The 283,032-nt window shown below is 44.6% G+C and overlaps 2 protein-coding genes across 4 annotated transcripts; both read left to right on the top strand.

The window, feature by feature from the left end:
* The first annotated feature begins 5,430 nt into the window (after window positions 1-5,430).
* Window positions 5,431-155,688, top strand: LOC119974954 (protogenin-like). 3 transcript variants are annotated; one of them, XM_038814337.1, is made up of 20 exons: window positions 5,431-5,558; window positions 9,378-9,680; window positions 66,371-66,515; window positions 73,024-73,157; window positions 76,550-76,687; window positions 77,004-77,162; window positions 81,898-82,060; window positions 88,652-88,899; window positions 90,040-90,204; window positions 91,093-91,398; window positions 96,706-96,894; window positions 132,861-132,956; window positions 137,137-137,323; window positions 141,271-141,398; window positions 145,002-145,172; window positions 145,990-146,181; window positions 147,020-147,143; window positions 147,487-147,649; window positions 152,084-152,194; window positions 154,035-155,688. In XM_038814337.1, exons 1-20 carry the CDS (start codon window positions 5,492-5,494, stop codon window positions 154,461-154,463), a joined length of 3,618 nt encoding a protein of 1,205 aa, XP_038670265.1. In that variant the 5' UTR covers window positions 5,431-5,491; the 3' UTR covers window positions 154,464-155,688. The 3 variants fall into 3 exon arrangements, with proteins under 3 accessions (XP_038670265.1, XP_038670266.1, XP_038670267.1); XM_038814338.1 differs by having other exon boundaries at window positions 154,038-155,688; XM_038814339.1 differs by having other exon boundaries at window positions 132,861-132,950.
* Window positions 155,689-246,649: 90,961 nt separating this feature from the next.
* Window positions 246,650-273,463, top strand: dnaaf4 (dynein axonemal assembly factor 4). The gene is made up of 9 exons (XM_038814755.1): window positions 246,650-246,823; window positions 252,058-252,205; window positions 252,372-252,505; window positions 253,979-254,234; window positions 266,901-267,043; window positions 268,244-268,353; window positions 270,758-270,911; window positions 271,473-271,578; window positions 273,098-273,463. The coding sequence occupies exons 1-9, from the start codon at window positions 246,701-246,703 to the stop codon at window positions 273,205-273,207; spliced, it is 1,284 nt and encodes a 427-aa protein (XP_038670683.1). The 5' UTR covers window positions 246,650-246,700; the 3' UTR covers window positions 273,208-273,463.
* Window positions 273,464-283,032: the final 9,569 nt, after the last annotated feature.

Below are 283,032 nucleotides of genomic sequence, written 5' to 3' on the forward strand. Positions count from 1 at the left end.
CAGCGCCAGGGTGATGGGTCTGATTCCCACTTGGGTCACTGTCTGCACGTTCTCCCCGTGTCTGCACAGGTTTCTTCTGGGTGCTCCGCTCCCACAAGTGCCGAAAGACGTGCTTGTTAGGTGAATTGGACATTCTGAATTCGCCCTCTGTGTACCCGAACAGGCGCCGGAGTGCGGATTTTCACAGTAACTTGCAATGTTAATGTAGGCCTACTTGTGACAATAATAAAGATTATAATTATTTTAAAAAAGCATTGAAGCATTGACCACGTTTGATCAGCTCCTCTGTGCAGGCCACATCATCCACATGCCTGGCACCAGACTCCCAAAACAAGCAGTCTACTCAGAGATTTGTTGCAGCAAGCGGTCCCCAGGAGGGCAGAGGAAACGCGTCAAGGACAGCCTCAAAGCTCCTTGAAAAAATGTAACATCCCCACTGACACCTGGGATTCTCTACCCCAAGACCGCCTAAAGTGGAGGAAAAACATCCGGCAAAGAGCTGAACACCGTTGAGTTTCAAGGCCGAGAGCAAGCTGAAGACAAGCGTCGACAACAAAAGAAGCCGTGTGGCAACTTGGGCACCCCACCCACCTGCTCCCTCAACCACTGTCTGCCCCACCTGTGACTATAGGTCCCACACTGGTTTCCTCAGTCACCTGAAAACTCATTTTTTAGTGCAGAAGCAAGTCATCTTCAACTCTGAGAGGCTGCCTAAGGAGAGGAAGTACCTTCCAACCCCTCTTATTCAGTCATTCCCATGCATTACAGTCCCCCCTTAAGACAGAGGAGCAGAAATAGGGCACTCGGCCCATCGAGTCTGCTCCGCCATTCAATCATGGCTGATGTTTTTCTCATCCCCATTCTCCTGCCTTCTCCCCATAAACCCTGATCCTCTTATTTTTTTAAAAAAAATAATTTTTATTGAGAAATTTTGATTTTATACAACATTGACGCACCTTAGTAAAGTACCGAAAATAACAATAATATTAACAATCATATACATTCGCCCCACCCCCATGAACAACCCAGCATTTTAACAACAACGCAAATTAACACACTATAAAGTTACAGAATAAACACTACAATAATGCACCCCGCCCCCTCCCCGGGTTGCTGCTGCTATTGACCCAGTTACCTATCTCTGAGCCAGGAAGTCCAGAAAAGGCTGCCATCGTTTATAGAACCCTCGTATTGATCCTCTCAGGGCAAATTTGACCTTTTCCAATTTTATAAATCCCGCCATGTCACTGATTCAGGTCTCCACGCTTGGGGGCCTTGCATCCTTCCAATGTAACAGAATCCTTCGACGGGCTACTAGGGACGCAAAGGCCAGGACACCGGCCTCTTTCGCCTCCTGCACTCCCGGCTCTACCGCAACTCCAAAAATCGCGAGCCCCGCCCTGGTTTGACCCTGGATCCAACCACCCTCGACACCGTCCCCGCCACCCCCTTCCAGAATTCTTCCAGTGCTGGGCATGCCCAGAACATATGGGCGTGGTTCGCAGGACTCCCCGAACATCTGGTGCACCTGTCCTCACCCCCGAAGAACCTACTCATCCTAGTCCCGGACATGTGGGCCCGGTGCAGCACCTTAAATTGGATGAGACTAAGCCTCGCACATGAGGAGGAAGAGTTGACTCTCTCCAAGGCCTCCGCCCAAGTCCCGTCCTCTATCTGCTCCCCGAGTTCCTCCTCCCATTTAGCCTTCAGCTCCTCCACTGACGACTCCTCCACCTCCTGCATTACCTTATAGATGTAAGACACCTTCCCCTCTCCTACCCACACCCCCGAAAGCACTCTGTCCATCGTCCCTGCGAGGGCAGCAAAGGGAATCCCTCTACCTGTCGCCTAGCAAACGCCTTTACCTGCAGGTATCTGAACATGTTCCCCTGGGGAAGGCCAAATTTATCTTCCAGTTCCCCCAGGCCCGCAAACCTCCCGCCAATAAACAGGTCCCTCAATTTGCTGATGCCCTCCCTTTGCCACCCCCTGAATCCCCCATCCGTGTTCCCCGGGATGAACCGATGGTTGCCACCCAGTGGAGCCTCCATCGAGCCCCCTGTTTCCCCCCGATGCCGTCTCCACTGTCCCCAGGTTCTTAGGGTTGCCGCCACCACCGGGCTCGTGGTAAACCTCTTAGGGGAGAGCGGCAACGGTGCCGTTACCATGGCACCCAGGCTCGTACCTCTACATGACGCCATCTCCATTCTTTTCCACGCCGCCCCTCCCCCCTCCATCACCCATTTACGCACCATTGACACATTGGCTGCCCAATAATACCCCAGAAGGTTGGGCAGCACCAGCCCGCCTCTATCCCTTCCTCGCTCCAGGAACACCCTCCTCACTCTCGGAGTCCCATGTGCCCACACAAAGCTCAGAATACTGCCAGTCACTCTCCTAAAGAAGGCCCTGGGGATAAATATGGGCAGGCACTGAAAAAGGAACAAGAACCTCGGAAGCACTGTCATTTTGACGGACTGCACCCTCCCCGCCAACGACAATGGCAGCATGTCCCACCTCCTGAACTCCTCCTCCATCTGATCTACCAGTCTGGTAAAGTTATGCTTGTGGAGAGTCCCCCAGTCCCTGGCCACTTGCACCCCCAGGTACCTAAAGCTCTCCCCTGCCCGCCTACGCGGGAGCCTACCAATTCCTTCCTCCTGGTCTCCAGGGTGCACCACAAACACCTCGCTCTTGCCTAAGTTTAATTTATAACCTGAGAAGGTCCCAAACTCGGCTAGTAACTCCATCACTCCCGGCATCCCTCCCACCGGGTCCGCCACATACAGTAACAGGTCGTCGGCATACAACGACACTCTATGTTCCTCTCCACCTCGCACCAAGCCTCTCCACCTCTCTGAATCTCTCAATGCCATCGCCAGCGGCTCGATTGCCAGTGCAAACAAGGGGGACAGGGGGCAACCCTGCCTGGTCCCTCGGTAAAGCCAGAAGTACTCCGACCTCCTCCTATTCGTGGCCACGCACGCCATCGGGGCCTCATATAGCAGCCTTACCCATCTAATGAACCCTTCACCAAATCCAAACCTCCCCAACACCTCCCATAGGTACCCCCACTCCACTCTATCGAAGGCCTTCTCCGCATCCAGCGCCACCACTATCTCTGCCTCCCCCTCAATCGCCGGCATCATAATGACATTCAGCAATCTCCGCACATTCGTGTTCAGCTGCCTTCCCTTCACAAAACCTGTCTGGTCCTCATGCACAACCCCTGGCACACAGTCCTCTATCCTGGTGGCCAGGATTTTTGCCAGCACCTTAGCATCCACGTTGAGGAGAGATATGGGCCTGTATGAACCACACTGCTGGGGGTCCTTGTCCTTCTCTAAAATTAACGAGATCAGTGCCCGTGACATCGTCGGGGGCAAAGTCCCCCCTTCCCACGCTTCGTTGAGTGTCCACACCAGCAAGGGGCCCACTAGGTCCACAAACGTTTTATAAAATTCCACCGGGAACCCATCCGGCCCCGGTGCCTTCCCTGACTGCATCTGCCCGATCCCCTTAACTAGCTCCCTGATCCTCTTATTAATCAAGATCCTATCTATCTCTGTCTTAAAGACACTCAGTGATCTGGCCTCCACATCCTTCTGCGTAAATAGTTCCACAGATTCACCACCCTCTTGCTGAAGAAATTCCTCCTCCACTCTGTTTTAAATGATCGTCCCTTTAGTCTGAGATTGTGTCCTCAGCTTCTAGTTTTTTGTACAAGTGGAAACATCCTGTCCATGTCCACTCTATCCAGGCCTCGTAGTATCCTGTAAGTTTCAATAAGATCGCCCCTCATCCTTCTAAACTCCAACGAGTACAGACCCAGGGTCCTCAACCGTTCCTCATACGACAAGCTCTTCATTCCAGGGATCATTCTTGTGAGCTTCCTTTGGACCCTTTCCGAGGTTAGTACATCCTTCCTTAGATACAGGGCCCAAAACTGCTCACTATACTCCAAATGGGGTCTGCCAAAGCCTTATACAGCCTCAGAAGTACATCCCTGGTCTTGTAGTCTTGACCAGGGATTCTAGACACTGCCCCCATTATTGCTGTTATCTTCAATCGTCTTTACTCACTCCCTTCCATACACGTTTGCCCCATTGCTGTAGCCCTTCCATCCTTGTTACTCAGATTTACCCTTATTGCTGCAGCCCTTCCATCCTTGTTACTCAGTTTTATCCTTATTGCTGAAACCCTTCCATCCTTGTTACTCAGTTTTACCCTTATTGCTGTAGCCCTTCCATCCTTGTTACTCACTTTTACCCTTATTGCTGTAGCCCTTCCATCCTTGTTACTCAGTTTTATCCTTATTGCTGAAACCCTTCCATCCTTGTTACTCACTTTTACCCTTATTGCTGTAGCCCTTCCATCCTTGTTACTCAGTTTTATCCTTATTGCTGTAGCCCTTCCATCCTTGTTACTCAGTTTTACCCTTATTGCTGTAGCCCTTCCATCCTTGTTACTCAGTTTTATCCTTATTGCTGTAGCCCTTCCATCCTTGTTACTCAGTTTTATCCTTATTGCTGTAGCCCTTCCATCCTTGTTACTCAGATTTACCCTTATTGCTGCAGCCCTTCCATCCTTGTTACTCAGTTTTATCCTTATTGCTGAAACCCTTCCATCCTTGTTACTCAGTTTTACCCTTATTGCTGTAGCCCTTCCATCCTTGTTACTCACTTTTACCCTTATTGCTGCAGCCCTTCCATCCTTGTTTCTCAGTTTTATCCTTATTGCTGAAACCCTTCCATCCTTGTTACTCAGTTTTACCCTTATTGCTGTAGCCCTTCCATCCTTGTTACTCACTTTTACCCTTATTGCTGTAGCCCTTCCATCCTTGTTACTCAGTTTTATCCTTATTGCTGAAACCCTTCCATCCTTGTTACTCACTTTTACCCTTATTGCTGTAGCCCTTCCATCCTTGTTACTCAGTTTTATCCTTATTGCTGTAGCCCTTCCATCCTTGTTACTCAGTTTTACCCTTATTGCTGTAGCCCTTCCATCCTTGTTACTCAGTTTTATCCTTATTGCTGTAGCCCTTCCATCCTTGTTACTCAGTTTTATCCTTATTGCTGTAGCCCTTCCATCCTTGTTACTCAGTTTTACCCTTATTGCTGTAGCCCTTCCATCCTTGTTACTCAGTTTTACCCTTATTGCTGGAACCCTTCCATCCTTGTTACTCACTTTTTGCCCCTACGATTATCCAGCTGCTTCCCTTCGGACGGAGGGCAAAAGAAAGTAGAGCGCGTGCGCCGCCCCTGTTGCGGATGAAGCCGCCGGCTCCGGGTGCTGCGGCTGGCCGGAGCGTCGCCGCGCGTGTTTTGTGTGTGCGTGTGCGCGCGCGGCCGGCAAAGAGTCCGCACAGTGAGTGAAGGCGGAGGCGCTGGAGCTGCGGCAGACCAGAGAGGCGCGGGGGAGGGGGGGAAAGAGGAAAGGAAGAGTTTCAGGGTCGAGGGCTTCTAGCATGAGAAAAGAAACTGTGGATTAAATGGCGACTTTCCAAGGGAGAACTTGTGGTGGGACTGCACTGGTGGCTCTGCTGCTTCCAATTTCAGGTGAGTTGGTTTTGCTGTGTTTTTTTTTGTTGCCGCCGCTGTTTTGGATGAAGAGGAGCTTTTGATGTCCGGAGTGACCAGTGTCCGCCCCCCCATCTCCGGCCTCTTGGTTCTCCGGCCCATTGTAGCCGGGGGCCACTTGCCCGCTAAACAGCAGAGAGTGGAGGTTTGGGGATGAGGAAAGTGGTTTGTTGTTGGTATGAAATGGTTTTACTGAGTGAAAGGGGAGAGAGAGGAGGGGGATAGCGAGAGAGGGTTACTCATCTCTGCAGCCACTTCATGGCCGGCAGTGTCCACACACACACACACCGGCTTTTGTGTTGTCCACTTCCAGGGCGCCTCGTCCCTTGTGTTCGCAATGTTGCCAAAAATAAGTTGCCCAGTTCTCCTCTGGCTACAAAATGTTTCTGGCTGCAACATTGTATCGCCTCCTGCCCCCACGTGTATTTATTTATTTCTCTTTTGCTTCTCCCATTCACTTTGAGATGAGTGAATCTCTCTCTCTCCTCCCCCCCCCACCCTCCCCTATAACCCAGCGTGGGGTCTCCGGCCACGCTGACTCCTCTTCCTTAAGACTTTCCCCCCCATTTTTATTCAGTTAAAACTGTTTGAACTTAAACAAAAAAACGAATCTATACATAATTCTCACACACCAATTTATCTCCGCTGTGAGGTGACTTTGATGCACATCACTGAATATTTGTCAACATTGCCTTTTAAATTGATGCGCAGTATCAAATCTGTTGCTGATCTAAAGTGTTCTTTTTTTTAAATGCGCTCCAGCTTCTTAAAGCTTTTTTTTGTTTTTAGTTTGAGGAATTGCAAACAAAAAGACGAAGTTTCTCTCGCCCCCCCCCCTTTCAAGTGTGTTGGTGGGGTCTCCTGTCGCGTTACATTGTCCCTAACGGAAGGATTCATTTGCATCCCAGAACCTGAACTGATTAATTCAAGTCGGGGGTTTTGAAGGGGGGGAGGGATGGAGAGAATGTGTACAGATTTGTATTGATGGAGAGAATTGATCAATTGATGAGACTGCTTCTCGATCACGTCGTGCAAATTCACTCGGGACCTCTAACCGATCCCCCTCCGCTGTCACCATAATACTGACAAATATACGACAAATTAAAAATACGTTACATCTCTGGGGTACCCCCCTCTCCCCGGGACCCCTAGACACGCACATCGATTTCCCCATATAAAGTTAGTGACTTTTGACTGCAGCTTTTGAAGCCTTGCGTTGTCAACTTCTCCCTAAACCGGTGCTTGGATTTTGAGTGGCAATATTGAAGCAGACTGTTTAAAACAGCCTGAAACTGCCCAAGATTGAATGAAAATTAATTGTTTTGAATGAAAATTAATTGTTTTGCCCGTTCACAGGGGCATTACCCAATCCGCCAGCGCGATTTGAGTCGATTGTCAGGCTCAAGAAATTTTTGAAAGCTCTATTTTTTCAAAAAATATATATACACATCTTGCCGAATGTTTGTTTGATCCAAAACTGGAAGTAATCAGTTCTTGACACGTGGTTCGATGAGTTTTTTTTAGACGAGGAGAGTTGAAAACTCTGAAAGGTACAGCGGCGAGAGCTTATTGATACACAAGGACAGCCTGTTGCTAATGATTTCTCGTAAAATCAGACTTTTACGACGTCGCCTGTTCAGACTCCTTTTTTGACAAGCTTGTAAAATTAGCGAGCATCTTGTGCGAAGTCCGCCCTGTGTATAGCAACCGGTTGCAACTTCAGGTTGGAGCAAGTCTTTTCATCGACATGGTGTTTAGAATCAAAATAATAACAGGCGTTTACAAGAGTGTGCCCCTTTTAATTCGGATCTTAATTGAGTTTTCTGCCCCATATAAATGCTCAATAAAAGGTTACCACCATTGTAATGCGCCCCTGCAGTGATTTTAACACCGAATGCTTCGGTGTACTGGCTCTTCGATTTGTTTGAATTAATTAGTACTCTTGGATTAGTTTCTCTTCTCTCCCCTGCCGCCCCCAGGTTTGGAGATTCAGCGCATAGTGCTACCCAGCTTCTCCCGCACAGAGGGGCTGGAGTAGTTTTAATTGCTTTCTCAATACGGTCGCTCACACATTTTTTGATGAGAGAATCTTTCGTTCCCTCGTCCCAATTAAATATATAGATGCAGAATTTTGATTTTCCCCAGTTTGAAGTTTTGATTTTAAATTTGTGTTTTACCCTTGGCTCCTAGTAGCTCCTTCCTGCAAGTCTTTTAAGAGCTGAGGCCAATAAGCTATCGTTGATGCCAATAAGCTATGTCGCAGCATTATAATTATAAACAAGTGTCTTAAGTCTAAAAGATATATTCAGAAACTCCGCCAGTTTGTTCATGTGGCTAAAACATTTGGTACAGTAAGGATGCCAATTCACTATTTTTAAATTAATCATCTTTTTTTAATTTTAGAGTACCTAATTCATTTTTTCCAATTAAGGGGCAATTTAGAGTGGCCAATCCACCTAACCTACACATCTTTGGGTTGTGGGGGCGAAACCCACGCAAACACGGGGAGAATGTGCAAACTCCACATGGACCGTGACCCAGAGCCGGGATCGAACCTGGGACCTCGGCGCCGTGAGGCATCAGGGCTAACCCACTGCGCCACCGGGCTGCCACTTAAATTAATCACCTAATTGACTTTTATTTGTTGAGATGGGGTGAGTGGAAGAGAAACACAGAAGATAAGAAATGAGTGGAAGAGAAAATCTCCCACAGGAATAACGTTTGCAATCTAGATAGACAGTCTTCGAAACTTTTGGGTCGAGACATAGTTGAACCTTTGAAATTTTGGCCAGAATTGTCCATAAGGAACATCATTTGTGAACTTTGGTTGTGCGGACTTTCGGGTTTCCAGATGGTTATATAAGATTTTCCTGGAGATTATAGACTCCAGATTGCGATGAGCTGGTTGCGGCTAAAGGCCTTTATAGTGGACAAGATTAAGATCCTGTTTTAGAATTTGAGGCTGAGGATAGTCCACAAATTCAAGGGTTGGGAGTGAGGATCTATTGTATAGAAGTTTTCACTCTGGCATTTTTATAAGAATCAGGAGCAACAGGTTGATGTGGAGCATTCCTGAATGTATATTAAGATTGGAGAGGCTGGGATTGTTTCCATTAGAGTTTAGAAGAGTGAGGGGTGACTTGGTTGAAGTATAGAAGATCCTGAATTGTATTGACAAGGTAGGTACAGATATGATGATTCCTCTTGAGGGTGAGTGCAGAACTGGAGGGTACTATTGCTGGTGGTCCCCTTTATAGGACAGAGATGAGGATGATTTTTTTTCTGCCTTGAGGGTTGTGACTTTTTGCCTCAAAATGGTGGAGGAGGAGGGTTACTGAATATTTTTATGGCAGAAGTAGATAGATTCTTGTTGGGTAAGGGGATCAAAGGTGAGTGGGGTGGATGGGAATGTGGAACTCCACACTAACAGATCAGCCATGGCGTTCTTATTGAATGGAGGAGCAGGCTCGAGGGGCCGAATGGCCTAGTTTTGCTCCTATTTCATATGTCCATATGTATTTTAGAATGTTTAATCAAACATTTGTATGCCCAATGGAAATATCGATTTCATCTTCTGACCATTCAAATTGAGGCAAAAACAAATATTCCGAATTAGTAGGCTTATATCATTCAGCATAGCACTCTTGACAAAATGCACTGCATCTTGTAGCCTTGATGCTCTTGTTTGATCCCTTTGTTACCTGGTTCAGATTTTATGTATAAAAAAACTTTACTTAATCAAAATATGAACATTCAAAGTCTTGTTAAATTTGAAATGATTTGTATCATGTTTTCCAGGTATTTGGTGCTTTACTGAGCTTTTTTTCACGAGAGAGCCCCAGGATGTCATTGCCCTGCGGAAAGACCCTGTGGTTCTTGATTGCCAGGTTCGTGGAGAACTTCCAATTACCATTGTCTGGCTGAAAAATGGACTGAAATTAGTGGATAGTGAGCGAATATACGTCTTATCAAATGGATCTCTTTACATCACTGAGGTTGAACATCGTAAAGGAGAGCGATCAGACGAAGGCTACTATGAATGTTTGGCTCAAAACAAGTATGGCGCTATTCTGAGTCAAAAATCCCATCTCTCTGTGGCCAGTAAGTATTTATTTATTTTAGTACATTTAAACTGACCACTTTTCCAAATGCAAATGTCATCTTTAACAAACAGTAATTCAGAATAGTAGGATTCTAGACACATTGGTCAGGTAAGAGCAAAGGATGTTTATGGAGTTTGGTATTTAAGAACAACCTGATTGAGCTTTTGGGAAACCTAGGGCAGGATTTTTCTGATGGTGGAGCTTCCCTCCCAGCCACCTGAAGAATCGGAGGAGAATGTACCTCACCGATCATAGCAGCCTCACAACCATTTAACATTCCTGAACATTAATTGACTGGAGGCTTCTGGTAGCTTCTGCACCTAACTTTCCAGGCAACCTGATTGACCAATTAGTTCTAGTCCCAGCAGTGCCAGTTTCTAGATTCTAAAACCAGTAATCCAGGATTGGGTGCTTTTTTTCGATTCGTTCATGGAACATGGGCGTCGCTGACTGGCTGGGCCAGCATTTATTGCCCCATCCCTAATTGCCCTTATTGTGTACATTACATGACATATCTGCATTTCTATAATCTGTAAGTCTAATGGAGTGACTTGTAGAGTTGTTAACGAACATGCCAACCTTAAATGGGGTTGTGGCTTGTGCATCAGCAGTTACATGCAGTACCCATCTTTTGTTGAAGCAAATAGTTCTAACATGACTTATAACAGCAAGGGAGAATGGTTGCTTTTCAAATGTTAGTTATATTTTCATTTCTATTGGAAAATGAATCCAAGTCATATTTGTTCATATATTCTGAAACATGAAAATCAAACCGTTGGGGTAAATTCCCAACCTGATGTTTTGCATCACGTGGGCAGCAGGCATCGTAGGTGTTGGGTTTCAGCTGTTGTGATTTCTGTGTTCGCTATTTCTAGTGAAGTTGTAATGTGTGTGTTAAGGAAGCATTTATAATTTTGCTGTTAATAGTAAATGGTAAAGTATTGTTGCTTCCTTGGGTGACCAAGGAGTTAAAAGTTATTGATTCTTAATCCTGACCAAAAACCTGCTCTTCCTTTCATGTGGATGGCATCCAGATTTTCCTGCCACTTTTCAAAGTAGTTTCTCATTCTATCAATATAGCTGCTTCATCACAAATTTAAACATTGAGTGTGCTTTATTAGATGCTTTGGTCTTTCTCTTATACTGAAAAATGTATTTAATTCCAGGAAATAGATCCAAAATGGTAATTTGTGAGCATGGCACACAGTCATTGTTTAGGATTGTGATAAAGCACTTTGATCTATTGTAAGCAGATTACATTCATTGTTTCCAGTCATGTGGTGTTGTCACCAGCACCAGTATTCAGCGATACTTGTGTGGCGCTTCTGAGAAAATCAAAAGTCTAAAGGCAGACATAGCTTAGATGCAAAGTAAGTAAAGGGAACATGGTTATAGAAAGACGTCTGAAGCTATGTAACAGCCTTATTCAGTACAAGTCATGTGATCTTATTTCTGGTGCATATTTATCAGGCTTGCGTAAAATCATCGTTAAAATTTCATTCCTTTTAAAACTTCAAACGCTTGAAATTTATTTTAGCTTATGCACGTGTGTCAGTTCTTTAGAACTTGAGAGTAATTCTGTTGTTGCTGATATAATTAGGTAATTTAATTTAATAAAACTGTTACAGGCCATGGTCACCTGAGTTGAAAGGTAATATCTATTTTTGGCATTTTTATGATCGTACACCTAAAAGTCTATTAAACATCTTTGTTTAAGTTACACAGAATTAGAAAACCTCAGGTTTGATCCCTGGTCTAGCTCATTTAGCTTCTCTCAAAATAGCTGAGGTTACCGGCTAGTTGTTTACTGGTGGAAAGTGAGGACATGATTGGGTTGGTTGTGATCCCTGTCATAGGTGTTAAGTTCTCACTTGCAGAGAGATCACTTCAGGGTGATGTTTCAGGGTTGCTGGCACCTGTGGACCCTTTCCCCAGCATCATCAACTTCAGGTGCCTATTAGGAGGAAAAAAAATAAACGTACAATACTCATTGATAATAATGTAGAATGTAAATTAACATAAGTTAAAGTTTAAAAAGGCTTTACCATATGTTTGCAATTTATATATCCTGATTAATCACGTTTTTATATTATTGCATTTTACAAACGGGTTGTTGTATGTTGAAAAATCAGTACCGTTACAATACAGTGATTTATCACTATGTAATATCTTGGACTGAAGTTTCCAGGCATGTTCTTGTATTGTTTAATGAAAGTACTTTCTTCATATTTGCAGTTATACACACAACATTCAAACAAGCAGTGAAATGGTATTTTTAGTTTGAAAAGAAAATGCATTCCGAATCCGGGTCAACAGTGGGATGGTGGAATTTTCTTTACAGCATACTGGTTTTTTTTTTAATGCATTTGTCAGTAAGGTTACCTTTATTACAGATGTGTAAGGTCTGGTATAACATTTAAAGCTCTGATTTAATCCATACAAGAACTGTTGGACATGAGCACACTGGGAGGTGTCACTGATTCCAAAGTTAGAAACTAAAAGCTGATACTTGCACCATGGTCGAGAAATTGATTATTCATGTGCAAATTAAGAATTCTTTGGGTTAAAAGGTTAGAGGCAATGCAGGATGAGGTTTAGCCCTGTGATAAAGAGCAGATGACCCTTATTCATTGTCCATAGCTTTCATGTTGTTCCTCCACAAAGTTCGTGATTGCCAGGAATTGTTCTTAAGGAATGCAGGGAATCGTATGCCTTGCCTTTAGTGTTACTGTGGAGCCTTATCACATAAGGACATCACAGCAGGTCTTTAGGGACAGTTTCGAGCTCTGAAACCCTTAAGGCTCTGTTTTCTGGTGTTCGTCCATGCAGAAAGGAATTTAGCTAATTCTGCTTTCTTGAGTTCCCTTAAAGTAACTTTGAGTACCAGCGTTAAGGAAATTATTAAGATATAAAAAAGGACTGTACATTTAATAGATTTTTCTTGTAACTAGGAGACAATAGGAAGTTCTTTTCACTGCTGTTGTGTTCTTTGTGGGGCACCCTGCTGGGGAAAATGCTATCTAAACAATTGAAGGCCCATATGGGGTTTTCAGGTCTGAGTAAGATCACAAGTGAAAAGTATTTTGCTACTGATAAGGAGTATGTTCATAGTGAAGAAGTGATTTCATTTTTCCTTTTAAATAATTCTGATTGTATTTTAAGAGGATACCAGCGTTTTTCTCAAACTTCCAGAAAATTACTTTAGAATGTGTTAGTCAGTTCTCAGACACTCGGACCATGTGTATATATACAGTACGTACTTCTGGTGGAGGGAAAGGGCTTTTACGTTTCTGGAGAATTATGAAGTTAAAGTTGCCTCAGTGTTCCATTCTTCAGTATTGTAATTTTCAAAGGAAGAATATATTTGGATATAATAAGCAAAGTTTTTTGGTTTGAAAAGAAAATGCATTCCGAGTCCGCAGAAGCGTATCTTTTTTTGACAATCCTCTTAAGGGATCTTCACTCTCTTGTAAACCAATCTCGGTGCAATTCAGTTTTCTCTTGTGATGTGGATCACTTTGATATTTTTTTGTTGAGATTAATTAATTGCTCTACTTTGGAGATAACCTGTTCGAGTGCTCTCCAACACTTCGCTGATGGGTTCTACACCTTTTACCATTCACAAAGCAGCACGAGTGCATTAGTTTTATCTACAGCTTTGTGCATTTCTGCTTCACCTATACCTGTTTCGATAATGCTTGGCTGCTTAAGCACCGTTGCCACCTGTGCGTATGGATATTGCCATTAATATATCCATAAATTGACTTACTTTGCAGTTAAGTGCATGATAAAACTGCTCTGATGAGAATGGGCTTAACTGCAAAACTCTTTTCTCTGTTTCCTTTACCTATGAGTCCTGTGTTAGTGCCAAACTCATGAAGACATTTCCTTACTTTTCCTTCCATTGCAGTGATTACTGAATACTTTAACATCTACTGTTATGCTTTGTTATTACCAGCAGTTATATTATAGTTATTAATCTATTGTGTTGAAACTGTAGGTGATAAGTGCTCCCTGTGGGTTTTTTTAAAAACCGGTTAGCTTTACCTCTGTACTGGAAGTTCCATCCAGAAGCCCATGAAATTTGCACATACCTGAGAATTGGAGAGTGGGTGAAGTAAGTGATGGGGATGGGGCTGTATCTCCCGACCACATTGCCACCTTTTCTTGTTGATTAGCATCCTGCCAAAAGTTTCCAATGTGACTAAGTGTCTAAATTGTAGTGTTTTATTGCAAGGCAACTCGCTGAAGCGCAGGATAGTTCTAGTCCTGCAATTGTTTTACTGTCTAATACTCCGAGGAGCCAGTGAAAAGAATTCATTCTGGTCCCTTTGTCTGTTCTGATTATCCTAAATAAAAGGGATCTTTTTTCTTTGCTTCTGTTTGTGCAGGGATTCTAAAGTCTCCATAATTTAACAGCTGGACCTATTGATTATGTGCAGGACAATCAAGGTGATGAAGAGGAACTAGGAAAAAAAACCTCGTAATATGAATTGGGACACATTACCTTTAAAAGATTTAGGAGAGACAAATGTTTGAAGTAACACTCAGTTACTTTACAAGAATAAAATTGATGTGAAATGTGAAAAGTTGGACATTTGAATGGCAGCTTAAATCTGCTTTCCAAATTGCTCTGCCCCTTGAGTGTCAGAAGGGAATTTTTGACACATCCATGCTATTGTAACATAGGATAAAGAAAACAGTTCCCTAGTCCCCTGTGTGCAGAAGGGATTTTTAACACAGAAGCATTCAACTCTGGGTAATCCAGGATTCTCCCTGAAGGAGCAGCTCATGCAGCACATCCTAATGGTTTTTTGTTTTATCCACATTCTTGTTGCAGCCTATAACTTCATGCATTCATTGGTGTAATCAAATGACCTTTTACCATGTTGTGTAAGATGGTTTTTCTAAACTTAATTTGAAAGGGTTAGAAGCACACATCACAAATTAACACTGTTTTCATCTCATTGTTTATCACCATGTTTGAATCCAGTAAGAAGTCTTACAACACCAGGTTAAAGTCCAACATGTTTGTTTCAAACACTAGCTTTCGGAGCACTGCTCCTTCTTCATTCACCTGGTTTCGGGGCTGGTTTAGCACACTGGGCTAAATCGCTGGCTTTTAAAGCAGACCAGGGCAGGCCAGCAGCACGGTTCAATTCCCGTACCAGCCTCCCCGAACAGGCGCCGGAATGGGGCGACTAGGGGCTTTTCACAGTAACTTCATTGAAGCCTACTCGTGACAATAAGCAATTTTCATTTTTCTTTTTCATTTCATTTCATTTCACCAGAGGAAGGAGCAGTGCTCCGAAAGCTAGTGTTTGAAACAAACATGTTGGACTTTAACCTGGTGTTGTAAGACTTCTTACTGTGCTCACCCCAGTCCAACGCCGGCATCTCCACATGATGTTTGAATTGTTCACTTTAATATTTTTTATACATAGTGAAGGAAGGACTTGCATTTAAGCAGCACCTTTACCTCAGCATCCCTCGGCACTTTTCAGCCAATGGATTACTCTTGAAGTATGACCACTGTTGTAAATGTAGGAAATCCGGCAGCCAATTTACACACAGTAAGCTCCACACAGCTGTGTGATAATGACCAGCTCATCTGTCTTTGAGATGCGGATTGAGGGATAAATATTGACCAGACTCTGGGGTTTATGTCCCTGCTCCTCTTTGAAATGATGCCATGGGATATTTCACATCCAACTGAGAGAATAGATGGAGCTTTGGTTAAATGCTTTATCTGAAGAAGGCACACCTGGTCGTACAGTGCAGTACTGTGGAGTGCTATGCTGTCAGCCTCTGTTTTTGTTCTCCAGTCCTAGAGTGGGTCTTGAACCCACAACCTTGTGACTTGGGTGAGAGTGTTGCCAAGTTTTTTAATATGTTCATGGGATGTGGGTGTTGCTGGCTGTGCCAGCATTTATTACCCATCACTAATTGCTTGTGAGGGGTCAGTTAAGAGTCAACCACATTGCTGTGGGTCTGGAGTCACATGTAGGCCTGACCGCGTAAGGATGGCAGACTTCCTTCCCTGAAGGACATTAGTGAACCAGATGGATTTTTACAACAATCGACAATGTTGTTTCATGGTCATCATCAGACTTTAATTCCAGATTTTTGTTGAATTCAAATTCGACCATCTGCTCAGGTGGGATTTGAACCTGGGTCCCCAGAGCATTACCCTGGGTCTCTGGTTTACTAGTCCAGTGACAATACCTCTACGCCACCTCCTCCCGAAGTGAGCAGCAGTATTGTTGACTCTTAAATGTTCACTGAAATGGCTTAGCAAACCACCCAAGGCAGCTAGGGATAGAGAGCAAAAACTGGCCCAGCCAGCAATGCCCACATTACATGCGTGAATATAAAAAAAACTCAGGATGCTTAAGGTGATTGTGTTCCCACTGGTAACCTGTCTGAAAACCGCTAACTCGGCATAGACCAGACCAGGAATGGGATATTTCTTGTTGAGCCATGGTGGGAGCGTATGCTTGGGATATGACCTATTCCTGGTAGATATCTTGAAATTGACATGAAGCACATGTTGAGATTGGAAATTTCCATTTGGAGTACGAGGGCATTCAAGTCCATCAGAGACTGGAATTTCTCCTCACTTCAGTCCTTAAAGTTTACCCCCTATCTCAAACTAAGGCCCCCTAGTTCTGGACTCCCCCACCATCGTGAATATTCTTTCTGACTCTACCCTGTCAGCTGGTTGAGAGTGTCCCACATGTGCTGAGCAGATCTCCCATTTAATGCTCCTTCTGCACTGACAATGCAGCTTAATCAGGAGGCAGTAGGGACTGTTAAAACTGACTTGCCTAGGTTAGGAAAGGGAACAAAGTCATCAGGGTTTCCTTCTGGATCAATACCTCACGGTCTTTGCTGGAATTGTATGTGCAGGGGGAGCATTGTTTTCATGTCTCCTTGAATCCGATATCCCGGTGTCACTCAATGTCCAGTATCACATGTGAAAAATGGCCACAAGAGTGAGACATCAGTGGGTGTCCAACAGTTATGATGCTGTACCCTAGAAAAGAGTGGCTTCAGAAGGAAATTGAAGGAGAGAAAATACATTCCAGGGGATGGTTGTTGAGTGGGGGGATGGTTGTTGGCTGTGGGGGGGGGGTGAGGGGTTATGGTTGTTTAGGGATGGGAGGGGGCTTTCGAGCCTGCTCCGCCATTCATGGCTGATCATCAAATTCAGTACCCTGAACATGTCTCTTCCCCCCCCCCCCCCCCCCCCGGATACCCCTTGACCCCTTTAGCTCCAAAAGCTATATCTAATTATTTCTTGAAATCGCACAACGTTTTGGCTTCAACTACTTTCTGTAGTAGTGAATTCCACAGATTCACCACTCCAGAAGGAATTTCTCCTCCCTTCAGTCCTTAACGGTTTACCCCCCTATCAAACTATGACCCCTAGTTCTGGACTCCCCCACCATCGGGAATATTCTTTCTGAATCTACCCTGTCTAATCCTGTTAGAATTTTATAAGTTTCTTTGTGTTCCCCTATCACTCTTCGAAACTCCCATGAATATAATCCTAACCATGATGTGGAGATGCCGGCGTTGGACTGGGGTGAGCACAGTAAGAAGTCTTACAACACCAGGTTAAAGTCCAACAGGTTTGTTTCAAACATGAGCTTTCGGAGCGCAGCTCCTGAGCTTCACCTGAGGAAGGAGCAGTGCTCCGAAAGCTCGTGTTTGAAATAAACCTGTTGGACTTTAACCTGGTGTTGTAAGACTTCTTACTATAATCCTAACCGGCTTGGTGTCTCCACATCTGACAGTCCCATGATTCTAGCAATCATACTGGTAACCTTTGCTGCACTCCCTCAATAGCATGAACATCCTTCCTCTGATAAGGATACCAAAACTACACACAATCCTCCTGGTGTGGCCTAACCAAAGCCCTATACAATTGCAGTGCAATGTTCATTTTCGTACACTTAAATTCTTTTGCTATGAAGGCCAACATACCATTTGCCTTTTTTACTGCCTGCTGTACCTGCATGCTTACTTTCAGTGGCTGTTGCACAAGGGCACCCAAGATCCTGCTGAGATCCACCTCTCTCAATTTACACCCATTCAAATAAGTTTTGTTATTTGACATAAGGTAGGGATTTACTTTTAAATCCACAACTAAAGTGGGTGGCATAGTGTGCTCTGAGATCCCATCCATTGTCCAAGGGGCTGGAAGTTGTTTTTTAATTTCCTAATAAAAAAATGCTATCTTTTTTTCTAACAAATTTAGAGTACCCAATTATTTTTTCCAATTAAGGGGCAATTTAGCGTGGCCAATCCACCTATACGGCACATCTTTGGGTTGTGGGGGCAGCACAGTGACGCAGTGGGTTAGCTCTGTGTCCTCACGACGCCGAGGTCCCAGGTTCAATCCTGGCTCTGGGTCACTGTCCGTGTGGAGTTTGCACATTCTCCCCGTGTTTGCGTGGGTTTCGCCCCCCACAACCCAAAAACGTGCAAGCTAGGTGGATTGGCCACACTAAATTGCCGCTTAATTGGGAAAAAATGAATTGGGTACTCTAAAATTTAAAAAAAATAAAATTTTGGGTTGTGGGGGTGAAACCCACGCAGACACGGGGAGAATTTGCATACTCCACACGGACAGTGACCCAGTGCCGGAATTCAAACCCAGGTCCTCAGCGCCGTAGGCAGCAGCAATGCTAACCACTGTGCCACCGTGCTGCCCCTCTAAATTTATGGAAATGATCAGGAAAGGAAATTGAATGGACACTTGCAGGGCTTCGAGCCAGGATATGGGACTGAGTAGATTGCTCCACAGAGAGTTAGAATGGACTCTTGGACAGACCGGCCTCCTGAGCTCTTCCGAATTGTTTTGTTTTTAAAAATAAATTTAGAGGACCCAGTTCTTTTTTTTTCCAATTAAGGGCAATTTAGTGTGGCCAATCCATCGACCCGGCACATCATTTTTGTGTTGTGGGGCTGAGACCCATGTAGACACGGGGAGAATGTGCAAACTCCACACGGATAGTGACCCGGAGCCGGGATCAAACCCGGGTCCTCGGCATCGTGAAGCAGCAGTGCTGCCGTTTGTGTTTTCAAGCGAGGGACTTGTCTTATCACAACACAAATTGACTTTTCCTATCGGGTAGTTGCTCGCAACTTCCTAGCAAAACTTCCAACTACTTCCAGTCTTGCCTACAATCCAACTTTTTGAGTGGAGTATTGTCCGTTTCAGTTAAGTTGTAAACATTTTTGAAGTACCCAATGCTTTTTATTCCCAATTAACGGTCATTTGAGCTTGGCCAATCCACCGACCCGGCACATCCTTTGGTTGTGGGGATGGGACCCACGCAGACATTGGGAGAATGTGCCAATTCCACACGGATGGTGACCCGGGGCCGGAATCAAACCCGGGACCTCGGCACCGTGAGGCTGCAGTGCTAACTAAGCTGTGCAATCGTGCCCCCCCCCCCCCATTTCAGTTAAGTTGAGTGGGAAGCAAACCAGATGAGTTCTGATGAGACGTTACTGGGCCTGAAATATCAACTACTTCTCTATCTGCAGATGCTGCCAGACCTGATGAATATTTCCAATGGTAGCACAGTGGTTATCATTGTCGCTTCACAGCTCCAGGGTCCCAGGTTCGATTCCTGGCTTGGGTCACTGTCTGTGTGGAGTCTGCACGTTCTCCCTATGTCTGCATGGGTTTGCTCCGGTTTCCTCCCATGGTCCAAAGATGTGCAGGTTAGGTGAATTGGCCATTCTAAATTGCCCTTCGTGTCCAAAAGGGTTGGTTGGGGTTACTGGGTTGCAGGAATGGGGTGGAGGTGTGGGCTTAGGTGGGGTGCACTTTTCAAGGGCCAGTGCAGACTTGATGGGCCGAATGGCCTCCTTCTACACTGTAAATTCTATGATTCTATATTTAAAAAAATTCAGATTGATGTATAGTTTCGGGAGGGCAAAGAAGAAATGACACATTGAAAGCACTTCCTAGTTATGTTTAAATAAGTACTTTGTTTCATTAAATGAATGCATATCTGTTGCGTGGATTTGAGTTTAAAAATCTGTTACTTTGTATTGTATGACTTGTTCAGGTTTGACGCTGATGAAGGTGCCTTGCTGTGTAAGAGGGCTGTGAAGCGATGGTTGTTTTGAATCAAATTGTTGAATACTTTTATCTTTGAACTGGTTTGGAACTGGCAGCACAAAGGTACCAATTGATTTTTAGACTGTTTTACAAAGCAGAGTAAACAAATTGCTGCTGTGTGTGTATGTGATGTGTTTTAATTCAAAGCAGCTGTGTGAGGATATGCTGCACACTGAATTGGCAGCTGCTATGTAAATGGGGCATTAGATTATACGTGAAGATGAGCCAGAAGCACCTGCTTGTTGTAATAGCAAATCTGATTATTTCCTTTCGGACAGTAGGACTCATTGGTGGAAACAACTTTTCCCCCTCCTAGTGGTGGGGGAGAGCAAAACATGAAAACCAACCTGGTTACTCTTTTGGTAATTTATTGTTTTATATTGCCTTGGATGATGCTAGTATTGCGAATAAACGCGTAATGTACATGAAAAATGTTCGGGGAGATGATTAATGCTGTGCCTTTTTGTACAATCGACAAAGTGCAATTTGTCTGCTAGGTTAGATTTGTTAACATGTTGCTGTTGGCAATTTGTTTCACTTTTAATGTTTTAAGTAACTGTGGAGTTCTCCGTAACGGTGTGTAACCCGCTTTTCTCTGGGTTTCAAAATTGCAACTGCATCTTCTGGGACTTGCAGATGTTCTGGGTCTTGAAAGGTTGAGCAACTGGATAGATGCACTGAGTCTTGGGGGCACATCTCGGTTTCAACACTGGCCTTCTATTCAGCCTCAATTTTAAAAGAGCAGCTTCTGCTTAGGCAGTTTTGCATTTTTCCCTTTTGTCGACTTAAGTAGCTCAAGTTTGGTCCTGTGGCTCTGAGTCAGAGTGGACCGTCACTAGTTTGAATTTGAGTCCAAGTCCCTGAAGTGAATAGCAGGCGAAACTTTCAGTGCAACCTCTGCCCGCCCACCCCTCAATGTAAATAAGTGAATGGCTCACCCAGCGCCTACCAAGGGTTCTCAAATTATACTGATATTTCTTGGCTTACTCGCCCTATTACACCATTGAGACTCGGAATGGTGTTATTCATGCAGAGCACTGCATTGGCTGCTCCTGTCTAAGGGGGGGGGGGGTGGCATGCCCGTGAGTGTGTCATGGGGATGGGCACATGCGTCATGGGCAGGACGCGCATGTGCGTGGGTGGCATGTGTATATGGGGGCGGTGGGTGAGTGTTGTGGGGTAGGTGTGCATGTGTGTGCCGTGGGGGGGGGGGGGGTGTTGGTGGGTGGGTGTCAACGTAATTTGGTGGAACCCTTTTATATTAAAGATATATCCCTCCTCACTTTCAGAAACTGTTGTTACTTTTCAGCATCAGTGAGTGCTTAATGTGGAGACCGTATATCATTCCATTTTTAAAATTGGATTTCTTAGGTGGTATGAAACTTTTAAAGACGATTTCTCACATTAGTTTTGACTCTGAACATTTTGGTACCTCTCCCGAATAGCCCTCGATTGTTCATTGAGAGTGTAAAACACAGTGCCGGGGGGGGGGGGGGGGGAAGAGAGACGACAAGGCATAGTGGTTAGCACTGCAGCCAACGGCACAGGGGTTCGAATCCCAGCCCCAGGTCACTGTCCGTATGGAGTTTGCACATTCTCCCAGTGTCTGCTTGGGTTTCACCCCCACAACCCAAAGATGTGTAGGTTAGGTGGATTGGCCATGCTAAAGTGCCCCTTGATTGGGAAAAAAAAATAACTGGGTCCTCAATGTATTAAAAAAACACTGTGCCTGAAGGGACAGTAATATTGACAACGCAAAGCCGTGTCATTCACAAATGACTTTATCCAAGTTTATTCTTAGTGAATTTTAAAAACAAGCAGTGTCACCAGAAAGAAAATTAATTCTGTAGAGCATTAAATATCCTTTTTATAGAAACTATTTTTAACCTGGCTGTGTATTTATGTCTTTACCTTTTGGGGGAGAGGCATTGTTGGAAGACAATGTGGTTAGAACGGTACATTTATTCCAGCTTAATTGAGTTTTATATTGAATAGAATATCTCAATCAATTAAAGAACAGAGGACTTGTGCATCATGAAGCTGCGTGGTGGCCAGCTGTTAAAAGTTCATCCCCAAAAGTCATATTCGGTGTGAATAATGCATATGGGAAACCTTGCGTGATTGGCTGAATGCTGTGCCTGATCACTACAGTCCAGACTAATTAGCTGATCTTCGCTCAGCTGACAGATATGGTAGTGCAGTTGCACTCCCCAAATGTCGAGGACAGTGGAGGGGAAAGTTAGGTTGTGTATCCTCACCACCCCGCCTCGCCAAGAGTGAAATTTGGATGGGTGACTGGATTGAGGGTGTCTCTCAAAATCCTCCTCTTGACACTGGTGTTTAGGCAGTAACATAAATATAAAGGATGACTACGTGGCTGAGGTTCCAAATGGCTGCTGGTACCTGTACAAACGTGCTGCTTTCCACACTTCAATCCTGAAGAGACACGAGAAGGGAGGACTGAAAACTCATTTGAAGTAGTGGGTTGGTTTTATTTTGGAATCCAGCCTGCACTAAATAGTGAGACAACATATGGGACCTTTCACCTCCTGGGACTTTGATTTGCATCTCGCCTAGACTAATGGGATGAGAGTCTCCTGACTTGATGACCAAAAATGGTCAGTCAAATGAGTTTGAGCAGTGTGAACTTAGCTTCTATAGGTGCAAGTCTGTAGTGTGTAACTGTCCAGTTGATGCTTTAGTGCGACTGAAAATTTACTGCTGAATTTACCCCAGGGGCTAAGAAGATGGGTAGAATAGGAAATGAAAATTTTCAACGGATGCTGTAAATATAGTCTAGTTAGGATGCGTTAGGAATTTTAGCCTGCATTGAAGCCTGCTGTATCTGACTTGGGAGTCCTTGGAATTAAACCCGCATTTAAAAAGAGTGAAAAAATATCCATTTTGACCAGCAATGAACACATTCGCAAAGAGTTCAGTTGGACCAGTGGACATACCAGTAATCTTTGCTGATAGTAAAAATGATAATCAAATCACATTTGGTATCGCCTCCTTACTCTTTTTTCATCAGTTTGCAGGTTTTTGTTAAACTGTACAGAAATGTATGTTCACTTTGGCAGCTTTAAAATTAATCTATTTCCAGTCTGGCTAATTAATATTATAAACATCAGCTCAACAAATGGCTTCTTGCGCCCTGCAATGAATTGTATGGATAAATTGTTCAGACTTTCTTCCCTTGTTGATTTTCTTAAAAAGGTAAAGAATGAATTCTGATGCATTTTTAGTGTGGGGTTTTTGTCCGGCAAATGACATTGTATTTCCCATAGCAGTTTTAAAATGAGTAGAAAGGGTAGCCAGTAGGATACCCAAGAATTAAAATTTAGTAGCCTGGATATCAGGTTACTGTGAATTTCAAACACTGATAGGGTTATTGACATTTAATCAGTGTAACCTTTTGCCCTCAGTAGGAAAAATGGCTTCCGTTTAGAATGTTGACATTTTGACAAAAACGTGAGACATCTCAAGACGGGAATTCATTATGACAACTATGTTTCCGAAAGTAGCATTTATGATTACATCACCAGCACTTTTTTTTATTTTGAGAGCTGCATAACATTGACTTAACAGACAAATAATTTGATGAGTTACTGTACCTGTTTTTAAATTGTGGTTTACACTCAAAGCCCTCTCCATTGTTGGCCTAATAAGTGTAACATAGCCCCGAGGCTATAACTTGTGTTATCACTGCCTCACTTCAATAGCAGTCATTGAGTTTATCTACACAATGACAGGCATTCATCATTTTATGTATAAAGCTTGTGTATGTCATTCAGCCATGGGCAAAAACTGGAAACGTCAAGCTTTGTTAAATCATTCATCGACCTTTTGAGCTGCTTTTTAGTCATCTCTTTCCTACATATTGGAATCTGGCTACAAATGAATTCATAGAAAAATATTAATTAAGTGGTAACTTCTTTGTTTGCTTCCAAACATAAAAAAGCTTCAAATTACCTCAAAGCACTGACTATGTACTGTGGTCAGAATATTTGAAGGAGAGCAGAAGGATCTTGCTCTATTCTCTTTCATAGTGTGTAAAAATGAAACAGAGTTCTGCCATTATTTAAAATTAAGTGACCATCTGATCCTGATATGCTGGCTACAGTGCTTGTGTTCCTTCTATAACAAGGTGCGAGTGGTACAAAATGTAACGGATCATTGTATTAAACGCACTTAAAAACCATGTCCTGGAAATACTCAGCAGGTCGGGTAGCATCTGTGGAGTGGGAAAGAGTTAATTTATCCGCTGACAATTAACCACAACTAATGTCAATTAGGGTAGAATAGTAGATCTCATGATGTGAATTATTTTAACAAAATACTACAATTGGCCTCTGCTTTGGAAGCATAAAATCCAGTCTCCGGTTTTCTACTTGTCTCTCTTAATGGCTTGGAACCAGTCCCAAGGGCTCTGACTGTCCCCTGGTGTCTCTCCCAATGGGCATTCCCTATGTATGAGCTGGTAGGCTGTTCAATTGTGACGTCTCGAGTGATCCTGATCCCTTTCTTGCGCAAAATCCACATTGTTTTTTTTTATCACTGGCCAGAGAGAGTGCTTCTGTTTCTATGCCCCCTCTTCCCTCGCCCAGGATTATCAATAAAAAGGCTGAATTTCTGCTTCATTTGAGCTCAGTTCCACATCTGGGGAAGTTTTTTTGGATCGGATCCTTTCAAAAGTAACAACTGCATGTTTCACATTGCATTTTCCTCCACGGTGTCATATGTATGAAGTGAAAAGCAATGTAATTGATTTAATTTATACATTAAAAAGAAGTTGTGGAATCTTCATTTAGTTTTGATATAGTTTGTATATTTAGAGAGGAGGTGGCTGAGGCTGTTGACATATAAGCTGGAAAATATTGCTGAGTGTTTTGGGAAAAATGCACTAGACAGCCGAATGCAGGCTTTTTATTTTGCTAAAGACAATAGTTACTGTAATTGATCTGGCTATTAAAAGCTAATTGATGCCCAAACCTTGTAAATCAATCCTTATTGCGCCTCTGCAATACTGTAGGACTAACTATTCTTTTGGTCTGTAAAGAACTGCTTGTACACCATAACGGATTTCGGGGATTAGCCTGTAATTAGGCAAAATGTAAAAGTACACATTGTTAAATGTCTCAAAGATTAAAATGAGTTCATTTTAAGATTTTTTGATCAAATAAAATTCCCTTTGCTTGAATGGGTATCGGGTTTTAAAGAATTTTTTTTTTCATGAACAAAAGAGCTGTAGGGAAGTCAGTTCCTTCCCCCTGTGGCAAGACATTGACATCTTAAAATGATGGTATGGCCAGCACAATAACCTGAAAACTTAGGAACAGTCACAAAGCCTTTGCATGGGCTACTCAATGACCCCTGGGTTCTGGGGCCAGACTATTCATAGGAGAATTTGCTTTGTTATCTTTTGGCAGTGGTCAGTGAACTCTAGCAGGCTTTGCTAACCACCCTAGCAACAAACGATCGTCTCCATCTACTTCTTGATTAATTTAGTTTATTCCATTGGCATATTCATTCCTCCTAGCACCTTTTTTCTTTCTGAAAGAATCCATTTTTGAGAGTCATTTGAAGTAAGAAAAGGGGTTCTGCTTGATTGAGCGGCTTGTTGTTTTGCAAATGATTCAAAAGTTTTAAAATTGTCAGCGACTTGTTCCCGATCAAAAAGACATGTTTGGTGCTTTTGCAGAATCTGTGTTGATGGTTGAGGGCTGGCATGGTTTGGGCACAGACGGTTTGCCAGCAAAAGAAAAAGTTCACATTTTGCCTGACCTACGTGAGGACTATGTGTGTTCACTTCTGCCGGGTTGCCACTCCATTTCCCTTGATCACAGCATGCAGTAGGTTTATGGCTATTTGCATATGAAGTGACAAAATGACCCTTTTGAGTCTGTTCCGATTTGTGGAAGTTCAGGCTGCATTCCACTGCAAAATTAGCTCAGTTGGAGTCAGAAAAAAACAGTGTCTTGAGCTGTTGCAGTGGATGTGCTGGACTTTAGATGTGGTGTTCATAAAGCAGATTGCTACAAATCAGCATTTTGGTCTCTGTCCACTGAAGTTTTTCAAATCTGTTTGTAATCGCAGACTCCCTACAGTACAGAAGGAGGCCATTTGGCCCATCGAGTTGCACCGACCCTCTGAAAGAACACCCTACCTAAGCCCACTCCCCCGCCCAATCCCTGTGACCTCACCTAACCTACAGATCTTTGGAAGCAATTTAGCATGGATGCGAAAAATGGATATCAGTGATCAGTCAAAATGCCGTACTGCTTCTCTGACAGAACTATTGGGTTTATTAAATCAACTGATTAGGAGAATTACCATTTATGCAAACTAAAATATAAACGCAAGTATTTTGGAATATCTTCTGAATGGAGGCATCACGGTGGTGCAGTGGTTAGCACTGCTGCCTCACAGTAGCAGGGATCTGGGTTCAGTCCAACCTTGAGTGACTGTGTGGGGTTTGCACGTTCTCCCAGTGTCTGCGTGGGTTTCCTCCGGGTGCTCCGTTTTCCTCCCACAGTCCAGAGATGAGTAGATTAGGTTGATTGGCCATGCTAAATTGCCCTTGGTGTCCAAAGGCTAGGCGGGGTTACAGAGATAGGACAGTGGATTGGGCCTAGGTGCGGTGCTCTTTCATAGGGTCTGTGCAGATTCGACGGGCCGGATGGCCTCCTTCTGCACTGTAGAGATTCTGTGATTCTATGACCTATGAATATTAAAAAGACTGATCTGTAATATTTTTCTTTTTGGTAGGAGTTGAGCCCTCTAGTTAACATCAACAGATCATTTTTGATATCCATCTTTTGTTTAAAGCAATTTGTATGTTTATTTTCTAAAAAATGTAATTTTATATTAAATTGTTGTACCATTACTTTAACTGTTTTGTAATTCGGTTTCTCAGCTGTGAAGATGCCCCCCTTGTGTTTACAGAAACCTGTGGTGTTTTTTTACTACTCTATGAGATCATTATTAAAATGCTTCATTTTCCACGTTGCTCAGCTGTCCAAAGAAGGTGCTCAATTAAATTATTGGTCTATGCTGATTTTGTTGATCTCAGCTCCTTTATTTGTGAGTCATTGTAGCTGGCTTCAATCAGTAACTTAACCTGTTAGAAAGTATAAATTATCCAGCGTTTCGTTTCTTCCATATTTGTTAAAGATTCATCATTATAGCCTGGAGCTAATTCTAATCTTTTATTTGGATGTTATAATCTTTTATGTGGGTGAGGCCAGTATCGGGTCCAGTTGTCGGGGCTCCCCATCATCAAATTGTGCACTGACACTCTCTGTCTAGGATCACATGAAGAATGACAACATGGACAAAGTACTGAACGGCTATGCACCTCAAACCAAATCTAGCTGGAGTTGGCATCTTTAGGGGAGGAGGAATGTTATCAAAGCCACTGCTTGTGTTTTTTTTTTCAGGACTAATTGATTAAATTTGAGAATGTAATGGATCAAAATACCAGTAAAAGTCCAGAATGGAAGCCGACTTTGACTCACTCAATCAATGTAAACCTAAAGACGCTAATTATTAAGGCACATAATCAGAGGTTAAAAGTATTTGCAACATTGTTAAAGATCTGATCTAATAAAAATAAAATTTGGGTTTATTTAGTCAATATAAGCTAACCGCATTGAATATATGATTTATAAATTCTATTAGAAAATGTAGGTAAACAATCCAGTCATTCTTTTAGTTTCAAAAAAATCTTTGATTCATGATTGTGAGTAGATAATGAAAATTCTTTTAATGTTCAATGTGGATGTTGGCCAAGTATATACATATAATACACGATCATTACATTGCATTTTACAGTTTTTCTTTAGAGGCCCATGTTGAATGATCACAGATGTGGTTTCGTGTAGCATTGATGAAGTTGATGTTTTGCTTAGTGTCCAAACTAATGCTGATGTATTTTATTGATCTTCACAGATGGCAGATAAGCAAGTTGCCTTTTCCCCCTTTGTTAAGCCTGAATAAACCACAATGGCAATGTGTGCTACTTGTTCACTGGCTTAGAAATGGTCGGTTGTCAATGATTAATTTCTCATTTTGTGACTTTTTTGGAGGGGGGGGTGAAAGAATTGAATTGAGTAATGCTTGCTGGATGTTTGAGCATGACCAAGAAAAGTTGCAGTTGGGCACGATTGCATGAATCTTTTATTTTTAAAAGCAAGAATTTGCTGTTGAAGTGAATTGCTTATTTTAAGGATCTCATTTCCTGCTACTTGCTTATCCAATTGGTTTCCATTTTCCGGGGCGGGGGAAGGGGGGTTGGTTGGGGGGGGGAGGGGGGTGGTTGAGGAGGGAGGCTGACATGTTACTGCTGAAAGCACTGGTTTTGGATTTAAGGAACAATCTATCAGCAGTGTCATTTGTCAGCTCTGAAGTACTGTGGCAGCAGATAGTTTCTTTCTCTCTGATGTAGGTTTCACTCGAGCAAAACTTATGAGCTGCTGAGGAAAGAGACGCTAGCCTTTCCTTCCAGTGGACCTAATGAGCATTAAAAGGCAGATCCAACCATTTAACCTCCTGCCTTTTGTTTGAGTGAGCATGACAAGCAGCTCTAGATGAAATATGATCTACAATAAGTTCTTTTCCTGCAACATTTTTCAACAGTGTATTGCTTTATTTGGCTTGTATACGGTGTTCACCAATAATGACTAAAGCTGATTTAAGTTCTGGTTATGGTACAGCAGTGTGGGGTCTTATTACAATATTTTGGGGTTTAATTTTGTTAAATTCCTCTGCTTATCCATTTTTCTGGAATATAGTTCTGCAGTGGCCCTCGTTGCTCCTTATTGGCAGCTTTTAATGTTGGGCGACTTAGCTTGTGTTGTGCCCAAGATAAAAATGCTAACTGCTGGATAGCGATGTGGAACGGAACACAGAGCCGTTTTTCTATCTCTAACCTTTGTAGCCGTCACCCTCATACTGGATTAGCCAATAGGGCAGACTGGGGATTAGATGTTACATTTTTTTAAAAAAACTGCTTTCTAGCAAATTGGTTGATGAATAACTATAAATAATGGAAGTTTTGTTTATACCTGAGTTGGAGGGAAAAGCACAAACAAAAGACAGGCAGAACGTTCATCATTGTCACCTAACAGTGTGCAATAATGAGACAGTGATGCATTTCCTATTTTTTGACTCCGAGATGAAAGCTACTAGATGAAAGTGGTAATTACTAACCACTAAATGGTCTTAAATAGAAAATGCTTTTTAAATTAGCTAAATCCATTGTCCTGTTCTCAATCAGAGCAAAGCTCCAGTTAATGTTTTTCAATATGCACACACTCAGGACTCAGCAGGCTTACCTGCTGAATGTGCCATGTTCTTAGTAGATTTGATTGAGGACGGTGACTCGAGCAGTTGACTTACAAATGATGCAAATCTCCACTTTGCCTACTTAAGTTGCTTTACCATTGATGAGGACAATGTTGCGTAATTTAACCCTGCAGTTGATGCATAAAAATCTGATCTAATTTAACCAATCTCGACGAAACGTTATTTTCTGCCAGCGGAGAAGTGACACGAGAAGATTTTCATTACGGAATTTTAAGAGCACAGAATAAAGTCATTCAGCCCATCATGTCTAAACAGGTTAGGTCAATGTAATTTGCAAACAAATGATATTGACCAGGATCTATCTAAATTGCCTGGATTTGAGGAATAAATTGTGGATCACATTTGGCACGCAATTGACGTTTGTCTTAATTTTGGAAGAGCCTGTCCAAATAACTTTCAAAATAAATACTCATCTGGGAGAAATTTGTAGAGCGATGGGAAAAGGGAAGGGGAGTGGGACTGATTGGATAGCTCTTATCAAACAGGTGCGAAGGGCCAAATGGCCTCCTGTGTTGTACTACTCTGATTCAATGAAACTTACTGATCTCCCGTTCTAAAATGCATTATTTGTAAACTACACATTTTTGGTCCATTATGTATTTCTGACAACCTATATAATTCTTCCCATGGCAGCACGGTGGCGCAGTGGGTTAGCCCTGCTGCCTCACGGCGTCGAGGTCCCAGGTTCGACCCTGGCATTGGGTCATTGTCCGTGTGGAGTTTGTGTGGGTGTGCTTGTGTGGGTTTCGCCCCCACAACCCAAAGATATGCAGGTTAGGTGGTTTGGCCATGCTAAATTACCCCTTAATTGGAAAAAATAAATTAGATACTCTAAATTTATTTTTAAAATTCTTCCCAAAAAATGCTGTTGTGAAAACATTAATTATAAATAAAATGTTGCTTTTGCCATTCTTTTGGCTCTCTCCTTTGCTTCTATGGTAGCAGCTACATGCTAGTGTGCCATTTAATGGGTGCCACATTCCTGCTCCAATCTGTCTAGTGTCAACAGACTACCTGAGTCCAGGTGGAAATTGTTACCTCACTCAAGAGTCCAAAACTGCATGTCTAACTGGGGTTACTGGACAGCAGTCCGAGTTGGATACCTTGTTTGGTTTCCCCATCCAACCTGGCGGCAATATTTCTGCTAAAGGTGCGATTGTTCAGAAGAGCCGATGAATAGATATTGGGTGTGATCTACTGGTCGTGCCCTGCTAGAATCGGAGTGGGATGTGGCCGGTAGATACAGCCTATGCATCTCGCAAGACCTAACCATTGTGGGCGGGATCTAGTCTGAGTGAAGTCGGCTTAGAAGCTGACCCACTTCTGTGTTCGCTGGATCGAACAGCTACTCAGCCAGGAGCCTTCAGTACTGGTCCCACAAAGGGGGACTAGGAAGAATGGTACCTGGGTGGGTCTCCCAAGCGATCGGTTGGTTGATCCCCCAAGTAGTTGGCCTCTGGCCAGCCATGGCACCATGGCAATGCAACCTGCACCGCCTTGGTGCCAGGATGACAGTGCCAAGGTGCCAGGCTGGCATTGTGCCTACACTGGGGATCGGGCCCGGGGATTCCCTGCCAGTATGTGGTCGGGTGTGAGATGTCCATGGACACCCCAACAGGTGAGTTGGAGCATTGTGGCAATTTAGGGGTGGGTAGAGAGATCAGGGCACCATTTAAAAGCTGCGTCTGGATTGCGTGGGTATTGCGGCTATGTGCGGTCTTGGCGGGGTGTTCCCTGCCAGGGCATTTAACAAGATAGAGTGCTAATATAGAACAGAGTCGTTCCCTGTGCTTGTAGGGCTGGGAACAACCCAGCTAATCCTGCCTAGAACGACACTCTGTTTGATTTTTGTCAGATTGCACCCACTGTGATAGAAAGTAGTGATGACAACTCCTCTTTTCAGCGTATGAAATTTTTCTTTATATTTAAGTTTTCTCCTAAATCACCTTTACTTCTGTTTTTTTCATAACCAAATCTAATGCCCAAGTGTAAATAGTGGAAATATTGTAACCTTCCAGCACCGTACCTAGTTGGGTGATTGTTAGTGAGCTGAGAGTGCATCAATGAACAGTCTCAACCCTGTTTCAGCCACCTTGGCTGAATTTGACCCAATATCCAGACACATTTGCTCTCCAGCAGAGGTCACTGAGTCGTGACCAGGTGCAGGACATTTTGATTTACCACTTTAGCCTTCACGCCCCCTCCCCAAAGCTCGGGGATGCTGGTCAGTTGTTGTGCTCCTCCTGCTGGTCTGCCTGAGATCAGTTCACTCAGTGAAGCCTCTCCTGATTTGAGTAGCCCTGTATTTATTTGTGCCATTGAGCCAACTGAACTTCAGTGCGAATCGCGTGATTTCCTTTCTCCTATTATACATTTTCAGCAATGCGAGTCGCAGCTTGCCTTGTAGTATTTTTAATTTAGCGTGGCCAATGTAGGGCGGCACAGTGGTTAGCACAATTGCTTCACAGCGCCAGGGACCCAGGTTCAATTCCTGGCTTGAGTCACTGTCTGTGTGGAGTCTGCACATTCTCTCCGTGTCTGTGTGGGATTCCTCCGGGTGCTCCGGTTTACTCCCACAAATCCCGCAAGACATGCTTGTTAAGTGAATTGGATGTTTGGGATTCTCCCTCAGTGTACCCGAACAGGCACCGGAGTGTGGCGACTGGGGGATTTTTGTTGTAACTTCATGGCAGTGTTAATGTAAACCTACTTGTGACACTAAAAGATTATTATTATCCACCTACCCTGCACATCTTTGGGTTGTGGGGGCGAGACCCACGCAGACACGTGCAAACTTCTCATGGACAGTGACCCAGGGCTGGGATCGAACCGGGGTCCTTGGCACCATGACAGCTTGTATTATATGGTGTTCCTTCAGCGTAGGCTGCTTAAACCTCACGTAAAAGTCATTCATGAAAAGGAGATTATTTACACTTTTAAAGTACCTTGCATATTTTTCCTAAGGATTTCAAGTAGGTACTTCTGGATGATTTACCGCGATAAATGTACTGTACAAATACAAATTGTTCTAAACTTTTAACATGTTATTGCTTGGAATGAGATATCCTTTTCCATTTAGTCAGAATCTCCAGCATCCAAACAAAGAATTTCACCAATTGTACTTTCTGCATGGTGAAGTTATTCTTGGGCAATGGAATTTGAGCAATGTGTAGAATGCTAAGAATATTTCCTGATTTATAAATGCAGCTTAAATTCTAACTTGTCAGTTTAAAAAATAAACATTTGTTTGTCAAATGTTAGAAGAAACATTGTTAAAACTGGGGTTTGGCTTCCTGTTGGTTTTGCAGAGTTTTTTGTGAATTGTAGGTGTGAACACCTGGGGGGGGAAAAAATCAAAGGCAATGTTCATCTACAGTATGAACTGTTCCAACAGTCGCTGAAGGGCCCCGGTAAATAGAGCAGGCAGAGTAAAAGCATGTGTTTTACTGAACCAACAGCAGCCACACAAGTTGAAATGCTTTGATGCAGCCTAATGTGGCTTATTGGGTGTCACCTCGGCCATTTCCTGCTTTTCACAGCCTAGGAAAGAGCCAAAAGATTTTTGACTAGTGCATCAGTTTTATTGCACCCCTCTGGCAAGATATTAATGCTTATTTAATAGATGGGGTGCAGAAGAAAATAAATGAAAGCATGGGTCTAAACCTTCATTGTAGAAATTTGTGCGTCAAACTGTAGAAATACTGTTTTCTCGTACTGCTATGGGAAGAATGTTAATTTGCATGCAAAACTGTCTTTGTGTGGCATGGATGCTGTAAGATCTGTCTTCCTTATCCAATTGAAATTCTACTTGACTTGAGAGTTTATCTAGTAGTGGTGGTCATTCCTAAATTAACTACCTTTTTAAAAAAAAACACCACACATTTTGTGACCAGAATAGCTAAGTGTTTCTTGTGAGTGTAGTTCATTGACTTTTTTTTGGGTTCAGGACACAGTATTTTTCTTCAGGCTATTCCTTTGAGAGTTGCTGAAGCAAGAACCTCCAAGAAATGGGCAGGATGGCATACCACTATTGCAAGAAGAATAATGAGATTGCCTTTGACATCTCTGAGGAAACCTTTGTTCTGTGCTGACCTGGCCACTGACCTCTTGTTTACTCTTGTTGCTTTGCTCAGTGTTTCAGCTTCTCTGGTTACAGAACAATTGAGCAAATTAGCAGTAGAGTTTCAATGGAGGAAAAAAAAACTACTGTTTTCTGTGTGAAAGTCTGAAGAGATCCCTCTTGCTGTTTTCCAAGAGTGCAAGCATGAAAACAGTCAAAGAATTTTGTTCAGTAAAGCTTTGTTGGGTTTACATAAGTGATTGGATAATGTAGGCAGTAAAGGGCTTCAGATGATTTTGCTGAAGCAAAGGAAGGAAAAGCTGTGATATGCACAATGTGTCTTAAGAATCCCAAAGGAGTTGGGCCCCTGCTTGTGATTGATTGGCAGTTAGTTGAGAACGAGGAAGCCTCATGTAATAAGGCCTGTGAAGCAACTCTGCCTTTGGTTTACTAAGCATTGCTTCAGCAAGGATTTGTGGAGGGCAGAGGTGACGGGGCAGGGGCAGATGGTTAAATCCTCTTTCAGTACAGACTGAATTCTCTAAGCGATTACCTCCTGAAAGCTTTCTGAAAAACACTTCTGAAGAACCATACACGTTTTAGACTGCTAACTAGCTCTGAAATTAGTAAAGTAAAATATTAGAATGAGGCACTAAGCAATCAAGTATGTGGTTTAATTAAGGTTATTGTAGTGAGGCCACACAAACTTAATATTAACCCAGATTGTTTCTACAACCCTGCCCAGAGCCCATTTCCATGTTAATACTTCTACAGGAAGTACTAGATGAAATTAGGTAAGTAACGGTTAACCACAGCCCAAGGATGGTTATTGAGGATGGAAAATATATCTTTAACATTTTAAATCTCCTTGGTGCTTTCAAAATGTCTATGTCTGATATTAAAGCAAACAAATGTTCAATTTTATTAGGCTGAAATTGTCATATCAAAGGAACTAGAATCGGCTCAAAATAAATTTATATCATTGCAGTTATTAGTTGTAAATGACTAACCTCTGGACAGGAAATTGCCCAAAATAAAATGATTAATAAATTGTCCCAGCTTCTAAACAATACAGTCATTACCACAAATGTTGGGTTCTGTGCCTTGCATGATTATTTGGTGATTATTAAGAGTCCCACTATCATTAGCATGAATCTTCATCCTGTCTTGTATCTGTAAAGTTCTTCTGTAATAACATCCCTGTCTTACCCTCGGGGCCTGTGCTGATTTGATACCTGCCTGGTGAGAATCTCTTGTTGTGCAGCAGCAAGGAATTTCCTTTGAAGTTGATTAAAGGTCTCTACCCTGTTCTTTACATAGTGGGGTGGGGGTGGTGAACGGGGAGGGTACTGGACAGGCCTCTGTGTTCTCCCCATGGTTACGATTTCAGGGTGCTGAGAGAAATGTAGGCTTCAAAGATCATGGGGACAATTAGATGTCGGAAGACATTCAGAAAATCCAAAATGGCAGATAAGTGACTTAATGCTTGACTGGTAGAAAACAGGCAGAGTGTCATCAATACTGCAGATACAGTAGCTCTCTAATTAAAGAATATCCACGAACTGGAACCATAGCTTTCACCGAGAAATTATATCATTATATTTACCTATGTAACAGAAGGACTACATTCTCGCACTTTTAAAAAAAAAAAGTAAATGTGGATTAAATCCTCTCACTTGAACCCCTGAGCAGATGAGGTTTACATGACAACACATTTTGGAGTTCACTGTGACTAACTCAAACTGGTGAATCACACATTAAATGTTTTAGATTCACTATAACCCATGGTGGAATAACAAGCTAAACCTGCCATTGGTCAGTAGTCTTGCGTCTAAGAATGAGAAACGTTACTTGGTTGGGTTTGTTGTTTTGAGACAGTACTTTTAGAAGTTGTATTTCTCTGACTTGGAGAACATGGGTGTATTTAACTAACAATTGTAGCATTAGTGAGAAGAGGTTTTATTTTTTGCTTTGCAGTTTTCTTAAGTATTTAGATGTGCAACTGAGACACCAAGGTATACTAGGCTGGGACCAAGTGCTGGAAAATTGGATTGGAATACTTGGGCGGTTCCGAGGACCTGGGTTTGATCCTGGACCCGGGTCACTGTCCGTGTGGAGTTTGCACATTCTCCCCGTGTCTGCGTGGGTCTTACCCCCACAACCCAAAGATGTGCAGGGTAGGTGGATTGGCCATGTTAAATTGCCTCATAATGGAAAAATATGAATTGGGTTCTTTAAATTTATTTTTTTTAAAACCTTATAGTGTTTGCAATGTAGGTGGGAGAGGCAAAGTGAAGAAAATTGCTAGTTTTTGTTTTCAACTCCTCCAACAAAATCAGCTGTGAAAGCCTGACAACGGGTTTTGCTTCAGTTCCAGAAATAGAAATTTCTTGTGGGTGTTGGGATGGTGAAGTCTGACTGCTGGTCACAGTTTTGTGTGTGATTGGACATATATGTTATACATCATGGCAATTGTCATTGTGCTGTGACTACATTACCCAGACTGCAGTTCAGCTCGTAGCCAATGACAGCTTGTCAGAAAAGTTTCAAATATATGGTGATGCTGATGTTGCATTTTTTCCCCTCCAAGTATTTTTTTTGTTGCCGTTTAAACTATGTTTAAGCTGAAAGTACTGTTTGGAATAATATTATTGTATCATTGGGTGCTAATGCTTGTGGATTATCATGAGTCCAGCATATGACCCTTCTGTAAACCAAGGAAATAATCTGGCTTTAACTAAACCAGTAATTAATATTTAATTCTTGCTTGAATAGCTAATGCTGAATACTTCAAAATTACATGCATTTCATTTGGAAGCTTATTTTTGACAACTTGGATTTAAATGGCCTGGCCCCCCATTGTAACAACAAAATATACTTGTATAGCACCTTTAATGTAATAAAATGTCCCAAAGTGCTTCACATGACCATTACAAAACAAGGTTTGACAGTGAGTCACAAAAGAGACTAAGAGGCCAACTGACTGAAAGGTTGGTCAAAGGGGGTAGCTTTTGAGAAGCATCTTAAAAAGGAAAGCAAGGTAAAGAGGCGAAGAGGTGTAGGGAGTGAATTCCAGAGCTTAGGGCTGAGACAACTGAAGGGATGATCACCAATGGGGCACAAGAGGCCAGAGTCTGAGATGACAATGACAACCGTTTATTGTCGCAAGTAGGCTTCAAATGAAGTTACTGTGAAAAGTCCCTAGTTGCCACATTCCGGCGCCTGTTCGGGGAGGCTGGTATGGGAATTGAACCCTGCTGCTGGCCTGTCTTGGTCTGCTTTCAAAGCCAGCGATTTAGCCCTGTGCTAAAAACCATCTGCTAGAAGAGCAGATACCTTGCATAATACTTTGTTAGCTTTTAGGGGAAGAATAGGTCTCTTGCTGCACAAGAGTGCTTCTGGGAAGGCTACCTGAGTAGAGGTGCAGGCAGCATTAAAGTGTTCTTGTCTACTCTTTCCTAAGGCGATGAGTGGAGTGCGGGACCAGGGAGGCTAAGAGTGGGATGAAAAAGAAAGGGTAAATTCAGCAAACTGTGCAGGAGTGAAGTTGGTCATCACCAGGAGTGTGAAATGGGTAATCAGCAGGCTCTTTTTACATCAAACCCAACTTTCTTCTCTATTTAAAATCAAACAGATTGCCAGTTCCATGTTGACTTGTTTAGTGCTACTGGCATTGACTAATTTTGCCCTCTACATTTCCTACTGCGGCTGTAAGATACGGAAATTTAGGATTTCCCATTAGTAAGAGATTCTTAATTACATTTTTCTTATTGTAGGAAATTAAACTCTTCAGGAGCTAATGTATGATTTCTGTTCTTTTTTTTAAAGAAAAAGTCATTGTCCCAGATGACCATAGGCTGCTTTCCCCTTTGAAGGGGAGAGCTAACTGGTGGTGATTTAAACTGAGGTCACCACACCTCGGGCAAGGTTGGAAAGGAATAGCCTCAGCCGGTACGGGAATTGAACCCGTGCTGTTGTCCTCTCTCTGCATCAGACTGTACACCACTGTGCGCCCCTACTGTACATCTATACACCACTATTCACTACAAACATGAAGGCAAGGTTATTATTCTCCAACTTCATTAATGTTGGCAGCTTCAAGTTAAGCACAACTTCTCTGATTGAGTGATTTTTGAAGATTGCGGAATACAATATTTTGGTCTTCCTGTTGCCCCTGTGCCCCCCTTCCCCATCCCACAAGTGCTGAACAAGAGGAAAGGAAATTAAAAAAGATAAGGGTTAAAATATTAAAAACAATTAAACGTAGTGTAAAGTTATAAAAGACAATAGGTGCAAGTCCAAAGATGTGCGGGTTAGGATTGGCCGTGCTAAATTGCCCCTTGGTGTCCAAAAGGTTAGGTGGGGTTATTGAGTTACGGGGTTAGGGTGGAGGTGTGAGCTTCAGTAGGGTGCTGTTTCCAAGGGCCGGTGCAGACTTGATGGGAAGTGAGGGCATTTGTTAAGGCAACAAAACTGAATGGGTAGAAAAATATAGCAATATCAGATGTCAGTAACTCCACGTGCTAATACATTTTTGTCAAAGTTTCAAACTTTGGGGATGAGGGGCTGGGGGTTTGAGTTGAATTTAATTTAAGGGTTTGATTTCTCTCCAAACCCCACCCCCGCTCCTCTATTTAGAAATCCTCGTGTAATTATCCTGTTGACAGGAAGTAAGCTCCTGCATTCCTGAGTGCTCTTTACCCAGGACAGTTACAAAATGTTTTCAGATGCAGAGGGCTTTTTTTTTGGTCATTTGACTTGAATTGCCACAGCTGAACAATCAGACTAGATAAAATAGTTACTGCAACTTTCATGCATGTGAAATTCAGAAGATCCTTTAATCCCCTTTCTTGCCAGGTTTCTCTTTCTCGCCCTCCCTTCTCTCATTTCACAATATACATCCCATTAGCAGATAAACTTTGGTGGATAGCTTTAAAAAGCAAACACTGCTGAATACTTTACATTTTTCACTTAACCTGAGTTAGCACAGATACCGATTGACTCAGCTGTTAGAACACAGGGCGGAGGATATTTTTGATCTGTTGTGTCGATCGTTTCAGTGGACCTCCTTGACACTGGTGTTGGCTTTTGCAATCACCATTTTAAGGCCATTTAGCCCAGTGCTTACAAATCCGGACGGTGGCCATTGGATTTTAGGGCACCACAGAAGAAAATTCAAAGCTGTTGCTCCTGTTTGAGGATAAAGCTTCTTAACAAAAAAAAAGTGCCGATCAGATGGACCGATGAGATGAACAATGCAAGAGGCGCACACTGATCTGTGGGTGGTTCTTTGTGTCTTTGTTGTTCACGATGAAGGGTGTACATAAAGACCATTAATCTGCCATCTTGTTTTTCAAAAGTGGTTGGATTGCCTGTAGCAAAATGCCTGTATTTGCAATTGCGTATGAAGGGTAAATTTTGCTGCTTGCAGTAGAACAGATGCAGGCTACTCCCTGCCCTCTTAATAAACTCCATGGTGTAACCTTAGATGCGATGTGGTGATTGAGCATCTTTCTAGTTATTCAAACAGTGTGAGGCAATACAACTGACTGCCTCCAGCAAAGACATGTGACCTTTTTTAATACACTATTTGAGCAAGTGATCAGATAGTGAAACAACGGCTTGAGAATGTATAATGCATTCTGTCTTACGTTTGTCTCTGTTAGATTATTATGCAAAACTGAAAAATACAGACCCAACTACCAGTGAGGGAGCCCATCTCTCTTTTTTAATTAGAGTGCCCAATTTATTTTATCCCCCCAATTAATGGGCAATTTAGCATGGCCAATCCACCTGGCCTGCACATTGCAAACACGGGGGAGAATGTGCAAACTCCACACGGACAGTGACCCAGAGCCAGGATCGAACATGGGACCTCGACGCCGTGAGGCAGCAGAGCTAACCACTGCACCACCGTGCTGCCCAGGAAGCCCATCTCTAATAAAAAATAAATGTATATTCAAAAAGGTATGCATTTGGAATAGCAAAATGGTTAATGCATTCTTCGTGAACATATTTGCCATAATAATCTTTGTTGTCACAAGTAGGCTTACATTACCACTGCTATGTAGGGCAGCACGATGGTGCGGTAGTTAGCACTGCTGCCTCACAGCGCCAAGGTCCCAGGTTCGATCCCGCCTCTGGGTCACTGTCTGTGTGGAGTTTGTACATTCTCCCCATGTTTGCGTGGGTTTCGCTCCCACAACCCAAAGATGTGCAGGGTTGGTGGATTGGCCACGCTAAATTGCCCCTTAATTGGAAAAAAATGAATTGGGTATTCTAAATTAATTTTTTTTGAAGTCTTGGCATTATGATGGCACTTTTCACAATACAAAGTAGTGACATACACATGCAAAGACGTTTTTGAGATATTTGGAGCGTAACGTTTGGGTATCACTGCGCACTGACATGATCAACTTCTTTACTTGCTTGGAGGTACAGATAGTCAGCAGTACAATACCTCTTATGGATTTAACCAAGATGTCAATTCAGTAGCCAACACTACTGCGTCCATTTGTCGAATGTACATATCTCAGCGAATCGATAAATATCAATGCGCTCTCAACTGCATCATTTAATTTCCAACTGCAGCGAAACATTGCTTTGACTCAATAATAATTCAGGCCCTAGGGTAGGATACTATTTTTAAGTAAGCAGGAGCACAAATGCCAATGAATCAAAGTTCAGCCTATTGGCAAAGCCAAAATCGTTCAAGTGACAGTTTGGAACGCTGCCAAAAAATTCAATGACCCAAACCCCTGGTAATAACCTCCATAATGGATTTCATTTCCAAGACATAACCCTTCAATCAACACAGTAATCCACTTTGTGGTTTACAAATCAAAACAGTTAAAACACAGTCGTTACTTCCTACAGCTGTCAAAATCTATTACGATACTATTTAGTTCTTTTCAGGATTCTCTCCCAGTTACGGTCTTGCCGAGGCACAGAAGAGAACTCAAACCTATAGAAAGGAGATTCAGTTTCACTCACTTAATTTTACACAAATTGACGTCAGTTTCCAGAAAACCATTAGTAAATCCCAAAAGGTGCAGTCTACAAAATAATTCACCGGCTTCCGATATTTGTGATGATATAATTTAAAATTGGAAATTCATTAAATTAAACCTCCTTGCCCTCAGAAGCATCAACTGGAACATACATCAGATGCATATGTTACTTTTAACCTTTTGCTTTGGTAAATTCTCATCTTTTTAACAAAACGTTTCTGATAAATTGTGACTCTGGTTCCCAGGTGTTTGTTAAAACCGAACAATTGCATTTTTCCCCCACTCGTAAAAACGTTCACGTCCACTGGTAATTAACAAAAATAATAATTTAATGTGCTCAATTAATTTTTTTCTAATTAAGGGGCAATCTAGCATGGCCAATTCGCCAACCCTGCGCATCTTTGGGTTGTGGGAGACCCACACCGACACTGGGAGAATGTGCAAACTCTTCACAGACACTGTCCTGGGGCTGGGATCGAGCCCGGGTCCTCAGCGCCATGAAGCAGCATGGCACCACTGCGCCACCATGCCGCTCTCGCCCACTGGTAAATGTGTCATTTCAGACAATTTTAAATTGTATATGTGACTCTCAGCCAGCTTTATACAATGGAAAACAAGAATACCAGGTTACAGCAACTACCTATGGACTTCGAACGTAGGTTTACGGTTATTGGAATGACAATGAGATCTCCTTGTATATTGCTCCTTGTTGTTTAAGTACCTTTAGTGATTTCAAATTGCTTTAATATGTTCCGCACTGCAGTTGCACTAACTACAGTTAGACATATTATTGCAAATGTTCAAAAACAAAACCTTTACAACATTTGATCATCTTTCCAAACAGAACGCTCTCAAGTACCCAGTTCATTTTTTTCCAATTAAGGGGCAATTTAGCGTGGCCAATCCACCTACCCTGCACATCTTTGGGTTGTGGGGATGAGACCCACACAGACATGGGGAGAATATGCAAATGCCACATGGACAGTGACCCTGGGTCAGGATCGAACCCGGATCCTCAGCACTGAGGCAACAGTGCTAACGACAGCGCCACCATGCCGCCCAACTACGCTCCCTTATTAACAACGGCACGCACCAAATTTTCCAAAGCAGGAACCTTGAAGCATCATGTGCATTTTCATGCTTTGCTTTCTGCACTCCGCTGATCCTGTTAGATTGGTTTGTTCAAGGCCAGTGTATAATTGCTGTCAATTTAATGGGAAAATTCTTCCAAGTTCTTTGCAAAGCAATATCATAAATTGGCACGGTAGCATAGTGGTTAGCACTGTTGATTCACAGCGCCAGGGTCCCAGGTTCGATTCCTGGCTTGGGTCACTGTCTGTGTGGAGTCTGCACGTTCTCCCCGTGTCTGCATGGGTTTCCTCCAGGTGCTCCAGTTTCCTCCCACAAGTCCCGAAAGACATGCTGTCAGGTAATCTGGATGTTACTCGAACAGGCGCCGGAATCCGGCGACTAGGGGCTTTTCACAGTAACTTCACTGCCGTGTTTTTTTAATATACATTTTGAATACCCAATTCATTTTTTCCAATTATGCTGCCCATAATGTCACAACTATGCAGAATTGATAAGTGTACGTAAAATACTCAGAAAATATGAAAGAACTTTAGGAATATGCCCCTCCAGCTTGCTCTGTCGGAACTTCCGGTGGCAGCACATGCTGTGGCTCCAGCCAGGAAACTTTGTTATATGGCCCTTTCGCCCAGTTTATGGGTGATGTTTGGTGGGGGAGGAATGTGAGTAATTTTATGGAATACTGTCTCCACATAAAAGTAATGCCGAACAGTATAACACAAGGCAGCAGACGGGCAAAGAATCAACATCCCTCCAGCCTTGTTGGTGAAGAAAACGGCGAGACTCCTGCTGTGACTTTGAGACTTTGACCTCTCCGTGGATGGCCGAGATGCTGGCAAGCTTCTTGGCGGATGAATTCAAGAAGCAACGGCAGGCAGTCTCTGAGGACCTTGATAAGGCGATGGAAGGGGTTCCAGCTCCCATCCGTGCAGCTTTGGAGAAGATGGGTCGGAAGGTAAAGGAGCAAGGCATGGTGATGCAAGGGGTGGAGACACTCAGACTAGAGTGACCAGATTGTTTCCCTAAAGACGGAGTTGGCGTTGCTGGCATAGTGTTGAAGGCCATGGTGGATGATTTGGAAAACCGCTCCAGATGGCAAAATTTAAGAATAGTTGCACAGCCAGAGGGTCTGGAAGGTGCAAATCCTACGGGCTATGTGTCCAAGATGTTTGCAAAGGTGGTGGGGGGTTGCGATTGGCATCCGCACCCGAATTGGAGCAAGCCCATCAGTCACTAAGGCAGAAGCATTGATCTGGGGAACCGCCACAGGCGATTATACTCCGGTTCTGCAGGTACCAAGACAGGGAATGGGTCCTTAGGTGGATGAAAGACCATCAAGACTGTAGATAGGAGGGCCATGTAGTCTGGATATATCAGTATGTGGGAGCTGAAGTGGCTAGTGCGGCGTTCAGCAAGACTAAGGCCGCATTGTAAAAAAGTAATGTGCAATTTGGTGTGATGTACTCTCCTCGTCTTTGAGTGACTTTTAAGGAGAGACTATTTCTTTACACTGGAGGATGCAGATGAGTTTGTAAAGAATTATGGACTGGGGTAGAACTAATTGTTAGGCGCATTTGTATCTATATTTATTGTGGTATTTTTGTAGTATGGCTGGGCATGTGGTTGTGGGGATTTGCTGGGGGGGGGGGGGGTTCTGGGCAGGTTTGGACTTTGTATTTTTGGGGTTGTCTGTTAGATGGATTTTCTTTTTCTCTATCTTTTTGTATTAAGGTCAGATGTTGGTGGGGGGCAGACTGTTGGTATTATTTTTCTGGTTTTACTTCTTGCGGAGTCACTCTGCTAGCTGTAAAGTTAGTTAACAGGGGAGGAAGAGTGGGGTATCTGCAGCTCATTACTTTAGGATTTTCCTTTTATGTAATGAGCTTGTTTTGTTTGGGGTGGGGGGAATTGGGATATTTGTTCTCCTTGTGGTTGTTTATGTCCGGGGGGGAGGGGGTGGTTGGAGGAGGAAGTCTGCTTGCCCCCTATCTGGTCGGTAACTAGAATGTAAGAGGGTAAACGGCCCAGTAAAGAGGCACGGGTGTTTGCACACATGTGAGAAGTTTGGAGGCTGATGTGGAGTTTTTACAGGAGACTCAGTTGTGGATCAAGGAGTAAAGAAGCTTCCGGAAGAGCTGTGTGGGGCAGGTATACCTTTGGATTTCTAAGATAGGGCCCAGGGGCCTGCAGTGTTGATTAACATGAGGGTTATTCTTTTCAGCTGCTAAAATATCCATGGAAATTTATGTATCTGAGAGATAAGGAGTGAAACCCATCCCCCCCCCCGGAGAATTTCTGATATCTATGGTTGGATCCTGCCCATGGAGCAGGCTACTTTGGAAGAAGTAAAGAGGAAGTGGGAGGATGAACTAGGTCTGGTTTATGATGGGATGGGGGGGGGATGAGGAGGAGGAATGTGGAGTGAGGCTCTTCAGAGGGTCAACTCCACCTCCTCTCGCGCTAAGCTCAACATTGATCCAGTTCAAGGTGGTGGACAGGGTGCACTTGACCATGGCACAGATGCGATTTCTTCTCAGCAAATGAGGGTAGGTGTGAACGTTGTGCGAGGGGACTGACTGGTGAATTATATGCACGTGTTATGATCTTGCCATAGACTTGTAAGCTTCTGGGTCTCCTTTCTCAGCACCATATTGGGGATTCTGGGGATTCAGCTGGAGCCGTGCTCGTTGTTGGCTATTGTTTTTTTTAGAATTTACAATGCTGAAGGAGGCCATTCGGCCCATCGAGTCTGCACCGGCCCTTGGAAAGAGCACCCTACCCCAGCCCACATCTCCACCCTATTCCCGTAACCCCACTTAACCTTTTTTTTGGACGCTAGGGTCAATTTAGCATGGCCAACCACCTAACCCGCACATCTTTGGACTGTGGGAGGAAATCGGAGCACCCGGAGGAAACCCACGCACACACGGGGAGAACGTGCAGACTCCGCACAGACAGTGATCCAAGCCGGGAATCGAACCTGGGATTCGAGCTGTGAAGCAACAGTGGTAACCACTATGCTACCATGCTGCCCCTCATATTTTTGGTGTATCGGACTTACTGGGGGGGGGGTGAAGGGGAATGTCCTCATCTTTGCCTGGTTAATAGCCTGGAGGCGAGTTCTGCAGACGATTTTCGGAAGGCGTGAGGGGGAAAGGTGCAGCAGCTATAATTGCTGCCACCTCTGCCTGACCTTAGAATGCTGAACAAGCCTCTTATGTGGAGAATTCCTAGACAGGAATTGCCTCTTGATCAATCTGCTGAAAGGTTCCTGTTACGGAAGATCGGCACAGTATCTGTTTGGAGAGTACTGTCCTGAAATGAAAGAGACAGAATAAATGGAAATTGAAATTATTTTTTGCTAACGCTACCTCGTGAGTTATTTGTAAAGTCTTACTAGCCCTCGTTACTCATTTTATTTCTTTTCTTTAATTTTTTTTCTGTTTTTATAAATTTAGAGTACCCAGTTCATTTTTTCCAATTAAGGGGCAATTTAGCATGGCCAATCCACCTAGCTTGCACATCTTTGGGTTGTGGGGGCGAAACCCACGCAGTGACCCAGAGCCGGTATCGAACCTGGGACCTCGGCGCCGTGAGGCAGCAGGGCTAACCCACTGCGTCACCGTGCTGCCCCCCTCATTTTATAAGCTTAGTTGACATACTTATAAAATATTCCTGAAACAGCTCTCCCTCCTTACTGTGGATGATTCTTATTTGCCTTGTCAGTAATGAAGGAGGTAATGTTGTGTGACCTCCTTTATTGATGGTTTTAAAATTCAGCTCATGTCGACCAACTGGGAAGTGTTCTCACCAGCAACAACTTTCATCGGGAATTTTTTTTTTACCGTTGACAAATGAAACTCCAAAGTGCTCTGTGTCATGTGACCTAAATTTTGACTGTGGTGCTTGGATAGCTTGGAGACACTTATTATTTTTTTATCGACGTCCTGCTTAGAACTACTTGGCTCTCTAAACATTTAACTATGGACAGCATCAATCATACAGTGCGCACTAAAACTGTCCTGACGGTAGGTTAATAACTCAGCTGCAATGCTGCACGCGATCGATATTTAAACATTTTGAAATGTGGTATTTTGCACATTTGCAAGCCAATGGATTTTTGAAGTGCAGAGGCTTTGCTTTTGTAATTGAGATTGAACTCTCCAGTTTTGCCGTTTAATTTGTACCACGTGTGGTGATCTCTCGCCAGTTGTAGAATCAGGAATTGAGGCACAGGAGTGGAGGTCACGCTGTCAATAAACAGCATCTGTATAATAGATCACTGTAATTGTCACAGTTTTAAAACTATCTTTGTATTGCAGGACAGTTATGAGGGAGAGCGAGCAACAGAACCGTTGAGAATGCCCAGCTTAAATCATTGATTCTTACTCATTTGAATGTTGTTTGGGCTGTTCCAATTTGTTACGTTGCGGTGTGCATTGGAGCTGTTAAGGGGATGGGGGTAGAACATTCCTAATTAGCTCAACTCTGAAGGTGCTGCTTTTCATTATAATGGCACATGGGCAGCACAGTAGCATGGTGGTTAGCATAAATGCTTCACAGCTCCAGGGTCCCAGGTTCGATTCCCGGCTGGGTCACTGTCTGTGCGGAGTCTGCACGTCCTCCCCGTGTGTGCGTGGGTTTCCTCCAGGTGCTCCGGTTTCCTCCCATAGTCCAAAGATGTGTGGGTTAGGTGGATTGGCCATGCTAAATTGCCCGTAGTGTCCTAAAAAGTAAGGTATGGGGGGGTTGTTGGGTTACGGGTATAGGGTGGATACGTGGGTTTGAGTAGGGTGATCATTGCTCGGCACAACATCGAGGGCCGAAGGGCCTGTTCTGTGCTGTACTGTTCTATGTTCTATGGACACGTGCAGTTTTTACAAAATGTTACTGCGATGATGCCAGCAGTATATTTATTCTGTAACCTCATCAATCATTATTTAACTCCAGTAATACATTTTCAAGATCAAATATGGTTGAAAATTCCTGAAATACCTTTAGGCACAATAAGGATAGCCATGTCGATCACCATGACTATGTCCATGGCCCTGATTTAAAGTGACAACCACAACAGCATATGTGTATATATATATATAGGAGGTGACTAGTGGTGTACCACAGGGATCTGTGTTGGGGCCTCCGTTATTCACACTATTCATTAATGATCTGGATGATAGAAAATCATATATCAAAATTTGTGGATAACACAAAGTTAGGTGGCATTGTAGGCAGCCTAGATAATAGGGAACATTGCACAGAGATATTGACAGACTAGGTGAATGGTCACAATTATGGCAGATGGAATTTAATGTAAGCAAGAATGACCGTATCCATTTTGGACCAAAAAAGGGTAGAGCAGAGTCCTTTCTAAATGGAAAGCGGTTGGGTACAGTGGATGTCAAAAAGGACCCAGTGGTTCAGGTGCACAGGTCTTTAAAATACCAGGAACAAGTGCAAAAAATAATTTTAAAGGCTACTTTTATATCTGGGAGGACTGGAATATAGACCCTGGGGTTATGCTGCAGCTATATAAAACCCTGGTTAGACCCCACTTGGGAGTATTGTGAGCAGTTTTGGGCACCACACCTCGAAGAATACTTTGGCCTCGGAAGGGGTGCAACAAAATGATACCTGGATTACAGGGGTAGAGTTACGAGGGGAGATTACTCAAATTGGACCTGTTTTTGCTGGAATTTAGAACTTTAAGGGGTGATCTGATCGAAGAATTCAAGATATTAACAGGGAAAGACAGGGTAGACAAAGATAAACTATTTCCACTGGTTGGCGATTCTAAAACTAGGGGGCATAGTCTAAAAATTCACTAACGATACTGGACACCTTTGGTTCAGAATAACTCCAGGCTGCAATCGTTGGTTCCTGTTGAAATTCCGGACATGGACGCAACCATCCGGATTATGCTGGTAGGCTGACAATGCGTCCCTGAATTTACAATGGTTGGCATATTGTGAGCCTCCATGCCTGAAACATTGCACCACTTTCGCCTTTTTGTTTGCTGGCTCTTTTCTTACTTGATGGATTGCACTCGCCTGTGGCCCAGTGTGTGCCTTTTGAATGTCCTTTGCATTGTTGGGAATCATCTCCGTGCCCTGAGAAATGTCTAGAGCCTCCTTGAAAGTTGGGGCGGCATGATGGCCCAGTGGTTAGCACTGCCGCCTCACAGTCTCGGGAACCCAGGTTCAATTCTGGCCTCGGGTGACTGTCTCTGTGTGGAATTAGCACTCTCCCCCGTGTCTGCATGGGTTTCCTCTGGGTGCTCCGGCTTTCTCCCACAGTCCAAAGAAGTGCAGGTTAAGTAGATTGACCATTCTAAATTGCCCCTTAGTGTCTAAACGATTATGTGGGGTTACGAGGGCACAGGGGATAGGGTGGAGGCGTGGGCTTAAATAGGGTGCTCTTTTCAAGGGCTGGTGCAGACTTGGTTGGCCTAATGGCTTCCCCCAACAAACATGCTGTATGCTGCTTTTATTAGTGCCATAGGCCAATCTATCCCAGAGCACATCCACTAACACTGCCCCAAATACAGTGTTCGGAGAGTTGACACAGTTCAGCAACAAAAGCAGCTAGAGACTGTCCTGCCTTTCAAAAATGCCTATGGAACTTAAAACATTGGACACTCACAGGGCCTAGGGTGGTGATGATTCTGAACAAATGCAACTAACTTCACAAATGAAATGTCCCCTGATTTCCACGATGTTGCCAAATTCCTCGAGGAAAGTGTCCCAAACTTCCAACACTTAGTCCTCGTGCCCCATCACAAACTCAGATAGCCCTGAACATAGCCATTGCAGCTGACCAAGTTGCAAACTAGCTACTCGCTGTACAAAACTTTGTCGCCACGCTACACCGCAAATTATTTTCATGGTTATTTTTATCCTTGTCGCCAGAAAGATGTGGAAACTTGACCACAAGAAAGATAGTCAAACCTGTTGTAAAATTTAAAACTTCTTTACTTCAGAAAACATTGAGGTAATAACGCAGTTTGGCTTCAGACACCAGCAGCAGCTAAACACAACTATACATAAGCTCCTTGTGGCTAAACTGAAAACCTGCACAAGCTGCCGCTCCCAATAGCGTCTCGCGTGCATGCGCACTTTTTTTTAAAATTTAGGGTACCCAATTATTTTTTCCAATTAAGGGGCAATTTAGACTGGCCAATCCACCTATCCTGCACATCTTTTTGGGTTGTGTGGGCGAAACCCACGCAGACACGGGGAGAATGTGCAAACTCCACACGGACAGTGACCCAGGGCCGGGATTCGAACCCGGGTCCTCAGCGCTGTAGGCAACACTGCTAACCACTGTGCCACCATGCTGCCCTGCATGCGCACTTTTGTTAAATCCATCCATATGCACAATCAAACAGCAAGATGTTTATTAAAACACTATTGAAGCACTCTATAACGAGGACCAATACAGCTGATGCCACCAATAGTGGGGATGAGGCCATTGTAGGAGAAACAACAGAGTTTGGGAGTGATGGGGGTTTTGGAAGGGAGGGGGACAGTACCTAAGGTGATAACAATGCCAGCTGGAATGAGGGTCAGACAGGATGTTGCGTGGCAATTTTAGTGAGAAGGGTGTCAAGGGAGCAGCTGGTAGATCTCATCGACCAGAAGAGTTGGGAGAGATCATAAAAGGAAACAGGAGAAATGAAAGAAAGAAGTGCTTTCAGGACAAGAGCATTATGTAGTCCAGTAGGGCTCGCAGTGGCCCAGACAAAATATGTTGTGAGTGGTTGTGCGCCTGTTATGCTGAAGTTTGCACTGCCTGGACTTAATGGGAGCTGTATCGGAGGGAACAACCAGAAATGTATACTCAAGGAGATGAGGTTAGTTACCGAAAGCAATAAATATATCAGCTCCACATAATAGTATGAGAAATGAAAACCAAACAATATTTTATTTATGATCCATAACCTTGTAGCAACCCAGACAAGTGCGATGGATTATTTTGATGCTTTTGTATAAAATTATAAATAAATTACAATAACTTTATGGTCAAGGGTTCCATTTAGACTTCAAACTTTATGGTGACATCATATTAGCTCACAGCTTTACCCTGAGTGCATCTCTTGGTCTTCACTGATGGGACTGCCATGGCATCTCACATTCGCCTCAACTACCCCCATCCACCTCTCTGGACAATCTTTCTGCCCAGTGCATCAACGGATGTTATTAGCGCAAACCTCCTTCCGATCTTCTTCACTGCAGATATTACCAGTGCTAAAGCATAGAATTCCTACACAGTGCAGAAGGAGGCCATTTGGCCCTTCCAAGTCTGCACCGACCGTCTGAAAGTGCACCCAACCCAGGCCCACTCCTCACCCTATCCCTGTTACCCCATAACCCCACCTAGCCTGCGCATGTTTGGATGATGGGAGGAAACCGGAGCACCCGGAGAAAACCCACGTAGACATGGGGAGAAAGGACAAACTTCTCACAGACAGTGACCCAAGGCTGGAATTGAACCCGGGCCCCTGGCGCTGTGAGGCAGCAGTGCTAACCACTGTGCCGCAGTGCTGCCCAGCTTTTAAAAAAAATTAGATTACCCAATTATTTTTTCCAATTAAGGGGGCAATTTAGTGTGGCCAAGCCACCTACTCTGCACATTTTTGGGTTGTGGGGGCGAAACCCACGCCGACGTGGAGAGAATGTGCAAACTCCACACGGACAGTGACCCAGAGCCGGGATCGAACCTGGGACCTCAGCGCCGTGAGGCAGCTGTGCTAACCACTCGGCCACTGGGCCACTGTGCTGCCCAGCTTTAGCCAGTGATTTCCACATTTCCTCAAGAATTTCCATTCACTAATGAGCCAAGTCCTGGCCATTCACATTTCCACTGTGGATGATTGGATTAATATCCCTGCTTTGATTAAAAAAATCTGGACAACATCTTGCCCTTTGATGAAGCCTCCATACTGGACTAGGCTTTCAAACATCATTATTTTTTGTTTTTTTATAAATTTAGCGTACCCAATTGATTTTTTCCCAATTAAGGGGCAATTTAGCGTGTTCAATCCACCTACCTTGCACATCTTTTTAGGTTGTGGGGGCGAAACCCACGCAAACACGGAGAGAATGTGCAAACTCCACCCGGAGCCGGGATCGAACCTGGGACCTCAGTGCCGTGAGGCAACAGGGCTAACCCACTGCGCCACCAAGCTGCCCGAGTATATCATTTTTAAACACTGTTTAAAAATGTGTTAAAATGGACAGAGAAAGGAATTGAAATTGTATCCAAATCCACAGGTTTAGCAATTAGCCACACATGACAGCATTCTATAAAAGTGAGGAGAGCTGAAGGTGAATCTGAATAACTCCTGCATCCCACAAGTGGAATTTTGTTTTTTATTGTTTTTCACTGAGTTGACGAATTCTCCATTTTTATCACAGCAGTGCTTGCTATTCTTGGTCAAGATTTTTTTATTTATTTTTTAGAGTACCCAATTATTTTTTCCAATTAAGGGGCAATTTAGCGTGGCCAATCCACCTAACCTGCACATCTTTGGGTTGTGGGGGTGAAACCCACACAGACACGGGGAGAACGTGCAAACTCCACACGGACAGTGACCCAGGGCCGGGATTCGAACCCGGGTACTCAGCGCCGTTTCTTGGTCAAGTACCATGCGAGGTGTTACGGGATTCGGCAGGGGAGTGGGCCTAGGTAGAGTGCTCTTTCAGAGGGTCAGTGCAGAACTGATGGGCCGAATGGCCTCTTACACTGTTGGGATTCTAATATGAGCCCTTCTTCAGAGCTTCGTTTCTCACTTGTGTGCACTAGCATTTCTATGGAATGGTTTAATGTACTCGAGTTGAAGTGGTCATATCGAGGAAGCAGGAGGGCTGCAGAAGGACTGGACAGGCTAGGAGAGTGGCCAAAGAAGTGGCAGATGGAATATGATGTGGAAAAGTGTGAGGTTATGCACTTTGGAAGGAGGAATGGAGGCCAATAGACTATTTTCTAAATGGGGAAATGCTTAGGAATTCAGAAGCGCAAAAAATGGGAGTCCTTGTTCAAGATTCTCTTAAGGTTTACATTCAGGTTCAGTCAGCAGTTGGAAGGCAAATGCAATGTTTGCATTCATGTTGAGAGGGGCTAGAATACAAGAGCAGGGATGTACTTCTGAGGCTGTATGAGGCTCTGATCAGGCCCCATTTGGAGTCTTCTGAGCAGTTTTGGGCTACGTATCTAAGGAACGACATGCTGGCCTTGGAAAAGGTCCAGAGGATGTTCACCAAAATGATCCCTGGAATTAAGAGCTTGTCCTGTGAGGAGCGGTTGAGGACTCTGGGTCGGTACTCGTTGGAGTTTAGAACGATTGGGGGATCTTATTGAAACTTTTAAAAATACATTTAGTGTACCTAATTCATTTTATCCAATTAAGGGTCAATTTACCGTGGCCAATCCACCTACCTTGCACATTTTGGGTTGCGAGGGTGAAACCCACACAGACATGAGGAGAATGTGCAAACTCCACACTGATAGTGACCCAGATTTGGGATCGAACATGGGACCTTGGCGCTGTGAGGCAACAATGCTAATCACTGCGTCACCGTGGTGCCCTTCTTAATGAAACTTACAGGATACTGCAAGGCCTGATACAGTGGACATAGAGAGGATGTTTCCACTAGTAGGAAAAACTAGAATCCTTTAAAACAGATATGAGCAATTTCTTCAGCCAGAGGTTAATGAATCTGTGGAACTCTTTGCCACAGAAGGCTATGGAGACCAAATCACTGAGTGACTTTAAGACAGGGATAGATAGGTCCTTGATTAATAAGGGAATCGGGTTGACTTCCGGTGGCGGTGATGTTCGAGTGAGCCGCACATTTGGTGGTCTCTCACTCCGGCGGGGCTCTAAGGGCTGATTCCCCACGATAGCAGGACTACGGAGCGGCAAAAAGGTGGCCGCGAAAGTGCTGGAGAGCAGGCTGCAATCGATGGGACCGCGGGAGTCCAGGAAGCAGAGAAAGAGAGAGAGAAAGGGACAGAGGCAAGAAGCAGAGGAAGCTGACCTGGAACCTAAGATGGCGGACACACGGACCTCGGATTCAGCAATCCAGCAGGCGCTGGATAACATGCTCCAGGAGATGAAAAACAGTTTTGAGTCGCTGATGTGGGACAGCTTGGACCCAGTCCAGAAAGCAGTAGATCGGTGCTGTTCAAGAAGCACGTGAAGTTTGGTCTGCTGTTCCCGGCCCGTCTTTGGGTCACGCATCAGGGTCGACATCAGTACGACTCCGAGCCTGAAGAAGCGATGGACTTTGCGAGGGATCAGGGGCTGGTCCCGAAAAGAGGTCACACGGGCGCGAATTAGGACCCGAGAACTATCGTATGAAGGGACGCCGAATGTGCCTGGACCGCTGTTCAACGGTTTGCTGGGTTAAAGGGGTCAAGCGGGACATTTGGGACTCTTCCCTTTGTTTTTGGTTACTGGTTTTTTCTTTTGTTTTTGTTTTCTTCCTCTTTTTTTCTGTTTTTCCTTTTCGTGCGGATTTTAACTTTTTGTGGGGCTCGCTGAGGGCACTGGAGCCGGTATGGTGCTAAGGGTGGCCGGTCAGCAAGGGGGGGTTAAGGACGTGGGTTGGGGGGTTTTTGATTTACTGATGTGCATGCCTTCCTGTGCCAGTGAGTTTGCTCCAGTGGGTTGGAGAGGGGGATGGGGCGCCGAGGAGTGGGGATGAGGACGGGGAAACAATGGGAATGAGACAGGGGGACGCCGGAGTGATGAGTCACCGGGCTAGCAGATTGGCTAGTCAAGGGAGTCAGGTGGGGGGGGAGAGAATACAGCCAGTGGATGGCAGGGCTGGGGTTATCGGGGAATATTGCTGGGGGGGGGAAGGTAGGTTGTGCCCTCCAACCAGGCTGATCACCTGGAATGTCAGGGGACTGAATGGGCCGGTCAAGAGGGCGCGGGTGTTCGCGCACTTGCGGGCTCTGAGGGCGGACGTAATTATGTTGCAGGAGACACATCTGAAATTGTCTGACCAGACTAGGCTAAGGAAGGGCTGGATTAGCCAGGTCTTCCACTCGGACTTGGACTCGAAGTCCAGGAGGGTGGCAATCATGATCAACAAGCGGGTGCAATTTGAGGCGGAGGGCATAGCCGCAGACAGGGGGGGGCAGATACCTGATGGTAAGGGGCAGACTGGAGGGGAGAAGAGTGGTGCTGGTGAATATATATGCCCCGAACTGGGATGATGTGGACTTTATTAAAAGAGTGCTGGGGAAGATCCAGGACCTGGACTCTCGTAGGCTGATAATGGGGGGGGGGACTTTAACATGGTCCTTGATCCAGCACTTGATCGGTCGTGTCCCAGAACGGGTAGACTCCCAGCAATGGCAAGGGAGCTGAAAGGGTTTATGGAGCAAATGGGGGCAGTGGATCCCTGGAGAGCCAGACAGCCGACGGGAAGGGGCTACGTGTTTTACTCGCACGTCCATAAAGTATATTCTAGGATAGACTTCTTTATTCTAAGCAGGGACTGTATAGGGGAGGTAAAGAACACGGAATACTCGGCAATCACTATCTCGGACCATGTCCCGCACTGGTTAGACCTGCAGGTCGGAGGGGCGAATCACCAACGCCCACAATGGAGGCTAGACGTGGGACTGCTGTCGGAGGAGGGGATCTGTGAGAGGCTTCGGAGGTGTATGCAAAATTACTTGCAGGTGAATGATACGGGGGAGGTCTCAGTGGCGACCCTGTGGGAGGCGCTAAAGGCAGTAGTGCGGGGAAAGTTGATCTCAATTGGGGCCCACAGAGCCACGGTGGACAGGGCAGAGATGGACAGATTGGTTCGGGAAATGGGTCGGATAGATGAGGAACACGTGGAGTCCCCGGGGGAGGTTTTACTCGGGGAGAGGCAGAGACTACAGGCGGAACTGGGGGCGCTATCCACGAGTAGGGCCGTGGAACAGCTTAGGAAGGCGAGGGGCGTGGTGTACGAGCATGGGGAAAAGGCTAGCAGATTGTTAGCGCAGCAACTCGGGAATAGGGAGGCGGCCAGGGAAATAAGTAGAGTGATGGATGGGGAGGGGTGCCGAGTGGAGGACCCGGCAAGATTGAATAAGGTATTTCGGGACTTTTATAGCAAGCTGTACACTTCGGAGCCTCCGGAAGAACCGGAGGAGATGAAAAGGTTTCTGGACGGGTTAACCTTCCCAACAGTAGGTGGGGAGCGAGTGGATGAGCTGGGTAGTGCCGATGGGAGAGGAGCGGGCTTGTGCAGTATGTTACGATTGAAGTATTGAATGTACGTGGATGTTTGCACATTTTTGCCTGTATTTGCTTTCTTTCTGTTGATGTCTGTAACTGTTTACAATGCCGAAAAACTACCTCACTAAAATTGTTTGTTTTAAAAAAAAAGGGAATCGGATAATGGAGAGAACGCAGGAGAACGGGGATGAGAAAGATATCACCATGATTGAGTGGTGGAGCAGACGCGATGGGCTGAGTGGCCTAATTCTGTTCTTTTTCTTTTATGGCCTCTTATGGAGTATTTGCATTATTACTAAAGCAAAGCGGGAAGGTTCTAGTGTGAAGGTGTTCATATTGAGTTAAATATACTTGTAAAATCATCAAATGAAAGGTAAAGCCAAAGGGTTGAAAAGTTAAATCCGTTTTGTTCACAAAGCCCGTTGAAGTAAGTCACTTATGGCCTCTCTTATTTTAAGACACTGCCCTTCTTCAGTACAATGATCAAGGCTCTGTCTCTTTAAATGTTCCTTGGTGTATGTAGATAAGGTGCGAAAATAATTGTTAGAGTTGTTGATTACATGATTAGTATTTTTAAAAACTTGATAAAATTATGACATTTCAGTATTAGTCCAATGATTTGAGAATTTAAGAAAATGTAATTTTTTTTTTTGGCACCAGGTGTTGTGGATCAGTAAGCAGAGTTCATCCATATCAATCAAGGTTAAAAATAATTGATTCCAGTATTGGAAAATCCAAATTTACAAGGCTTTTCCTGTGAATGGTTAATTTAGTGAGCCTGTATTGAAAGGATGCATCAGAAGCAAACACAGTTCAGAGCAAAAATGCACGTGTAATGAATGATGGTTGAAATGAATTAATATTTTATTCATTACTTTATAAGTTCCTTCATTTCTTGTGATGCAAATTACATAGTAATTTTCCTCTGTCAACTGGTTGTACTTTTCAGAGTTAGTCTAATACATATTGCTCTTAATGTTCTTTAAAACTGTTTTCGTGTACAAGGGGTTGTTGCTAGGGGGAGGGGGGAAGATGATCTGCTGACGAGGAGGAGGGGGGGGGGGGGGCGGCGGCCCTCCAACCAGGATGATCACCTGGAATGTCAGAGGATTAAACGGGCCGGTTAAGAGGACACGTGTGTTCGCGTACCTACGGGCTCTGAAGGCGGACATAATGTGCTGCAGGTGACGCATTTAAAAGTGGCGTACCAGATTAGATTACGGAAGGGCTGGGTTAGCCGGGTCTTCCATTCGGGGCTGGACGCTAAGACCAGAGGGGTTGCGATCATGATTAACAAACGGGTTAAGTTTGAGGCGGACAGCACAGTTGTGGATGGGGGTGGTAGATTTCTCATGGTCCGGGGCAAGCTTGAGGGGGTGAGGGTGGTCCTAGTGAATGTCTACGCTCCAAACTGGGATGATATAGATTTCATCAAAAGGCTGCTGGGGAAGATCCCCGACTTGGATTCACACAAGTTGATTATAGGTGAAGACTTTAATACAGTCCTTGACCCCGACCTGGACCGGTTGTGCTCCAGAACGGGCAGTCTCCCTATTTTCATTCCACGGTCCTTCTTTAATAGAGTCAATAAAATTATCCTGGGATTTGTTTGGGTGGGGAAGTCCCCGCGGGTAAAGAGGGGGATGCTGGAACGGAACCGTAGCGAGGGGGGGGCTGGCATTGCTGAACCTCAGTAACTACTACTGGGCGGCTAACATAGCCATGATAAGGAAATGGATGGTGGGTACGGGGTCGGTTTGGGAGCGGGTGGAGGCTGCTTCGTGCAGAGGCACCAGCTTGGCAGCCCTGGTCACGGCTCCCCTGCCGTTTCCCCGGCCAGGTATTCCACCAGCCCTGTAGTGGTGGCGGCTTTGCGGATTTGGGGCCAATGGAGGAAGCATGCGGGGGAAGTGGGAGCGTCTGTCTGGTCCCCAATATGTGACGACCACCGATTTGTCCCGGGGAAGATGGATGGCAGATTTCGAGCGTGGCGGAGGGCGGGGGTGGGAAGGATGGGCGACTTGTTCCTGGAAGGGAGCTTCGCGAACATGAGGGCACTGGAGGAGACGTTCGGGCTGGTGAGGGGGAATGATTTTCGGTTCTTGCAGGTGCGGGCCTTTTCACGTAGACAGGTCCCGTCCTTTCCATGCCTTCCACCAAGGGGGATCCAGGACAGGGTGAGGTAGGAGAGGGGAAAGTCTCGGATATTTATAGGGAGCTTATGGGAGCGGAAGACACGGGGACCGAGGAACTGAAACTTGAGTGGGAGGAGGAGCTTGGTGGGGAGCTGGAGGGAGGCGTATGGGCAGACGCTCTGAGGAGGGTAAATGCAACCGCAACATGTGCCAGGCTCGGTCTGATTCAGTTCAAGGTGGTACACAGGGCCCACATGACGGTGGCCTGGATGAGAAAATTCTTTGGGCTGGAGGACAAATGTGCTAGATGTGGGGGAGGACCAGCGAACCGTGTCTACATGTTCTGGGCGTGTCCGAAACTCAGGGGATATTGGCAGGGATTTGCAGATGTCATATCCCGGGTACTGAAAACAAGGGTGGCGATGAGTCCAGAGGTGGCGATTTTTGGGGTATCGGAAGACCCGGGAGTACAGTGGGGGATAGAGGCCGACGTTGTGGCCTTTGCTTCCCTGATAGCCCGGCGACGGATACTGTTGGCCTGGAGGGACTCGAAGCCCCCAAAGACCGAAGTGTGGCTGTTGGACATGGCAAGCTTTCTCAGCTTGGAAAAAATCAAGTTCGCCTTACTGGGATCGTTGTCAGGGTTCGCCCGGAGGTGGCAACCATTCATCGACGACTTTGCGGGGAACTAATCGTCAGGGGGGGGGGGGGGGGGGGGGGGGGGTGGCTAGGGGGGGTAGAATAGTGTCGTGTAGGGGGGTCTATCAGCGTGAGTGGTACGGTTATTTGCACTATGTTTGTTTTTTGTAATTGCACACTAATGCATATTGTTACTGTTTACAATGCCAAAAATACCTCAAAGATTGTTTGTTTAAAAAAAAAACACTTTTTGTAAACGGCAGCACAGTGGTAAGCCCAACTGCCTTATGGCGCCGAGGACCCGGGTTTGATCCCGCCCCCAGGTCACCGTCCATGTGGAGTTTGCCATTCTCCCCGTGTCTGCATGGGTCTCACCCCGACAACCCCAGGGTGTGCAGGGTAGGTGGATTGGCCTTGCTAAAATTGCCCCTTAATTGGGAAAAAGAAATTGGGTACTCTAAAATTATTTTTAAAAACTGTTTAATTGTATTGGATTTTGTTCTGCCTATCTTCTTAGAATTGTATTAAAATAATTTTAGAGTACCCAATTCTTTTATTCCAATTAAGGGGCAATTTAGCGTGGCCAATCCACCTAACCTGCACATCTTTGGGTTGTGGGGGTGAGACCCGTGCAGACATGGGACTATTTGGAATTGCATGCTTACTTTATATGGTGCATTACTGTCTCATATATGCTTGTTAAGACAAAATTAAATATTTACCTACATAATCTAATTATCCAGTGACCGAAACTTAAACCAGTTATAAGTTTAGACAGTGAGGGAAAGTTAACGGCTCATAATCTAGAGTGAAAAACTTCAACTCTCTCCCTTCAGATTGTCTGACATTGCAAATCAGGCATCACTCAATACCTAGTGTAATATTCCTGGTGCTGTAAGCTGGGAACTGAAAGAGCACTCACCTGTTGGGCAAATAAATGCATTCAGTAAGTTGTGCCAACACTCCTTACAAGTTAGGATGTCTTAAATTAAACTTCATCTTCCTGAGGGCGACAAGGTGGTGCAGTGGTTAGCACTGCTGCCTCACTGCTCCGAAGGGAGGGGGCTTCACTACCCAGTAGGACACTGCATTGACACTGGGCTTCAAGGACATGAGGATTGCTGGGATGCTGCACACTAGATTGTACATTCTTGCCGTAAGAAAAGTAACTTCTGTTTGCCGAATGTTGAACAACCTTGCTTAGTCCACCCCTTGCCTCTTTTCATAGATCAGATAGTTTTGTTAACTTACTGATTGTGTTAATATATAAAATATAACCATGATTATTCGTATCTAGGAAAGATTAAGGATCTGATTTTTATATATATATATATATATATATATATATATATATACACACACACATACAGAGAAGCTTCAGTTTGACCCGTGCAAAAGTGCCCACCTTATTTCTCATGTTAATATGCAAATTCAGTGTGTTTGTTGTGAAAGTGTAGAGGGAAGTATCTAATTTCTCATTGAAATCTTTGTATTGGTTTCCATGCTGTACATCTCATCCAACATCTGCTATTCTGGAGCATGTGAGTAAACCCTGTAATGTGTAGAGTGATCTGAGAAAGTGCCTTTCACATGGGTGGTGTAAAATGCTGTTACATATGGGCAACCTTAACTGATTGTAAATTGGATTAGTATTGGCTAGTTTTTGGCTTTCATCTCACAGGAACTAATTGTGTTGCGGTAAGAGAATCTGACAAGGCACTTTTGTTAGTTTAGTAAGAGCGCATCAGTGGCATTGTGCTCAGACAAAAGCAGATTGCATTTTACATTCGCAGTAAAATCAGTTGCATCAGAAGCTCACAAAGTGTGAAAAGCCATTAGGCTCTCAACATAAATTCTTGGCTAAAAGCCAAGATCATTGTGATCTAACCTCAAAAATAGACTGTAAGGAGATTTGATTTAGATTCTGATTTTCTTAATAACATAACGTTTTAGACCACGAGCTTGTTTGCATACACAACCCAGCAATGTAAGGGACCGTGTCTAGTGTTAGAAAATCTGTTTCTGACATGAGATTTATTTTACACTTCAGACATTGGGAATGGCTCACTAAACCCTTTTTTTTGGGTTTAATTTGTCACTTAAAAAAAATTTAATTTTGAGCTTTTAGTTCTTTTTAAATTTAGAGCACTCAATTTTTTTTTTCCAATTAAGGGACAATTTAGTGAGGCCAATTCACCTACCCTGCACATCTTTGGGTTGTGGGGGTGAGACCCACACAGACACTGGGAGAATGTGCAAACTCCACACGGACAGTGACCTGGGGCCAGGATAGCACCCGGATCGTCAGCGCATGAGTGCTAACCACTGTGCCGCAGTGCTGCCCTTAATTTGTCATTTTAATTGTTGTTTAATTGGAGTCATCAAGGAACAACTCCTAAGTGATACATTGAATCAGCTAGTGCTTCTGGGAGTTTTCAAGTCACAAAGATATTCTTTTTTTTTTTTGCGAGTTTCGTTTCCGTGTGTTCTTGTTTGGGGTAAAGTTTCACAGATGCCAGTCACTCTGGAGCACTTTGCCCAGGTGGCCATTGTTAATGCGTGAATTTTTACGGGGAATGTCAGTAGGCTGCTGAACCACCGAGACATCACAAACGTTCTACCGTTTTAATGTTTAGATGGACATTTCCAACAGGGTCACTGCATGGAAATTTTTGATTTTCTTTCTCTATCTTAGCCCAGGAGAGCTGGTGCCAATTGCAGTACTCCTAATTACTCCTCTCAGCAACTCGACACAAACCTTTTGGTCTGTAGGATGTGGCTACTCTCTGAATGGATTTGTTGAGCTATTGGGGAAGCTGCCTCTCAAACTGCTGTAACTTTATTTTTGTTGATGTGGAGATGCCGGCGTTGGACTGGGGTGAGCACAGTAAGAAGTCTTACAACACCAGGTTAAAGTCCAACAGGTTTGTTTCAAACACGAGCTTTCGGAGCACGGCTCCTTCTTCAGGTGAATGGAAAGGCTTGTTCCAGAAATGTCTATATAAACATTTCTGGAACAAGCCTTTCCATTCACCTGAAGAAGGAGCCGTGCTCCGAAAGCTCGTGTTTGAAACAAACCTGTTGGACTTTAACCTGGTGTTGTAAGACTTCTTACTTTATTTTTGTTCACATTGAAGTTTAGGCAGTGCAGATGACCTGGCCACTCTTGAGTTTGAGGTGGCATCGGGTTTTTCATTTCCAGTGGTAAATTGTTTGCATCTTTTACAAAGATGTAAGAATGATCTCTTGGCATTTATTGGACCCTCAATGGGCTGGTTGATTATTAATTGATTGCAACCTCTATTTTTGCCCATTGATTAGGTTTTAGGTTTCTTTAATGTTTAAAGATTTCTATTGATCGACAAACATGTCTCTGTTTATGACACACAAACTTGGATTTAATCCCTTTCTTGCATATTGGCGAGTGACAAATTTCCAGAGGTGTGAAATATTCATGAGTAATGTTTTTTTCTGATTGTTAGCAACATTTTGTGTGGGTTGCATGGTGAGGCTCAAGATGATCACTTATCCTGAGGGAAGTTTTGACATCTGCAAGTATGCAACCCTGAAAGAGTTCGGAGTTCCTTTCAGATCCTGGAGTGTGAGAAATGACTCTCCTCACCAGGTTTCTTTCAATTACTGCTGGCAAAAACATCTGTGGGACGGGAACCATTTGTATTGAAAAAATGCGTTTCGCATTGATAAAGTCCATTTTGTTAACAGAATGAGCGAGTCGCGACAGAATTTATTAGAAATGCACAGGAAGCATTAGGATTTTTAGTTGCATAATTTCATGCTTGCATTTAATTATATTAGAAGATTAATGGGATTAATGTTTCACAAAATAATCTTGCTCCTACAAAACCATCTTCCACCATTTTTGGTTACCTTGCATTGCTCGGAAATCGATTCAGGGTCTTCTTTTGCTTGTTAAGGGAAATACATAGGGTGGAAATTTAGCCCAATTCTTATGTGCTTGCCTATGTATAAATATGTCTCTATATAAATGTGTATGTAATCTGAGCAAAAATTAATGAACAGAAATCTGAGCTACCATTTTGATTTCGTGAACTAATTTAATTCATAGATCATAGAATTTACAGTGCAGGAGGAGGCCATTCAGCCCATCGAGTCTGCACCAGCTCCTGGAAAGAGCACCCTACCCAAGGTTAACACCTCCACCCTATCCTCATAACCCAGTAACCCCACCCAACACTAAGGTACACTAAGGGCAATTTATCATGGCCAATCCACCTAACCTGCACTTCTTTGGACTGTGGGAGGAAACCGGAGCACCCGGAGGAAACCCACGCACACACTGGGAGGATGTGCAGACTCCGCACAGACAGTGACCCAAGCCGGAATTGAACCTGGGACCCTGGAGCTGTGAAGCGATTGTGCTATCCACATTGTTTTAGAATTTCAACTTTGAGCATTAAGTGGGAATTTCGGAATACTTCTACTTAATGTTTAATATTGTGTGTCGTATTTTAGTGGGACACCAAGCCCTTGGTTTTGCTAAAGATTTTTAGAAATAATCCCTCAACCATCTAAAGTGTGTACTATATAACTGCCTGGCTCCCTAGTGTTGAATTTGGGGGGGTACCCCAAAGATGCGCTGAGGAATCCCTCTTAGAAGTTCCCATGTAAGGGTTTATATGGCTATTGTGCAGAAAGGTTAACTTCCACTGTACAGCTGGCCTGTGAACCATCTTGACAAAGCGACTCCCCACATCCCATTTACTTGCCTGCGAAATTTACAGTAGAAACTTGCCGTTGACCTTTCAATGATACTTTAAACTCATCTACTTTACGGCAGCTAGTGTTGTAAAGGTGGGGGGGGGTTGCCCTCCTTCACACCGTTCCTTTTGCATTTTGCCGCTGGAGACGGGGAATCACTTCACTTCTTCACACATGCCTGGCCTGAGTCAAGAAGGTAGGCAAAATGGGTGCTTTATGATTGTGAGTGGGGTATTGGAAGGGGCGCCTTTAGTGTTGGTAAATGTGTATGCCCCAAATTGGGATGATGTGGGTTTTAGGAGGGGGCAATCCCGGATTTGGCCACGTACCAGTTGATCATGGGATGAGATTTTAACTGTGTCCTGAAGCCGAGGGTGGATAGATCGAGCCCCAAGTTGACGGGTATGGTACCAATGGCTGGGGGGGGGGGGGGGGTATGGAGAAGATGAGTATGGTGGATCCATGGCTCTTTCAGAACCCAGGGGGAAGGGAGTATTCCTTCTTTTCACACGTCTATAAGGTATATTCGAGGATTGATTACTTTGTAGTGAGTCGGGAGATTTTGGTTGGGATGGAGGGGGCAGAGTCTGCGGGGATTGTTATCTAGGACCATGCACCCCACTGGCTGTGTATTCGGTTCAGTACAGGACGAGAACAGAGGCCGGGGTGGAGGTTTGACTCGGGGTTGTTGGCGGATGGAGATTTTTGTGATAAGGTACGGTTGGCGATTAGGGATTATGTGGAGTTCAGTCAGAATGGGGAGGTGTCGGCGGGCATTTTTTGGGAAGCACTAAAGGCAGAGGTCCGGGGAGAAATTATCTCATTTACGGTTCGTGTGAATAAGGAAAGGAGGGCAGAACATGACCGTCTAGTGAGCGAGATAATGGAAATGGTTAGAGAATATTCGAGGGTGCCCGCCATGGAGGGATTGGCGTGGAGGAAAAAGTTGCAGGAGCAATTTGATAGGCTGACGATGGAGAGGGCGGTAGGGCAACTGCGTCGGGCAAGAGGGGTGCAACACGAGTATGGGGAGAAGGCGAGCTGCATGCTGGCGCACCAGCTGCGGAGGCAGGCTGCGTCCAGGGAAATTTTGAAGATCCGGACTGGAGCTGGAAATGTGGTGTCCGAGCCAGGGAAGATAAATGAGGCATTTAGAGAGTATTACCAGGGACTTTGAGGCAGACCCAGGAGGAGAGGAGGGGGACATGGGGGGGTTTCTAGACGAGCTGGAATTTCCCCAGGTGGAGGAAGCAAAGAGGCAGGCGTTGGAGGAGTCCCTGGGGCTGAGGGACGTGCTGGATATTATCAGAGGTATGAAGTCGGGGAACGCCCCTGGGCCGGATGGGTACCCGGCAGAATTTTATAAGGAATTTGCGGCGGACCTGGCACCACATCTGTTGGGGGCGTTTAATGAAGCACTGGAGAAGGGGGAGTTGCCAGAGACGATGCAGCAGGCAGTAATCACACTAATCCCCAAAAAAGGGAACGATCTGGTGGAATCAGGGTCATATAGACCCATATCACTATTGAACACGGATGTGAAAGTATTGGCTAAGTTGGCGGGGCGGATGGAGGATTGTGTCCCGGGGGTGGTTGCAGAAGATCAAACAGGCTTCGTGAAGGGCAGGTAGCTCACGAGTAATATAAGACAGCTGTTGAATGTGGTGATGAATCCATCGAGAGCTCTGGTACCCGAGGTGGTGGCGACCATGGATGCGGAGAAAGCATTTGATCGGGTGCAGTGGCGGTACTTGTTCGAACTTTTGGGAAGGTTTGGGCCGAGATTTGTGCCATGGGTGCGGTTGCTCTATGTGGCGCCAAGAGCGAGGGTGAGGACGAATGGTATGAGCTCATGAAGCTTTGACTTACACAGGGGTACGAGGCAGGGGTGCCTGCTGTCGCCGCTGCTGTTTGCGCTGACCATAGAGCCATTGGCAATGGCTCTCAGAGGGTCGGCAGAGTGGCAGGGGATAATGAGGAGACAGAGGGAGCATCGGGTGTCGCTCTATGCCGATGACCTCTTGCTGTATGTTTTGGATGCGTTGAAGAGTATGGGAAGGATTATGGGCCTGTTGGAGAGGTTTGGAGGGTTCTCGGGATACAAGCTGAATGTAGGGAAAAGCGAGGTATTCCCGGTGAATGAGCTGGCACAGCAGGCTAATTTAAGGTAGCCATTTAGGGTAGCGAGGGATAGGTTTAGGTACTTGGGGATTCAGGTAGCGAGGGAATGGACGGGGCTCCATCAGTGGAACTTGACGAAGCTGGTGGAGGAGGCCAGGGCGGATCTTAAGAGGTGGGATACACTGCACTTAACATTGGCGGGGAGGGTCCAAGTGGTGAAAATGAATATTTTGACGAGGTTCTTGTTTATCTTTCAGACTCTCCCGATCTTTATACCAAAGGCCTTTTTTCAGAAAGTGGACATAATCATCTCTGACTTTGTATGGGCGGGGAAGGTGCTGAGGGTGGGGAGGACCCTGCTATAGAGGCAGCAGGGGGGGTTGGCGTTGCCAAACCTGCTTCATTAATATTTGGCAGTGAATGTGGGCAAGGTGTGGCGGTGGTGGGAAGGAGAAGGGGTAGAGTGGGTTAGGATGGATGAGGAATTTTGATAGGGGTCTAGTTTGAGGGCTACGGTGACAGCAGCATTGCCAATGGCTCCGAGTAGGTATTCAGGGAGCCCAGTGGTGCAGTCCACGGTGAAGATATGGAATCAACTGAGGAGGCATTTTAGGGTGGAAGGGATGTCGGTGCTAATGCCGCTGTGCGAGAATTATGGGTTTGAGCAGGGGGGGATGGATAGTGTATACAGGAGGTGGAGGGAAGTGGGGCTGGTCATGGTGAGGGATTTGTATTTGGAGGAAGGGTTCGCCAGTCTGGAGGAGCAAAGGGAGAGGGTAGAGCTGCCGAGGGGTAGTGAGTTCAGGTATCTACAGGTTAGGGACTTTGCACGAAAGGTCTGGAAGACCTATATTGCCGGGACACACCCAGCTGTAGCGATTGCTGCTTCTGGATGTTGAAGGGGAGGGAAGAATTGGGGATATATATAAATGGCGGGGGGAGCAGGGAGACGAGCGGGTGGTGAAGATCAAGGAGAAATGGGAAGCAGAGTTGGGAATGGAGATCAATTGGGGAGTATGGAGTGAGGCACTGCGACGGGTAAACGGGGCCTCCTCTTGTGCAAGGATGAGCCTGATACAGTTTAAGGTGGTGCACAGGGTGCATATGAGTGGGTTCTTTCACAGGGTAGCAGATGAGTGTGAGAAGTGTGGGCGGGGGCCAGCGAATCATGTGCACATGGTTTAGGGTTGTGAAAAATTGGGACGATTTTGGGCGGGAGCGTTCGCGGTCTTAGCCAGGATCGTGGAGAGGGAATGGACCCGGACCCTGGTGGCGATATTTGCGGTTTCAGAGAAGCCGGAGCTCCTGGAGAGGAGGAAGGCCAATGTCTTGGCCTTCGCCTCTCTGATTGCACGGCGACGTAGTTTGCTAGAGTGGATCCTGCGGTTAGAGAAGATAAAGTATGAGTTAAGGGGCTCTGCAGGGGAGTTTGAGAAAAAGTGGTGGATGTTTGTGACCGTGTTTGAGGAGCTGCTCGGCTGTGTGTGTGTGTTGTACAAATCTGTACAAACTGTATAGTTGACTGTTGGGAAGCATGTTTCTCGGGGTGTTTATTTGCTGTAACCTACTTTGATACAGGTTTGAATGTGTTTATAAAAAATATAGAAAGATGGGTGTTTTACATTTCAAGTCAGATAAATCGCTCAGGAATGGCAATCTGCCGCTGATTGCCACTCCGGGAAAGTTACCGGGACTATCTTTTTGCTCCTTCCTGTTGAGAGCCATTCACTCAAATCCCTATTGTGATTATCAATATGTATCAGCAGTTTTGTAGCTGGCCAGACCCCTGGTCAACTGTATACCCAGCTTAAATGTTGCAGGGGAGACATCAAGTAAACAATTTCTGCTTTTGCAAAGTAAGATGTGAGGTTTGTCTCTATGTAACTGAGGAAATGTTGTATGAGCACTGTTAATTTCAGTAATTCCAAAAGTTAACTTTTGGTTGTATTTTCCTTCTGGCTTTGTTGTCTGCTCTCTGTTGATGCTGTTTAATATTCATTTCTTTAAAATTTGTATGATAAGGTTTCAGTTTGAATTTTGAGTTCCATCATTTGAACCTCTATGAAGATCGAAACACCTCTTCCCACAACTTATGTACATGTACGAGTGCAAGTGTCTAACTATAGCAATGTCCCTTTAATTCTCAGATATGTCTCCATTTGAAGTTCAGCCAGTCCACACAGTAGTGAATGAAGGCGAAGTAGCAAGGTTTATCTGCAAGATACATGCAAATCCTCCACCAATCATAACCTGGGAATTCAATCGGACAGCACTGCCACTAGTGACTGACAGGTAATATAACTTGAGAGCAAAATCTGTAACTTTACACTGATTTGCAAAGAGGATTTGGAACATAATGCTGCCTTAATTATGTAGATGTTGCATTTTGTTTATTGCACAAATTTATTACCAGTGCCACTGAAATACATTGGCTTCGATTTTGTGGTTGATATGACAGCAAAACTGTCTGGCATTGTTGTGATAAAACTGACGTGCTTGTAAAGGTGAAGATCTGAAAGTCTCTGTCAGTGAGCCCTGCACGTCCTCCCAATTGCACGGTTGCAATCTTCCAGATGTAATCAACAGAATCTGCGAATTGACATGTATTTCAATTTTCTAACACACTACTCTTGTTATAAGAACCATTGAAAATGTTAAGCCTTGTTGAATGAGGTGTAATTGTGTTTTTAAAGACTCAGTAAGGGGAGTCGGTGGCACAATGGTATTATCGCTTGACTAGTAATTCAGAGACAAAGGGTAATGCTCTTGGGACCCAGGTTCAAATCCCAACATGGGAGATGATGGAATATAAAAACTCCATAAAATACCTGGAATTAAATGTCTAACAACGACCATGAACACAGTAAGAAGTCTTACAACACCAGGTTAAAGTCCAACAGGTTTGGACAGGTGAACCCGAGGAAGGAGCAGTGCTCCGAAAGCTCATGTTTGAAACAAACCTGTTGGACTTTAACCTGGTGTTGTAAGACTTCTTACTGTGCTCACCCCAGTCCAACGCCGGCATCTCTACATCATAACGACCATGAAACCATTGTTTTAAAAACCCATCTGTTTCACTAATTCCCTTCTTTTAGGAATTCCTTTCCTGTCCTACATTTGATTCCAGGTCCACAGCAATGTGGTTCACTCTGAAATACCACTCAGTTGTATTCAACTGCTGCAAATGGAACAAGAAGGAATGAAACCAGACGGACCACCCATCATTGCCCTCGGCACCGGAAAAAACAATGGCAAACCTGTCGATGTTGCAAAGTCCGCTTGTGCCCCAGGAGAGCTGTCTCACAAGACTAGTCAAGCAATAGACTGTAGTAAAGCTCACAGAATCATACCTTACAGATAATGTCCTGTCCTGGGTATGCCCTGTCCCATCAGAGGTGGTGATACATTGGTATACAGTCAGGAGGGTGTTCAACTTCAACATTGAGGAAGCACTAAGGTGGCATAATGTACTCTGGATGGGGGATTTCAATCTGTAGCACGGGACTGCAGCAGGTAGTGAGGGAACCAAAAAGAGCACAAAACATACGTGCCCTCATCCTTGCCTATCTTCTACAGATGCATTTGTCCATGACAGTAACGGTAGGAGTGACCACCACACAATTCTTGTGGAGGCAAAGCCCCGTCTTCACATTGTGGCACTATTATCGTACTATGGAATAGACTTCAAACCGATCTAGCAGCTCCATACTGGACATCCATGAGGCGCCGTGGGCCATCAGCAGGTGCAGAATTGTACTCCTCCATAAGCTGTAACCTCATGGCCTGGCATATCCCTCACTCTACCACCAAGCCAGGGGATCAACCCTGGTTCAATGAAGAGTGCAGGAGGGTATGCCAGGAGCAACATTAAGCATAGCGAAAAGTGAGGTGTCAACTTGGTGAAGCTAAACCGCAGGTCTGCTTGCGTGCCAAACAGCATAAGCAACAAGTAATAGACAAAGTGATCCCACAACCAACAGACCAGCTCTAAGCTCTGCAGTCCTGCCATCCCCCTGGCCCAGCTGTTCCAGTACAGCAACAACACTGGCATCCACCCAGCAATGTGGAAAAGTTCCCAGGTTGTCCTGTACACAAGAAACAGGAGAAATCCAACTTGGCCGATTACTGTCCCATTAGCCTCCTCTCAATCATCAGTTAAGTGATGGAAGGGGTCATCGATAGCTCTGTCAAGTAGCACTTATTCAACAATAACCTGCTTGTGGATGCTGAGTTTGGGTTCCATCAGGGTCACTCAGCTCCTGACCTCATTGCAGCCGTGGTTCATATATGGAGAAAAGAGCTGAATGCCCAAAGTGAGAATGACTGCCGTTGATATCGGGCAGCATTTGACCGAGTATGGCATCCAGGAACTCTAGCAAAACTGGAGTCAGTGGGAATCAGGGTGCTGGTTGGAGCCATGCCTGGCACAAAGTAATATGGTGTGGTGATTAGAGGTCGATCATCTCAGCTCCAGGACATCACTGCAGGAGTTCTTTGGGGCAGTGCTCTCGGCCCAACTATCTTCAGCTGCTTCATGAATGACCATTCCATCATAAGGTCAGAAGTGGGGATATTTGCAGACGACTGCACAATGTTCACTACCAATCGTGACCACTCTGAGAAAGGAGCAGTCCGTGTCCAAATGCAGCAAGACCTGGACAATCTCCAGCCTTGGGTTAACAATTAGCAAGTAACATTTGTGCCATACAAGTGCCAGGCAAGGACTACCTCCAAAAAGAGAGCATGTAACCATTGACCCATGACATTGAATGGCATTATGATTGCTGAATCGGGTAGCGCAGTGGTTAGCATTGTATCTCTTGGCACCGAGGTCACAGGTTCGATCCCGGCTCTGGGTCACTGTCCATGTGGAGTTTGCACATTCTCTCCATGTTTGCGTGGGTTTCGTTCCCACAACCCAAAGATGTGCAGGGTAGGTGGATTAGCCATGCTAAATTGCCCCTTAATTGGAAAAATAAATTGGGTACTCTAAATTTATACTTTAAAAAAAGATTGCTGAATCGCCCGCTATCAACATCCTGGAAACATCGATTGGCTGGAAACTGAACTGGACTAGCCATATAAATGTTGTGGCTACGAGAGCAGGTCAAAGGTTAGGAATTCTGGGGCGAGTAGCTCACCGCCTAACTCCCTAAAGCCTGTCCACAAGGCATAAGTCAGGAGTATAATGGAATACTCTCCACTTGCCTGGATGAGTGCAGCTCCAACAACACTTGAGAAGCTTAACATCATCCAGGACAAAGCAGCACACTTGCTTGCTACCCCTTCCACAAGCATTCAATCCCACAACTATTGACAAACTGTGGTAGCCTTGTGTGCCAGCTACACGATGCACTGCAGGAACTCACCAAGGCACCTTGGTTAGTACCTTCCAAACCTATGGCCACTACTCTCTAGAAGGACAAGAGCAGCACGCACATGGGAGCACCACCACCTAGATATCTCTCCAAGTCACTCACTATCCTGACTTGGAAATATATCATCGTTCCTTCACTGTCACTGAGTCAGAGTCCTGGAACCCTCCTACCTTAATAGCACTGTGGCTGTAACTACACATCGGGGACTGCAGCGGTTCAAGAAAGCAGCTCACCCCATCGTCTCAGGGCAACTAGGGTTGGGCAATTAATGCTGACTTCATCAGTGACGCCCACATCCCATAAAATTAATTTTTAAAAATATTGTGGGAACCCTATGACATCTTCCATGTCCTGGGTATTACCATATGTGCGATAAATATTGTCAGCTGCAATAGTTTGAGCTGTGTGTTTTGCAGCTTAAGCCACAGCTGGTGTCATTGCGATCCATCCGCAAGATTGAGAGCTTTGTGGACAGTACTTTTATAGATATGGTCACAGGTTAAGAGAATGCAGGGAGAGAGGGAATGGGTCTTGCAGTCAAGAAGGATCATGCAGGTAGTGCAGGAGTCCCCCAAGTGAATCTTGCTCTCTAGTCAGTGTTCAGTTGTGCATTTTGGTGAAAGTGATGGTTCACCTGGGGAGTGAAGCCAGAGCCATGTCCATGGCACCATGGATAGCTCAACTGTACATTGGGCCACTAAGAAAATTGGAAGAGCAATAATGATAGGAGATTCAATAGGGGAACAGATGGGCAGCATAGTGATTAGCACAGTTGCTTCACAGCTCCAGGGTCCCAGGTTCGATTCCCGGATGGGTCACTGTCTGTGTGGAGCCTGCACGTTCTCCCCGTGTCTGCGTGGGTTTCCTCCGGGTGCTCCGGTTTCCTCCTCCTGTCCAAAGATGTGCGGGTCAGGTGGATTGCCATGCTAAGGTGGATTCCCTTAATTGGAAAAAATTAATTGGGTACTCTAAATTTAAAAAAAAATGAGGCAACAGATGGTTGATGAGAGTAATGCTGTTGATTTGGTGTACATGACTTCACAAAAAGCATGTGATAAAGTGCCACAGAACAGACTTTTTTGAAAAGTTATAGCTCTTGGAATAAAATAGATAGCAGTCATATGAGTACAAAACTGGCTGACTGATGGGAAATCGAGAGCAGTGGTGACCAGTTGTTTTTTTGGACGAGAGAAACATTTATCATTGAGTTCCCCAGCGATCAGTGTTAAGACCCCTGCTCTTTCCAGTATATGTTAATGACCTTGTTGTACATGGTGCAATTTTGAAATTTGCAGATGACACGAAACTGGGAAGTATTGTGAACTATAAGGAGAATAGTATAGAACTACAAACAGCTATAGATAGGATGATGGAATGGGCAGACAAGCGACCGATATGCAGAGAGGTGATACATTTTCCTCGAAATTGTGCAGGGAGATGAGACAAAATAACAGATACAAATCTAAAGGTGGTGCAGGGTCAACGGTGTATACGTGAATAAATGATTAAAGGTGCAGGGCAGATTGAGAGAACGGCTAATAATGCATACAACATTCTGGGCGTTAGCAAAAGAGCCATGGAGCACTAAAGCAAGGAAATAGTGTTAAACCTGCGTAAAACGCTGATTCAATATCAACTGGAAAATTTGTCCAGGTGTGTGCAGTACACTTTAGGAAGGATGTGCAGGCGTTATAGAGGGTAGAAAAGATTAATGAGAATGGTTTCAGGGATGAGGGTCACCATTGCACAAAAAGACTGGAAAACCTGTGGCTGTTTTCCTTTGAGATGAGGAAGATTTCATAGTTATTCAATATTATGAGGGGTCAAGGCACAGTATTTGGCTAGAAACTGTATCTATGTATGCAGAAACTGTGTCTGTGTGGGTTTCTTCCGGGTGTGCTAGCTTCCTCCTACAGGTCCCGAAAGATTTGTTAGGTGAATTCTCCCTCTGTGTACCCGAACAGGTGCCGGATTATGACCACTAGGGGCTTTTCACCGTAACTTCATTGCAGTGTCAATGTAAGTCTACTTGTGACAAGCCTACTTGTGACAGGGCAGCACGGTAGCATAGTGATTAGCACAGTTGCTTCACAGCTCCAGGATCCAGGTTCGATTCCTGGCTTGGGTCACTGTCTGTGTGGAGTCTGCAAATTCTCCTCGTGTCTGCGTGGGTTTCCTCCGGGTACTCTGGTTAGGTGGGGTTACTGGGTTACGGGAATAGGGTGGAGGCATGGGCTTAAGTAGGGTGCTCTTACCAAGATCCGGTTCAGACCCGATGGGCTGAATGGCCTCCCTCTGCACTGTAAATTCTATGGTTCTAATAAAGATTATTATAATATTATTTTTTTTAAATAAATTTAGAATATCCAATTCATTTTTTCCAATTAAGGGGCAATTTAACGTGGCCCGTCCACCTAAGCTGCACATCTTTGGGTTGTAGGGGTGAAATCCACGCAGGCACAGGGAGAATGTGCAAACTCCTCACAGACAGTGACCCAGGGCCGGGATTCGAACCCGGGTCCTCAGCGCCGTAGGCAACAATGCTAACCACTGTGCCACCGTGCCGCCCTTATTATATTATTATTGATGGAAGGGTCAAAACCCAGAGAAAAAGATTTAAGGTATTGGCAAATGAAGCAATGGCAGCATATGGAAAAGCCTTTTCATGCAGCAAATTGTTAAGACCCAGAGCGCACTGTCTGAGTGCGGTGCAGACAGGGTGAATTGAAGCTTTCGAAAGAAAATTGGATCGTGAAAAGGCAAACTGCATGGCAAAAGGCAAATGTGTGGCAAGAGCTAAATTGCTCCTTCGGGGGCCAGAAAAGGCATGACAGACCAATGGCCTCCTCCTGAGCTGCAACCATTATATGATCACAATTACTGGACAACCTCTCTGACTGTGAAATCTAATTTTATAATTGTGGAATCTTATTCCCTCAACATAAAAAAAAATCTATTTTTGAAATAAAAATAAGTTTGCACATTATTTCACCTTTTACCTTAGACCCAAGTGAATGTTCCAATGTTTATTTCGGGTTTTTTTTTTTACAGTGTCCTACAATGTGACTAAATCCCTTCTTTTTACTTGCACCGTTTCAGGCTGAGAATTCAATTTAGTGGTTAGCTCATTAGGTTGACTGCACCATAATTAGGTGCCATAGATGGCACTGGAAACACACGGAATAGAGGAAATTGACACTCGAGAGCCTGCTAATTCTTTCTGGGCAGCTTTCCTTGGTCAGCAGTGAGCATCATTCCTCTGTGCTTGCTGCAAAGCCTGGGCCAATGATTAGCCACGAGAGTTACTGCGGTGCATGGAATTGGTACTGTTGTCACTGCATTACCACATTTCTACTTGAAATTTGCACAATTCGAGCATTTTAACCAAAATGTTCAAAAGTAGCATCTCTTTCTCTTCTCAGGATAACTGCTCTGCCAACGGGAGTTCTTCAGATCTACGGTGTTGAAGGACGACATGCTGGGCAGTACCGCTGTGTTGCAACCAATGTCGCAAATAGGCGCAGGAGCGTGGAAGCCTTTTTGACTGTTATTCCAGGTACGCAATTGAGAAGCTTCTCCTCCTGAACAAAGCCCAATAATGGATTAGGCATTACATTCAACTTCACAGCTGAAGATATTGCATGATCGCTACATCTGATCTTCCAAAAAAAAAGTGCACATGAATATTATGTTAAATAACAATAAGTTAAATAATCTTTATTTTTGTGACAAGTAGGCTAACATTAACATGTAAGAAGTTACTGTGAAAAGCCCCTAGTCGCCACACTCCGGCGCCTGATCGTGTGCACAGAGGGAGAATTCAATATGTCCAATTCACCTAACAGCACGTCTTCTGGGACTTGTGGGAGGAAACCAGAGCACCCAGGGGAAACCCACGCACACCCAGGGAGAAGTTGTAGATTCCACACAGACGGTCACCCAAGCAGGAATCAAACCTGGGACTCTGGTGCTGTGAAGCAACAGTGCTAATCACTGTGCTACCGTGCCACCTAGTTTGTCATGGAAATGCTAAAAGCGGAGGATGGCTGAACTGATCAAACCGCCCTCAACTCCCTCTTCCAATAGACGTGCAGATATGTCATCCCTGTTTAGTCTTATTTTCAAACTCTTGAGACAAATTGTCTTTTGAAGAGATTAGCTTAATCATGATGATGATGGAGTTGATTCCATCCCTGGCTTGCAACATGATCGTGCGAGAAATAACTATTTTCACAAAGCTTCCCTTTGGATTTGACTGATCAAGTAATCAATATAATGTGTCAAATTTTCCATTGCAATGACCAAATTGCCAGCAAGGCTACCCGAGTCAATTTCAAGATCAAACTCATTCTTGAAATGTTGCATGTAGATTTTTCTGATAGTTTTTAATATATGGTACTCTTGCCCAATGTAGTCAATGACGTTGTTATCCAAGTTTACTTTGAATTGATGGTTCATACTTATTTTAGTCACATGAGGCAATTTTGTCAATTGTCAGGAACGTGAAACATATATGATCCTGAGGGGTATTGACAGGCTGAATATGGGAAGGATATTTTCTCTTTTGGGTGAATCTAGAATTGGGGGTCACCATTTTAAAAACAAGGGCTCGCCATTTAAGACACAGATGAGATTTTTTTTCTCAGAAGGTTGAGAGTTTTTGGAACACTCTTCCTCAAAAGACAGCGATAGCAGAACTTTTGAATATTTTGAAGGTGGAGGTAGATTCTTGACGAGCAAAGGGTAACAGAATATTGGGGTAAGCAAGAATGTAGAGTTGAGGTTACAATCAGATCAACCATGATCTTATTGTGCGGAGCAGACTCAAGGGGTCAAGTGACCGACTCCTGCTTCTCATTCATATGTTCGCAAGTAATTATGTTACATTTATTCATTTAGAAAATATATATATTTAGAGTACCCAATTATTTTTTCCAATTAAGGGGCAATTTAGCATGGCCAATCCACCTCCCCTGCACACATTTGGGTTGTGGGGGTGACATCCACACAAACCTGGGGCGAATGTGCCAGCTCCACACGGACAGCGACCCAGGGCCACTGTGCTGTCCACACTTATTGATTTTTAAATTAATTTCTATGACTATTTCCTATATGCAATCTTAGTGGTTAGCACTGTTGCTTCACACGCCAGGGTCCTGGTTTCGATTCCAGCTTTGTCACTGTCTGTGCGGAGTCTGTAAGTTCTCCCCGTTTCTGTGTGGCTTTCCTCCAGGTGCTCTGGTTTCCTCCCAAAAGTCCTGAAAGACATGTTTGTTAGGTGAATTGGACATTCTGAATTCTCCCTCTGTGTACCCGAACAGGCATCGGAATGTGGCGGCTAGGAAATTTCACAGTAACTTCATTGCTTACTTGTGACACTAAAAGTTATTGTTATTATTTCTCAAAGGTTCCGTGTATAAATGTGACAGTTTGTTATTAAAAGGAAAAGGGGGGTTGTTTCAAATGGAAACCCATCTGGCCTAATTTGGATTGTTTGAGGATGTGGTTATTCCTGCACCGTTTATTGGGAACCGTGGGCGCGATTCTCTGCAAATGCTGCCATGAAACTGGCCGTGTTTCACGGCCGCCTCCCGAGACCCGATCCCTCTCCCCCCCCCCCCCCGGGCGGGGCTAGCAGCGCGGCCCTGTGAAGCACGGCATCGCAGGCTTAGCGACCGTCGCTAAGCCCGCGCGCCAAGAGTCACAGCGGCTGACGCGCACGATGACGTCAGCCGCGCATGCGCGGGTTGGACGGCTCCAACCCACACATGCGCGGATGACGTCATCACATAGATGCGCGGGCTGTCATGCCCCTCAGCCGCCCCGCGGACTGATCCTGCGGGGCGGCGGAGGAACAAATAATGCGCGGGTATCGGATCCGCTGCCCGCGATCGGTGCCCACCGATCGTAGGCCCGTGCCACCCTTGGCACGGCCGTAGTGCGGCCATGCCAATCGGTGCCATGGTTGTCCGGGATGGCACTTTGCGGCTGTTTTCACGAACAGTGAGAGCAGGTGTGTTTGCGTTCGTGAAAATGGCCGTAAAGGCCTGGGAACTCGGCCCATCGGCCAGGGGAGAATCGCTGTTCGCCGTAAAATAACGGCGAGCAGCGATTCGTGTCATGGGGCGGCCGTGGGGGGGGGGGGGGGGGGGGGGGGGGGGAGAATAGCGGGAGAGCGGGAAAAATGTCGGGAAGGCCCTCCCGCTTTTCTCCGACCCGTCGTGGGCAGCGGAGAATCGCGCCCCATAAATGATGCTTTCTAATTTTCATGGATTTGCTTAGTTGTGCTATTTAAAATAAAATACATATCTGAGCTAATTGCTTTGTTGCAAGTTATGTGTACTATGTTCAGGTGACATTTCCTTTAATCCCCAAAATGGATATTTTATTTGATTTGATTTGAGTTATTGTCACATGTACCGAAGCGCAGTGAAAAGTATTTTTCTGCGGCTGAGGAACGTACACAGTAAACACAAGAATAATCAACAGGGAGCATTGAAAAATGGTAATACATCGACAAAACAGTGATTGGTTACAGTGCGGAAGAAGGGGCCAAACAAAGCAAATACATGAGAAAGCGCAGCACAGGGCGCCGTGAAAAGTGTTCTTACAGGGAACAGATCAGTCCAAGGGGGAGTCGTTGAGGAGTCTTCTAGCTGTGGGGAAGACGCTGTTCCTATGTTTGGACGTGCGGGTCTTCAGACTTCTGAACCTTCTGCCTGATGCAAGGGTCTGGAAGAAGGCAATGCCTGGGATATGTGTACATCTCTAACTGACCCACTTCTGTATACTTTCTTTTGTTATTGACATTTTACCTCTGCGCTGGACATCAGTTTACTTTCATTCTTAATTGGTGTTGCCAATCAGTAAAACGTTATGAAGTATTTTGTCTAATGCTCTCCACTAAATAGCAATGATTTCCATTGATAATTGCTTTTTCATTAATAGCTTGGCAGCCAAAAAAGTTGCAGAAACCAGTGATTGTAGCGGGCCCCCAAAACCTCACTGTGCCAGTACATCAAAACGCCATGTTGGAATGCATTGCCATTGGGTCCCCAAAACCCCTCGTATCTTGGAGCCGTTTAGGTGAGATGTCCATTTTCTTTTATTCCTCCTGTTGTTCTTTGCACATTTGACACTTAAAATCATCTTAGCAATAGTTAGACCAGGGGAATCTGGCAATTTAAAAGTACTACAACTGTGATCCAACAAATATAACTAGAATGTTGTTCTCGGTATAATTAAATGATAAGTTTTATTCTTCGTCTTGCTTTTTAATGCAAACATGTTGCAAGCAAATGTGTTTAGCAATGAGCCAATTTTAATTGCTTGAGTCAGTCCTGTTGAATGATGTTGACCTAATTTTTAATGGTTGACACAAATATCTACTTTTTCCGAACAGATCATCGATCTATTGACGTTTTCAATACACTGGTTGTGGGGAATGGAAATTTGATGATATCCGATGTGAAGGTTGAGCATGCTGGAATATATGTGTGTCGGGCCACTACACCAGGCACACGCAATTATACTGTAGCCACAGCAATGCTTACTGTACTGGGTAAGATAACCAGCACATTTAAAATTAAGTCTTGAGAATTAATGTGTGTTTGTGGTGGCCAGTTTGATATATGCTTTCTGTTGTCCTGAGGAGCCAAAATGGTCATTTGTAACAAGTGACACAGTCCAACCAAATTCTGGCATTCTTGCTGTCTATATTTGCAATATCTTCAGGTGCAAGTATTTTGAAAAAGCAATATTGCATTTTTTGATCATCATTATTCATGCATGCAGGTGTTTCCTTAAAGCTCATAATTTGATTTTACTTAAATAACATATCAAGACCTTGTATTCGTAGAATCATAGAGAATTTACAATGCAGAAGGAGGCCATTCGGCCCATCGGGTCTGCACCAGCCCTTGGAAAGAGCAGCCTACTTAAGCCCACGCCTCCACCCTGTCCCCACAACCCAGTAACCCCACCTAACCTTTTTGAACACAACGGGCAATTTAACGTGTCCAATCCACGTAACCTGTGGGAGGAAACCGGAGCAAACCCACGCAGACACGGGGAGAACGTGCAGACTCCGCAGAGACAGTGACCCAGCAGGGAATTGAACCTGGAACCCTGGAGCTGTGAGCAACAGTGCTAACCTCTGTGCTACTGTGCCGCCCATTGGGCTATTTCTGAAATACATATTCAATGTACTGGACCTGAAGTCCAATCAGCATTGTTATTTAAACCTTTCCACCCATCATGCCTGGGGTCCTTGACCTACATTGGCTCCTCGATCCTGGCTCCAGGTCACTGTCCATATGGAGTTTGCACATTCCCCCTGTGTCTGTGTGCATATCACCCCCACAACCCAAAACGATGTGCAGGGAGATGAATTGGCCACACTAAATTGACCCTTAATTGGGGAAAAAAGAATTAGGTACTCTAAACCTTTAAAAAAAAAAAAAAAAACGACCCTCACTCCGTCGGGTCTTTGTCCTTTTTTGGTATCAGTGATATTGAGGCTTGTGACAGTGTTGGTGGCAGGGTGCGCTTTTTTAGTGAGTCTGCGAGCATCTTCCCCGAGTGCTGATGCAAATGTTTTGTAGAAGTATGCTGAAAATTCATGTGGCCCCGCCACCTTCCCCGCCTGCATGGAGTTGACACCTTCCATGACTTCCCCCAGTTCTAGTGGTGTTTCTAGGCCCTGTCTCCTAATTTCCCCCACGTCCGGCATGTCCAGCCTGTTGGGGATCTGCTTCACCTTCGAGTCTCCCTCTGGGGGCAACTCGGTGGTGTAGAGCCCTCGTTAGAAGGTTTCGAAGGCTTCCTTAATCTTTTCTGGTGCTGCGACTAGTTTGCCGCTTCTGCCCCCCCCCCCCTCCCTCTCTCTCCTCTCTCTCTCTCTCTCTCTCTCTCTCTCTCTCTCTCTCTCTCTCGCTCTCTCTCTCTCTCTCTCTCTCTCTCTCTCTCTCTCTTCTTCCCCACCCCCCCCCCCCCCCCCCCCCCCCCCCCAAAAAGATGAATTGGTGTGAGTCTATGTCGGGGATTTCTGCCATGGTTTTCTTCATGGACTCCGAGTCGTCGCAGTTGGGAGCGTACATGTTTACAAGGACCATTGGATGCCACTAACCCCATGGTCCGTAATCATTCTCGTCACTGTAAGCGCTGTCCTCTTATGAGCAGTTTGGCCATCTCCCTAGCTTCGTCTCATAGCATGATTTGGCACGTCTGTCCCACTCATCTCTTTCTTACTGCAGTCGGTCCTTCTCCCTGACGTTCCAGGTGACTATTCTGATGTGCGTGTTTCTGGTGGTTCTTCCACCCCCTTGCGGGTCAAGCATTCTTAGCTTGTGGATGCACCCTTGCGGGGTCAAGCATTCTTAGCTTGTGGCTGCACCCTTCTGCGGGTCAAGCATTCTAGCTTGTGGATGCACCCTTTGCGGGGGTCAAGCATTCTTAGCTTGTGGATGCACCCTTCTGCGGTGTCACACCATTCTTGGCCTTGTGGCTGCGCCCCTGCACACCAGGGTGTGTCCCTTTGTTTGGGGGGACATCCAGATGGCCGGTGCCACCATGCCTCCACCATCCTGGGCTGTGCCCTGCACTCCCAGGGTTCCACTGGTTTGGGGGCCCTCCAAGATAGCGGTTGTGGTGCCATTGTTTCATTGTCGCATCTGCGTTCTCTCCCCCCCCCACCCCCACCCCCCCCCCCCCCCCCCCCCCCCCCCCTCCCCCCCCCCCCCCCCCCCCACCGTGCGGCCCTTCATCCCCCTCAGCCTCTCCTATCCCCCTTCTTCTCTTCCCTCTCTCCTCCCCCCCCCCCCCCCCCTCCCCATGTGTTCGTCATCGCCTCATTCTTCCTCCCTAGGCTTTTATTGACTCTGCCATCCTTTCGGCTCCTGAAATTGTTGCTTGGCATGCCTCGCTCGATGTGGTTGTGTTGGAGGAGGGTGGGGGAGTTTTTTTCCCCGTGTTTAGTGGCCTAATTTGGGGCTAAAAGTGCCTAATTTCAAGTTTCCTGGGGAAAAGCCACCTTTCCAGCGTCCGCTCAGCACATCGCCGTCACAGGATGTCACCGTGGGCTTTTTAACATCCATTACAAAATCTGCAGAATGGTACCTGTGAGAATGCAGCACTCACTTAGTAATGTTGTCGCTGAGATTATATACTCAGGTCAGCAATTGAAGGCACTGCAGCTAAACCAAACTGACATAAATAAATGGTCTTTTGTTGGCAATTATTTGCAAAAAGGGTAAAGCTTTTAAAAGGTAGTGAACTATAACTTTTATCCCTTGAAGAATGTGGATGAACACAGTGGACATTCCATAAGGGATAGGTGAGCAATGGATGACAGCTAATTGGAGACACTGATTTATCTCGCTCCTGGTAAAAAATCTTTGTCGATAATCAAAATAAAACATCTTTTTTTACAAGAACAGAACTGTGTAGCTTAGGCAGTCTATGACCAAAATTCTCCTGCTCCGAGTATCGGCCTGGTCACTTGTGGATTCCTTTTCATCTCCTATTGTTCAACTTTTGTACCAGATTTACAAGGTATAAATAGACGAGTTTAAAAATGTTTCACTAATTTTATAAGGAATGTAGTGCTGCAAGATGAAAGGGCTTGATCCAACAGCCACGTTGCTTCCAAAAAGCTGCTGTCACAGCGCAGCCTGGCCGATAGTAGCCAGGAGACTCTGCACCCGGGTTCTACCCGGCTCACTACGCCTGGCGAGATCTGACCAGATCTCGCGAGACATGAAATGAAATGAAAAAATGAAATATTTTGCAATGTAAATCCCACCCATTGTGGAGACAGCTAGTCTCACTTCTTCAATGTGCAGATTCCTATGTTACTCGAGGCGTGGGATCAATTTCCCTCGCTGCAGAGACCTTGGGCGAGCGCTGTTCAGCACTGGTCTCCACAAACGGGGACCAGACGGAACGGCATTCGTGGGGCTCTCCCAAGGGGTTGGAGGCCCCAGGTACATGCCCTTTGGGCAGGGTGGGACCATGGAACTGTCAAGGTACCCAGGTGGCCCGCCATGGTGGCACTCCCAATGTGCTAAGCTGGCATTTTTCTGTGCACCGGCGATCGGGTCGGAGGTGCTGTGTGTGTGTGTGTGTGTGTGTGTGTGTGTGTGTGTGTGTGTGTGTGTGTGTGTGTGTGTGTGTGTGTGTGTGTCGTCCGAACGTTCTCCCCATGTCTTCGTGGGTTACCTCCGGATGCGTCCCACAAGTCCCGAAAGATGTGCTTGTTAGGTGAATTGGATATTCTGAATTCTCCCTCGGTGTCTTCAAACAGGTGCCGGTATGTGGTGAGTTGGCCCCCTGATCTAATGCGCGTGGCGTTTTCTCACCATGTGTTTTGGAAACACGTGGCTAAAAATGCTTGCTATGGGACTTAGTTCCCTTTTAGTTGAATCATGGCCGACAGGTTTGCCTAATTTGGGAAAACCAGCACTAAGCACATCAGGTCTGATATCTCATGGCCTGATGCGCACAATAAAACCATCTGCACTTGACTCAAAAATGTGCACCAACCCTAAGCTGAGAGCATCCGTACTGCACTGATTAAATTTTCATTCGTTGCACCAGCTATCCTGTGGCCACTGGGTTACATTTCTCACTGGTGCCTAACTAAAACCAATTCCTTGCGTGCGGGATACAACCGTTAGGAACTGGATTGAGACACCCCAAACACAATTGAAGCAGGAGTGCTGCAGAGACAGGCGGACCAAAATTTATTCCATTGCTCTGGGCTGGGCTTGTCTTTTGTCTCAGGCTCATGAAGACAAGTTTTTATTTGTATTAGTGCTTTGTATTTATAGGACAAACGATTGTCATTTTTAAATGAAAATGTCTTGTTTCGAGGAACGCGAGAGGTCATGGTGTGTTGGTGTGCGTGTACAGGGGATAGCAGCAGCTCATCCATCATAACGCGCAAGTCTCTCATGCACAGCGGAGTTAATATTGGTTCTGACCTCCCTCATCAAAAGTAGGCATCTTAGCTACTTTGTATGAATTGAAAATGTACATGGCCTTGAGTTGCTTCAGATATCATTTTTCATCATTATCTATGACATATCATTTCATCAAAGGATGTTGCCCTCCCCCCAATTGGGGCTGCCACTAATACCACTGAAGCTAAAGATATGCTTAGCTTTGCGGCTGAATGGACTTCACAGGATAGAGTTTTTAAATATTGTTTAAGTTTGACTGTTTTATATCAGTCAAGATACATGGCACTTATTAACAAGAATATATCCTTACTAGAGTTTTCTGATATTGCTTTGTAGCCCCACCTTCTTTCGTTGAGTGGCCTGAGAGCCTGACGAGGCCTCGGGCTGGTACGGCCAGGTTTATGTGTCAGGCCGAAGGTATTCCTACACCTAAAATGAGCTGGCTGAAGAATGGACAAAGGATTCACTCCAATGGGCGTATCAAAGTCCAGTATAGCAGGTACACGGCTATTTATTTTTAGCTCTGATTTGAAAGTCTTGACTCCCGTTTGTAGAATTAACTATGATTTAATAAAAATACGTACTTGAAATGTACTTGATTTTTGTTGTAGTTTTTTAAAAAAAATTTAGATTACCCAATTATTTTTTCCAATTAAGGGGCAATTTAGCGTGGCCAATCCACCTACTCTGCACATTTTTTGGGTTGTGGGGGCGAAACCCACGCAGACACGGGGAGAATGTGCAAACTCCACACGGACAGTGACCCAGAGCCGGGATCGAACCTGGGACCTCAGCGCCGTGAGGCGGTTGTGCTAACCACTAGGCCACCGTGCTGCCCTTTGTTGTAGTTTTAAGTGCAGCTATATATAACTGGCCAGGGCGTGGAGTTTGCATGAGCTTGGCCACAGTACTCGGGGAGGATCCAGGTTCAATCACTCCAGTCCGCTGTGGGACTGGTGTGGTGGACCTCGGAGCCCTGGGATATGAGGGGAAAATAGACCCGACTTCCTGTTGTTTTTCTTCGTGTTCTGATCGGTGAAGATAGGATCCATCAGGGAGCTGGGGTTACACTACTGAATTGCAATGTTGTGAAGCAGGGGAGAGCAAAGCTTTTAAGAGTATTGACAGGCAGAGGGATCTGGGTCACTGCAAGTGGCAACGCAGGTGGAGAAGGTAGTCGAGGTATACAGCATGCTTGCCTTCATCGGCATTTAGTATAAAAATTGGCAAGTCATGCTGCAGCTGTATGGTACCTTAGTTAGGCCACATTTGGAATATAGTGTTGAATTCTGGTCCCCACAGTACCTTTTGAGAGGGTACAGAAGAGGTTTACCAGGATGTTGTCTGGTATGGAGGGCATTAGCTTATGAGGAGAGGTTGGATAAACTCAGTTTGTTCTCGGTGGAACGACAGAGGTTGAGGGTGACCTGATAGAAGTCTACAAAATTATTAGGGGCATGGACAGAGTGGATAGTCAGAAGCCTTTTCATTGTGTGGAAGAGTTAATTATTGGGGGACATAGGTTTAAGGTGCAAGGGGCAAAGTTTAGAGGAGATGTGCGAGGGAAGTATTTTACACGGAGGGTAATGGGTGCCTGGAGCTTGCTGCCGGAGGAGATGGTAGCCATGATGGTCACCTGAGGAAGGAGCAGTGCTGCGAAAGCTCGTGTTTGAAACAAACCTGTTGGACTTTAACCTGGTGTTGTAAGACTTCTTACTGTGGAGGACATGGTGGAAGCAGGTACGGTAGTAATGTTTAAGGGGCGTCTTGACAAATGCATGAATAGCGGGCAGCACGGTAGCATTGTGGATAGCACAATTGCTTCACAGTTCCAGGGTCCCAAGTTCGATTCCGGCTTGGGTCACTGTGTGGAGTCTGCACATCCTCCCCGTGTGTGCGTGGGTTTCGTCCGGGTGCTCCGGTTTCCTCCCATAGCCCAAAGATGTGCAGCTTAGGTGGATTGGCCATGATAAATTGCCCTTAGTGTCCAAAATTGCCCTTAGTGTTGGGTGGGGTTACTAGGTTATGGGGATAGGTGGAGGTGTTGACCTTGGGCAGGGTGCTCTTTCCAAGAGCCGGTGCAGACTCGATGGGCCAAATGGCCTCCTTTTGCACTGTAAATTCTATGAGCATGTGAATAGAGGGATACGGGTCCTAGAAGTGTAAAAGATTTTAGGTTTGACAGGCAGCATGGTTGGCGCAGGCTTGGAGGACCGAAGGGCCTCTTCCTATGCTGTACTTTGCTTTGTTCTTTATCAGAGCACTGCTTACTCACCATGACTCTAATCTTTATCTCCCTCTGCAGAGCATATAATAGGCCAGTCAGCTCCATTCAATTGAAATGTGTATTGCCAGAGTTTGCAGTGTTTTTTATGCTAGTAATGGGGACTGGCACAGAATGAGGTTCCATTTTATAGGGGCTGTGGTGCGAGCCCATATCAACAGTTTTGTATTACCTTTGTCGCACTGACCCGTTACGGTTGTCTTTTTTTTTAACTTGCTGAGCACGGAATTTAAAGCGCTAAGTTCTGAAGTAGTGGAAACACAACTAATCCCAGTGCAATATACTGGTGATCCAATGGTTAATGTCCTTTGTAAGCCAGGAGTGTATCCAAACGTGGACCTGGCCTAATTCTAACACAGTACTTACAATCAGCAGCAGGCCTTAGAACATAGAACATTACAGCGCAGTAGAGGCCCTTCGTCCCTCGATGTTGCGTCGACCTGTGAAACCAATCTAAAGCCCATCTGCACTATTCCCTTATCATCAATATCAATATCCAATTACCATTTAAATGCCCTTAATGTTGGCGAGTCCACTACTGTTGCAGGCAGGGCATTCCACGCCCTTACTACTCTCTGAGTAAAGGACCTACCTCTGACATCTGTCCTATATCTATCTCCCCTCAATTTATAGCTATGTCCCCTCGTGCTAGCCATCATCATCCGAGGAAAAAGGCTCTCACTGTACACCCTATCTAATCCTCTGATCATCTTGTATGCCTCAATTAAGTCACCTCTTAACCTCTCTAACGAAAACAGCCTCAAGCCCCTCAGCCTTTCCTCATAAGATCTTCCCTCCATACCAGGCAACATCCTGGTAAATCTTGTCTGCACCCTTTCCAATGCTTCCACATCCTTCCTGTAATGCGGCGACCAGACCTGCACGCATTACTCCAAATGCGGCTGCACCAGAGTTTTGTACAGCTGCAACATGACCTCATGGCTCCAAAACTCAATCCCTCTACCAATAAAAGCTAACACATCGTACGCCTTCTTAACAACCCTATCAACCTGGGTGGCAACTTTCAGGGATCTATGTACATGGACACAGAGATCTCCCTGCTCATCCACACTACCAAGAATCTTGCCATTAGCCCGGTACTCTGTATTCCTGTTACTCCTTCCAAAATGAGTCACACCTCACTTTTTTGCATTAAACATCATTTGCCCCCTCACAGCCCAGCTCTGTAGCTTATCTATGTCCCTCTGTAACCTGCAACATCCTTCTGCACTGTCCACAACTTCACCGACTTTAGTGTCATCTGCAAATTTACTCACCCAACCTTCTACGCCCTCCTCCAGGTCATTTATAAAAATGACAAACAGCAGTGGCTCCAAAACAGATCCTTGTGGTACACCACTAGTAACTGAACTCCAGGTGGAACATTTCCCATCAACCACCACCCTCTGTCGTCTTACAGCTAGCCAATTTCTGATCCAAACCGCTAAATCATCCTGAATCCCATCCTCAATATTTTCTACAATAGCCTACCGAGGGGAACCTTATCAAATGCTTTACTGAAATCCATATACACCACATCAACTGCTTTACCCTCGTCCACCTGTTTGGTCACCTTCTCAAAAAAACTCAATAAGGTTTGTGAGGCACGACCTACCCTTCACAAAACTATGTTGACTATCCCTAATCAAATTATTTCTTTCTAGATGATTATAAATCCTATCTCTTATAAACCTTTCCAAGACTTTGCCCACAGCAGAAGTAAGGCTCACTGGTCTGTAGTTACAGGGGTTGTCTGCTCCCCTTCTTGAACAAGAAGTGCCAGTCTTCTGGCACTATTCCTGTAGACAATGATGACATAAAGATGAAAGCCAAAGGCTCAGCAATCTCCTCCCTAACTTCCCAGAGAATCCTAGGATAAATCCCATCCGGCCAAGGGGACTTATCTATTTTCACACTTTCCAGAATTGCTAACACCTCCTCCTTATGAATCTCAATCCCTTCTAGTCTAGTAGCCTGTATCTCAGTATTCTCCTCGACAACATTGTCTTTTTCCTGTGTGAATACTGATGAAAAATATTCATTTAGCACCTCTCCTACCTCCTCGGACTCCGCGCACAACTTCCCACTACCGTCCTTGACTGGCCCTACTCTTACCCTAGTCATTATTTTATTCCTGACATACCTATAGAAAGCTTTAAGGTTATTATTGATCCTACCTGCCAAAGACTGGCTCCTCTTAGCTCTCTCTTTAGGTCCTTCCTAGCTAACTTGTAACTCTTGAGCACCCTAACTGAACCTTCACGTCTCATCTTTACATAAGCCTCCTTCTTCCTCCTGACAAGTGATTCAACTACTTTAGTAAACCACGGTTCCCTCGCTCGACCACTTCCTCCCTGCCTGACAGGTACATACTTATCAAGGACGCGCAGTAGCTGTTCCTTGAACAAGCTCCACATTTCAATTGTGCCCATCCACTGCAGTTTCCTTCCCCACCCTATGCATCCTAAGTCTTGCCTCATTGCATCATAATTGCCTTTTCCCCCAGCTATAACTCTTGCCCTGCGGTATATACCCATCCCTTTCCATCGCTAAAGTAAACGTAACTGAATTGTAGTCACCTATCACCAAAGTGCTCACCTACCTCCAATTCGAACACCTGTCCTGGTTCATTACCCAGTACCAAATCCAATGTGCCCTCGCCTCTTGTTGGCCTATCTACATACTGTGTCAGGAAACCCTCCTGCACACATTGGACAAAAATGGACCCATCTAAAGTACTCGAACTATAGCGTTTCCAGTCAATATTTGGAAAGTTAAAGTCCCCCATAGCAACTACCCTGTTACTTTCACTCCTATCCAGAATCATCTTTGCAATCCTTTCCTCTACATCTCTGGAACTTTTCGGAGGCCTATAGAAAACCCTCAACAGGATTACCTCTCCTTTCCTGTTTCTAACCTCAGCCCACACTACCTCAGTAGATGAGTCCTCATCAAACGTCCTTTCTGCCAATGTAATACTGTCCTTGACTAACAATGCCACCCCTCCCCCTCTTTTACCATCTTCCCTGAGTTTACTGAAATATCTAAACCCCAGAACCTGCGACAACCAATCCTTTCCTTCTCTATCCATGTCTCCGAAATGGCCACAACATCGAAGTCCCAGGAACCAACCCATGCTGCAATTTCACCCACCTTATTCCGGATGCTCCTGGCGTTGAAGTAGACACACTTTAAACCCCTTCCTGCCTGCCAGTACACTCCTGCAACCTTGAAACCTTACTCATGACCTCACTGCTCTCAACCTCCTGTATACTGGAGCTACAATTCTGGTTCCCAACCTCCTACTGAATTAGTTTAAACCCTCCCGAAGAGTATTAGCAAATTTCCCCCCCAGAATATTGGTACCCCTCTGGTCAGGTGTAGACCATCCCGTTTGTAGAGGTCCCACCTACCCCAGAATGAGCCCCAATTATCCAGGTATCTGAAACCCTCCCTCCTGCGCCATCCGTGTAGCCACGTGTTCAACTGCTCTCTCTCCCTATTCCTTGTCTCGCTAGCAAGTGGCACGGGTAACAACCCAGAGATAATAAATCTGTTTGTTCTAGCTCTAAGATTCCACCTAGCTCCCTGAATTCCTGCCTTACATCCCTATCCCTTTTCCTACCTATGTCGTTGGTGCCTATACGGACCACGACTTGGGGCTGCTGCCCCTCTCCCTTAAGGATCCCGAAAACACGATCCGAGACATCACGGACTCTGGCATCTGGGAGGCTACACACCAACTGCGAGTCTCTCTCATTCCCACAGAATCTCCTATCTATCCCCCTAACTATGGAGTCTCCAGTGACTAATGCTCTACTCTCTACTCCTCTCCCCCCTTCCCTTCTGAGCAACAGGGACAGACTCTGTGCCAGAGACCTATACCCCATGGCTTACCCCTGGTAAGCCCCCCCCCAGTATCCAAAGCGGTACACTTGTTACTAAGGGGAATGGCCACAGAGCATCCCTGTACTGACTGCTTCTCCCAGCCCCTCTCACCGTCACCCATCTATCTTCATTCTTCGGAGTAACAACATCCCTGAAGCTTCTATCTATGACCACCTCTGCCTCCCGAATGATCCAAAGTTCATCCAACTCCAGCTCCAGTTCCCTAACGTGGTTTCTGAGGAGCTGGAAATGGGTGCACATCACACAGGTGAAATCAGCAGGGACACTGACAGCGTCCCTCACCTCAAATGTTCTGCAGGAGGAACATTGCACTGGATGAGCAGAGGTCACAAAGAGAGAATAGACCCTCTAATGAAATGGGAATAGCAGCCTTCTCTGTACAAACAATGTGATCTGCTGAGATGATTAAAATTGGGTTGAATGTTTACCTTCTCAAGGGAAAGTTCATAGAACATTGGAACTTCAGGTGCAGGTGCTTAACCTGCCCAGTACGGTAACCTGACGTAACTCTTTGTTACCTGTAGGCCTCAATGCGTGAAGGCTGGTGTTATACCAATAAAAGTTCATGATTGACTGAGTGAATACCAGATGACTTTTTAGAGGGGGTTCTGGCTCCCTCCTGAATTTGAATTGAAGCAAATTAGCTTTGGAATTTATTTTATTTTATACAATTAAGATTTGCGTAGTAAGCAGACTTGGGGTGCTTTCTAGTAAACTGGTCATGTTGTTATAACTTGTCCATAGACATTTTCATTTATTAAATGTACAAAGTATGGATCATATTTCTTAAGCTTTGCATATGCCAAGTGTAAAATTGTTCCATTAGAATTCTACACTCATTGTTACTAGATATGAGCACAAACACTCCGGTAATTAACCAAATTATTTTCTTTAAAGCAAATTGGTGATAAACCAGATCATTCCCGAAGATGATGCCATTTACCAGTGTGTGGCTGAAAACCAACAAGGATCTGTTCTTTCAGTGGCCAGACTGATTGTTATTATGTCTGAGGACAGGCCCAGTGCACCGAGAAGTATCCAGGCAGAGACTGTGTCGAGTTCAGGGATTCTTCTGTCTTGGGAAAGGCCCATGTACAATTCTGACAAAGTAATCGCATACTCGGTCCATTACATGAAAGCAGAAGGTGAGCCACGAACCTTGTGCCTACCCTTCAAGCTTTGTGTTGCTGAAATATATTTTCTCCTTCAGCCAGTAGATGACTGGAATTGTTGATTTTAAAGCTGTCTGCCAGGTAATAGAGACTTGTTTACTGCAGTAATCCTTACACGGTGCATCTTTACTAGAACTTCAGAAGAAGCATCGGTTTAAATGTGAATGAGATTGCTTGTTTTAAAGCTAATCTGCAAGTATCATCCTCTTCACTTTTTTTTGTTGTTGTTGGGGCTTGGACATTATCCGCTCCCAATGTCTAATTGGAATGTGAGAAGCTGACCATCTGTTGTTAATATTCTATTGCTGAGCAGAGGTCACAGAGAGAGAATAGCCTCTCTAATGAAATGGGAATAGCAGCCTTCTCTGTACAAACAATGTGATCTGCTGAGATGATTAAAATTGGGTAGAAGGTTTACCTTCTCAAGGGAAAGGTGTTTATTATGAGTTCATAGAACAGAGAGTATAGAAATGCGTGAAGGTGTAATTAAAGTGTGTGGTGAAGTGTGTTCAGGCAGCACCACCAGTTTTCTGAAGACATTAAAGTGTTGGCCATGGAGTGCAGATTGCAGTCGAATGGTTGCTTTGTATTCTATTATAGTTATTTCATTAAGCCCCAGCGTGAGTTCTGTTGGAGTATTCAGCAGGGTAACAAGACTCTTTAATTTTCCTTCAAGGATTTTGTTTTCTAGGTCAGAAATCAGGACTTTTGAAATACATTATTAGCCAGTAATTACTACTTGTGTATGGGCCTCTTAGGTTTTGCAAATTAAGCGGCTATCAAGCTTATTCATGAATGTGGGAAAATGTAATTGGGAATAATTTTGCTTTTGGCTGTGATTTAAAATACGGTTGTTTTGCTTTAAGAGGCAAAGTGCTGGCGAAGCTGATTACAGGAAGATAAACTCTTAGCATGAATTATGTGACTCCATTGCCACAATGGAGATGGAAGGAAAAGTTTATTTTCTGAAAAGTTTGTCATTTTAAGGGATATTCAGATTCTGTGTATTATTTTTCCATCGCGTGCCAAGCCCTAAAGAAATACAGCGTAATGGGGTTGTCTAGGTTAATTATTTCAGGCTCACAAATTGAGAGGGGATTTTTCTTTCCCCAGGTTTAAATAATGAAGAATATCAAGTGGTTATTGGAAATGACACAACTCGGTACACTATTGACGACCTAGAACCAGCCAGCAATTACACATTTTATATTGTAGCGTATATGCCTATGGGAGCGAGTCGAATGTCAGAGCATGTTATTCAGCACACATTGGAAGACGGTATGTATGAAAAGTTGCCGTGAACATTTAAACATTGGCTTCTGTTTAATACAGAAAATGTGTAAGCAAGAATGGCCCATGAGAATTCTTTCTTGTAAAACATTGTATCCATGGTTTATTTCTCCACTGAGCAGCCTCGAAGAAATCAGGATTAGTTTATTTTTACCAGCCTGGAATAAGCCTAAACGCCTTTTAACCAACATTTGCAACAAATTTTTACTTTTTAGTATAAGAGCTCCATTCATGTAACGTAAATCACCTCATACCTGTAGTGCTTGAGCATTGTGCAGGAGGTGTTTACTTTTTATATTTTATTTCGGTCACCGGTTTTTCACACGCATCCACCGTTTACCTCGCCCTCTCGGTTCCACTCTAATCTGTTCCATAATATTCATCGTTTATTTCCAACAAATTCTGGGTGAAAAATGTTATTTTCATAGTTCCCAATTAGTTTCTCCCAGGTTTTCTGAAACCAGCTGTTAATTATATACACCCGCTGTCCAGTAATGACACAAAGCGTGAATTATTAGTTTCCAGTTCAAATTTAGTCATTCTGTTAGACTGTCCATTATAAGTGAAGTGTAAAACCCTCCCCCATCATTTGCATTGTATATGATGACTTCAATTCTGGACATTGACTTATTTCTAAAATATAATCGTGTGCGCAAAATGGAGAAACAATTTTAGAAGCCACACATTGAACTGCATCCACAGCATTAGATTGCTACAATAAGCTTTTAGTCTTCCACTTGGCAGTGTTTATGTTGAACTTCTATGGTATTAGATAGTGTTTCCTATGTTATACCCTCTTGTTGCTAAACTTGGTATGGCTGAAAATAAGATCAATTTGACATGGATTAATTTTAAATACTGTTTCTTTCTTAATAGTCCCTTTGAGAGTGCCAGAAATTAGCTTGACCAGTCGCAGTCCAACCAACATCTTGATCTCGTGGCTCCCCATTCCAGCCAAATTCAGGAGAGGGCGTATTATTGCGTACCGCATTTACTACCGTAAAAGCACAGAGAGTGCTGTCCATCTTGTGGAGCTTCCAGGGACCATATCCGAACATTTGCTTGAAGATGTGGAGCCTGACAGCACTTATCTTGTACGGATCTCTGCGGCGACCAGAGTGGGATGGGGAGAATCTTCAATCTGGACTTCCCACAGAACCCCAAAAGCTACAAGTGTGAAAGGTGATTTATTGTCTTGTTAAACTTTGATCTCCATGCAGTGGAATTTCGGAAACCCATCTAAAAAGATTTGTCATGGCCAAGGTGCTGCACACTATTTATGACCTGTTGTTATGGTTGACCACAGGGTCGGGCAGCTGTTCAACAATCATGCAAATTTAGAAATGGGAATTCAACATCCAGTGCAATAAGCATATATTCAAACTTGATACCCAAATTAGATAGCTGGTTAACATATGATCGTGGAATGTTAAGGTGTCAGGGTGATGAGTGTATCAGATTTAGTAGACCAACGAAAAGCAATACATCTGATTTGTCTGTGTGGAGTTTGCACATTCTCGCCGTGTCTGCATGGATTTCCTCCGGGTGCTCCAGTTTCCTCCTACAGTCCAAAGATATGCAGGTTAGGTGGATCGGCCGTGATTTAAAAATAAATTGCCCCTTAGTGTCCAAAAGGTTAGGTGGGGTTACTGGGTTACAGGGATATAGTGGGAGTGTGTGGCTAGATAGGGTGCTCTTTCAGAGGGTCAGTGCAGACTTGATGGGTCGAATGGCCTCCTTCTGCACTGTAGGGATTCTATGACCTAACCTATGAATCTTTAGTTTTGCATTTGGGAAACTTTGTTTCAGTGCTGCAAAATTGTGTACCCCTTGGCAATATTAGAATTCACAAAATATTGATTTATTTTACATTCGTTGTTGTGCCAAACAAAAATATTGATTGTATATGCATTATCCACATGCTAGATGAATACAAAATAACATTTACTTATATAGTGCCTTTAATAGTATAATATCCCAAACAATTTCACAAGGGGTATTATCAAAAAAAAATTATGTTGAGCCACGTACGGAGATATTAGAGCAGATGACCAAAAGCTTGGCCAGAGCAGATTTTAAGGAGTGCCTGAAAGGAAGAAAGAGATGCAGAAAGGGGGAGAAGTTTAGGGGAGGAAATTCCAGAGCTGGATGTATGGCAGCTGAATGCATATTCACCAGTGCTGCTTGAGTGATAAAATTAAGGAACATCAAGAGGACAGGATTAGAGGACCACATATAACTAAGGATTACAGGGATGGAGGAGGTTACGGAGATAGAGGGATAGGCAAAATCATGGAGGAATTTGAAAACGTGGACGAGAGTTTTACTTAACCCGGGACCTACAATAGGTCAGCAAGCAGAAGGGTTGTGGATGAACAGGACTTGGTGCGATTTCGGGCACATGCAGAGATTTGGTGACCTCAAGCTTATTTGAATATTTGAACTCAGCCAACAGAGAATTGGAATGGAATGAATGAAGACCAGAGATAGCCAATGCATGGATGAGGGTTTCAGCAATAATTGAGCTGAGGCAGGAGAGGAGTTGCAAAATGGAAGTAGGTGGTCTTGGTGCAGATATTTGATCAGACACTCATCTCGGGGTCAATCATGACCGAGGAAAGAAGCATTAACACTTATTGGCTAATGATGGAGTCGGGGTCAACACGGTGGCGCAGTGGTTTGCATCCGGGTTCGATCCCAGCCCCGGGTCACTGTCCATGCGGAGTTTGCACATTCTCCCTGTATCTGCGTGGGTCTCACCCCCACAACCCAAAGATGTGCAGGGTAGGTGAATTGGTCACGCTAAATTGTCCCTTAGAAAATACAATGGAGTCAGGAAGGAAATGTTTGGGTGGTTAGTAGTTCAACGGGAATCAGGTAGAGGGAGTGGGAGCATGGTCTTGTGGACAAGATCAACTCAGAGGGCATAAGGAGACATGAGTGAAAAAATAGATAAATAGGGTCTAAAGTGGAGGGTGTAATGGGGCGAAACCTTAGAAAAAGCTTGATTTCAGTGGGCTTAGGAAGAGGAAGAAGCAGCAGAGGCTGACAGAAGTCCACGCGGCGTTCCTTTCACTAGTTGGAGGTCAGGGTGCAGGAGATAACTACAGATGTTGAAGATGATTTTCAGAAGAGAAAATAAGTCGGTCCATCGTTTCGATCCAGGATGATCATGGAATAGTGAGCAGTTTTCGCAGATGAGTTCAGGACCCAATAGTGCTTTATGTGTAGGGTTTGTATTAGTGATGTGATGAACAATACAATATGAAATGCTCTGCAATCAACTTGGTTTTGATCAGTACATAATGACTTTCTCTGACTCAAATTAGCAACCGTAGCATGTAATTAAAGAACACATTTTTTTTTTTTTTTTTTTTTATAAATTTAGTGTATCCAATTATTTATTATTTTTTTTTCAATTAAGGGGCAATTTAGCGTGGCCAATCCACCTACCCTGCACATCTTTGGGTTGTGGGGGTGAAACCCACGCAAACACGGGGAGAATGTGCAAACTCCACACGGACAGTGACCCAGAGCAATTAAAGAACACATAATAGAAGGCTGCAGATTCATTCATGGTGTGTTGTAACTAATCTCGACCAAGGTTCCAACAAAGGTGTGTCAAATTGTAATTCGTACTCCTGGGCTAAGATGAATAAAGATTAGGCTTCCTGCTCCTGATTTCTAACGATTATCATTGGTTGGATTTTGTGCTTGCACCTTCTGCAAGATGCTGATCAAGCTGGAGACCTGAACATACGGCTTCACAAATGCCAACCTGGTGCAAGCTCCTAAGTATCACCGCCCAGTTTTGTTAACCCCTCTCCATAGTGAAGCATTACCTGTCATTTGTGTTCAGGTAAACTTGTGATTCCAAGCCACAATAAAATGCTAGCAATTGTCTCTTTAAGCGTGTATGCTTAAACTAATTTTCATCTTCACCTCGCCCGTGCCCTGCTTTTGTGGGAAAAGCTAATTTTCAGCTTGTATCAACCAGGAGGTGTCTACTGGGGCCATACTTCTCTCCATGGCCCATTATGTGATTGTTGGCTTTCAGTTCCATTGGCACATGAGTACTTTGCAACATTACAATGCTCCAATGTGGCCTTACTGAGAACTAAGGGCACTTCCACCAGATGAAGCAAGGTCAGACAGGTTGTACGCTCGGTCAGTCAGACTGGGATTAGAAATCAGATACTGAACAATTCTATTTGTGGGAGGCCTAAAATTCATTTTTCTATGACTAACTTAATTTGTTGGGCTGTATGTAAATAATTATTAGCACATGCATCTCTTGGATCCAATGCAGAGAGAATCAACCCTTAATAGAGCATATCCTTAAGCACTCATAGGTAAAATAAAGCTCCATACGTAATTTGAAAAAGTAAAATTTTGTTACTCTAGCTTCCCTTCCCCCTCCACTGATCTTCTCCAGATCTCCTCTCACCAATTACCTTTTATTGCCAGGGACTGTTCCCTCGGGGCCCTGACGGTGGCCTCCTACCTAGTGAAGTTTGCTGGCCATTTTGTCATTTTCGCCAAGTCCAGGGAGTGTTGCCTCCTACATGTTAATAAGACCTGGGAGTTTAGCCTGAAGCTCACACCAACAGCGTCCTGGGCTCCCTTCCCAAACATAAAATCAATGACTTGGAAATCAGAGTTTTGAAATTGCCTGCTTACCATTCAATCAAAAGGCACAGTGGGTACTGGAGATGCATGTTATTACTTTTCATTATTTTTCATAGGCAGAGCTAGCATCACAATTATCGTACGCTGCAACCCACTGAACATTTTAAAAATATATAATAAATGTTGTCATATTCTTCTTGACGTGCACAGGGTGATGTATAAAAATATCCCAAGTTGGACCGTGTCTCCTGAAAGACAATTCTATCACAGCAAATGCAGCCAGTAGACCCACGAGTACAATTGTTCATTTAAAAATTATGCAAAATGTGCACCATGGATTGTTATTTCAGCAAAGGATAGATCTGCAGTGTGCTCTTTATTCCTCATATTGTCAAATGTGAGAGATTGGAAATAAATTGATAAACCGATAAACGAGCACGTATTTGAGGCTGTTAATCTGGGATTAGTTTTGGGCGTGCTCTTTTATGACTGGGGAGCAAAATGAAGCTGTTATGATTTGGGGGAGGAAAATTTAAACCTCCATCCCTGGGCAGAGAGCATATGGTGATCTGCCTGTTGTTCATAAGAGATTGTTACAATAATCTTGTTAAGTTGTTGCTGCTGTTACCCTAGTAACCTTTGCCCTTGCGCCAGTAACATCAGAATGGGCTCCAAATCAATGGATCATGAATGTTTGCAATGGTCTGCTTGCCCCAGTAGCAAAGATGAGCACCGGGTGTGTTTGATGGGAGCTGATTCTGCAACCGTGGGAGGAGAAAATATCTTGTGTTTACCTTCGATTTTATTAAATGGTATCCATCCAAGAATAATTCCGTTTGGGCACAGACAAAGAGATGGTGTGTTTATGTTTGCTGATACATCCAAATAAACAGTCTAAGCGCCAGCATTTCATTCTGGTGCCTGCTATCTTAAACCATCAATCTTGAAGCTGTCAGGCTTCGGAGCAGGACATATCCCTGTGGGGCTCCATGCCTGTTGTTTTCATCAGATTAGGGGAGTAAGCAGCAGGGTGGACAGCATTCCTTCCCTTAAAAGAAGAAAAGCAAGACTTGAAAAAGCTCATCCCGAGTTCTGCTACACTTGTGTTTTTTGTCTTGGGCTTCGTGTAGCCTCCTGTCTGTCATCTCTGGATTTCTTAGCACTGCTATGTTTTGAGATTTTCTCAACACCAATCATGACCCGCTTGGAAACTATGACCTTAAAGCAGTAACCCTAAAGAAATATGCATGTATGTATGGAGAGAGAAAAATATATCCAGAAATTTTGGTTGCCAACTTGAATGTTTATGTAATGGGCCAAGTTTGGCTATTGGGCTCCTCAACTGGAAGTATAGGATACCACTTCAATGCTTTTCAGGAGTGGTTTTATTGACTGAGATACTAAGGCCCAATTTAAGTCACAGCTGAATTTCAATTTTCTGAAGTAGGAGCAATGGAAGTGCTTCTAAATTTGACAGCAATTTGTTTTCCGGTTTCCCTTTAGTTGTGAACCATGTGAAATGTGGTTTTCGTTCATCCAGTGGAGTAAAGCATTCTATAGTGACAAAATAAGTCACTATAGAGGTATTACCAATAACTTTTAGATCCACACATAATGTTCTGAGAACAAACACAAATGCCATGATACTCTTTTTAAGGGTGAAATAAGTCATTTTTTAAAATACAAAGTTTACATTGTGAATGTAGTCTTTTACAGAAAAAACTGACTGCTTCATCTATATTTTAAAACAAAGAATCACATTTGATCAACTTAATTCAGTTCAAGGAAACTTGTGCTTGAACAGGAATGTTTGAAAGGACGTTAATAATAATGTTTTCGTTCCATCTCCTATTTCCATAGTCCCCTTGGCCCCAGAGCTGCGATTGGAGCCATTGAACTGCACAACGATTACAGTAAGCTGGAAACAAGCAGAGGAGAATAGTGTGCACATCCAGGGATATAGACTGTTTTACCGGGAAGAAAGTCAGCAGGAAACTGGACCAATTGGACTCGGCATGCAGGATTCCCATTACACCATCAGTGGACTAGGTATGTGATTTCCAAATATTTCATTTAGTTTTAACTTGTTGTCTCTACTTGCAAAGGTAGTGCTGTTACTTTTAACTCCCCACTTTTAGGTTTTTCCGACATAGTTTTTTTTCAAGTCTTTGGCTGGGTGAAAATGTGGATTTTAGCAATAACCAAATCTGTTTGGAACTGTTTGGAATATTTGCTCTGGTTGTGCTTTATGCTTTTCAATCTTTTTTCACCACACACTGCGTTACCCAGTTAATCGAACGTTTTCCTTTATTGTATATTTACTGTGTTTCAGTTGTGCTGGAAATCCCCACGGTTGGGGGGAGGGGTGCAATTTAATTTTCCCTCTGGATCAACTCCACAGTAAAGTTTATTAACAACAAACAAGTATGGGTTCGATGCCGGCCCCGGGTCACTGTCCGTGTGGAGTTTTCTCATTCTCCCCGTGTCTGCGTGGGTCTCACTCCCCACAACCCAAAAAGATGTGCAGGGTAGATTGATTGACCACGCTAAAATGCCCCTTAATTGGAAAAAATAATTGGATACTCTAAATTTATTTTAAGAAAACAACAAACAAGTTGCTTGACACGGGGTCTGAGAATAAAATAACTCAATGTATTTTTGTTCGGGGAAACCTGTCCAGTATCTCTAAATGGAAAACTTAAAATTGTATTCCGAAATTTAAAAAAACATCTTCACTGAATTGCCAACTCTTTCTACTTTTCTAAGTAATTGAAACTCAATATGCAAGTCACATCTGTCTTATGAAAGCATAAACATACTTTAAAGTGTTTATTCACAGTGCGGCTACTGTATAATTGTAATGAATAAAAGTGCAAACTTTAGTATGCTGTATCTGCTTTTCAGAATAAGTGTGATTGGATTTGTTAATCAGTTTGAACAGTATATTTAATTCCTTTTGTCCCTTGTCTCCATTGAAAGTGGAATGATTTGAATCAGGACATTATCTGTTCGTTCTTCTGTCAGGGACAAGAACTTGTCACTTTACAAACTGCAAAAGTGTTCTCCCTTCATCTGCAAATACCACTCACTGTTCAACACATCTGCCTTCCTTTTTTTTTAAAATTTAGATTACCCAATTATTTTTTCCAATTAAGGGGCAATTTAGCGTGGCCAATCCACCTACTCTGCACATTTTTGGGTTGTGGGGGCGAAACCCACGCAAACACGGGGAGAATGTGCAAACTCCACACGGACAGTGACCCAGAGCCGGGATCGAACCTGGGACCTCAGCGCCGTGAGGCGGTTATGCTAACCACTTGGCCACCGTGCTGCCCCCACATCTGCCTTCCTGTTCATTCTCCATTACATCTGTGTTAGTGGTTGCTGCAGAAATAATTTTAATTTTTAAAAAAACATTTAGCTCTACAAAAATAATGTGACTTTAACAAGGGGGCTTTTCTATTACGCAGTATCATTTACATATCAGCCCTTCCTGAGAGCTTTTTTGCATTGTGAATTATTTACACAGCCTTTTCTGTCAACACAATCCTTCAGCACAGTTGTTCTGCATTTTTGCTCCTAGACCACCTGAAATGATCTGAAATTTGTGCCACGTAACCATTGTTATCAAATTGTGCTAAATCAGAACTATGGTTTCTGTTGCCTTGTGGAGAGCCAATTGGAGTAATGGTACAAGTTGGTTTCTGTGCACATGCAGTTAAATATTTCACAGACCACTGTGAAGTTCTAGACTTGATGTGATGGAGGTAAACACTGGCCCTCTTCCAATTTACTTTAATGTGTACATACTAATGGATGTTAGTATACAATTAAGATTGTGTTGAATTCAGATCTTTGTCTATTTATAATCTTGAGAAAGACTTTATTGTTTTCTTCAGTGCTTTCAAATGTAAGAGTTTTGAATATTTTTAGTGTATTATTGGAACTGCTATTCTTACGACTTAAGTAGTGTGATCCTTCAGCAAAGAAAAGGAACATGACTATCTGAATGTTATTGCGTTTGAAATTCTTGGTTTGAACAATCTATAAATGTAAGTCATTGTAGAATTATTAGCTCTGACCTCAGTCACTGTTTGGCTGTGGCCCTTGACTGTTGCTTGGTGATGAGCTTAGATTCACGGATCCCTGTCAAGGGCCTCAATCCCCGTGTGATGTGGGAACAACAGCACATTCTTAACTACTAACTGGACAACTGACCATCTGTGGCCATTTCAGCCATAGCAGGTGGCTGGCAGCTGACCATTTAACCAGGCAAAAAACTGTCCAGGACAATGAACCAAGAGAGTAGAACAAAACCTGATCATTGATTGGATTCTGTTCCTATTCCAGTGTTTTGCATGTTGTTTATCCTTCCTGATGTAGCTACTTTGGCTATTAGATCAATCATTACAGACCAAAGTAAATGTAACTTTGTGGAGACATTCATTTTGAACAACCTCCGTCTGTCTTGTTGGCACGATTCTTCCCTTAGTTATGGTAGGTTAGGCTTTTCTGATTCTATATTATGTGGATTGAAAAACACTTTCTGGTAGATATCTAAGCTCAAACAGTATTCCTTTATACCTTAACATTAAAAGTTGCCTAATCTTAAAAGAAAATGAAAATTAAGGGGCACAGTTCGGATGGGCCAGCCATTCTGCTCATGTTTTGCAAATCATATTTGGAAAATTAAGTTATTAATTGCAATAACTCTACTTCTGCAGTACAATATATATAATTTGTGTAAAGTTTTCTGTCACAATAAAACATTTTTTAAAAATTCGACAGAGCTGTAAAGCAAATAACGAAGTATTAAAATCTATCATATGCTCCACACCCCTCTATCTCACAAAGTTATTGCTCAGAAAGATCATCTTTGTTATATAATTTTTCACAAGTCACTGGAGTTTGAAAACATGTTGTTTTTCTGCTGTTTCTTTAGTAAAAGTTGTTTCTGATCTTTATTTTGGCATTTTATTTCTGCAAAAGCCAATTAATTTGAGGTGTTAGACTTGCGGAGGATAAATTATGAGTTTTTATTGAGTACAAGGCCCTGTTTCCAGCATATTAACCGGTTTATTGTGCACCAAATCAGTTTATTTCCTCGGCCTTGTCACGAAATTCCAACTGGAGACTAGATGGGAATGGTTTGCTTAAGGCACTTGTCCCAGTCACTGCCTTTTGACCTCCTAAGACCCCAGGATTTTATCTCTTCTCCGTGAACAGAGATAAAGTTCTGTCTCTGCTCTGGCAGACGGTGACGATTTATAAATGTGACCTTTTCGCAGCCCAGGCCCACTTTTATAAATAAAGTTTAATCAGCCAAGACTTGATGCAATACTAAGAAAATTGAATGTTATACTTGCGGGTTTAATTGCAGGCTCGCCTAGCAAATCACAAATATATTATAGACCTCGAGAGGATGCTCACCGCAACTGAATCAGTATGCATGAAGTTCTTGGATTCTTATTCATACCCCAGGAAAAAAGTAGAACTATTTAAAATCTGCTAATGCATGAATCAGACCTGAAAATAGCTGTGAAGAGAAAAGCAAAAATATATATTTTGGCAGTTTTTGAATTACCGTTAGAGTTTTAAAAACATTCAAAATAGTTTGGAAAAAAATTCCCATGGCAACACCTGCTGACAAAGAATGGTACTACAGACTGAACTGTACAACGTGAAAAATAAATTCCCTCATTACATTCCTTTAACTGCATTGCACTTGGAAAGTGGAACACTTTGTCATGAAGTCCCAGATGTTTAGACACTTCAATTTGTGGATTGTTAAATTACCCACCCTGAACTAGAGAGGATTAATTCAGCTCGGTAATGAGTATTGGAATGGTTGGAAAGCCATGGTCGCCTACACCACTCAGCACTCGGATAACTACCAATGAGTACTGATTTATGCAATGTTCTCTTCTTTGAACTCTACTGTTTAAGCACACGCATAAATTTGCATACTCATGTCTGAAGCTGGTAAAATTGCTTCATGGTGGTAAACTAATTTCCGCGGCACAGAGGTTAGCACTGCTGCCTCAGTTCCATGGACCCAGGTTCAATTCCGGCCTCGAGTGACTGTCCGTGTGGAGTTTGCGCTTTCCCCTTGTGTCTGCTTGTGTTTCCTCTGGGTGCTCGGGTTTCCTCCCACAGTCTAAAGATGTGCAGGTTAGGTGGATTGATCATGTTAAGTTGCCCCTTGGTGTCCAATAGGTTAGGTGGGGTTAGGATGGAATGTGGGCTGAGGTGAGATGCTCTTTCCAAGGGCCGGTGCAGCCTCGATGGGCCAAATGGCCTCCTGCACTATAAATTTTATGATTCTATGAAAATAAACTAATTCAAAGGATGTATTACAGTTTGTAAACATGCTTAAATACAGGCTGTGGTCAATACGAATCATTAAGAAGCTTTAAAAATACGCTCAGTTATTGTGAAGTGATTTTGGCGGGACGGGCGGAATACCTGCACGGGGTTATTGGCAGAAAATCTCGGCCATTGCTTTTATTCATGATAAAATTCTTACTGTGTTCCATTAATTTTGGTCCCAAATTGACATGCCTGTGCAATGTAAAAACAAGAAATTAGGCTCCCCCACAAGCTCTGAAGGTTTGTCAAAAAACAAACCTTGCATCAATTGAGATGTAAGCAACTGGACATTAGAGTTCTGGATGTGTTGGAAGTTTCTGTACGATACAGCTTGGAAGAAGATTGGATCAAACCAGAAGTGGAGGCCTGAGGTTTTGGTGTTGAGTAGTGAGTTCGAAGTAGACACATATGTAATTTTGGAGGGGGAAACTGGTGATCTGGCTAATGAACTCAGTGGCCTGATTTTTCCTGCCATCCACAACAGTGGGATCTTCTGGCCCTGCCAACGGCGCACCCCCACCACTGGTTTCCCAGTGGCAAGAGGTGCATTGATCCGGGTTGTGTGGAAAATCCCGCCCACTGAAACTAAAGCAGCAAACTTGAATTGAGCTCTGTGACTGTGAATACATTGTGTTCAAACCTAATTAGCATTTCCAACAGGGAAAAAAATCTGTAGCGTGATTCTTTCAGTGGGTTTGAGCATTGTGGGTTCTGTTCATTTTATATTTCAATGTGTTTCACTCTATAGTTAAAAATGCTACGTGCAATCATGAGAGAAAGGTTCCCATTGTGTTGGCACTGATCTTTTGATTCAGTTCTTGAGGTTATCTTGTGCATAACTTGCTACCTGCTTATACAGCAAAATTCTATTGTCTTCCTTTATATCCGCCATTTAGACCAGCGATAACCAATTTTTAAAATTTGCATATTTATGTTCTGATATGACATTAATCTATCATTGCGGTAGCATTGCAAAGACTAACATTTTCAAGCCATGATCCTCACTGGCCAAACCATTGAATAATACAATATATGGTATAAACAGGACTGAGGCACCTGGGGTTCAGGCACTGGTTTTCCAGACTTTTGAGGATCCTATGTCATCCTTTGGATAACATTTTAAATGCCACTGTCTTAAACTAACGAAGTGTAAAGCACCGTAATGATTAAGTGTGCAAATGTACTGAGCTATGTGGATCACTGGTCTTTGGGTAATACCAGTTGGGTTTTCAATGACTACTGTTTAGTTTTGAGGGATATGTGCTGGCAATGGGTATGGGGCCTCAACATTAGGAGGAGGAAAGAAATCACCCGGGATTGCCACTCCTGATTGCTGTCTAATAACTCCCTGCTGGAAAGCACATGTATGTGTTGGTAGCAGATGAAATTGGGATGGAGTTATAATTTGATGCTCCATGGTTGAATAACAAAACAGAGTGCAGTATCTAGACTCATCCCTGAAAAATGGTCACATCGATATAAATACCTGAGAGATCCCAGCAATTGTGAAACTACCCCAGTGTGAATCGCTGTCTATGCCGGAGGAGAGGGGAAGGTACAGGGAGACATATTTAGAAAAGCATAACATGGTATTTGAGTGCTAGACTCCAGGAATTAGCTATTCATTACAGGACACTGGATTTAGGCTCAGTTTTGGCTGTTGCCGCAGAGTGATATTTTCGTGTTTGATTTGTTTTCGGTGGGATATGATAACAGTAGCTGGGTACATGCTGGGGTGGAGCTTATGTCCTTTTGGTAATTTCAGCCTATGCACTGGAGGCCTGTTTTAATGATGGTCTCCCAGGGTGCAATAAAATTATACAGGCTAGGGTGGGCCTGAAAGACAACACAAATTGGACTAAGTACTATGAAAAGGGGAGGCAAATTGGTAGGAAATGGAGTCTTTTACTAGCTGTTTGTGTTTAAATAGTTGCTGTGAGTTAACAAGGTGTGAAAATGTAATAAAGTTAAGAACACCTGTATGGAAGCGTGCCGTTTTATCATGAAACACAACCCTTTATGGTGACCTCCTGAAAGCTCAATTTGAAAAGTAGCTCTGTTTTGAGGAGTGCTTTAGCTTCAAAATGTGTATTAGATTTTTGAATCGTTTCAACATAAGGATTTAATCAAGCATAAACTGTATAATTTTTAAATGTAGCTGCTGATCAATACTTTTTATAGAAACGTGTCTTGTAATCCCAAGGAAATGACTGGACAAATGAACCAGCTTCTTGCATTTTTATTTACAGGTTTTATGAAGCTGAACTGTTCCATTGCCTAAATAGAATGCAAGATACTAATAAATACTATTGTGTATCCCATCTGCGAACTTGTGTGCGCAAATATCTTTATTGTATATTAATACTCGAGGGAAATCCTAAATGCAGTTCAAAGTGTTCGATAATTTAAATGTTAGTGCACAGGAAGTTGTGATTATCTATTTCTGAGCATGTAATTAATTCCATGTGTTTTACTTAAAATAAGATTTTGAATTCAGTAGTAACAAGATCCAGCAATTTGTTGTGCTTCCTGTTGCCTTCCCTCTTTTTGACATTTCTGCTGTACAGTCACTGTACATTTCTCAGTTCAAGTTCTGGAAACTTTCCAAGAACACGATTGTCTATTGTATTTTGCAATGGATTAAGAAAATAACACATTTGGGGCTGGTAATTGGCCAAATATAAAGCTTCAATGCCAGAAAGTATCAAAATCGCATTGCCTGAAGGTGAGAAAACGACTTGAGAGAAGACATGTTGGAGTCCAGAAATATTAACACATAAAAAAGAGCCACTTTTGAACAAATTCAGCTACACAAAAAAGTCTCTGAACTCTATTGGTAACTAAGTAGACATTACTGGATTTCGAGCCATGTAGGCATGAAGGGCCCATTGATTCCTGGCACCCCCTTTCCCCAGATCATTTTATGCAAGTGAAACATTCCTCTTGATGTGAGAAGAAAATGTGCTGACCACAGATTGACACTGGTGGGCCCAAATGCCTACTCTGCTTCTAACTGAAGGACATGAAAAATCTGAAAGAGCAGAAGGTTGCAAAGAGATGGATGGTGCATATGTTCATGCTTTTTTATGTGACAATACCAATGCGCAGGGAAAGTTAATTATCAAGTGATTTAAAAAAAAATCTGACTTGGAAAGAGATGGGATTGTTCTGGTATGTGCCTGCAAAATGCTAATAATCTTGTTGACCAAGTGAAGAGTTTTTCTTTTACATAATTGCTGAATAGACATGTACTAGTCTGTTTATAGACAAAGAGTGCTATGTTACAACTGAAGAGAAAGCCATTGAGGAATCTTATCTCGTGGGAGCACCACATTTAACATGGAATGGCGAGTCTCCAATGCAGTGAGTTATCATTGGACTATGAGCTCGAAGGGTTAAGACTAAAGAGGAACAGATAATGATAAACATAATGTATTCTCTGCTGTGAGCTCAATGATATCAGGATTGGAATGTTTGTACCTTTTTAAATTTGGATATAATTCTCCTGTCATTTTACCTATCACTGATCACTCTCTAAATGATTTATTACAGTTTAACCTTACACGAGATGTCCGTCCAGTTAATTTGACTAAGCAATTGGTTACGAAGGTCAAGTATGAATGAAATAACTTGATCACTGAAGCCATTGTGCTGTGAGATTTGCCTTATGTACTTACCTTCAATAGAGTTGGCACTGCCTGTAAAGTTGCTGACGCTGTTTAATTTGTTCTAGGTTCAGCTACTAATGATTTTTCAGCTTGAGCATTAAAAGTAGGGAATGGTCCACTGAAAACCAGGCAACGGTTTGGAAGGTTTTAAATAAAAAGCGATATGCATAAACCCAGCAGCGACAGCTAGTCAGTTTTGGTGGGAATACGTTAAAAAATGATAGTCCAGGACAAAATTAACAGTGACTCAGCTAAATGTAGGTTAATTAAGGAAAAGCAGCACTGATTTTGTTATAGGCAAATTTTATTTAACTTGATTTGAGTTTTTTGGTGAGATAACAGAAGGCCGATGAAGATAATGTTGATATGGTGGCCATGGATTTCCATTTAATAAAGTGCCACTAACGGGCTTGTCAGCAAAGTTGAAGCCAATGCAAGAAAAGGGACAGTGACATCATGAATACGAAGCTGGCTGAATGACGGGAAACCGTGTGTAGTGACGAATGGATATTTGTTGGATTAAAGGAAGCTATATATTAAAGGAAGGGGCAGCAGGGTAGCATGGTGGTTAGCATAAATGCTTCACAGCTCCAGGGTCCCAGGTTCGATTCCCGGCTGGGTCACTGTCTGTGTGGAGTCTGCACGTCCTCCCCCTGTGTGCGTGGGTTTCCTCCGGGTGCTCCGGTTTCCTCCCACAGTCCAAAGATGTGCGGGTTAGGTGGATTGGCCATGCTAAATTGCCCGTAGTGTCCTAATAAAAAAGTAAGGTTAAGGGGGGGGTTGTTGGGTTACGGGTATAGGGTGGATACGTGGGTTTGAGTAGGGTGATCATGGCTCGGCACAACATTGAGGGCCGAAGGGCCTGTTCTGTGCTGTACTGTTCTATGTTCTATGTTATACAATGAATCTGGTTCTGCAGGAGTCGATACTAGGACCATTGCTTTTCTTCTATATTAATGACATAGACTTGGGTGTGCAAGGCTTGCAGATGACATAAAACTTCAAAGTATTGTGCCTGTGAGAATAATAATCTTTATTAGTGTCACAAGCGGGCTTACATTAACACTGCAATGAAGTTACTATGAAAATCCCCGAGTCGCCACACTCCGACACCTGTTCGGGCACACTGAGGGAGAATTCAAAATGGTCAATTCACCTAACTTAGCAAATCTTTCGGAACCTGTGGGAGGAAACCGTAGCACCTGGAGGTAACCCATGCAGACACAGGGAGAACGTGCAGACTCCGCACAGACAGCGACCCAAGGGAATCAAACCCGGGTCCCTAACGCTGTGAAGCAACAGTGCTAACTATTGTGCTGCCATGCCGCCGCGATAGTCTTCAAGAGAACATAGCTGGAGGAATGAGTAGACTGGAAGTGGCAGGACAGGGTAAGAAAGCAGTTAATAAGGCATACAGGTTCTTGATAAATAGAGGCAGAGGCACAAAATCAAGGATGTTATGATGAAGTTTAATAAAAGATTGGTTTAAACTTCACTGGCGTTTGTGTCCAATTCTGGACACCCTACTTTAGGAAAGGGTTAGATGGGGTGTAGAAAAGAATTATAAATACGGTTCGGGGATGAGAGGCTACGTGGATAGATTGGAGAAACTGGTGTTCTCTTTTTAGAGAAGAGAAAGTTGAGATTTGATAGTGTTCACCATCATGAGGGGTCTGTTCAGAGTGGATAGAGAAAAATTGTTCCCATTGGCAGAGAACCAAGAAGACAGTGATTTTAAAGTGAATGCTAAAAGAGCCTATGAAGGCAACATGAGGAAACACTTCTTATGCAGTAAGTGGTTAGAAACATAAAAAATAGGAGCAGGAGTAGGCCATTTGACACTTTGATCCTGCTCCGCCATTCAATAAGACCATGATTGATCCTCTTATCTCATCACCACACTCCTGCAATCTGCCTATACCCCTTGACATCTCTAATGTCGAGAAATTTGTATCTATTTCCTCCTTAAATATATTCAGTGCTTGACCTCCATAGCCTTCTGTGGTAGAGAATTCCACAGGTTCACCACCCTCTGAGTGAAGAAATTTCTACTCATCTCGGTCCTAAATGGTCTACCCTGTATCCTGAGAGTGGGACCCTTTGTTCTAAACTCCTGAACCAGGGAAACAATATCCCTGCAAACCATCTGTCCAGGCATGGCAGAATTCGATATGTTTCAATTAGATCCCCACTCTTACTATTCCAGTGGATACAAGCCCAGTCGACCCAATCTCTCCTCATAGGCAAATCCTCCCATCCCAGGAATCTAGTCTGGTGAATTTAGCTGCACTCCTTCTATGGGAGGTATATCCTTTCTTCGCTAAGGAGACCAGAACTGCACACACGTCTTGGTGTGGTCTCACCAAGGCCCTGAACAATAAGACATTCTTGCTCTTGTACTCGAGTCCTCTTGCAACGAAGGCCAACATACCATTGTCTTCCTAACTGTTTGCTGTACCTGCATGCTTGCTTACAGCAATACTAGGACACCCAAGTCCCTTTGTACATCAATATTTCACAATTTATCACCATTTAAATAATACTCTGCCATTCTGTTTTTCCACCCAAAGAGGATAACTTCATATTTATCCATATTATACTGCATCTTACCACTAACTCATCTTGTCTAAATCACCTTGAAGCCTCTTCACACTACTCTCATTCCCACAGGTTTTGTGTCATCAGCAAACTTGAAAATATTACTTTTGGTTCCCTCATCCAAATCATTGATATATATTGTGAATAGCTGGGATCCAAACACTGATCTCTGTGGGACCCCATTAATTACTGCCTGCCACTTTGAAAAATACCCATTTATTCCTACTCTGTTTCCTGTGTGCTATCCAGTTCTCAATCCATGCCAATATTTTACCTCCAATCCCATGCACTTGCATTTTGCACACGAACCTCTTATGTGGGACCAAATATGCTACATCCACTGGCTCACCCTTATCTGTTCTTCTCGTCACACCCGCAAAAAAATTGCAGTTGGTTTGACAAACATTATTTTCCTTTCATAAATTTTTTCTTTATGTAATCCAATATTTTCTAAGTGTCCTGTTATCGCATCCTTTATAATAGACTAGCATTTTCCATTCTACTGATGGGCTAACCAGTCTGTAATTCCTATCTCCTTCCTGCCTCCCTTTTTTAAATACCAGGGTTACATTTTCCAACCGACAATATGCCGGGACTGTTCAAAATGTACAGAATTTTGGAAGGTGACAACTAACAGATCCACTATTTCAATAGCCACCTTCTTTAATACCCTGGGATGTAGATTATCAGACCCTGGGATTTATTGGCTTTCAGTCCCATTAATTACTCCAGCACTATTTTTTTTAGTTTCCTTCAATTCCTCCTCACTAGACCCTTGGTCCTATAGCATTTCTGGGAAGTTACTTGTATTTTCCTCTGTGAAGACGGGACAAAAGTAGTTGTTTAATTCCTTGTTCTCTATTATAAATTCTTCTGTTTAGAGCTGCAAAAGACCTATTGTCTTCACTAATCTTTTTCTATGTACTTAAAGAAGTTTTACAGTCCCCTTTTATGTTATTTGCAAGTTTACTCTCATGCTCTATTTTTCCCTACTTAATCTTCCTTTGCTGAATTCTAAACTGTTCCCAATCCTCAGGCTTTCTACCTTTTCCAGCAACTTTATACGATTACTCTTTGGAACTAATATTGTCCTTCATTTCTTTTGTAAGTCATGGTTGGGCCACTTTTCTTAAGGAATGTTGTAGTGTAAACATTTGTTCCCTAAATATTTGCCATTGCCTATCTACCATCATGACTTTTAATGAAGTTCCCCAATCTATCTAAACCAACCCACAACTCATACTTTATAGTTTCCCTTGTTTAGATTTAGAACCCTCATTTCAGACCAAACTTCTTCACTTTTCATCCTAATGAAAAATGTAATCATGTTATGGTCACTGTTCCCTAAAGGATCCCGCGCAACACTATTATTAATTAACACCACCTCACTGCATAATACCAAATCTAAGATCGCATGTTCCCTCGTTGGTTCCTCAACATACTGGTCTAAAAAAAAAATCTTGTGTGCTCTCCAGGAATCTGCCACTGTATTATTGCTAATTTGCCCAATCTATATCTAAGCATTTTAAAGGGATTTGGATCATTATCTGAAGACAAAAGGTTTGCAGGGCTATTGTGAAAAGATGAGCGATTGGGACTAGCTAAGTTATCTTTGGAGAGCTGGCACAGACATGGTGAGCCGAATGGTCAGCATTAATTCTATAGCCATTCCATAAATATGATAATTGAATGAGAGGACATTATAGCTAATTAACTTGCTTTATTATGCCAGTTTGACGTTATTCATCCTGTGCTTTATTAATCGTGTTTAAAATCAATAAAGTAATTTAATTGTAGCTTTATTCCCTTTGTTTTAATTGCATTGTTTTTTATTAATTAATTGAATTTGAACTTTAATACCCAGAATCCCATATAATTGTAAGGGCTGCCAAATAAAATGTAAGGTAGCTTTTGATTTGAGCATTGAAATTTAATTCTGATTATCTGACTGTCCCCTGTCTCTAAAGAATGAAAACGATCAATTATTTTAGTTACTGAATTGTGATATACTATTCAAATCATTTTTACTTGCTTATCAGCACATGTTTGAAATCTCTAAACAGTTGAACAAAATTGAGGGAGTTCGTGCTGATTTAACAATTTATATAAAAATACCATTCTTGTTCAATAACCTAAATAGGTTTTATTTTTAATTATTGGGCCTATAAATTATTGCTGACAGATTATTCTGTTGGTTTTATCTTGTAAAATACTGGAACTATGTTTTGAAAGATCCAGCATGGCCAAAGTATCAGCCTTGGTTCAGTGGCCATTCTCTTCCTGAGAGACTTCCGCCTTAATCTCGGTTGCCATCTCAGTGCAATGCTGAGGGAGTACTGCACTGTTGGAGGTGTCATCTTTTAGAAGATCGTTGAACAGATCTTCTGCCTTCGGGTGGGTGTAAAATATTCCAAGACGCTATTTTAAAAATGAGCAGGGTAATTCTCCTTGGTGCCTTAGCCAAATTTTATCCCACAACCAACATTACTTTTTAATAGTCTGAATATTTGGTCATTATCTCATTACTGTTTATGGGACCTTGCTATGTCCAAATTGGCTACCGCATTTCCAAATTACAACAGTGGAATGCACTTCAAAAGAACTATACTACATTGGCTGCAAATGCTTTGGGATATACTGAGGTGCTGTGCAAATCTAAACTTCTATATTCTTTCATCTAGTAAAAGTCAAGTCCCAGATGACCATAGACTGCTTTTCCCCTTTGAGGATCACCACACCTCAGGCGAGGGACAAAGTTGAGAAGGTGGGACCTTCATGAATAACCTCAGCCGGTGCGGGGGAATTGAACCCACGCTGCTGGCCTCGCTCTGTTGCAAGTCAACTGTGGTTAGAAGGGTAGCTGTAGGTACAAACTGCAGTAGCTCCTCCAAGAAGAGATGTGGCCAAATTGTAGCAAAGCATCTCTGTACAGGTTTTGCAAAATCTGTTATCATCGTAGACCGTTGGGTACTTAACTTTGTTGCAGAAAATGAGTGCAGCATCAAAGCAGCTGCTGTTCCCTGTTCAGAAACAAGGCCATATGTTTGTCAGAAATCCAAAGGTCACAATTAGTTGATGAAGGAACATCTTCAAAACATTACACTTAATTTATGGCATTAGGCTTTCACAGCACAGCGAGATCAAAAAAGGCCTAATTTTATCTGATTAATTATCAGCAAGACTGTAAGATCCTGTTTGAATAAATAAAAGATAAGACCCATGGATGAGCAAGTAATGATATAAGTAAATATTAGAATGACTTGTAAACACTGTTAATAGCTTGCTGTATTTATCTTTGTGAATCATTAACGTCATACACTTTTCTTTGGAGTGACCCAAATGTCTAATGTATGGTAATGCCCATCAGTAAGTACTCTAGCTCTGGTTAAACTTTTAGTAATGGCCTGCTGCCATATTAATTTTACATGTCACGTTACTAATGCAAATCTAGGGCGGCACGGTGGCGCAGTGGTTAGCATTGCTGCCTACGGCGCTGAGGACCCGGGTTCGAATCCCGGCCCTGGGTCACTGTCTGTGAGGAGTTTGCACATTCTCCCCGTGTCTGCGTGGGTTTCACCCCCACAACCCAAAGATGTGCAGGTTAGGTGGATTGGCCACATTAAATTGCCCCTTAATTTGGAAAAAATGAATTGGGTACTCTAAATTTAAAAAAAAAAAACTAATGCAAATCTATACAGTGAATAGATGAATGCATAACCAGAAAGCTGCAGAAATAGATAAGCATAAGAAACCTATCCTCTTATCAGCTATAAAGCACATCCATGCAAAGCACTTGTTTCTAGATGAGCACGGTTTAAACCATAGTCAGGCTGGATAATCGGAAGGAAAAATGTTTACTGCCAAGGCAATGAAGTAAGTATCTGTAATGAAGGCTTCTATCTTCATCCATACTGCTCTTGCATGAACAACACATTCTAAGAACAAAGGATTTCTGCATTGTGCATCTTTTGTTTTATTAGACATGTTTTATTGTCCATCTATTTCTGGAATCTGTTGATTTTCTATTCAAAAATGGAAAGCTATGTCGGGTAGAACCTCTCATAAACTTCATATCACAAGAAAATTGCACTGAACTGTTTTTAAAAGTTTGTGAGCAACTTTTTAAAAAAGGATTTGTAGGGTGGCGCAGTGGCTAGCACTGCTTCCTCACGGTGCCAAGGACCCGGGTTCGATCCCGGCCCCGGCTCACTGTCTGTGTGGAGTTTGCACATTCTCCCCATATCTCTGTGGGTCTCGCCCTCGCAGCCCAAAGATGTGCAGGGTAAGTGCATTGGCCACGCTAAATTGTCCCTTAATTGGGAGAAGAAAAAGAATTAGGTACTCTAAAAAAAATTTTTTTTTATTGTTTTCAACACTTACAAAAAAAAGGAACTCGTCTAAATGTGCAGCATGAACTAAATAATTTCTCCTCACTTAACCAAGTTGTAAGGCACGATGTGTGCCTCCATCGATTATTCTTGGAAGAATGAGAAGTCCGCAAATGTACGAGGTCCTTTAGAGTGTAACTGAGTCAAAGGTGTATTTCCTTAAAAAGTTAATTAATTTGTTTGAAAAAATCAAAAATTTTCAAATAATCTGCATGTAAAATATTGTAAGAATTGCATGATTTTTTTAAAAATTCCTTCATGGGATGTGGACATTGCTGGCAAGTTGCCTGTTCCTGATTTCCCTTTACATGAGTGTCTTGCTAGGCCATTTCAGAGGACAGTTCAGAGTCAGCTGCAATGGACTGGATCTGGAGTCATGTGAAGACCAGATCAGGTAATGATGGCAGATTTCCTTCTCTTAAACCAGATGTGTTTTTGCAACAATCGATGACCGCTTTATTGTTGGTATTCCCAAGACAAGTTTTCAATTCCAGATTTTATTAATTGAATTTAAATTCCACCAACTGCTGAGGTGGGATTTGAACCCATGCCCCTAGGGCCTCTGGATTACGGGTCCAATGACATTATGACTACACCATTGCCTCCCCTCAGTGAGTAGGTTTATTAAACTCATGGGGAAGAAATTTGAGCAAGCTACGGACCAAGTGCTGGAAAATGGAATTAGATTAGATTAGATAGGTGTTTGATGGCTGGCACTGACTCGATGGGCCAAAGGGCCGCATTTTGTGCTGTAAAACTTTATGACTCTAAGCAGCACTGTGGGCCAGAAGGGCCACTATCTGGGTGGCCCCCACAGTGTTCCTCAATGATATCAATGAAGATGGCAGTGCAGGCAGCCAGACTCCAGGAAATTAACACGTGTCTTGTGAAGCAGCTCCATGCAAATGGGCTTCGCCCCCATGGAACCTAATTTTGTCCAATTGACATTGAAGCTGACCAATGCTGCTAACTCTGTCCAAAATTGAAGCATGTATCATTTGAGAAGCATTTACTTTCTGCAAGTAAAACCTAACTTTGCCATGTATTTTCTAGGTTTTGTGCACCAAGGGGAGAGCGAGACATTTTCCCATCCTTGTACCCCAATATTGAAATAGCATCCTCCTCTGAAGGAAGGATATTTATGCAATTGTGTTGATTGTCTACAAATCTCAACATTGACCTCAAAATTTAACCAATGACTTCTCCGTCTTCTACCCTTATTTTTTAAAATAAATTTGAGTACCCAATTTTTTTTTTCAAATTAAGAGGCAATTTAGCATGGCCAATTCACCTGCCCTACACATCTTTGGATTGTGGGGGTGAAACCCATGCAGACACGGAGAGAATGTGCAAATTCCAGACGGATGGTGACCCAGGGCCGGAATCGAACCCAGATCCTCAGTGCCCGAGGAAGCAGTGCTAACCACTGCGCCACCGTACTGCCCCCCTTTAATAAAAATGGACATTCTGAATTATCCACATACCCCATTGTCAAAGTGACATCATCTTGCATAGACCTGAAAAACGTTGGTTCATACTTTCTCTGCAAGAGTCCACATTGCTGCCAGGTGATAGTGAGGGTTACGTTTGTGAAGCGGCTGCAATGGTCAGAAAATCACTTGGAGCACAGTGGTTTTTTTGGAAACAACTGGAAGATGCAAAGCTAAGTTATGAGACTGCTACCAGTCAGATAGCAGGAGGGTGTAATTACAGTGAAAATTGTTTATATGTAGCTTTCTTTTAGGGTGATGTTAAACAAAGGCCCATCTCCCTGCACCGGTGAATGTTTGTAAAAAAAAAAAAATTCGATGGCACTATTCAAAAAGCATATCGTTCTCCTGATATCCTGTCTGACCTGCTGAGTACTTGAGCATTTTTGGTTTGTAAATTAGCCATTAAATGTTGTTTGTGGGATCTTGCTGTTCACAAACTGGCTGTTGCTTTTGTCTCCATAACACTCATGACTACACTCCAAAAGTATCTTATGAAGTGCTTTGGATTCTTCCGAGGACATAAAAGAAACTTAAGGGTTTTTCTTTTCTAATTTTAAGGGGTGTAAATCCCCATATGTAACAACAGGGAATGTGGTGCAGATGGCAAAATTAAGTTCAGCTTTTCAGATTCAGTGGTCCATTTAAGTTGAGTCAGCATTCAGCCCTACACGTTTCCAGAATTCCAAAGGGCATTTTCCTCAATTGCAATTCCCATCCTCGCATTGACCCTGGATCATTAGACGTGCATTCTTTGGACTGTGGTATGAATTCGGACATAAGTTTTTGGAATGACTTTGTTTATTTTTAGTGGTGAGATATGAAATTCCTTGTTTGAAGGCTTCACATTCTGTAATTATTAGTGCTTGCTATAGAAATCTTACACATGCTTGTTGAGACCTCTTGCCCTAAGTTCAAAAAGCTTCTGAGGAAAATGTTGACATAAAATTTCCTATTGACAATTCCAACATATATTTTTTAATTGAACTTTCGGAAGCAATTAACTCGTACAGGGGAGTTTGGAAGCGCTGGTCATTGTTTTTCCTTTTATCTCACCGATCCTTCCTAAATTCTCATTCTTGGGTGCAAAATTAAATTGACCATTACCTTGCAGTAACGCAGACTTACTCTAATTGGGGGTTTGAAATTGTCTTTCTGGGCCAATTGAATGAATGTCTTCGGTGCTTTTATATATGTAGTTTACCTTTTCTAACCCTATGATTCAAACAGCCAATTTAATAGGATATGCCAGAGAGAATTATGACAAGATTATTTGGTGATAGGTTCTCCCACATCGTTTCCTTTCCATCATATTAAAAAGACAGAAAAGGGCCCTCAGCTGTAATCTGCTCAAGAGCTGTCAAGATGGGGAAGTGTTGGAGCCACAGACCAACAGCATTTCCACAATGCCACAGTCTTCAAAGGGTAATCTTTCATCCTCGTGACCTGTGCAAATTCTATACACTTGTGTTTATACAGTAGAAGAATGTTATGAGATGGTGTTTTTTTTAAATGCAGCTGTAATTTCCAGGTTACATGAGTTCTACACAATTGAGGGATTTGAGTAACGTCGATGAGCAGGTATGAAGCTCTGAAATGTTCACACCCTCTTCATTTAGAAACCTATAAACTGAACAGTGTGGAATGACCAATTATTCAAAATTCACAAATAGATTTTTAAAATACATTGCGTCTTCAGTTTGGAAAATATAAAGCAATCAAATGAGACTGGAGAACAGGTCCTCCATCAATAACTCTCCCTGAATCCCATTGCCTGCAAAGCCATTTCTAAACACTGATTGGCAAGTGTGCCTCCACATGTCTCAGAAAATATGGACAACATAATGAACAAAGAACAATACCAACACAGGAACAGTCTCTCCAAGCCTGTACCGGTCATGATACCACACTTGGCCAAAACCTTCAGAACATCCTGGTGCCATATCCCTCTACACCCATCCTGTCCATTTATTGCTCGAGATGCCTTTTAAATGCAGTTAATGTATCTGCTTCCACAACCACCGCTGGCAGCTCATTCCAGGCGCTCACCACCCTCTTGGGGGAGGGGGGAGAGAGAAACCTGCCTTGCACATCTCTGAACGTTGTCCCATGGACCATAAACTTATGCCCCCGAGGGACTGACCCCTCTACCCTAGGAAAGAGTGCCTGCCCAGCCACTCTATCCATGCCTCTCATAATGTAGACCTCTATCAGGCCTATCAACCTCCATTGTTCTAATGAAAACAGACCGAGTCTATTCAGCCTCTCTGCATAGCTAGCATCCTCCAGACCAGGCAATTTCCTGGTAAACCTCCTCTGCACCCTATCCAAAGCCTCCACATCCTTCTGGTAGTGTGGCGACCAGAATTGTGCGCAATATTCCAAGTGTGGCCTTACCAAGGTTCTATACAACTGTAGCATGACTTGCCAGTTTTTATATACTCGGTGCCCCGTCAATGAAGGAAATTATTCCATATGCTTTCTTGACTGCCTTGTCCACTTGTGTTGCCACTTTCAAAGATCTGTGGACCTGAATGCCCAGATCTCTGACTTTCTATATTCCTAAGAGTTTGCCATTTACTGTATTTCCCCTCTATGATAGACCTACCAAAATGCATTACCTTGCATTTGGCCGGATTAAACTCCATTTGCCATTTCTCTGCCCAAGTCTCCAACCTATCTATGTCCTGCTGTATCCTCTGACAATCCTCAACATTATCTGCCACTCCACCAACCTTGGTGTCATCTGCAAACGTACTAATCAGACCACTTACATTTTCCTCCAAATAGTTTATGTATACTACAAACAAGAGGCCCCACCACTGATCCCTGTGGAACACCACTAGTCACAAACTTCCATTCAGAAAAACACACTCCTACTGCTACCCTCTGCCTTCTGTGACTGTACCAGTTTTGTTTCGATCTTACCACCTCACCTCTGATCCCATGTGACTTCATCATTTTTACCAGTCTGCGATGTGGCACCTTGTCAAAGGCTCTACTGAAGTCCATGTAAACAACATCCACCTTCAAAATCCGTCTTCAATCATCTTTGTCACCTCCTCAAAAAAACCTGATCAAGTTAGTGAGGCACAACCTCCCCTTCACAAAACCATGCTGTCTTGTGCTAATGAGTCCATTTGTTTCCAAATGGGTATAAATCCTGTCCCTGTGAATTCTTTCCAATAATTTACCTACTACCAATGTGAGGCTCACCGGCCTATAGTTTCCTGGATTATCCCTGCTACCTTTCTTAAACAGCGTTAGCACATTAGCTATACTCCAGTCCTCTGGGACCTCACCTATAGCCAATGAAGATACAAAAATGTCAGTCAAGGCCCCAGCAATTTCCTCCCTTGCCTCCCTCTGTATTCTGGAGTAAAGCCCATCAGGCCCAGAAAACTTATCTACCTTTTAATGTCTTTTAAAACACCTAATACCACCCCTTTGATATCAACATGACCCAGACTATCGACACACCCTACCCAAGAATCATCTTCCGCAAAGACCTTTTCTTTGGTGAACACTGATGCAAAGTACTTATTTAGTACCTCACCCATTTCCTCTGGCTCAACACAGATTCCCCCCACTGTCATCAAGTGGTCCAATCCTTTCCCTGGCCACCCTCTTGCTTTTCACATATGAATAAAAAGCTTTGGGATTCACCTTAATCCTACTTGCCAAGGATTTTTAATGACCCCTCCTAGCCCTCCTAATTTCCCGCTTAATTGCATTCCTACTTTCTTTTTACTCCTCAAGAGCTTCAACTGTCCCCCCTCTCTTCTGGTCCGTACAAAAGCCTCCTTTTTCTTTTTGATGAGGTTCATTATCTCTCATTATCCAAGGCTCCCTAACCTTCCCATATTTATCCTTTGTTCTCTCAGGAACATGACTTTCCTGAATCCTAATCAACTGGCGTTTGAAAGACACCCACATGTCTGATGTTGATTGACCCGCCAACAACTGCACCCAAACCAAATTCTTCAACTCCTATTTAATTATATCGTAATTTTCCTTTCCCCAGTTTAGCACCTTAACCTCATCTCTATCCAAAAGTACCCTGAAACTTATGGAATTGTGGTCACTACTCCCAAAATGTTCCCCTATTGAAACCTCAACCAATTGTCCAGGCTCATTCCCCAATACCAGGTTCCAGTACTGCCCCTTCCCTAGTTGGACTATCTACATAATGCGTCAAGAAGCCTTCCTGGATACACCTTACAAACTCTTCCCCCATCCAAGCCCCCAGCACTAAGTGAGTTCCAGTCAATTTTGGGGAAGCTAAAATCCCCTACCACAACAACCCTGTTACTTTTGCACCTATGCAAAATCTCTCTTCCTATCTGCTCCTCTATCCCTTGCTGGAAGTTGGGGGGTGCCTGTAATACACCCCGAACATTGTGATTGCCCCCTTCCTGTTCCTGAGTTCTACCCAGGTTGTCTCATTGTATGAGCCTTCCAAGGTGTCCTCCTGCAGTACAGCTATAATATTTTCCTTAACCAGTAATGCTACTCCCCCATCCCTTTTGCACCCCCCTCTATCTCTCCTGAAGCATCTATATCCTCCAATGTTTCAGCTGTCAATCCTGCCCTTTAACCACGTTTCTGTGATATCCACAACATCATAGTTCCAAGTACTAATCAGGGTCCTAACCTCATCTGCCTTACCTGCCTTATACTTCTGGCATTGAAACTCATATATTTCAGACGACTGTGTTTGAGCAGACAAGGTGATGATGTTCTCGTATTTTTGTTCTCTATTTCCCCTTCAGTTATTACACCTTCTAAGTTAATGGTTTGGTTCCATACTTTCCATCCCTTTGGTTGCTGGAGAAAACAGATAAAGCCCTCACTAAACATTAGAGATTGAACATACCTAGTGATCAGGAGAAATGATTCACTTTGACCAATGCCATTAATGACCTGTGGCTCATTTGAATTTTCTCCACCCAGAATTAAGCCCAACTCCCAACCACCAAAGGTTAAAAGACTGTTTTACGCATGTTTCAGTTACTTGAGAGGGTACTGATGAGAGCAATTTAAGTATAAATTAACTTTAATTAGAAGGAAACATTGGATATCAACATGAGAAAGACAAACTTCTTGAGATTGAATATTTGAGATTTGTTCATTTGATACAACTTTTAAACCTTTCTTGATGCGATAGATTTACATACACTACAGAAGAACACATTTCCATTTAACCTGTTAAAAGTAAAACTACAGAACCCTTCATACTGTTAAATCATTACGATGTTAAACTACTGAGCAGGTCACAGCTGTGAAGAGACGGAAGTATTGTTTTTTTTAAAAAAAATTTTGATTGGAATTTTTTACAGAAAATATAAAAATATAACAACAAGTATAGCAATAAGCAGTAATATGCAACTAACAGCCCCATAACACCCGCAATTCCCCCCAAACCGTAACATCACATGTGACGGAAGTATTGTTGATAGGGAGGTTACTGCACCCAGCAAAGTTGTGTAGTTATATTTGAATACTTGTGTCCAATAGTTCTGTTCTTTGTATAAAGCACAGGGTTGTTGTCTTAATTTAACCAGTTTGATAAATGTAAGTTTTCATTCTATTACAAGGTCACAATGGTAGTTAACCCATGAAAAACTAATAGAACCGTGTTGATTCTAGAAGAAAATGTATTTCTAGGCCTGAGGGCATATTTTGGACAAAACAGATATCATCTCCCCTTCCCAGTGTCTTAACACTGCTACTAACAATCGTCTGTTAGTTACTGAAATATCAGCTGGAAGTCCGTAACTCTGTACCAGATGAGTTGCTTATATGTTGCAAATTATTCTGACATTTCTAGACCACCCTTTATTGTATTTTTACCTGTTTTTTTGGGGGTATAATCTTGATGAGATTTTTCACCTTCAAATAACACTAGGAAAAAGAACCATTTATTTTGGGGGTGGGGGTGGAGGAAGTGAGGGAGTGTTTGACCCGAAGGCCTTCAAAGGGGGCAGAACAAAGGCTTAAGATAGGCGTGATTACGCAAATAAATCATAAACATCAGGTGACCATGAAGAAATGGAAAGATTTACAATGGGAGCAGCAATTAAATCTTTCAAACCTGGTTTACTCTGCAATTGCAAAATTTGACTTTCTTGATCCACGGTAAATGGTTCGATCTGGAAGGGGAGGAATCATCCCAGGTTAGGTTTGAGCTATTCACGTACAAATTTGGCTGCTGTGCTGCTGGGTCTGACACACTTGCTGCCATCGGAGAATTGTAGCTGGCTCACTGTGCAGCACCTATCTCCTTTGTGTGCCAAATGTAAATGCAAACTCATCATTTCACATTGAATGAAAACAGAAGTAAAAGTCAGGTGAATAGATGCACTTTGTTTGAATCACCTGAATGTGCATGGAATGTGGCCTGTTCTGGTGTAAATATATCCCAGTGTGCTGTGAACGTTTACTGTGCTGCAAAATGTGGGTATTGTTTTAATGGCTTTTTATGAGTGTGTAGGTTGTTACTTGCACTGATAGTATTTTTATATACTTGCACTGATTGCATATGTTAAATGCAGCAGTATCTCTTGTCGAGCTGTTATGAGTAGAAAAACTAACCTTTTCAGGAGGTTTCTGTAACATCATACAGCTTACTTTTGTCTTTGTTGTGACACTGCTCCCTTTGCAGTCCCCAGACTTCAGTCTCTCATTGCTTCAAAAGCAGACTTTAGTCAAGGCAGATTCTAAGCGTGTCAAAGGGCATGGCCCAGATGTCACCATCTAACATGGTTGGATTCTTTCCTGCATAATTGCAGCAGCTTTATTGTGTTCTAAGAATGGGCCAGGGGCACTGTATTCACCCCAGCAGGCTAGCTCACTGGACTGTTGCAGGACATTTGTACTGCGAGCTCACTAGGAATCGGACAGCAGAGAAACCAGCCACTTTTTGCTTGAGGTCAAAGCTTTAGGCTGGATTCCAGGCTAAACTTTTGCATGCCCTTCTTGGAAAAACTCCATTTTGTATTAAGTAGACAGAAAAACAGAGCTATAAATTTTCTGTGCAGGCACTGTTTTTGCCTTGTCTAGCCAGCCCTTATCTGTTGCTTAGTCCCAGAGGGGACCTTTTTAGAACCGAGAGGTCTGGTTTTTCTGGGGTTTGCCTTCCTTTGTCTTTATCACCACAAAATCAAGGTTTGTGTGGGTGGAGTGACCCTTAGAAAAAAAAAACTCCTCCATGCTTTTGACCCCAGACTTAACTTTTTTTCCCTTACTGGTGGTGACCTGCTAGCCTTTTTAAGGACTTTTAAGATTTGCAAATATTTCTAACGGACGAGTGAATCACCTTTTGAAACAAAGCTATTTACAGCTTGTCATCGGTAATGAATGGTCAGCAAACATTTGCTGGCAATGATGCATTTGGCAAGTAGTTCAAAATGCTTTGCTGACATGTTGGTGCCACTTTTTAAATGAACAATTAAGGTTACCAGCCCTCAAAGCTCTGCAGTGTGGTGCTTTGCTGATACCAAATGAAAAGTTGAAGTGTGCTATTTTCATTTGCATAACAATTTAAGACTCCTGTTCACACCATTCTGCTGCTTCCTACGTTAGGGAAAGTTAGTCAGAATTCCCTTCCCTGATTGACCACTGCTGTAAAATGTTTGTGGATATCTGATAATAGGAGCTTTACTGTGATGGATCCCAACCATATACACAGCATTAAAAGTTCTTGGGAGAAGGTACTGGAGAACTGCTGCTGCTAATTGTGTCTGTGGGTGCACTATTTTGGGAAAACCATGGGGTTAAAAGGAAAGGCCAAATAAAACGCAATTGTGGATTCCAGCACATCATGGACAAGCTAGAATGTGTTTAATTGCACAAGTCAGTGGATGTGGAAAACTTTATGCTAACTACTATTGCACCAGTTTTCTGCCCCAATCTCCATGTCAGAACCTTGCTGAGATTTAGTTCTGCGGCTGACTGGCAGAAGGCAGAGCGTGGGGATAAAGGGATCTTTTTTAGGATGGCTGCCAGTGACTAGTGGTGTACCTCAGGGGTTGGTGCTGGGACCAAACCTTTTCACAATATACATTAATGATCTGGAGGAAGGAACTGAAGGCATGGTGCTAAGTTTGTAGGTAATACAAAGATCTGTAGAGGGGCCTTTGCCAAGCAAAATTAACCATTCTTCATTTGGCAGCATAAATAGTGAGCTATGACAGGAGGGCTTCTCCTCCTCTCTTACATCTCCTCCCCCCCCCCCCCCCCCCCCCCCCCCCACTACCACCACCACTATGCTGCCCTAACCTAGCTGAGGGAAGTGTGGCTTAATTGTAGCATTGCAACTTGTACCCTGGCTGAAATCAGGTGGTCAGCACTATCAAAAGTAGGGATTTTGGGTCTCTGTTGCTAGGGACAAGATATGGTGATATCTGGGTCTTTGGGAGAGCAACAGAAGGATAATGAGTTAATTTTTAAGCAAGGTTTTATGCTTTTTTAATATATAAACTTAGAGAACCCAATTCATTTTTTTTCCAATTAAGGGCAATTCTAGCGTGGCCAATTCACCTGCACATCTTTGAGTTGTGGGGGTGAAACCCACACAGATATGGGGAGAATGTGCAAACTCCACACGGACAGTGACCGGGAGCTGGGAATGAACCCGGGTCCTCAGCACAGTGCGGCAGCAATGCTAACCACTGCGCCACCGAACCACACTGGTTTAAAGCAATTTGATGCATATTTTTCTCTCTCATATAAAATCATGCCCCTCTCATTGAAAAGTGGGCAGCTGTGTGGTTAATGTGAAGTGGTATATTTTATGAAAAAGGACAATAGAAAGATAATGTAAATCATAAAGCAGAAGAATTGGAAGTTGTAGGGGCATAGGTACACTGATCTTGTAAAGCAGGAAAAAGTCAAAGATAGGACAAATGGGATTCTTGGTTTTTCTGCTAATAGGCAGTAAATACAAAAGCCTGGAGAGGATGGTGAATTTTTGCAGGAACATTGTTTAAATCTCAGTTAATTACTGTGTGCACTTTGGAGTACCCCAGTATACAAAGGATGATGGTGTTATGGGAAAGATGCAATGTGAATGGGTTTGCGAAGGTAGAAGGTGCATGATTATTTCTGTTGCCCAATAATCGGTAACAAGAGGGCATAACTTTAGGATTAGCACTTGGGTACATAAAGAGGGACACTTTTTTTTAAAAAGTCATAGCATTATTCGAATGTTGAATGCATTATCACAAGTGGCTATTGAAACCAACTTCAATTAATATGTTTGAGAGGGAGTTAGATAAACACTTGGAAGAAAAAGAGCCCATGGTGTTCGGGTTAAGATCCTGGCATGGATAGAGGATTGGCTGATTGGCTGACTGGCAGAAGGCAGAGAGTGGGGATAAAGGGGTCTTTTTCAGGATGGGCAGCTGGCGACTAGTGGTGTACCTCGGGGGTTGTTGCTGGGACCACAACGTTTCACAATATATCTTAATGATCTGGAGGAAGGAACTGAAGGCACGGTTGCTAAGTTTGCAGATGATTCAAAGACCTGTCGAGGGACAGGTAGTATTGAGGAAGCAGGCGGGTTGCAGAAGGACTTGGACAAGCTAGGAGAGTGGGAAAAGAAGTAGCAGATGGAATACAATGTGAAAAAGTGTGATGCACTTTGGAAGGAGAAATGGAGGCATAGACTATTTTCTAAATGGGAAGATGCTTAGGAAATCAGAAGCACAAAGGGACTTTGGAGTCCTTGTTCACGATTCTCTTAAGGTTAACATGCAGGTTCAGTCGGCAGTTAGGAAGGCAAATGCAATGTTAGCATTCATGTCGAGAGGGCTAGAATACAAGCCCAGGGATGTATTTCTGAGGCTATATAAGGCTCTGGTCAGACCCCATTTGCAGTATTGTGAGCAGCTTTCGTCCCCATATCTAAGGAAGGATGTGCTGGCCTTGGAAAGGGTCCAGAGGAGGTTCACAAGAATGATCCCTGGAATGAAAAGCTTGTCGTATGAGGAACAGTTGAGAACTCTGGGTCTGTACTCGTTGGAGTTTAGAAGGATGAGGGGGGATCTTATTGAAACTTACAGGATACTGGGTGGCCTGGATAGAGTGGATGTGGAGAGAATGTTTCCACTTGTAGAACAACTAGAAGCAGAGGGCACAATCTCAGACGAAAGGGATGATCGTTTAAAACGGAGATTAGGAGGAATTTCTTCAGCCAGAGAGTGGTGAATCTGTGGAACTCTGCCACACAAGGCTGTGGAGACCAAATCACTGAGTGTCTTTAAAACAGAGGTAGATAGGTCTTTGATCAATCAGGAGTTGTGGGGAGAAGGCAGGAGAAAGGGGATGAGAAAAATGTCAGCCATGATTGAATGGCGGAGCAGACTCGATGGACAGAGTGGCCTAATTCTGCTCCTATGTCTTTATGGTCTTGTGATCTTATCACAGGGAAAAGGAAAATTGGAGTAGTTAACCTCTTTGGTGCTGATAGGGCATAGGTACCGTGATGGTCATGTGAATATTTAATATTTCCATTCTCATTTGCATTGAAAGCAATATTTGTGATTTTGGGGTCTAGATTTCTTTTTATAAAGAACCAAAGTGGGATAGTTAATGTGATCTGATGATCTTGTGTGATCTGTTTAAGTTGGTTTGAAATGTTAGTGGTCTTGAGAGCTTCACTTACAGAACTGACGAGCAATTAAATGTTACCTCTGTTGCATGGATGCTGTAGATTGCATCTGAGTGTCTGAATTCATGCAGAAGATTGTGTCTAATGAACTGTGACAAGCTTTAAAATATTAAAGACTCTTAAAAATCCTTTGAGACCGTGTCTCATTAGTTTGAGAGATTCAACAGACTCTGTTGAAGTCTCGGGAGTGGGAAAGCAGGCAACTTCATTCTGCAATTCGAAAGCACATATATATGTCCAATGTCAGATTACTCTGTGCAGTCTGAGTATTTATTCTCTGTTCTCGGAATCCACACATTTAGTTGTTGATTTAAATTTCAATTCTTCTTTTCAAATGAGTTGTCTGTCCATTTGGCCAATTGTTAAAATCAAACAAGTGGGTATAAACTTTTAACAAGTGTGGAATCCTGTAAGCTGTATTATGGTAATAAACATTTAATGGTAAATGAAGATCCTTAGTTTGCTACTGGATTTAATTTTAACACTTCTTATTGTCATAAAATGGGCAGCACGGTAGCACAGTGGTTAGCATGGTTGCTTCACAGCTCCAAGGTCCTAGGTTCGATTCCCGGCTTGGGTCACTGTGTGGAGTCTGCACGTTCTCCCTGTGTCTGAATGGGTTTCAACCGAGTGCTCCGGTTTGCTCCCACGGTCCAAAGATGTGCAAGTTAGGTGGATTGGCTATGCTAAGTTGCCCTTAGTGTCCAAAAAGGTTAGGTGGGGTTACTGGGTTATGGGGGTAGGGTGGAGGCGTGGACTTAAGTAGGGTGCTCTTTCCAAGGGTCGGTGCAGACAGATGGGCCGAATGGCCTCCTGCACTGTAAATTCTATGATTCTATGAAAATACTCCAGTGGTGAGATAACTGTATATGTTTGTGCACTATGCATTTACTGAGCATGCAGTTGTATGTTATGAGCGTCTTGCTCTAATATGGGATGATACTGTTTGTACATGATGGTAGTAAAGTTCTGTAACTACAGCTGTTGGAGAGATCAATAGGATCTTCAGTGGTGACTTTATACTGGGGTTTTGGCACATTAATAGTGGGATGTTGAGTTCTGTGGAGATTTGTTGCAGCATACCAGCTGGCTCAGGAATTGACTTTTTTTAAAACAATCAATAGCTTTAGGTTTGTGCTTCCCAAACTCTCTCTCCCTTTCTCTCTCTCTCTCTCTCTCTCTCTCTCTCTCTCTTCTCCCTCTCCCCCCCCCTCCCCCCCCACTGTGACCTCATTTTGGGGTTTAGAATTTGCCACAACCCCAGAGTGTGAGCCAGATTTTGGGAGGGGGGAACGCAGCGAGTGGGGGTGCAGCTGTTTAATCTGCAGGGCTTTTCAATAGAGGGCACCTACTTTTTCACTGGGATATTTTGGAGCAGAAATAAGCCCTCGAAGATCAGTCAGTGAGGTCACTGTGGCAACCATTTTTTAAAAAAACACGAGGATTGAAGTGGGCTTCTCCTTTCGGCTTTCTGAGAAAATAACTTTTGTCCATCTGATGAGAAGGCTGCTTTGTTTCTTTAATAGTTTTCTTGGCTTCTTACTGGATATAGATTTACTTTCCTGTTGGCACAGGAGGGATGGTGCTGAACAAAATGGAACAAGATCAGGGTTGATGGTACTCGGAGGTGGGGTGACTGGTTCCGTTGATTACTGCAGTGGTTGGTGGATTCCGGGCAAAATTGAGAAGGAAAATGCATGTTCCTGAGCTCATTGTAGCGCCCACTGCTGGAAATGTGCTTGGATATCAAGTTGAAGACATGGGCGGGTTCATCAGTGATGCCCTTGCAAGTTGAATAGCACAACACTGTGCTGGAGAGGCACGGTGACACAGTGGTTAGCACTGTTGCTTCACAACACCAGGGACCCGGCTTTGATTCCCAGCTTGGATCACTGCCTGTATGGAGTCCGCACGTTCCCCCATTTCTGTGTGGGTTTCCTCCGGGTGTTCCGGTTTTCTCCCACAAGTCCCGAAAGACGAGCTTGTTAGGTGAATTGGACATTCTTGAGTTCTTCCTTAGTGTCCCCGAACATGTGCCGGTGTGTGGCAACTAGGGGATTTTCACAGTAACTTCATTGCAGTGTTAATGTAAGCCTACTTGTGACACGAATAATGATTATTATTATTATGTTGAGGATCCTATGTGGGTGAAATTTCTGCTTATGTAGGGGTCCTGGCACTTGTAGGAATGTGTCGTAGTATGTGTTGCTGCCTTTAGAAAACTAAGGGCAAGGGACGAATTATACCAGCACAGAACAGTTTAGTAGTTTAAGACCAGTAATAAGCCCATTGTGCTGCATCTTTCACTGAAGTTGCCCACCCACAATTTCTAATTTCCCCTTTATCCTGCACTGATTTCAGCGAGTTCATATCTTCACTGTGTGTGTTCCAGTGTCATTTCACGTATTTGTTATGCGCCTTTAGTTAGTACAGATTGCAGTGGCTACTTGCAATGTTATTATGTAACTATATGTTGGATCATTTGGAACTGTTGTAAGAAAGTTAATTTCTTTTGAGGTTAGAGTCTGCGGTTTTGAAGTAAAAGCAACAAGGAGACAGAGGATCATCTCTAGGATTTAACCGAAAGGTCATCTCCGTAATGGTGCAGACAATAATAGTGCAGCATTAACTCCATAGTCCTTTACTTAAGACGGTGTGTTATCTTAAGGTAAAGATTTCCACTGTTACCACTGTTTGAACTTTTAACAAAGATGGCGTATAATAAATAATGGTCTCTAGTAGATCTCCTGATAAGTGGTGGCTCTCAGGTTTTATGGGGATTATTTGAACCCACTACAAGTGTTTAGCATCTAAGCCCTCCTGGAGGTTATCTGGTTACCAGAAACCATTAAAACAGCAAAAGCTGCACTTTTGTTTTAGATGATCCATTAACAGCAGCAGCCACAGCAGACGTATCGCTATGTAATGGGAGCTGTGCATGTCCAGGTTAGAGGAGAAAATCAACCATTTTCACACTCTTATTTACTTCAGCTGATTTTTTATTGGATTTTTCACTATTGTCATTTCTTTTATTGTGTTCCGAAACCATTGAAAAAATTTTTTTTTTGACGACTTTAATTAAAACTAATTTGAAAACATTTTTATAGCTACTCTACTGACTCTCACTTTTCCACAGCAATATATTGTGGGTCTGGCAATTTTATGTCTGTTCATTGTTTCAACAATTTAAATATGCTATATTCGGCCCATTGAGTCTGCACTGGCCCTTGGAAAGAGCATCGTACTGAAGCCCACACTCTAGCCCAGTAACCCCACATAACCTTTTCACATGCAATACGGGCAATTTAGCATGGCCAATCCACCTAACCTGCACACGTTTGGACTGTGGGAGGAAACTGGAGCACCCGGAGGAAACCCACGCAGACATGGGGAGAACGTGCAAACTCCATGCAGTCACCCGAGGCCGGGTTTGAACCCGGGTCCCTGGAGCTGTGAGGCAGCAGTGCTAACCAGTGTTCCACCGTGCTGCCCGCCCCCCCCATTTGACAACCACTTCACACGCCAATAATTACTTTTCAATAATACATTATTTTACTTAAAAGCTAAGTAGAGGTGCTTTGCTATGTAGTGTGTAATTTGTCAATATAATTATTTAATCATTTCAGTAAGGAGAGTTTACTTGGTCATGCACCCCAGGTTTTCCCAACATTTGCCCCATTATGTCCTTTTGCGCCTGTATGTTAAGAGTTAAGGGGGGTTGTCTGCCTCCAGACGCTGTGGATCAGCTGCCCTTTGACACCTCCTCCAGTTCATTTCTTCTTGACTAAAATGGCTAGATTAAGACTGAATGCCAGGAATGAATCTGCTTACTCCCGCCCTGTGGAATTGTAATGGCCACCCTGTAACTTAAAACAAAATTACAATTGAAGACATTTTGCAGAGAAAAGAAGTTATGACAACCTGAAAAGTTTCAACTTTGTATCGTTAACCAATTAATGCTGCATTCATTATGACTGTGCTAATAAATGGCTCTGTATAATAAATAGGTGCATAAAGAAATTAATAGCACTGCTGCCTCACTGCGCCGAGGACCCGGGTTCAATCCCGTCCCCGGGTCACTGTCTGTGTGGAGTTTGCACATGTCTGCGTGGGTCTCACCCCCACAACCCAAAAAGATGAGGTGAATTGACCACGCTAAATTGCCCCTTAATTGGGAAAAAAATAATTGGTTACTCTAAATTAGAAAAAACAAAAAGAAATTAAAACGCAGTTTTCTCATCCAGTGGATCATGTGATTTTTTGCTGACCCATACAGGCTATGCTCTGGTTAGTTTATCTTAAGAGTAGTAATGGGGGTGCTACAATTATCCTCGGTGCCTCTGGCTAAGGGAGGGGATATATCAGCGAGGTTCGTGCTCCTGATTGCTATCTAGTGACCTCTGCTGGAAAGCGCTCCGGCATGGCTATGCTCATGATCAAGTACCCTATTGACATTTATTTTTGCGTCTCACTTTGCTGAGATGCCAGAAGGCTGCTAACACTGATGGAACTGTGCCCCAGTGAGAGTCACTGACTTGAGAAGAAAAGTGTGTGTGTGTGGTGGTGGGGGGGAGAGGGTTGGGTGTGTGTGGGGGGGAGAGGGTTGGGTGTGTGTGGGGGGGAGAGGGTTGGGTGTGTGTGGGGGGGAGAGGGTTGGGTGTGTGTGTGGGGGGGGGGGGGGAGTGTTGGGTGTGGGGGGGGGTTGGGTGGGTGTGGGGGGGGAGGGTTGGGTGTGTGTGGGGGAGAGGGTTGGGTGTGTGTGGGGGAGAGGGTTGGGTGTGTGTGGGGGGAGGGTTGGGTGTGTGTGGGGGGAGGGTTGGGTGTGTGTGGGGGGGAGGGTTGGGGGTGTGTGTGGGGGGTTGGGTGTGTGTGGGGGGGAGGGTTGGGTGTGGGGGGGAGGGTTGGGTGTGTGGGGGGGGAGGGTTGGGTGTGTGGGGGGGGAGGGTTGGGTGTGTGGGGGGGGGGGGTTGGGTGTGTGGGGGGGGAGGGTTGGGTGTGTGGGGGGGGAGGGTTGGGTGTGTGGGGGGGGGTGAGGGTTGGGCGGGGGGGGGTGAGGGTTGGGCGTGGGGGGGGAGGGTTGGGCGTGGGGGGGAGGGTTGGGCGTGTGGGGGGGAGGGTTGGGCGTGTGGGGGGGAGGGTTGGGCGTGTGGGGGGGAGGGTTGGGCGTGTGGGGGGAGAGGGTTGGGCGTGTGGGGGGGGGGGAGGGTTGGGCGTGTGGGGGGAGAGGGTTGGGCGTGTGGGGGGAGAGGGTTGGGCGTGTGGGGGGAGAGGGTTGGGCGTGTGGGGGGGAGGGTTGGGTGTGGAGGGGGGTTGGGGGTGGGGTTGGGTGGGGCGGGGGTGGGGTTGGGTGGGGCGGGGGGGGGTGCACAAGAATGGAAATCTTTATTTATTATTAAGCCAATTGGGAATTAGAAATTATTTTTGGCTTAAAGTTTTATAGGACAGCTGTATTTAAAATCCATAACAGTTGCTAATTAAGTAAACTTGAATTCATTAAGCAGCCTTGAAACTTGTTTGAGGGGACTATGTATTTCTGCTTTGTTCAGAGAACCGTACATGATTATTGCTCACTGTATTTCATTAACAGCTTGTTAATAAATTGATTCTTTACACATTTTGAATTTTCTCTAAAGATGAAGTTATATTCAAACTGGATGTTGTGCAGGTTTGTTTGTACAATTGCTCCAAGTATAGCATGTTCATCAAAATGTTAAATGCCAACACTTTGCAATCTTGGATAAGAAAATCTTAAACTTGATAGAGCTGAAGGGTGATGGATGGGTTGCATTTGCAAAAAGAGGCCTTGTGTGTTAAGATGCATTGTGTAAACTATTGCTGTGAGCGGTATCTCCCTCTGAGGAAGGGCAATTCTGTGTTGACATTAGACCTTCACTTGTCTCCATTTAATGGAACAGTGACCGGTTCTGGTTGACCACTCAGGAGGGCAGCAGACATTTTAAAGCCGTTTGACAGTATGATAAATGGTTAATGGGGCCATCCTCTGGTATTCAACAAGTCAGCAGGGGTCCCTTGTAGATAAGTTGTTTTGTTGGAAGATCCTTGAGCTAGTTACTCTATGCTTTTAGTTTTTATTTATTTCATACTTGCAAAAACAATATTTTATTTTGATACTGAGAACAACGGTCAAGTACACATGCTAAAGACAATTTCATTGTTTATTTAAAGTGATTGTTTGCTTCTTACAGAGGAGTTTGACTTTTTTAAATGAATATTCAAGCTAGTTCTTCAGAAATCAGGCAACCCCTTTGAAAGTGTATTGTGTTTGAAAAGGAGTTATTTGTCGGAATGCGTAATGATGTTTTTTTTCCAGGGGTTTACAGACTAGGATCCAAAATTACACCTTAGCTGCTTTAAATTCTCTGATAAAATCAGCAGTGGTTGAGGAGATACTGGTGCGATGCGAACACTCACTGATACCTGCCAGCTTAAAATGACAATGTGACTTGTGATTAGAATATTTATTGTGTATATAGTGCTTATTTACTTTTTTTTCAGTTTAAGTATTTAGACAGACTGCTCAGCAGAATAAAGCAATCTCACTAAATTGGCACCGATGAATTCAAATGATTTTAAGGATGTGCCATTGTGTCACATTATGTTTGTTGAAAGCAAGTGGCAACTGCTGTGTATAATAAATAGTGCAGCGAATGTGACTGAATTTCAGAAAAATAGGCGTTTGAAGGTTGGTAATGATTTTATACAAAGCACTGGTGCAGCATCATACTATGTAGTATTCTAGCCATTGCAATACACATTTGCTGAGAGAATAACAAAATTGGCTTGGGTTGGACATTTGAAACTAGGGACTTTCTGACTTGGAAGGAGGAAAGCTCAGGTGAGGTTTTATGAAATGGATAAATTGAACACTAATATATTTGAAGTCGCAAACCCTACACTGCAGCATAGAGGGAGATTTAAGCATAGATTGGTTTGAGGGGGAGCGATGATGCTGGAAAACTGATAGGCTGAGATAATTGACAAGTATCCAAGATTGTTGTCTATGTCCAATGGGTCTTATATATTCCTGTGTTCTTCAATTGAAACATTCCAAAAGGATGGCGGTATTCTGTGTTTAAGAATATAGGGTTTGTAAAGGAGGTCTGTCCTATTTCTGATTTTAAAAGAATCAAAAAACATAAACAAGTGGACAAATTGAATTCTAATTGTGCCAACATTTAGTACAGGTACAGTACCTCAAAGCCAGCTATCTGAAAGTCACTATCGAAAAAATTATTATTTTTTTTAAGCAGGCCGTGGAAGAATTTTAAGTGTTACTAAATGAGTGGGATCAGCTTGTTGGGGAGTTGCTGCATCAAAGCGATGGTGTGCCAAGTACTTATCCACTTCACGCGCCTATCATTTCCCATGCTCGAGTGGTCAGAGCAACCCTTGACCCCACCCAACCCTGAACGTTTCAGGGAGACGCCCTTCTCTGTACATCTCCCATCCCGAGTGTTTCTCTAGTGCTCTGAAATGGACAGTTTTAAGTTTGTCACCATGCCAAAGCACTATCCAGCTTCAGCGTGGCTGCCTTACTCTTAAATTTCATAGCTGTTATCTTTATCTAATTGCATGACAGGTACTGTGAAATTTATTGGGCCTTTCTCCTGCGCCCCCCCCCCCCCCAAAATAAAACCAGCAAGATCCAAAATCCGGCACTGACTCGATCGTGTGGTTGCTTGTTTTGAAGCAATCGACCTGTGGGGAGAACCTAAAAGGCAGAATGGACAAGCGATATTATTTGCAACTATTTGGGATTTGATATCTTCCACCTTAGGCAGTCTGTCAGGATCAAGGATGACTTGCTTTCATTCTGGTTGGATGGCTGATCGGTCCAATCAATTCATTTTCTGCGGACTCTGCCACATAGGAGAAATGTGGAGCTTGAAGGGTTAGGTGGATGGGTTGTTTGGAGGTTTGTATGCTTTCTCCAATGATTCCACTTTACAGTTGCGCATTCCCAACAAAGCCCCATGATGTGTTCTTGCTAAATGAGCCTTCGCCATTTTGCTCGGGTATAAGCCTGGTCTCCCGTGAGTCTGTGGGGATCTTTGACCTCTTCAGGGATGCTTTGAGGATGTCTCCTAAAAATTCTCTGCTACCCTCCTGGGAATCTCAGTTCAGAGTAGAGCAGTTGCTTCGGAGGTTTGGTGTCAGGCATACGAACGACATCCACCCTGCCCAGCGGGAGTGATTAGCACATTCATGCTGGGCAAGTTGGATTGGAAGAGGATGCTGGTGTTTGACCACCATTCTTCCCATCATATTTTGAAGATCTTGGTTTTCCGATGTTTCGTGAGAAGCCCATTTTCTCAAATGTTTCGGAGGAGGAAGCAAATCCTCTGTATCCTGACATTCTGTGATACATTCAGTATGATATAGAGTATTCTGAATACGAGATATAGTTCAGAGCAGAGTTGACTCAAAGATTGAGGTAGCACATGTTAAATATGGAAGGACTCTACTAAACTTCAGGATCATTGTGTTTGTTTGTAACTTTGCTTATAATTTTGATGTTTTTCTCCCTGTTCTCCTCCTTGTTTAGATAATTACAAATGCTACGATATATGGAATAATTTCTTTTCACATTATACTTTAACACATTGCTGTGTACATCCCAGATTAATTTTGTATATGAATTCCGAAAAATTATTCTGCAGGCTAAATGGTACTGAGCAACAGTCATTCTTTTAATCCATGGCAACAGAACAAAGCTCTTAAGCTCGGAGATGTGTAGCGATGCAAATATGTAGTGACCAGAAAAAAGGGTGTACACAAGTCTTTTAACAGAGTGCTTTTCAAACTTTAGATCCTCGAAGAAAGTATCATATGCGTTTGCTGGCGTACAATTATATGGGTGAAGGCTACCAGGCAGACCAAACTGTAAGCACCCCAGGATGTGTGTGTAAGTGGCTCATTTTTAACACTCCATTTTAAAATTGTACAGAGTATTTAGCATTGAAGGAATGATCTCCAGAAAAATCCAGTCCCCTTTTAAACCTGGAAACTTTTATATTTGACACATTGACTCTGTCTACACCTACCACTGCCTTGGGGAAAGTGGGCAGCATACTCAAAGACCCCTCCCACCCAGCTTACTACTCTTCCTACTTCTTCCATCTGGCAGGAGATGCAAAAGTCTGAGAACACGCACTAACAGATTCAAAATCAGCTTCTTCCCCACTGTTACCAGACTCCTTAATGACCCTCTTATGGACTTCTGGATGATCTGATCTCTTCACACATGTTCACTCGATGCCTGTGTGATTGTGTATTTTATGTTTGCCCTATTATGTATTTTCTTTTCATGTATAGAACGATCTGTTTGAACTGCATGCAGAACAATACTTCACTGTACCTCGGTACACGTGACAAACCAATCTAATCCAATATTTAAGGCAATCTTGCCAGAATGATTTATAGGAACTTGTTTTTTGCGTTTTACAACGAAGATTTAAACATTGGCGAGGCAGAAACTGCAGAAAATAACATTTGTTATGTGGAAGAAAATAAATTTGGGGCGGGATTTTCTGGCCTTTCTCACCGGCGGGATCTTCCAGTCCCACCAAACTTGACCCCCCCCCCCCAAGCGGGATGGGTGAACCATGCAAATTGCCATTGACTTGAAGGTCCTGCCACTGGCCAATGGCTTGCTGCCTCTGCCACGGGAAAATCACTGCGGGGGTGGGGCAGAAAATCCCAGCCTTGGACATAGGAAATAGGAGCAGAGGTAGGCAATTCAGCTCTTCAAGCCTGCTCCGCCATTCAGCCAGACCATGGTTGATCTCTTCCTGGTCTCAAATCCACCTCCCCACCTGTTCCCCATATCCCTTTAACTTGTTTATAAAATCAGAAATATATCTGATCTCCTCATTGAAATCATTTAATGATTCAGACTATGGGGCAGCGAGTTCCAGAAATTCACCACCCTCTGCGAGAATTAGTCCCATCTCATCTCAGTTTTAAATCTACTGCCTCTCAACCTATATCTGTGACTTCGTGTTCTAGATGCCCCACAAAGGGGGAACATTTGGTCTATGTTTACTTTATCAATCCCTTTCAGTATTTCATATACCTCAATCAGATCCTCTCTCATTGTTCTAAACTCCAGCGAGTATAAGCCCAAACTGTTCAATCTCTCCTCCTATGTCAGCTCTTTCATCCCCGGGATCAATCTGACTGATACAAATGAGGCTAACAGGTGAGGATCTTGAGAGGATTGTTATCAGGAGGTAGTGATGGACAAGCTAATGGGCTAAAGGTAGACAAGTCTCCTGGCCCTGATGGAATGCATCCCAGAGTGCTAAAAGAGATGGCTAGGGAAGTTGCAAATGCACTAGTGATAATTTACCAAAATTCACTAGACTCTGGGGTGGTCCCGGCGGATTGGAAATGAGCAAACGTGACAACACTGTTTAAAAAAGGAGGTAGGCAGAGAGTGGGTAATTATAGGCCAGTGAGCTTAACTTCGATAGTAGGGAAGATGCTGGAATCTATCATCAAGGAAGAAATAGCGAGGCATCTGGATAGAAATTGTCCCATTGGGCAGACGCAGCATGGGTTCATAAAGGGCAGGTCGTGCCTAACTAATTTAGTGGCATTTTTTGAGGACATTACCAGTGTAGTAGATAATGGGGAGCCAATGAATGTGGTATATCTGGATTTCCAGAAAGCCTTTGACAAGGTGCCACACAAAAGGTTGCTGCATAAGATAAAGATGCATGGCATTACGGGTAAAGTAGTAGCATGGATAGAGGATTGGTTAATGAATAGAAAGCAAAGAGTGGGGATTAATGGGTTTTTCTCTGATTGGCAATCAGTAGCTAGTGGTGTCCCTCGGGGATCAGTGTTGGGCCCACAATTGTTCACAATTTACATAGATGATTTGGAGTTGGGGACCAAGGGCAATGTGTCCAAGTTTGCAGACGACACTAAGATGAGTGGTAAAGCGAAAAGTACAGAGGATACTAGAAGTTTGCAGAGGGATTTGGATCGGTTAAGTGAATCGGCTAGGGTCTGGCAGATGGAATACAATGTTGACGTTATCCATTTTGGTAGGAATAACAGCAAACAGGATTATTATTTAAATGATAAAATATTAAAACATGCTGCTGTGCAGAGAGACCTGGGTGTGCTAGTGCATGAGTCGCAAAAAGTTGGTTTACAGGTGCAACAGGTGATTAAGACGGCAAATGGAATTTTGTCCTTCATTGCTAGAGGGATGGAGTTTAAGACTAGGGAGGTTATGCTGCAATTGTATAAGGTGTTAATGAGGCCACACCTGGAGTATTGTGTTCAGTTTTGGTCTCCTTACTTGAGAAAGGACGTACTGGCACTGGAGGGTGTGCAGAGGAGATTCACTAGGTTAATCCCAGAGCTGAAGGGGTTGGATTATGAGGAGAGGTTGAGTAGACTGGGACTGTACTCGTTGCAATTTAGAAGGATGAGGGGGGAATCTTATAGAAATATATAAAATTATGAAGGGAATAGATCGGATAGATGCGGGCAGGTTGTTTCCAATGGCTGGTGAGAGCAGAACTAGGGGGCATAGCCTGAAAATAAGGGTATTTCGGACTGAGTTTAGGAGGAACTTCTTCACCCAAAGGGTTGTGAATCTATGGAATTCCATGCCTACTGAAGCAGTAGAGGCTGCTTCATTAAATCTTTTTAAGATAAAGATAGATAGTTTTTTGAAGAATAAAGGGATTAAGGGTTATGATGTTCGGGCTGGAAAGTGGAGCTGAGTCCACAAAAGATCAGCCATGATCTCATTGAATGGCGGAGCAGGCTCGAGGGGCCTGATGGCCTACTCCTGCTCCTAGTTCTTATTTTTTATGTTAATCTCCTCTGAACTGCATCCAATGCCACCACATCCTTCCTCAAATAAGGAGACATCAAAACTGGACAAATACTCCAGATGTGGTCTCGCCAACACCCTATGCAATTGCAACAACAATTCTGTTTTTATATTCCAGTCCTTGTGCAATTAATGCTAAAATTCCATTTGCCTTTTTAATTACATACTGCACCTCCATACTGACTTTCTACGATTCATGGGCAAAGGCGCCCAGATCCCACTGCCCAGATGCATTTTTGAACCTGCTTTCCATTTAGATCATTTGCCTTTCTATTTTTTTTAGCCAAAATGGATAACTCTCACTTATCCACATTAAACTCCATCTGCCAAATTTTGGCCCATTGTACTAGCCTATCTATATCCATCTGTAAAATCTTTATCTTCTCTTCACTGTCTGCTTTTCCACCTATTTTAGTATCATCCGCAGATTTTGCTGTATTGTGCTCAGTCCCTACTTGCAGATACTTTATATAGATTGTAAACAGTTGAGGTCCGAGGACTGGCCACTGCGGCACTCCACTAGTTACAGTTCTCCAGCCAGAGAAGGACCCATTTATCCCAACCCTCTGTTTTCTGTCAGTCAGCCAATCCTCAAGCTGTTGGGAAGTGTAACTTGTTACAAAATTCCAAATCCAAATTGTCAGCAACTACGCAGTACACTGAGGAATAATTAAATTGGAAACTATTTTTACCAGAGTTTATACCATTTCATTATTTGCCTTTTGTATGGCAATTTAAAGAATGCTTTTACTGTTCAGTAGGCTGACAACATCTTCAGAATGTTCCTAAATTTGTTTCCTCTTTTAATCACCCTAAAGCTTCCCTTAAACACGTTGATTTTGCTACAGAACTTGATAATATGCCCTTATCGTTCAACATGTTTGGAAAACTGTAGATATTTTGATCAAGGTGTATATGTGATTGCAATTCAAATAATCACCATGAATGCTTTGAAGATCTTGCTGAATTTATGTTGGCCATTTCTCAGGGGTTTGATAGCCTCTTGTCCCTTGAGCACAGAACCTACTTGCAGCTGTTGTCCGTAGAAACAGTTATTCCTTTTTCAAGTTGATAAATACTTGTGGAAAACGCACCATTTTCGTGGCCTCACGTGGGGGCTTAAATGAACATTCGAACCACATTTATGATTTAATGACAAACTGCAAGTATTTAAATGTGTTTTTAGAGCCCAAAACAGATCAATAAACTATTTTTTCTTATTTGATAGCTGTTCGGGATCGCATGGTGCCTCCTCCACCCCCACCTCATCACTTATACGCAAAAGCCAACAGTTCATCTTCCATCTCCTTACAATGGGGGAAACCAGTCTTTACTGCTGCAATAATGATCAACTATACTGTCCGCTGTAATCCTGTGGGGCTGCAGAATGCTTCCCTCGTCATGTACCTTCAGACGTAAGTCAATACCTCTATTTGCGAATCTATGTCAAAAGGTGATTCAGTTGTTTTTGTAACAGTTTATAGTTTGGCGTCACTAACTGCACACTGGAATTGCATAATCGATCATGAGAAAAAGAAAATTCTGCTGGAAATTCTCAGCAGGCCTGGGGAGAAGAGCAAGAGTTAATATTTCAGATCAGCGACCTGATCGATGGACTTTCTTCAGAACTCGATTCTGATGTAAGGTCATTGATCAAAAATGTTAACTTTCTCGCCCTCATCCCCCAGTTGCTGCCCGACCGGCTGAGTATTTCTATAATTTTTCTGTTTTTCAGATTTCCAACATCTGTGGTATTTTGATAGCGCTATGTTACTGTGTTCTTGCACAGGTACATCTGAACTCTGTTGATGTGACTGACTTAAAGAAATTCTATTGCTGGGCGGCACAGTGGCGCAGTGGTTAGCACTGTCACCTCACAGCTCACAGCGCTGAGGACCCAGGATCGTTCCCGGCCCAAGTCCCTGTCCGTGTGGAGTTTCCACATTCTCCCCGTGTCTGTGTTGGTGTCAGCCCTACAACCCAAAGATGTGCAGGCTAGGTAGATTGGCCACACTAAATTTCCCCTTCATTGGAAAACATTGATTGGGTACTCTAAATTTATTTTAAAAAAGAGATGTTATTGCTTATAGAGATTGTCTCAAATACCAATTTTTAAAAAAATTGTAGCATTGTATTTAATTCAGACTTTTTAATCCTTGAGAGTTTCGGAAATCTGCTGAATATGAACAACATGCTTTGAGTCTAGATGAATTTGTTTGGGAAAGCTGTTTAAGATTTACACTAATATGTCTCATTGGGGTATAACATACATTATTTCAATGAACACCTTTAGGCTTTGCAAGTATGTTGATTTGCTATGCCTTGCATTTGTCTATGTCTGCCCAAGGTGATTCTAGATGGGTGCTGTTCAGTATCAATCTCCAATCTAATCGCACAGTAAACAAGACTGCCAGATAGGAAAAATTCTAGTCCCCACACTGCTCTCCTTTGTTGTCTAGCAATTTGGAAGAGATTATTGGGTCCCTCTGGCATGACACCAGATAGTTATTTACACTTTGAAAGTATGAAAGCTTCAGCCAGGGTGAATGGGGCTTTTAAGTAGTAGAACATTTATAGACCAGCACCATAAACTTTCACTTATGCATTTCTTAAAGATATGGTGCTGAACCAGCTTGCCTTTTCTTTCCCTGTCTCTGTCTTTCTCTCTCACTGTCTCTGTGTGCATCTCTCTTTCTCTCGAAATTGTCAAAACTGACAAAAAGATACATGAAAGCAAAAATTAATATTTGGCTGTTTCGAATCCTCAAACTCCCATCTCTGGCAATTTATAAAGGGTGCTTATGAGGTGTAAAAACTTAATTTAATGTTTTGAAGCACTATTTTAGTCTGACGTATATGGAGAAACAAATATCACATTGTCATGTACTCGGTGCTTTGAAGGAGGCTATTGCTAAAATCAATGTGTTTTTAACAATTGTTAACACTAGTCAGGCTAGACCGGTTGGGATTGTGGGACCTGGTGCCATTCCCCTGCCTTTTCTCTGTACCCCTGCACGTTTCTAGTCAAATAATCATTGAATGTCCTCTTGAATGCCTCAATTGAACATGCCTCCACCACAACCCCAGACCAGAGCCACCAGCTGGTGAAAACACTTTATCTCTCATCACATTTGCTTATTTAGCAAATCACTTTACATCTGTGGCCTCTCATTCTAGAGCCTTTTGCAAGCAGGAACAGTTTCTCCCTATCTACTATGTCCAGCCCCTTCATGATTTTGAACATCTCTATCAAATCTCCTCTTAAGCCGCCTTCTCTCCAAGGAAAACAGTCCCAACCTCTCCAGTCTATACTCTTAGCTGACGTTTCTCATCCCTGGAACCATTCTTCTAAACCTCTTCCGCATTATCTCTTCAATGCGTTTACACACATACTATAGTGTGGCACCCCGAACTCTACACAATTTTCCAGCTGAGGTCCGACTAGTATTTTGTACATGTTCAACAGAACTGCCTTGCTCCTCTTCTCTATGCCCCTATTAATAAAAAAAAAGTAACGTCGCCATCATCCCAGATGACCATCGGCTGCTTTCTCCTTTTGAAGGGGAGAGCTGACTGGTGATGATTTAACCTGAGGATCATCACACCTTGGGGGCGAGGGGCAAGATTGAGACGGTGGGCTTTCAAGCCCAGAACACTATACACTTTATTAACTGCTCTCTCCACCTGTCCTCCACCTTTAATGGCTTATGCATCCCAGTCCTTCTGCTTCTGCACTCCCTTAAGAATTTTACCCCTTTTTATTGTCTCTCTGTATTCTTCCTACCAACATGCATCACCTCACACTTCTCTGCATTGAACTACATCTGCCTCCTCTCTGCCCACTCCACCCACCTGTCTGTCTTTTTAAAGTTCTACATTGTCCTCTTCACAATTTAAAATACTTCCAAGTTTTGTGTAATCTACAAATTTTGAAATCGTCCCCTGCAGACAAAGATTTAGATCATTAATATACATCAAGGATGGTAATATATTTCCAAGTCAGGATGGTGAGTGGCTTGGAGGGGAACCTCCAGGTGGTAGTGTTCCCATGTGCCAGCTGTCTTTGTTGTTCTTTATGATAGTGGTCATGGGTTTGGAAGGTTATGACAAAGAAGCCTTGGTGAGTACCTGCAGTGCATCTTGTCGCTGGTACACATAGCTGCCACCGTGGATCAGTGGTGGAGTGAGTGAATGCTTGTGGATGGTGTGCCAATTAAGTGGGCTGATTAGTCCTGGATGGAGTTGAGCTTCTTGAGTGTTGATGTAGCTGCACTCATCCAGGTATATGAGAATATTCCATCACACTCCTGAATTATGCCTTGTAGATGGTGGGTAAGCTTTGGGGTAAGTTCCTCAATGCAGGATTCCTAGCCTCTGACCTGCTCTTGTAGCCATAGTAGTGATTTGGCTGGTCAGTTCTGGACCCCAGCTTGTTGACAGTGGGGGATTCAGCAATGGTAATTCTATTGAATGTCATAGGCCAATGGTTGGATCTCACTTGTTGTAGATGGCCATTGCCTAGCACTTGTGTGGCACGAATGTTACTTACAACTTATCAGCTTAAGCCTGGATATCACCCATGTGGACTGCTTCAGTATCTGTGGAGTCACGAATGGTGCTGAACATTGCGCAATCATCAGCGAACATCCCAACTTCTGACCTTATGACGGAAGGAAGGTCATTGATGAAGTAGCTGAAGATGCTTGGGCTTAGGTCACTGCCCTCTGGGGCTCTGCATATTTTGGTTCATCTAGCATCAAGAGAGGTGGTGGTGTTGTGATATTGTCATTGGACTAGTAATCCAGAGACCCGGGGTAACACTCTTCATATCCCACTATGCCAGATGGTAACATTTGAATTAAATAAAAAACATTTGGAATTAAATTCTAATGATGACCATGAAACCATTGTCGATTGTCATAAAAATCCATCTGGTTCACGAATGTTCTTTAGGGCAGTAAATCTGCCGTCCTTACCTGGCCTGGCCTACATGTGACTCCTGACCCACAGCATTGTGGTTGACTCTTAATTGCCCTCTGAAATGGCCTAACAAGCCACTCAGTTCAAGGGCAGTTAGGGATGGTCAATAAATGCTGGCCCAGCCAAACACGCACACCCCATGAAAGAATATTTTTATTTGAATTGTTGAATGACTAATAAAGATATTTATGTGTAGTTTATGTTAAATATATCCATAAAACCTCACTACACTGAATTCAGACACTTGTAAGCTGATTTTAAGAAGTTTAATTACATTACAAATTGCTTGGCATTTATAAGTATAATCAGAAAATGAAGTCTAACGAAAGGCCTTTTTGGATTCTAGTGTATTAATAGCTCTGTTTCTTTTTCGTTTAAATAGGTCTGAAACACACATGCTTGTTCATGGCTTAGAACCTTTCACCAAGTATGAGTTCGCTGTGCGTCTTCATGCAGACCAGCTCTCCAGCCCCTGGAGCCCTGTAGTTTATCAGCTTACATTGCCAGAAGGTAAGAACTCCCTAGTCCTCTACAAACGTAAAAAAGTCAATGGCACGTTACTTAAAAACTATTTGCTACCTGAAAACAAGTTGCTACCTTGCTTTATGCTGTTTTTGGTTTGTACATAGTGCAATGGGGGATGTTCTGAGAAATTAATAAAGCATTAGATCTGTAGCGATGATAAATTATCTGGAACAAGGAATAAAAGAACAAAGAAAAGTACAGCACAGGAACAGGCCCTTCGGCCCTCCAAGCTCGTGCCAACCATGCGGCCCGACTAAACTACAATCTTCTACACTTCCTGGGTCCGTATCCCTCTATTCCCATCCTATTCATGCATTTGTCAAGATGCCCCTTAAATGTCACTATCATCCCTGCTTCCACCACTTCCTCCGGCAGCGAGTTCCAGGCACCCGCTACCCTCTGTGTAAAAAAACTTGCCTCGTACATCTACTCTAAACCTTGTCCCTCGCACCTTAAACCTATGCCCCCTAGTAATTGACCCCTCTACCCTGGGGAAAAGCCTCTGACGATCCACTCTGTCTATGCCCCTCATAATTTTGTAGACCTCAATCAGGTTGCCCCTCAACCTCCGTCGTTCCAGTGAGAACAAACCGAGTTTATTCAACTGCTCCTCATAGCTAATGCCCTCCATACCAGGCAACATCCTGGTAAATCTCTTCTGCACCTTCTCTAAAGCCTCCACATCCTTCTGGTAGTGTGGCGACCAGAATTGAACACTACACTCCAAATGTGGCCTAACTAAGGTTCTATACAGCTGCCACATGACTTGCCAATTCTTATACTCAATGCCCCGGCCAATGAGGGCAAGCATGCCGTATGCCTTCTTGACTACCTTCTCCACCTGTGTTGCCCTTTCAGTGACCTGTGGACCTGTACACCTAGATCTCTCTGACTTTTAATACTCTTGAGGGTTCTACCATTCACTGTATATTCCCTACCTGCATTAGACCTTTCAAAATGCTTTACCTCACATTTGTCCGGATTAAACTCCATCTGCCATCTCTCCTCCCAAGTCTCCAAACGATCTAAATCCTGCTGTAATTTTCTGAAAAAAAGCATTGTATCAGATTATCAGCTAATGTACCAACAATATAACCCCATCCAAAAAAACAATTTTGCCAGCCAATCTTCATAGCTCATGAAACCAAAGTTGTGTCAGACTGTTCATCAACCTGGTATCTGCGCATCAATCCATACACCATGTTATATTGTTAACATTCCAACATAATTTATTGTGATATCAAATGTCATCAACGTTAAGAGTTTTTTAAGCACAGAAAGATGCCTTTCAGTCCATTGTGTCTGCATCGCCCACCAAGCACCTATCTACTCTAATCCATTTTCCAGCACTTGGTCTGTAGCCTTATATGCTGTGGCATTCCAAATGCTTAGCTAAATACTACTTAAATGTTGTGAAGGTTCCAGCTTCTATCATCTTTTGAGGCAGTAAATTTCAGATTCCAACTACCCACTGGATGAAAAAGTTTTCCCTGATCTCCTGTAAACCTTGTACCCCTTACCTTAAATCTATTCCCCCTGGTTATTGACCCCTCCATGAAGGGAAAAGATTCCTTCCTGTCCACCCTCTCTTATGTCCTTCATAATTTTAGAAACGTTTCTCTGCTCCAGGGAAAACAACCCCAGCCTATCCAGGCTCCCTTCATAGCTGAAACGCTCGCAGTCCGAGCAACGTCCTGGTGAATATCCTCTGCACCCTCACTAGTGCAATCACTTCCTTCCTATAGTATAGCAACCAGAACTACACACACAGTACTCCAGCTGTGACGTAACCAGTGTTTCATACAGCTCCATCATAAGCTCCCTGCACTTATATTCTATGTCTCGGCTAACAAAGGCAAGTATCCCATATGTCTTCACCACTTTGTCTCCCTGTCCTGCTGTCTTCAGCGATCTATGGACATGCACACCAAGGTCCCTCTGATCCTCTGTACATCCCAGTGTCCTACCATTCATTGGAGATTCCCTTGCCTTGTTAGTCCTCCCAAAATGCATTACTCCACACTTTTCATTACCCCACAAATTCCACGTGCCACTGTTCCGCCCATCGAACCAGCCGCTCTATATTGTCCTGTAATCTAAGGCTTTCCTCCTCACTATTTACCACACCACCAGTTTTTGTGCCATCTGTGAACTTACTGACTATATCTACTACATTCACCTCCAGATCATTTAATGTACACAACAAACAGGAAGGGAACCAGCACAATCCCTGTGGAACACCACTGGACATAGGCTTCCAGTCACAAAAACAATTTTCGACCAGCGCTCTCTGCCTTCTGCCACCAAGCCAATTTTGGATCCAATTTGCCAAATTGCCCTGGACCCCATGGGCTCTTACCTTCTTGACTATTCTCCCATGTTCTGTAGAAACAACCTTTTTAATAAATGTTTTATGCTGCATTTGATGATCGAATGGAAGTGATAATGGAAGTGATTGGGTTGGTTATTTTTTTGAGGAGATGAGAAAGATTATTGACAAGGGAAGGGCTGAGGATGTTGTCTCCGTGGACTTTATTAAAGCATTTGATAAGGTCCCTCATGGCAGGCTGGTGCAAAAGATTAAATTACATGGGGTCAGGTGTGAACTAGCTGGATGAATTCAGAACTGGCTTGGCCATAGAAGACAGAGGGTAGCAGTGGAAGTGTGTTTTTCTGAATGGAGGTCTGTAACTAGTAGTGTTCCGCAGGGATCAGTACTGGGACCTCTGCTCTTTGTAATATATATAAATGACTTAGAAGAAAATGCAGCGGGTCTGATTAACATGTTTGCCGGTGATACTAAGATTGCAGGAGTTGCGGATAGTGATGAAGATTGTTAGCAAAATCAACAGGATATAAATAGACTGCAAAATTGGGCAGAGAAATGGCAGATGGAATTTTGATAGATCCAATTTAGGTGGGACCTATAAAATAAATGGCAGAACCATCAGGAGCAGAGAGATCTGGGTGTGCAGGTCCACAGATCATTAAAAGTGGCAGCACAGGTGGAAACGGTGGTAAAGAAAGCATATGGCATGCATGCCTTCATAGGACAGGGTATTGAGTAAAGAAGCTTGAAAATTATGTTACAGTTATATATAGAACGTTGGTTAGGCCACATTTGGAATACTGTCCAATTCTGGTCGCCGCACTACCAGAAGGACGTGGAGGCTTTGGAGAGAGTTCAGAAAAGGTTTCCCAGGATGTTGCCTGGTGTGGAAGGTATTAGCTATGAGGAGAGATTAAATAAACTGGGATTGTTCTCCCTCGAAAGACTGAGGCTGAGGGGCGACCTGATAGAAGATAGGGGGGGTTGAAATCCCATTGATGTGATAGATGAGTTTGGGACTGGGGCATGTTGTCAGAGAAGAGTTAAGGGAGCTTTACTCTGCACCTGATGTGAGCATTGATGCTGACACGCACGCTACCCAACTCTGTTCCCAAAAAGTCCTAATTCTTGCATAAAATAATAATCTGCATTATGATCATTTTTGGATTTTGTCAGAAGTTTAAAGAAGTTCTTTAGAAATAGTGTCTTGTGATATGGGTGTTTTTGAAGATCCCTTCATTAATTGTTTTATACCATAGCTCCAGTCAATCCACCTTCAAGTGTAAAAGTCACTTTAATAGAAGAAGGAACTGCTCTAATTTCTTGGAAACCCCCAGAAGGTATCAATAGAGCCATCACTCGATACACTATCCTTTACGCTTCCAGAAAGGCCTGGATTGCAGGCGAATGGCAAGTACTTCATAGAGAAGGTGAGCTTTACTCCGAACACATTAATTCATTCTATCTTGTATAAATGTGACTCATCATCAAATAAACATAATTAATGGAATTTATTATCATGGTTTACCTGCGTGAGAATTGTGTAATAAATTACACAATTTATGGTTTTAAGAGAGGATGATCTTGCCTCCCTAACCACCTACACTAATTACCATCACACAGTAATTATGGATGACAAAAGCATTTGGATCCAATCTGTTTCATCCATTCAGTAAGGCCCATTCTGGGGATTGTAGTGCCCTTCTAGATGTCATTATTTGTGTGACAAAAAAGCTTCTTGACAGTCTAAATTTTTCCTTTTATGAATTTGAACTTGTGTCCCCTGTCCTATTCCAAGTTAAAACTCGGGTATGGATATAGGACATGTTAGGACCTCCTACCTGAGGGAGGACCGGGTGTGTACTGAGTGGAGTGTAACAGGACGCGATGCTGACTGTGTACTGTTCTCGGTCTATGTTGTGGACTTGGATGAAGAAATCCATACCCTGTGGTATTGCATGCATGTCTGTCCAAGTTGGGTAACCTGACCTTGGATCCTCTCCAATAGTGCTTATGGGTTGGCTAGTAGGAGACAAATTATATTCTGCCAGACTTTTGCCTATGTATGTTTCCTTTGTCTGGATGGTCCCAGCACATTGTGTCTGGTGCAGAGCTGTCCAAACTGGAATCAAAACAAGAGTGCTATATAGTGATGCAAAACTAATAGGTCATTTGTTGTGCAATACGCTATACTGCCTTCACTGCATTTTTTTATTATTGATCCATTAATGTCATTTTTGTTTTTAGGAACAATTACAATGTCTTTGTTGGAGAACCTCCTTCCAGGAAATGTCTACCTCGTTCAGGTATCTGCATCTAATGAAATTGGAGAAGGGCCCTTTTCGAATGCTGTGGAGCTAGCAATCCCGGCTACGGAAACTGCACACATTAGCCAGGGACCTAAGTGGGCTGACTCTCTCAGCAGTGGAGATGCCAAAGGTCAGTGAACAGTCAGCTGCCATCAGACAAGTGTGTAACTAATGTAATCTCTTAGGCCTTTCTGACAAGGTCGCTCTAAATACTTGTCAGTGAAATGCTGTTATCACGAGCTACAAAGAATCTAAAATGGGCATTTTAAACATTATCCCACTGGAAAAACAATTATGTCTAATTATTGTGACCAAGATAGAACTTTTTGGATGTGTGATAGTTTCCGTTGTAATGTTGTATGCTGACTATGCGGAGGTCTTTGTCAGAGCAACTGATTTGGGAAGCTCTGTCATATCACATGGTTGCACTTCAAAGGCGAAGGGAAATCAGCAAGATGTTGGAATTATCTGAATGAAAATCGACTGGGACATCGTGTTGGTAAAATCGAGAGAAAAACCTGGTGGCAATACTTTCAAATATATGAATTCTGTGTTCTTTGCTTCTCCAAAGAAGTTCTACAAATGTCCTACTGCATACCTGTTTATCCACAAATTTAAACAAGGTGATGTATTTCTGCCCAGATTCACTACATATGGTTTGATGTGGGCAGCAGAAGCCTTTTATGAAAAATATTATCCTTTACTATTTACCTATTAAAAGCAATTTTTATAAGCAATATTGGTGTTACCAGTGGCGCACCAGGGTCTGTTCTAATATTGATTATATTCTCAGTGGTATAGTGTGTATACTGAGATAGGTTGTCACATCTATTTAATCCCATCTTATTTTCATTACTGAAATCAGTAGTAGATTTGTGTGATACAGCGACAAAAGTGACTAAAAACATTTTGAGGCACTTTTAATTTAATTGTTCTAATGCTAGTTATCATTCTGTTTTTACTTGAAGCTAACTCGGATGTATTTTACCACCTGGACCAAAAGTCAATGACTGGAATTATTGTTGGCGTTTGCATAGCCCTAACCTGTATCATCATCTGCATCCTTATCCTCCTTTATCGAAGCAAAGCAAGGTATTGTTTTGAAAGTACAAATGTTCAAGGCAGCATGCAAAAAGTATTGTTAAATGGGCAAGAATTGTATTAGAATTTATTGTAAACATATTGACTAATTGTGAGCAAAAGCATTCTGTTAATCAAAATGATGTCTGAAAATGCTGAGCCCCTTCAACCGTCAACCGGTATTTTTATTTTAGGAATTGTTCTCTTCTGTATTAGGCTGCATTTATCTTGATTCACCCATTTTTCAATCAAATCTGGGATTAAACTCATCATGTTCAGCATTGAATACTTCACAACATATATCATTATTAGATCTGCCAAGCTAAACTTTCTTGGTGAACTTTTGTTTGTCCAGGAAATCTTCTGCTATCAAGGCTGAGCAACAGGGAAATGTACAGTTGGCACATGTTACACGGCCACTAGTCAATGGAGACCATATTGTTAAGAGTCAAAATGAACAGGAAACTGTGGAAACCTTGATGCCAGTGATGCCTGAAAATGTTTTTTTGGATACCAAGGTGATTCATTTTATTTTCCCTTTTATTTCTACTTTGTCTACCTCTTGCGTTTTATAATAATGTGCTATTTTGAGCTAAATATGGAAGTCCTTCAGAAGTTTCAACACCAATGCATGTAACATTGTATTGTTACTATGTGAATTCCCATTTTTCACCTCACAAACACTAACTCAGTTAGACCATCGTCCATATATTGAACTTCAGCCCTGAGCGATCTACTCCAGGTGGTCTCACAATCTTTAACGCTGCGTCAGCTCTCTGTGTCTGCGTGGGGTTCACCCCCGCAACCCAAAGATGTGCAGGTTAGGTGGATTGGCCATGCTAAATTGCCCCTTAATTGGGGGAAAAAAAATAATTGGGTACTCTAAATTTATTTTCACAAAAACACTGTGTCAGCGGAAGCTTTTGAATGAATTGTTAACCTTGACATCAAACTATATTTGCTTTCCCAGTCATACATTTTTAAAATCGCCTAAACATTAATACAGGAAGGAGAATAGGAGGGAAAATGGAAATTGTGGAATTCCAGTTTGATAAGGGGGAGCCAATGGATGTGGTATACCTGGATTTCCAGAAAGCCTTTGACAAGGTGCCACACTAAAGGCTGCTGCATAAGATAAAGATGCATGGCATTAAGGATAAAGTAGTAGCATGGATAGAGGATTGGTTAATTAATAGAAAGCAAAGAGTGGAGATTAATGGGTGTTTCTCTGGTTGGCAATCAGTAGCTAGTGGTGTCCCTCAGTGATCAGTGTTGGGCCCACAATTGTTCACAATTTACATAGATGATTTGGAGTTGGGGACCAAGGGCAATGTGTCTAAGTTTGCAGACGACACTAAGATGAGTGGTGAAGCGAAAATGCAGAGGATACTGGAAGTCTGCAGAGGGATTTGGATAGGTTAAGTGAATGGGCTAGGGTCTGGCAGATGGAATACAATGTTGACAAATGTGAGGTTATCCATTTTGGTAGGATTAACAGCAAACGGGATTATTATTTAAATGATAAAATATTAAAACATGCTGCTGTGCAGAGAGACCTGGGTGTGCCCGTGCATGAGTCGCAAAACGTTGGTTTACAGGTACAACAGGTGATTAAGAAAGCAAATGGAATTTTGTCCTTCATTGCTAGAGGGATGGAGTTTAAGACTAGGGAGATTATGCTGCAATTGTATAAGGTGTTAGTGAGGCCACACCTGGAGTATTGTGTTCAGTTTTGGTCTCCTTACCTGAGAAAGGACGTACTGGCGCTCGAGGGTGTGCAGAGGAGATTCACTAGGTTAATCCCAGAGCTGAAGGGGCTGGACTATGAGGAGAGGTTCAGTAGACTGGGACTGTACTCATTGGAATTTAGAAGGATGAGGGGGGATCTTATAGAAACATATAAAATTATGAAGGGGATAGATAGGATAGATGCGGGCAGGTTGTTTCCACTGGCGGGTGAAAGCAGAACTAGGGGGCATAGCCTCAAAATAAGGGGAACTGGATTTAGGAGTGAGTTTAGGAGGAACTTCTTCACCCAAAGGGTTGGGAATCTATGGAATTCCTTGCCCAGTGAAGCAGTTGAGGCTCCTTCATTAAATGTTTTTAAGATAAAGATAGACAGTTTTTTGAAGAATAAAGGGATTAAGGGTTATGGTGTTCAGGCCGGAAAGTGGAGCTGAGTCCACAAAGGATCATCCATGATCTCATTGAATGGCAGAGCAGGCTCGAGGGGCCAGATGGCCTACTCCTCCTAGTTCTTATGTTCTTATATACTATCTTGTCCCTGTATGTCTTATGATGAGAGATTGAGTAGTTTAGGCCTATACTCGGAGGTTAAAAGAACCATGGGAGATCTAATTAAGGTATATAAGATGATATTGATGAAGTAGACATAGAGCTTCCTTGTATGGGACATTCTAGAATGAGAGGTTATAGTTTTAGGATAACGGGTAGCAGATTTAAAATAGAGGTGAAGAGAAATGACTTCTCTCAAGGGTCGTGAATCTGTGGAATTCGCTACCCCGGAGTGCGGTGGATGCCGGGACATTTGAATAAATTTAAGGAGGAGATAGATAGTTAGTAATTGGAAAGTGGAGTTGAGGCCAAGGTGAGATCAGACATGATCATATTGAATGATGGAGCAGGCTCGAGGGGGTGAATTGCCTACTCCTGCTCCTGGTTCTTGTGTTCCTTTTAAAAACAACTTCTCTTGCCACATTTCTCTCTCCCCATCCACTTCAATATGTTAATTCTTCACTGGGATACAGTTCCACAGTCAGCAGATGTGTATGGAGTTTGCACATTCTCCCCATGTCTGTGTGGGTTTCCCCTGGGTGCTCTGGTTTCCTCCCAGAGCCCAAAGATGTGCAGGTTAGGTGGTTTGGGCATGCTAAATTTCCGCTGGTGTCCAATGGTTGGGTAGGGTTATGGGGGTAGAGCAGGGGGATTGGGCCTAGGTGAGGTGCTCTTTCAAAGGGTCGGTGCCGACTCGATGGGCCGAATGACCTCGTTCTTCATGGTAAAGATTCTATCATCTGACAAACAATCCACCTCTTCTCACTTGGGTGACCACTATTCATGTGTGAGCCTCAACAGTATTGGGCTATGACGAGAGATATTGTGGCCACATACTCATTCTTTTTTTTAATATAAATTTAGAGTACCCAATCCATTTTTTCCAATTAAGGGGCAATTTAGCGTGGCCAATCGACCTAGCCTGCACATCTTTTGGATTGTGGAGGCGAAACCCACACAAACACGGCACATACTCATTCTTGCCTTCATCCAGCCATGTGGCGTTTCCAGCAGGGGTTACATGATATCTATTAGGAGAAAGAACCCTTCATTGTTTTTCTTATTGGCCTTAAATAAAGAATTGCATTTATATAGTGCCGTTTGCGATCTCTGGATGTCTCAGTGAAAGAAAGGTTTTTCCTCAAGTTATCTCTAAATCCCCTGCCCCTAACCTTAATTCTATACATCCAAGAAAATAATTTTGAAGTGTAGCCATGGTTGTTATATAGGTCAGTGAATTCAACACACACTGGAGATTGAACCTGGAACTTTCTGGTTTGTAGTTTATGCCAGTTTCAGGTCAGTCAAAGCTGGAAGGACTCTGGAAAGGGGACCCAAGCTTCTTGGTGAAGCTGAAACCAAGACCGAGTTTTTCTTTACAAGGAGAGGTGATTGACTTTGTTTAGCCCTCCCAGCTCTCCTCGCACACATCCCAGTGTCCCAGCCATCCCCTAGTTATACTCTTTTGAGTAGCAATCAACATAAATAACAAACTAACAAACAAATTAATAGCTGCTTAAAGGATGCAATAGTGTCTGTGTGGGTCTCAGCCCACAACCCAAAGATGTGCCGGTTAGGTGGATTGGCCACTCTAAATTGCCCCTTAATTGGGGAAAAAAAATAATTGGGTACTCAAAACTTATTTTTAAAAGGGTACGGTAGCAAAATTGAAAACTTTAAAGGAAACTTTTATCTCCTATTTATATGTTCTTCAAATGTGTATTAAACAATGCCATTCACCTGTATCCTGACAATATAATTAACATACTATTAACAAACTCTACTTTTTAAAAATACATTTAGAGTACCCAATTTTGCTTTTCCAAATAAGGGGCAATTTAGTGTGGCCAATCCAGTTGGTAGCACCGCTGCCTCATGCCGCCGAGGACCCGGATTCGATCCCGGCCCCGGGTCACTGTCCGTGTGAAGTTTGCACATTCTCCCCGTGTCTGCGTGCGTTCCGCCCCCACAACCCAAAGATGTGCAGCGTAGGTGGATTGGCCATGGTAAATTGCCCCTTAATTGGGGAAAAAAATAATTCGGTACTCTAAATTTATATTAAAAAGAAGCCTCATTGTGAGAACAGAAGCAAGTGCACATTGACCAGAGCAGATCAACTTGTGAGGCACGTTTCACATAAGCAGGGGAGATGACATGACGCGGGAAGAAAAAAGTCACATAACAATTGGGAGGCGGTAAACAACTTGAGAGTAAACATATTAATTTTAGCTCTTCAATTCTAACCTTATAATAAAATAACTTTATACATGTGAGAAAAAAGGGATAATATGGAAGTATTTTGCATTGTTTATTCATTTGGTGCATCTGTACTTATGTTTGCACAGGATAAAACTGGAGAGACTATTGGGATGGGCAGAAATAATATAGAGTGGAGCTCTGATCAGAATATGGTAATATTGGTAAAAGCTAACCAAAGTTCAGTCAGCTCTCATTACATGTTCTTCTGACATTGTAGCTGAGACTGAGTGAAATTGGTCAGCTTTGTAGTAGGCAGGTTGGGGGGGGGGGGGGTTTATCTTTACTGGGACTTGAACCCAGGACAGAAAGTGTAAATCAAACTCTCTGATTCACTGTAATAATATGTGGTGATTGAGCAAGAAATAAACCATCTGAATGTGTTATATTGTATCCAACAGGGTGGATCTGATTTGATTATTAGCAGCTCTACTTGTGTGAATGAAAAGGTGAAGAAATGGTCATTTTTTGGGTCAATGAAGAAATCGATGAAGGCACAGAAAGAGAAACAGGTAAGATTTGGAATCAAACTCTTGAAGCTTATGTAGTTGATGCTTTCAAAAGAAAGCTACATAGAGACAAGACAGAGAAAGGAATAGAAAGTAATGCTGATGGGGTGTTTGGAGACTTGTGTAGAGTGTAAACGCTCAGGTTGACCTGAATGGTATGTTTCTTTGTACATCTTGTGTAATCTGATGATTGTTGTGTAGAATACTACACACATTCGACAAACACATTTAAATGGAAATAACCAATCTTGCATTTTAGCTGATGCTTCATACAGTTTCTGGAGCTTCTGCTATCTGAAGGAACCTGCAAATTTGTTGGTTTGACAGTCTCCTATTGAATTATAATCAATGTGTTCAGTGACTTTTAGTGAGAAACAGATGCTTGACCTAATTCACTCACCAAGTGTAGCAAATATTCTGCATTTGCAGTTTTATGGGGAAATTACTTTGGGGGTCAGTTGGGTGAACGGCTAGTTTATGATGCAGAGTGACGCCAACCGCACAGGTTCAATTCCTGCACCAGCTGAGATTATTCATGAACGCCCTGCCTTCTCAACCTTGTCCCTCACTTGAGGTGTGGTGACCCTCTGGTTAAATCATCACCAGCAGGGCAGCAAGGTGGCGCAGTCGTTAGCACTACTGCCTAACGGCGCTGAGGACCCAGGTTCAATCGTGGACTTTGCACATTCTCCCCGTGTCTGCATGGGTCTCACCTCCACAAACCAAAGATGTGCAGGGTAGGTGGATTGGCCACGCTAAATTGCCCCTTAATTGGAAAAACAGAATTGGTACTCTAAATTTATTTTTAAAAATAAATATAAATAAATCATCACTAGTCAGCCTATGGTCCTCTGGGACTCGGGTGATATTGCACTCAATTATCTATTGATAGTATTAATTATTGTAATATAATCAATCTGACCATTTTATGTTGCTCTCACTGTTCGGGAGGTGTAAATAATGTTAGTTCAATAATAATTGCCTGCAGTTGGGCAGCAAGGTGGCACAGTAGGTTAGCCCTGCTGCCTCATGGCGCCGAGGTCCCAGGTTCGATCCCGGCCCTGGGTCACTGTCCGTGTGGAGTTTGCACATTCGCCCCGTGTTGCGTGGGTTTCGGCCCCAAAACCCAAAGATGTGCATGCTAGGTGGATTGGCCACACTAAATTGCCCCTTAATTTGGAAAAATTGAATTGGGTACTCTAAATTTATATTAAAAAAAATAATTGCCTGCAGTTGACAACGTTAGTCATCTCCGTGCGAAACACAACAATTATCATCCGATTGTTTGAAACATGCTTGGTGGCATTCCTCTTTTTCAAGCTTGCACCACCAGCATTGCTATGATCTTGTGGTTGTCTTAGTGGACGGCATGGTAGCACAGTTGCTTCACAGCTCCAAGGTCCCAGGTTCGATTCCCAGCTTGCCTCATTGTCTGTGCGGAGTCTGCACAGTTTCCCCGTGTCTGCGTGGGTTTCCTTTGGGTGTTCCAGTTTCCTCCCCCAGTCCAAAGATGTGCAGATTAGGTGGATTGGCCATGCTAAATTGCCCTTAGTGTCCAAAAAGGATAGGTGGGGTTACGGGGATAGGGTGGAGGTGTGGGCTTGGGTAGGGTGGTCTTTCCAAGAGCCGGTGCAGACTCAATGGGCCGAATGGCCTCCTTCTGCATTGTAAATTCTATGATTCTGTTACAGTTATTTAAATTGCTCAAACAGCCATTTTTACAGGTTACCCACATGCCAACGCTTACAGCAATGATCCTCCTAAAAGTTTTGCATAGTCTGCAAAAGAAGTTGGCTTGAATTTGTAGTACTTGCTAAATGTAACTGTGTCATTCTTTTGCTAGCAGCCAGTGAGAAGAAATGGACGCGGCATGAGCTCTTACCAGCTGACGTGTGATGAATCGGGCGGCTCAATACTCATTCCACCTACATCTCTGCAGGCTGCATTCTGCACTGCAGGAGACACGGAATATTCTCACAACAGTGACGGAAGCCATGAAACTGGAGATTCAGGCAGATACTCGCACGATTCTAGAGAGGAAATGGAAATGGCTCACCTTTCTTCTGTCATATGTACTACACCTACCTTCTTGGGGCCATTTGTCCAGGCAGAAACGGTCAGCGTTCCTGTCAAGTCTACGCCGGAGGAAGCTGAACGTCTGTTGATTGGTTCTCCTTCTACTACCTCAGACCTACTAGCACCGCCTCATGTTTGCCAAATGCCTTCTCCAAAAACTGCTTGCGAACACGCCAACCATGAATTTCCAATTTAAAAGTTACCCGATCCAGTTTGACCGTAATTTATCTGTACAATGGACAATGTGCAGTAAGCCAAAGAACGTTCCGGAATAAAAATCTGGGTCTTTTTTGTTTTATCACTCCAGGTTCTTACTCGCTTTTGTTTGATGAATGTTACATTTTTAATTTTACCCACCATGAATGTCTGTGTCAATAATGTGAAAAGGACCGTTACATTTCTTTTGATTTTATTTTGAAAAGTATATCACTGGAGCAGAAATAATTTGTCAGGCTTTCTGCTGGAAATCTACCTCAATGTTACCTAATGGTAAACTCCAGTATTTAACAGATATTTTACTCCATTGCCTAATTGCTGATACTTCCTTACAGAAATACGTTGTTTTGCTAAAAGAAATGTTTGTTGATGTTCTGCTGTGATGTAGGGGTTGTAAGGACATTGCCGTGAGAGTGTTTAACTAAAGCTCTTGTTTATACAAGCAGGCATCATTCTAAAGTGGGGACAAATGCAGCACCATTGAGCTGAAGTTGTTTTGATTCACTTGTTCTTTTTTTAATGTACGGCAAAGGATCCCAGTCGTATGTTTGAGTAAGAGTATCAAAGTCACAGTCCCGATCCTTTAAACTTAATATGATCACTTTTCACAGCTGTTATGTTTGTGAATAATAGAGGTTTACATAGAGCTGTGAAAAATGTAAAGTATGTTTGATCAGAGGGAAGAGGAAATGCTTTCATTTGAATGATTTTGAAGAGATACACGTTTATGCATTGTAACATTCATTCACAAGCTGAGTAAACTCGCATATGCTGCTAATTTGAAAGACATTTGAACTATAACAGTGCTGCTGTGCCAGCAGAATGAATGAACTCTTATCCAGCCTAAACCTAAAGTGTTTTGGGTACACTTCAGTTTCATAGAATATTTGTTGGGAGGAACAACAGGCAAATTGAAGCTGGCCAGGACTAGCTAGAATGATTACCTACAGGCTTCCTGTTCTAGAAACTGGAGCATACGATGCAGAAACTAGGAAAAACATGGCGCCTGCACTGATTCATATCCACGGCCGTACACTCTCTGAGCTGGATTCTGATTTCATGCATTCTAATAGATACCCCTGCAACTGCATAGAAAATAGGAGCAGAAGGAGGCCACTCCGCCCATCAAGCCTGCTCCGCCATTCATTATGATCATCCATCTCAATAGCCTGATCCCACCTACCCTCCCCCCTCCCCATCCAATATCCTTTGATCCGCTTGACCCAAATGCTATATCTAACTTGAAAACATTTGCGTTTTGGCCTCAACAGCTTTCTGTGATAGTGCATTCCACAGGCCGACCATACTCTGGGTGAAGAGGTTTCACCCGCATCTCAGTCCTAAATGGTCTACCTTGTATCCTCAGTCTGTGGCCCCTGGTTCTGGACACCCCCACCATCAGAAACATCCTTCTTGTATCTATCCTGTCCCTGTTAGAATTTAATAAGATTCTATTAGATCCACCCCCCTTATTCTTCTGAACTACGGCAAATACAATCCTGATTCAATCTCTCCTGGAATCAGACTGGTGAGGTGGTGGCGTAGTGGTATTATCACTGGACTAGTAAACCAGAGACCAGAGTAATGCTCTGGGGATCCAGATACGAATCCTGCCACTGCAGATGGTGAAATTTGAATTCAATAAAAATCTGGAAATAAAAATCTAATGATGACCATTAAACCACTGCTGATTGTCGTAAAAACCCATCTGCTTCACTAATGTCCTTTAGAGAAGGAAATCTGCCGTCCTTACCTGTTCTGACCTATAGCAATGTGGTTGACTCTTAACTGCCCCCTCAAGGGCTATTAGAGATGGGCAATAAATGCTAGCCGATAAATGTAATGCCCAGGTTCCATGAACGAGTTCATAGAATCATTGAATTTACAGTGCAGAAGAAGGCCATTCGGCCTATCGATTGTGCACTGGCCCTTGGAAAGAGCATCCTACCCAAACCCACACCTCCACCCTTTCCCCACAGCTCCACCCTATCCCCGTAACCCCAACTAACCTTTTTTGGAGACTAAGGGCAATTTAGCATAGCCAATTCCCCTAACCTATATGTCTTTGGACTGTGGGAGGAAACCAGAGCACCCAGAGGAAACCCACGCTGAAACGGGGAGAACGTGCAGACTCCTCACAGACAGTGACCCAAGCCGGGAATCGAACCTGGGATTCTGGAGCTGTGAAGCAACTGTGGTAACCATAAGGCCATAAGACAGAGGAGCAGAATTAGGCCACTCGGCCCATCGAGTCTGCTCTGCCATTCAATCATGGCTGATATTTTCTCATCCCCATTCTCCTGCTTTCTCCCCATTACCCTTCATCCCCTTATTAATCAAGAACCTACCTAACTCTGTCTTCAAGATGCTCAATGATTTGGCCTTCACAGCCTTCTGCGATAAAGAGTTCCACAGTTTCACCACGCTCTGGCTGAAGAAATTCCTTCTCATTTCATGGGCAGCAGGGTAGCATGGTGGTTAGCATAAATGCTTCACAGCTCCAGGGTCCCAGGTTCGATTCCCGGCTGGGTCACTGTCTGTGTGGAGTCTGCACGTCCTCCCCCTGTGTGCGTGGGTTTCCTCCGGGTGCTCCGGTTTCCTCCCACAGTCCAAAGATGTGCGGGTTAGGTGGATTGGCCATGCTAAATTGCCCGTAGTGTCCTAATAAAACAAGTAAGGTTAAGGGGGGGGTTGTTGGGTTACGGGTATAGTGTGGATACGTGGGTTTGAGTAGGGTGATCATGGCTCGGCACAACATTGAGGGCCGAAGGGCCTGTTCTGTGCTGTACTGTTCTATGTTCTATGTTCAGTTTTAAAGGATTGTCCCTTTAGTCTGAGATGGTGTCCTCTGGTTCTAGTTTTTCCTACAAGTGGAAACATCCTCTCCACTGTGCTAGCGTGCTGCCCTAAAAAAAGTTTGTAAAAAACAAACATTCTCTACACTCCCTCTATAGCAAGAACATCCTTCCTCAGATAAGGAGACCAAAACTGCATGCGATATTCCAGGTGTGGCGTCACTAAGGCCCTGTATAATTGCCGCAAGACATCCCTGCTCCTGTACCCGAATCTTCCCTCTATGAAGGCCAACATACCATTTGCCGACTTTACTGCCTGCTGCGCTTGCATGCTTGCCTTCAGCGACTGGTGTACCAGGGCACCCAGGTCTCGTTGCACGTTCCTCTCTCCTAGCTTATGGTCATTCAGATAACAGCGTTAACATTTCTAGTCCAGATGACTCTTCAGACCTCTAAAGAAAAGTCATATGGGCTTGAAACATTAACTCTGTTTCTCTCTTCATAGATGCTGCCAGACCTGAGTTTTTCCAGCATTTTCAGTGTTTATTTCAGATTTCCACCATCTGCAGCATTTTGTTTTTATTCCTTTCAATGGATATTTAATTTCCACCAATTCTACATATTAACTACATACTTTGTTTTTAACTTCATTTGACTCTTCACCCAAATAACAATTCTAAACGCCTTTTCACAGTTACAGCCCAAAATACTTAACTTCTGTTCCCCAGTTCCCCAATGTGCATGGATTTACTTATTTCAACAATCTGTCAGATGCAAAGTAATAACCATTTGACATCAAGAACATTTCTATTACATTTAAACATGCAAGGCAAGTACACAACAGAATTGATTTAATAATTAAAGTTAATTTTTGATTTACATGATTCAAAAGCAGTAATGCTAAAACAGTTTAATCAAATCTTTAAAAATCGCAGAATTCTGCTTATTTTTATCCATTAGGAATATTAATTTATTATCCAATCCACTGTATAGAATACTGCGTTACTTCAACAAACGTCAAGTGTGTGTATTCAGACAAGACATTTTTCTTCATCTAATCAAAACAACTTCAGCTTGCGTGTATTATATTAAGTAACTCACCAGAGAGTTGCAGTCCAAAGACATTATAATTTGGTGTATTTCTGTTTTTAGAATTGCTTGCATAAAACAGAGCTTTATGATACCAAAAATGTTCACAGGGCATAGAAGCTGCTACTCTCATGTGCTCTAACCTTGCACCCCCTGTTTGATACTACCTCTTTTAAAAAACCTATTTTAGTGTTATTCTTTATCTAACCTCAGGGATCAAGTAATTACATTTGAACTGCCACACTAGAGATGTGTGGTGTACTGACAGGGTATCTTGTTGAATTTTTGATTTTAAAATAGTTACTGTGTAGCTTTTAAGAGTTAGAACAGATCACTAGAAATATGTGCCAGTAAATGTTCACGTCTACGTGACGCCGATATATCAAAACTATTTAAAACAAGCTTACCAAAGAAAATGTACATAAAACTTTTTTTCTGTGAAATTTCTTTTTTTGGGCCATTTAATTACAATTAAATCTCTTAATTTTATGATAGTTACTAATCGATCAGAAGTAGTGACTTATAAGAGTTTGAATAGAAAAAGTGATTTTCTAATACAATATTACAGTCATGTAATTGGAAAACTGATTTGGGGAGCAAGCTATATTGATGTGTGAACACCCAAGGCCTATTATACCTCATCCTTTATTAGAAAAAAATAGAATTATATTAAATAGCTATCCAATGTTTTCATGTCCAGAATTAGTTACAAGCCAGATCTTTGCCCTATCCAAAAGGTTTTAATGTTTGTGTTTAAGTCCTTGAATCGGCTCATTGAAATATCCTTAGTACTATCTACTGAGTACTACTTCTGGTTAGCTGCACTCTGCTCTTTATAGTGTAGATCAGAATTATAGTAATAGTCAGTTTAGCACTTGTCTTTCAGATTAGTGTCATCCTATAGTATTAGGAGTCAAGGCAGTATACAAAGGTAAATGATGTGTATCTATATCCAAAGATTTCCTTTTCTTGTTGGATTTTTTTATATATATATATATATTGACAGGGCACTGTGTCTATGTAGTATCTGAATTCCCAACCTAAGAACTGTGTCACTTTTCATCCAACCTACAATAGAGTTGATGAATGGGAAAAAAAAGAGAATTTTCTTGTAGTTTCAAGTGTAATATTGTAAAAGTGCATTGCTCAATATTGCAATAAGTAAGTGTTTAATATCAATCACTGAGCAGAAGAGGATTCTCTTTTTCTGATTAATTGAGCTTTACTGGATGCCTTGGGCATCATTTTGATCATTTGGCATTTTTTTTAAAGTGGCAAACTTTTTACCTGATGCACTTAGGTTCTAATTTTAAACTGCTTTTGAAAGAAATACCAAATTCCTCTGCGCAAACCAAAGTGAAATACTCCAGCTGCCTGTAACGCTCGCTGTAACAATTCAGTTGAATTGCAACCATGTAATTTGCAGAGGACCTTTCCAAAGATGGCTGCATATTTCTGTGGCTTAGAGTCATGTCTGCAGCGTATACTTAACACTTCCATACAATAAAATGGCAGTTCTGGTGAATGTGAAAGAAGAGGGTCTTGTAATAGCTTTAAAAAAAACTCTAACCAATGTTTAGCAATAAAGAGGGCTCTGTCTCTTGACCAGTCAAGTTTCAAAGTATGAAGGAGAGTAAATAAAGCTGCCTCCTTCTTCATAATCAACATAAATTCAGTGTTATTTTCAAATACAGCTAGATCAGCCGCCCATAAAAACCAAAGATTATTTTTTGTTCACCTTTGTGTATCAAAAGTAGGATTTAGCTCTTCCCTCCAAGAAGAGTAGATGGTTGTCTTCTCTCAAACATTGCTGTTTAAGTGTTTGCTTTTTTATTTTAGTGCAACAACAAATGTCCATGTTTAACATCCTTAGTCAGAATCGGCATCTTTTCATTATGTACAGCAATCATTTTGAAGTACTGTAAACATTGATGTAATCGCAGCATGCAAAATGATAATTATGGCCATTGTTAAGATATTTTTTAACAAAGTGCTCGTTTCCCTGGCTCTTCATTCGGGTATGAGTTGCAATATATGGTTTAACCCATGGATTTAAATTTTTTTTAGAGTGCCCAATTAATTTTCTCCAATTAAGGGGCAATTTAGCATGGCCAGTCCACCTACCCTGCACATCTTTGGGTTGTGGAGGTGAAACCCATGCAAACGGGGAGAATGTGCAAACTTCACATGACAGTGACCCAGAGCCAAGATCGAACCTTGGACCTCGGCGCCATGAGGCAGCGGTGCTAACCACTGTGCCACCATGCTGCCTTTGGTTTAACCTGGATGCTGTTCCTGTGTCTCTGATCAACACTATATTTCCTGCAGGCTAGATGTCTATTGCTTCTCGGTATTACTTCAGTTATTAATTAATGGAAAAAATGTAATTTGTAAGTTCACAGAACCATTTTTTAAAAGTTGAAAGCCCATTTTACCTATTTTTTTTGTATCTTGTGATGTGAAGACATAATTAATCATTTAGAATTTCCAATTAATTTTCATCTTGGCAAATCTAAGGTCTTGAACCGTTGCCCCATTCCCCATGTGCCCTTGCCCTATTTCTAATCTGCTTTGGGCTCTGTAAAATTGTCCTATTTCAGGAGGGCAGCAATCAAAGTAATGCCATGTCTCCCCCCCCCCCCCCCCCCCCCCCCCCCCCCCCCCCCCCCCCCCACATCCATGGCATGATCCAGGCTAGCAGGGTAGATCTTCCAAAAATACTATGGGTGAGAGTGGCAAATATTGTGAGATGGCTCAAGTAGCGTTTCACGATGGCGTCAAATGAGGAAGCAATTGTCCCTCCCCTCCACCCTGGATCATTGCGTGTCTGATTTGATGGCGGGTTGAGTAAATCGCCGTGGAATCCGTGACTTTAAGTCCCCGTCTCTCTCTCTCTCCCCCCCCCCCCCCACCAGCGCCCTGCACTATATCCCAGAAAAAGCCACCATTGCCATCCGTGGCTCAATTCCCAATGTTTCCTGCCCCAATGTGGGAGAAAATCCTGGCCTACACGTCTTGATCATTATTGTTGAAAGTCTATTGTAGCTTCTGGACTACTCGTGCTCCTTTTAATATAGGTCAATAAATACCCAGTCAGCAGAAACATATAAGGTAATATATTCTGAGATGTAATTTACAGTACTTCAGGATTGAGAACTGCTGTTAAAAGCTGCCAGCATATTTCCCACTTTTCAAATATGTTTCGGATGTAGGTAGATGCTAATATTTACTGTATGTAGTCAAAAAGTATAGGAACTTTAGCAGGCAAAACCTTTGTAAAACACATTTTGGCCTGTTTTGATTGCTGGGGAAATGCGAGTTGCAATAAGCCGTAACCACAGCTACATCAAATTTTGCAAAGTGCTTGGGACAAATTATATTAATTTGTGCAACCACCTTTCAGATTTATTAAGAGGACCTGCAGTGAGTGCCTAATGAATTTCAGGTTATTGACGACATCAACACATTAGGAAAGGTTAGCACAATCTTAGGAAATAATCATATCCGCTAGTCCAGCAAAGGAAGGATTTTCCGGTTGTGCCTGCCCGAGATCGGAAATTTCCGCCCAAGGCCAACAGACATTTAAATAGTCACCCCCAAGTTTTCCATCCCGCTTGCGACATTTCCTGTGGTGGGCGGGATTGAACCCAGAGGCTGTGGAAAATATGCTGGCTCACTGGTGAGTTTTTGCTGATACTTTTGAAGTTGGAGATGTTGACTAAATAGAAACTACTGCCTCATTTTGAATTTAAGTGTTTGTTGATGCACATTAATCTGGAATTGTGTGTTAAACTGTCTGAAATTGTATTTTCTCTTTGACATGTGTTAAACTTTGTGGCGCTGCTGTAATGGCTGCTTAGATGACATTTACTACACCCACTTGCAAGGTAACTGATGTAGCAGGACCGAAGTGTGTCATGTAAGCGCACATTATATCAGTCAGCCGGGTGGAAGTAAATAACTTCCGCTTTTGTTTTACTATTGTATTTTTTTCCTTGTGATGAGAACAATAATAATGTGTTAGTTTTTTTTATTTGGAGCATACTGTTAAGATGTGAACTAAAGGGAAGAAGTGGAAGGTACAGTCTAATGATGTATCTCAGGTGCTCTGAACCTTCTAGCTTCAATTGCCAATTGTCTTGTAAAGGCAGTGTTTGTGATCCTGCCAGTGGATGGTGAACCTGCATTATATCAAATTTTATTTGTCTCAGGGGATCAGCTTCACTTTGTGTCCATTGCTGTAGGAGAATGAACGTTTGCCTTGATTTGTGAATGTACCTCATTTATGTCTTTAACTACTTTTATTGAGAAACTGTGTTTTCCTATTTTATAATAGCATTACGGTGAATGCTGCCTAGAATTCAGGTGCCTGATCTGTAATCTTGCTAAGTCATGCCAAAAATATAACTAGTCTAAAAGCCAAAATGTTTTAAAACTGTTGTAAAATAGTCTGAATTTTGAACAATTGCACAGTTTGAATAAAGTTTTTCCATAAAAGATATACTGCCGTGCATTTAATGGGGGGAAAAAACTGCAAAATAATTCAAGGTATTTGAACTCATTAATGATTCTTGTCTTGAACAGTTTTCCAATTAAGGGGCAATTTAGCATGACCAATCCACAGACCCTGCACATCTTTGGGTTGTGGGGGTGAAATCTACGCAGCCATGGGGAGAATGTGCAAGCTCCACATGGACAGTGACCCTGAGCCATCAAACCCTGGTCCTCGGTACTGTGTCATTAACAATTCCTGAGTGATTAATTTCCCTTGGACCTAAATCCTCTGATGAATTTCTAGCTCATACCAACTCAGTCAGTTTAAAATAAACCCCCCCCCCCGCCCTGTCAAATTTTCTCCGTGCCTTTTCTTGTCTGAAGGGCACTGAATTCACAAAGAGTTAATGTTCCACAAATATCCTTTTATACATTGGTTGAGTGCTTGTCTCTCAGGTGAGCTCAGACCAGATCACACTCTGGTCACTGGTGGCAATAACCCCCGTTCATACACTATATCCATTTGGACAAGCCTAACAAAGACTATTGGATAGCAATCAGGAGTGAAATCATCTTCAATAATCTCATTGTCAACCAAGGTGAACTGAAGCCAATTATTGTATCGCTCCTACTCAGGCCAACTAAGTACAGATCACTATCCAACCCTTTCCGGCCTGTATGACAAATAATTCGCTGCTTTATCCAGTTGAGCTCTTGGGAAAAGCTTATTGAAACCCGTTTAGGACTAAGTTGTAATTTGATTTGATTTTTTAATATAAATTTAGTGTACCAATGTTTTCCAATTACAGGGCAATTTAGCATGGCCAGTCTACCTACCCTGCACATCTTTGGGTTGTGGGGGGTGAGACCCATACAGACACGGGGAGAGTGTGAAAACTCCACAGGGACAGTGATCCGGGATCGAACCTGGGTCCTCAGCACCTTGAGGCAGCAGTGCTAATCACTGCGCCAACCATTCACTCTTGTGAATGAGTCCAGAACTCGGGGACACCTTTTTAGGACAGAGGTGAGGAAAAATCTTTTCTCCAAGAGTTGTGAGACTTTGGAACTCTGCTCTGGAGGCGGGGTCATTGAATATTTTTAAGGCAGAGATAGATTCCTGTTAGTCAAGAATTCTAAGGTTATCGGGGGTAGATGGGAATGTGGAAAGTGAAACACAAACCGATCATCCATGATCTTATCTAATGGTGGAGCAGGCTTGAGGGGCCAAATGGCCTACTTCTAATTTGTATGTCTGTAAAAGGAACCATATGCATGCAAGCCTCCTTTGTTAAAATCACCATCAATAATTGATGTATGAAAGAGTGAGACTACACAATTGTAAAAGTAACTTTTCAGTGCCAGTAGTTGTTTGGTAATATAAAACTTAACGCTTCATTCAAAATTCACTTGCATCTGAAGAGACAAATCTTAACGTTTCTGTTATGCTTGGTATGTCTCTACCATACAAGTACCATGTGTCACGCCCTTCAACCATTTTTTTAAAAAATAATTTTTATTGAAAAATGTAGATTTTATACAGCATTGACACACCTTAGTAAAATACCGAAAATAACAATAATATTAACAATCATATACATTCGCCCCACCTCCATGAACAGCACAGCATTTTAACAACAACGCAAATTAACACACTATAAAGTTACAGAATAGACACTACAATAGTGCCCCCCCCCCCCCCCCCCCCCCCCCGGGTTGCTGCTGCTATTGACCAAGTTACCTATCTCTGAGCCAGGAAGTCCAGAAAAGGCTGCCATCGTTTATAGAACCCTTGTATTGATCCTCTCAAGGCAAATTTGACCTTTTCCAATTTTATAAATCCCGCCATGTCACTGACCCAGGTCTCCACGCTTGGGGGCCTTGCATCCTTCCACTGTAACAGAATCCTTCGACGGGCTACTAGGGACGCAAAGGCCAGGACACCGGCCTCTTTCGCCTCCTGCACTCCCGGCTCTACCGCAACTCCAAAGATCGCGAGTCCCCACCCTGGTTTGACCCTGGATCCAACCACCCTCGACACCGTCTCCGCCACCCCCTTCCAGAATTCTTCCAGTGCTGGGCATGTCCAGAACATATGGGCGTGGTTCGCTGGACTCCCCGAACATTTGGTGCACCTATCCTCGGCCCCAAAGAACCTACTCATCCTGGTCCCGGACATGTGGGCCCGGTGCAGCACCTTAAATTGGATGAGACTAAGTCTCGCACATGAGGAAGAGTTAACTCTCTCCAAGGCATCCGTCCAGCCCTTCAACCATTTTAATAACAAGTTGCTCAGCAAGGTACAAGTATAGTGAAGTTTCTTGAGAAGCAAGGCAGTACAGATTCATTCATCGGGCCCTTTTTGCAATGCAGATTTAAAAATCTGTTACTTCCAGTGGAATCCAATATTTATGTGTACAGCAGATACCATTCCAGAGAAGGAAGATATCCTGACTGAAGCTACCATATTTCATAAGAGACTAAACAACTTCCAAGGATGAGATATTTCCATCTGTGAATGCACTTAACTCAAGCAAACTCTTGCTTCATTTCAATATATCAGTGCATCACTTGAAAAAGGGTGTAGGTTTCCTGTTTGCTTTTTGGTTGTGTTTGATGTGTATATATAAATGCCATAATTTATTTATTTATTTTTAGAAAACGGGTATAGTTGAGATTGTACACTTTGGTTCTCATTCAAGGACTGGACCCCCACAATGTGACCTGAGCCAACACTTGAAATGAATAGCCAAAGCTTTAGAACTAACTATTCTTCAGTTGTTCACGCAGTTTTGCTTTTCCTCCTGAACATCTTAGAATTTATGAAGAAATTTAAAAAATTAGGTGGTGGCAGTCTCCCAATTTTTATAGTTAGTTTCCAATCTCATCTATGTGTAAAACACTGGACTGGTGCATGTTTTTGGAAATCCTAAAAAATGCACATGTTTAGCGAATTCATGGCCACAACAGAAACTTGCTGAGGAGTCTCAAACATTCTGACGGGTAAGTGTAAAATTTTTTGATGCCTTCAAATGTCACTATTAGGTGCTGGATAGTAATATAGATGCAATTTTAATACAGTGATTCATCATGGGGAAAAGCCTGCAGATGTAAGTCATTACATTGACCGCTATTGTGGAAAAGAGCACATCTTTGTAAGCATTTGTCACAACACCCTGGGCGAGCACACGGTCAGTATCAACCCCCCTCAACCCGGGGTTGCAACACCAGTGAATTAACAAATAATTCATAATTAAAAAAAAAAAAAAATTTAGATTACGCAATTATTTTCTCCAATTAAGGGGCCAATCCACCTACTCTGCACATTTTTGGGTTGTGGGGGCGAAACCCACGCAGACACGGAGAGAATGTGCAAACTCCACACGGACAGTGACCCAGAGCCGGGATCGAACCTGGGACCTCAGCGCCGTGAAGCGGTTGTGCTAACCACTAGGCCACCGTGCTGCCCTCCAAATAATTCATAATTAACGTATAGATGATTTTGGGCCGAGACTGCTGCAATGAGATGCAGACCCCAAATTTATAAGTAAAAACATTAACAAAGTATTTATTCATAACGAGGAAAAGCTGAATATATGAAGTAATAACAGAACAATGATCTACCTAATCCCAAATCCCACCCTCCACCCAGACACGCACAAGACAGACACACATGGCGGGAATGGGAGGATAGGTTTAAACTAAAAAGGGATTAATAGTTATGAGATTGCTCTTTGCTGCCGACGTAGCTCTTTGTAGCTAGCGATCTTCTAATCATGTATCCAATCTGAAACTGTAGGTTGTAGCAAGCTCTCTAAATCTGCAGGCAGAGAGAGAGAGATTTAAAACCTGCCTTGTGCTTGGAACTCTTCACAGTAAACACCCAAAATAATATGGCACTCTTCACACCCTCTTTCTGGAACTTTGTCTTGCCCCACCGATCACAGGCCCCAATAGAAACTTGTACATTTCTGATTGGCTGCTTGCCAAGTCTGTCAAATCATCATCACCAGTTCTACCCCAGAAACTAAAGGGAATGTCTTGGCTCAGTCCATCACGATGGGGGGGATTCAGCACTGCCTAAAACCTGTAGTTTAAACAGAAACCCCAGACGGTGTAGCAACGTCGTAGCAGCTTAACCAGAAGACAGGCAGCAGGGACAGGATAAAAAGGAGAACACCGGACAGGCGGGGTTTACAAAAAAGTATCTTAACACAATCATATGTATTACTGTACTTTTTTCCATTGCAGAAAGTGCTCTAATACATTCAGAAATATGCTGGTAAACTCTGCTTGCCATGTTTCGCACTGAAGTTCAAATGTGCAGACAGCTCTGAATGTGGGGGGGGGGGGGGGGGGGGGAGCTGGAATTCCCTGAATTTGAAAGGTAAAAATAAATTGGAGCACATACTCTCTTCCATTGATTGACAGAAATGGAGAGGGCATCTTCTGTTCTTTCAATTTCAGATTCTGCGGTTGCAATAATTTTCAAACGCTGTGACCATTATGAATACTGGGGAGTTCCAAAAGTTAATGGAGTACTCAGTTATGTTGACACAGCTGTTGAGAGAAATGACAAATTATTTTGTGGTTGTACTAACATACTTGGCCTTTGATGTGGTTTCAGAGTACATGGTTGTTTGTTTACAAAATCTAATGGCCACTCAAAGGATTAACTTTTTCCAATGGAGAAGTTGTACCTGTGAATGAGAGTTTTATACATTGTCATTGGTTTAATTTTTTTTACATCTGCAATTAAAGTAATTTCTATTGCATTGCTCTGGAGGGCTGTACATCGTGCGTGATAGATGAGTGGACATGAAGGGCACATGGGGCGGGTGACATATGGACTTGGGGTATGGAGGTGGATGGGTGATCTGTGGGCAAGGTGGCATGAGGGTGATCTGAGGGGGCATGAAGGTGGAAGGCGTGGTTTAAGGGGTGTGGTGGAGGGGGCTTTAAATGATGTTGAGAGATGGGCTTTCTAACCAGCTCTCCTCCACTCCCACAGAACAGTGTTACAACTTGCAAACTGCACTGAAAATGCAAACCCTGCACGAGGAAACAGAACTACTGGGCAAAATCACACAAGGGTTGGGTGGGCAGTTTGGAAATCACAAAGTGAAAGTCGCATTTTCCTGAATCTACGTGAAATTTTGGGCCCTTGAATCCACGACTAATAGTTTAAAGTATATTTCTCTCCACAAAAATTAAAAATGTTGCAGATGCTGGGAGCTCTCCAAGTCAATTGGCAACTGTGAAGAAAACAGATGAATTGATATTTTGAGAATTCTGTTGTCAGAAATGGAAGATATTAGCATTGGACAGCATTTTAAAAAGGAGGCTGAGGCTAACACACACGGATAAAGTGCTGGACCAGAAAACTTAGAACCGAGATGGTGAGAAAGTTTCTTTACTTGAGAGTTGTGAATCTTTGGAATTCTCTACCTCAAGAGGACTGTGGAAGCTCAGTCAGTGTGTCTGTTTAAGGTAGAAATTGATAGATTTCTGATTAACAATAATATAAAAGGTTTATGGGGAGAGTGGAAGTGTCTGATCAGCCATGATCGTAATGAATGGTGTAGTGGGCTGGATGACCTCCTGGTACAGATGACATTGTGGGGGCCTAGTGCTTGAATGCCCTTGATTCCTTATGACAAATTTGATAAGGTTATCCTCCACAACTACTTGAACTACTTGTTGACAGTTGTGGGCAGCACAGTAGCGCAGTGGTTAGCACTGCTGCCTCACAACACCGAGGACCCAGGTTCGATCCCGGCCCTGGGTCACTGTCCATCTGGAGTTTGCACATTCTCCCCGTGTCTGCGTGGGTCTCACCCCCATAACCCAAAAAGATGTGCAAGGTAGGTGGATTGGCCTCGCTAAATTGCCCCTTAAGTGGAAAAAAAAAGAATTGGCTCAATTTATCTTTTTAAAAACTACCTGTTGGCAGTCATTGATTGGCTGATACATTTTAAATGTTCACTAATATGGGCAGCCAAAATATGAGCAGAAGCAGGCCATTTGGCCCCTCGAGCCTGCTCATCCATTCAATAAGATCATGGCTGTTTGTGTTCAGTTCAACACGCCCATCTAACTCCTGTTAACCTTTGATTCCCCTACCTAACAAGACTATATCTACCTTCGCCTTAAAAATATTCAGTGACCCCCGATGCCTCCACAGCCTTCTGAGACAAAGAATTCCAAAGTCTCTCAACCCTCTGACAGAAACTTTCCTCCTCTCTTCCTAAAAGGGAGACCCCTAATTTTAAAACTGTGGTTCTGGACTGACCCACAAGAGGAAGCATCATTTCCACATCCACCTTGAGAAGACTATTCAGGATCTTATATACTTCAATCAAGTTACCCCTCACCCTTCTAAACTCCAACGGCAACATATTGTTTTCTTTGTTATGCTACCCAGCAGTTTGTTGCTCCTCTGACAAGACAGTTTGTTCTTTTCCCTTTGCATGCAGAGGCGAGATATTCACCAACCATTGATTCTTTGGTATAGTTCTTTTGTTTCCATAGATACAACCGCTCACAGTGATGGTCGAGACTCTGGTGGCCTGTCCCCACCCATGCCCATCTACACTGTTTCAAGCTTCTTAAAGACGATTGGCATCCTTGGCAAAAGAACAACCAACCAATTCAGTGATTTGTTTTCAACCATTTTTGACTAGGCCCCATCAAAACCTCAGCCTCACACATACAAACATACAAATTAGGAGCAGGAGTGTAGGCCGCTCGGCCCCTCGAGCCTGCTCCACTTCAACAAGATCACGGCTCATCTGTTTGTAACTTTAACCCCACATCCTGTCTGCCCCGATAACCTTTCACCCCCTTGTTAATTAAGAATTTATCTTGCTCTGCCTTAAAAATGCTCAAGACTCTGCTTCCACTGCTTTGTGAGGAAAACAGTTCCAGAGACACTCAACTCTGAGAGAAAAATATGTTCCTCATCTCTGTCTTAAATCCTCAGGTAAATACACTGGTCATGATGGGTCCGATTTTAAATCACTCTAAACCTATTAATTCAAATTGGGCCTGCCAAGTCTGTCTTTCCTTTCACTTCTGATTTTTATTGTTCCTTCCTTCTGATGCCATTCTCACCTATTCTGTTTCCGCTCCTCCATGTTCACTTCATTCTCCTCTTTCCCCTCTGTTTCTCCAGCTAATTCCTCCACCATTTTGCTTTCCTTTTCTATTTTCCTTGCTTCACTTTTCTAATTTTCTTCGTTTTTGTTTCTGCTCCACGTCCAACTCCTCGCTCCATTTTTATTTGGTTTTTTTTGTTTCCCCTCACTTGTCATCTCCCCACTTTCTCTGTTCTACCCCTTCCCCTTTTTTTTTTGCCTCGTTCCCTTTATTACTTCAGCTTGTGATGGAACAGCTGTTTGGGGATCATCGTGAGGAAGCGGGAGGTGGTGGCGTAGTGGCATAGTCACTGGACTAGTAATCCAGAGACCCAGGGTAATGCTCTGGGGTCCTGGGGTTGAATCCCACCATGGCAGATGGTGAAATTTAAATTCAATAAAAATCTGGAAGTAAAAGTCTGATGTGGACCATGAAACCATTGCCGATTGTCGTAAAAAAAAAACATTTGGTTTATCTAATATTCTTTAGGGAATCAAATCTGCCGTCTTTACCCAGTCTGGCCTACATATGACTCCTGTCCCACACAGCGATGCGGTTGACTCTTAACTGCCCCCCACTGAAATGGCCTAGTAAGCCATTCAATTCAATGGCAATTAGGGGTCGGCAGCAAATGCTAGCCTAGCCAGCGATGCCCACATCTCAAGAACATCTTTGGGTTATGGGTGTGAGACCAATGCAGACATGGGGAAAATGTGCAAACTCCACACGGACAGTGACCCAGGGCCAGCTAACCACTGCCCCACCATGCCACCTTCTTTAAAGAGTCCTGTACGACTGACAGCTCAGATATTTAATCACTAACCTTCTTTTGTGTTCTGGAGTTCGAGAATATCCAGGTCCAGTAGCCCAATAATTTTATGTCCCATTAGGCCCATCAGTAGCTGCTCCTTTCAAAAGTTCACGATTAATTATGCCTTCATACCCTACTTTTATTTTCCTTTAGTCGCCCCTTCTGCCAAAAGCAGGTGAAATATTTGTTAAGCATCTCAAATGTTCTTTCACTCCCCTCCTTCATCCTTTAGAGGTTCCACCCTTTCTTAGATGTGTTTAGAAAAGCCTTGTCTATAACTCTGTTGGCTGAAAATCCTTTTTTTGACACTCAGCCGCTCTAATCTCCCTATTTTGCTACTTTGATTGTGATTTTTCTCCTGATTTTTTTCCACTGCTCTCAATTTCTAGTACATCTCCTTATTTTTGGAACAAATCTTTTTATTCAGCGCTCAAACTCTGCCGTTTGTCTAGTTAGGATAGTTAAGTCTGGCTTTATCTCCAGCTTTATCTCCAGCTCCTCATCGACTCTCCTTCGGACTGATCAGTTCCCTGTAAGAACACTATTCACGACACGCTAAGCTGCTCTCCAATCACTTTGTTGATGTACCATTTGTCAATGTACTCTGTCGATTATTCTTTTGTCTACTATGTACGTACTGTGTACATTCCCTTGGCAGCAGAAAAATACTTTTCACTGTACTTCGGTACATGCGACAATAAATATCAATCAATCAACCTGTCAACTTTTCCATTAATCTGGGCAAGATTCCACCCCCCCCCCCCCCCCCCCCCCCCCCCCAACCAAAGTTCTTCTCCAGTCCAGTAGAGTTGGTTTGCCTCTTTTTTTCTTTACTTATTGTGACAGTAAAGCCAATGATGTTATGACTTGCAGATTCCCTTCATGAACTCAACCTGAACAAGCTGGAGAGGTGACCTGATGAACGTCTTCAAAATTATGAAGGGGTAGACATGGGCAAGTTTCCATGTGTGGACGAGAACAAACCGAGGGGCTAGAAATAAGAGTCACAAATAGACCCATTAAAACATTTCAGAAGGAAATTCTTTATCCTGACGTGTTTAAGGGGAGCCACTACAAGCAAATGAGAGAGGAAGAGAAGGATGTGTTGATAGTGAGAAGAGAAGCCTCATGTGGAGTATAAATGGTGGCACAGATCAGATGGGCTGAATGGTCTGTTTCCTTGTTGACTGACGATGTAAAAGAGATTAGTACCACATGGGGTGTGTGAGGCGAATAACAGAGTTGCCTTTTAAAGGGAAGATAGATAGGTTCAATAAGAAAAGGGTTAAATGAGAAGAGGTGGGAGTGGTTAGCACTGCTATCTCACCTTAGGGACCTGGATTTGATTCCGACCTTGGGTGACTGTCTGCACATTCTCCCCGTGTCTGCGTGGATTTCTTCTGGGTTCTCTGGTTCCCTCCCAAAGTTCAAAGATGAGCAGGTGAGGTGGATTGGTCATGTTAAAATTGACCGTTAGAGTCCAAAGATGTGCAGATTGGGTGGGGGCATGGGGTTGGGCGTAGGGTTGGTGCAGACATGATGGGTCAAATGGCCTCCTGCACTGTGGGGATTCTGAGGAGGAAGATCTGCAGCTAGGAGTATAGAGAAATAGGGTATGAGGAGGCTGAAGAGGAATACAGACCAATAAGCTACTGAGCCTATTTCTGTCTGGTAACTGATGGCATTTTACAAAATACAGCTTCATGCATTCATGCACAGCCACTTTTCCGCTACAAAACCAGTCCCACAGGCCACACTCTAGAAACCCTCCCTCTTCTACCATGGTCTCAAGAATGGAGTCCACTGACCTCTGGTGCTCTGCCCTCGCTCTCTTCACCAAGTGCGTTCTATAGGAGATAATCTCATCCCTGAGGACCACCTTAAGGGCTTCTCACAGAGTGGAAGGTGAGATTGACTCACCTTTATTACATTTTTTATAGAACCAATGGCAGTTGTCATGGGAGTGTCCCTTTAAGAAATGTGTGTTTATCAAATGGCTTCAGTGATGTCATTGCGTGGGTGAAGCTGGGCTGTGGCTCTGGGTTTTACTTTCAGTTTACACAGCTGGAAGCTGGATTCAGACAAAGAAGGCTTCTCTTCTCTCTCTGCATGTTAAAAGGTTTCCAGATCACATGATAATTTAAAAGTGATAACTGATTTCTGGAAAGAATTCAAACCTACTGTTTTGGTAAAAAGATTTATTGGATGTTATCAAATTGAAACAGTTTAAAGGAAAGTTATTAAGGGTTTATATGTGTATATGTATGTATATGTATAGACAACGGTAGCTGTGTGGGGTATTTATGTTTGTAGTTCATAAAAATGCTTACTGTGTGTGTTTATAGAAATGTTAACAGAATTCATAGAATAAACTTTGTTTTTGATTAAAAGTACTTAAGGCCGGGGTGCAAAGCACGGGATAGGGATGGAAATGTTTTATGTACCATGTTTATGTTGCTGCTATTGTTATTATTATAAAAACTACAGATACCCTAATAAAATGTTTTTTTAAAGAGCTTAAGGCCTCTGTTGAATAACACCTGAAAGGTAGGTCCTTATGCTCCTCATAACCAACATTTATAAATAGTTGTGGGTCAGGTGAACTCCATGAACACTTTGGTGTTCTCTAAACCGTGGCCCATAACACACTGCATGTGTGATCATAACATTTTTTGTTAACTAATAATGTCGTGTCCAACCCAACTAGGAACCACAACACAGTTTAGGTCGCCACCCAAAATAAGCTGATGTGAATCTAAATCAGGGAGTGAGGCCAGCAGATTATTAATAAAATTCATATTGTCCCAGTTTGGGTGTAGAAAATAACTCAAACCACCAGAGTGCCCATCAGGGAGCCGTAGACAATAACATGGCTGCCGTTGGGGTCAGCCAAGATCCTAGTAGATTGGTTGAGACTGTTCTACTCGGAGAGAAGGCGGCTGAGAGGAGACTTGATTGAGATGTTCAAAATCATGAGTGGGCAAGGCAACGAAGATCGGGAGAAACTGTTCCCACGTTCATATGTTTTGGTCCTGTCCAAAGCTGGAGGATTACTGGAAGGAAGTGTTTAGGGTAATCTCTAAAGTGGTGCGCGTGAAACTGGACCCGGGCCCTCAGGAGGCCATATTCGGGGTGTCAGACCAGCCGGGGTTGGAAACTGGTGCGGAGGCAGATGTTGTAGCCTTCGCCTCATTGATCGCCTGAAGGCGGATCCTGTTAGGGTGGAGATCAACCTCTCCACCCTGTGCCCTGGTGTTGCAGGGGGACCTGCTGGAATTCTTGACGCTTGAAAGGTCAAATTTGAACTGAGGGGAAGGATAGAGCGGTTCTACAATTCATGGGCATTATTCATGATACACTTTCAAGAATTGGATCACATCGAACACTTGGGGGTTGGGGGGCTGGGAGGGTTTAGGGGAGAGGGACTGTATGTGTTTATGGTGACTGTGGGAGATTCCTGATTCCTTTTTGTCATTTGTTTGTTAACATGCGGGCCAATGTCTGGGGTTGGGTGGGAGGATAGGATCGTTGTTATTGATATGGGGATTGACATTACATTTGTTACTGATTATTGTTTATTGTTAAGTGTAAATTTGGGAGAAAATGTGAAAAAGGAGGAGAATAAAAAATGTTTTTTTTTAAAAGAACGAAAGAACACAGTTTTGAAGTGATTTGCATAAGAAGCAAATGTGATGTGAGAGAAAACATTTTCTCACGGGTTGTTCAGGTCTGGAGTACGCTGCCTGGAAGTTTGGTGGAGGTAGGTTCAATCGAGGAATTCAAGAGGACATTAGATGAGTGTTCTTCAAAGTCGGGGGCGCGACCCGCGAGCGGGTGTCGGGAGGGTCGTGGAGCTGTTGTCCGCGGTGCTCCCGATCGCACAAGTCCCCGTGCAGCAGCCAGCTTTTCAGAACGCCGGCTGCAAGCGGCCGCGAACATGTTTTTAAAAAAAATTAAAATTTGGCCTCTATATATAGCAGTGCGGCCGCTATGTTTTTTTAACGGTTGCAGCTTTTTGTTTTACAAGTTCTGCAGTGGTTTTTATTCATTTATTTTATTCATTTTATTTTTTTTCCAAGTTCGGGGGGGGTTTATTCATTTTTCCATTTATTTTATTCACTTTATTTTTACAAGTTCGGGGGGGGGGGTTTTATTCATTTTTTTCATTTATTTTACTTTTTTTACAAGTTCGGGGGGAGGGGGGTTTATTTGATAAAATTTTACAGGAAAAAAATGCAGAACTTTGGACATATGGAGATTCCATACTTTCCGACACTGGAAGGCTTCACCTTCATCCAACAGGTTCCATTGGAGGAGCGTGTACGAGGGCCAAAGGGACCCAAAGCCATTTCCTCCATTTTTGTCAGCAGCAAACAAGGTAAGAGAAAATGGTGGGTCACACAGGTCGGCCGGCGTGGGTCGCGAAGGTCGGCCGGGTTGGTTCCCGAAGGTTGGCCGGTTGGTAAAAATGGGTCCCCGGAAAAAAAGTTTGAAGAACACTGCATTAGATGATGACTTCATTAGAAACAATGTGTACGGGTATGGGGAAAAGGCACTAAGTTATGATACTCATTTGGAGAGCTAGGACAGACACGATGGGCTAAATGGCCTCTTCCTGTGCCATAACAGTTCTATGATTCTGAGATCATCAAAAACATTGAATTAAATGCATGGCCTGACCAAGTACTGTGAAATGTCTCATATTGGTAGCAGATATGGAGAAATCCTCCATTGTTTAAGATAAAGGCTAATTCTGAAAAGTAAGGCATTAATAAGAGTAAGGAGCAACAGGATAATCAGAGTTAAACGAGGGGGAATAAAAGACTAAATGAAAAAAGCAGACAGTGTATGAGGGCTCACGCATGGAGTCAGCTATTCATTCTGCACTGCAAAGTCCTTCAAACAATACATGGGCAAGTTCAGAAGAGGAGCTGCAGAATTCTGAATACCACAATAGGATAGTAATTTTATGCAGGAATGAGTAGCAGAGATTGAATGTCGACATTAAGCCCTGGAAACTCTCAGCATGTAGGTAGGATGAATGTGTCATTTTGTACAAGCTGATGCCCATGATTGTTTTTTCAACATCTGGGTTGGAAGATCATGTCAGCCCTTCACTGGTGGTAATAAATATTAGTATTGCACCTAAATACAGTCATGGAACACTCCCCCCTCTCCCCCCCCCCCCCCCCCCACCCCCACCCCACCCATACCCCACTCGCAACCAACATGTTCTTTTTATACATGTCTCTGTTTGCAAATGAGCCAAACAGTAATTGTGAACCCACATATTTACTGTGAAGGTATTGTGTGTGAGAACAGTCGGAACATGGCAATTCATTGAGGCTGACTAATATTAATTTTCTGATTGATTAATAATTATTTCCATAACAACAACCAACGGTCCTACTGTGATAGGTCATTGCTATGGAAGCTACTCAGCAAGTGCATGAATGCATGTGCACGTGTGGTCATCAGCATCTGATTCAGTTCCCTTTCACCGCAGTTTATATTCAATTTATGTGAGTTGGTAATTGCATTTTGGTTTTCTTTTGAATGATTTTCAAATAAAGTGGAATAGTTCTGAACAGTTTTTAATAGTTTCACATAATTTTATATATGGGCAAAGCTTGCTACAACCAGTGGCCCTGGTAAATTCTATGTCCAAAGTGCATCATATTAAGGACCCTGGCTCATATTCTGTCCTCCTTTTGACTAGTAACAAGCCTGCTCCCGAACGAAGAAAGAAAGACTTGATTTATATCACACTTTTCATAAGTGCATGACATTCCAAAGCACTTTACAGTTCATGAAGTACTTTTGAAGCATACTAACTTTTGTAATGTAGGAAACAATGCTGCCAATTTGTGCACAGCAAGCCCCCACAAACAGCATTGTGATATTGAGCAGGTCATGTCTTTTTTTGATCTTTTTTTAAATATAAATTTATGAGTACCCAATTATTTTTTTCCAATTAAGGGGCAATTTGGTGTGGCCAATCCACCTAACCTGCACATCATTTTTGGGTTGTGGGGGCGAAACTCACGCAGACATGGGGAGAATGTGCAAACTCCACACGGACAGTGGCCCAGGGCCGGGATTCGAAATCAAGTCCTCAGCGCCGTAGGCAGCAATGCTAGCCACTGTGCTGCCCATTCTTTTTTTTTTAAGGAGCTTCAGCAGGGAACATGCAGCCTAGCTGACACATAACCCCGTTTTATACATTGAGGAGTTCCGCTTGTTGGAACTTCCCAGTGTAGCATGGCGTCCTGATCTCCGAGAATCCCGAAGTGACCCGTGGCTCCACCCAGCCTGAATGCACTATGGATAGGTTCCAGCACCCGCCCCCCCCCTCCCTGAACCCCCCCTCAAAAACCCACGCAACACACACCCCAGCCCAATTGCATGCAAAAAATGCCAGCCTGGCAATGTCAACCTGGCACCCTGGCAGTGCCCAAGCCAGCTGGTAATTCTACCTATGCACCCAGGTGGTACTGCCAGGAAGGCCCAGATGGCCACCAGCAGTTCCACAGCACCACCCTGCCTAAAGAGCGTGCAGCTGTGGGCCTCCGAGCCCCTGGGAGACCCCCACAAGTGCCGTTCCATCTGGTCCCCCTTTGTGGCGACCAGTACTGAACAGCGCTCGCCCGAGGTCTCCGAGGCCATCATTTTGTGATGTTGATTGAGGGATAAATCACAGCCAAGACACTGGGGAGGTACTCCTCTTTTTCGAGGTTGTGTCCAGAGGTCTAGTTTAGATTATCAGCTTGCCATTTTGGAAGAGTTCAAATGTCATTGAGACCTGGGCCTGGTGTTTCGACCCTTGGGACAATGTTTATTGCTGTGACATCGGACATCATAGTCACTGGAGTGAAGGAAATGTAGAAGACGTACGGTTACACCCAGACTCCCCTTAAAGAGCAGGATTCTCCACTTCCGTTAGATTCTTTGCAGGATGGAGGAAGTGGGGTGGGGGGGGAGGGGGGGGGTGGGGGGAGATGGGCAGTGGTGGAGAAGTATCCCTCCAAATCTGTCCCCTAATAAAAACTTTTCCATTCAGGGATCGCTTAGGCGGGGCAAAAAGACCCCGCTGACCGCCAACTAGCCCAAAGCCACCAACTTTTCCTTGCTTGCACATCTTTGGGGTGTGGGGCGAAACCCAAGCAAACACAGGGAGAATGTGCAAACTCCACACGGGGAGTGACCCAGAGCCGGGATCGAACCTGGGACCTCAGCGCCATGAGACTGCAGGGCTAACCCATTGCGCCACCGTGCTGAGCCCTCCCTTGCCATTACGTAAAATATTATCCGAATTAATGGGAAGAATGGTGGTGCTTTTGATTCGTAACAATGGGGTGATCTCTGGTTCCCTAGTGAGAGATTGGGTTTCAATCTCATGCCAGGCTCCACATTCAGCCAGTTTCTCCTCTTTATGTTCAGCTGACGAGGGCAGTTCCCGGTTGTAACAGTAAGTCTTGCAAATAAAACTGCATCGTTGTTGTTTGGACTTGGGTCACGCTTGCAGGCACTTTGCCACTTAAAAATGAGGGGGGAAATCTGGACTTCAGCTCGCAAATGACTCAAAAAAATGTTGCTGCTCTTCGATCATTGTTTACAGTACCTCCATGTACCTTTTGTGTTGCCTCAGTATTCTGATCAAACAGTGGGTTGACAGCCATAGGCAACATTTTCTCATGTGGAGAATATCCTTAAAACAATCATTATTTTGTGCACATGTGTTCCCAATACCTAAAGATGCAGTAGAAATGCAGGTTATGGATGGCAGTGGCAGATTGGTAGTCACTGGCCCAGTAAATCAGAGGCCCAGAGTAATGCTTTCTGGACCCAGGTTCAAATCCCACCACTGCAGATGGTGAAACTTGAATTCAATAAAAATCTGGAATTAAAAGTCTAATTATGACCATGAAGCCATTGTTGGTTGTCATAAAAATCCATCTGGTTCACTAATGTCCTTTAGGGAAGGAAATTTGCCATCCTTACCCGGTCTGGCCTACATGTGACTCCAGACCCAGAGCAATGTGCTTGGCTATTAACTGCCCCCTTCAAGGGCAATTAAGGATGGACAATAAATGCTGACACAGTGGGCGGGATTCTCCCAATGGAGAAACCGCAGTGTTTTACTCCGGGGTCCGAGCCCGTTCCCAGACCCCCATTCTGGGGCCTCCGTGGGGTTGGCAGGGGCATGGTGCGGTTTGCAGGGGCAGGGCCTTGGCGCTGCGTCAGAGACCCCGCGCCATGTAAAAGATGCGGCGTCTTGGGTCCCGTGCATGCGCAGTTGGGCAGGCGCCAACTAGCGCATGAGCAGTGGCCGTCCTACCCCAGGCCGCCCCGTACAACAATGACGCAGGGCTATAACATTGCCGCCGGAGGAAAGGAGGCCCACCAACAGAGAGGCCGGCCTGCCCCCCCCCCCCTCCCCAGAGTGTTCCCGCAGAGTCCCTGCCGGCAGTGGCCAGGGGTGAAACCCCTTGTCCATGCAGTAGCACCAATTAAAACAAAGATGCAGATTATTATCTGCAGCACTCCCCCCTCCCCTTGTGGTTTGCACAAGGCAATTCATTGCACTCTGCATTAAAACTGCTCTCACAATGCAGCAGGAATGAATTAACCACAGCCGGTACCACACATCCATTTCACTGCGCAACACGAAAGTTGCACGTAAGATGTTCAGTGACACCAACACGCATTGTACGTTCACATTAGTCAGTCTGGAATACATCATGTGCTGGCCCTGCCCTCTCTATTGCAGACCTCCCTATTCAGTTATTGTCTATGATTGTTTTCTTTTTCTTCCCCTAATTGTTCGGCTGAGGCACAGGATTGAATTCAGCTGTTTCCGTCACTGGTCCAGAAAACCACTTGTTCAAATAATTCCAAATAACTTGATGGTACGAGCCCCTTGAGAGATCTGAAATTCTGCCTGAATTGAATGTGTGGTAGCAAATATCCAGATATGAATCTGTAGACCTATACCTCCTTCAGCCAAAGATGTGAATCATTTTAGGGATGTTAGTCAGAGATAGCTTTAGTGTTTGTTTTCCATTTCAGTCCTTGATACTTGGTGACGGGGTGGGGGGTGGTGAGGGGGGGGATGGATCTGGAACAGATGACTTTTGGGAAATTTGTGGTTGAATGTTTTTCAAAGATCTGGAAACATTTGGAGATTTGATTGGAACATCGAGTTATAAACAGCAGATTCCTACCCCCGGGATTTGTTGCAGCAGCTGCTTTTCCTTTCCCGTTAGCCCGTCATGGACCCTTACCACCTCAACTCTGAGGGCTGAGCTTGCACAAAGAAGCCACTGACTTGCCACCGACGATGGATCAGGTGCCATATTAATGGAGTCCGAGTCAGGTACTGTTTACTCAGCTCTCCCTCTTTCCCGTAGACATGCAGCAGACAGTATCACATTACCACAGTCACACACACACACACACACACACACACACACACTACTGGCCTGCCAAGTTACAGAGTAAAAGGAGTATAATGGTGATTTGAATCCAATCACTTTCGGAGCTGTGTTTAAAAGCCACCGACAGGAGGTGGAAAGTTTTACTTGAAGATCACATCAGAAGTTAATTTCTACAATTTACAAGGGGGCATCTTGATTGTAAACAGCTGCGAATTTGGAACAAATCTGATTGTACAGCTGTGCGTTTCAACAAAGCTTTTGACCCTGCTGGTCAGACTGACCTCTGTGCTCAGCCAGACTGAGGCCTACTTGCTGTGTGATGATAGTGTGGGACTAGACACACAATAGACGGTGGAAGTTTCTCTGATTGATTGTGAGTTGGGGTGGGGGTGGGTTAGAGAGGAGGAGTGGTTGGGGGGGGGGGGGGGGGGGGGTGTAATATCCAGCCACAGTTATTTCCTCTTGGTGTGGTGCAGGCAGCTCTCCGGCCATCCCACCCAAGTAGGAGGGCCTCTGTGTGTGTGTGTGTGTGTGTGTGTGTCAGGGACAACTAGTAGCTGCAGTCAGTTTACATTTTCACCTCGCCACCAACCCTAATCCTGTCTTTTGTTCTTTGCAATTTGTCGAATAAAAAAACTGTTCTGATTTACTCTGGATTTGATGATTGCATATTGAAAAAGGAATTGTGACTGCCCATGCTGAGAACTCGAGGGGGGGGGGGGGGGCAAGCATTATTCAAATGATGGTAATCGAGTGCTGTGATACAAATGGAGAAAAGTGTTCTCCGAGCAGTTTTTAAGAGCACATTTCTGGGTCGCATTGGCTCAGGGACCTGTCCACGAAGCAGTTCTCCCTTCCACAGGACCCAGGGCTGCACGGTTCCAGTGCATGGTGCTAGTTGAAGGGCAACAATTTGCCATCACATTAAAATCAAATGTTCCTGGGAAAAGCACTTTCAATGTGACTAACACATCTTTCATGTACCTACACTAAAGTGAAACGTGACAGCTGGACTCGATAGCTGGCCCAACTGGCCTTTCTTTAATTGTGAGTTTTTAAATCGGTATGAAGCTGGTGTAACTGAAGTGTGATGCGACCATCAATTCACTCGAGACGAGAGTAGAAGTAAACCGTGGCTTTAATCAATTTAGAACAGTGCCTACCTGCGACTGAACCAATACTGAGAACTGCCTAGAGGTCGACTGCTCTTTATACCTCCCTTCAAGGGGAGGAGCCATGGGCAGAGCCCATACAGGCCCCAACATGTTCCCCTGTGGATAATGCCATACAATGGCCCATAGGAGAAGCCCACAAGGGCAACAGCATAGCACAGATACAAATACAAGGGCAACAGCACAGATACAAATACAGTGGTGGATTATTGGCATAATACATTCACCACAAAGTGTAACCACCAAGTGTGTTCAGACATGTGACAGGCTGGTGTAATGGTTAGCACTGCTGCCTCATGGCGCCGAGGACCCAGGTTTGATCCCGTCCCCGGGTCACTGTCCGTGTGGAGTTTTCACATTCTCCCCGTGTCTGCATGGGCCTCACCCCCACAACACAAAGATGTGCAGAGTAGGTGGATTGGCCACGCTAAATTGCCCCTTAATTGAAAAAGAAAATTGGGTACTCGAAATTTATATTTTTTTAAAAAGGCGTGTTCAGATTTGGGCATCTGCCTGACCAGCGATGCCATGCATTTATCATCTCCCATCCCATAACGAACCTTCTTAAATTGCTCCCTGTCTGTGATACCACACAATCTTCGGTAATGAAGGTGCTGTTGGGCTGGCAAGAGTAAACAGAGTGAGCTGGGAGTCCAGCTGTAGATTCCGTTTCCATGTGAAATATAACTTCCCTTATGCGGACTTTCACTTCAACGATGACCTCTTTGAAAGATCATAGAAAACAATCAGACCGTTAATCTCTTAAAAAAAGAATGCTTCCTTTCAGTGCATCAATAACACTGATGACACAGTTTATATATCCCTGTTATCTGTTAACTGGAAGTGAGCCTTGTATCAGCTCAATCCTGATAACTAGTATTGAACCCACAATCTCTGGAATGCTTGACAGTTGTGCCTGTTTAACAAAGGTCCTTTTCATCTACAAAATAGTTAACCGACTAGACAATCCACACTTCAACATGAGTTTACGCTCGATGCTTTATTAAACTTATTTATTTTGCACAAAATATTTTCCTACCTTTCTTTCAAAGCAGTTCATTGCATGCAAAGTGCTTTTGAGATGTTTTTGAGAGAGATGATGAAATGCTTTTTAAATTTTGTTCATAGGATGTGGGCATAGCTGGCTGGGCCAGCATTTATTGCCCATCCATGAGGGCATTTAAGAATCAACCACATTTATGTTGGTCTGGAGTCACATGCAGGCCAGGCTGGGTAAAAACAGCAGATTTTCTTCTCTAAAGGATATTAGAAGGTGCTGCACAAATGAAAGTCTCATTTTTTAAATGTAGAGGAAAGGAAGGCTCCAGTTTCTTGTCCACAGACCATGTGTTGAGATGCCATTGTCAACTTTGGCACATGGCAGGTAGGGTTGCCAATCCTCCAGAATTGGCCTGGAGTCTCCAGGAATTGAGGATGCAACCCTGGAGAAAAATCATCGGGACATTTTAAAAATATTTTTTTAGGGTCATTGCTCTTTCCCAAAATTTTTTTTAACGTAAATTTAGAGTACCAATTCAGTGGCAATTTAGCGTGGCCAATCCACCTACCCTGCACATCTTTGGGTTGTGGGGGTGAAACCCACGCAAACACGGGAAGATGTGCAAACTCCACATGGACAGTGACCCAGAGCCGGGATTCGAACCAGTGTCCTCAGCGCCATGAGGCAGCAATGCTAACCACTGTGCCACGTACTGCCCCTTTAAAAAAAAAAATTAGAGTACTCAATTCTTTTTTCCAATTAAGGGACAATTTAGCATGGTCAATCCCCTACCCTGCACATCTTTGGGTTGTGGGCTGAAACCCACGCAGACACGGGGATGATGTGCAAACTCCACACGGACAGTGACCCATGGCTGGGATTCGAACCCAGGTCCTCAGCGCTGTAGGCAGCAATGCTAACCACTGTGTTACCATGCTGCCCTGTCTTTACCAAATATAAAAATATTAAACTTGGTTAAAGACCATGGGAATAGATCAGAGGGATCTAGGTGTGTATGCATACCAGTCCCTTAAGGTGGCAGGGCAGGCCGATAGTGGTTAAGAAGGCATATGGTAGGGCAGCACGGTGGCCTAGTGGTTAGCACAGCTGCCTCACGGCGCTGAGGTCCCAGGTTCGATCCCGGCTCTGGGTCACTGTCCGTGTGGAGTTTGCACATTCTCCCCGTGTCTGTGTGGGTTTCACCCCCACAACCCAAAAATGTGCAGAGTAGGTGGATTGGCCACGCTAAATTGCCCCTTAATTGGAAAAAATAATTGGGTAATCTAAATTTTAAAAAAAAGAAGGCATATGGTATACTTGCCTTTATTAACCGAGGCATTGTGTTTAAGAGCAGGGAGGTTTAAGAGCAGGGAGGTTATGATGGAACTATATAAAATGTTGGTTAGGCCACAGCTAGAGTATTTGTGCAGTTCTGGAATCCACATTATAGGAGGGATGTGATAGCGCTGGAAAGGGTGCAGCGGAGATTTACCAGGATGTTGCCTGGACTGGAGAGTTTTAGTTACGAAGAGAGATTGGATAGTTTTCCTTGGAGCAGAGGAGACTGAGGGGGAACATGATTGAGATGTATAAAATTATGAGGGGCCTAGATAGACGGGAACAAACTGCTTTTCCCCTTGGTGGAGGGGTCAATTACCAGGGGGCTCGGATTTAAGGTAAGGGGCAGGAGCTTTCGAGGGGATGTGAGGAAAAACATTTTTACCCAGAGGGTGGTGGGAGTTTGGAAATCACTGCCTGGAAAAGTGGTGGAGGCGGAGACCCTCATAACATTTGAGAAGTATTTCGATGTTCCAGGGCATACAAGGCTATGGGCCAAGTGCTGGAAAATGGGATTAGAATGGTTCGGTGGTTGTTTTTGAACGGCGCAGACATGATGGACAGAAGGGCCTTTTCTGTGCTGTGCGACTCAATGACAGTTTGGTTGACTGACAGTCCTAGACACTACAGTGTACATAGTTTCTCTCTACTCTATCTGTTATCCTTAATATCTTCAAAACTTCAATCATTTCACTCCCTAACCTTCTAAATTCCAGAGAACGCAACCCTAGTTTGTGTAATCTCCCCTCGGAATTAAATCCTTTGTTGAACTGAACCGGGGCTGATTGCCTGTTGCTGACTCGTCAATCAAACTGAGTTCCGTAAGGGGGCCCCTGACATTACCAGCTCACTATCCGTAACTCGGTCCATTCTCTCCTGTGAACTTGCTGGTATCTAATCTCTCTTGCTGTATACGAATAAAAATCTATCTTCTGCAGTGATTTCTTTTTGGAGTTTAGCTGACCGGTCCCCAGGAGTTTATCTGTACGTGGAGCACATCTTCCACAGGAAACTGGACCGGCCAAACCATGACTAAAGGTTACACCATCAACATGCCTTACTAAATGTATCTGGAGAAACAGAGCATGTTGGGAATGGGATCCGTTCTGGGTATCCATCTTTCTATAAGCCATTGCTTCAGTAGGGGATGCTAGCAGTGGAAAATCTACCAGCATGCTGTGCTGATAAGATGCATGGTTTTGGCTGGTAAAGCTCCAGTCAAGACTCATACTTGGGAATGTGAAATCCTGGGCAAGTGGTGAAAAAGTATGATTGAAATATGCAATAAAATGAAAACTACTTTTGTTCGTTTCTCAAAGCGTTTTGTTTGGGCTGTGCTGAGTGAGTTTCTACAAGTACCAGATACTCAGGTTACAGACGCAAAGTGAACTACTGACCTCTACAGGTTATCAGCAGAATCACACCAGTCAAGCTTCTGAAAATGACAGGATTAGAATTTTGGAGCCTGGATTGTGGCCTTTCCCCAGGGGACTGCTCTGGCGTTCTATAGCAGGACTACACTTTGGCTCAACGATCTTCAGGATGAATTTAACTGCATAGATGGTGAGAAATATTTAGGAAAGACTGATCATGGAGGCGAGAAGAGTGATTAAGACATCTGAGATGGTGTAAAGGATGGCATTCTTTACTTCGACCTCAATTCCTGTATGTCACAATCCCCCACCGTTAAGATTCCAGTATGATTACATTCATAAAGAATAATTCTCCCTTTCTATTACTATCCTATACTGTCACATTGCTATATTGTTTGATTCCTATTCGGTTACATTACTGTAGATTAATATTCCCATACTATAATGTCACATTGATATACTCCTACACTCCAATAAAGTAACACTCCTATACCGTCAATCTCCTATACATTCACACTAGTCACACTCCTATACTGTTGCATATAGGAAGTTAATAAAAATGTTACAAGTTTTAGTCTGTGAATGCTTGAAATCAGTCTTCCAAATTGTTTAATTGCTTATTTTTTAAGATTATTTTTGTCTGGAAGCGATTTATTTTAGACCAGTTGCTATTGTCAATGTTTCATACTTTTTGATCATATGGTACAGGATAGGAAGAGGTCATTTGAACACTGCTGAGTTGAATGACCTGTTTCTGTGCGGTAGATTCAGTGTAATTCTGTGCATCTCCCTTACAGTTCTACCTGTCCAGACTGAGAGGAAAGACCAAAACTGAGTCATATTCTGTTTGTTGACGCTGCAGCTTTGGTGGCACTTTCAGCTGTCGGCCTGAAGCCGATGTAGCTTCTCAACTCCAGCAGAGGAATTTGGGGTCACAATCAACCTACAAAAGACAATGAAATAACTCAAGGTGGTCAGCTCAGAGAAGCATCACAACTAAATAACACTCAATTGAAAAATGTAGACAAATTCTGTTACCTGGGGTCAATAGTCAAAGTGAAATGATGAGGAAATATCAGTTTGTATTGGTGGTACTGCTGTACCATTTGGAAAGCTCCAGGGAAGAGCTTGAAAAAAAACTCTAAGCACATAGTTGCCACCTGACTAATAACCATGATGCTTGTGTACTCAATCGAGTGCTGTACAGATCTGAAAGTTGGACTGTGTATCTGAAACAGGAATGCAGGTTGAATTCATTTCATACGTGTTGTTTGAGACAAATCCTTGGGATCATTGGGAACATAGAATCTCGGCGACTTTCTAACTTTAAACGATGTCGTCGAGGCCACATCATTGGAACGGATGATGGTTGCCTCCCAAAAGATCCTCGTACATCCTCCGGTTTGTTCCAACTCCCTGGCCCACTTTGGTTGAAGAACAGTTACTTTTGCCTCTCCTTTGACATTCCACTGTTGCATCCTGTTGTGAGGAGGAGAGGCAGGATGCTTTAAAACAGTTCCTCAACTCATAATTATGGCAAACAAGCAATTTCCACCAAATTTAGAAAGTCAAGATGTGCAAATCATAACAATCATCCTGTTCCTTACCAGCTGTTACATATCTGAGAGTAGGAATTAGAGCAACGCTTCCCAAATTATAAGAACTAGGAGCAGGAGTAGGCCATCTGGCCCCTCGAGCCTTCTCCGCCATTCAATGAGATCATAGTTGATCTTTTGTGGACTCCACTCCACTTTCTGGCCCGAACACCATAACCCTTAATCCCTTTATTCTTCAAAAAACTATCTTTAGCTTAAAAACATTTAATGAGGGAGCCTCAACTGCTTCACTGGGCAGGGGATACCATAGATTCACAACCCTTTGGGTGAAGAAATTCCGCCTAAGGTCAGTCCTAAATCTACTTCCCCTTATTTTGAGGCTATGCCCCCCAGTTCTGCTTTCCCCCACCAGTGGAAACAACCTGCCCGCACCTATCCTATCTATTCCCTTCATAATTTTATATGTTTCTATAAGATCCCCCCTCATCCTTCTAAATTCCGAGTACATCCAATGAGCACAAACGAGTACAAAAAATTATTTCTGATGTGAGCCCATTTTAAAATTTGAAAGCAGCATAGCATCATTCAGTATATAATTAATAAAGTTTGTGAATTATCAACACATATATTAAAATGTGTGTTTTAAAGTACTTGTAAACATGTTATTATTTTATGTAGTCATGCAGATTTCAGCCAAGCTTTCCCTTTTAAAATTTTTTTAGAATACCCAATAATTTGTTTTTCCAATTAAGGGGCAATTTAGCATGGCCAATCCACCTACCTTGCACATCTTTGGGTTGTAGGCCTGCAAAGATGGAACACACTCCCACTCTCCCTCGCGGGGAGAGTTCAGATGATCAAAATGAACGTACTGCCCAGGTTCCTCTTCCTGTTTAGATCCATTCCGATCTACATCCCCAAGGCCTTTTTCAAAGCACTGGACAAACTTATCATGGCGTTCGTATGGGTGGGGGGGGCTAACCCTCCCAAACCTACAATTCTACCACTGGGCGGCAACAGCCGAACGAGTAAGGGGATGGATCCAGAAGCCGAGTGGGTGCGTGCGGAGGAGGCCTCCTGCATGGGGACCTCCCTCCGGGCCCTCGCCACGGCAGCACTCCCATCCCCACCCAAAAAACACTCCAGCAGCCCAGTGGTGACAGCCACCCTCCAATCTTGGAACCAACTGCGGCAGCAATTTGGCCTGACCAAAATGTCGGACAAGGCTCCCATCTGCAACAACCATAGGTTCACACCAGCACTGACTGACGCCACCTTCAAAAGGTGGAGGCAGGACGGGGGGGACACTGACAGTCAGGGACCTATACACGGACGACAGGATCGCAACACTGGACGAACTGACAGAGAAATTTCGGCTAGCCAGGGGGAACGAGCTACGGTATCTGCAGCTCAAAAACTTCTTACGAAAGGAGACAAGGACGTACCCACAACCGCCACGTCAGACACTACTGGAAGAACTACTGGACGCAAGTATCCTAGAGAAAGGGAACTGTAGCGACATGTATGACCGACTGGTAGAAAGGGACGACACCGTACTGGACGCAACAAGAAAGAAATGGGTGGAGGACCTGGCGATTGAGATAGGGTGGGGACTCTAGAGCGAAGCACTGCATAGGGTCAACTCCACCTCCACGTGTGCAAGGCTCAGCCTGACGCAACTAAAAGTGGTACATAGAGCCCACTTAACAAGAAACCGTATGAGTAGGTTCTTCCCGGAGGTGGAGGACAGATGTGAACGGTGCCAAAGAGGCCCGGCCAACCACGCCCACATGTTCTGGTCTTGCCCCAGACTTGTGGAGTACTGGACAGCCTTCTTCGAGGCTATGTCCAAAGTGGTGGGGGTAAGGGTGGAGCCATGCCCGATAGTGGTGGTCTTCGGGGTTTCAGACCAGCCAGATCTATTCTTGGGGAGGAGGGCGGACGCCCTTGCCTTTGCCTCCCTGATCGCCCACCATAGAATCCTGTTTGGCTGGCGGGTCAGCAGCACCGCCCAGAGCTGCGGACTGGCTGTCCGACCTCTCGGAATCTCTTCAAATGGAGAAAATCAAATTCGCCATCCGAGGGTCAGACGACGGCTTCCACAGAACGTGGGAGCCATTCATGCAATTGTTCCGGGACCTGTTTGTGGCCAACGAATAAGAGGAAGAATAGTCGGGTGGCCAAGAATCAGGGGAAAATGGACGGGAATCGGGGGAAGGTAGCTGGGGGGGGGGGGGCTACGGGTTCGTTATGGGGGTTTGTTCGCATGGTTTTATGCTTATTTCTTTTTCTTGTTAATTTATTGTTTTTGTATTGGAGGGGAGGGGTTACTGTTTTTCTCTGTTGTGATAACATTTGTTGTTGAAAATTTGAATAAAAATTATTCAAAAAAAAAGGAAGGACAAAGCCGCAAGCGACAGTCTGATGGCAAGCTAAGGCCCAAAACCAAATTGTAAATAAATGCCTACAAACATGTGCCTCGGCCATTTTGGGGAATGTAAAATATGTATGCCGGTTAAAGGGGGCGGCCACAGTTGTTACTATGAAGACGCTTACCTGTAAATATACATGTTAATTTTAGCGTGTTTTGTTTTCTAATAATTTGTAATTTGTTGGATATAAAATATGAAAACTCAATTTAAAAAATGTTTTAAAAAATCTTTGGGTTGTGAGGGCGAAACCCACGCAGACACAGGGCGAATGTGCAAACTCCACACGGACAGTGACCCAGGGCCGGGATTCAATCCTGGGCCCTCAGCACCACAGTCCTGGTGCTAACCACTGTGCCAAATGCCGCCCTCAGCCAAGCTTTCCCAGATGACCGAAGACTCAGTGAAAGTAACTCCCCCCCCCCCCCCCGCCACTCCCCCTACTACACAAATTATAATAAATCACTTTCCTTCGCCCTCACACACACACGCACACACACACATATGTCCCTCTTCCCAACATTCACTCATTCAGCAGCCCCTCCTCTGTCCGCAACACACAATTTCTGTGAAACAAAGTCACTATCCCTGATAGGATCTGTACAACAGGCAGACAGGAGCACAAATACAGTAAGGTTGGTGCCACCACTCACCTTCCTGGCTTAGCCACGTGTTCTACTGGTTTTTCCTAGAATCATAGGGCAGCACGGTGGCGCAGTGGTTAGCACTGTTGCCTCATGGTATCGAGGTCCCAGGTTCAATACCGGCTCTGGGTCACTGTCCGTGTGGAGTTTGCACATTCTCCCTGTGTTTGCGTGGTTTTCACCCCCACAGCCCAAAGATGTGCAGGCTAGGTGGCTTGAACATGCTAAATTGGCCCTTAATTGCGCAGTGGGTTAGCCCTAATGCCTCACGGCGCCGAGGTCCCAGGTTCGATCCCGGCTCTAGGTCACCGTCCATGTGGAGTTTGCACATTCTCTCCGTCTCTGCATGGGTTTCGCCCCCACAGCCCAAAGATGTGCAGGCTAGGTGGATTGGCCACGCTAAATTGCCCCATATTTGGAAAAAATGAATTGGGTACTCTAAATAAAATTTAAAAATTGCCCCTTAATTGGAAAAATGAATTGGGAAGATCTCAACACAAACATGAGAAGATTATTCAAATTCTTACTAATCGTTTACTCAGCAATATCTTGACAGACCTATCAAGCAATGAAGAGTTACCACTGGTTGACATAAAGGGGCTGGTTTAGCTCAGTGGGCTAGACAGTTGGTTTGTGATGCAGAACAAGGCCAGCATCGTGGGTTCGATTCCCGTACCAGCTGAGAATTCTGAATTCTCCCTCTGTGTACCTGAACAGTGACGTCATTGCTGTGTTAATATAAGCCTACTTGTGACAATAAAGATTATTTATTTTATATTTTTATTTATAAATTTAGAGTACCCAATTATTTTTTTTCCACTTTTAGGGGCAATTTAGCATAGCCAATCTACCTAACCTGCACATCTTTTGGTTGTGGGGGTGAGACCCATGCAGACACAGGGAGAATGTGCAAACTCCACACGGACAGCGACCCTGGGCCGGGATTCGAACCCGGGTCCTCAGCGCTGCAGTCCTAGTGCTAACCACTGCGTCACATGCCACCCCCTTATTTATTTATTATAAGGCTCCTTGCATGGCACTGTCACAGTTGCAAATAATTGTCTTCCAGTGAATTCCTCAACATTCACTTGAGGCTTCTCACCAAACTCTGATCCATCCCCGAGGTACCCAGAAAACATACTCTAAACTCACTGATTCTTTAGCTGCAAAGTAAACAAATGAGATCCCTAAACGCAGTTTTCTAGTTGTACATCTGCTAAACTAATCACTCTTCTGAGTCTTATAACATATTATTCAGTTAACTATTGTCCTAATTGCCTTGTCGTTTTTCTTCTCAAACAGCTTCAAAATCCCTCTCTGCCCTCTGACACATACTCTTTTGCTTCACGAGTTAATAATTAATAATAATGGGCGGCACGATGTCACAGTGATTAGCACTGCTGCCTCACGACGCTGAGGTCCCAGGTTCGATCCCGGCCTTGGGTCACTGTCCATGTGGAGTTTGCACATTCTCCTCGTGTCTTTGTGGGTCTCACCCCCACAACCCAAGAAGATGTGCAGTGTAGGTGAATTGACCACACTACATTGCCCCTTAATTGGAAAAAAAGAATTGGGCACACTAAATTTATTTTTTTAGAAGTTGGTGTTGGTAGCTGCAGCATCACTCCCAGCCAGATGCACAAACCTGCTCCTATTACCAGTTTCTCAATTGTTAAAACCAACATGCTTTGGAGCATGCTTGTAAACCTTTGAATCAATGGTGCTACATCTAAAAAGTGTCGATGTCAAGTGTGTCTCACACTGCTGGCCGAGTGTCAGAGTGGGGTCAGTGTAAGAGTGTGATGATACAAAGTTATAGCTCATACGGATGAGCTTCTTGTTGGGATTCAATCGCTGCTGAAACCCTCATCCACGTCTCTGCCATCTGAATCATAGAATTTACAGTGCCGAAGGAGGCCATTCAGCCCCTTGAGTCTGCACCGGCCCTTGAAAGAGCACCCTACCCAGGCCCACACCTCCACCCTATCCCCATAACCCAGTAACCCCACCTAACCTTTTGGACACTTCTGCACCTTACTATTCCAATACGCTCACTGCTTGCTTCCTAGTTTCCACCCTCTGTAAAAGTGAGCCTTTACCCTGATTCGTATCAAGCCCAGTTCATCCATCAGCCCTGTGCTAATTGACTCACATTGTTAAGCAATGCATTGCTTTTAAAATGATGATTCATATTTTCCAAACCCTTCATAGCCTCTCCCCTCCCTGTCTCAGTGCTGAAATCACCAACGGGATCCAACCCCAGAAAGAAATCAACATTGTCAAGACAAAGAAGAATTGGTGGGGAGATGATGGTGACGTATTAGTAATGTCACCCGACTGGTCATTAAGGGGCCCAGAGGCGTTCAGATTCCACCATGTACCGGATCAAATTAAAATTTGGAATTGAATACTAGCCTCAGGATTGGTGATAACGAAACTACCGTCGATTATCCTAAAAATCCACCTGGTTGACTAGCACCTTTAAGGGAAGGAAATCTGCTGTCCTTGCGTGAATCCAGATCCACAGCAATGCGGTTGACTCCTAACCGCCCTGGGAAATTTGTGGAGTAAGTCACTTAGTTCAGGGGCAACTCAGGATGGGCAACAAATGCTGGCTCTGCCAGCAGCGGCCACATTCCATGAAACCATAAAAAAAGGTCACTTGCGGCTATTCGACTGAGGTGGGCATCACGGCAAACTGGCTTTTGGCCCAGCCTGACATGCACAAAAGCCCTCTCTAGGAGGGCATTGAGGCCCAGTGTAGCTACAGGAGCCCATGCCACATTTGTGATCAATAAACATAGCTGAAATCAGGGAACGAACCTGAAACCCTTCTGGCCTGCATGGATTAGTCACTCACTAATTTTACCAATTTAATCAACAACAATGTCAAAAACAACTTGTATTTATATCGCACCTCTAACATCATAAAATGTACCAAGGCACTTCACAGAAACATTATAAAATAAAGTATGACACCAGATCACAATATTAGGTCAGATGACCAAAGATTTGGTCAAAGAGATAGGTTTTAATTTGTGTCCGAAAGGAGGTGGAAAGGTGTGGGGTGAGTATTTCAGAGCTCAGGGCCTAGGCTGTTGAAAGCATAGCCACCGATCGTAGAGTGATTAAAATCGGGGTGCACAAGAGACCAGAATTAGAGGAGCACAGATACTACAAGCTCAGGTTGTGGGGCTGCAGAAGGTTACAGAGACGAGGTAGGGAGGGGCGAGGTCATGGAGTGGTTTGAAAAGAAGCATAAGAACTTTAACCAGAAGCTAATGTAAACCATCCATTCATTGTATCAATGTTGTTCTAGAGTGCCCATACTGTAATTCAAATATGTGTCAACTTTTTACTGAGTGGTCGCTTTATTCGTGGATTAGCTGGACATTATTGTGGATTTCAGGCCTGTGGCCTAGAACTGTATTCAAAGTATTCTCATGGTGTTGTTGCTAGCCAGACATAGCCTAAATGTGCAATGTGCTACGTAGTCCCTACAGAACAAGAATAGAGCAATTTTCTTTTAGTTCTGTGCAGTTTCTTTAATTCACTCAATAGTGATGAAGATTTTTGAGGAATTAGCTACAGTCCCATGTCCCAAGATTTTAAAAATGTTGCAAGTTCTGTCAGCTGTCTGAAAATCTTTCAGAAGAAGCTAAGCTACTTGCAAACAAACACAAACTGTTGGCATCTTCCGGTCCTGCCTGCCCCAGGACCAGAAATTGCCACCCAATGGACATTTTGCTTCTCTGTCAAATTATCCACCCTGCCCGTGATGATTCCCACAGATTTAGGCCATTTCTTCAGCTAATTGTAATAATAATAATCTTCATTGTCACAAGTAGGCTTACATTAACACTGCAACAAAGTTACTGTGAAAAGCCCCGAGTCGCCACACTCCGGCGCCTGTTCAGGTACACAGAGAGAGAATTCAGAATGTCCAATTCACCTAACAGCACATCTTTCAGAACTTGTGGGAGGAAACACCCAGAGAAAATCTACACAGGGAGAACGTGCAGACTCCACACAGACAGTGGCAGAAGCCAGAAATCAAACCTGGGACCCTGGAGCTGTGAAGCAACAGTGCTACCTGCTGTGCTATCGTGTATGGCGGATTCATGGCACTTTCATGGTTATCTCGCATTCTTCTAAACTCCAATGAGCACAAGTCCAGATGATCCAGTCTTTTCTTCATATATGAATCCTGCCATTCCGCGAATTAGTCTGAAAATTTTTACAGTAACAATATATCTGCATTGTATTGCTGTTATGTATTTATTATTCGTTAAACACGTTTTTATTAATGCTTTAAACTTAAAACAAGTCCTGATGTTGTGCTACCTGTTGAGGATGAGACAAGGAAACTATGGAAGCATTGGAAAATTCCAACAGACAAAATAATTAACAAGTTTCTTCTGTTCACTGTGCTCGCAGTTCAGATATGAAGCATAACAAATATTCTCTGGGAAGCTTAGGGAGTTGGAACTCTTCCAAGAGTGATCCACAGGTAGGATTTGGAAAAAAATAGCTACAGTTTTTAAAATTAATTTATTGGATGTGAATGTTGCTGGGAAGGCCAGCGTTTATTGTCCATCGCAAATTGCCCTTGAGAAGATGTGGTGAACTGCTTTCTTGAACTGCTGGAGTCTATGTGGTGGGGGGACACCCACAGTGCTGCTAGTGAGGGAGTTCCAGGTTTTTGACCCAGCAATAATGAAGGAAAGGTAGTTCCAAGCCAGGGTGGTGCTGGATTGGAGCACAACTTGCAGGTGTTGGGTGTTGCCATGTCCCTGTTGTCCTTGTCCTTCTGGTGTTAGAGGTCGCGGGTTCGAAAGATGCTGTTGAAATGTCTTGGTGAGTTGTTGCAGCGCAATTTGTTGATGCTTCCACTGTGAGTCGGTGGTGAATGTTCCAGGTGGTGGGTGGATTGCCAATCAAACAGGCTGCTATATCTTGGATGATGTCAAGCTTCTTGAGTATTGTTGGAACTGCACTCGTTCAGGCAAGGAGAGGGTATTCCATCAACTCTTCCGTATTGTCTTGGGAATAGTGGACATGCTTCAGGGAGTCAAGAGATGAGTTACTCAGCATAAAATCTCCAACCACTGACCTGGTTTTGTAGTCTCAGTATTTATATGGTTGGTCCAGTGAAGATTCTGCTCAGTGGTAACCCTGCAGGATGTTGATAGTGGGGGATTCAGGGATGGCAATGCCATTGAAGGTCCAAGGGGAGGCGGTTAGATTCTCTTTTGTTGGAGATGGTCATTGGCTGGCACTTCTGGCATGAATGTCACTTGCGGCGGGAGTAACTGACTCTCTTACCGGCCAGAGTCATGGTTACGGTAACTACGGGAATCTAAGATTTAAGCAAGGTTCTATACCGTAGTGAGTTGCACCTCCGCGTCGGTCCCGCCGGTCAATGGTTCCCATGATGGGGGAGTGGAGTAGGAACCGGCTAAAGCAACTGGCCGAGAACATAGCGGGAGTAACTGGGATCTCTTAATGAGGGGATGGTTGTGAGCACCCTTTCTACGGGGGAGATCTCAGTTACCTGTAATTGCGGGAATCAGGGGTTCTATACCGCAACGAGTTGCGCCCCAGGTTTCTTGAGGGTTCCCGTGTCAATTCCTCTTGGTGCACGAGGAGGAACGATAAAAAGCGACTAGCCGAGAACAGGTGGAGGTATCTCGTGTGTCTCCCTAGAGAGAGAGCCAGTGGTGGGCCACAGTTACTTTAGCTACGGAAATCATGGGTTCTATACTGTATATACTGGGCTGGTCCCACCTCGTCTCCACATAACACCTGTGGTTGCGTCAAAGCGTCGAAGAACTTGCGGAGTGACGGCGGGACCTTCAGGTCGTGCACGCATTACTCACATGATGGAGGATGCTGTCACAGTAGCTGTGGGAATTTGGGTTGTTCTATACCATAGTGAGCTGAGCCTGACTATGGGTTCCACAGGCAAGGAATTCAGCTGGCCGAGAATAACCAACATTTTTGTTCCCTCGCTGGCACCCATGAAACAAAAGTTGAGAAGGGGGAGTTGTGCTGCATCTGACATCATTGGGCGCGCGCTGGAAACCAGCCAGAGGAGAGGACCGTAGTCACCTCGTTACATCTTGAGGAATTCAGCTCTATCGAGCAATTTACAATGCCCGAGATCCTTGGACATCCAGGCGGCCACGATGGAGAAGGAACACTAGGTCACGTGCTCTACTTCGTCTCGGCTCGTCGGTTCGTTCGAGTGGATGTCGGTGGTGACGTGTGAGGAGAGGTTCTGGGGAACTACACCAAATATTGAATTGACTTTCGACAGTCCCATCTGCCCGATCCCCGAAGGGTCGGGTGAAGGCAGATGGATGGCCTTCTCCCGAGATGTACGAGCTGGCTTGTCGCCTCCAATATACTTGTGTAGCCCCCAGTTGTTGTTACATTATTTGTCTGTTGTCACTAAACCTATGTAATCAAATGATGACTTGTCAGTCTGTACCTGCGGGTCAGATGACGTACAGGGTAGGCTGTCTCCGGACATCTCGTATTACAACTAACCGGTTCCCAGCTTGCAATTGGTGGGTGGTGACACCACGCTTGTGATCCTGTGTAATGAATGGTCATTCATACTGATCAAGATCCCCCGGTCCACCACACAGTTCCCATGGGCTGTAGTAATACGCTTGGTGGTCGTTCAAAACCGTCGACGAGCGACGTTAACACTCGGAAAAGGCACTCAGTACCGGAGTGTGATGGAATAGCCAAATGCCTCGTCATCTAATTAGTGACGTGCATGAATGGATGAACGAGATTCCCACTGTCTCTACCTACTATCTAGCGAAACCACAGCCAAGGGAACAGGCTGGGCAGAATCAGCGGGGAAAGAAGACCCTGTTGAGCTTGACCCTAGTCTGGCACTATGAAGAGACATGTGAGGTGTAGCATAAGTGGGAGGCTTCGGCTGCCGTTGAAATACCACTACTCTTATCGTTTTTACACTTACCCAGTGAGGCGGGGAGGCGAGCCCTGAGGGGCTCTCGCTTCTGGTTGGCATGAGGGCATGAACTGCTTCAGTATCTGCGGAGACCTGATTGGCACTGGGCACTGTTCAATCATCAGTGAACCTCCCCACTTCAGACCTTACAATGCCATGGATGAAGCAGCTGAAAGTGGTTCGGCCTCGGACACTGCCCTGAGGAACTCCTGCAGTGATGTCCTGGGACTTATATGATTGATCTCCAACAACCACGACTATCTTCCTTTGAGGTAAAGGAAGAGGCAAGAGTTCAGCTCCTTTTCCACCAACACACCTTTAATGGTTCAAACTCACTCTGCACAGAACTCTACAGATCATCACAAGCTCCAGAGTCCACCTGAAGCCCCTTTACATATCAGTGTCAATCATTGAACATTTAACATAAATGAGACAATCATTGAACACTTAACATAAATGAGACAACTAATTGCAATGTCTCTTAACGCATTACTTAACAGTGTCCCCTTCCTTGGAGAAAAAAAACCAATTAGGTAAAAACAAAATTTCAAGAAACTAAAACATACACCTGATTCCCCCCTTTTTTTTAAGTAGAAGAAAAAAAAACATTCACAGAAACAGGCGACTTTCATTCACGATATCTAAAAGTTTCTGTGAACTAGCCCCTCTTTTTGTGAAACAGTCTGACAGTTGATAGCTACTGTCAACCCATTTAATTTTTGTTATTTCCCCTCTGTCCAACATCTGCTTTAAACTTGCGATGTCTATCCGTAACCTCTTTTCATTGACACTTTTTGTAGAGTGCACATTTTCCCACAGAGATTTATTGTCAATGTGACAGTCAATAGGTATATTACTTAAATCCTCTAATCCCAAAATTTCTGTCAATATCTGACTTATATAAAAGGCCATATCCACCGCTTCCACTAAGCTTAATGTCTCAGCAGCCAAAGTGCTTTTGACCACTCTCCTTATTTTCTTTGTTTCCCACACAAGAGGGCAACATTTACCATTGTTCCCCAAAAGAAAAATTATAAAACCTCCTGCGCTTGAAACTCCATCACATAAATTTGCATAGGACACATCACTATAAACTATGAGTTTCAAATGCCTAGGATCACCTAAAACAGGGAACTTCAAAACACTTTATTTGCTCTTATTATGTCTTCCACTTTGGGATCATTCATCTTTGTACTCAACTCTAAAACATCAAAACTCATGTCCGGTCTAGTCTGTCTCCCTAACCAGTTCAGTTGCCCAATTAAACTTCGCAGTTGCTCTTTTTCTATCTTCGAAACCATTGCGTCTTTTTGTGAAACCCGGCCACGACTAATTGCTATTGAACTGATGCTTTCCAAGTAAGATTGCTGACGTAAAGTTGCCCTAACTGAGTCTGTCCGATTTCCAAACCAATATATTTAAATGCACCGGAGGCCTGACTTCCAACCCTGAATTCTTTCCTCAAACCAGAGATTATAATAGCTTCAAAATCACTAGTCCTACCCCACAAAAAATCATCGACATGCATCATGAAGATGCCAGCAATATTTCCTTTATAGTGCCAGTAAAACATTGCAGGATCTGCTTTCAACTGGCAACAGCCTAACTTTAACAAGACTGACCTCACCGAAAAGTACCACACTCTAGATGCATCATTTAATCCATATACACATTTGTTCAACTTCCACAGTACCCCTTCTGTGTTAGCTGCTTCTTTAGGAGGATGGAGAAAAATGTCTCTCTGGAGCTGATGCCCCTGCAAAAAGGCAGCTTTTATATCTATAGATTTGCATTCCCATGCCTTTGTGGCTAATAGAGCCAAGAAGATCTTTAAAATAACCTTTCCTGCTGTAGGTGAATCTACCCTTAAGTCCTGATCGTCTAAGTTTTCTTCAAATCCCCTTGCCACAAGCCTGGCCTTTGCCTTATAAGTTCCATCTGGAAGAACCTTTTCTGTACAAATCCATCTGTGGGATAAAACTTTTTGTCCCCTATCCGGTACTTCCGTGTATACCCCAAATTCACTCCAACTATGCAATTCTTGCTGTTTAGCATCTTTGATAACTTTTTCATCTAATTTATTTGAAGCCACCAAAATCTCACGTGCATGTGGGCTTTTACTTCTATTAGTATTCGTAGTCTTACTCCTATTCTGAGATCTTGATAAACTACGTCCCCTTTCCTGCCTGATATCTCGTTCCGTACTGCTACTGCTTGATCTTTCTCTTCTATAGCGGGATGTCCTTTCAATAGTTCTCGACCTTTTCCTGCGAACCTGTTCACTATCCGATGTACTATCTGAACTGGCACTGCGTTTCTGTGCCCTCCATTTTTGAACTTCGTTTTCCCAATCCATTGTCTTAACTTCCTCCCCTGAATGCTGTACATTCAACCAATGTTTATACTTTCCAGTGGCCTTCCCTGCTCTACTAATAACAGTTGCATCCTTCCATTGACTAGACCCTTCAGGCAAGTATGTCACTTTTATACGAACCTTTGGCAGTTGCCCTTTCGGAAAAATGGCCTGATCTAATTTATCAGAAGTGTCGTGTTCCTCTACAGAAACCCTGTCTATATCAGTTAACTGGTCCTCATAGTTCTGTAACGCAAGTGTACCAGATGACTCTGGTTCCTCGTCTTGTCTGTCTGCTCTGTCTAAATTTGAAAATTTGTAATCGGTACCCATTATCCTTGATGAATGTACCCTAACAGTTTGATTAGCATGTTGCAAAATAAATGTTTTGCCATCTATGCCTATGATCTTCCCTGGGCCTTTCCATTCATTAGAATTGTCTCTCTTATAGTATACCATTTCTCCTTGTTGAAAAACGGCATCTGATGGTCGTACATTATGTCTTAAAGCTCTGCGAATTCTTTCAGAGACTTCTGCTTCCAAAAAAGCTTTTCTACTGCTATGTAACGCGTTTAAATGTTCAGCAAAACCTGAGCTAATTGTAGTCCCTTCCCAAGCTGGAGGCTGGTCATCCAAAATGGAGGGAATTTTAGGATTTCTACCAAACACTAATTGATAAGGACTATAGCCCCCAACCATCTGCAATGAATTCTTTGCATGTACCGCCCATGCTAAAGCTGAATTTAGCCTGCAGTTTGGTCGATCTCCCAAAATTTTCCGAAGCATGTCATCGATAACAGCATGATTTCTTTCACAGACACCATTACTAAACGGGCTTTCGGCAGCCGTGTTCATAACTCTGATATTCATGTTTTCACACATATCCCTAAACTCATCATTAGCAAATTCTCCCCCATTGTCTGTAAAGAATTTTGCTGGTGGACCCATTCCTGTCCCGATCCATTTTTCCACTATTTTGTCCAAAATTACTCTCTTTTCTTTACTTCGTACAATCGTTGATTGACTAAATCTGGTAGCTAAATCTACAAAATGCAAAATAAATATATTATTTGCTTTATCCCAGATCTTAATGTCCATGGCCACAATGTCATAAAAATCCCTGGCCAAAGGCAGGGTTACTATCGGTCGTGCTGGTGTCCTTCTGTACTTCCTGCAAACTTCACAGCGATCACTAACCTGTTCTATCAGCTTAGAATAGTCATCATCCCTTACCCCTGCATCCTTTAATAAATTTTTCAGCCTCTGAGGAGACAGATGAGCAAATTGCCTATGCAGTTTTACTACAATAAGCTTTTTACCAGCTAAAGTCGCATTATCAACTGTCATTAATACATCCTTAACCACTCAACTTGAAACATTATTTGTCAATAATGGAATACAATAATGTCCCGACTGTGCAAATTGTAAGTCCACCGTCTTTCCAAAAACTGTTGCCTTATCCTGTTCCATATCCAGCTTCATGTGTGCTTTCTTCATCGACGGTCTGCTCAGAAGCAAAGGTATCTCACTTGATACAACATCCGTGCTAATAAAATGATTCACTCGAGCAATATTAGATAGAATTTACAGTGCAGAAGGAGGCCATCGAGTCTGCACCGGCCCCCGGAAAGAGCACCCTACCCAAGGTTAACACCTCCACCCTATCCCCATGACCCAGTAACCCCACCCAACACTAAGGGCAATTTTGGACACTAAGGGGAATTTATCATGGCCAATTCACCTAACCTGCACATCTTTGGACTGTGGGAGGAAACCGGAGCACCCGGAGGAAACCCACGCACACACGGGGAGGATGTGCAGACTCCGCACAGACAGTGACCCAAGCCGGAATCGAACCTGGGACCCTGGAGCTGTGAAGCGATTGTGCTATCCACAATGCTACCGTTGCAAGGGATCACCACTCTTTTCAGCGACTTCAGAGTATTATCATCCCCTAACCTGAAACTTGTGGAACTTTTAAATTCCTTAACCTTGTTACGATTTTCAGCATCCAATGAGTCCAGATAACATTTTAACCAGTCAATCCCACACACAGTAGATGTGCAGCCACTGTCCAATACAGCACAGTTAAAAGATTCTGCAGCCAACACCCTCATTACTGGTGTAAAACAGCTTGTTAATAGGACAATGCCTTCTTTCTGGTCACGCTCTTTTTCCTCTTATGACTCTTCTGTGTCATGTGTCGCTTCAAATACTCTATCATAACGAGTTGGACAGTTGTAAGCATAATGGTATTGAGAGTCACATCGAAAACATCGATTTATCATGCCCCGTGCATTTCTGGGGTTCATCCTCTTATTGTAGGTTCTAACTGGGTTTCTGTCTTCATAATTTCCTTGTCTCGGTCTTTTATAGTCTTGAGGCCTGTTCGTAGCCATACGATTTCGCCATCCTGTTAGTATCTTCCATATTCTGCCTTAAAGCAGGCTGACCCATTTGGGTCATCAGAGCCATTGGAATCGAATGTTTCCCCAAAAAAATTTTTTTAAGCTGTTGTCATCTGTTCGAATAAGGTATCGTTATCCGTAAACTGAACTCCTGTCAAAACCAGGAGCCTATCCATGTTGCTCACTCTAGCACAGTCAAGTAATTTAAAGGCCAATACAGACTGTGGAAATTCCAGCCTGTGTTTCTGCAGCCTTTTATATAGTCTGCCAAATTCCATTATATAGTCTTCCATTGACAAATCCTCCATTTTCCGAAACTTATCAAAATCTGACCATGCTTCATACGCACTTAACAAGTCATCTTTCTTATAAATCTTGTCCATATAAAGTAATAAAGTCGCCAGACCTTCTTCTGAGTCTAACTCTTCCAACTCCAGCTCAGAAAGCACTTTGTTTCGGATTTTACTGCCATATGGTAAAGAAAGAGCCAATGCCATACCTTGTTCTCTCTTTCCTAAAGCAGTCACCTTAGTCCACATAACTACAGTACTGCACTTCTCCATTGGTCGTATGATTCCCTTTCAGAAAATAGGGGAGGATAATCATAACCAGCCATCTTTGTCCTGGGTTCAGCCATGTTTCCCTTTTTTTTTCACTCCTTGGTTTGATCTGGAAAAATTGTATCTTTCAAGCCTTCACATTTACACAGCAACCATCCTCTGCTACCATTTTGTAGAATGTACTAGATGCTGTGGTATGAAGAGGCAAGAGTTCAGCTCCTTTTCCACCAACACACCTTTAATGGTTCAAACTCACTCTGCACAGAACTCTACAGAGCTCCAGAGTCCACCTGAAGCCCCTTTACATATCAGTGTCAATCATTGAACACTTAACATAAATGAGACAATCATTGAACACTTAACATAAATGAGACAACTAATTGCAATGTCTCTTAACCCATTACTTAACATGTTTTGTTCCCGTTTCCTAGGGCTTCATGATATTACACTCGGTCAAATGTTGCCTTAATGTTTTTTAAAATAAATTTTAGAGTACCCAACTCATTTTTTGTTCCAATGAAGGGGCAATTTAATGTGGCCAATCCACCTAGCTTGCACATCTTTTGGGTTGTGGGGGCAAAACCCATACAAACACGGGGGGGGGGGGAGAAGGTGCAAACTCTACACAGACAGTGACCCAGAGCCGGGATCGAACCTGGGACCTCAGCGCCGTGAGGCCGTAGTGCTAACCCACTGCGCCACCGTACTGCCCTAGGGCCTTAATGTTAAGGGCAGACGCTCTCATATCCCCTCTAATTCAGCTCTTTTGTCCGGTTTGGACCGAGGTGTAAAAAGTCAGAAGCTGACTGGCTCTGGCAGAACCCAAACTGAGCATCGACAAGCAGGTTGTTGATCTGCAAGCGTCGCTTGATGGCACTGTTGACAATACTTTGCTGATGATAGAGTGTAAGCTGATGAGGCAGTAATAGGGTGGGTTGGATTCATGTTGGGTATTTAAAAGCAACGTATATTCTCAAAAAATGCTAATTTTCTTCTCCCAAAGACGAAAGAATAAGCAATTTGCCACCTTATTTGCATAAGCAGAAAACATTTCTGACCCATTACAATCGAAAAGCCTTCGTTCTCTGTGTGAGAAATGAGCACAAGTGGGGACAGGCTTTTTGTCACCAAAATAGACAGCTGCAAGGTCAAAGGAAAAGCTGTAAGAGCCCTTTTTTGGGACAAAAAGATTACAAATTCTTGAGGATGGCTATAAGATCTTTTGTTTAGATCAGATAAGTTGATGCTGCGATGTTAGAGATGTGCAACGTCTTTTCTGTTACATTGTTACCATGAACATAAGTTCTTGTGATTGAATAGAGTGAATCTTATCACAACATGCTCTTTACATCCCAACTTACTGTGGAATGAGGCAGTCTGATTGTTCAAAACAAACTTCAACTCATTTAATTTTGCCTCTTCTTTCTGCCGTGAGATTTAAAAAAATTACAGGGTGCGATTCTCTCTCCACCCCCCCCCCCCCCCCCCCCCCCCCCCCCCCACCCAATCGCGTGTCTCTCGGCGGTGGGAGGCGACACGTCATTCACTGGCGGCGGCGCCATTCTCTGTTCTTGCTGCTGTTAATGGGAATTTTTAAAAATAAATTTAGAGCAGTGTTCTTCAAACTTTTTTTCCGGGGACCCATTTTTACCAACCCGGCCGACCTTCGCAACCCACGCCGGCCGACATTCGCGACCCACGCCGGCCGGCCTTCGCGGCCCACACCGGCCGACCTGTGCGACCCACCATTTTCTCTTACCTTGTTTGCTGCTGACAAAAATGAAGGAAATGGTTTTGGGTCCCTTTGGCCCTCGTACACGCTCCTCCAATGGAACCTGTTGGACGAAGGTGAAGCCTTCTGGTGTCGGAAAGTATGGAGTCTCCATCTGTCCAAAGCTCTTAATTTTTTTCCTGTAAAATTTTATCAAATAAACCCCCACCCCCGAGCTTGTAAAAAGAAATAAAATGAGTAAAATAAATGAGAAAAATGAATAAAACCCCCCAAAACTTGTTAAAAAAATGAATAAAATAAATGAAAGAAAATGAATAAAACCCCCCTGAACTTGTAAAAAAAAATTAAATGAATAAAATAAATGAATAAAAATCACGACAGAACTTGTAAAACAAAAAGCTGTAAACGTTTATTAAAAACGCAGCCGCACTGCGCATGCGTGCCCGATTATCGGCTCTCATGTGCATTTGCGCATGTGCGCCGATCATCATGCGTGCATTGCGATCGAATTTTTTTTAACATGTTCGTGGAATGCACATGCGTGCCGATTATCATGCATGCATGTGCAATCTGGCCGATTTTTTTTTTTTAACATGTTCGCGGCCGCTTGCAGCCGGCGTTATGAAAAGCCGGCTGCTGCGCGGGGTTTTGCGCGATTGGGAGCACCGCGGACAACGGCTCCGTGACCCTCCCGACAACCGCCCGCGATCCACCCACGGGTCACGCCCCCGACTTTGAAGAACACTGATTTAGAGTACCCAATTCTTTTTTACCCAATTAAGTGCCAAATTTGCATGGTCAATCCACCTACCCTGCACATCTTTGGGTTGTGGGGGTGGGACCCACGCAGCCACGGGGAAAATGTGCAAACTCCACACGGACAGTGACCGGGGCCGGGTTCGAACCCGGATCCTTGGCGCCATGAGGCATCAGTGCCAACCGTGGGATTTTCCCTACTTTTACCAGCTAAAACTTTCTCATATCCCCTCTTTGTTCTCCTAATTGTTTCTTATGCTCCATCTATGTACATAGATCCCTGAAAGTTGCCACCCAGGTTGATAGGGTTGTGAAGAATGCCTATGGTGTGTTGGCCTTTATTGGTAGAGGGATTGAGTTCCGGAGCCATGAGGTCATGTTGCAGTTGTACAAAACTCTAGTACGGCCGCATTTGGAGTATTGCGTACAGTTCTGGTCGCCTCATTATAGGAAAGACGTGGAAGCTTTGGAACGGGTGCAGAGGAGATTTACCAGGATGTTGCCTGGTATGGAGGGAAAATCTTATGAGGAAAGGCTGATGGACTTGAGGTTGTTTTCGTTAGAGAGAAGAAGGTTAAGAGGTGACTTAATAGAGGCATACAAAATGATCAGAGGGTTAGATAGGGTGGACAGCGAGAGCCTTCTCCCGCGGATGGAGGTGGCTAGCACGAGGGGACATAGCCTTAAATTGAGGGGTAATAGATATAGGACAGAGGTCAGAGGTGGGTTTTTTACGCAAAGAGTGGTGAGGCCGTGGAATGCCCTACCTGCAACAGTAGTGAACACGCCAACATTGAGGGCATTTAAAATTTTATTGGATAAGCATATGGATGATAAGGGCATAGTGTAGGTTAGATGGCCTTTAGATTTTTTCCATGTCGGTGCAACATCGAGGGCCGAAGGGCCTGTACTGCGCTGTATCGTTCTATGTTCTATGTTCTATGTTCTATCCTGTAGTTCCTGTACTCCCCTCATGCCTCTGCTGATTTTCTCCCCTTGTACTTGCTAAAAGCCTCTCTTTTCCTTCTTATCGTATCATAAATATCTCTGGTCATCCATGGTTCTCTGGGCTTGTTACTCCTTCCTATCACTCTAGAGGGAACATGTTGGGTCTGTACCCTCCCCGTTTCCTTTTAGAACACTCCTCACTGCTCTTCTATAGATTTCCCCACAAGTAGCTCTTCCCAGTCTACCTAAGCCAGATCCTGCCTTATTTTACTAAAATCCATTCTCCCCTAGTCCAAAACCTTTCTTTACGACTTGTCTATTTCTTTGTCCATAACAAGCTTAAATTGTACCATATTGTGGTCACTAACATGGTCCCCAACACCACCTCAACCACCTGTGCAACTTCATTCCCCAGAATTAGGTCCATCTCTACGCCGTTCCTTGTTGGGCCATCTACATATTGAACTAATAGATTCTCCTGTATACATTTTAAGAACTCCACTCCATCTAAGCCCTTAACACTATGATTATTCCAATTAATGTTCGGAAAGTTGAAATCACCTAATATAATTATCCTATTGTTATTATTTTTTACACACTTTTGTGAACTGTGCACATATCTGCTCCCCAATTTCCTACTGACTATTTGGGGTCTATAATAAACACCAAGCAATGCAGACGTCCCTTTTTTATTTCTTTTTAGAGTACCCAATTATTTTTTTCCAATTAAGGGGCAATTTGGCATGGCCAATTCACCTAGCCTGCATATCTTTGGGTTGTGGGAGCTAAACACACGCAAGCATGGGGAAACTGTGCAAACTCCACATGGACATGACTCAAAGCCGGGATCGAACCTGGGACCTTGGCGCCATCAGGCAGAAGTGCTAACCACTGTGCTGCCCCCTTTTTTCTTTCTTTTAAAAAAAAGAAATTTAGAGTGCCCAATTGTTTTTTTTTCCAATTAAGGGGCAATTTAGCGTGGCCAATACACCTAACCTGCACATCTTTTGGGTCGTGGGGGTGAAACCCACACATATACAGGAAGAATGTGCAAACTCCACACAGACAGTAACCCAGGGCCGGGATTCGAACCTGGGTCCTCAGCGCCGTAGTCCCAGTGCTAACTACTGCGCCACCGTGCTGCCCTCCCTTTTTTATTTCTAAGCCCTACCCACAAAGATTCATTCGATGCCCCCTCCAAGATATAATTTCTCCTTAGTGCAGTAACTGACTCCTTAACTAATAATGCAATGTAACGGGGAGGTCTGAGTGGGGACGGTCTGGGAGGCATTGAAGGCGGTGACTAGAGGGGAATTGATCTCCATCCAAACCCATAGGGAGAGGGGGGAGCAGAGGGAGAGGGAGAGACTGATAGGGGAGATGGTGAGGGTGGATAGGAGATATGCGGAGGCTCCAGAGGAGGGATTGCTGGGGGAGAGGCGTAGCCTTCAGGCCAGGTTCGACCTATTGACTACCAGAAAGGCGGAAGCTCAGTGGAGGAAAGCACAGGGGGCGGTGTATGAATATGGGGAGAAGGCGAGCAGGATGCTGGCACACCAGCTCCAAAAGCGGGACGCGGCCAGGGAGATTGGGGGAGTGACGGATAAAGATGGGAAGGTGGTGCGGAGGGGGGGGGGTAGATGTTAATGGGGTCTTCAGGGACTTCTATGGGGAACTGTACCGGTCGGAACGCCCGGTGGAGGGGGTGGAATGGGGTGCTTCTTGGACAAGCTGCGATTTCCGAGGGTGGAGGAGGAGCAGGTGGAAGGACTGGGGGTGCCGATCGAGCTGGAGGAGGTGGTTAAAGGGATAGGGAGCATGCAGTCGGGGAAGGCGCCGGGGCCGGATGAGTTTCCGGCGGAATTTCATAAAAGGTATGTGGACCTGTTGGTCTGCACCTTTAACGAGGCAAGGGAGGGGGGGGGCTTTGCCCCCACCTATGTCATGGACGCTGATTTCCTTGATCCTGAAGCGGGACAAGGACCCTCTGCAGTGTGGGTCATATAGGCCGATTTTGCTGCTAAATGTCGACGCCAAGCTGCTGGCAAAGATCCTAGCCACAAGAATAGAGGATTGCGTGCCCGGGGTCATTCATGAGGACCAGACGGGGTTTGTGAAGGGAAGGCAGTTGAATACGAACGTGCGAAGGCTCCTCAATGTCATTATGATGCCGGCCAGGGAAAGGGAGGCGGAGATAGTGGTGGCATTGGATGCGGAGAAGGCCTTTGATAGGGTTGAGTGGGAGTATCTGTGGGAGGTGTTGGAGAGGTTTGGGTTTGGGGAGGGGTTTATCCGGTGGGTGAGGCTGCTCTACGAGGCCCCGATGGTGAGTGTAGCCACAAATAGGAGGAGGTCGGAGTACTTTCGGCTGTACCGGGGGACGAGACAGGGGTGCCCCCTGTCCCCCTTGCTCTTCGCGTTGCCGATTGAGCCCCTGGCCATGGCATTGAGGGAGTCAGGGAACTGGAGGGGCCTGGTGCGGGGTGGGGAGGAGCATCGAGTGTCGCTGTACGCGGACGACCTGTTGCTGTATGTGGCGTACTCGGTGGGGGGGATGCCGGAGGTGATGAGGATTCTTAGTGAATTTGGGGGTTTCTCTGGGTATAAGTTGAACCTGGGCAAGAGCAAGTTGTTCGTGGTGCATCCGGGGGATCAGGAGGAGGGGATTGGTAGGCTCCCACTTAAGCAGGCAGGGAAGAGCTTCAGGCACCTAGGTGTCCAGGTGGCTGAGAGTTGGGGGCCCTGCACAAGCTCAACCTCACAAGGTTGGTGGAGCAGATGGAGGAGGAGTTCAAGAGGTGGGATATGTTACCGCTGTCACTGGCGGGGAGGGTGCAGTCCGTTAAGATGACGGTGCTCCCGAGGTTTTTGCTGGGTCTGTTAATGGTGTGGATGTACAACGAAGCACTGGAGAGGGGTGTTCTCCACTCACATTGTCACAAGCCTCCATTTCCCTCATCCAAAAAAAGGACAAAGATCAGGAACAATGTGGCTCTTATCATCCAATTACACTCCTAAATGTGGATGCAAAGCTCCTGGCTGAACATACTGAGGAGTGTGTGCCAGATGTGGTTGGAGAGGACCAAACCGAGTTTGTAAAAGGCAGATTATTAGCGACCGATGTACGGAGGCGATTAAACACAATCATGATGCCCACAGGAGGAAGCGAGATGGAGGTTGTGGTGTCAATGGATGCTGAGAAGACATTTGGGGGCAGCACGGTGGCGCAGTAGTTAGCATTGCTGCCTCAGGGTGCTGAGGTCCCAGGTTCAATCCTGGCTCTGGGTCACTGTCCGTGTGGAGTTTGTACATTCTCCCCGTGTTTGCGTGGGTTTCACCCTCACAACCCAAAGATGTGCAGGGTAGGTGGATTGGCCACGCTAAATTGCCCCTTAATTGAAAAAAATTAAATGGGTATTCTAAATTTATTTTTAAAAAAAGAGAAGGCATTCGACTGTGTGGAATGGATGTACTTGTTTGACATTTTGGAATGATTTGGGTTCGGACAGGGATTCATGGACTGGGTTAGACTGTTGTTAAAGCCCCGAAAGCAAGCATCTCCACTAACGGAGTTAACTCTGAGTATTTCACATTGCAGCGAGGGGTGAGATAGGGTGCCCACTCTCTCCTCTACTCTTCGCCCTTGTGATTGAGCCATTGGCAATGGCTCTTTGGCCATCTGGGGAATGGAGGGGAATTGAGCGGTGGGGGGCGGGCGGGGGGGGGGGGGGGGGGGGGGTGGGTGGGTGGGGGGGGGGGGGGGTGGAGCGGGGGGGGGGGGTGGTGGGGGGGGGTGGAGCGGGGGGGGTGGAGCTGGGTGGGGGTGGGGGGTGGAGCGGGGGGGGGGTGGAGCACTGGCTCTCTTTGTGTGTGGATGACCTCCTGTTGTACATTTCTAGTCTCATGGAGTCATTGACAAGATTCTGGGGATTCGGAGTGAGTTTGGCTCCTTCTCCGGATACAAGCTCAGTACGACAAAGAGAGAGATGTTCCTCATTGGCTCAGAAGAGATGTTTGAGTGGGCTCCCATTGCGCTTGGCAAGAAAGCGCTTGCGTTATCTGGGGATTCAGGTGGCACGGGACTGGGCCCAGCTTCACAAGTTAAATCTGGCAGGTTTAGTGGAGGGTATGAAAGATGGGACAGGTTGCTGCTATCTCTGTCCGGGAGAATCCAGACAATAAAAAGGTTCCCTTTTGTATTTCAGAATTTTCCAATCTTTTTGCCCAAATCTTTTTTCAGAAAGGTTAATAGGCTTATTCTGAGCTTTGTGTGGGCGATGAGAATTCCCCGTATTGAGAAAGTTTATCTAGAGAGGGGTAAACAGGGTGGTGGCTTGGCTCTCCCGAACTTTCAGAGTTACTACAGGGCTACCAATACTGTCATGGTCCGGAAATGGGTGCGAGATAAAGGGTCGGTGTGATGCAGGTTGGAGGAGGCCTCGTGCAGAGAGACCTCCTTCAGGGCACTGGCATCAACTCCTTTACCATCCTCACTGAGTAGGTACTCAACTAATCCAGTGGTAGTTTTAACTGTGGGGAATCAGTGCCGGCTACATTTTGGCTTGGAGGGCATATATAGAGGCCCGATCTGTGGTAACCATAGATTTGTCCCAGCGAGATTGGATGCCAGGTTTAAGGAGTGGAGCTGTTTGGGGATCAAATGCTTCAAGGACCTGTTTCTGGGTGGAGATTTTGCGGACCTGTTTTAGTTGACAAAGGCTTCTCAATTGCCCAGCGGTAATGAGTTCATATCCCTCCAAATAAGGGCCTTTTTGAGTAAGGAGGTGAGTTTGTTCCCAATGTTGCCGCCCTCGGGTTTACAGGACAGCCTCATCTCGGAGGATGATATTAGGGATGGCAAGATTTCTGATGTGTACGCTGAGTTGGCCAGGTAGGAGAATGTTTCGATGGTGGCAATGTTGCAAAAACGGGAGGAGGAATTGGGAGGCACGGTGCAAGATTGGATTTGGGAAAAAGCACTGCGCAGGATTAATGCATCCTCGTTGTGTGCTAGACTTAGTCTTATTCAGCTTAAAGTTATACACAGAGCACCTATGACCCCAGCAAGGCTGAGCCGATTCTTTCCAGAAGTGGCCGATCAGTGTGAATGATGTGCCAGGTCTCCTGCGAATCATGCCCACGTGTTCTGGTCCTGTCCAAAATTGGCGAGGTTCTGGTAGGGAGTCACGGATGTATTGTCTCAGGTAGTGGGAATGGTGATCTCGCCTTCTCCATGGGTCGCTGTTTTTGGAGTTTCTGAAGATGCAAGTACCTTGGTGGGGAAAGAGGGCGATGTTGTGGCTTTCATCTCCCTGTTAGCCCGGAGGAGAATTTTGCTAAACTGGCGGTCTTCGGACCCACCAAGTATCGTGCCTTGGGTGCGAGAACTTGCTGAGTTTCTTCATTTAGAGAGAATGAAGTTTGCCATTAGTGGTGAGGATGAGAAGTTCTTTGTGGGGTGGAAGCTGTTCATCAAATTCTTCAAGAAGTATTAGAACGTCAGCGGGGACGGGGGTGGGGGAGGAAAGTGGGTGTGGGTGACAGGATACGCTAACTATTGGTTATTAACGAGTAGGGGGTGTACTTAATTTTGGTTAAAAATGTCTTGGGGCATATGCTGACCTATTTGTATATATGGGGGTTTCTGCTGTGTTATATTGCTATAGTGTATATGTATGTTACTGTATTATGGATTGTTTGATATTGTTTTGTCTTATTGACTGTTCCTGTTCTTGTATTTTCTGGATATACCTTCAATAAATTATCTTTAAAAAAAATACATCCTTTTCTGCGTTTTGGAGTTTTCTCTTAGATTCACAAAATTATAGAAAACTGTTCCCCACTGAGAACTAATCAGAAAGTGTAAAAAAGTGGCAAACATTTAAGTGCAAAGTTTTTTTATAAGTCCCACTTACCGTCATTTTTAGCTAGAAGAAAATAACTGCAATGATATAATGCAGGTTTGTCACAAATGCACAATTAAAGAGGGCCAGAAATGAATTCTGATGAGGAAAGTGAATATTAATCTTGTATTTTAATCTTGTATTTGTGGTCTTCTATGCAAAAAATGCATTCCTGCAATATTTCCTGGAGCTTGCAAAACTCTGTGCATTCTTTTTTTTTAGCAAACAATTTTATTGAGGTAGTTTTTGGCTTTGTAAACAGTTACAGACATCAAAAAGGCAAAAATGTGCAAACATCCACGTACATTCAATACTTCACCTTCGGGCAAACCCCTGCACAGATTCCCTCAAGGCGAACTTAATTTTTTCCATACCCAGAAAACGCGACATGTCCGAAAGCCACAACTCAGTCTTCAGGGGCTTTGAGTCCCTCCATGCCAATAGTATTCGTCGCCGGGCTACCAGGGAAGGAAAGGCCAGAACATCGGCCTTTTTCTCACCCTGGACTCCCGGATCCTCCGAAACCCCAAAAATTGCCACCCCTGGACCCATCACCACCCTTGTTTTTAGCATCCGCGACATGATCTCCACAAATCCCTCCCAGTACCCCCTAAGCATCGGACATGTCCAAAACATGTGTACGTGGTTCACTGGTCCTCCAGCGCACCTAGCGCACTTGTCCTCTACCCCAAAGAATTTGCAAATCCGAGCCACCGTCATGTGGGCCCGGTGAACGACCTTAAATTGAATCACGCCGAGCCTGGCGCATGTTGCAGTCGAGTTTACCCTACTCAGGGCTTCTGCCCACAGCCCGTCCTCCATTTTCCCCGCCTAGCTCCTCCTCCCATTTGAGTTTCAGTTCCTCCGTTTGGGACCCTTCCCCCTTCATGAGCACCTTATAAATATCAAAGACTTTACCCTCCCCTCCTTCCCCTCTAGAGACTATTTTGTCTTGGATCCCAATTGGCGGGAGGCGTGGGAAGGATGGGACCTGTCTACGGACAAAGTCCCGCAATTGTAGGTACCTGAAATCGTTTCCCCTTACCAGACCAAATTTCTCCTCCAAGCCCCTCAGACTCACAAAGCTCCCCTCCAGGAACGTATCGCCCACCCTCCCCAACCCCGCTCACCGCCATGCTCAAAACCCCCCATCCATGCTCCCAGGGGCAAACTGATGGTTGTCGCCCAGACAGACGCCCCCACCTCCCCTATTTGCCTCCTCCACTGGCCCCATATCCACAGGGTCGCCCCCACTACCGGGCTGGTGGAGTACCTGGCCGGCGGCAGCGGTAGGGGAGCCGTGACCAGGGCTGCCAAGCTGGTGCCCCTGCATGAAGCCGCCTCCACCCGCTAACTCTATGCATTCTTTAACACAATGAGCTATGCCATTTAGTAAAGGAACAGTGGACATAGTTAGGTAAACCTCACAACATAGAGGAGATTGATAAAATTATTATTTATTTTTAAAAAAAATTTAGAAAACCCAATTCATTCTTTCCAATTAAGGGGCAATTTAGCATAGCCAATCCACCCAGCCTGCACATCCCTGGGCTGTGGGGGTGAAACCCACGTAAACACAGGGAGAACGTGCAAACTCCACACGGGCAGCGACCCAGAGCCGGGACCAAACCTGGGACCTCGGCGCCGCAGGGCAGCAGTGCCAACACACTGTGCCACCGTGCTGCCCGAGATTGAGAAAATTATGGCCACATAATTCACATAACACATTGGTTGAATGTAGAATTATCTCAACCGTGTAAGAAGATAATTGCTCTGGAAATGTGGGAAGCATATTAAGAGATAGAACATAGAACATAGAACGATACAGCGCAGTACAGGCCCTTCGGCCCTCGATGTTGCACCGACATGGGAAGTCCAAAAACTAAAGGCCATCTAACCTACACTATCCCATTATCATCCATATGCTTATCCAATAAACTTTTAAATACCCTCAATGTTGGCAAGTTCACTACTGTTGCAGGTAGGGCATTCCACGGCCTCACCACTCTTTGCGTAAAAAACCCACCTCTGACCTCTGTCCTATATCTATTACCCCTCAATTTAAGGCTATGTCCCCTCGTGCTAGCCACCTCCATCCGCGGGAGAAGGTTCTCACTGTCCACCCTATCTAACCCACTGATCATTTTGTATGCCTCTATTAAGTCACCTCTTAACCTTCTTCTCTCTAACGAAAACAACCTCACGTCCATCAGCCTTTCCTCATAAGATTTTCCCTCCATACCAGGCAACATCCTGGTAAATCTCCTCTGCACCCGCTCCAAAGCTTCCACGTCCTTCCTATAATGAGGCGGCCAGAACTGTACGCAATACTCCAAATGCGGCCGTACAAGAGTTTTGTACAACTGCAACATGACCTCATGGCTCCGGAACTCAATCCCTCTACCAATAAAGGCCAACACACCATAGGCCTTCTTCACAACCCTATCAACCTGGGTGGCAACTTTCAGGGATCTATGTACATGGACACCGAGATCCCTCTGCTCATCCACACTACCAAGAATTTTACCATTAGCCAAATATTCCGCATTCCTGTTATTCTTTCCAAAGTGAATCACCTCACACTTCTCCACTTTAAACTCCATTTGCCACCTCTCAGCCCAGCTCTGCAGCTTATCCTTCCGCACTGTCTACAACTCCACCGACTTTAGTGTCGTCTGCAAATTTACTCACCCATCCTTCTGCGCCCTCCTCTAGGTCATTTATAAAAATGACAAACAGCAACGGCCCCAGAACAGATCCTTGTGGTACACCACTAGTAACTGGACACCAGTCAGAGCATTTCCCATCAACCACCACTCTCTGTCTTCTTTCAACTAGCCAATTTCTGATCCACATCTCTAAATCACCCTCAATCCCCAGCCTCCATATTTTCTGCAATAGCCGACCGTGGGGAACCTTATCAAACGCTTTACTGAAATCCATATACACCACATCAACTGCTCTACCCTCGTCTACCTGTTCAGTCACCTTCTCAAAGAACTCGATAAGGTTTGTGAGGCATGGCCTACCCTTCACAAAACCATGCTGACTATCCCTAATCATATTATTCCTATCTAGATTATAAATCGTATCTTTTATAATCCTCTCCAAGACTTTACCCACAACAGGCGTTAGGCTCACCGGCCTATAGTTACCGGGGTTATCTCTACTCCCCTTCTTGAACAAAGGGACCACATTTGCTATCCTCCAGTCCTCTGGCACTAATCCTGTAGCCAATGATGACATAAAAATCAAAGCCAAAGGCTCTGCAATCTCTTCCCTGGCTTCCCAGAGAATCCTAGGATAAATCCCATCAGGCCCCAGGGACTTACATTATCTTTTTCCTGACTGAATACTGACGAAAAGTATTCATTTAGTATCTCGCTTATCTCCTCAGCCTCCACACACAACTTCCCACCACTGTCCTTGACTGGCCCTACTCTTACCCTAGTCATTCTTTTATTCCTGACATACCTATAGAAAGCTTTTGGGTTTTCCTTGATCCTACCTGCCAAAGACTTCTCATGCCCCCTCCTTGCTCGTCTTAGCTCTCTCTTTAGATCCTTCCTCGCTTCCCTGTAACTAACAAGCGCCCCAACTGAAACTTCACGCTTCATCTTCACATAGGCCTCCTTTTTCCTCTTAACAAGAGATTCCACTTCTTTGGTAAACCACGGTTCCCTCGCTCGACCCCTTCCTCCCTGTCTGACTGGTACGTACTGATCAAGAACACGCAATAGCTGTTCCTTGAACAAGCTCCACATATCCAGTGTGCCCAACCCTTGCAGCCTACTTCTCCAACCTACACATCCTAAGTCATGTCTAATGGCATTATAATTGCCCTTCCACCAGCTATAACTCTTGCCCTGCGGGGTATACTTATCCCTTTCCATCACTAATATAAAGGTCACCGAATTGTGGTCACTGTCTCCAAAGTGTTCACCTACCTCCAGATCTAACACCTGGCCTGGTTCATTACCCAAAACCAAATCCAATGTGGCCTCACCTCTTGTTGGCCTGTCAACATATTGTGTCAGGAAACCCTCCTGCACACATTGTACAAAGAACGACCCATCTAATGTACTCGAACTATATCTTTTCCAGTCAATATTTGGAAAGTTAAAGTCTCCCATAACAACTACCCTGTTACTTTCGCTCTTTTCCAGAATCACCTTCACCATCCTTTCCTCTACATCTTTAGAACTATTAGGTGGCCTATAGAAAACTCCCAGGAGGGTGACCTCTCCTTTCCTGTTTCTAACCTCAGCCCATACTACCTCGGAAGAAGAGTCCCCGTCTTGCATCCTTTCTGCCACCGTAATACTGTCCTTGACTAGCAGCGCCACACCTCCCCCTCTTTTGCCCCCTTCTCTGACCTTACTAAAACACCTGAACCCCGGAACCTGCAACAACCATTCCTGTCCCTGCTCTATCCATGTCTCTGAAATGGCCACAACATCGAAGTCCCAGGTACCAACCCATGCTGCCAGTTCCCCTACCTTATTTCGTATACTCCTGGCATTGAAGTAGACACACTTCAAACCACCTACCTGAACACTGGCATCCTCTTGCGAAGTCAAATCTGTGCTCCTGACCTCTATACTCTCAATCTCCCGTACCCCAAACTACAATCCAGGTTCCCATGCCCCTGCTGAATTAGTTTAAACCCCCCCAAAGAGCACTAACAAATCTCTCCCCCAGGATATTGGTGCCCCTCAGGTTCAGATGTAGACCATCCTATCTATAGAGGTCCCACCTTCCCCAGAAAGAGCCCCAGTTATCCAGAAATCTGAATCCCTCCCGCCTGCACCATCCCTGTAGCCACGTGTTTAATTGCTCTCTCTCCCTATTCCTCATCTCACTATCACGTGGCACGGGCAACAACCCAGAGATAACAACTCTGTTTGTTCTCACTCTGAGCTTCCATCCTAGCTCCCTAAAGGCCTGCCTGACATCCTTGTCCCCTTTCCTACCTATGTCGTTAGTGCCAATGTGGACTACGACTTGGGGCTGCTCCCCTTCCCCCTTAAGGACCCGAAAAACACGATCCGAGACATCACGTACCCTTGCACCTGGGAGGCAACATACCAAACGTGAGTCTCTCTCGCTCCCACAAAATCTCCTATCTGTGGCCCTGACTATTGAGTTCCCAATTACTAATGTTCTACTCCTTTCCCCCCTTCCCTTCTAAGCAACAGGGACAGACTCCGTGTCGTGATATAGGCAATGAGAAGATTAAAGGGAACCATGTTTCGAGTATTGATTCCACTGATGCAGAAAGAGAGGAGAGATACATTGACTTGCAGTAATTGTAGAGCAATCTCTCCCTCTCCTTAATGCTGGCTATGAGTTGCTGACTACCATATTGAGTCAATGATTTCAGTGGGCTGAACTCGCGCTCCCAGGTGGTGACCCCACCGCTGGGAATCTGCATATGCCAGAGCTGGGACCTGTCCCAGGGGGTGATTCTTGTGGAGGCAGCCAATTAAGCGACAGCCTCTGGGATCTCCATTTAAATAAGGATGGAGGAAGGGCTCTCAAGTCTTGGAGGGTTAACAGGAGATCCTCCATCACTGAAAGATCAACAGCTCCACAGTCGGAGCATGCACATTTAAATAAAAGTTGTAATTCTGCATGTAACCAGTAGGGGCTGGTTAGCTCAGATGGCTAGATAGCTAGCGTGTGGTCAGATTAATTCCAACAGCGTAGAGATGGATCTCCCTTCAGGCTGAGGTAGACTCATGGCCTGTATCCCGCCCAACCGTGGTAAAACAGTTCTGGGCACTTTTCCAAGGTGAATAATCGGCAAGGACTTGTCTTTGGGAGGAGAGAACTGAGGAAGAATTATAGAATCCCTACAGTGCAAAAAGAGGCCCAACGATTCTGCACCGACCCTCCGAAAGAGCACCTGGCCTCGACCCACTTCCCCCATCTAACTTTGGGCACTATGGGGCAATTTAGTATGGCCAATCCACTGAACCACATATTTTGGACTGTGGGTGGAAACTGGAGCACCCAAAGGAAATCCACGCAGACAGGGGGAGGATGTGCATACTCAACACAGTCACCCAAAGCTGAAATCGAACCTGGGTCCCTGGCACTATGAGGCAACAGTGCTAACTGCTGTGCTGCCCTAAAAGACCTAGTGTCTTAGTGTGAACTAAACTAGGGGAGCTAGTATATTTTCAGGTCATAATGACAATCGGAGGAGGAAAAAAAGGTTGTAAAAGGTTGCGTGATGCTTTTAATCAGTCTAACCAGCCTGTTATTGTATCTCTCACACTCGTGTGTGGTTAGCACAGTTGCTTCACAGCTCCAGGGTCCCAGGTTCGATTCCCGGCTTGTGACACTGTCTGTGCGGAGTCTGCACATTCTCACTGTGTCCGCGTGGGTTTCCTCTCGGTGCTCTGGTTTCCTTCCACAGTCCAAAGATGTGCAGGTTAGGTGGATTGGCCGTACTAAATTGCCCATAGTGTTCAAAAAAGTTAAGTGGGGTTACTGGGTTGTGGGGATAGAGTGGAGGTGTGGGCTTAGGTGGGTTGGTCTTTCCGGTGCGGACTCGATGGGCCAAATGGCCTCCTTCTGCACTGTAAATTTGATGTCTATGGCTATGTCACTCAGACTTCATGACAGATACTCAATTGAGACCAGTGTCCTATGCGCATCAGTGTGATGTAGTGACAGAGTGTGGAGATGTCATAAAGAACATACATAAGAGGCAGATAGTCCATTGGGAGCTTGTCACAGCAGGAGACTCTGAAGAGGACAGTTTTAGAGATGTCCTCGCAGCATTCCTAAAGAGATCATCCATACCTGTCGACTCATGGAGACCCTGGCTGGTGGCCAAGCAAAACGAAGAAGGCTCATTCTGGAAGACACCAAAGACTTTGTCAGTGATATGTAGAGGCGGCTTTGAGGTGTCTGAGGGAGGGCTTCCAAACAACCCAACGACCCAAGCCTTCAATCATCACCTGCCCCACCCTTCCTCCCATGCGGTAGAGTCTGCAACTTGTACATTAGACTTAAAAGCCATCTCAGAATCCATGGACCTTGGAGTGGAAAGAAGTCATCCTCAATCCCAAGGCATTGCCTATGAAGGACTTAAGGGTAGCCAGTTCATGCCACTTCCCTACCCAAACTCAGTCAGGTACCCTCTTCCCCCACTGCCTGCCTGAATAGGCCTGAAGATCTTTGCAAAACCAATATTTAGATTTAGATTTATTGTCATGTATACTGAGGTACAGTGAAAAGTATTATTCTGCGCACAGTCCAAGCAGATCGTTCGATACCTGAAAAACAGGATATTTGATAAGTTCACAATGCAAGTACATAGACATAAACATTGGGTGAAGCATACAGAGTGTACTGCTACAACAATAGAGAAGATGCCTGGAGAGATCATTTCAGTCCATAAGAGGGTCATTCAGGAGTCTCATATCAGCGTGGAAGAAGCTGTTTTTCAATCTGTTGTTGCATGTTCTCAGACTTTTGTATCTTTTGCCCAATGAAAGAGGTTGGAAGAGATTTCTGTAGTTTCTTACGGTCTTGAGCCGAGCAGTTGCCATACCAGGCTGTGATGCAGCCAGATAGGATGCTTTCTATGGTGCATTTGTAAAAGTTGGTAAGAGTCAATGTGGACATGCTGAATTTCCTTAGTTTCCTGAGAAAGTATAGGCGCTGTTGTGCTTGGTCATAGTGTCAATGTGGGCAGACCAGGACAGACTGTTGGTGATGTTTACACCTAGGAATTTGAAGCTGTCAACCATCTCCACCTTGGCCCCGTTGATGCAGAGAGGTGCATGTAGGATACTTCACTTCCTGAAGTCGATATTTTGCTGACATTGAGGGAGAGATTGTTGTTGTTGCACCACGCCACAAGGTTCTCTATCTACCCCCTATACTCTGACTCAGCAGAACTAGATAGATTCTTGATAAACAAGGGGGTCAAAGGTTATCGGGGGTATGTGGGAATGTGGGATCAAGGTCACAATCATTTATCCACAGAAACGGCACTTCATGTTGTCATGGTTAGTGCTTGGCGGCACATCTGCAGCCATGATACCTCTGGTATTCCTCTGGGAGCGCTGGCTAGAGGGGCTGAATGGCCTTTTCCTGCTCCAAATTAATTTTTTTCCTACAAATGGCCACCCAACAGCAGCCACACGAGACAGTCAAATTCTGATGATTCTACAGCCTGGCCTGCCTTACGACTTCTCTCGATGCCAACTTAACAAGCAGCAGCAAAAAACTTTGATTGTCACAAACCAGACTAACTGTGATCCAGAATACACCAAGTTATTCCGAAGTTTGCTAAAAGCATTTGAAGTCCGGTAAAATCCCAAGAGACAGAATGATTGCATCTGTGTTGAAAAAAATGTAATTTAAAACATTTTCCTTGGTGTTATGTAGTTACAGGTTGACAGTTACATTGTACAGTTTCTTTGGCAGGAAAGGACTAGGCTAGCTTCAATAGCTATCATTCAATTTACAAATAAAAGATTTTGAGCGCCACGATTAGAGTAAGGATGAAATTTGCTGTCAGAATGTTAAAAGTACGTTTGTGTCCTGCATGTACATTGTGTTACGTGACACCACTCATTACAGAACAATGAGGGCACACAGCATGCAGAATGGGATTTGACAAATGCAATCAGCAAAGGATTTTGACGCACAAAACAAGTGCACTAGCCTTAATTGCCTTTTGTGAGTCTGCAGTTAATTTTGCATGACAGTTAAGTTTTATGTAAAACTTGATGAATGAAGATACTAAATCATCTGCTTTGTTGTGGTGTTTATCTATGCTGAATCTGTGAATTGCTATGAATGAAGAGTCTTAACCGCTGGTGTAATTAGCTTAAGAATGATGATGGGATAAAATAGGTCATTACAGATCACAGCTAATGGGAAATGCTGATGACTAGTCAGGCTGTTATTATTACACAGTGATAGTGATCACATGCAAATATATCTGGTAACAACTTGAAATAAGCTCTTTTCCACCGTTTCTTTATGAAGAGAATTTAAAACTTTATTTTGATCCATTTCATTGTATCTCATTTAAATTTCATTCGGTTTTGAGTGACCAACTGAGTCACCAAGCAAGTCATTGAATGTGGATTGTCCCATGAGAGATCTTGAATCTTGTCATATTCTATAGTGCTTGTCGTGTTTACAGGTAAACCAGTACCAGATAATTCAGCTTAGATTTTATTTATTCATAACATATCTGAAGGGCGGCACGGTGGCACAGTGGTTAGCACTTCTGCCTCATGCGCCGAGGACCTGGGTTCGATCCCGGCCCCGGGTCACTGTCCGTGTGGAGCTTGCACATTCTCCCCTTGTCTATGTGGGTCTCACCCCCACAACCCAAAAGATGTGCAGGGTAGGTGAATTGGCCACGCTAAATTGCCCCTTAATTGGATAAAAAGAATTGGGTCCTCTCAATTTATTTTTAAAAACTCATAAAATAGCTAATCAAACATTTCAAAATAGCTATCATTAAAAAATGCGATGATATTCAAATTTAAAAAAAAAGTAAATTTAGAGTAACTAATTCAATTTTCCAATCAAGGGGCAATTTAGTGTGGCCAATCCACCTCGCCTGCTCATCTTTGGGTTGTGGGGGTGAGACCCACGCAGACAGTGGGAGAATATGCAAACTCCACACGGACAGTGACCCAGAGCCAGGATCGAACCTGGGACCTCGGTGCCGTGAGGCAGCAGTGCTAACCACTGCGCCACCGTGCTATACTCAAATCTTTTACATAAATCATGTTGCACTCTTGAGGTGCTTCAATACAATAAAAAGAACATTGCAAACATTTCAATGTCTTCATTACAGAAAGTGCAATGATATTAAATTCAGGTTAGATTGTGTGGATCATGTCTCTCGCATGGATGAGTGCATGATCCCCAAGCAGATATTCTATGGGGAGCTGCCTCAGGGTAAATGATATCGAGATGGCCAGTGTAAAATATACAAGAGTACCATTTTTAAAATCCTCACAGACTTCTGCATTGCAGGCTACCGCTCTTGGGAGAACATTGCAGTCAACCAGCCCATGTGAAGGCAAACTTTGAAATTTAGTTCAGTATATTTTGAGGACCCCATCAATGCCAAACCCGCAACATCCAGCGCTCCCAGAGGGATACCAGAGGGATCATGGCTGCAGATGTGCCGCCAAGCACTAACCATGACAACATAAAGTGCCGTTTCTGTGGATATCCATACTGATCCCATATCAGACATTCCAGGCTTGAGAGGACCAACAGAGGATGATGAAAGCATTTACAACATGGACATATTCGACAACGAGGAATCTACCACTATTTACACGCATATTAAGACTGCAGAATAGATGTTGTAACTCTACCCAGACTATGGACTAAATTTAGGAACTTTCTGGACAGTCTAGTTCCTTACTATGCATACTACGTTTACTCTCTTTAGCTCAAACAGAACCACCCTGTCCTGCATATTGAGGGGGATGGTTATTAAAATGAATGATGGAGTGATAAGTTTTTAAATGTGAGAATCAATCCAAAACCTTAAAAATAAATAGACCGGGTTGGGGTGGGGGGGTAGAATTGCACATTCTCCCCGTGTCTGCGTGGGTCTCACCCCCACAACCCAAAGATGTGCAGGGTGGGAAGGTAGGTATTTGGCCACGCTAAATTGCCATTTAATTGGAAAAAAAATTAAAAGAATTGAGTACTCTAAATGTATAAAATATTTTTAAAAAATAGACGGAATTTTCTCAGGCTTGTTTGTGAGTGGGGACCTCGAACAACCCATTGCCTGAAATTGTGGTCCTTGACCATAAAGGCGAACATATAGAGGGGTATTTGTCATTTAAAAAGAAAACACAGTTGGGGTGTTGGACCAGCCGGGGTTGGAAACGGGTGCGGATGTTGCAGCCTTCACCTCGTTGATCGCCCGATGGCGGATCCTGTTAGGGTGGAGATCAACCTCTCCACCCTGTGCCCTGGTGTGGTGGGGTGACCTGCTGGAATTCTTGACGCTTGAAAAGGTCAAATTTGAACTGAGGGGAAGGATGGAGGGGTTCTGCAATTCATGGGCGTTATTCATTATACACTTTCGAGAATTAGATCACATCAAACGTTGGGGGCGGCGGGGTGCTGGGAGGATTGGGGGGAGGGGGACTGTATGTGTTAATGGTGTTTCTGGGTGATTCCTGATTCCTTTTTGTCATTTGTTTATGTTTTTTTTAATTGTATTTTATTGAGGTGTTTGAAAATTTGCTCCTCCACCGGGGTTTCCTCTGCCTCCGAAAGCTCCTGGTAAATATCCGATCCCTTCCCCTCTCCCACCCAGGTACTGGAAACTACTCTATCCTGTATCCCCCATGGCGGCAGCAGTGGAATGGCCGGCACCTGCTTTCTCAGGAAGTCTCGCACCTGCAAATACCTAAAACCATTCCCCCTGGCAATTTAAATTTATCCTCCAAAACTTTCAAGCTGGGAAAACTCCTGTCTATAAATAGATCCCCCATCCTTCTAATTCCTGCCCTCTGCCAACTCCGGAACCCGCCAGCTAGCCTACCTGGTACAAACCTGTGGTTATTATAGATCGGGGTTCAAATCAATGCTCCCTCCACTCTCTTATATCTCCTCCATTGCCCCCAGATCCTCAGAGGTGCCACTACCACCGGACATGTGGAGTATCAGGCCGGCGAGAACGACAGAGGTGTCGTTACCAATGCCCCCAGACTGGTGCATTTACATGATGCCACCTCCATCCGTTCCCATGTCGACCCCTCCCCCATTACCCACTTCCTAATCATGGCTATGTTAGCTGCCCAGTAGTAGTTACAGAAGTTTGGCAGCGCCAACCCACCCTCCCCCCGGCTGCACTCCAGCAACACTTCACTCGCGGGGTTGTACCCGCCCACAAAAGCCTGAATTAATCTTATTCACCCGCTTGAAAAAGGCCTTTGGGATGAAGATGGGGAGGCACTGAAAGAGAAACAGAAATCTGGGGAGGACCGTCATTTTCACGGTCTGTACCCTCCCCGCCAATGATAGCGGGAGCATGTCCCATCTCTTAAAGTCCCCTTCCATTTGATCTACCAACCAGGATTGGTTTAACTTGATAAGTACCTCCCATTCCCGGGCCACCTGGATTCCTAGATTTCGAAAGCTCTTCCATACCATTCTAAACGGCAGCTCTCCCAGTCTCTTCTCCTATCCTCTTGCCTGGATCGCAAACATCTCGCTTTTCCCCATGTTCAATTCATACCCCGAAAAATTGCCAAATTCCCCCAAGATTCGCATTACTTCCCCCATCCCCTCCAGCGGGTCCAAAATGTACAAGAGCAGGTCATCTGCATAGAGCGAGACCTGGTGCTCCCCCCCCCCCCCCCCCCCCCCCCCCCCCGCCCCCCGCCACACACACACACACACCAGCCCTTTCCAGTTCCTAGCCATGGCCAATGGCTCTCTGACCAGAGCAAACAGTAACGGGGAGAGGGGGCATCCTTGCCTCGTCTCTCGGTGTAGTATAAAGTACACCGACCTCAGCCGGTTCGTACGCGCACTCGCTACTGGTGCCTGATACAGCAACCGCACCCCGTCAATGAAGCCCTCACAAACCCAAATTTTCCCAGCGTCTCCCACAGTTAATTCCACTCCACCTGATCAAAAGCCTTCTCCGCATCCATCGCTACCACTACCTTTGCCTCCTCTCCTACATAGGGCCTCATAATAACATTGAGAAGCCTTCAAACATTGGCCTTGAGTTGCCTGCCCTGGAAAAATACCCTGTCTGGTCTTCCCCTATCACCCCAGGGACACAGTCCTCTATCCTTGTGGCCAGTATCTTAGCCAGCAGTTTGGCATCCACATTCAGTAGAGAAATCGGCCTGTATGACCTGCATTGCTCCGGATCCTTCTCCCGTTCCAGGATCAATGAAATCGAGGCCTGCGACATTGTTAGGGGGAGGACTCCTTTCTCTCTGCTTTGTTAAATGTTCTCACCAGCAATATCAATATCTCTGAAAACTTCTTATAGAATTCCACCGGGTAGCCGTCAGGCCCCAGGGCCTTGCCCGACTGCATGCCCTCCAGCCCCTTGATTATTTCCTCAATCTCAATTGGGGCTCCCAGCCCTTCCACCAGGTCCTCCTCCACCCTTGGGAACCTCAACTGATCCAAAAACTGCCTCATCCCTCCACCCCAGCAGGCGGTTCTGACTCATATGATTTATTATAGACGTCCTTAAACACCTCGTTTACCCCTGCTGGGTCCAGGACAGTATTACCGTCTCTACTCTTTACTATACCTATCTCCCTAGCCGCCTCTCTCTTCCTGAGCTTGTGCGCCAACATTCTGCTTGCCTTTTCCCCGTACTCATAGATCGCCCCCCCCCTTGCCTTCCTCAACTGTTCCACCACTTTCCCTGTGGTCAACAGCCCAAACTCGGCCTGTAACTCCGCCGCTCCCTCAATAGCCCCGCGTCCGGGGCCTCCGAGTATCTCCTGTCCACCTGGAGTATGTCCTTAACTAACCTGGCCCCTCAGCCCATTCCACCTTTTCTCTGTGGGCCCGTATCAAGATTAATTCCCCTCTGACTACTGCCTTCAAATCTTCCCAGACCATTGCTGCAGAGACCTCCCTTTCCAGGTAATTCTGGATGGACTTGTTAACCCGCCCCCAGCTCGCTTCGTCCGCCAACAACCCCACATCCATTCTCCAAAGCGGGCATTGCCCTCTCTCCACACTAACCCATAGATCCATCCAGTGCGGGGCATGATCCGACACTGCAATAGCCGAATACTCAGTATTCACCACCTTCGGATTTAGCGCCCTGCTCAGAACAAAAAAGTTGATGCGAGAGTATACCTTGTGGACATGTGAAAAAAAGGAAAACTCCTTCGTCCTCAGCCGTGCAAATCTCCATGGGTGTACTTCCCCATCTGTTCCATAAATCCCTTCAATTCCTTTGCCGCAGCCGGCCTCCTCCCTGTCCTGGATTTTGACCAGTCCAATTCCGGATCAATGATTGTGTTAAAGTCACCTCCAATGATCAGGATATGTGACTCTTAGTCTGGGATCTTACCTAAAACCCGCCTCATAAATTCCATGTCGTTCTGATTTGGAGCATACATGTTCACAAGTACCACTCGCATCCCCTCCAGCTTCCCACTCACCATTATGTACCTACCCCCTTTGTCTGACACGATTCTCTGTGCCTCGAATGCCACTCATTTGCTGATCAAGGTCGCTACCCCCCTGGTCTTTGAGTCCAGTCCTGAGTGGAACACTTGGCTGACCCACCCCTTCCTCAATCTGGTCTGTAACCCTTAGGTGTGTCTCTTGTAGCATTGCCACGTCCGCCTTCAGCCCCCTCAAATGCGCGAACATGCGAGCCCTCTTGACCGGCCCATTCAGTCCTCTAACGTTACATGTGATCAGCCTGGTCGGGGGGCTTCCAACACGCCCCCCCCCCCCGCCGACTAGCCATCACCCTTTTTAGGCCAGCCTTGAGCTCGCGCCCTCCGTTCCTTGAGTCCCCACTCGGGCAGTCGCCGTTCCCGACCTCCCATTTGTCCCCTAGTAACAGTTCCTCCCCTGTCAGCAAAGCAGCTCCTCCCTCCCTACCCCCCCAGCAATAACACTAGAAACCCATCCCCCAAGTCAAGCTCCAGCTTAACACCTGCTCACCCCCCACTGCGCTTCTGAGAGTCAGCTGACCCATGTGACTTGATAGCGCCTGTCCCTGACACCAAGCAGTCTGTCTCCCTATTGTTCTCACCCCTCTCACCCCACATGAATAAACATTTTAAAAGCATCACATTCCCCAGGAAACAAACATCAGGAAGAAAAACAGTGAAGAGACAGTCACTTTAGAAAAGTAATCACCCAAAAACCAGAATCAAATTCAAAGCCCATCCCCCCTCTAACCAGCTCCCTGCAAGACAAACCAAGTTTTAACCATCCACACAGCCCATTATTTCACATAGAGCTACTTAAATATATACAATCCAGCACCACAAATTGTTGCCACAGTACTTCTCCAAGACTTCAGTGTCTTTTAATTTGCCTCCAGCTTCATTTATTTAATAAAAGTCCATACTTTGTCTGGCGTTTCAAAGTAGAAATCTCGTTCCTTATGTGTGACTCACAGACGGGCTGGGTACAGCATCCCAAACTTCACCCCCTTCTTAAAGAGGGTCTTTATTGCCCAATTGAAGCCAGCTCGCCTCTTGGCCAAATCCGCTCCCAGGTCCTGATAGATGCGCAACTCGCAGTTCTCCCACGTGCTGCTCCGTTCTTTCTTGCCCACCGCAAAACGTGTTCCTTGACCATGAAAAGGTGAAAATGTACCACCATGGCCCTCGGCGGCTTGTTCGCGCTGGGCTTCCTCGCGAGGGCTCTGTGCGCTCTGTCCAATTCCAGGGGCCGAGGGAATGCCCCAGTCCCCATCAACTTCTCCAACATGTCCGTCACATAGGCCCTCATATCCGATCCCTCACTGCCTTCAGGGAGGCCAACAATTCTGAGATTCTGCCTCCTGGACCTATTCTCCAGGTCCTCCAGCTTCTCCTGCTTCCCCTCTTTTCTGGCGGTCGTTCATCATCCCCACCTTGCTTTCCAGCACGGTTATATACCTCTCATGTTCGGACAACTTTTGTTCCACCTCCTGGATCGCTGTCCCGTGGGTTTCCTGATTCTGAACCACTTGATCAATCGAAGCCTTAATCGGGTCCAGCATGTCCTTCTTCAGCTTGGCGAATCAATCCTCGAAAAACTTCACCAGCTGCTCCGTCAACCACTGAGCCGTCTCCCCGTGGCCCTTGCTCTCACCATGCTGTCCCGTGTTACCAGCTCTACTTGCGTCTCCCTTTTAGATCTTTGTCTTCTCACATGGCCACTTCTAGTCCAATTCTCCATACACCGGAGGGGGATTTCTTCTTACTGTCTCACTCTTCACTGCTTTATCCCATAAAATCCGGAAATAAATGGGGGGAATGTGGTGAATGAGATTCACACGGTATTATAAGTTACCAATGTCACTCTGTTCCCAGTGTATATATGTACCGATATTGTAAGTGCAGTTGCACTACCTGACCACCAGGGGGAGTCACTCTGGGAGTACTCGAGAGTTTGTACTGGGCTCCCCCTTGGCTCCGCCCAGAACTCCTCCCCCTGGAGCTGCTGTATAAAGATCCGTGCCACAGAGTCAGCCAGCCAGTTCACCAAAAGTTCAACGGTTAACAGGCTGGCTCTATTATAAGTATATTAAAACCGCTATTCTAATCCTACAAGCACGTGTCCGTAGAATTGATGGTTCCAACAATTTAATATACTTACGAAACAGTCGAAGTAAATCATGGAAGCAGCCCTCAAGCCCGGACGCCTAGAACTCGACCCGCAGGATGCAGAGGCTAAAGAAATGTTTTCCCGGGAAAAAGTCCGTTACAGGCGGGAGCTATCAAATGTGCGACCTACTCCTCCATGGCCGCCACCGGAAGTCGTCATTTGTTTAACATGCAGGCTAATGTTTGGAGTTTGGTGGGAGGACGGGATTGTTGTTATTGATATAGAGATTGACATTACATTCGTTACTGATTATTGTTTATTGTTGAGTGTAAATTCGGGAGAACACAAAATAAGGAAAACAATGCTGATTTTTTTTAAAGAGCACTGAAATTTTTGGATTAAAAAGTATTTGTCATACCATTGGATAATAATCCAGTAGTGTGATATTGTATGGTATCAAAATGAATGATTTTGGAACTACAGAGTCAGACTTGCAAAAGATTCAAGAGTTGTGTCAGTTATGATAAGCCCACAGGCTTCAAGAACAGTGTTTCCTGAATAATTATTTTGCAGGTTTGCATTTCTGCAAACTACTCATCAAATAATTGTCTTCAGTGCTTGATCTTTACTGAATATTTCATCTCAATCTGACAGCCTGCAACATTGATGGCCTAATCTCATTCCTTAGCAACCTAGCTAGTCTGGGAGAAAGGGAATTTTCAGTTTCATGTTGCCTTAAGAAATAACAGATCTGACAGAATGTAATTTGATTGGCAGGATTGAAAGAGAAGATTAGATTCCTAACAAAAAGACCCCTCAAAAAGGTCTGGTGTGTCAGTCATGTTACTTCCTCTGTCCCTTGCTTTTGTTTATCTGCATATATTAATTCATGACTCGATTTCAAAAGATTCATTAACGGTATGCAAACTAAAAGGCATATCTAATTTCGCAATTGGTTAACTTTCCATTATTTTAACTAGTGTATAGTTTTTTAAAAACCATACACTCATCATAGAGAAAGACTTGCATTTAGATAGCACCTTTCAATACCTCGGGTTGTCCCAAAGCACTTTCAAAGTGTGGTCACTGCTGTAATGTAGAAAACGGAGCAGCCAATGTTAGTACAGCAAGTGTTATGGGCCATGGTTTAGAGAACCCCAAAGTGTATGATGGAGTTCACCTGACCCACAACTTTTAATAGATTGTGGAGCACACGGCCCACCCTACAGGTGTGGTACAGCAGAAATGGGAAAGTATATTTTTAAGGCAAAACAATGTTTATTCTGTGAACTCAAGTTAACCTTTATAAAACATACAGTGTACATCTTAGCAACCATTAATTCAAATACAACCCCCAAAGAATACAACACTAAGTAATGCTTAATAACTTCCCAAACAACATCCAGAAGATAAAAGAAACACCTTTTAACAGAAGCACATTAGGTTTACATTCACTACTGAGAACATTTATAATTCTGAATTCACCAAATGATCAAGAGATAATCTTTTCATGGCAGAGAGATCAGCAGTAAACCTGTTTGGTCTGGCTTCAGCTCCAACACTGAAAACGAAACGAAAACACACCCTGCAGCAAACAGCCTAAAAAGAATGTAAGAAGCTGACAGACAGCCCAGCTCCACCCACCCTCTGACATCACTGCAGTAGTAAACACTCATTTCTTAAAGGTACTCTCACATAACACAATGTCCTGCAATAATAGACAGATATTCATTTTAGTGAGGTTGGTTGAGGGTCACATGTTGGTCAGGACACCAGAAAGGACTCACTTTGAATAGCGGCATAGGATATTTTACATCCACCTGTGAGAGCAGAAACATGGGGCTGGATTCTCTGTTCCTGAGTCTCAGTGCTGTTGCCAACGGAGGATCGTGGAGTTCCATGTCAGAAAAATCGGCGCCACATCCGCACCGATTCTGCTACCGGTAAAGAGCTAGCACCAGCTTGGCATGGAACACCAGCAGAACACACAAAAAATGGAGCGGGAATCGTCAAATCCGTGATGGACACGTGCAGGGCTGACATGCTGCAGCCGCGCATAGACTATACACCCCCCACACACACACTGACCGTGGCTGAAAAGATGGCACTGGAAGCGCTGGACCGTGTCCCTGTCAACATCGACCCCACAGCCCACCTACAGCCCTGGCAGAAGCCCCCCGCGGCCAGCGGCACGACTGCCAGCGATGTTTGGCAGTGTTGGACACTGTCCTTATGCCCTGCCTCTCTCTCCGCAGCCACCACGCCAGGTTCACGACTGTTGAGAGAACTCGTGGACCGGGCCATCGGGAACATGGCCCATCAGAGGTCGAGCATTGCAGGTGGGCCTGCTAATGTGATGCGAGCCCAGTTGCAACTACACGTGGCGTGCGTCAAAATTATACTGTTTTCGAGGAGGCGAAGCATTGCAATTTGGCGTTGAACCAGCGCCTGCCGCAATTTCGGCGTCGGGAGCTATTCTCCGCCCGATCGCACATTCTGATTTCACCACTGGCAAATGGAGTATCCGCCCAAGATGTTTAATTTGAAAGGCCAGTGCTCCACATGGGGAATCAAGACCCACCGTCATGTGTGGGGTTAAGGGTGTGGTGGGGGGGAGCGTTGATTCGGATCAGAGCCTGCAGACCCACTTCTGTCCACATTCAAAAATCCTGAGCTGGATTCTCCGTCGGCGAGATCCTCCGTTTTGCCCACAGCACACTCACGCCTGCGGATTTCCCGATGGTGTGGGGGTGCCCATAATGGCAAACCCTATTGACCGGCTGCTGGCAAAATACTGGTGGGAGACAGAGGGGTTGGAACAATGGAGTTTGGAATCTGCGGGTAGTGTGGGGGGCCGGAGGGCGGAGGGGTTTTGTTCTTCTCAGGTGAGGTGATTTTATTGTGATTATTTGTTAAGGGACAATAAGTTTGTAAGGGGGCAATTGCCCCCCCCCCCTCCCCCACCACACCCCCACCGCCCCACCCCGCCACTTGTGGTGCCGTTTAAGTTTTGGAGGAGGTAAGGGCAGCACGGTGGCCTAGTGGTTAGCACAACAGCCTCACGGCGCTGAGGTCCCAGGTTCGATCCCGGCTCTGGGTCACTGTCGTGTGGAGTTTGCACATTCTCCCCGTGTTTGGGTGGGTTTCGCCCCCACAGCCCAAAACCGTGCAGAGTAGGTGGATTGGCCACGCTAAATTGCCCCTTAATTGGAAAAAATAATTGGCTAATCTAAATTTTAAAAAAAGAAAAAAAAAAGTTTTGGAGGAGGTGGTCTGTGAATTTGTGTGTGTTTTTGTTTGAGTGGGGGAGGGGGGGACGGTGAGGTCCATCGGAGCCGTTTCACGGATGGAGAAGGGGACCATCTTGGATGGTCCCGGTTTGAGGTGAAATTAAAGGGGACAGATCGGTAGGGGAGGATGGCGGACAGTGGAGGGGAATAGAGGCGCACGCCTCCGGTAAAGTTCGTAACATGGAATGTTATGTGAAGAGGTCTCAGGTCTTTGAACCCTTGAGGAGCTTGAAGGCGGGGCTGGTCTTCCTGCAGGGTATTCCCCTCTGGGTGAAGGATCAGGTTCGGTTGAGAAAGTGATGGGTGGGTCAGGCATTTCACTCTGGATTTGATGGAGGGGCTGTCAATGTTAACACCGTTGTGTGAGAACCACGGGATCAAGCTGAGGGAGACAGATGGCATGTATCGGAGGTGGAGAGTGGTGGGGCTGGTGAGGGCGAGGGCTCTAAATCTGGAGGAGAGGTTTGCAAGTCTTGAAGAGCTGCGGGAGAGGGTAGAGCTCCCGAAGGGAAGCAAATTTCGGTACATGCAAGTGAGGGACTTTGCACGGAAGATATGGAGAGGGTTTCCCAAGCTGCTGAAATATTGTCTATTGGAACAGTTGCTGCTTCCGGACGTGGAAGGGGAGGGTAGGATTGGGGATATATATGAATGGCTGGGGGAGCAGAGGGAACGCAAGTGATGAGGGTTAAGGAGAAATGGGAGGAGGAGTTGTGGGGGGAGGTAGGGTGTGATGTGTGGAGTGAGGTGCTGATCTCCTCGTGTGTGAGGATGAGTTTGATGCAGTTTAAAGTGGTGCACAGGGTGCACAGGTGATGGCAGAGAAGCGTGAGAAGTGTGAGTGATGGCCAGCCAACCACGTACATATGTTCTAGGGTTGTGAGAAGTTGGAGAAATACTGGGAGGGGATGTGTGGGACATTAGCAAAGACTGTGGGGGTAGAGGCCGGGCCGGACCGGACCCTATGGTGGTGATTTTTGGGGTATCAGAAATGCCGGAGCTGATGAAGGGGTGGAAGGCCGATGTGGTGGCCTTCGCCTCTCCGGTTGCCCGGCGAAGGATTTCGCTGGAATGGTGATCGACAACGCTGCCGGGGGTGGAGGCCTGGCTAGGGCACCGTTACGACTTCCTCTGGTTGGAGAAGATTACGTCTGAGTTGAGGAGATCAGCGGAGGGCTTTGAGACACGGCGGCGACTGTTCACGACCATGTTTGAGGAATTGTTTGTCGCAGGGGTGGTGGTGGGAGTGGTGGAGGAGGGAGGGGAGGGGGTGAAAAGGGGAAGAAACTTGTACAAACTGTAAATCCATGAGATGTGGAGAATGTTCTCCAGCTTATTTATGTTTTTGTACTTTTGAAATAAAATACATTTAAAAAAGAAAGAAAAGCAGAATTATGGGCTGAAATTTTGTGGGATTGAGAGGGTCTCACCCACCAGTTGTAGAACTGGCGAGGAACCCCCAACAGTTCTGTACAGGAGGCCTAACATAATCAAGTGCTCCTCAGGTCCTTAAGTGCTTGATGGTGGAGGCCCCACCTTCCGAGGGATGCTGGCCAATCAGAGGCTTGGAGCTCTTCATTGATGCTAGTACCAGTGGGAGCTGTGGAAGCTGGCAGCAATGCATCCACCAGAGGCCCAATAAGTGAGGGAGGAAGGCGGCTCATAGGATGGGGGAGTCATGGGATGGGGCAGGGTGGTTGAGGCAGGGACAGGGGAGTGACATTTAGCAGCCCCCTCTTCCCAATGCCAGGTCTCTTGATCAGACACAGAGTGCCTGACGACCAGAGGGGTTCCTCCATCTACCCCCGCCACTGGGAGGCCACTGTCAAATCCGGTTGGGTGGCCTCCCAATTGTGAGAATGCTATGCGACTGCCCCCTCCCCCATTTAACCCTTGAGCTGCCAGCCAAGAGTAGTGTTCTCAGAGATGATGAGTGCAACTCTCCTGTGGCCCCACTGTAGAATTTGGCAGGAGGCCCAAAATTCAGTTTTATCGGCATGAATTTCCCACAGAATCTTCTGGTGCCTGCCATGGTGGGCACCATTATGAACCTGCAGTTAGCTGGCATGAAATTGATCTGCATCTACTAATGGGATGCAGATGAAGGCTCGAGCACCCATGTCTGATTCTCTGCGACGCCAAAGGGCAAAACACACTGGTGTAAAACACACCTAGAACAATGTGGCGTACAGATGTTGGCACTCACTTGCGCAATGCCTGGGTCCAGAGTTCGGAACCATGGAGCCCGGAACACTGCAGCAGTGGGTAGGGGGTGCATCTACTGATGGAGCTTCCAGATTCAGTGTCATGAGGGTCCATCTTCCAGTCTCAGAATGTTCTTGAAGATCCATCTTTTTCTTCAGGCGGTTTATCTTCCCGCCTCAGTGTGCTCCTGGGGGTCCATCTTCAATAGTGGGTCGGTGATGCTGGGCACCTTTTCAATATGGCACTCGGATACGAAAGCAGACGACCCGCCCTCAGGCCTGCCCTGCCATGGAATACGGTGCAAAACACCTGGTTGAGTAACTGATGAGGTCGGGGTCAGAAGACTTGGCGTGTTTTCCTGCTGCCCACAACATATTTACATCAGGAGTGTCACTGGTTGCCCATATATTTTTTATAAAATTTGTAACTGAATATCCGTTTCAAAAAAAAATTAAGATTTTACATTGAGAAACACACGCTACAAAATAATACCATACATAATACCATGCACTGAGGTCTCACAGTGCCAGGGACCCAGGTTCGATTCCAGCTTTGGGTTGAATGACTGTGGAGTTTGCACGTTCTTCCCGTGTCTGTGTGGGTTTCCTCCGGGTGCTCCGGTTTCCTCCCACAGTCCAAAGATGCACAGGTTAGGTGGATTGGCCAAGCTAAATTGTCCCTCAGTGTCCAAAGATGTGCAGGTTAGGTGGGGATAGGGTGGGAGAGTGGGCCTAGGTGGTCTTTCAGAGGGTTGGTGCAATGCGATGAGCCAAATAGCCTGCTTCTGCACTGTAGGGATTCTATGGATAAAGAGAAGCGAACAAACAACTCAACATACATGGGCACAGAATGGAACAGGAGAACGACATCATCCATCTCTTATGGATATAAGACCCAATTGCACCCATGCAGAAGCCAAGAGCAGATACATCATACCCAGAACTACAAAAAACAAATAAAAATCCACGAGAACCCCAGCTCTAATAGGGAATTAGGTACCTACCCCACAACACAATTTAACCCCCATCCAGGCTCAGAATAGAACCAATATCAATTATATAACTACAGGACTATGAAGAAGGCATCGGCAACAACAAGTCTTAGACCCAGGGTCTCCGACAGAAGAAAAAGAAAAAAGAAAGGTCAGAGTTACCAGAACCAACCCTCTGGACAATAAGAGTTCAGGACCCAGCCCAGGTCGTGACTTATCACAGCACTTCCTAAAAGGGAATGGGCCAGTCAACCGACAATCAGGCAACAACCCCCCCCTCCCCGGCCAAATGGAAACAGGAGGATAACCACGAGGCCCAGGACGTATGTAAGGATAATTATTCCAATCGCAGTCAAAGGGGGAGCCCCACCCCGGGGAGCAGAGAATCATCAAGGTGCACCTCAAAAGGGCACCCTGGAAGGAAGGTTCGACCCATCTCCTCCTGGCACCAGGGAACCCACCCCTCTTCCAGGCCCATCCAGGAGAAAAGCCAGTGCCACCGCAAAATGAACACTCAAAGCGGGCCCCTCCTAAACAGCCAGAAAACCAAACCCCAGCCAGCTTCAATGTACGCCGAGACACTTCAAGTAGCTCAGGGGAAAGGCAAGGTGAGAGATGCAGCGGAGGAAAGGAAGGAAGAAAGAGGAAGAATCATCAGAAAGAATCATTTAGATAACAGAGAAATGGGCATCTGACCCGGGCCCCCAACTTTTCAGTCAACTGCCCGAGACACACTGATGAGGAGGAGAGCCAGTCACTCAGTCAACAAGGGGGCAACACAACTACCCCAGGGAAAAAACAGATATCTACTAAGTACAGTGCTCAGACCATCCCCCAGTCTCCATAACCCCGGGGGCCAACCCCAGCCTTTCCACAGAATGTGGGTAGCATGTAGGAGGAAGTCACACTTTGGGTAGCTCTGATCGACGCTCGATTTTTTTTGGAACTTAATGCCCGGTCCCAGGGACAATTTTTAAACAAACAGGTGCAGGAAGACATAAGGAGGGAGGGGGATGTCTAAAACTTCGAAGAAGGCAGTTGGGAAGAAAGGGGCAAGAGAAGGTTCGCTGACGAGCTTATGGGGGCAGCCCGGTAGCAGGAAAGATGGCGGATGCTGGGTTGCCGGATGGGGCCACGACGTTCACGGCAGAAAAGGTGACCGAGGTGATGGCTGTGGAATTCGAAAAACTTCGCTAAACATATGGCGGTGATGAGGAAGGAAATTATGGCGGCAATGAAGGTATTGGTGGAGAAGGCGATTGCCCCGGTGAAGGTGACGGTGTCGAAGACATCGGCTGAGGTGCGGGAGCAGGGTGAGAAACTGAAGAGTGTGGTGGAGGCCTTGTCACAACACAGCAATCAGCTCACCTCAATGGGTGAGGAACTGCAGTGGATGGTGGAAGCCAACAAAGGTCTGAAAGCGAAGGTGGGGGACCTGGAAAATAGATCTAGACGGCAGAACCTAAGAATTGTGGGTCTGTCCGAAGGGGTGGAAGGCCCAAGGCTGACTGAGTATTTTGCCAAGTTGTTGGTGGAGCTGCTGGGGGAGGGGGAAAGATCCCTCTTGGTACGAACTAGGGCAGGCTCATCAGTTGTTGAGGCCTAAACCGAAGGCGAATGAGCTGTCAAAGGCGGTAATGATTTGTTTTCACATGTACCATGTGAAGGCGAAGGTCCTGAGTTGGGCGAAGCAGGATATGCAGTGGGCAGGAGTTGATATACGTACCAGGACTTAACCGTGGAGCTGGCAAAGTGGTGGGTGGCCTTCAGCCGAGTGGTGTGCGGTTTGGCGTGGTGTACCCAGCGAAGTTGAGGGTTACCTACAACTCAAAGGACTTTTACTTTGAGACAGAGGAGGCTGCAGAGGCTTTTGTGAAGGCAAAAGGAATGGTGCAGAAATGAGAAATGGGACTGAGATTTGGCTTGGACCTAGGATAGGGGGCGTGGAATATTTTATATAGTTCTATTTCATGTTGTTATTTGTGATTAAAAGGTGTGAAGTTGCCTGTTTGGGTAGGGTAAGAGCTATGGTCATTGGAACCTGGTTGATACAGGTTTCAATGAGCCTGGGAGTTGTGAAAAGTGGGGGGATCGATACTGGGAGAGGTGTTTTCGAGGATTCTGGGGGGGGTGGGGGTTCGATGGCAACAAAGGGATGGGATGGGTCAGGCTTTGTGGGCAGGAACCAGGGTTTGTCATAATCTACATCTACAGGATGACCAGTGAGCACACAGAACACAGCAGCCAATCACCAGATAGGACACGACCACTATAAAGCCAGAGGGCACCAGTTTTCCCGCTCTCCCGGGATCCAGCCTCTGAGACAGTCAGAGCTCATGAGCAGCAACTAGAACAAACACCATGTGGTAGTAAGATAGTCTGGTCAGGTTAGCCTCAGGTCTCCAGTCAAGTCAGCATAGTGTCAACCCACAGTTAAGCATGTATTGTAGTTAGTTGTTCAATAAAATCATGTTGCATTTCTTCAAGTGTTGGGAGCCTGTCTCTCTCTCTCTACTGCATCAAACGCAGTGCACATAGACCCAGCTTACCCAACACATCAGGGTTATGATGATGGTGGATAGGAGGAGCGGGTGAGGTGAGAGACACACCCCCCTGGTCATAATATTAATGTGGAACGTGAGGGGTTTGGGGGGGGGCAGTGAAGAAATCAAGGGTGTTTGCGCACCTAAAGAGCTAAAAGGCTGATGTTGCCATGTTACAACAGACCCACCTGAAGGTGAAAGACCAGTTCACGCTCAGGAAGTGCTGGTGAGCCAAGTATTTAATTTGGGGTTTGACAGTAGGGCTTGGGGGGTAGCAGTGTGGGTGGGTAAGAGGGTGAGGTTCCAGATGGAGAAGGTGGTGGCGGATCAGGGGGGGTAGATACATAATAGTAACAGGGACATTGGAGGATTGGTGGCGTTGGCGAGTCTTTTTGGTCCCAACTGGGATGATGCAGGATTTGTGAGGAATGTGCTAGGGACCATCCCCGACTTGGACCCACACGAGCTAATGGTGGGAGGGGATTGAATTACGGTGTAAGAACTGAGGATGGACAGGTTGCAGCCGCGCTGACGAAACTTGTGGAGGGAATGACTGAGGATTTTAGCAGATGGGATATGCTGCCACTATCACTGACGGGGAGGTTTCAATGGGCCTGGGAGGTGTGAAAAGTGGGAGGAGCAATACTGGGAGTGGTGTTTTCGAGAGGATATGGTTAGGGAGATTCTGGGGTGGGGAGGGGTTCGATGGCAACAAAGGGATGGGATGGGTCAGGCCTCGTGGGCACTATCAGACAGTGAAAATGGCAGTCTTGCCGAAATTCCTGTTCGTGTTTCAAAATCTCCTGATTTTGTTGCCCATGTCATTTTTTAAGAAAGGGAACAGGGTGATTTTGAACTTTGTATCAGAGGGGAGGACCCTTCAAACCAGGAGAGTTTACCTGGAGAGAGATAGGTGGAGAAGAGATTTGGCACTGCTAAACTTGCAGAAGTACTACTGGGCAGCAAACATTGCCATGGTTCGAAAGTGGACGGGTGGAGGGAAACAGTTTGCGGGCATTTGCGTCGGCGCCTCTGCCATTCTTGCCGAACAGATACTCCTGGAATCCGGTGGTGATTTCTGCATTGAGGGTATGGGATGGAGGACATGTACATGGATAACAACAACATATTTACCCCAGTGAGGCTAGACACGAGGTTCCAGCATTGGGTCCAGTTGGGGATTGGGTGTTTTGGAGGCTTGTACTTTGGGTGGACATTTGAGGAATTGTTGGAGCTAGAGGGGATAAATCAGTTGCTGAAGGGGAATGAGTTTGGATACCTACAGATCAGGGTCTTATTGAGAAAGAAGGGGGCGACATGTGGTGCAGTGGTTAGCACTGGGACTGCGGCACTGAGGACTTGGGTTCGAATCCCGGCCCTGGGTCACTGTACGTGCAGAGTTTGCACATTCTCCCCATGTCTGCGTGGGTTTCACCCCACAACCCAAATATGTGCAGGGTAGGTAGATTGGCCGCACTAAATTGCGCCTTAATTGGAAAAAAAAAAAAATTGGGTTCTCTAAATTTATTTAAAAAAGAGAAAGGGGGTGGGTTCATTCCCGATGTTAGTGCCCCCGGGGCTGCAGGACTGGCTGCTATCCCATAATCGCCGGGAGAGGGCTCAGATTGGAGGAGGGGCACCGGACTTATGAATCCTCACCTCCTTCTAGGTGACAGGGGTGGCTGGGGTGGCAGAGGACAGATCGGTCACCCACGTGGAAGCTGGCGGATGCCACAGAGGTGAGGAACCACTGGGCTCCACCCAGAGGACATGTCAAACATGTTATTGCCTTGCTGACTGACCCATCCCTCCCATTGACCACATATTCATTCCCCTGCAGGACCCCCAGCCGACGTGCGGACCATCCTGGGTGGCACCCTTTCCTGACTCCAAGAGAACACCTCGGAGGGGAGCTCCGAGATGCAACTGTTTTGATCACGGCACACCTGTCAACCCCACCCTCCACGAGCGCAGATACACACCTCGGTGGGAAATGGTAGTGGACAGGCTTCTGGGGCACAATCTGGTGAGCACCACGCGCTGATGATGCACATCGGGTGGAGGCATGAACCCCCAGGCGAGATAGCAGTCAGAGGGCTGTTGGATCCCAGACTGGGTCCCAGACTCTCGTTAAGCCTGTGGTACAGAGGTACAGAGGTACTCGCTGCAGCCGAGGCATTCAGAGGGAGATGTCAGTGTCATCCCAGCAAATCCATAGCCGCCTGCAGGAGTCCCAGAGGCTATGGGTGCAGGAGATGACGCCGGCAATGCGTGGCACTGAGGCCAACACTGCTAGGGTGGCGTCCGCAGTGGAAAGCTTGGTGCACGACGTGAGCACCATTAGTGAAGGTGTCCAAGGCGTCCTGCAGTCGGTGACGGCCATGGCTGAGGGAATCGGCAGAATGTCGGCCTCGCTGGGGGATGTCACCCAGTACCAAGCTGACCTTGATGAGGTTCTGCGGGAAATGACCTGCTCTCAGATGGGAATGGCCAAGGCGGAGTGGAGCTTGTCTCAGTCGCAGGTGGGCATTGCCGAGGTGCTGCAGAGCATGTCCAAATCACTGACGAGCATCGCTGAGGGGGCAACACGATGGTGCAGGCATTGGGTAGCCGCCAGGCAGACCCGTGGGCAGCCAGCACTCGAACCATCTGCTCCTCTGTCCCAAGGTGAACCCCTGGGCCCTGTGGGCACTGTGCTGGCTGTCAACCCGGACCTATCCCATGGAGTGGCGACGGTGGTCACCAGTTCTCCGAGTCCCACCCTTCTGATGAGGCTGCGTTTCAAAGTCAGCACATGGGACAGGGCAGCACGGCTGTGCGTGTGCCGGCGACAAGTGGGGGTGTGGGGGGGGGGGGGGGGGGGGGGGGGGGGCGCACCATTGGGAGGGTGGGGGATTGTAAAACACATTAAACACATTTGTGCACAACCATTATGAGGCCTCTGTCACTTTCTTCCGCAATGCGGCTTGACTTCCGAACCATTGGCCCATGTCTCCAGCCCAGGGGCTGGTTTAGCACAGGGCTAAATCGCTGGCTTTTAAAGTAGTCCAAGGCAGGTTGGCAGCGCAGGTTCAATTCCCGTACCAGCCTCCCCAAACAGGCACCGGAATGTGGCGACGAGGGGCTTTTCACAGTAACTTCATTTGAAGCCTACTTGTGACAATAAGCGATTTTCATTTTATTTCATTTCCAGGCATTCACCCTCCCCATGGCACCCACCCACCCTCCGGCCATGGACATGTCCCCGGAGCTGCGCCCATCCCCTGGGTACTCGGATGTTGTCTGCTGCATGTGTGGTGTTGCCTCCCATGATGTTCAGGGACAGTGTCCATGCATCATGTGTGAGTGGGATTGAAAGCAATGACTCCCACATGCTACATGGACCTCACCAACAAGAATCCACTTGGGATGTGTGAAGTGCTCATTTAACCACGATTGTGAATTACCTATTAGCAATAGCCATCAGCCACACGGCCAGAGCCTTAGAGCCTTGGCAGTCGGTGGGGGTTATGCATGGTTGTTGGGGCGGACGGGCAGAGACAAGCGTTTGCTCCAAGAATGGGTACATATGATCCAGGGGTGGCATGGTGGTGCCATGAGCGGTTGCCCCCCGGTTGCCCACCAGCGTCCCCCTACCCTCCTATGGCGGCCCATCCCTGTGGAGGGTCCCCCACTCCAAACCTAGAATCTCTCACTCCCCACCGAGCACTGGGGTGGCAAGCCCAGCACCCCCGGGCTCTTTGCCTATGAGCAAAGATGGTTATTTCCCTCCTCAGCTCCCCACCAAAGTCCATCTGCCAGAGTCACCTCTTTCAAAAGGAGTACTAATCGGCACCAGCGTGGCCACTTGCTGGGGAGGCTGCTGAATGATAGGAGATCGTTGGATATGGGGTGGCTCCTGTTAATTGTATGGAGATTGGGTTAAAGTGGTGATAATTGGTTTCTCGCCAAGCTATGATGAGATCCCTATTTTGCTATGGGAGCGGGCCGGTTGCATCGCAAACTGTTTGGCGCCTGGCACGGTTCTCATTTTTGGCCTCTCCCGCTATTCACCGGCCTCGTTGCGCTTGAGCAAGAACACAACGAGGCCGGAAGATGGGGTGCGATTTTCCTAAAAGAGAACAAAGTTCCCTAGCTAGCGTGTTTAACCGGGTGTTTCCCGGCGCTCTCAGTGGCTATTCAACGAACTTGCATTGTATAAAGGGCCTGAACGGGGAACAGTGGCCGAAGGGGCACATAGCTTCGTTTTGTACAGTGTAGTGAGAGATCTGGATGCCCTGAAACAATCGCAGACCTTCACCCAGCCAAAACGCACCATGGGAGTGTCCCCAGCCCTCCTCCCTCAACATCATGCAGGCCCAATCATGTGCATGAAAAAAAATGTCATTGTGGCACTTTGGCAGTGCCAACTTGACACCCTCCATGCCAGCTGGCAGTGCCACCCAGGCAGTGCCAGGGCGCCATCCTGGCCAAAGGACATGCAGCGATCCCTTGGAAGACGCCCACCACTGCTGTTCCACCTGGTCCCCATTTGTGAGGACCACTGCTGAACACCACACACCCGAGGTCTCCATGGCAAAGTGGACAAATCCAAAAGCCTCAGGTACATCGGGAATCTACACATTAGGATGATGCTTGCTGTCTCGCTCTAATATGCAGATTCGGCAAAAAGTGGTCCCGCCTTCAATGGGCGAGATTTACATCGCAACGTCTTGCGAAACCAAGTCGGATCCCATGAGGCATGGCGAGCCGGGTAGATCCCGGGAGCGAGGCCTCCCGGCTTTCAATGGCCATGCTGGGCTGCAATGAGCTGCTTTTCTGACACAGCACGGCTGTTGGATCGTGCCCCTTGTCTAACAAAAAAAATTCCAGAACAGATTGTTTTCACATGAGATCTTTATAATCTGGCCCAGGGTTAAACCCAGATCCCAGAGGTGAAAGGTTAATGTCCAACACACCAGGCCACGCACAAGGATCATCTTAGGTTTTTGTTGCCGTGCCTATTTGACATTGTTTATTTTTTCAGATCTAGATCTATCCATAGATAATATCTTCCCTTAGTCCCTGCTTTATAAATTGCATAATTAATTGCTAAATTAGTCCTTCCAAAAAGCTTGGCTGTACCCCAAGAACTGGACATTGGAACAATATTGGTGAAAAGAATGAAAAAGAAATGGGAGAAACATCATGTACAATACTGAGATGGATTTTGATCTCCAAAAATAAAACACAGAAAACCTGGCCTTCAAAGCTTAAATGTTCAGGAGCTTGAACGCAATTAGTTATCTATAGGCTGGCTTCAACAAAGCAAGGCCATTCACTTTAATTTGAATTGATAGTTTGCTCCTGGCTGGAATACTGTATTAAAAAAAATCAATCAAAACTGTATGTGGTGACAAATGCTGCACAAAACCTACAGGAGAGATTTAAGAAAGAATATTTTGGAAAGTTAACTGCTTTGATTGGGTGCCAATATCTATGGCAAATGTTCAGAGGTCTTTAAATAAAGTTTACAGATTCTATATTAACAGCTTGGAATCACGACCAATAAATCCTCATACATTAAAAATAGTTTTGCCAACGAATTCATAGAGTCATAGAATCCCTACAATGCAGAAGGAGGCCATTCAGCCCATCATGTTTATACTGGCCCCTGCTTCGATAGAGCATCCTACCTAGGCACAATTCCATGTCCTATCCCTGTAACCCATATATGTCAAACTCAAGGCCCGCGGGCCAAATCCGGCCCGTGGTGGAATTATCTTTGGCCCGCGAGATAATATCTAATTACTTTTTTTTTTAAAATTTAGATTAGCCAATTATTTTTTCCAATTAAGGGGCAATTTAGCGTGGCCAATCCACCTACTCTGCACATTTTTGGGTTGTGGGGGCGAAACCCACGCAGACACGGGGAGAACGTGCAAACTCCACACGGACAGTGACCCAGAGCCGGGATCGAACCTGGGACCTCAGCGCCGTGAGGCGGTTGTGCTAACCACTAGGCCACCGTGCTGCCCTAATAATATCTAATTACTATTAAAGCTGGCCCCAGCAATTGAAGCGCCTATGGCGTATGATATGGCTGATGCTGAGTTTATTCAGGTATAGTGTGAATCACAAAGTGTTGGCCTGTGGAAAAATGTTTTCATTAGAAATTACTCTGGAAAAGCTCCAGATAAAGCAATAAGAAATAAATGCAACTAATTTATTTATTTATTTAATATTTAATGTTGTTTTTATAGGCAATAACCTAGGCTTTATTAGTTCCAGGTCCAATAAGTTCATTTCAATAAGTTTTGCAAAAAAACATTGAACCAGTCCGGCCCTCGACTTGTCCCGATTTTTTAATTTTGGCCCACGGTGTATTTGAGTTTGACACCCCTGCTGTAACCCCACCTAACCTTTGGACACAAGGGGCAATTTAGCATGGCCAATTCACCTAACCTGTACATCCTTGGACTGTGGGAGGAAACCGCAGCACCCGGATGAAACCCACCCAGTCACGGGAAGAACGTGCAAACTTCACACGTCACCCGAGGTCAGAATCGAAGCCAGGTTCTTGGAACTGTGAGGCAGCAGTGCTAACCACTGTGCTGCTGTGCTGCCTCAACAATAATTACTTTAATTTGTACAAAAACAATACGCATTTTTTGAATTTCAAAGCAGAACACTAGCAGTAAACCTATCCTCATCAATGTCTCCAACAAAGCACCAATTTTAATTTATTGGAATGTAGCTGGAGCTGGCGAGGCTATATTTGTTGCCCATCCCTGGTCACCCTGAGAAGGAGGTTGTGAGCCCTCTTGAACCCCTGCGGTCCTTCTGCTAATGGTGTTGCCACAATGGCGTTAGGCAGGGAATTCCAGGATGCTGACCCATCAGTGATGAGGGCACAGTGATACGTGTTCAGGTCAGTACACAATGTGACTTCGTGGGAAACTCAGAGGTGATTTAAAAAAAAAATTAGAGTACCCAATTATTTTTTGTTCCAATTAAGGGGCAATTTAACATGGTCAATTGCCCTAATCTTCACATTTTTGGGTTGTGGGGGTGAAACCCACACAGACATGAGGAGAATGTGCAAACTCCCTGGTCCGGACCGTGACCCAGGGCAGGGATTCAACCCGGGTCCTCAGTGCTGCAGTCCCAGTGCTATCCATTGTGCCACATGCCACCTCATTGTTGCGTGACATTACTGCTCTAGTCCTTCTTGGTGGTAAAGATCAATGGAGAGGGTGTTTCTATTGAAGTAAGGTATCTGAGGCTGTTTAGCACAGGGCTAAATCACTGGCTTTGAAAGCAGACCAAGGCAAGCCAGCAGCACGGTTCAATTCCCGTAACAGCCTCCCCGAACAGGTGCCGGAATGTGGCAACTAGGGGCTTTTCGCAGTAACTTCATTTGAAGCCTACTTGTGACAATAAGCGATTTTCATTTCATTTCATGAGCTGTAGCGCATCCTTTAGATTGGTATGTACTGCAGTCACAGTATATTGTTGAGGGAGGTCCCCATTTGATAATAATACTTATTAGTGTCGCAAATAGACTTACATTAACACTGCAAATTACAAAAAAAGATTGGAGCATCTTGAACAAAAGTGTATCTTTGCTAGTGCTGATTTTATGGAAATGAGTTTGTCAGCATTCATTTTAATTCTAATTGAGATAATCTACATGGTGTCAGCATGTCATCTTTGTATTTAAGCCAATAGTTTTTTTTTCAGTTTACCTCATGCCATTTTTCTCTGCATTCTCATTAATGTTTTTATTCAGTTGAACTGCACCGTGAAACAACATTATGAAATTGTCTGCTTGTACTAAATCTGAATGGTGATACTTGTGCTTAATCTTCTCTTATTTGTTCCACTTGGAGACACATCTCAAACCTTTCTGAGATAATTGTACATTGCTGCAGTTGTCAAGAAAAGGATGAAAAAAGATCAAACATGAAATTTCAAATTCCTAATTTAATGAGATTTCATTTATTTTTTTTCCATTTACTTCTTCCATCGGGCAAGAGATACACAAGTCTGAGAACACACACACAAACAGACTAAAATGTTTCTTCCCGCTGTTACCAGACTCCTAAACGACCCTCTTATGGACTGACCTCATTAACACTACAGCCCTGTATGCTTCACCCGATGCTGGTGTTATGTAGTTACATTGTGTACCTTGTGTTGCCCTATTATGTATTTTCTTTTATTTCCTTTTCTTTTCATGTACTTAATGATCTGTTGAGCGCAGGGCAGCACGGTGGCGCAGTAGTTAGCATTGTGGCCTCACGGTGCCAAGGTACCAGGTTCGATCCCGGCTCTGAGTCACCGTCTGTGTGGAGTTTGGACATTTTCCCCATGTTTGCGTGGGTTTCGCCCCCACAACTCAAAAGATGTGCAGGGTTGGTGGATTGGCCACGCTAAACGCCCCTTATTGGTAAAAAATGAATTGGGTGTTCTAAATTTTTTAAAAAGTGAGTGATCTGTTGAGCTGCACGCAGAAAAATACTTTTCACTGTACCTTGGTACACGTGACAATACACAAAAATCCAAATTCCCCCATCTATTAGTTGATTTGTATGTAATTATTCTGGCTGAAAGCAGCCATGTGTACTCTGTGCCCTCCTGCTCTATGGCTTCATAGCAGACAAGTTATTAACAGATTAAAGGAACTAATTTTGGGTGGTGCAGTGGTTAGCACTGTTTCCTCACAGCACTGATGACCTGGGTTCGATCCCGGCCCCGGGTCACAGTCTGTGTGGAATTCCCCCCCCCCCCCCCCCCCCCCCCCCGTGTTTGCTAAATTGCCCCTTAATTGGGAAAAAAGAAAATTGGGTACTCTAAATTTATTTTTTTAAATTCCCACTGTCAAAACATTTAAATACAGTTTAATCAGAAGTCTAGCAAAATGACAGATAATTGTCTAATTAAATTAAGCAAGTAGGGCATAAGGAGGTAAAAGCAATTATAGACAAATGCATTTAAGACGTACAGAAGAACCAGTAGGAGGGCAGGTGTGTGGCTCTTTTAATGCTGAAGACACCACTTTGTTTCATATCTTGATCCAAAGGCCATGAAGTGGCACGAGTGTCAAAAGCAGCCAAAACAAAAACTCAGTGTGGATTGGCAACAAGACATATTGATATATATATATAAACATATACCGAAGGAAAACGCAGTTCAAAATTTTCAAAATAAATAAATTATACTGTTTTTCCCCCTTCGGGGCAGCACGGTTGGAACAGTGATTAGCACTGCTGCCTCACAATATCAGGGATCAGGGTTTAATTTCACCCTTGGGTGACTGTATGGAGTTTGTATGCTCTCCAAGTGGGTTTCCTCTGGATGCTCTGGTTTCCTCCCACAGTCCAAAGGCCTGGAGGTGAGGTGGATTGACCATGCTAAATTGTCTCTAGGTGTGCAAAAGGATAGGTGGGGTTACTGAGATAGGGTGGGGGTGCGGGCCTAGGTTGGGTGCTCTTTCAGACGGCCGGTGCAGACTCTTTGGGCTGAATGGCTTCCTTCTGCATTGTAGTGATTCTATATTTTAAAAAAATTTCAATTAAGGGACAAACCACCTACTCTGCACTTTTGGGTTGTGGGGGTGAGACCCACACAGACAGGGGTAGAATGTGCAAACTGCACATGGACAGTGATCCGGGGCCACGATCGAACCCAGGTCCTTGGTGCCCGACTAACCACTGTGTCGCCCACTGTCATGATTCTAGCTACATCCCTGATTCTAGTTGGAATTAAGTTTCATTAGCACCAAATGTAACTCCATGATATTGGCACGGACTCTATATAAACTTTGCAACTCTTTCTGAAAGGAGTCCTGAACTGAGAGGTTGACATGGAAACGTTTAAGCTGCAGAGGGTCCTTTGTGGCCCCCCTCCCTTGGCGCCGGAAGTAAAGTCAGTGCCACCCGGAAGGACTAACCCCAGCAACTGGACGCGCGCGTCCCTTAGCAACGGGGGCCGCCGGTGAAGATGCCGCTGCTGGTCCGGGACTACACCTGGGATCAGACCGAGACTCAGATTTTTATTACCGTGCCCCTGAAGGGGGTGAGAGCCGGGAAAGCAGACATCTTCTGTACAGAGGATTATTTAAAGGTGAGGCAACATTTGAAGGTGAGGCGAGGCGCTGCCTGGTACACCTGCCGATGGTCTCATTGCACAAACTCATCAACGGCTCGGCCATCAGCTTCTTCTGCTACTAACTCAATTCTACTTTGTGCATCTAGCACAAAATTGTGGTTCAAAATCTCAAATGTGATATCTTATCAAATGCTTTCAGAAAGTCTAAGTATATTGGGCTGGTTTCTCCGCTCCGCCGCGCCACATTTCCGTTTCAGCAAGGCGGCGGGATGCTCCGTTTTGCTGGCTGGTCAATGGGATTTCCCATTGTGGGGCAGCACCACGCCGTTGGGAAGCCCCCAAACTGCCGGCAAAACAGAGCATCCCGCCGGCGGAGAATCCCGCCCATTGTGGGGCAGCACGGTAGCATGGTGGTTAGCATAAATGCTTCACAGCTCCAGGGTTCCAGGTTCGATTCCCGGCTGGGTCACTGTCTGTGCGGAGTCTGCACGTCCTCCCCGTGTGTGCGTGGGTTTCCTCCGGGTGCTCCGGTTTCCTCCCACAGTCCAAAGATGTGCGGGTTAGGTGGATTGGCCATGCTAAATTGCCCGTAGTGTCCTAAAAAGTAAGGTTAAGGGGGGAGGTTGTTGGGTTACGGGTACAGGGTGGATATGTGGGTTTGAGTAGGGTGATCATTGCTCGGCACAACATTGAGGGCCGAAGGGCCTGTTCTGTGCTGTACTGTTCTATGTTCTATTGTATCCACCAGATATCCTGCGCTCACTATTTCTCCAAAATGTCTTCTTCTTCGGTGATCACTCGCAAAAGAGTATGATCGTCCACCTAAGAAACCCGGTGTTGCTGGTCATGGGTTCTGTGGGTTCTTGCATGGCTGATGAGCCCGATCCTAGAGTCACAGCTTCGACTGTACGCTTGGCGGGCGTTTACGGGATGTGGGGTTGGTAGGTGGACTCTGGATTGCTGGTATTCCTTTCTCAGGCTCCTTTATTCAAAAGAGTACCTTACGTAATGCATAAAGTACAAGACAGTTAAGTGTCTCACTAGCTTACAATTACGTGTCATATGTACAAAATACATTTTATGTCAAACGTTTTGTGGTGTATACAGCCCGAAGGGGTTCTCACAGGTTTCAGCACCTCTCCGTTCTATGGTGGCCATTTCCCGATGAGCCTGTGTGGTGGCTGCGGCAAGCTTCCTGGACCCTGGAGTGCACTTTCTGCAACATTTGATGGTTGACTGGTCTTTACATTGGAAGACCAAGGATTTTGGGCAGGCCAAAGAGCGTCTTTCAGCAGCAGCTGATGTTTGTACATGTCCCAAGATCAGCACACAGCGCACAGAGTCCTGAGATAATTTTGGGAGTCCTGTACCAGAACAAGCAGATCCCTCTGTACCTGAGTTTTGTAATTTCTCTCTGTTGAAATAATATACTGCACTCCTGCTTGTCCTACAAAAGTGACCAAGTTCAAATTTTCCCATATTATACTCCATAGAATCATTACTACAGTGCAGAAGGAGGCCATTTGGCCCATCGTGTCTTCACTGACCCTCTGAAAGAGCACCCCACCCCACCTCCCCTCCCCCACCCCATAATCCCACCTAACTCTCACATCTCTGGACACGCAGGGGCAATTTAGAATGGTCAATCCACCTAACCTGCACATCTTTGTGACACCCGGGGGAAACCCACGCAGACACTGGGAGAAAGTGCAAACTCCACAAAGACAGTCATCCAAAGCCAGAATTGAACCTGGGTCCCTGGCGCTGTGAGGCGATTCATCCTGAAGGCCGCTTTGGAGAACACTTACCCTAAGATCAGAGGCTGAATGCCCTTGACTGCTGAAGTGTTCCCCGACTGGAAGGGAACATTCCTGCCTGGTGATTGTTTCAGCCGGGGAACACTTCAGCAGTCAAGGGCATTCCGCCTCTGATCTTCGGGTAAGCATTCTCCAAGGTGGCCTTCAGGACGCATGACAACGCAGAATTGCCGAGCAGAAACTGACCCCCAATTTCTGTACACATGAGTACGGCCACAACTGGGACCTTGGATTCATGTCTTGCTATATTAACCCCTCATCATCAGGCCTGGGCTTGCGAAATCCTACCAACTTTCCTTGCTTGAGACAATTGCCCCTTAATTGGAAACAATAATTGGGTACTCTAAATTTTGCTGTTATTCCTACCAAAATGGATAACCTCACATTTGTCAACATTGTATTCCATCTGCCAGACCCTAGCCCATTCACTTAACCTATCCAAATCCCTCTGCAGACTTCCAGTATCCTCTGCACTTTTTGCTTTACCACTCATCTTGGTGTCATCTGCAAACTTGGACACATTGCCCTTGGTCCCCAACTCCAAATCATCTATGTAAATTGTGAACAATTGTGGGCCCAACACGGATCCCTGAGGGACACCACTAGCTACTGATTGCCAACCAGAGAAACACCCATTAATCCCCACTCTTTGCTTTCTATTAATTAACCAATTCTCTATCCATGCTACTACTTTACCCTTAACGCCATGCATCTTTATCTTATGCAGACCTTGTTTCCACTGGCGGGTTATGTAAACCTTGTTACTACTGCCCTGACCTACTCAATCGAGCTAAATTAGGATCAATGACATATTAGAATAGGGGCCACAAGGTCAAGGATAGTCACATCACTGTTATAACTGACCATGCTGGGCTTGTACCAGCATATATTTCCCCCCTACTCCAACAACACCAGAGGTTCCAATGACAGAAACAAAAAGGAACCCAGTCTTCTCCAGGATACATGGTCTCTCCGCAGTCATAGGAGAAAGCAAGGCTTTACTAGTCCAAAAATAATAGAAGTGCTAAAGAAAAACACAACATCAATAGATTTCCTCACGCACAATGAGGACCTGTAAAACCATATGACCACCTCTGTACCATCACACCTGCCCGCCACCCTGCTGTGGTGCCAGTCATCTACAAATTAAGGAAGGTTACCATAATATTTTACTCCCCAGTGTAAAAACATGGATTATAGTACATTGAAAAAACAGGTAAGTACTGCACAACCGTCATGTCACACAACTATCTCAGCATGATTTAATAGTATGAGAGGATAAAAGGTGACAGATGCCACTGTACTCATATATCATACACCCATGTCAGGATAAAAAACAATGACATGAAAACAGGAGTAAAATCATAAAAAAAAACAAAGGTCAGGATTAATGATGAATTGCAGGATAATATAACCGTCCATGAAGCTAGGAAAGGTCACAGCCTTGACAGGATCATTGAGCAACAATCGGGATCCATCCAGCGTTTCAACGATGCCCCTGCACCTCCGCCATGTCATAATCCTGAAGCCCTGGTAAAGAGACACCTAGGCCCTGGCAGGAGGAGAAACCCATTGTGTCTGGCTGCCTCCAACCCTTCTCGCCAACCACCGAGGACAAGACAAAATAAGACCAGTGTTCGGGGTCTCCGACTGACCCCAGGCCTCGAAGACTGGATGCAATGTGCTCCATCGAACTCAAAAGCCCAACCTTCAAATCCAGATTGTGAAAGCATGGCAGCCAGTTCTCAAATTCAGCTGGGAATTCATCCCCAGCTCCCCCTCCCCTGGAGACCAGGCCTACGGATACTCCTTCTCTGGCCCCATCTCCCCGAGTCAACCAGAATGTTCGACATCCCATGCATCCCGGATTTCTTTTTAAAAAAAATAATTTTTATTCAAGTTTTCTAATAACAATAACAAATTTTTCCCACAAATTAAAACATACATATCGTGCTTCCACACCGAAGCTAGAGCAGAACTCAGCCCCCCAAAATAAATAGTAACAAATAGCAAATGGTTATACAAAAAAGAACAGAAAAAGAAAAGAACAGAACGAACCCACTGCTGCAAAATCGAACCTCCCGACCATCCTCAAACCCCCCCCCCCCCCCAGGTTGCTGCAGAGACTGATCTCTCTCTACCCCTTCGCCAGGAAATTGAGAAAGGGCTGCCACCACCGAAAGAACCCCCGTACCGACCCCCTCAGGGCAAATTTCATCCTCTCCAACTTAATGAACCTGGCCATGTCGTTGACCCAGGTCTCCGGACTAGGGGACCGCGCATCTCTCCACTGCAACAGAATCCTACTCCGGGCTACTAGAGACGCAAAGGCCAGAATGCTGGCCTCTCTCACCTCTTGCACTCCCGGCTGCGAAGCTACTCCAAAGATCGCGAGCCCCCAGCCCGGCCTGACTCTGGACCCAACCACTTCCGACAAAATCCCCGCCACCCCCTTCCAAAACCCCTCCAGGGCCGGACATGCCCAAAACATATGGGTGTGGTTTGCTGGACCGCCCAAGCACCTTCCACACGTGTCCTCCCCTCCGAAAAACCGGCTCATCCTAGCCCCCGTCATATGAACTCTGTGCAGCACCTTTAGCTGGATTAGGTTGAGCCGCGCGCAAGAGGAGGAAGAATTGCATCCCGGATTTCTAAGAACTGAAGTCGAGCGCCCATCGATAAAACTATTCCATTGACTGACAGGATTCTCTCCGCTTCGTCCATTCTTTTTGGGATATTTTGCATTTCAATGTAAGCACCAATATTTTATGCCAGGGAGCCGAGACTGCCATCCACAACGTAATTCACAGTGGCAACTATCGTCGCTATGCCAACAGCATTGCCGAAGCGGAGGCCCGTCCACCAGGAAAACAACCAATACGAACTGGACCCAACCCCAGCCATCTGTGACCGCCTCAAATCAACCAAAGATTTTCTTTTATTTCTTTTATTTTATTTCCAATTAAGGGGCAATTTAGCGTGTCCGCTTCCGGCACATCTTTGGGTTGTGGGGCGAGACCCACACAGACACGGGGAGATTGTGCAAACCCCACACTGCAAAGCTGGGATCGACCCCTGGTCCTTGCCGCCGTGAGGCAGCAGTACTAACCACTACGCCACCGTGCTGCCCCTACCAAAGATTTTCTTGGCTTAACTTGGCTCCCCATCACCAAACGTTAACCAGGATCTTCCAGGAACATAACAGATTATCAGGAACAAATTATTATGGGTTGTGCATCAGGATTAAAGAAAGGATTAAAAGTTGAGTGGTGCCAGAGCTTGCGAAAATGCTGCCACTCCCGCGTTCACATCACGTGACCCCCAAGATTTTAGTTTTTGATAAAACTAAAGAATGAATTCATTTTGTGTCGTTTGGAATTGCAAATCTATTTTTGCCTCCCAATTTTAATTCTTAATGGATTATTTTAATAGGTGAACTTTCCTCCATTTCTGTTCGAGGTAGTGCTATTTGCTTCTATCGATGAGTCAAGGAGCTCAGCTAAAGTTGGCAATGGTGTTATCATTTTCACTTTATATAAGAAAGAATCGGGAATGTGGGAGCAACTTCCAACAGTTGAAGGTGAGGAAAGTATTAAAGATTGTTGCTTTATTTTGGTTCCTGTAGATGAAAATGTGTACCAAATACTCTCGCAATGTTATTCATGACGATTATTTTAAATCTAGGAGTTATAGTATAATTAGTGTTGTTTTTGCATTATGCAATCACATTGACTTTTTTTTGATAGTTAGTAAGGAAAAGTTGCAAAAAACGAGGGAGAGTGCAATACTTGCTGCTCAAAAGAAAGCACAGGAAGCCGCAACAGAAAAAGCAATTAAAAAACGAGGAAATGAGAAGTACTCATTGGAAACGATGATGAAGGTAATTGTTGCACAATCTGTTAAATATTTAATTTTTCTTCCTGTGCACAATAACTAAAATAGTTATTGAGAGCGTAATTTTTTTAAAATTCAAACCATTATGTGCAGTAAAACTAATGAAGTTATTAAAGGTTTTAAAATGCAGTTCAAGATGGTACTTGAGTAATTTAAGTAAAAGAACGCCATTCTCCTAAGTGCAGAAGTCATGCATTTCCTGTGACTCTTTTCCTGCCATGCGACAATACTTCAAGATTAAAACTTTAGGAATAGTAATGAAAAACATCACCAATATCACCAACAATACTTCAAGGTTAAAACTTTAGGAATAGTAATGAAAAACATCACCAAAATGAGTGGTAGTCTTGGGAAAAACTAGTTCAGTCTCATGGATTAAAAGAATGTAAGATTGTATAGATAAGCACCTTTATCATTATGAGGCTTCTCTCATATTTGTACTGAAAGGTTGTTGTATTAAGTGACTTTCAGCTGTATTGCTGGTGTTAATTTATTTCCTAATCAAATACTATCTATGAATACAAACTGGTACTAAATTACTTTCAGGTGGCTGGCTTGCATTCTGTCAAACGTTTACTTCCCATTTTCATTCTCTAATTCTTACATCTTCCATTTATACACCGACCAAGACGAATACCAGACCAATGGTAAGATAGGTCCAATTATGATCGGGGCAGGGGTGTATTTGCGCCGTAAAGAGGGAATTACGTTAAATTTACCTCTACAATCACTACCTCCTCTCTCCTCCGAACCTGTATCGATTAACATTTCTTCGCTCCTCCAGACAACACATGTCATGTTCCAGTGGGTTTCACTGACTGCATCCACTGTAAAAAGCTCCACATCTGAACTTTGCCTGCCTACGCATTCGGATTTTACCAGCACTCCAAAAAGTACCAAGTACATTTTCCCCTCTGCTTTCTCCACCAACATTGCAATGTGCCTCATTAGAGATGTAGACCAGTGATAAAGTGTTCCTAAATGTCACTGTGATGCTCAGGTATATTTGATGTGGAGATGCCGTCGTTGACTGGGGTGAGCACAGTAAAAAGTCTTACAACACCAGGTTAAAGTCCAACAGGTTTGTTTCAAACACGAGCTTTCGGAGCGCAGCTCCTTCCTCACCTGAGGAAGGATCTGCGCTCCGAAAGCTCGTGTTTGAAACAAACCTGTTGGACTTTAACCTGGTGTTGTATGACTTCTTACCAGGTATATTTAGACATTCATAGTTGGAGTCATTGAGCTTTACTGCACAAAAAGAGACCCTTCAGCCCATTGTGACTGCACTGACCATGAAATACCTATTTAATCTAATCCCATTTTCAGGTTCTCAGTGCATAGCCTTGAATGCTATGGTGAAACTTTTTTGAGTGTGTGTTTTAGTATAAGGGAGGGTGACAAGCTATTGAAATTTGAGACATATGTTTAAGACTAATCAACCTACACCCAAACTGTACAGATAGAAGAGAAGAACAGAAAACAGATTGAAGAGATGAAAGAGCAAGAGCGAAGAAATGCGACCAAAGAGTTGGAAGAGTGGAAGCTACAGAAGCATGAAGAAGAGAAACTAAAGAGAAAGGAAGAGCTAAAGAGAAAGGAGGAACTAAAGATTGCAAGGCAGAAGATGGAGGCTGAGAAAAGGAGGATGAAGAAGGAAGAAAATAAAATACAAAATATTGGCTCACGAAGGGCAAACCGGCATTCTGTTAACAGAGGTAAACGTATTTCAATTTAAATTGTTTAATTTCTAACTAGACAATGAATGTGAAGTCTCATATTCAGCAAAGTCTTAATATTAATAAAAGAGTCAGAATGTGATTTTAAACCGGATGGATTTCAGATTTCTTATTTTAAGGTTATTTTTCTCCATTTCTTTGCTCTAACTCACTCTTGGCCAAGAGAGAGTTTAGGATGGTATCTGCTACATGGAACTAGATTGCCAGAATATCCACAAATAGATCACAGCGTGACTGGTCTCCTGATTTCCTGGTAGTGGGGAAAGGTGCGGGGATGGGGTGACCTCTGTTTTACTAGCTTCCCTGCTTGGCTGAACATGGAATTTTATGAGATGTATGGGGCATGCTAATTGTAATTCAGTGAGTAATCAGCAGTCCATCCCAAAAACATGTTGACAGTATGACATTATTAACTTTATGTATAAAGTAAGTGTTTCTAAGAAGCTGATTTCTTACATTGGCTCCTTGTTAAAGGCATATTGTTGTTTTTCTTAGCAACTGATTTCAACAAAGGAAAGAGGATTTGTGAGAGATGGGCTTGACTGACATGCCCAGGACAATAGCAACCTTTTGTGAGTGTGTGAACATGAAGCTATAAGGAGCCTTGTTGGCATAGTGCCTCATACTTGACCCATTTCATATCAAACATGGGCAACAGGACGCAGTGACTCAAAAAAAAATGAGCATACATGTTCATATCCTAAGATTAATGTTTGCAAATATCCATGACTTCTTCCTTTATAGTGATAGACAATATTTACAGTGAATTCTGGCAGTACAATCGATTACGATATCATTACATTAGTGTACTTAAGCCATTGATCTTGTGTAGCCAAAATAGTTTTTTTTCTTATCTGCTCAAGCAGGGTATATCCCTCGCCTTCATCCATGCTACAGAAAAGTGGTGCCCTCCTGCAATGAGAGGCACCTTTCATTGTAGGACCTACAAGGCCTGCTCTCTGAAAGGGCTCATTCTGCCCAGAATGGATTTTGCATCAAAAGAATCACGGGTTTCTAAGGGCCACCAACAATCTCTTAAGAGTTCTGGCATCAAAAGTGTACATCCACAGACTTGTTGCAGAACATCAAACAGGCATAATATGCCAAGTGTGACATTCAAATATGAAAATTGGCTGACCTTGCATTATTGGGATTAAAGAACAGAAAAATTACAGCACAGGAACAGGCCCTTCGGCCCTACACCTGCGCCGATCCAGATCCTCTATCTAAAACTGTTGTCTATTTTCTAAGGATCTGTATCCCTCTGCTCCCTGCCCATTTATGCATCGGTCTAGATACATCTTAAATTATGCTATCATGCCTGCCTCTACCACCTCCGCCAGCAATTCGTTCCAGGCACCCACCACCCTCTGCGTAAAGAACTTTCCATGAATATCTCCCTTAAACCTTTCCCCTCTCACCTTGAACCCGTGACCCCTAGTAATCGAGTCCCCCACTCTGGGAGAAAGCTTCTTGCTATCCACCCTGTCTATACCTCTCATGATTTTGTAGACTTCAATGAGGACCCCCTCAACCTCCCATTTCTAATGAAAATAATCCTAATCTACTGTGGTGGTATGATTAGCATAGCTGCCTGCCATTGGTGCAGAACACCGGCTTACCATTGGCCCTGGTCGGTCATGTGCCTCTCGACCGGTTGGTTGAGACCAGTCATGTGACGGTTCCCCGATTGGTCGAGAGGCTGAGTTAACCCCGCCTCCAGGGCGGGGTATAAATACCCAGTATTCCTGCGGTCGTCATTCTACTGTAATCGACCGCAGGGCTAACATCTAGCAGATTAAAGCCATACTTTGGTCCAGCAACTCGTCTCGCGTTCAATTGATGGTACATCAATTTAATCTGCTAGAAATGTGAAGATGGAGCTCCGGATCAAGCCCGAATGCCTCCGCATCAGCCCGCAAATTCCAAACGCATCGGAAATCTTCAAGCATTGGCTGGTGTGGTTCGATAGCTACCTGGCGACCGCAAGCAGCCCCCCACCATGGCACAGAAGCTTCATATTCTCCATTCCAGCGTGGGCATGGCGGCCTACGCGATGATAGGGGAAGAAAAGGAATACGACGCGGCCATGGATAAGCTAAAAGGACAATTTCTTAAACCGGTAAACCGAGTGTTCGCCCGACATCTGCTGGCTACTAGACAACAGTTCCCCGGTGAGTCCTTAGACGATTTTTACCGGGCCCTCGCTGTCCTGGGGAGGAATTGCACCTGCCTCCAAGTTTCAGCCACTGAGCACATGGAACTTTTGATCAGAGATGCTTACGTAGCTGGGATGCAGTCCGCCGCTATCCGCCAGTGGATGCTGGAAAAAGATGACCTCAGCCTAACTGAGGCACGGACTCTCTCCACCTCCCTGGAGGTCGCCGACTTAAACGCCCGCGCCTATGTCCCCAGCTGCGCTGCAGCGCCCTGGGCCTCCTGGCACGCTTCCCCACCGCCATCCGCCATTCCCGACCCCTCTCAGGCCTGCGCCGCGGGACGCCCCAACAAGTCTGCGGGGCCCCACTGCTATTTCTGTGGGTTCGCCAAACACCCTCGCCCGTGCTGCCCGTCCCGCTCCGCCCTTTGTAAGAGCTGCGGGAAGAAGGGCCATTTTTCGTCGGGCTGCCAGGCCAAATCGGTCGCTGCTGTGCCGCGCAGCGACCGGGGATCTCCTCCTCCGGGCCCTTCCAGTGCACTGCGCCAATCTCCCCCCCCCCCCCCCCCCCCGTGCCCCTGCACCCGGCCTGCGCGCCTCTCTGCCCCCGCTCTCAGCCGCTCCGATCGGCCCGCCGGCACCGCTAACCCCGCCCCCAGCAACCACGAGGGTCCTGCGGACGCCGCCATCTTGGGCCCCGGACGCCACGTGCGGGTCCTGGGTGCCGCCATCTTGGGGCCCCGACTCCACGTGCGGGTCCTGGGCGCCGCCATTTTGGGGCCTCGAGCCCACGTGCGGGTCCACGTGCGCCGCCATCTTGGGGCCCCGACTCCACGTGCGGGTCCTGGGCGCCGCCATCTTGGGGCCCCGACCCCGCGTGCGGGTCCTGGGCGCCGCCATTTTGGGGCCCCGACCCCGCGTGCGGGTCCTGGGCGCCACCATCTTGGGGCCCCGACTCCACGTGCGGGTTCTGGGCGCCGCCATCCTGGACTGGCACACAAGGTCCTGCCAGCACCCACTCGGACGGCAACGACGACGACGATGGATCTTCTCCACGGCTCGCGGCCATTCAGCTCGACCAGTCACGCCCACGCACGCTCGCCAAGACGACGACGCAAATCCACCTCAACGGGCACGAGACGGGCTGCCTGCTGGACTCCGGGAGCACGGAAAGCTTCGTACACCCTGACACGGTAAGACGCTGCGCGCTCCCTGTCCACCCTGTAAAACACAAAATTGGGTTAACCTCAGGTTCGCACTCCGTCCGCATCACCGGGTGCTGCATCGCGGACCTTACGGTCCAGGGGAAGGTTTTTAAAAATTATAAACTCCTTGTCCTCCCCGACCTTTGCGCACCCGCACTCCTTGGACTGGACTTCCAGTGCAACCTGCAGAGCTTGACCTTCCAATTCGGCGGCCCTATACCCCCCCCTCACTGCCTGCAGCTTCGCGTCCCTCAAAGTGGACCCCCCCTCCTTGTTTGCTAATCTCACCCCCGATTGCAAACCCCTCGCGACCCGGAGCAGACAGTACAGCGCCCAGGACAGGACCTTCATCAGGTCCGAGGTCCATAGGTTGCTGTAGGAAGGGGTCATCGAGGCCAGCAACAGTCCCTGGCGAGCCCAAGTGCTGGTGGTCCGGACTGGGGAGAAAAACTGGATGGTCATCGACTGCAGCCAGACCATCAACCGGTTTACGCAACTGGCCGCGTATCCTCTCCCCCGTATTTCCGCCATGGTAAACGAGATCGTGAAATACAAAGTCTTCTCCACGGTGGACCTCAAGTCCGCTTATCACCAGCTCCCCATCCGCGCGAGTGACCGCAAGTACACTGCGTTCGAGGCAGTGGGCGCCTCTACCACTTCCTCAGGGTTCCATTCGGTGTCACAAATGGGGTCTCGGTCTTCCAACGGGAGATGGACTGAATGGTCAACAAGTACGGATTACGGGCTACCTTCCCGTATCTCGATAATGTCACCATCTGCGGCCACGACCAGCAGGACCATGACACCAACCTCCGAAAATTCCTCCAAACCGCAAAACTCCTTAACCTAACTTACAATAAGGATAAGTGCGTGTTTAGCACCGACCGTCTAGCCCCAGGGTAACGGACAGGTTGAGCGGGAGAATGGTACCATCTGGAAGACCATACTACTGGCCCTCCGGTCCAGAGATCTCCCTATTTCCCGATGGCAAGAGGTTATCCCCGATGCCCTACATTCTATCCGCTCCCTCCTCTGTACCACAACTAATCAGACACCTCATGAACGTCTTCTTGTTTTCCCCAGGAAGTCGTCCTCCGGATCCCCTCTCCCGACGTGGCTGGCCGCCCCCGGACCCATCTACGGATCCTGCAAACGTTTTGAGAATTTCTCCACTGATGATAAAACTGAGTACCAAAAATTTAATAAAGCTATAAACGGGAACTGTTGAATAGAGTTCAGTAGCGATCCTGCATCAGATTTATTTCCCTTGAAAATTCTCCTTCCAGCAGGTGTTGAAGGCTTGCAATAACGTTGTCACACTCTTCGTGGATTACTTGCACAGCATCATGGCTGGAACTCCATCTTGTGTCACACTGTCTTTTCACAGTCCGAGTGACAAATGATTTTAACACTTCCCAACGAGAAGTAGATGAAGAAAAAAAAGTAAAGAGTTTTTCTAGAATGCCAAAAAATGTAACAACAACAGGTTGCACCTCACTTGCATGGACACAGGCCAAATTGAGGCTGTGGTTCTCACAGTTCACAAACACAGCTTTTGGGTTAACTTCAAGAATTTTTTGTTGAACACCTCCTCTCACTCCAGCCATAACTGCTGCGTTATATGCTTGACCACGACAGTCATTCATGGAAATTTTGTCTTCTTCCAATTTTTCCTGAATTTTATTTACCAGGCTGACTGCATCTTTCTTGTTGACTTGAAAAAATCCCAGAAATGTCTCCTTTATTTCTACTTTTCTGTTTTCATCAATATGAACGTAACACAGAATTTCGGAAACCTGATCTTCATGGGCAATATCTGGAGTTGAATCCAGCATTATGCTAAAATATTTTGTCCTTAATTTATGAAAAAGTATATTTTTCTTGACAGTTTCACCAAGAAGATTGATTATTTCGTTTTGAATTCTGTTGGACAAGTAGGTGACACTTTCACTTTTTGGTTTCTCTTTCCCTCTCTGCAAGTGTTTTGCTAAGATGTCATCATATTTGGCCAAAAGTCTGATTGTTGCTAGAACGTTTCCTGTATTTTCACTGACTGTCTCCCCTGGTTCTGATAACCCAGATATTCCTTCTCCTCGATGTCCACGATAGGCCAGATTCTGTTTTGCCAGAAAGGATATAACCTCGACAATCCGTTCAGTTATAGCTTTCCATCTTTTCTTTTCAGCAGACATTTGCTGTTGAAGTTCAGCATCTATCGTAGTTGAATGATGGAGTCGAACTACGAGGTTCAGGTATTCCCTCATGTGAGCTCTATGAGAAGGGCTTTTCTCATGGTCAGGTATTGTTGGATTTAATTTTCTCCAAGTGGAGAAACCGTCTTCCTTTCCAAAGTTTGACACAGACGACAAATGCTCCTTTGAAAACAAAAAGCAAACAAAACAGTAGCATGCTTTCCGATATGGAGAGTATAACAACTATTTTCTCTCCACAATTTCTCCGTTTGTGGAAACTTTATCAAACCACTGTTTGGAAAATGATCTCCCATCCTTCTCAGCAAATGGACCACTTTTATTCTGATATCCTTCAGGGCCATGTTGTAATATTGTCATCTTCAAATGATCTGGAATCGGTTTCTTCAAACAGCCAAAATCGCTTCTTTGCAAAAATATGCTAAAATCTTCTTTATTTTCTTCACATGGATCATCATCCTGACAACGAGACTGAGGAGAGAGAGTATTATGTTTTGACCGAGCTGAATCCGTATCAGAAAAATCCTTCTCTGCACCCACATCATCTTTTACTTCTCCAGGTTCTCCTACTTCTTCTTTACTTCTTTTTATCCATGCATCTAATGGCCCTCTTTGATGGGACTCTTCTTCGATTCTGGCCCTCTTTTTTTTCCTGTTCTGTACTACTCGGTTGTACACGAAATACTCGTAACATTTCATTTTCTATCTCAAAAACCGTAAGACGCATGAGAAAATGGGAAGAAAATGGTAAACAATCGGTCAGTTGCAGACGGATAAACCATATTTCATTTCTTTGTTCCTTCGTTTCAAATTATTTCACACTGATAATTTTGTGCAATTTATATCATAGACGTGCAAATAATTAGTGGTATCTGTATTCGAATATTAGCATGTTAAGGAATAAATGTCTCCTATTCCGAGATTAAATGCCATAGCAGTCCTCTGATCATCCAGGCTTCACTCTTACTACATCCCACGTAAATATTTCATTAAATATCACCAAAAAACCTATAAAAAACGTAGTTGCACCCGTTCTAGAGTAGGTAAAAGAACTAATCTAGATGCACAAAAAGCTGAAGAAAAGACGAGTTATGACTCTAGGAAACGCAGGAACGAACAGCCACGTCTGCTTGTTGCTTTTGATGGTTGCACCACGTACATCATGCGCATGCGTGTGGGGGGATGGGGAGGAGCACCATTTTCTCTAGACAGAAAGGGTACACCATGTTAAAGGAATAAAGGGCTAACAACTGCCTCTGCAGTGTGGTGAGCCTCCAAAAATTGATCTATCACCGCTGAAATTTTAAAATTACTATCTTATTTCCTTCTCTGGGGCAGCACGGTGGCCTAGTGGTTAGCACAACCGCCTCACAGAACTGAGGTCCCAGGTTCGATCCCGGCTCTGGATCACTGTCCGTGTGGAGTTTGCACATTCTCCCCGTGTCTGCGTGGGTTTCGCCCCCACAACCCAAAAAATGTGCAGAGTAGGTGGATTGGCCACGCTAAATTGCCCCTTAATTGAAAAAAATAATTGGGTAATCTAAATTTAAAAAAAAATTTTTTTTTAAAAATTATTTCCTTCTCTGATTGGATGCCCCCATCCAATGGATGCCCGGGGCCAATGCACCGTCGCCCTTCCCCCCCCCTCTGCACGCCACTGGGGTGCACAAGTCCGACCCGTTGGTGGAACAAGTCCAGTTACTCCACGCTAACCCGCAGTATGCGTACGTGGAGTACCCCGACGGTCGGCAGGACATGGTCTCCCTCTGGGACCTGGCACCCGCCGGCGTGCGGCCCTCCACCCCCCCCTTCACCACAGACCCCCCCCCGTCCCTTTTCCCCCAGCGCCCCACCCAGGCCACCCCTCCCCCATCCATGGCGTCTCCCCCACCAGCCCGGGTTACGGAGACAGTTCAAGGACCATCGCTCCCGGAGTCCAGGACATCAGCTGAACCACCATCGGCTGAACCAACGTCACCAACTCCACTGCGGCGGTCTGCCAGGACGTCACGAGCAACGATAAGGCTGATCGAGTCCATTTAACTTTCAACAACACCATGGACCTTGTATGGACACTATGTACTGTTGCTAAATGTCTGGCCAGTGGGAAGCCCAGGATACATTTTTTTCCTTCTCTCCTTACTACTCATACCACCAGTTCTCCCCCCCCCAAGCTCTCGTTGACACCCCCCCCCCCCCGGCTTCTTTCTCCGCAAGGGGTGAATGTGGTGGTATGATTAGCCTAGCTGCCTGCCATTGGTGCAGAACACCGGCTTACCATTGGCCCTGGTTGGTCATGTGCCTTTCGACCGGTTGGTTGAGACCAGTCATGTGATGGCTCCCCGATTGATCGAGAGGCTGAGTTTACCCCGCCTCCGGGGCGGGGTATAAATACCCAGTACTCCCTGCGGTCGTCCTTTTACTGCAATCGACCGCAGGGCTAACATCTAGCAGATTAAAGCCATACTTTTGTCCAGCAACTCGTCTCGCGTTCAATTGATGGTACATCATCTACTCAACCTCTCTTCATAGCTAGCGCCCTCCATACCAGGCAACATCCTAGTGAACCTCCTCTGCACCTTCTCCAAAGCATCCACATCCTTTGGGTAATGTGGCGACCAGAACTGTACGCAGTATTTCAAATGTGGCCGAACCAAAGTCTTCTACAACTGTAACATGACCTGCCGACTCTTGTACTCAATACCCCTTCTGATGAAGGAAAGCATGCCGTATGCCTTCTTGACCACTCTACCGACCTGCACAGCCACCTTCAGGGTACAATTAACCTGAACACCTAGATCTCTCTGTACATCAATTTTCCCCAGGGCTTTTTCATTTACCGTATAGTTCGCTCTTGAATTAGGTCTTCCAAAATGCATCACCCCGCATTTGCCCGGATTGAACTCCATCTGCCATTTCTCCGCCCAACTCTCCAACCTATCGATATTCTGCTGTATTCTCTGACAGTCCCTTCACTGTCTGCTGCTCCACCAATCTTAATGTAATCTGCAAACTTGCTAATCAGACCACCTATACTTTCCTCCAGATCATTTATGTATTAGTTGACCTTGTGGCCTACAGGTAGAGCTAGTTTTTAGTACACAGCAATCCAGTGCCACTTTGACATGACCACATTATCAGATGCAACATCTTCTGCTTAAATAAAACTAGATAAAGTGGATTAGCACTAACTCTCATTTTTCAACATTCTACTTGATAATGGACAGGTTCTATGATTTCAAGTAACTTGTTCTGTATCTTCAACACATGAGTCAGTTATTTCCTGATACATCTAAAGATCGTATCAAAACATATTTCCTCTTTCTCATATTTAAGTTCTTCTCTGCAAACAAAACTTGTAGTCACTTTAAAAAAAAGAAAAAATTTAGAGTACCCAATTAATTTTTTCCAATTGAGGGACAATTTAGCGTGGCCAATCCAGCTGTCCTGCACATCTTTGGGTTGTGGGGACTTAACCCACGCAAACATGGGGAGAATATGCAAACTCCACACGGACAGTGACCCAGAGCCGGGATCGAACCTGGGACCTCAGCGTCGTGAGGCAGCAATGTTTTTTTTTAAAAAAAAACGCGTTCTATTCAAACTTGTATCAAAGTAGGTTAACTCCCTCCTCCCCCCGCGTGCGCGAACAGCTCCTCAAACACGATCACAAACATCCTCCACCGTTTCTCAAATTCCCCTGCTGAGCCCCTTAACTTCTTCTACTTTATCTTCTCTAACCGCAGGAAGTCAAACAGGTCACCCAACCATGCTGCTACCGCCAGTGGCGATGCCGACCGCCACACCAGCAAAATTAGTCGCCGTGCAATCAGAGAGGCAAAAGCCAAGACATCAGGCCTTCCTCCGCTCCAGGAGCTCCGGCTTCTCTGAAACCCCAAATATCACCACCAAACGGATCGGGTCCACTCCCTCCTCCGCAATCCTGGCTATGACCGCGAACACTCCCGCCCAGGGTCTTCCCAATTTTATGCTTTACTTTACCTATCTCCCTGGCCGCCTCCCTTTTCCTGAGCTGGTGTGCCAACATTCTTCTTGCCTTATCCCCGTACTCATAAATCGCCCCCTTGCCTTCCTCAACTGTTCCAGCACTTTCCCTGTGGTCAACAGCCCAAACTCAGCCTGTAACCTCCGCCGCTCCCTCAGCCCCGCGTCCGGGCCCTCCAAGTATTTCCTGTCCACCTGGAGAATCTTCTCCACTAATCTATCCCTCTCATTCCGTTCCGCCTTTTCTCTGTGGGTCCATATTGAGATTAATTCCCCTCTGACCACTGCCTTCAGAACTACCCAAACCGTCGCTGCAGCGACCTCCCCCATATCATTTGTTTCCAGGTAGTTCTGAATGGACTTGTTAACCCACCACAGATCGCTTCATCCGCTAACAACCCCACATCCAGTCTCCACAGCGGTCTGTGCCCTCTCTCCACACTAACCCGTAGATCCAACCAATGCAGGGCATGATCCGACACTGCGATTGCCGAGTACTCAGCATCCACCACCTCCGGTATCAGCGCCCTGCTCAGAATAAAAACGTTGATGCGAGAGTATATCTTGTGGACATATGAGAAAAAGGATAACTCCTTTGCCCTTGGTCGTGTAAACCTCTATGGGTCTACTCCCCCCATCTGTTCCATAAATCCCTTCAATTCCTTTGCTGCAGCCGGCCTCCTCCCTGTCCTCGATTTTGACCGGTCCAATTCTGGATCAATGACTGTGTTAAAGTCACCTCCCAAGATCAGGTTATGTGACTAAGTCTGGGATCTTACCTAAAACCCACCTCATAATTTTGACATCGTCCCAATTCAGAGCATGTATGTTCACAAGTACCACCCGTACCCCTTCCAGCTTGCCACTCACCATTATGTACCTACCCCTCTTGTCTGACACGATTCTCCCTGCCTCGAATGCCACTCGATTGCTGATCAAGATCGCAAGCCCAAGGTCTTTGAGTCCAGCCCTGAGTGAATACTTGGCTGACCCACCCGTTTCTCAATCTTGTCTGGTCTGTAACCTTTAGGTGTGTCTCTTGTAGCATTGCCACGTCCACCTTCAGCCCCTTCAAATGCACAACGCGCGAGCCCTCATGTAATCAGCCTGGTCGGGGGGGGGGGGAGCTTCCAATCCCCCCCCCACCGCCTATTAGCCATAACCCTTTTCACGCCAGCCTCTAGCGCGCGCCCTCAGCCTCCTCGAGTCCCTCCCTCAGGCAGTCGCCGTTCCTGACCTCCCATTTGTCCCCTAGTAACAGTCCCTCCCCTGTCAGCAAAGCAGTTCTCCTTCCCCCCAGTAATAACACCAGAAACCCAACCCCCCAAGTCAAGCTCCAGCTTAACACCTGCTCACCCCCCACTGCGCGTCCGAGAATCAGCTGACCCATGCTGACTTGATAGCGCCCGCCCCTGACACCAAGCAGTCTGTCTCCCCATTGTTCTCTCCCCTCTCCCCCACATTAGATAAACATTTTAAAAGCATCACATTTCCCAGGAAACAAAATCAGAAAAAACAGTGAAGAAACAGCCACTTTAGAAAAATAAACATCCAAAAGCAGAGCCAACCCCAAAGCCCATCCCTCCTCTAACCAGCTCCCTGCACGACAAAGCAACCTTTAGCCATCCAAACAGCCCATTATTACAGATAGCACTACTTATATTTATACAATCCAGCAAAACAAATCGTCGCCACAGTACTTCCAAGGCTTCAGTGTCTTTTAATTCGCCTCCAGCTTCATTTCTTCAATAAAAGTCCATACTTCGTCTGGTGTTTCAAAGTAGAAGTCCCGTTCCTCATGTGTGACCCACAGACGGGCTGGGTATAGCATCCCAAACTTCACCCCCCTTAAAGAGGGCCGTTTTTGCCCAATTAAACCCAGCTCGCCACTTGGCCAGATCCGTGCCCAGGTCCTGATAAATGCGCAGCTCACAGTTCTCCCATTTGCTGCTCCATTCCTACTTGGCCCACCGCAGAAAGTGTTCCTTGTCAAGGAACAGTGAAGGTACCACCATGGCCCTCGGCGGTTCGTCCGCTTCTTCACCAGGGCACTGTGCGCTCTATCCACTTCCAGGGGCCAAGGGAACACCTCAGCCCCATCAACTTCTCCAGCATGTCCGTCACACAAGTCCTCGCATCCGATCCCACACTACCTTCAGGGAGGCCGACAATTCTAAGATTTTGCCTCCTGGATCTGTTCTCCAGGTCCTTCAGCTTCTCCTGCATTCTTTTCTGGCAGTCGTTCACCATCAGAATGGTCTCCAGCACGGTTATGTATTCCTCGTGCTCGGACACCTTTTTCTCCACCTCCTGGATTGCTCTCCCGTGGGTCTCTTGATTCTGCACAACTTGATCAGTCAAAGCCCTAATCGGGTCCAGCATGTCCTTCTTCAGCTTGATGAAGCAATCTTTGAAAGACTTCCAGCTGCTCTGTCGACCACTGTGCCATCTCCCCGTGGCCCTTGCTCTCCGCCATGTTTCCCTGCATTACCAGCTCTGCTCGCGTCTTCCTTATAGGACTTTGTCTTCTCACACCGCCACTTCTAGTCCAATTCTCCGTACACCGGAGGGGGATTTCTCCTTACTGTCTCACTCTTCACCGATTTATCCCTTAAAATCTGGAAAGAAAATGGGGAAAAACGTCCAAAGGTCCGTCACAGCGGGAGCTGTCAAATGTGCGACCTACTCCTCCATGACCGCCTCCAGAAGTGCTGTAGTCACTTTTTATGGGAAAGTATTTAAATGATTCTGGGCAGCACGGTAGCATAGTGGTTAGCACTATGGTTTCATAGCGCCAGGGTCCCAGGTTTGATTCCCGGCTTGGGTCAATGTCTGTGCGGAATCGGCACATTCTCCCCGTGGCTTTCCTCCCACAGTCCAAGGATGTGCAGGTTAGCTGGTTTGGCAATGATTGGCCCTTAGTGTCCAAAATGTTGAGGTGGGGTTGCTGGGATAGGGTGGAGGTGTGGGGCGCTCTTTCCAAGGGCCAATGCAGACTCGATGGGCTGAATGGCCTCCTTCTGCACTGTAAGTTCTATGTTAGGTTCTGACTATGGATTAATTGCAGGTACAACTGGCAATATGTTTGCTGAAAACTCCAAGGGACAAATCATTCCATCTCCTCGCTCAGCTGGCAATATTCAGATAACCTTCACACCTCGAGTTTTTCCTACTGCGCTGAGAGAATCTCTAGTTGCCGAGGAAGAAGAGGTAAGGGTTTTGTAAAATGAATACATTTCTTCAAACACATGCCATAATTAACTAAGATTGATATTTTTACATTGTTCATTCTGTTGAGTTGGCAGCTCACATAATTGGCTAAGTTATCAATCTGGAGATGTGTTTCAAATTGAAAGGAGATTTTGGTTGTTTTCTATTGTTTTTATAAAGCCTGTTATCTGTTGGAAATCAATACTGTTTCTAATTGAATATTTTCCAATTTGGATGCCTATTTCTCCCCTTTGTAGATGCACTTACACACACTTTCCCATCCGCAGCATGAATAGACAGATTGTTCTTGGGGCTTTGCCAATGCTAGTTTGTTATGGGTTGGGAGAGGTGTGCCGGAGTGCCATGATTAAACTTACACGCAAACCTTTTCCTGATTCATTTCATGACTCACTTCTGCTCATCATCTGGTGGTCCAAGTAAATTCAGTAGTTCCTACATGAGGAATCCTGGATGTGATTCGGTGGTGCTGTTGGTTGATGTGCTGCTGGTTTGTCATGTGTGTATATATACACCATGGGGGCAGCATGGTGGCGCAGTGGGTTAGCCCTGTGCCTCATGGCGCCGAGGTCCCAGGTTCGATCCAGGCTCTGGGTCACTGTCTGTGTGGAGTTTGCATATTCTCCCCGTGTTTGCGTGGGTTTCGCCCAACACAACCCAAAGATGTGCAGGGTAGGCGGATTGGCCATGCTAAATTGCCCCTTAATTGGAAAAAAAAATTATTGGGTACTCTAAATTTAAAAAAAAATGTATATATACACCATGTAATTTCCCCACAGTGCAGAAGAAGCCATTCGGCCCATCTAGTGTGCCAATTCTTCAAAAGACCACCCTACCCATGCCCAATTGCTGCTCTAGCCATGAATCCCCATCCAACCGTTGGACACTAAGGAGCAATTTATAATAATAATCTTTATCAGTGTCACAAGTAGACTTACATTAACACTGCAATGAAGTTACTGTGAAAATCCCCTCGTCGCCACACTGCCATCATGCCGCCCTGATAGGAAATCTAGAATGCAACATAACCTTGCACTTAAAATGATACTTACAGGTTTGTTTTAGTCTACACTGTATATGCTAAGTTTATAAAGCTGTTCTCAACAGTGATCTTGTAAGATATTTTAAATTTCTGTTGTTTGTTATACTGCATATAAACTAAGATTCTTCATTGGTTTACAGTGGTTAAGAAAACAGGCAGAAGCCAGACGAGCTAAAAATGCAAATATCGCTAATCTTAAAGACCTGAAAGAAGAGGAAAAAAATCCAGACTGGCTAAAGGATAAAGGGAAGTACGTTCTGACAATATTTCAAGTTATTAGTCTGAATTTGAAAAGAACTTCACACTTCAATAACTCATCAGTAAAACGCAAGGAACATCACCAACTTCTTTTGATTTCACAAAAGCCTATACTCTGTCAACATTGAGATCTTTTGGAGCATCCTCCTAAAACTTGGCTATCCTCAGAAATTTGTCACCATGCTTCGCCTGCTCCATGAACGCACGCAAGCTGTTATCCTCACCAATAGAAATTGGCACAGGTCAAACAAAAGTGTGTCATTGCAACAATCTCTTCTCCGTCTTCCTTGCTGTAATACTCTATGGGAAACTGTTCAACCTATGCCATCTTTGATCCAATACCAAAATTGCTCCATGCTTTAATTATTGAATTCTGTCATGTAGATGATGCTCGAGTGTGCACTCTCTCAAAATCTGAGCTCCAGGTCATTGTCAACTTCTTCTCTGAAGCATTTGAGAAAATGGGCCTCTCACTAAACACCCTGAAAACTTAAAGTCCTCTTTCAACAGGTTCCCACATCAAAATACCTCCCCCCACCATTGATTATGATCAGCAGGGAGATCCTGAACAATGTGGGCCATTTCTTTATCTGGGGAGCCTTTTCTCGATGAAGGTAGACATAGATGGTCAAATTTATCATTGCCTCCAATGTGGCAGTTCAGCCTTTGGAAGAGTGTATCTGAGGACCAGGATCTCAAACCCACAATAATGTCATGGTTTACCAGGCAGCAGTGATCCCCACACTCCTGTATGCTTTGGAGACTGAGACAATCTTCCACAGGCACCTCAAAGCACTGGAGAAGCACCATTAGTGGTGCCATCACAAGATCCTCCAAACCAGATAGAAAGAAGGGCACTCCAACAGTGGTGTCCTCTCTCATGCCAACTTTTAAAAAATATTTCCACAGGATATGGACATCACTAGCTAGGCCAGCATTTATTTTTATTTTTTTATAAATTTAGAGTACCCAATTAATTTTTTCCAATTAAGGGACAGTTTAGTGTGGTCAATCCATCTTTGGGTTGTGGGGTGAAACCCACGCAGACACTGGGAGAATGTGCAAACTCCACACAGACAGTGACCCGTGGCCGGGATTGAACCCGGGTCCTCAGTGCCGTAGACAGCAGTGCTAACCACTGCGCCACCGTGCCACCCCTCGGCCAGCATTTATTGCACATCATTAATTGCCCTGGAGAAGCTGTTAGTGAGCCACCTTCTTGAACAACTGCACTCTATGTGGTTTAGGCATCTCTAAAATTGCAGCACTCCCTCAAGACTGCACTACTGTATCAGCCTAAGTACAGTGCTCAAGACTCTGGAGTGGGGCTTGAATGCACAGCATCCTGTCTCAGGAGCGAGAATATTATGAACCAGTCAAGGAATCAATCTTGTATTATTCAAAAGATACACTGCTCTTTGGCTTTTCCTGTGCTATTTCCACAGTCTCCTTAACTGAAATTTGTCATGATTAAATTTTAGAGGGCAGCACGATGGCACAGTGGTTAGCACTGCTGTCTCACAGTGCCGAGTTCCCAGCTTCGATCCGGCTCTGGGTCATTGTCCGTGTGGAGTTTGCACACTCTCCCCATATATGCATGGGTTTCACCCCCACAACTCAAAGATGTGCAGGATAGGATTGGCGACGCTAAATTGCCCCTTAATTGGAAAAGATGAATTGGGTACTCTAAATTTGAAGGAAAAAAAGATTAAATTGCAGCCTTTTTAACGGTTCAACTGGTGATCTGGAAAAAAAAAATTCTTTTTATCTACTTCCCAGGTGGTTGGAACTTATTTTCCACTCAGAATTTCAGCAGTGCTACAATCAGCCTCATTATCCTTGCAAAATGATGCATGAAAGAGGGTTATGTGGTGAAGTACTCGGCTATATAGCCCTCCATGTTCATGGGGGGCACGGTGGTGCAGTGGTTAGCACTGAGGACCTGGGTTCGATCCCAGCCCCAAGTCACTGTCCATGTGGCGTTTGAACATTCTACCCTTGTTTGCGTGGGTCTCACCCCCATAACCCAAAGATGTGCAGACTAGGTGGATTGACCACACTAAATGGCCCCTTAATTGGTAAATAAAATAAATGGGTACTTTAAATTTAAGAAAAAGCCCTCCATGTTCAAATAGTTTATTAACTATGACTGGTCTCTTACATAAAGATGAGGCACTTGGAAAACAGTTCACTTATTTGATATTATGTGTATTCTCTGAAAGACATTCTGGAACCAATCACATGATGTTGACTACTAAACAATGACTAACTGCAATGAGAGACCTTAATTTACAGCATTTAGCACTTTGCTAGCCTGTGAAGGTCTGATTAGCTTCTCGATAATACACTTCAAATCAGGTTATCATAGTTGTTAAAATATTATTTTCCTTTTTCAGCAAGCTGTTTGCATCAGGAGATTATCTTGCAGCTACTAATGCTTATAACCTGGGAATACAATTGAATAATAAACTTCCAGTCTTGTATCTGAACCGGGCTGCATGCCACCTTAAACTAAGAAATCTACACAAAGCCATTGAAGACTCCTCCAAGGTTAGTTCACATTCAGATTCTGGGAAATTAGTTAATAATTAATTGGATTAAAGCAAAAATTAACCATGGTTCAGTTTATTTTTACATTTGGGAACCTTACTGTGTCAACTCAGGTTTTGAATAATGGTCAGTCACAAATATTAAAGGTGATCCATAAGTTTCCATCTTTGCTGTTTGTTTATTTGTCCCCTTTCCTATACTTTATCTTCTCTTTTGTGGTATATATCACTTCCTGACTCAGGATAGACAGACGACCGACACTTTCCCTCAATTCTGCCAATGCAACTCACTAAATTAAAGTCGGCAAGAGCAACCACCCCAAAATGACAGAGTTCTCTTTAAATACATGCATTAAGTTCCAGTGATGTCACTGAGACTTGATCTATTTTAGTCTGTGGTTTGAATGGGGGAAAACAGTGCTTGCTCGTCTGGAACATGAAGCTTTCAATTGCATCCCACCCTTGGAAAATGTTAGCACCTGATTTTTGAAAGAAAAGGAAATCAAGCTCTTATTGCGGACTTTTTTATTTGTTTAAGTAACATGTTTATTCTTTCATTTAGGCACTTGATTTGTTAACTCCTGCTGTTCCAGACAATGCAAGTAGCAGACTGAAGGCCCACATTAGAAGAGGGGCAGCATTTTGCGAACTGGAACTATACGTGGAGGGTAAGAGGACTTCTTTGTACACAGAAATTGTGGAAACATATAATTTAGCAAATGTTGTAATTGAAATTTGGCTATACCAGTTTTCCCTTTTCCAGTTTACTCCTCCCTTCCTGACTAATTTGTAAAGATCCAAGTAAGGCGGTAACCAACAGAGCCTTTATGTTATTCAGAAAACATTTCAAACATAATAACGTAGAGAACCAATGGGTGGAATTGGGTACTCTAAATTTAAAGAAGAAATTTTCTTCACAGATAATAGCATAGGGAACCAAATATGTTCCATGAAAAATAAATAAATAAATAAATAAATAAATAGTGAGCACAGTCAGCAATGCAATAGCACATAGTCTTTCCCTGCTATTTTTCTGTCCATCCATGCCTCTTTTTCATTCTCCCTCTCTTCCAGGTAATTCCTTGTATACACAATGTCACAAGGAGTGAGAGGAGATAAAACTTCACCTTTTTCTAACATAGCTTGTCTATCTAAACCTTTTAGGGTGGCACAGTGGTTAGCATTGCTGCCTACGGCACTGAGGACCTGGGTCACTGTGTGAAGTTTGCACATTCTCCCGTGTCAGCGTGGGTTTCACAACCCAAAGTTGTGGAGGGTAGGTGGATTGGCCACGCTAAATTGTCACTTAATTGGGAAAAAAAATATGATTGCGTACTCTAAATTTATTTAAAAAGGTATATCTAAACCTTTATCAGCTGTGGGAGCATGGATCTGAGGGACATTTTTTTAAATTTAGAGTATCGAATTCATTTTTCCAATTAAGGAGCATTTAGTGTGGCCAATCCACCTACCCTGCACATAGAACATAGAACATACAGTGCAGAAGGAGGCGATTGTGGGGGAAAAACCCATGCAAACACGGGGAGAATGTGCAAACTCCACACAGACAGTGACCCAGAGCCGGGATCGAACCTGGGACCTCAGCGACATGAGACAGCAATGCTAACCACTGTGCCACCGTGCTGCCCAGGATCTAAGGGACTTAAGTGTGTGTGTGTGCGACTGTCAGTGTTGGTGGATGATGCAAACTATAACCAAGTTTCAACTGCCATCATTAAAGATCAATGGATACACACCCAGTAAGTTGTAACAGCTGTTCATAATTTCTGTTTTTCCCAGTTAAGGAGCAATTTAATGTGGCCAATTCGCCTAACGTGCACATCTTTGAGTTGTGGGGATGAGACCCACGCAGACACCAGGTGAATGTGCAAACTCCATACAGACAGTGACCCGGAGCCGGGATCGAAGAGTGACCTGGGGCCGGGATTGAGCCTGGGCCCTCAGCGCCGTGAGGCAGCAGTGCTAACCACTGCGTCCCCATGCTGCCCCTAACAGCTTGTTGATCATGACAAATCTTTCATCTTCCTCGTCTGTCACCTCATCTATGATCATGCAACCCATACATTCTGGGGATTCAAGCTGAACCCTTCCTGATCTTTGTGGCTCAATGTCACATCACAACAATTTTTATTTATTCAGTGGATGATTTTATTTATGCTCTGATAGGCCTTCAAGATTATGAAGCTGCTCTTAAGATTGACCCAAGCAATAAGACAATAGAAGAAGATGCAGAGAAGATACGTCATGTGATTCAAGGAACACCTCCTGATCTCTAAGAACCAAGAGAAAAATGTCAAAGACTTACTGATAGTTAAAGAAAAGTTACTGAGGATGCTGGAATCTGAACCAAAAAAAAACATTCTGGACAATCTTAGCAGGTCTGACAACATCTGTGAAGATGTAAAGGAGCTAACGTTTTGAGTCTGGATGACTATTTGTTAAAGCTGGTGATAACTGATAGTATATTTACCCTTTTGTTAGGATATAGTCATTATACTCAGGAGCGGTAATAAATCCAAACCTCAATCCAAACCAGACTTACATTTTCTGAGGAAAACCTGAACAGTGTGAACTGAAAAGGTGTCTAGAATCTTTAACTAAGACACTGCTATGCATTAATTGTTGGTGCTTTTTGCACTTGCCCTCTCTTTATGGGGAGGAGAGGACTTTCTTCTTTCATTATATTCCTGTTGAGAATTGAGTATGTGCATCACTATAATGTGGATAGAATATTTAATCAAAAGCCTGATTATAGAGTGGTTTGTACCATTGTATAAACTGGAGGCTGGTTTAGCCTACTTGGCTAGACAGCTAGTCGTGATGCAGAGCAAGGCAAGCAGCATGGGTTCAATGTCCCTCCTGGCTGAGGCTATTCATGAAGGCCTGCCTTCTCAACCTCCCCCTTAAAAGGGGAAAGCAGCCTCTGGTCATCTGGGATTCTGGCAACTCTATGCTGTTGTATGACAGGGTCTTCATTTAATCTAGAAAGTCTCTAGTCAAAATTCCAAATGGCAGATGTACTCACCCATGTGACTTTAGAATGGTTTAATATCTTCTAACAAATACTGCTGTTTGAGTCTTCAGTGGACCGTGTCCTCATAATAGTGAAAAGCTGCACATTCAGCTTCCAACCAGATTACCATGACTGTTCAGTAACCTATTCCTGAAAGTATCTGTGTGGAAGGTGAAGACAAGGGTGGCACAGTGGTCAGTACTGCTGCATCTCAACGCCAGGGACCGGTGTTCAATTCTGGCTTTTGGAGACATTCTGCGTAGAGTTTGCACATTCTCCCCATGTCTGCCTGGGTTTCTGTGATAAAGCCAGGGGAGTCCAACGAGCTTCTTAAAAGTCTTTTATTTCAGCAACAGCATCATACATTCACAGGGCCCGATTACCTTCACCAGGTCCTCATTCCTTTTTAGCTGGCTGCACAGCTGCCTGCCTTTTATGCTAGTTACGGGACGTTATCAGAGGTTAACAGTCCAATTGAGCACAGGGAAACAATCATCCCCAGCTGGATGAGTCCCGTGCAGGATTCAAATACATGAATAGGATGGGAATAGAGGGATACGGACCCAGGAAGTGTAGAAGATTGTAGTTTAGTCGGGCAACATGGTCGGCACGGGCTGGGAGGGCCGAAGGGCCTGTTCCAGTGCTGTACTTGTGGTGAATTATGCTACATTGTAATTCACACTGTATTGCATTGCATTATGTCCTTGCGGGCTCTCTATGTGAGCCATTGTGCGGCTCTGCCCATAGGGGGAGATGAGGAGCTTGTACTGGGCTTCACCCTTGGCTCCGCCCATGGCTCCTCCCACTAACCGGAAGTATAAAGTACTGCAGCCGTAAGCCTGCTCTCAGTTCCTCTAGTCGCAGGCTGGCTCAGTTGCAAGACTATTAAAACCACAGTTTACTTCCAATCGTGTGTCTAGTGAATTGATGGTCACATCAGTACTTCTCTTTGCACAGGTTATTACACCCGTCCCTCCCCCAAAGTCCAAAAACCCCTCGCAAGTACAACCATTGAGGAGGAGGATAGGAGAGGACCAAACGGGTGCAAACCCCTCAGTGGCTAGACAACAAACCAAAAAAAAAAGTAATTGGTTCGGATAAGGCACCACCAAACAGGGAAGCAGGACAGGCAGGCGTGTACTCTACCAAGCATTACATCCAGCCCGACACCCTCACCAGCTACAGAGGGGGCGAAGCTGCCAACAGCCAAACCCAGGGACGGCATACACCACTGCATCGGACCCATCAATGGCCCACGTCGGCAAGCATGCCTTCCAGCCACAGAGGGAACAGGTTGGGGGGGGGGGGGGGGGGGGGGGGGGGGGGAGACACATCTGGTAATGTCCTGTAACTCCCAAACACCCCCTAATTTAAAAATAATAAATTAGGCACTCTAAATTCTACCTAAAAATAAAGCACCTACCAAAATGCCCAGGGAGCTGTCGCCACGACATTCTTACAGTACCTCTGCACAGACAAATAAACACACAGCACAAATTTTTAAAAACCAGCAGAGCTCTGTGCAAGCTGCCACAGGACCAGAAGTCACATATGGAATGTCCAGTCAACTCAACACCAGAGTCTCTAGGCACAAAACCTGCAGTCGTACAATAACTGTCATCTCACAGGCAAAACATCACTGTTGCAAATCCCACAGTCCAAGCAGCCGTAGAACAGTCTTCCAAACACAACTCCGCACTCACAACCCAAATGACATTCAAAACGGCAGCGGCAACTCCAGAATGGACTCCCCGATAGACCATTGTGCCAGGATCAGGAAACAACAGCAGACAGAGACGAACAAAACGCTACACAACCCACACCAGAAGTCACCCAGAAGATACCGCATCCAGTCCTACCGGACACATGAGACTCCAGATCACTCGCCAGCAGACACACATCACAAGCCAGCAGCAAAAACCCGACCTAGCGCTTGCCTTCCATGACATTTACAGGCTCAGAAAAAAAAATCCACCACAGAACCAAACTCCGTACCATAGTCCACTCTTTTAAAAAACAATTCCAGGGAGGTAGCTCAGCTGAACAGACAGCACGCCAACAGCTCCAATTCATCATCGTCACCAATGTGATAAAGCCAGGGGAGTCCGACGAGATTCTTAAAAGTCCTTTATTTTAGCAACAGCATCATACATTCACAGGGCCCAGTTGACTTTCACCAGGTCCTCATCCCTTTTTAGCTAGCTCTATGCTGCCTGCCTTTTATGCTGGAGCTGGGTTAACTCAGTCCAATTGAGCACGGGGAACAATCATCCCCAGCTGGATGAGTCCTGTGCAGGCTATTACAGGTTATTACAGTTTCCTCCGAGTGCTTCGGTTTCCTCCCACTGTCCAAAAATTGCCCATTAGTGTCCAAAAGGTTAGGTGCGGTCTCGGTGATAGGGTGGGGCATGGGCCTAAGTCGGGTACTCTTTTGGAGAGTCAGTGCAGACTTGATAGGTCGAATGGCCTCCTTCTGCACTATAGGGATTCTAAGATCAATCTTAGTAGTGATGCCCATGATAAAGTAATAGCCACTAAAGTAAAAGACTGAATTTTAATGTGTAGGAGCAGGTATTGTTTAATGCTGCTGAAATGCAAAACACGTTGGGAAACTGACTCTATCCAACCCACCTACTTTCACATTTCACCGCAGCATGTTAAGCTGCTTGTGAAGAACCTCTTTGGGAGAAGCAGAGTGTCGATTTCAATATGTTAATTGGTCAATTACAGCATTATTAACATGGTACAGTATTTGCAATTTAACTGAATCTGTGGGTTTTTCAAGCATCCTGGAATTGTTGGTCAAAATACGGTGAGTACACAGTGGCAATTAGAACATAGAACATAGAATTTACAGTGCAGAAGGAGGCCATTCGGCCCATCAAGCCTGCACCTTGGAAAGAGCACTCCACTTAAGCCCACAACTCCACCCCATACCCGTAACCCAGCAACCCCTTTGGACACTAAGGGCAATTTAGCATGGCCAATCCACCTAACCTGCATGTCTTTGGACTGTGGGAGGAAATCAGAGCACCCGGAGGAAACCCACGCAGACACGAGGAGAACATGCAGACTCGACACAGACAGTGACCCAAGCTGGGAATCGAACCTGGGACCCTGGCGTTGTGAAGCCACAGTGCTAACCACTGTGCTATCACGCCACCAATTGAGGGGGCTGAGGACATGACAGGAAAATGTGCCAGTGAAACCTTTCTTGCCTGCTTGTGTGAAAGACTTTGTTCACAGAATTTGTGCCGAGAGGTAACTTTGACAACTTTGCGATTACTTTGGGAACCTGCGAAGTTGTATGTCTGATCTACATTTGGGAACTCTTGAGCTATCAGGTCAACATGAGTTTCCCTGATGGTGTATTATTTTGAACCTCAGATGAGGACCAAGATAGCAGGAACAGCAACAATTTGCTCCTCACAGACCTATAGCTCCTCAGGAGAGGGATGACAAGCAGCTCACAGGAGGACATGTCTATCACCACAGGGTCAACCGATGAAGTTTCAAAATGTTGGAACAACAGCATTTGAGTTTTCTGTCAGGTCGTGGCATACATTTGAGCCTGTTGGAGTGTATCTGTTGCCAATTGAACCTGGTGTCCATGTCTTACTGCTGGCTGTCAAAATCATTATCGCTCTCAAATGTTAGTTTCTGTACTCTTCAAGGCTCTGCTGGAGAATTTGTAGTCAGTGGATTGGATTTGTTTACTGTCACGTGTACCGAGATACAATGAAAAGTATTGTTCTGCGTACAGTTCAGACAGATCATTCCGTACATGAAAAGAAAATACATAGGGCAAACATAAAATACACAATGTAAATACGTAGACACAGACATCGGGTGAAGCATACAGGAGTATAGTACTACTCAGTAGAGAAGACGTGTGGAGAGATCAGATCAGTCCATAAGAGCGTCGTTTAGGAGTCTGATAACAGCGGGGAAGAAGTTATTTTTGAATCTGTTAGTGCGTGTTCTCAGACTTTTGTATCTCTTGCCTGATGGAAGAAGTTGGAAGAGTGAATAAACTGGGTGGGATGGGTCTTTGATTATGCTGCCCGCTTTTCCAAGGCAGCGGGAGGTGTAGACAGAGCCAATGGATGGGAGGCGGGTTTGTGTGATGGACTGGGCGGTGTTCACGACTCTCTGAAGTTTCTTACAGTCTTGAGCCGAGCAGTTGCCATATCAGGCTGTGATGCAGCCAGATAGGATGCTTTCTATGGTGCATTTGTAAAAGTTGGTAAGAGTCAATGTGGAGATGCCAAATTTCATTAGTTTCCTGAGAAAGTATAGGCGCTGTTGTATTTTCTTAGTCTTGGTGTTGACATGGGTGGACCAGGACAGATTGTTTGTGATGTGCACACCTAGCAATTTGAAGTTGTCAACCATGAGCAGCACGGTACCACAATGGTTAGCACTGTTGCTTCACAGCACCAGGTTTGACTCGTGGCTTCGGTAACTGTCTGTGCGGAGAATGCACGTTCTCTCTGTGTCTGCGTAGGTTTCCTCTGGGCACTCCAGATTCCTCGCACAAGTCCCAAAAGACATGCTGTTAGGTAATTTGGACATTCTGAATTCTCCCTCAGTTTACCCAATCAGGCGCCTTAGTGTGGCGCCAAGGGATTTTCACAATAACTTCATCGCAGTGTTAATATAAGACTACCTGTGACACTAATAAAGATGTAGAAATTCCGGCGTTGAACTGGGGTTGGCACAGTAAGAAGTCTTACAACGCCAGGTTAAAATCCAACAGGTTTATTGGAGTCACTAACTTTCAGGGCATTGCTCCTTCATCAGGTAACTCACTCAGGTGATGCTCCGAAAGCTAGCGATTCCAAATAAACCTGTTGGACTTTAACCTGGTGTTGTAAGACTTATTACTGTGTCCACCCTAGTCCAACCCCGGCAGCTCCATATCATTGCAAACTGCCAGCTCAAAGTGGAGAGGATCTTCAAGAAGATCGTGCATGTAGACACACATCACTCACCTGATGAAGGAGTGACAATCCAAAAGATAGTGATTCCAAAGAAACCTGTTGGACTTTAACCTGGTGTTGTAAGACTTCTTACAACACTAATAAAGATTATTATTATATTATCTCCACCTCAGCACCGTTGATATAGGCAGGGGTGTGCACGATAATGCGTCCTGAAATCAATGACCAGCTCTTTAGTTGACATTGAGGAGAGATTGTTGTTGTTACACCACTCCACTAGGTTCACTATCTCCCTCCTATATTCTGACTCATCGATGTTCGAGATCTGACCAACTACGGTCGTGTCGTCAGCAAACTTGTAGATGTAGTTATAGCCAAATTTTACCATGCAGTCGTGTGTGTGTATAGGGAGTATAGTAGGGAGCTAAGTATGCAGTCTTGCAGGGCCCCTTTATTGAGGACTATCATGGAGGAGGTGTTATTTTTACTGAATGTGGTCTATGGGTCAGAAAGTCGAGGATCCAGTTGCAGAGTGAGGAGCCAAGTCTTAGGTTTTGGAGCTTTGAGATGGGCTTGGCTGGGATTATGGTGTTGAAGGTGGAGCTGTAGTCAATAAATAGGAGCCTGATGTAGGAGTCCTTGTTGTCGAGATGCTCTAGGAATGAGTGTAGGGCCAGGGAGATGCCGTCTGCTGTGGACCGGTTGTGGCAGTATGTGAATTGCAGTAGATCTAGACATTTTGGGAGTATGGAGTTGATGTGCCTCATGACCAACCTCTTGAAGCACTTCATTATGATCAATGTCAATGCCACCGGATGATAGATGTTGAAGCATGTTGCCTGTTCTTCTTTGGCACCGGTATGATTGGTTTTGAAAGTATACTGAACAATACAGACATATTTTGAGCAACAAGATCCATAACTAATACAAAACCATGCCTATAGCCATCTGTGTGTCATTTAAAAGATATATTCATGGGATGCGGGTGTCAATGTCACTTATTGCCCATGCCTATTGTCCCCGAGATCGTCCTTGAGATAGTGACGGTGAACCTCCTTCTCGAGCTGCTGCGGTCCACCTGGTTTAGTTATACCCATAGTGCTGTCAGGGAGGGAGTTCCAGGATGTGAACCCAACAACAATGAAGGAACGGTGATATATTTCCAGGTCAGTTGGTCTAATAATCCTGGCTATGTTTGTACATTTTTTGATTACATCAGCTGAGCAATGCAAATTATTTGTAACATTTGGAGGTGCATAGTGACTGTTTATCCAATGCACATAAATCTGTTGATAATCAACTCTATTTTAAGTACCTCATGCAGAATGGAAAGAATGCAAAAGCTATTTTGAGAGGTGCATCTTCTTAAAATAAACAATGTTTAATCTAAGAAACATAATACACCCAGAGAAATACCACAAATGCAGATAAAAATACCATTTTTGTTGTAACCACCTCCTCGTACCCCTTGCAATAATAGTCACAGAAAAGGACCCGCAATTGGTTTAAAGAGTGAAACTCTCTTTAACTTCAATTCTGCAGTTGGCAAGGGTAATTTATTTGTTTATTTGCAGGTCAAGTTGTTTTTAAACAATAGCTATCAGGCCAGCAGCTGCAATGTTACTTCAAAAGTCAAGTGTTTTTGGTTTCTGGAGATCCAGTTCTACCGAGCTGCAGAAGCCCTCTCTCAGCTATTAGAACGTCACATGTTTAGAATGCATGAAGGATGGTGCATATTACCTAAACGTTTAAATTAACTCTATCTCCCCATTTTTTCAAATCCGCTGTGAGAGCTCACTGGAGTTTTAGTACATGCAGCATCAAAGGATTGTGTGCAACCACCTTGCTATTGGAGTGCAGCCAGAACCAAAGACTGCATTTACATTATACCTTTAGCACTGTGCAACATTGAAGTTGTAGTATAAACAGACACTTAATAATATCTTAATGTAAAAATTGATTTTTACACACTAACAGACCCCCAATGGCATTGCTTGTAACAGTTGAATTGTATGTGTTTTATATTAGCTTAGTCATGAACAATGTTTGATAGGGAAAATGTTACAGGAAGTAAATGTGATATTTTCGGGAGGTGCGTCATATATGCAAACATTTTTTTAAAATTTAGAATATCCAATTCATTTTTTCCAATTAAGGGGCAATTTAATATGGCCAATCCACCTACTCTGCACATCTTTGGGTTGTGGGGGTGAAACTCACGGGGGGATTGTGCAAACTCCACACGGACAGTGACCCAGAGACAGGATCCCTGGGACCACGGCGCCGTGAGGCTGCAGTGCTACCACTGCGCCAACGTGCTGCCATATATGCAAAGATTTAAATGTATTACTTAATAAGCAAGAGCAGGGCCAACAAATGGGAGTAGGAGCGGTACACAATTCATTTTTTCCAATTAAGGGGCAATTAGCGTGGCCAATCCCTCTACGCTGCACATCTTTGGGTCGTGCGGGTTAAACCCCCACAAACATGGGAGAATGTGCAAACTCCACACAGACAGTCACCCAGGGCTGGGCTCGAACGTGGGACCTTGGTGCCGTGAGGCAGCAGTGCTAACCACTGTGCCACCGTGCTGCCCAGTAAAGAGAGAAATGAAAAGAATTGAACCAGTGGAAAAACACAAAGTAAGTTGGAGGCAGTAGTTACATGATCTAAATTTGCTGAACTCCACATTGAATACAGAAGGTTCCTGAAGAATCCACAAGACTGCATAGTAGACTGTTCCTCGAGCTCCCATTAAACTTCTTTGGAACGTGGTAACAGGCCAAGGACAGAGAGGTCAGAGAGGGAGCAAGGTGGAGGATTGAAATGACAAGCGACAAGAGGTTCACGTTTGTGGATTGAACGGAGGTGTCAGTCGCCAGTCGCTCTGGCATCAGTTTGCCTTGTCTGTTGCTGTGTTTTGTGCAGGTAATTGATGAGGCGCTGTGGAGTGGCCACACTAATGCAATCCTGTATAACTTGCATGTTGTTAATGGCAATGTTGACCCCTGGCGTTGTGAGACAGCAGTGCTAGCCACTGCACCACCGTGCTGTCCTGGAACAGTACATCTTTAAACAATAATGTGGTGTCAATTGCCCCATCGACTGAGGTATTTTAAAGTTAAATAATATAAACAATATTGGTATTTCAGAGAATAGATGACCTCAGATTGGAAAGCAAGACCTAAACAAATGGCTGGCATAGAACAGGGAGTTGGAGCTCATAAACACATGAAGTCAAATCTGAGGCTATTTTGTCTAAATTATAAGCATAGTGCTATGGAACAGAATAGAAATGGAAGGGGAGTGGGGGCTGTGGGGTGGGGTTGCGGAATCAGAAAGCAGGGCAGAGCAGAGTAGAGCCGGGAGGTTGTTTAAATTCTAATACATCCAACATAGAAAGATAGTGAGATAGAACTGACAGATTTTCTGCCTAAATGACAGAAGGGGGAGTGGGGCCTGAACAAACAATGAGAAGTGGTCAAGAACGATTTGGAAAGCAGAATCTTAGGTGAAGGTGATTGCCACAGAGTAGGATTATTGCTGAAAGAAAGGGAGATGTTTTTGTTGAAGCTTTTCATCTTACACTCATCAGGACATTTTGCAAGAATACAAATCCAGGGAAGGCAACAAATGTTATATTGGGCGGAATTCTGGGCAGCACGGTGGCCTAGTGGTTAGCATAACCGCCTCACGGCGCTGAGGTCCCAGGTTCGATCCCGGCTCTGGGTCACTGTCCGTGTGGAGTTTGCATGTTCTCCCCGTGTCTGCGTGGGTTTCGCCCCCACAACCCAAAAATGTGCAGAGTAGGTGGATTGGCCACGCTAAATTGCCCCTTAATTGGAAAAAATAATTGGCTAATCTAAATTTAAAAAAAAAAGAATACTTTAAAAAAAAAAAAAAATATTGGGCGGAATTCTCTGCAACGGCCGACGCCGTCGTGAAACCTGGAGTGTTTCACGACAGTGTTGGAGGGCGCTCCTCGCCCCTTATTCTCCCCCCCCCCCAAGGGGGCTAGGAGCGGCGATTCGTGAAACTCGGCCGCTGGGCCTTGACGCTGGCGTCAAGGCGGCGCGTCGATAATGACACGGCCGGCGGCGCCAACCCGCGCATGCGCTGTTGCCGTCTTCCCCTTCGCTGCCCCG

The sequence above is a fragment of the Scyliorhinus canicula genome, chromosome 12, assembly GCF_902713615.1.
Source record: "Scyliorhinus canicula chromosome 12, sScyCan1.1, whole genome shotgun sequence".
Lineage (NCBI taxonomy): Eukaryota > Metazoa > Chordata > Chondrichthyes > Carcharhiniformes > Scyliorhinidae > Scyliorhinus > Scyliorhinus canicula.

Bases quoted from the DNA above. Each gene is read 5' to 3' on its own strand.
- LOC119974954 (XM_038814337.1), top strand. From the start codon at position 5,492: ATGGCGACTTTCCAAGGGAGAACTTGTGGTGGGACTGCACTGGTGGCT. The intron at 141,399-145,001 runs GTAAGAACTCCC...TTTATACCATAG, and splicing joins TCAGCTTACATTGCCAGAAG to CTCCAGTCAATCCACCTTCA. The intron at 152,195-154,034 runs GTAAGATTTGGA...TTCTTTTGCTAG, and splicing joins AGGCACAGAAAGAGAAACAG to CAGCCAGTGAGAAGAAATGG.
- dnaaf4 (XM_038814755.1), top strand. From the start codon at position 246,701: ATGCCGCTGCTGGTCCGGGACTACACCTGGGATCAGACCGAGACTCAG. The intron at 267,044-268,243 runs GTAAGGGTTTTG...ATTGGTTTACAG, and splicing joins TAGTTGCCGAGGAAGAAGAG to TGGTTAAGAAAACAGGCAGA. The intron at 270,912-271,472 runs GTTAGTTCACAT...TCTTTCATTTAG, and splicing joins CCATTGAAGACTCCTCCAAG to GCACTTGATTTGTTAACTCC.